The following is a 288,358-nucleotide window of genomic DNA, read 5'->3' as shown; positions in this document are numbered from 1 at the left end:
AAGCCAGGACTAGAACCCAGCTCTCCTGAGTTGCAGAGCAACACTCTATTCACTAGGCCAAACTGCCTCTAAGGTAACTCAAATTGTGCATCCCAAAAAAATGGAGGCACCCAAATTCATAGTCACTTTTGAGAACTGAGGCCATTAGATTTTTGAAGGACATTTTTAAAAAACAGAATGTAAATATTGACCTTAAATCATGTGCCAATATCCCTTTAAATAAAAACAACCATGCTAATTTAATCTCTAGTATAAAACACAAAGAGGGAAATAAATCAATATTTTCCATAGAGCAGAGTACAAAATAAGCAAAACATACAGTATGTTTCCAAGATGTTAGTACACTGGACAGAATGCCATCTTGGAGAGCTCTCAGATCATGTTATGGGGCTCCATCAGCAAAAAGCTGTGTTTTAAGAGTAAAAGGGGTTTATGTTTTTGAAAGAAGTGCAAGAGTTTGACCAGCTGCACTGAACCAGAGCTACCAGAAAACCTGTGTGTAAAGATCACAGTTTCTATGGACAACTGGAAAAAGCTGAACTTTCAACCTTGCTATCAAAATATAGTGACTGATAGACAAACAGGGCAATTGTGAAGATCTGAAAAGGAGAATTCCAAAAGATAAGAAACATTTTTTAAAAAAAAAAGGTCACCGACTGGCTAAGCAGCAGTTCCGCAGAAAAGGACTTGGTGATTACAATGGATGAGAAGCTGGATATGGGTCAGCAGTTTTCCCATGTTGTCAAGAAGCTCAACGCCATATTGGGCTGTATTAGCAGGAAAACATTGCCAGCAGATCGAGGGAAGTGATTATTCCCCTCTGTTCGGCACTGGTGAGGCCACACCTAGAATATTGCATCCAGTTTTGGTCCCCCCACTACAGAAGGGATGTGGAAAATTGGAGAGAGTCCAGCGGAGGGCAACGCAAATGATTAGGGGGGTCGGGCACATGATTTACGAGGAGCAACTGAGGGAACTGGGCTTATTTAGCCTGCAGAAGAGAAGAGTGAGGGGGGATTTTATAGCAACCTTCAACTACCTGAAGGGGGGGGGGGGGGTTCCAAAGAGGATGGAGCTAGGCTGTTCTCTGTGGTGACAAATCACAGAACAAGAAGCAATGGTCTCAAGTTGCAGTGGGGGAGGGCTAGGTTGGGTATTAGGAAACACTATTTCACTAGGAGGGTGGTGAAGCACTGGAATGGGTTACTTGGGGAGGTGGTGCAATCTCCATCCTTAGAGGTTTTTAACGTCAGGCTTGCCAAAGCCCTGGCTGGGATGATTTAGTTGGTGTTGGTCCTGCTTTGAGCAGGGGACTGGACTAGATGATCTCCTGAGGTCTCTTCCAACCCTAATATTCTGTGATTCTATGTCCTGAGCTTACATGAAGTAAACACGGATAAAAGGTTATCCCCAGCAAATCAGATGATGCATGGTGTATAATTGAAAAAGCACCAGCCAAAGTTTTCACTGTGCTATAAAAAGGGATGATTTAACTCTAGTACAACTGAATGTCAGGTCAAGAAAGAAGGAGAAATATTTGTGAGTGTCTCCATATGGGGAGAGGAAGTATTTCTGTGTAATGCTACTAGGTATTTTCTGCTCTAGATTTACTACAGACAATCTAATGTTACTTGCACTGCTAGTGGTTCTTTGTCATTTGTTTCTACATTACTTTTGCATTTTTGCATTTGTTAACATCCATACATCTTAAATATTGTTTTAAGGATATTCTCTTGTTTGATTATCTTGCTCAATGAATGCCTGACCACGAATGAGTACAACCCAGAGCAGGTATGCATTAGCACACATCCAGTTCAAAGCTTTCATCCCCAGCTCTTTAAGTCTCAAGACTCCACCTTATGACAATCCAGGGAGGTCATACTGAAAATCAGAGTAAGAATCAGAGATGGGCTAGCATAATCTAGTGTGTGAACTTGCAAATTAAGAATTCAAATACATTTTAAGGTAGGTCTAATCTGGGTCTAAACTACTAGACAATGTACCTGTAAGAAAATACTTTTCATCCTGGAATGAGAACTTCCTGAAATCTATGACTCAGTAAAGATTCAATGCAGTAAGGAAGAGTCTTATTAAATTAAGATTACAGCTTGTTCTAAACATACACCAGTATTTATCTGTAGTTGTTGCCACATCATCTGTCTAATGCCTGCATAGCAGAGTTGGTTGGAACATTTTTGATTAAATGAAATTTTGAAACATTTTATAGAGATGCATCAGTGTCAACAAAGGGTTCTTTGGTCCAAGGCTCTCAGGTAACTTCTGACCAGACAGAGAAAGAGAGAGAGAGAAACACATCAAATTGAATAGCTCAGATTTTCAATCTGAAAACAGCTGTTTCAACAGAATATCATTTCACAAAAATGTTCAGAACATTTTGTTTTTGTTCCAGTGCAGAACAAAGGTCTGCTTTTTGTTTTTAATGCACCAGCTAGGTTATACAACTAGGTGATCTTATAAAATGTTACTTTATGTCCTGGATGGGGAAGGGTCGTACCTACTTTACTGCTGAACAGGAGGGAGCATGGACAAGATTGGTGCACAGCCTCCAGTGTTCTGTTACCTTACCTGTCACTGAATCAGTATTTGGCTTAGGGCAGATTACTTAAAACCAGCCTGCCTCTTCTGTGCAGTCAGCTGGACCTGGAGACCTATGCCTACCTGAAAAGGAAAGGATGGACCCTCCTCAATGACTGCTGTGTCATGGGCCACCCATCCCTTCCCTATACACAAAGATGGAGGGTGGGATTTTGCCCCACTTGGATGCCCCGGGGCTGAAATAATCCCATGGACAGAGTGTGGCGTCACAAGAATCAGCACCCAAGGACCAGCACCCAGCATCTATATGAGCTCCTCAGTCCCACCAAAAGCAGCTCCATAGTTCCTGACCATGTATGAGACAAGAAGGCATTCTAGAACTGGTTCTTAACCTTTATTGCAGCCCGCACCCCTTTGGTTCTCAAAAGATGTTCTCACACCCCTTATCAAACATCGTTGAAGTAGGTCAGTTCTTTAAACCTAGATATATTTTTGTTTGTATATTACAGTAATCGTTAAAAAATGTATAATGGTAATACATAGGTTTGATGAAACAAAGTAGTTGTACTTACATGCCTGTGCTTAATTTGTGTTTTCGATGATTTACCTTCTAAAAAAATCTGGCATGTCTCACACCCCCAGAAAGGGTGTCTCGCACCCCCAGGGTTAAGAGCCACTGTTCTAGATACTTATCGCACTGGACCTGACTGCACTCTGTACCCATCCAGACAAGCAGGGTTATGAGGCAGTAAAAGAACAGTGTTACTCTGACTGCTGTCATTTATTCATCCAGGATGCACTGTGCACTTAGATTTCTGGGTTTAGTTTGCTTGGAGCTGCTGCACCAGGGGGTTGCACTGGGAATGCAGAGCCAGCGTGGAGGCATAGACATATCACACTGATGGCCTTGGGCTTGGTCAGATCCTCCCAAGATCCAGGAAGATTTTGTGGGCACAGCATGTTAGGGTGTGTAAAACCCTTCCCCCATGATGGAATGAATTAGGAGAAATCTCAGCATGGAACACTTGGTAGAGATTTCTGCCCCTGGATTTGAATTATTGTTCATTACAACCCATACCATTATCACAATCCTCAGACCCTCTTGTGCTACACAGAGTGGAGGTGAGAGGGATTTTTGGAGAGGACAGGGGAAAGGAGCCAGCAAACCTGTAGACTTTTCAACTAGGGCAGAGCTCTAACTCTTAGCCAGGATGACCATTGCTGAACACCTTGTCCAATAATAACTCGGGCTGTGGAACTCACGCAATTAACTAAAAAAAATTAATCGTGATTAAAAAAATTAGTTGCAGTTTTAATCACACTGTTAGACAATAGAATACCAATTGAAATGTATTAAATATTTTGGATGTTTTTCTCCATTTTCAAATATATTAATTTCAATTACAACACAGAAAACAAAGTGTACAGCGCTCACTCTATATTATAATTTTTTTACAAATATTTGCACTGTAAAAATGATAAAATAGTATTTTTCAATTCACCTCATACAAGTACTGTAGTGCAATCTCTTTATTGTGAAAGTGCAACTTACAAATGTAGATTGTTTTTGTTACATAATTGCAGTCAAACACAAAACAATGTAAAACTTTGGAGCCTAAAAGTCCACTCAGTCCTACTTCTTGTTCAGCCAATCGCTAAGAGAAACAAGTTTGTTTACATTTACAGGAGATAATGCTGCTCGCTTCTTGTTTACAATATCACCTGAAAGTGAGAACAGGCATTCACATGACACTTTTGTAGAGGTGAGGCAGTTCAGGATTTAATATTCACTCACACACAGTGATGTAGTCTCCCCACTATGACATGAACTTAGATATGCCCCCACAATAAGGCCCTCATCCAGCTTCCACTGAAATCAATGGGCATTTTGTCATTGGTTTGAACGGGAGCAGAATCAGACCCTAAATGACAACTGCAGTGCTGTCACCATAGATTCTTGTAAGAGCTACTGTTTCTAGGAGGGGCTTCTAATTCAGATCCTTCTTTACCTCAGTACTTAGAGGTCTAAAGGTTCCTGGTTCAAGTTTCAGATGGGAAACTCCAGAAGAGGATAATTCCTCATATGCCATTTCCTTGCTCAGATGCCAGTCTGCACTACAATGCCTCTACTATTTTACTGAACATATGCTTGCCAGAATGCACTCATGCATCTGCTGTTTTAATACTAACAACGGCCCTCTAAATGCAGCACTCAAGATAACTGTCTGTTTATTCTGTAGTCAGCCAGCTCTGTACTATCAATACTCAGGAATTCTCATCTGTAGGTCTCAATGCTTTACAATGGTGGGTGTGCGTATCATTATCTCCTTTTACAGATGGGAAACTCAGGTAGAGAGGTGAAGGAACTTGCCCAAGGTCACACAGCAAATTTGCAATAGTTGGGAATAAAACCTGACTCCATATCTACTCCCACTCTTTTTGCATCGGTCACAAACCATTATATTACAAATATAGATTTAACAAGGGTTAGTCACAGTGGGGAAGAAACTCAATTTTTTTTTTTTTGCAGAAATTATGATCTAGCTGCAAGTGTTAACAAAATTAAGGAAAGGGGACCCTTTGAGAGATACCAATCACTCGTTTGGGACAGACAACCTATTCCACCCATTGGAACTAACCAATTTCAGGGCTCACATGCATTCAAACTCCTGTGTCACCAGTAGATGAAGGCATGCAGGAGTTAACAGAGAAGAGAGAGTCCCATGAATGTTCACTGATGGTCATACCACTGCAGTGCCACTGGAATGAATTAAATGACTACTTATTACCTGGCCAGTGTAGACATACCCTTCATTACACAATTGCTTTAATTATTCAATGCTCCCTTGAAAAGGGCCATTGACTGTATACAGACGATGAACTCCCGGAGATAGTTATGCATGGCCTGAACATTTTAGCAAAAACATTTTGCATTGTGTTTTGATGCTCCTGAAGTACAGTAGGTTGATGGGATAGATTTTCAAAGCGTGTAAACAGAGACAGTAAAAACAAAAGTGTGAAATCCATGATTGCACCTCAGATAGCATTGTCCAAACAAACCTTATAACAACACTTACAACTGGAACCTCCTGCTTGGTAGAAACCAATGCTTTATACTACTTCCAATAGCGGAGGCTGCAGAGGGCAATGATTTTAAGTGAAATCAAATGGGCCATTTGGACCACATTTCACATACAGGATGTACATTGGCTTAGGAAAAGACAGGTACTTTCCAGAAGACTAACAATAGCATACAAGCTGTGACCTTGGGCAAATGACCTGACTTTCTCTGGCTCAGTTTTCCCAGCTGTAAAACGTGGATAATGCTACTTATCTGCCTGTCTCACAGGGGTAGAGTGAAGCTTGCTTGCTAATATTTATAACATATTTTGAGATTCGCAGATGGAAGACGTTACCTAATAGCAAAGAACCAGTATATCCACTATGTTTATCGTGCTGTGATAATCTCCTTGCATTTGCCAGTTAACAATACTTACCAGAGATTTAATGCTGAATTCACACGTCAACTTCTGCCTGAGGCGAGACTTGCCTCACCTCAGGTCCTTTTACTTTTATTGCAGTTCCTCTGAGCCCCTAGCATAAAGAAGTATTTTTGGTAAGTTTTCCTCCATAGTTCTCTCTTTTGGTTGTCTGGGCATTCTTGGGTGGAGTGGTGGGGGAGACAATAGTTCTTGGGCAATATTAATGGCTCTCTTCTGTGCTTTACCATGCCTTTACCTTGAGCATTTAGAGGAGTCAGTTTTATTAACGTAAGTATATTACCATCTGGCTGCATGTTCATTACCTGTTCAAATGTAGATTGACTCTATACATGCAAAGTAGCTAGTAGATTACATTATAGATTATCTACAAAGAAATGTGAATCAGTTCCTTCCTGATTGAGAGGAGGTTTAATTGAAAAAAGAGCTGTTTGATGAAAGTGTAGACTATGCATATGCAGAAAATACTATCTAGCACCAGGAAGGGTTATGGAGATTACAGCTGCTGAGAACTACTTTTATAATAGATTATTTGATTTAGTTAAGGTTGAAAAAAGTTTACATTCTAACTCTCTGTTGTCAGATGCTCATGACTTTTTGAGTCAGTCACCTTTGGAGATGACTGTAAAGAGGCTAGCCGGGGCTCGACCCTCTCCAGGGTGGCAGGGGCCTAAACCGCCTCACTACACACAGTTGTTGTTTGGAGGAAATTAGTCCGGCCACGAGAGTCTCCCTCGGCGGCCCTTGCGGCAACTGAAATAAGCACCGTAAGCCCGGGCCCTAGGTCAGGGCGGGGCAACAGTGAGTCAAGTACTCAGGCCCTCAGGCAGGGGCTGAGCAACAGCAGTATATAGAAATAAGCCCAGGCCCTGGGTCAGGGCAGGGCAACAGTGGGTCAGGTGCTCAGGCCCTCAGGCAGGGGCTGAGCGGTAGCAAACAGTAGCAATAAGCCCAGGCCTCCAAAGGACCTGGAAGAGGGGGAGACTGCCACCCACAAGTTGGGTGGCCGGGGGGACACAGGCCCTCCCACTCCACTGCGTCCCAGCCCGGGGCCCTAGCAGAGGCAGAAGACCCACTGCTGTGTCAGTGAGGATCCTGGCCGCAACACACTGACATGGGCTCTGGCAGTGCTACAGCCAGACTAGGGTCGGCTGCCCCTGGACTACTTTCCTGACTCCCCCTCTTGTGGTACCTGGGTCATGATGGCATCCTCCAGGGGGTCCAGCACTGTGGATTCCTCCAGGTAGCGGGTGCAGGGCAGGCCCGGCAACTCCTCCGGGTAGCGGGCACAGGGCAGGTTGGGCCAGTCCTGGGGCGTCCCTTGGGCCGTGGGGGCTTCCCAGTCGTGGGCTAGGCTGCAGGCGTCTGGCCTCCCTGGCGGCTGGCCCTCCAGTGAGCTCTGAGGGCGAGCCTTTATACTTCTGGGTTGCCACCTGACCCTCTGAGGGGCGGGCTCAGAGCTCCCTAGCTCTGCCTAGTCTGGCATCCGGATGGGCTCTTCCCTCTCCGGGACGGCGGGGGCCCACACCGCCTCACTACATGACATTTTCCAAGCTTGGTGTCTCTCAAAGTCTAAGGGCCTTTTTGATGAGTGAACAAGGTATGGGGAGAGGCTTGTGTCAATGTTGTAGCATTTGGAGTTCGTAGAGTAATGGGCAGGAGGGAGGGGGAAGGACATCCTCCCCCTTTTTAAAAAAAAGTACCATAGTGACATTTGCAGAGGATAGCACAATAATGGCTGAACAATTAAACTCAAAATGTGCCATGTATGCAGAGATTACCCGTGGATACAAATAGAGAAGGAATGGGAGACACTGGGTATCTTTGATACCAATATGGGGCCAGATCCTTGTCCCTATTATGGTTGCTTAGCACACAGCTGGCTAGTTGAGGATTTCCCTGGTGTGAGGGAAGACCCAAGTGGCATAAGGCTGGCATAGTGGCACCACGCACTTCTGGCCCAGCCCATCACTGGCTACTGGAATAGTCCTTGGTGTGTTGGCAGCCAATATAATTAGGGCAACTCTGATGCTCCTTTAAGTTTCTTCTCGAGATCAGACTAGCACCTGGTGGCCCTGAACTCAGGGTAACAAAGGAATTTTACATCCATCTTTGTTCCCCGCTACCCAGATCTTAGTGATCAGGCCCATATTCTTTAGAGAGGGATGTTGATGTAAACAGAAAATGAGAGCAACACAGGGATAGCTAACATGGCATTAAAAAAAAAAAAAGCCCTGGACTCTGATCTAGGCAGCACTGACTCTGATCTTCATCCTCAGATTAGATCAACTGCAGTCCTGAAGCTTACTGAATGCATTTTTCAGACTAGGAGCCAAATTTACAAGAATACTGAAACACCTAAAGATGCACAGAGGTGTTGAGAGCCAAAAATGCCGAAGCAGGTTAGGCACCCAACTCTCATCGAATGTCTTTGATCTTGAAAAACCAAAGCTCAGCTGATGTGCCTATGTTACACTGACAGACCCCAGTCGTCATTGGGTGGGATCAAACCTGGGACCTCTGGAGGTAAATGCATGAGCCTCTACTGCAAGAGCTAAAAGCCACATGCACCTTAGCTAAGGCTGCAGAGCAGACTCAATCTTTCTCTCTAAGTGGTCTCAGGTGCTAGTAGAGGGGACAGAGCATCACACCCAGGATGTGTGTGGGTTACACCTACTCCTATTCATTTCCAAAACCACCGCGTTAAAACCCCATGCACTGCTCATTCTCACTGCAAATGATCTGCTGTGGCAGAAGGCAACATATGCGGAATCACTCGATTTCAAAGGATTTAGGTAGGTGGCATACCTGGTGTATGGCACACCACTGGAGGTGTGCTTTGATACACATACCAGATAACTACTTTGGTGCTGCCTTGGGTGTCTTATTTTTATATTGGATGCCAGCATCCCAGTAATCCTGAACAAGCCAATAATGCACGTACTCCTCTGAAACTTGGAAAGCGTTTCAGTTCAAGTCTGAGTTCTTCTGAACAGCACCAAAATAAATCTGCTGCCATACAGGAAGGAAAATTCTTTTCAGTTAATAGAGCTCCCTGTTTACACCACCTGAGAATGTAGCTCTTTGAGAGAAAGGGGTGACCTGCACTCAAACTACACTGAGACCCAAAAGGTGGAATATTGTGTACATACCAAACATCTGCTTTCCTTACAGCTTTCTATTTGCATATACTGCCATACCCACTATAGCTTAACAATAGATAAGTGGCTGCTGCCATCTAATGGGTAAAGTGATCAGATAAACAAGTCTTAGAACTAAGTGTCTGAGATAGACTGTTACACCCCAAATCCTTTCTAGGAGAAAAAACTCAGTATTGCATTAAGCTTTGCGGATATCTCAAAAGAGACTCGTTGCTGACAGTGGGCAGTAGCAATGGGCGTGTATGGATAAGTGCTGAGGATATGCAGACAAAGTCAAATAGCGTAATTTGGCATCATTTCAGGAAATAGGGTTAAAACTGACTTTTAAGGTATTAGGACATCAACTTCATCCCATTCCTCTGCAGGTTTTAACCATGGTTTCTGCTACAGTGCGGAATATAGTTTCTCTTTATTTATACTTGCAGCTAAACTATGTTCAGCCCACTAATTCAACAGCACCTGTTGCTGACACCCTTTTCAGCAATATGACTCATTAAACCTTGGAATTTCCAATCTGCAGAAAGTTTTAGACATTTTGAGTTATATCTAGCAAGGGATATAAAAGGTAATAATAAGAAGAGGTTCTATAATTACATTAGGAGCAAGAGAAAGATGAAGGGAAGTTTAAGTCCATTACTTACTGGGGAAGAAGAGCTAATAACAGACTACACCAAGATGGCGGAGGTGTTTAATGCCTATTTTGCTTCAGTCTTAGATTAAAAGGTTAATTCAAAAAATAACTAGATAAGTTCATGGAGGATAGGTCCATCAATGGCTATTGGCCAGGATGGACAGGGATGGTGTCCCTAGCCTCTGTTTGCCAGAAGCTGGGAATGGGTGACAGGGGATGGATCACTTGGTGATTACCTGTTCTGTTCATTCCCTCTGGGGCACTTGGCACTGGCCATTGTTGGAAGACAGGATACTGGGCTAGATGTACCTTTGGTCTGACCCAGTATGGCCATTCTTATATTCTTAATTGTGACTGAATATTAAATATTAAACAACAAGGGGGAAGGAACACAAGCCAGAATAGGGAAAGACCCGATTGACAATTATTTAGATAAGTTAGATGTATTCAAGGTAGTAGGTCCTGATGAAATTCACCCTAGGCTATTTAAGAAACTAGCTGAAGAAATCTTGGAACTATTAGCAATTATCTTGGAAACGTCATGGATGACAGGTGACGTTCCAGATGACAGGAGAAGGGGAAACATAGAACCTATCTTCAAAAAGGGGAACAAAGAGGCCCAGGGAATTGTAAACCAGCCAGCTTAACTTCAATGCCTGCAAAGATACTGGAACAAATTATTTAATGTAAATTTGTAAGCATCTAGAGGACAATAGGGTGATAAGTAATAGCCAACATGAATTGTCAAGATCATGCCAAACCAAACTAATTTCCTACTTTGACAGGGTTACTCAACCTGTGAAAAAGAGAGGAAAAGCAGACATGATATATCTTGATTTTGACAGAGTTCCACATGACATTCTCATAAACAAACAAGGGAAATGTGCTCTAGATGAAATAACTTATAAGGTGGGTGCACAACTGGTTGAAAAACCACACTCAACTTGTCATCAATAGTTTGCTATCAAATTGGGAGATCGTATCTAAGGGTGTCCTTCAGGAGTCTGTCCTGGTTTACTTATTCCGTTATCCAAGCCATTAATGAAAACACAGAGCACGCTTATAAAATTTGTGGATTACACCAAGCACTTTGAAGGACGGGATAAGAATTCAAAAGGACCTTGACAAATTGGAGAATTGGTCTGAAATCTACAAGATAAATTCAGTTAAGACAAAAGGCAAAGTACTATGCTTAGGAAGGAAAAATCAAATACAGAACTACAAAATGGGGAATAACTGGCTTGGCAGAAGTACTGCTGAAAAGAATCTGGGGGTTATAATGGATCACAAATTGAATATGAGCCAACAATATGATGCAGTTGCAACAAAACATAAATATCATTCTGAGATATATTAACAGGAGTGTCATACGTAAGCCACAGGAAGTAATTATCCTGCTGTCCTCAGCACTGGTGAGGCCTCAGCTGAACTACTGTATCCAATTTTGGGCACCACATTTTGGGAAGGATGTGGACATACTGGAGAGAGTCCAGAGGAGATTAACAAAAATGACTAAAGGTTAGAAAACCTGGGCATGTTTAGTCTTGAGAAAAGAAGATTGAGGGGGAACCTGATAATAATCTTCAAGTATGTTAAGGGTTGTTATAAAGAGGACAGTGATTAATTGTTCTCCATGTCCACTGAAAGTAGGACAAGAGGTAATCAGCTTAACCTTCAGCAAAGAAGGTTTAGAGATTAGGAAAAACTTTCTAACAACTATCCTTATAGTTAAGTATTGGAATAGGTTAATAAGAGGGGTTGTGAAATCCCCACCATTGGTGATTTTTAGGAACAGCTTAGAAAAACACCTGTCAGGGATGATCTAAGCATACTTAGTTCCACCACAGCAAGTGGGGAGATGGACTACATGATCTCTGACAGTCCCTTCCAGGCCTACAGTTCTATGATTTTGAAAAGTGTTTTCAGTTCAAATAAGAATGAAACGCAGATGCTTTATACATTTTCCACAAATCAGAAATTCAGAAAAATGTTGGTTACAGAAAATTTTCATTTTGGAATTTCAAAATGTAATTTTGAATTTTATGTTATGGATTTGTTTCATCTCCATATTTACATTAGTTCATACCAAGGCCCTACTGGTAGTGCATGACATGCACTATTACGACAACTGACAAGTCATAATGACGTAATGATTGAAATAATCCATTTTTTTATTATATTTTTTGTTTTTACAATCAGTGAGGGCAGCTGCTTTTTAGCACTGATTGAAACATTTTATTTTATTTTCTATACCAGAGTTTCTCCTGTGTAGGTTGTAATTAAACCGTTTACAACTGTAAGTTCCCAAGACTTTCACTAAGATGTAGGCTTCTAAGTGCCTGAGTCACTTTTGAAAGCGAGACTTGTGCTCCCAAGTCATGTAGGCACTTTAAAATTTTTTGCCCTAGATGTACAAGGAAGTTATTGTTAATATTAGTTTTTATATTAAGCACTGCTCCTCAGTGGGTGGTGTGAGCAGAAAATCCAGTAAATGTAGGGCTCCCAGCCAACAGCTGTGGATCTGAACAAAAATCTCCAAAAATGATTGAAGGGCTAGAGGAACTGATTTATGAGAAAAGACTAAAGGAAGTAAGTATGTTTTGTTTGGCAAAAGTATGACAAAGAAAAGACAGGACATGTATCTAAAGGGTGTAAATAGTGAAAAGGATGAAAAACTAGAGTGGAAGTGAGAACATCAGGGTTCTCATTCCAGCTCTCACACCGATTAGCTGTATGACCTTGGCTAAGTCACTTAGGTCCAGATTTATAAAAGTATTCAGGTGCTAAAAGATCCAGGAGAGGCACCTAATGGGATTTTCAAGAGTTTAGGTGCCTATGAGCTATTACCAGCAGGAGAGTGAGTTTGTGTGTGTATGGGGGTGGGGGGGATGTGAGAAAACCTGGATTTGTGCAGGAAATAGCCCAACTTGATTGTCATGCACATTGTGTAAAGAGTTGTCACTTTGGATGGGCTATCACCAGCAGGAGAGTGAATTTGTGTGGAGGGGTGGAGGGTGAGAAAACCTGGATTTGTGCTGGAAATGGCCCACCTGATGATCACTTTAGATAAGCTATTACCAGCAGGACAGTGGGGTGGGAGGAGGTATTGTTTCATATTCTCTGTGTATATATAAAGTCTGCTGCAGTTTCCACGATATGCATCTGATGAAGTGAGCTGTAGCTCACGAAAGCTTATGCTCTAATAAATTGGTTAGTCTCTAAGGTGCCACAAGTACTCCTTTTCTTTTAACTCCCATTAGGCACCTTGCTGCTTTTGAAAATCCCACTATGCACCTATCTGTCCAAACACCTTTGAAATTTGGCCCTTAACCTCTCTGCCTCCATTTCCCATCTGTAAAATAGGGATAATAATACTTAACTACCTTAATAAGGACATTGGGAGGCTTAACTAATTAATGTTTGTAAAGGGCTTTAGGATCAACAGATGGAAGATAGTAAAACTGTGATTATTATATATCTATAGTAATAAAACTGTAACTTGAGTAATGAAAGGACTTGAGCATAGATAAAACAGGTTGGAAAGTGTGCTAAAAGTGGGAGCCAATATTTAAAAAAAACCCTTGCATATAGGCTCCTAAATCCACAACTGGGCCCTATATACATGACCTGATTTTCATATGTAGGTTCCTGGTTAGGCACCTACATTTGAAAATTTTGGCCTAAGTCAGTAATGTGTGGATACTCATGCCAGTAATGACACTGATATTTAGGTATCTCAATACTGAGTCTCAGTGCATTGATTAAAGAACCTGTTACGAATTAAGACTACAATATATGCCCCACCTTCCCCAATCCTGTAAAGACTTATGCACATGCTTAACTTTATGTACTTTGAGTCAATAGCACTACTACCACCACTAAAAACTGAAAAATGTCAGCCAATAAATAAATAAATGTAGAGAAATGTTGCTGCAGTGACTCATAAGAACTGTAGTTTGCTGCCTCATGTTGTCTTCCAACCGAGTTCCCCAGCTGGATTACTTCTCCCATAATGCAGCCTGGGTAGGGACTCCCAGGATGCACTATAGCAGATCAGGAACAAGGGACACCATGAGGGACAAAGTCTAGTCAGGAAGCCTAGTTCATAGAAGAAAATGGATGCTATTAGGCATCTGAATGACAACTCCCATGAAACATTGTGGTACCATCTCTAAACTGAAATTTTTGGTTAATAGCTGAAAGTTTTAGCAGTTTGATTTTTCTGAGAAAACCTTTTTTTTTTTTTTTTTTTGCAGAATAACCCCCTACTCTCCAACTAGTTGTCATCAGGACCTGTTTTTATGTATAATTAAAGAAAGCAATTCAATGTCCTGTTACATGTTATTAGTTCAGTACCAAAGACAGATATTGCAAGCCCATGCAGTATCTTTGGTGACTACTGTATTAAATTTGTGAATGGTTTATGTATGATTGTCTGTTTAAACTCAGACTTTTATACACAAAGCCCTAGAACACAATCTTTTTGATACAGCAAACGGACAGAACCTCCGAGGTCCCCACCCCTGCTGACGGATTAGTAAGACTTTGGCATGCCAGACACCTATATGAAAGACAGGCAATTCTTGGAGTGTTTAGTGAGCATTTAACTTTATTTTACATTTTTCCTCTGGTGATGCTTTTGCTCTAATAAATGTACTTTGCTTAGGAAGAACTGTGTGGTCACTAGTAAAAAAAAAAAAAGTCATTTCCTTTGGATCAAACCAACGGGCTGGATGTTCGTCAGACTTGCTGGGGATATCATAGTGTATGCAGGGAGCTATGCAGCATTTGAACCCCAGCCAGAAGGGAGTGGGCCAAGCGTCCCTGCCCAGAAACAGGTGACATATGCTGAATGACCAGCACTCCTTCATACAGCATGTCAGTATTATTTAGAGGCTTCCCATTTGAGGTTTGATCTGTCCTGACCCCGCTTAGCATGTATGTTCTGCTAGGATCACAACACCAGGTAGTACAGTGGTATGGAACCATTTCACATGATTTTATCTGTACGGCTTCAATTGATACTGCACCCCATGGGCAGTGGCATGTAGGGTATGTGTAGCTACATGCCACCGTGAAAAGTAGGCTGTGTCCACACTGTGGTGTGTAGCTACACCGGGGGGGGGGGGGGGAGGAGGAGGAAGAATGTTCAACAGCAGGGAGCTGCCAGAGTCTTTCCCCTCTGCTACTCTCTGGCAGAGAGTCTTTTGCTGTGGTGGGGCAAGACTCTGGCAGCAGGGAGAGAGCAGGACACTACACTTCCTAAAAGGTGCAGTGTGGACAAGGGAGGCATTGCTTGGGCATGTGGTGAACCAGGTGGGGTACACACCCACAGGGTTCAGGCATGTTTTTACTCACCTAAGTGGTGCCTCACCACTTACACTGCCATTTAGAGCTGCGTTAAGGGTATGCATAGTGTATGTACTCTACACTCCGCTGGAAAGAGTGTTCAGTATCTTAAGGTATATCTATACTGAAAACAGTTTTTCCCTTAGCAAGTGAAGTAAACACCAGGACATGTGTTAAATGCTGTGGTGCTGACAGCCATCAATTAGTTAGGAAATATCAACTCCTGTGACCCTGCAGATCACTTACTGCTTTATTTCCTTCCGCTCAGCAGTTAAGAAAAGGATGGAGTGCAGAGGTGAATACATTTCCTTTCTTATCATGCTAATAACAAAGTTGTCAATAAATCAAATCTTTGTGCAATCACCTTAAGGTGGAGTTATCATACGATAAATATTCTCATTAAAGTTGCCTATTTTTATTTAATTGTTTCATAAAAAAAATAATGCTTTAAAGGCTCAGACCTTTTGCAAAGTCTTACCTCTACAGTTTTGCAACATTACATGATGGCGTTTTATATAAATCTTTCACAATAAGTTGTAGCAAATAGTAGTAGGTAGATTTTGCCATTCAATATATTCCAGAGAAGCATTTCAGTGACTATGAAAGGAAGAGTCATTTTATCACTTGGGTCACTCATTTAACTCATTTTGAAAGAACTAGATGGACAGCAAAATAGATAAACTCTAACCCTGTCATAACATGAATGTGCATTGGGGATATGTGAGTTGAAATTAAAGGGTTAGGTCCTCAGTACTGCAACATTTAACTTTTTGGTGCCCTTCGGCCTAATGGAATGCACAGCCCCAAGATAGGTACCCAGGCTTCTTTTACAATGCATGGGGAGAGTTGGGCCCTCAAGAATGGGATCCACAAAAGCCAGCTTGTTGGGCTGAGAGCTACCTAAGCTGGCCAGTAGGAGGGAGAGGGCTTGGGCTCAACCCCTGGAAGGGAATTAGGCACCTGAGTTGGGGTCACAAGGAGGCTCCTACCTTTGCACAGGAGTCAAAAGCTGTGACTCCTCTATTGGAGTTAAGTGCCTTGGGTCATGGCTACACTGGAAACTTCAAAGTGGCAGCCTGTCCACACTAGCGCTTTAAAGCACTCAGACTTGCTACGCTCAGGGGGGTGATTTTTCACCCCCCTGAACCAGCAAGTTACAGCATTATAAAATGTAAATGTAGACAAGCCTGAAGTCCTTTCCTACAAAAGGATAGAGAAAGAAGCAGCTCTGTATATACCAACCAACAGAAATTTAGGCAAAAAGGGATTTTTGAGTGCCTACAGGATTAGGTGGCTACTGAGCAGGGTTTTGAGGATCTGAATTTTGGACTTAGGCACCTAGAGTGGCAGTTAAGTACTTGGAGTCCTTTTGTGAATCTAGTTTGTAGAATATAAGGAATTTTCATACACAGAACCGGTGTGTAAAAATATCAGCAAGACTGAACTCCAGACCACTTAGGTGCTACACAGCATATAGGCTCCTGATTCAACCAAAGGATCAGAGTAAATTTCCCCATTTAACTTTTGACATTCAGTATTGGCATGTCTAATTTCTCTCTCCATTGTTCTCTATAGCCTATTTTCTACTGAGTTCTCACAAGCTATAGCTAGGCACATGTTTAAGTGACACGGAATTCACTGAAGTGGGGAAACGGCACTTAAGGCACCATCCAACTACGTGTGAAGAAGTTTGAGGAGTGTGGAAAAGCCATAGTTACAGATTAAGTATGGGCTGGATGAATGGACTATAAGGTGGATAGAAAGCGGGCTAGATTGTCGGGCTCAACGGGTAGTGATCAATGGCTCCATGTCTAGCTGCCAGCGGGTAGCAAGTGGAGTGCCCCAACGGTCAGTTCTGGGGCCGGTTCTGTTCAATATCTTCATAAATGATCTGGAGGATGGGGTGGATTGCACCCTCAGCAAGTTTGCAGATGACACTAAACTGGGAGGAGAGGTAGATACGCTGGAGGGTAGGGATAGGATACAGAGGGACCTACACAAATTGGACGATTGGGCCAAAAGAAATCTGATGAGGTTCAACAAGGACAAGTGTAGAGTCCTGCACTTAGGACAGAAGAATCCAATGCACCGCTACAGACTAGGGACCGAATGGCTTGGCAGCAGTTCTGCAGAAAAGGACCTAGGGGTTACAGTGGACAAGAAGCTGGATATGAGTCAACAGTGTGCCCTTGTTGCCAAGAAGGCCAATGGCATTTTGGGATGTATAAGTAGGGGCATTGCCAGCAGATCGAGGGACGTGATCATTCCCCTCTATTCGACACTGGTGAGGCCTCATCTGGAGTACTGTGTCCAGTTTTGGGCCCCACACTACAAGAAGGATGTGGAAAAATTGGAAAGAGTCCAGTGGAGGGCAGCAAAAATTATTAGGGGACTGGAACGCATGACTTATGAGGAGAGGCTGAGGGAACTGGGGATGTTTAGTGTACGGAAGAGAAGAATGAGGAGGGATTTGATAGCTGCTTTCAGCTACCTGAAAGGGGGTTCCAAAGAGGATGGCTCTAGACTGTTCTCAGTGGTAGCAGATGACAGAACAAGGAGTAATGGTCTCAAGTTGCAGTGGGGGAGATTTAGGTTGGATATTAGGAAAAACTTTTTCACTAGGAGGGTGGTGAAACACTGGAATGCGTTACCTAGGGAGGGTGGTGGAATCTCCTTCCTTAGAGGTTTTTAAGTTCAGGCTTGACAAAGCCCTGGCTGGGATGATTTAGTTGGGGATCAGTCCTGCTTTGAGCAGGGGGTTGGACTAGATGACCTCCTGAGGTCCCTTCCAACCCTGATATTCTATGATAAAAACAAACGCAAGAACACTTTTTTCTTCAAAATGTTTGCCAACCCTAACTTTAGATAATTGATCCAGTTCTGCACACTAAAGCACAGTAATTTTTTTCATTAAGTGTTTCCCAAAATATGCATGACACAGAATAGGACTTCTTTCTTACAGAGACTATGCCAGAATATTGATAGCAACTTCTCAGCTTGCACAAGAAATCCCTTGCTGAAGAACATATTACTCAAATCAGAACAATGTGTCACAACATCCTTTGCCATGAAGCAATGTCAATGTCTCTTCCCAGGAAATCCCTGCAGTCTTTTTTTTTTTTTTTAATCTTTTAGAATAAGTGGTTCCCAAAACCCTCAGAAGAAAATAGTTAATTGGGAAATGAAACCATTTCAGCAGACAGTGAACAATGTGTGCTTTTGAAAGTGGAATCTCTGTTATCCTTACTCGTTATAGCTTGGCACGTCACCAAATGCAAGGAACAGTTTGTGTACTTTCTGCAGGTTTGGAAACAAGTCGTAAAATGGTTATTTTTCTTTAAGGAAACATACATTCAGAGTCCCAGCTTTTCCCATGGGGCATTATGCCATTTTGCCATCATTATGCCATCATCAGTGCACGGCAGCCCTAAAGCTGGTGGAGCTATGAGATGATTACTTAGGTATAAGAGGACCCACCTGTGGTGGAGAGTTGGCAGAATGGCTCTTTGTAGGTTCAGCATGAGTCACACCTTGGGAATCTATTAATGGCTGCCATACTGGGCTGACTTCTACATAAGAATTTGGCTGCAGCTGACATCTCCTTTTATGCAAGGGCTTTGATCCATCAGTCTGATTAGTCATAAACTCACTGGCTCTGCTTCCTCTCTGCTCTGCCTTGGAGCACCTGGCTGTGGAGCACTCCTTCACCTGGAGCTTTGTGCCCATGTGAAGGGAACTACTCCCCTTCTGCAGCAGAACCACTGTGGTCAAGCCACATTTGGAGAGCTTTTGCAACTCTAACGGAGTGAGCAGAACAAGTTTTTCCCCTAGTAAGTGTTGCCTGACTTACAGTGGCGGAGCTGCTAAGGTCAGCTGTGCTAATAACCACAGCATTGATAGGGTCTGTCAAGGTTCCTTCCCCACTCTGAACTCTAGGATACAGATGTGGGGACCTGCATGAAAACCCCCTAAACTTATTTTTACCAGCTTAGGTTAAAACTTCCCCAAGGTACAAACTATTTTACCTTTTGCCCTTGGACTTTTTTGCTGCCACCACCAAGCATCTAACAAATATATAACAGGGAAACAGCCCGCTTGGAAACGTCTTTCCCCCGCAAATCCTCCCAAACCCTACACCCCCTTTCCTGGGGAAGGCTTGATAAAAATCCTCACCAATTTGCATAGGTGAACACAGACCCAAACCCTTGGATCTTAAGAACAATGAAAAAGCAATCAGGTTCTTAAAAGAAGAATTTTAATAGAAGAAAAAGAAAAAGAATCACCTCTGTAAAATCAGGATGGTAAATACCTTACAAGGTAATCAGATTCAAAACATAGAGAATCCCTCTAGGCGAAACCTTAAGTTACAAAAAGACACAAAAACAGGTATATACATTCCATTCAGCACAACATATTTTATCAGCAATTTAAACAAAACAGAATCTAACGCATATTTAACTAAATTGCTTATTAACCCTTTACAGGAGTTCTGACCTGCATTCCTGCTCTGGTCCTGGCAAAAGCAGCACACAGACTGAGAGAGCCTTTGTTTCTCCTTCCCCCCCGCCCCCCAGCTTTGAAAGTATCGTCTCCCCATTGGTCATTTTAGTCAGGTGCCATCAAGGTTATCCTAGCTTCTTAACCCTTTACAAGTGAAAGGGTTTTTCCTCTGGCCAGGAGGGATTTAAAGATGTTTACCCTTCCCTTTATATTTATGACAGGGTCATCGGTTTACATTAAAAGGAGTCAGTGGCTCAGGGGATTGGTGATTTAGGTTGGGGGCAAAACTCCTCTTGACATTTTTGGGTGTGAACTGGGAGCCTAGCCTGAATAAAGGTTGCAGGGAATTGGGCGTTTGTCACCTTTCGTAGATAGTTAGCAAAAGGTTTTACCATCCGCAGCCTGTCTGATGGAGCATGAACTACTTTCTCATTCCCCAGGCCTGGGCTATAGCACATTAGTGTATGGAGACTTGAGTTGCTGTTCCCTATTCTGTACTTTCCCTGAGGATATATAAGAACAGTTCACTTTTTGGTGCTGTCAAGCTAGCATTTTTTCACAACACGTTGGCTTTCAGTAGCATTTGGGCACCTAGTTGCTTATTTGTGCCTTTGAAAATCTCCCCTGAAGTGAATACTTGTGAAAAATACCAGTTTTTAAAGTTCTGTTTAACTAAATGTATAGGCAGTTAGATTTTGTAGAAACACTGGCTGCCAATTGTGATGAAGTCCTTATCGGTAAAAGTCAGTTTTCAATACCAGGTTAGGTTATAGCTGCTGCCTACAAGCAAGCAAACTCATGGTCTCCCAATTACAGCAGGCCTGACTTCACCCTTTGCTCCTAGTTCTGTACACAGAAGTTTCCCCACTTAGTTACTTGAAAATGTGCATATATAAAACTTAGCCTTTGAAAGGAGTATGACCACAATTCAATATTTTCTACAGGATATTTGAATCTGTTTGTTTCCTTTATGAAAGGTTAGACAAAAGAATAGTATCTGTAGTGATTAGAGAACAAAACCAGAGACTTCCATCGCTCTGTCACAGACTTTCTATGGGACCCAGCCTCTCCCCTCTGCTTCTCCACTATAAAAGGGGGGTAATATTTACCTGTCTTTACAGTGGTGTGATGAAGCTCATTGTAATACACACTTTTCTAACATGCCCTGAAATCTTGTTACACTAAGTTGAGTATAAATGAGAACTTGTCTACAAGTTGTGTCAGTATAACTTACGTCGCTCAGAGGTGTGAATAAGCTGCCGCCCCCCACCTTCTCCAGAGCAATGTAGTTTATACCAACCTAAGCACTGGAGTAGACAGCACTATGTCGGTGGGAATGCTTCTCCCACCAACATAGCTACAGCTGCTCATTGAGAGTGGATTCATTAAGTCGACAGGAGAGCTCTCTATCGACTTAGAGTGTCTGCACAGCAGTGTTACCACAGCACAGCTGTATTGGTGCAGGTGCGCTGCTGGAAACTCTGTAGTGTAGATATAGCCTAAATTAAGCTAGACGTGTCTAGTTGATGTTAGAGGGAGAAGGTAGTAATAAATTGCTTCTATAAAGCCAATTAAAATGTTTTCGGAGGACAGACAAAGAGATTATAATAAACTGCATGACTATAAAACTATAAACCTCTTCATATTAGGAAACATTACATTGAAGGAGAAATTGTATCAGAGAATCAGTAACATGAATTGAAATCAGGAAAGCAACTGTAAAGCTTCTGATCTTTTTAAACAGGTAATATTTGTGAGTGCCTCTGTAAAAAGTAATTAGTATGTTTTACTGGTAAAGAATTCAGAGTGCAGGTAAAGGAAAAAAAGGAGGCTACCTTTTAATTCCTTTTTATTACTAGATTCATTAATAACAAAACCAGTGATTATTCATTATGACTCAAGCTATATGACCATGAAAACTATAATCCTTTTCATAAACGGAAGTCTTACGATCAAGGAGATCTTGCATACCTACAAATCATAATACAAATATTTACAGAGAGTTGCTTTTAGACATTTGAAACAAGGTACAGAGTAGTTTTTGGGGTACTTAAGCAGTAGAATGTGTAAATGATTGGCGTTCATGACATAATTTAGCATTTCTCCTAAGACTCTGCATTTCGCTCAATGGACACAGTTACTATTTATACGTATATAACATATATATTAATTATTGTGTGTGGGTGTATATACAACATCACACACACACACACACAATCAAATTCAGCTGGAACTAGATTGCTAGTTCTTTAACTCCAAAAGCATAGGCTTCGACCACTTAGGTTAAACAAGATCTCCGTTCACTAGTGGTAATGCTAGGTGCTTTATCTTCTGTGTGGGGCAGCAAATGGGGGATGTCATAATACACACACAAGACGATTTGGGGAAATGACTTGAGAATCAACAGTCACAATGGAACAGCACTAGCAGTAGGATTTTTGAGGCTATCATTGTATGGGAGCTCGCCAGCATCTCTCTTAGGTAACTTTGAAAAGCTTGGCCTAGAAGTGGATCATTAGACATTGATATTGTTACAGTTTCTGCCATACCAATGGCTAAAACCAGAATGATCAGAATCTAGGAAATCTGTGGAATCTAGTTGTAACTGGACTTGTTCCACCATCAACTTCTTGATAACTTCTCCTCCAATGAGCACGTTTGATGCTGGATGATAATTGACAGGGTTCTTAAAGTCCAGGGAGGAGTTTTTGAGCAAGGGACTAATCCCTGCTTGCTGAAGAGCAATTGGCATCTTGTTTACCTCAAGAAAGTGGCATCCGTGGTTGTACAGCGCTTAGCTCAATGGGGTCCTGGTCTATAACTCAGGACCTAGTCCCCACAATAATTTAAATAATAAACATAAATAAGAGACCCAAAACTTCTGAACAGTTTTTCACCAGCCACAAGTGGCATGGGATCTGATCACAGTCAGTAGATGCTACTCTCCCAGCACATGCAACACGTCAATAAGGAAAGACGAGCAGAACTCAAGCAGGGCAGATGGTGCCATTTCTGGCACTGTGCCCTTGAAACCAGCCACCACTGATGTAACTCAGTCAATTTTATCTATGACATAGGTTGAAACTTCCTCACCGCAGGAAATACTCAACTCTCTTACCAAGTGCTGGAATCACCAGTGCGCCACCATTTGGGACGTTTTCACTGGTGTAGATTTGGCACATGCTACCAGAATGGAATTGTTCTGGCCCCTACCAAAGCCATGGCCCATGAGTGCACAACAATAGCTCACACTCACATCATCAGGTTGTGGCATTCCGGCACTATACTTCTGTCCTCACATTACATTGTTCTCTGAATTGGCATCACTACTTTTCTGTCTGAACAGTACACAACACAAAGGAGACCCATTCCCGATTGGGGCCTCTGCGTGCTACCAGAGTAAAAATATTTACTGCTACTAATAGGTCATTAGAGCAAGATGAAATTTAATTAAAAAACATTTCATGAAAACAAAAATATTTCAGCCATTTTTGACCAGTTCTACAGCTTGCTGAATCAGTTCACAAATTTAAAAAAGGTGGTGGGGGGGAATAGTTTCACAGAATTCCCCTCCCCTTTCTACCAGCTCGATACATGACACCACTTTATGCTGACTCAATGCATCATTGTACAGAATCATAGATCTGTAGAACTGGAAGGGATTGCCCCCCTGTGCTGAGGCAGGACCAAGTACACCTAGATCATATATGGTGACAGTGTCACACTACAATGATGCAACATTTATCCCCTCCTCCTCCATTCTGACTGCTGAAATAATAGGGGGATTCCCTTCCCTTACCCTGACCAAGCTCATGGAAGGATTATCTTCTCTTCTCCCCACAAGCTAACAGAAGGGTGTGGGGTGATTTCCACCCTCTGCCTCCTCAAGGCTGCTAAGCTGGGGGAATTCCCTTTGCTCCTGAAGGAGGGTCAAATTTGCTTGCTCCTCGGAGTAGGGAAACCTTTATAGCTCTCATATCACTAGTTCATTGCTTCATGGTTCCTTTAGGTGCGTGGCACTAGAGCCAATCACAAATTTTGGAAATGGTGATCATTACTTCTTGGACAATCTACAGCAAGGGAAAGTCAAGCTAGATACTTGGAAAAGCTAACTACCAGGATAGTTAAGCTCTGGAATAGGCTTGCAAGGAGGTCGTGGAATCCCCTCACTTTAGGTTTTTAAGAACAGGTTGGACAAACATCAATCAAGGATGGTGTAGGTTTACTTGGTCCTGCGTCAGCGCAAGGGACTGGACTAGAGGACCTCTCGAGGTCTCTTCCAAACCTATGTTTCTATGTCCTATGGTTTTTTACAATTTTTTTCAGCCAGCTAATAAAGTAGTTGATCTTTCTGGAATTTTGATGAAAGCACTCAGGGGGAAAAAAAAAGCTTTTTCCTGCATTTTTGACCATCTCTATGCATAATATTAAAATAGACTTCAATTAGTCAAGACTACTTACCAATTAGAGAAGAGGCCGCCACTAGGATCCAGAATGTAATGATATAAGGCACATGAACCGCAAGCCAATCAAAGGTGACTACCTGGTATCCCTGGCTGCTGCTCCCACTGCTGCTGTTGCTTATATCTACAGCTTTTCTTAATGTCTCTTGAGAGGTTTCAAAAGCCATATTTGGAATGGTGGGTTCAGAGAGGACACTTCCAGCCAGGCTTCCTGGACGGCAAGCCAACCATGCCAGGAGCACAGAGGAATACAGGTTAAGTGTTCCTGCTCTCGTTATCAGAAGTGGGAGGAATGTCTTTGCTTGATTTTAAACTCTCTGTCTTCTTTTCTAGTACCCCGCTTTGGCTTAATTTTAAGCTCTTCTTCTATGTGGGCTTCAGAGCTTTGCTTCTAGCTTCCTTGAGGTCCAATTTTTAACCCTTTTTGCTATCTTCCCCGAGGCACTCCCTTTTGTAGTGCTGCGCTGTCTCTGATGGAGTCTGTTGTTTGATTCCTTAATTCTGCAGCCCTGACCTCCTAATGCAGTGCTGGAGGTGAGAGACCTCTCCCAGGAGGTCCCCAGTCCCCTCTTCAGTGCTGGTTCCTAACTTCTTTGGGAGAATGCAGGACACTTGTTATAAGTGAGAGCATTTGAATGGGAGGAGGAGTCTGTCAAAGCCGTGTACTACTACAGTATCTAGTAATGATCTCAAAACCACTCATGACCTCTGCTTTTCCCCTTATTTATAGATCTATGGGCATGAACTAAGATTATTATTTACTACTTCTGTTCATAACAGTTATGAAGCAATAGGTGTTTAAAGCCGGCTCGTGTGAGCCGTGTGACACAGACTTTGCCCCTGTTAGAAAGGAACGCAGCTTAATGTGAGATTACTTTGTGCGTCTTGCTCAAAATAGAAAGCAAACATAAAAGATTGCTGTGTTCAATTCAGCGTATACCATCAATGGATGGAATTCCTTCTCAGGCTTTTCATCTTTAGCTGTTTTTCACTGGTAAGCAGAGGCTTACTAAGTGTAAGCGGGGGAATAGTCCCACTCTTGTGGGGAACTTTCCTGGCTTCTGCACTACCCCAGTGAAGTGGGCTAGCAAAAGGACCTGAGTCCTCGCTCCCACTTCCTTTACCCAGTGGCCTCCCTGCCCTTGAGGACTCCCCTTCCACTCTCCTGTCTGGCAGAGTCCTCGTAACCCCAACAAGACTGGGCCCAGGATTCCTGGGGGGCTCGACCCCCAACCCTGCTGTGGTCACCTGGGACAGGGGCTAGGGTGTCCCCACTCTGGGGTACTCTCTCTGCACTGGGCACTTCTCTGACCCACTGACCATTACATCCAAGTTAAAGCAAATGCAAGTTATTTAATCAACAATTAATTTTAAAAAGAATAAGGAATAATGGGAAAGGTTAAAGGAAACACATCACCCCACCCTATGGCAGGGAACATCACAAACAGTGTCTCTGGAACGTCCGGGCAGTTCATAGTCTGTTCCTTGTAAGTCCCAGGCCTTCTTCTCAGGCCCTGGCTGTGCTGCAGGGATGCTGCGGGTTGGACACTTGCTCTGGTGGTGGCCACACGCTCTCAGGCTCTAAGTGGTAGGACCCTTCTTCCCAGTGTCGCCCCTGCCCTGTCCGGGTTACGATCCAAGCCTGGCCTGCAGAGCCTCTTGGCTGAGGCGTCTCCCTGTGCTGGGCCCGCTGCCCAGGGTCCCCCTTGCTCTCCCCAGCTGCTCACCGCACCCAGCTCCGGACTGCTCCAGTCCCAGCTCCACCATTAGGTCTCTGCACTGCTGCTGCTGCTCTGCCTCCAGCTCCCTGGGCTGCTTCTTTGGCCCCTCTGCCTCTGATTGCTGCAGTTCTGCTCCCAGGACAGGTCTGCTCTGCAGGCTGCTTCTGAGAGACTCTGCTCCCAGCACTGACCTGCTTCGTGGGCTGCTTTTCTGGCCCCTCTGGCTCTGGTTGCTGCAGCTCTGCTCCCAGGGCAAGTCTGCTCTCTCTGGGCTGTGCCTCTGGCTTTGGGGCTGCAGCTCTGCTCCCAGGACAGGATCTGTTCTCTCTGGATCTGGCACAGCTCTGCCCCCCAGCTCAGCTTGGGCCCCTGCTTTCTCCTTAGCTTGGCCCCGCTCTGTCCAACCCAGGCAAATCCAGCTCACATGGAGGACGGGACCTCCCTGGCCTCCTGACTCCCTGATTAGCCTGCTCGCCCTGTCATTCAGGCTGACCTGGAGCATTGGCGTCTCCCCATTGTTCCTGGGGGCTGTCAGTCTCAGGGTCCTGATTCCCCATTGACCCTTCCCCCTTTTTAGTACTGGGAGCTAGCAACTAAAACACCCCCACTGAATGTTAGTAAGGGGGCAACGGTCCCCTTACATAAGCAAGACTATGATATCAAGGGCTAGATTTGCCTTTAGTCTCAGCCCTGTATCACTGCACCACCCCAGAAGGAAGCCTAGCAATGAATAGTGACTCAAGAGAATTTGCTCCTGCTGCCAGCATGTAAAGGTGGGAAGAACCAAGACTCTTTCCACTCCCCCCACCCACTTGCTGGCAAAGGGGAGTATCAAGTGTGCAGCCGCCGTTCTCTCCCACCACACCCAGGCCAGAGACTGGAGGGTCCTACGTGGCTGGTCAGCGCCTTGAGGGTGGGACCTTACTTCCCTGTGCAGCCAGGTAGGATCAGGACACAATCAAACCCTAAGACATTGCAGCACAATCTGAAGTTAGAAAATGGATGCTCTTTTTTCTCTGCATGAAGTTTGAAATATATTAGTGCAGCTGGCACTAGTATTTAAATACAACCCCACAGGCCTGAGGATTCCTTCAGCCCTGCTGACTGAAGTCCTGTACTTATCCCCAGAATATGTACAGCTGGGATTGTGGCAGGGCCAGCATCCCCACACTGTCTGAGCAAAGTGCCACAAGCTGTTCTGGAGGGACCACGCTCATGGCGTGTGGCAGGGGAAAGGAAGTAATTCAGTCTCTATAGCTCATTTAATTATTGGCTTCTAAAAGGAGACTGCAAACAAGGACGACAATCAGGAGAAACAGATATTGATTGCTAATTTCCTGCCCATCAGGAGCTGCATCTGGACCCACTGGCTCATTTTACATAGGTCAAATAGTCACCAATCAGTAAGACGTGTTGTTCACTATCAATTTTAGGAACTATTTAGCAAAAATATGTAGCCTTTGGAGACAGACATTTAGCAGGAGGGAAAAAACACCCCTCAATGTGGGAAGTGCTGAACTATTCTGGGAGTGAGAAGCTGTGTAAATGAGCACCTCACCACTCATGCACCAATCATCCCAGGTCTCAGAAACCAGAAGTCAGTCCCTCGCTCTCTGACACAACCGTGCACATTCTTCATTTTTTTTTTAAAAAAAGAAAGAAGTTAGTTTCAGTGGAGGCCCTTTCCGCCAGGGATTACTCTTGTCAGGTATTGAGGAGGGGCTAATAGCTCTGACTGGTGAACTCCCTATTACATCACTGCTGTGAGACATGGCTTCCTCTGCCGCTTAATGTCAGTCCAGGGAGAGATGAGGAAATCTTTGGTAAACATAGCCAAATGTCCCATTGCCTCTCCCTGCCTGACCACACCATAGCTGTCAGCCAGAGAGAGAGAGTATGAAGCATACAGCAGCTAGGGTGATGGTCTGCAAAAGTCTATGATTCTTTCCTTGCTAAGGGGGTCGGCATAGGCCACTGTGTTAAGTCAAGTTAGGCATATCTTGGGTTCATTTAAGGGGGAGAAGCAGTCACTAGCAGGGACATATTTCCACAGGACTGTGGCTTCTGTCCTGGCCCTTATGCGGCTCGCCCGTGTGCAGCAATGGTCCCCACCACCCCCGTGACGGCAGAGGGGCATGGGAAAGTTACCCTTAATGGAGCAAGAAACAAAGCAGCTCTGTCAAAGAACCTGTGGCAGTGGATTGCCCAGTATCTCCATGGGAGTTTCCTGGAGATCTGAGGCAGATTCCTGTGAAGTGAGGGAGTCAGTCAACAGCCTGTTCCACCGCTCAGACTAGGCATGTGGTACACGAATCTTACAGACACAAGCCTGCTTTCTGTAACCCTCCTGCCCCCAACAACTCGCTTCAGCAATTCCCAAAATCAAAGCCACTTACCAGGGCCTCCTCTCCTGTTTGCGCTTTTCCAAGCTCTGACAGCCGTCACTGGCTAGCTTCCTCCAGGGTAGAGAAGAGCTCCTGGCTGCATGCATTTCGGACCTCTGAGTCATCCTCTGCCTCTGGGTCCCCCTCCTGCTCCACATCCTCACCAAGATTGCCTCCTCCTGGCTCGGTCCACTCTCGACTGGCACACGAGCCACCAAAGTATCCACAGTGGCCTTCGCAGTGGAGGTGGGGTTGCCACTGAGTATTGCATCCAGCTCTTTGTAGAACCGGCAGCTCGTGGTCACAGCACCGGAGCAGTGGTTTGCCTCCCGCGCCTTGTGGTAGGTGTTCCACAGCTCCTTCATTTAGACCCTGCACTGCAATGTGTCCCAGTCATGGCTCCTTTGCGTCATACATTGTGAAATCTGTCCGTAGGTATCATAATTCCTAAGGCTGGAGAGCACCTAGGACTGGACAGCCTCCTCTCCCCAAATGCGGATAAGGTCCCGCAGCTCGGCATTGCTCCAAGCAGGGGATGCGCACTAAGTGGCTTGGCAGTGTGTGCACCTCAGGAGTTACAACGCAGAAAGCTGCTTTACTATGCAGAAACTTGCCAGTGTAGACAAGGCCTTAGTGTGCCAAAACAAGACCAACCCTGTTCACCTGACAACCCCCACACCCAGAGCATGCAGCTGTGTTTTTTTCTATTCAAAGAGAGCCTGAGTCAGGGTTGGCCCCATGGGTAAAGCCACTGGCATAGAAGGCCTTCCCTGTCAGCTATGGAGTAAGGTCCACTGGCTCTGCACTCCCTCGTCTCCTCACAGATAGCATTTTGGGGATGGGAGAAGTTTGGTCAGGGCAGTCCTGTGCTCTGGCTATTTCTCCACTTGCTACAAGACACATCGTAGAGGCATTTGGTATCTGGGTGAAGTTGGATCAGGGGGTGGTTAACTGTCCCTCAGGCATCTACCTCCCTTCCTTGTCAGTGACAAGCTTTGCACAAGTGCAAAGATTAAGCAGGCCCAGATAACAAAGACCTCCTCCTTGGCTAACCTTTGGTGAGGACCTATCCAGGTTAACAGCACCCTCAGCTTTGCATTTCTAAGTGTAATCCAGCCTATGCATTTAACTACCAATCCCTTGAACAGTCCCATTTCAATTCCTTAAAGAACTTTACAAACTGCAAATAGAATTTAGATCACAAGACACAATACTGCCAATGTGCTGATACAATGTAACCAGTGTACTCCTCAACAGGAACAGGTATGTCAGGTTGCTAAAAACCAGAGAGCCTCTTAGACTGCAGTTGACATTTAACTAGCCTTTTGAAATCTTTGACATGTACAGTGCAAGAACTAATGGGGAGGTCACTCTGATAGTGAGTACTGTACTTTGGAATTATAATCTCCAAGTCTTTTGTAATATGATGGATTGTTTTAAAACAGCTTTGATGGAATAAATAAATGGTGGTGACACATACATTAAATATTTATATAAGAAATAATTCGAAAGCTACTTAAAGGTGTAGAAAAGGTAATGGAAGGTCAAAAGATCTAATCAGTGAAGAGTCACTGAGGCCATGATCCAAAACCCACTGAAGTCAGTGGAAGGGCTCCAATTAATGAGCTTTGGATCAAGCCCTTAATAAGCAAACTCTGTAGGGCTGGGACACTTAAGACATCACCATATGAACTCCATTAATGGGTGGAATATTTGGGTTCTGTATAAACCTGAATAAATACATAAATTGTGGCATTTGCTCAGTCCCAAATAAAGCCAAAGTCTCAGGGTGGATATTCAGTTTGCTTTGGCCAGTTGGAGGCCTCAGGTGCAGTAGCAGAGACAGCAGCACTGACTGCTGCTTCTCTACTCGTAGACTCCTAGATATTAAAGTCAGAAGGGACCATTATGATAATCTAGTCTGACCTCCTGCACAATGCAGGCCATAGAATCTTACCCACCCACTCCTGCAATAAACTTCTCACCTATGTCTGAGCTACTGAAGTCCTCAAATCATGGTTTAAAGACTTCAAGGTGCAGAGAATCCTCCAGCAAGTGACCCGTGCCCCATGCTACAGAGGAAGGCAAAAAACCCCAGGGCCTCTTCCAATATGCCCTGGAGGAAAATTCCTTCCTGACCCCAAATATGGCGGGTAGAATTAGTGGGGGAAGCAAAAGTGGATGGGAATCTGGGAGGCAGTGACCATGAGTTGGTTGAGTTCAGGATCCTGACGCAGGGAAGAAAGGTAAGCAGCAGGATACGGACCCTGGACTTCAGAAAAGCAGACTTCGACTCCCTCAGGGAACGGATGGCCAGGATCCCCTGGGGGACTAACTTGAATGGGAAAGGAGTCCAGGAGAGCTGGCTGTATTTCAAGGAATCCCTGTTGAGGTTACTGGAACAAACCATCCCGATGTGTCGAAAGAATAGTAAATATGGCAGGCGACCAGCTTGGCTTAATGGTGAAATCCTAGCGGATCTTAAACATAAAAAAGAAGCTTACAAGAAGTGGAAGGTTGGACATATGACCAGGGAAGAGTATAAAAATATTGCTCGGGCATGTAGGAATGATATCAGGAGGGCCAAATCGCACCTGGAGCTGCAGCTAGCCAGAGATGTTAAGAGTAACAAGAAGGGTTTCCTCAGGTATGTTGGCAACAAGAAGAAAGCCAAGGAAAGTGTGGGCCCCTTACTGAATGAGGGAGGCAACCTAGTGACAGAGGATGTGGAAAAAGCTAATGTACTCAATGCTTTTTTTGCCTCTGTCTTCACTAACAAGGTCAGCTCCCAGACTGCTGCGCTGGGCATCACAAAATGGGGAAGAGATGGCCAGCCCTCTGTGGAGATAGAGGTGGTTAGGGACTATTTAGAAAAGCTGGACGTGCACAAGTCCATGGGGCCGGACGAGTTGCATCCGAGAGTGCTGAAGGAATTGGCGGCTGTGATTGCAGAGCCATTGGCCATTATCTTTGAAAACTCATGGCGAACCGGGGAAGTCCCGGATGACTGGAAAAAGGCTAATGTAGTGCCAATCTTTAAAAAAGGGAAGGAGGAGGATCCTGGGAACTACAGGCCAGTCAGCCTCACCTCAGTCCCTGGAAAAATCATGGAGCAGGTCCTCAAAGAATCAATCCTGAAGCACTTGTATGAGAGGAAAGTGATCAGGAACAGCCAGCATGGATTCACCAAGGGAAGGTCATGCCTGACTAATCTAATTGCCTTTTATGATGAGATTACTGGTTCTGTGGATGAAGGGAAAGCAGTGGATGTATTGTTTCTTGACTTTAGCAAAGCTTTTGACACAATCTCCCACAGTATTCTTGTCAGCAAGTTAAGGAAGTATGGGCTGGATGAATGCACTATAAGGTGGGTAGAAAGCTGGCTAGATTGTCGGGCTCAACGGGTAGTGATCAATGGCTCCATGTCTAGTTGGCAGCCGGTATCAAGTGGAGTGCCCCAAGGGTCGGTCCTGGGGCCAGTTTTGTTCAATATCTTCATAAATGATCTGGAGGATGGTGTGGATTGCACTCTCAGCAAATTTGCGGATGATACTAAACTGGGAGGAGTGGTAGATACGCTGGAGGGGAGGGATAGGATACAGAAAGACCTAGACAAATTGGAGGATTGGGCCAAAAGAAATCTGATGAGGTTCAATAAGGATAAGTGCAGGGTCCTGCACTTAGGACGGAAGAACCCAATGCACAGCTACAGACTAGGGACCGAATGGCTAGGCAGCAGTTCTGTGGAAAAGGACCTAGGGGTGACAGTGGACGAGAAGCTGGATATGAGTCAGCAGTGTGCCATTGTTGCCAAGAAGGCCAATGGCATTTTGGGATGTATAAGTAGGGGCATAGCGAGCAGATCGAGGGACGTGATCGTTCCCCTCTATTCGACATTGGTGAGGCCTCATCTGGAGTACTGTGTCCAGTTTTGCGCCCCACACTACAAGAAGGATGTGGATAAATTGGAGAGAGTCCAGCGAAGGGCAACAAAAATGATTAGGGGTCTGGAACACATGACTTATGAGGAGAGGCTGAGGGAGCTGGGATTGTTTAGCCTGCAGAAGAGAAGAATGAGGGGGGATTTGATAGCTGCTTTCAACTACCTGAAAGGGGGTTCCAAAGAGGATGGCTCTAGACTGTTCTCAATGGTAGCAGATGACAGAACAAGGAGTAATAGTCTCAAGTTGCAGTGGGGGAGGTTTAGATTGGATATTAGGAAAAACTTTTTCACTAAGAGGGTGGTGAAACACTGGAATGCGTTACCTAGGGAGGTGGTAGAATCTCCTTCCTTAGAGGTTTTTAAGGTCAGGCTTGACAAAGCCCTGGCTGGGATGATTTAACTGGGAATTGGTCCTGCTTCGAGCAGGGGGTTGGACTAGATGACCTTCTGGGGTCCCTTCCAACCCTGATATTCTATGATTCTATGATCAGCTGAACCCTGAGCATATGGGCAAGATTCACCAGCCAGATACCCAGGAAAGAATTCTCTGTAGTAACTCACATCCCATCCCATGCCACTGGGCCTATTTACCATGAATAGTTAAAGATCAATTAATTGCCAAAATCATGTTATCCCATCATACCATCTCCTCCATAAACTTATCAAGTTTAATCTTGAAACCAGATTGGTCTTTTGCCCCCACTGCTTCCCTTGGAAGGCTATTCCAGAACTTCACTCCTCTGATGGTTAGAAATCTTCGTCTAATTTCAAGTCTAAACTTCCTGATGGCCAGTTTATATCCATTTGTTCTTGTGTCCACATTGGTACTGAGCTTAAATAATTCCTCTCCTTCTCCGGTATTTATCCCTCTGATGTATTTACAGAGAGCAATCATATCTTCCCTCAACCTTCTTTTGGTTAGGCTAAACAAGCCAAGCTCCTTGAGTCTCCTTTCATAAGACAGGTTTTCCATTCCTCAGATCATCCTAGTAGCCCTTCTCTGTACCTGTTCCAGTTTGAATTCATCCTTCTTAAACATGGGAGACCAGAACTGCACATAGTATTCCAGGTAAAGTCTCACCAGTACCTTTTATAATGGTACTAGCACCTCTTATCTCTACTGGAAATACCTCGCCTGATGCATCCCAAGATGGCATTAGCTTTTTTTCATGGCCATATCACATTGGCGGCTCATAGTCATCCTGTGGTTAACCAATACTCCAAGGTCCTTCTCCTCCTCTGTTACTTCTAACTGATGCGTCCCCAGTTTACAACTAAAATTCTTGTTATTAATCCCTAAATGCATGACCTTAACTTCTCACTACTAAATTTCATCCTATTACTATTACTCCAGTTTACAAGGTCATCCAGATCTTCCAGTATGATATCCTGGTCTCTCTCTCTAAATTGGCAATACCTCCCAGCTTTGTATCATCCGCAAACTTTATTAGCACACTCCCACTTTTTGTGCCGAGGTCAGTAATAAAAAGATTAAATAAGACTGGTCCCAGAACCAATCCCTGAGGAACTCCAATAGTAACCTCCCTCCAGCCTGACAGTTCACCTTTCAGTAGGACCCGCTGTAGTCTCCTTTTTAACCAATTCCTTTATCCACCTTTCAATTTTCATATTGATCCCCATCTTTTCCAATTTAACTAATAATTCCCCATGTGGCACCGTATCAAATGCCTTACTGGAATCTAGGTAAATTAGATCCACTGTGTTTCCTTTGTCTACAAAAATCTGTTACTTTCTCAAAGAAGGAGATCAGGTTGGTTTGGCACGATCTACCTTTTGTAAAACCATGTTGTATTTTGTCCCAATTACCATTGCCCTCAATGTCCTCAGCTACTTTCTCCTTCAAAATGTTTTCCAAGACCTCACAACTACAGATGTCAAACTAACAGGCCTGTAGTTACCCAGATCACTTTTTTCCCCCCTTTCTTAAAAATAGGAACTATGTTAGCAATTCTCCAGTTATATGGTACAACCCCTGAGTTTACAGACTGAGTAAAAATTCTTGCTAATGGGCTTGCAATTTCATGTGCCAATTCCTTTAATATTCTTGGATGAAGATTATCTGGGCCCCCCGATTTTTAGTCCCATTAAGCTGTTCGAGTTTCGCTTCTACCTCAGATATTACCATATCTGCCTCCATATCCTCGTTCCCATTTGTCATGCTACCATTATCCCTAAGATCCTCATTAAAGACTGAGGCAAAGTATTTGTTTAGATACTGGGCCATGCCTAGATTATCCTTAACCTCCACTCCATCCTCAGTGTTTAGCGGTCCCACTTCTTCTAACTTTGTTTTCTTCTTATTTATGTGGCTATAGAACCTTTTACTGTTGGTTTTAATTCCCTTTGCAAGGTCCAACTCGACTTTTAGCCTTTCTCACTTTATCCCTACATGTTCTGACCTCAATAAGGTAGCTTTCCTTGCTGATCCCTCCCATCTTCCACTCCCTGTATGCTTTCTGCTTTTTCTGAATCACCTTTCTGAGATGCTTGCTCATCCAGCTTGGTCTTCAACTCCTGCCTATGAATTTTTCCCCCTTTCGTGGGATGTAGGCTTCTGATAGCTTCTGCAGCTTTGACTTAAAGTAATCCCAGGCCTCCTCTGCCTTTAGATCCATAAGTTCTTCAGTCCAATCCACTTCCCTAACTAATTTCCTTAATTTTTGAAAGTCAGCCCTTTTGAAATTTTATTTTTAGATTTATTTTTGTTTATCCTTCCGTTCAGTTTGAACTGAATTAGCGCAAGATCACTTGAACCAAGATTGTCCCCTACAACCATTTCTTTTATGAGGTCCTCACTACTCACCAAAACCAAATCTAAAATGTCATCCCCTCTAGTCAGTTCAGCAACTACTTGATGAAGGAATCCATCAGCTATCGCATCTAGGAAAATCTGAGCCCTATTACTAGCACTCATCCTCCAGTCTATATCTGGGAAGTTAAAGTCGCCCATGATCACGCAATTTCCATTATTATTTACTTCATTAAAAACATGAAAGAGGGCTCTATCCGTATCCAAATTAGATCCTGGCGGTCTATAGCACACCCCAAGCAATATCCCAGGGGAGGCTCTAGTAGTTTTCTTCCCCAATGTGATTTTTGCCCAGACGGACTCTGTCTTATCCATTCCATCGCTTCTTATTTCTTTACACTCTACCTCATCCTTGATATACAATGCTACTCCACCACCTTTGCCTCTATTTCTGTCTTTCCTAAACAGCACATGCCCTTCCATACCTGTAGCCCAGTCATGACGACTATCCCACCATGTTTCTGTTATCCCTAGAATATCTGGTTTCACTTCCTGCATCAGTAGCTGTAGTTCCTCCATTTTGACTATCATACTCCTCTACAGCAGTGAATGCTGCTGCCTCCTGGTTCAGTTCTCCACTATCTTGCGTAGTCAGTTATACTGGGCAGAGTAGGTGCAACACGCTTGACACATTTTACACCCACTTTGCACAGATGTGACTATGGATGGTGCAAGGCCCTGCACCTTCAGCATCCCTCAGTTGCCAGTATGTAGCTATCCAACACCTGCTGCCACCTGCTATTCCACCCCAATGAGAACCCTCCTTGGAACAAGTAATATTGGGATAGCATGCCTCTCTGGGCAACATATTTAATTACATATAACATTTGGAACCCTTATTCTCAGGCAGCAAACCCTGGATGCAGTGGCTCCAAGTCTCCTGCATAGCTTTCCCCATTACTATGATCAGAATGGCCATAGAAGAAGTTGTTGGTGTAGTCAAGGTTAGCTTCCTCTACACACATTTTTAAAGAAGCAAAACACAAAACGTAAACAGCAAAGAGTCACTAACATAGTACTAGTGACTAGAAACCAAGCTGGCACGAACACCTCAAGGGAGATATGATTGCTCTCTATAAATAGATCAGAGGGATAAATACCTGGGAGGGAGAGGAGTTATTTCAATTAAGGGCCAGTGTTGGCTGAAGACCAAATGCAGATAAAACTGGCCATAAACAAATTCAGGCTTGAAATTAGGGAAAAGTTTCTTACCATCAAAGGAGTGACATTCTGAAACAGCCTTCCAAGGGAAGCAGTGGGGGCAAAAATCCAACTGGCTTTAAGACTGAACTTGACAAGTTTATGGAGGGGGTGATCTGATGAAGTCACCTACAGTGGCATGTGGCCCATCACCAACTGTCAGTAACAAGTATCTCCAATGGCCAGAGATGGGACACTAGATGGGGAGGGCTCTGAGTTACAGTGAATTCCAGGTGTCAGGCTAGTGGGTCTCGCCCATATGCTCAGGGTCTAACTGATCGCTATATCTGGGGTTGGAAAGGAATTTCCCCCCAGCTCAGATTGGCAGAGACCCTGGGTTTTTTTCCACCTGCCTCTGCAGCATGGGTCCCTTGATAGTTTGAACTAGAATAAATGGTGAGGTTCTGTGGCCTGTGATGTGCAGGAGGTCAGACTAGATGATCACAATGGTCTCTTCAAGCCTTAAATCTAGGAGTGAAAATGATGCAATGAAACCAGTGACAAGGCACACGGGATCAAATACAACATTCCTCAGGGAAAGCTAAAATCAAGATTAAAATTTGGTTACTGCAGCAGTTTCTCAACAGTATATTACTAGACTATCATACTACTCATTTTGCAAGCACTTTTTACAATGCCTATAGGAAGCATGCTTAACAGGCAATTATATGTATACATGACACTCAAAGCAGCTATTGCAAAGTTACTATAGTAATACTCAATAAATCAAGGTATTTCATTAGCTAATTAATAGTGTACTGCCACTCTTCAGCCTCACACAAATACTTAGTTATCTGACCAACATGATAATGTACTAATCTTATTCTGAAAGGAGCTGTATGTATTCAAACAATACAATGATTGGTTGATTGCAATTAAACAGCCTTGCTAAATCACCCTTATAAAGAGCAAAAAATGTTCTCCGGGATTGCATCTACATGCTGACAAGTGTGTCTTCACACTAGCATAAGAGGATAGGGTGTTTTGAACACAACTACCATGAGAAAAATCAGAGCTTTTGCCTGAGATCATAACCTAGCAATTGTGGAACAGCAGCTTCTGCCATCAACACTTGAAAATTGCTGAGGGTCTTGGCAGACCACTTAATGATTTTTTCCAAATGTTGTTTGTACCATTAGCTAACTACTGTAAAGAATAGTACAATAGCTTTTTGGATAAAAGCGCTATATAAAAAAAACCTTAATAATGAACATTATTTTGTTCTACAAATAAAAAAAAACACAACTCATATTTTTATATCAGAGGTGTTACCTTTCTAATGTGATGGCTGTGTCCTCTCTCCCCTGCTGTGTCAGCCCCCAAACTGGGACTGGGAAAGAGGGGGATCTGTCCCCTGCTACAACAGCCCCGGAGCTAGGGCTGGGAAGGAAGGCCGTCTCTCCCTGGCAGCCGCAGCCCGGGAGCTGGGGAAAGTCGCCTCTTTCTCTGGCCACAGCAGCCCAGCAGGATTCAAATTCCTCCCTCCCACCTGCCTGCCTGCCCCGCACTGCTCCTCCCACCTATCCCCTATTCCCCCCCAGCCACCACCTCACCTTACATGTGTGTCTTCTCCAGGGTCCAGGCACCTAATTAGTGGAGCCACACCTGTGTGGCTCCACTAATTAGGTGGGTGGCCCTTCATTCTGTCGTGTGCGGCTGCCCAGGCATGCACCTTAGAGGGAACTAGCTGCAGACCACCTAAATGGAGCTTGCAGATCACAGTTCGAGAAAACTCTGTGTTAGTGCAATCGATCTACTAATTTTCCATGCTTCATGAAAGCTCACGCATTTATGCAATTACATTAGTTTACTATGAATTTATAATTGCAAGTGTGAGCAGCTAAATAGCTGTACAACGTTGTGATTAATTGATTGTATACTCTGCTAATACTCAGCTGGTTTTCATATTCCTCACTCATATGCATTCATATGGTGGTATGTGTTTTACAGTTGGTTGTTTTATGAGGATCTTCAAGAGCACATGTTTTAGATCAGCATTTCTCTTATTATGTAGAAAAAGTCATCCTACCAGTTCACTGTTTGGATGACAACAGCATTCACCAGTCAGACCACTCAAAGTTCATTTGTAAACACCAAGCAGTAAAAGAAGACATGAATAATATCAACATAGACAATTTGCCTTCGACTGTCCATTTTCTAATACCAACAGAGTGCCATGTGCTGCAGGAAGAACTCTAGTTGAAATGATAAGAATGGAAATATTCTGAACTAATATTTGCTTTCTAAAACAACCATATTTCTAAATGAATGGCATTTCCTATAGCTCTAAACAATGAAAAACTCACAGCATTTGTGACGTATCTGCTTTTTTACAGACATGCATTTCAGCTAGTCCTGTTGTCAAAGTAATGTATGACAGTTAGGAAGCATAGGAAAGCCTCAAATCAATGTGTGTGTTGGATTTAACCTTGCTCTGCATTTTTTCTGCCCTATGTAGTATGCAATAAAGCTAAAACTCTAAGAATTTAAATGAAAGAATACTTACTAGTGTACTGAATGACTAAATGTTAATTTTCCCAAGCCAAAGTTATGGGAATCAAAATGTTTGGAGAAAGGGCCTTTTGTTTAACTACCATAACTTGTGCAGGGGAACAAATCATTCACACATTACTAATGTAAAGATCCAGGAACAGTCAGATAATGGGTGGATCTTAATTCATATAGCAGTTCCTGAGCTATTAACTCTTGCATGCCATAGAGGCACTTGCTGGTATAGCACTGAAGTACATGCTTCTGGCTGGCCATTTGTATGTGTTGTGTTTTTTAAACTCTGTTGAAAACCTTTCAAAATCATCTTTATCTCACATTTTGCTTGAGCTAAAGTATGAGGCAGGCTAATATATAAATATTGCTGGGATAATTATTTACTGTTACCTTAGTCAAAGTGGCTCTGCTTCTGTTAAATGCTCCACTGGCTGGGGACAAGTACCAAAATCAGGTGAGTGCAAGTCACCTCAACCCCCCAAACACAGGTCAAGTCTGACACAGTGGTGCTGGAACAATTTTTATAGTGGGGGTGCTAAGAGCCATTGAACTAAACTGTAAACCCTGTATGTGATGGAATCCACCGGCGGGTGCTGCAGCAACCCCCAACACCCCTAATTTGCACACCTATGGTCTGACAGGCAAGATGTAGTGGATATCTGCAAGGCAGCCTCGAAATAAGTGTCAGTCTGTGTGTCACTATTAAATAAAAACCAAGTGAGAGGCAAGTAAGCACTGAGTGGCAGCTGCTCCAGAAGTACTCATCCAGGTATTCAAAGTTTGCTAACCAGCAGCACAACCAGCGATATGATAGCCCCATAACAGCCATTACAGAGTGCTATCTGGGACTAGGAATGGGTCACTTGATGATTACCTGGTCTGTTCATTCCCTCTGGGGGACCTAGCATTAGCCACTGTCGGAAGACAGGATACTGGGCTAGATGGACCTTTGGTCTGACCCAATATGGCCACTCTTATATTCATCCAGCCCAAAGGAAACTAATAATGTAAATAACGTTGCACCTGTCCTAACTGCATCAATGCAACAGAGTAACCCAAAAGGTAATAATGAGGGCAGCGATTTACTGTTAAAATTTTAATCCCCAGATCAAGAGGAACAGTCCAAAGTTATGGAGAGGGAGCAAAATTATTCCCCCATAGAAACTCACTTCCAGGACTTGTCACCCAGTGAGGATAAGAAGGACACGGTACAAGAAGGATGAGGAAACATGGTACAATGATGATCAAATACAATTGTAGAGGCTGAAGTTCTTCCCAGCAGGTACACCCGAACACAGAACCTTTTAAGTGTTGAGAAGGAATACATCTGAAACATCTCCCATGCAGAGAATAAGAATTACGTTCTGGAGACACTGGTTGGCACACTGATACATTGTAGAATTAATGTTTTCTTTGGATTGGACATTAAGTGACCACACTGTACATATAGGACAACAAACAGCAGAATATGAAAAATGGAAGATGAACCAGAGCCACCATCCACCAAGAATATTTGCAAATCCTAAGCTTGTGATGAGGCACAAGCAGTCAACTCAGCAGTGAGTAAAGTGACAGACATTGGTGAAGAAACAGAAAGCACCAGACAGGCACCAAACACAAAGCACTTTGGCCAGAATGCACAAAAAGAGTTAGATACTCAAGTCCCAGTTTTGGGACCACTGCAACAGACAGGACTCCTGCTGAACCTTGTATGGGCCTAAACTCCATCACCACCTAAGTTTTGCAGTAAAAGCTCTACAGAGACCTATGTTTCTGCTTCTGAGCACACACACACTGCTGCCTCCCTGTAGGCATCTGGGCACCAACCTCCTGCCTAAGCCCCTGAACAATTCACAAACCAGGAAAAGACAGGCATTTGGCCACCTAAATCACATGGGGGCCCTGATCTGATAGGTGTGCTCAGAGGGCACTCTTGCTTTCTCTGGCTCAAATAACAGAGAGAGTGAGGTATGAGTGACACTATAGCATGGTGATCAGAGCACTCATCTGAGAGGTGGGAGACCCAGGATCCAGTCCCTCTGTGCTAATGATGCTTTCATTATTTACCCAGAATGCAAGAGCTTCAAGAGGAGAGACTGAGAGAGCCCCACATCAGAATAGCCCAGTGGTTAGAGCACCCTCCTGAGAAGTAGCAGATCCCTATTCAGATCTGTTCTCCCCCTCAGGAGGAGATGGATTTGAACAGGCAGGGTCTCTCCCATCCCAGGTGAGTACTCTAATCACTCAGCTAAAAGTTATGATGGAGGGCCTCCCTTCCCCCCACCTTCTTGCTAAAACAGCAGAGGTACCTAATGCTAAGAGAGGGTTTGCAGCTGAGAATTGCTGGCAGAGATAAGTGGCTAAGTCTGGACTGCAGGGAGGCACCTATCTCCAAGACAGGGCTGGGCTTAGCATGCACCTGTTGCTGGCATCTCCCATTGGCTAGTTTAAGTGGATCTCTGCCTAGCATGCAGTCTTTTGTGAATCACACTCTAAGGCACCTATATCTCCACCTTCGTTGAATAGGGAGCCTAAGGGCCTAACTTAGGCTTTATGAATGACAGTGATTTTATAAAAAGAAAAGGAGTACTTATGGCACCTTAGAGACTAACAAATTTATTTCAGCATAAGCTTTTATGAGCTACAGCTCACTTCAACAGATGCATGCAGTGGAAAATACAGTGGGGAGATTTATATACATAGAGAACACGAAACAATGGGTGTTACCATACACACTGTAACAAGAGTGATCACTTAAGGTGAGCTATTACCAGCAAAGAGGGGGGGGACCTTTTGTAGTGATAATCAAGGTGGGCCATTTCCAGCAGTTGACAAGAACGTCTGAGGAACAGTGGGGGGTGGAAAGGGGGAATAAACATGGGGAAATAGTTTTACTTTGTGGAATGACCCATCCACTCCCAGTCTCTATTCAAGCCTAAGTTAATTGTATCCAGTTTGCAAATTAATTCCAATTCAGCAGTCTCTCGTTGGAGTCTGTTTTTGAAGTTTTTTTGGTTGAAGAATTGCCAGTTTTAGGTGTGTAATCGAGTGACCAAACAGATTGAAGTGTTCTCCAACTGGTTTTTGAATGTTATAATTCTTGACGTCTGATTTGTGTCCATTTATTCTTTTACGTAGAGACTGTCCAGTTTGACCAACGTACATGGCAGAGGGGCATTGCTGGCACATGATGGCATATATCACATTGGTAGACGTGCAGGTGAACGAGCCTCTGATAGTGTGGCTGATGTGATTAGGCCCTATGATGGTGTCCCCTGAATAGATATGTGGGCACAGTTGGCAACGGGCTTTGTTGCAAGGATAGGTTCCTTAAATAAATAAATGGATAATTCTGAATTGGAATTAATTTGCAAACTGGATACAATTAACTTAGGCTTGAATAGAGACTGGGAGTGGATGGGTCATTACACAAAGTAAACTATTTCCCCATGCTTATTCCCCCCCACCGTTCCTCAGACGTTCTTGTCAACTGCTGGAAATAGCCTACCTTGATTATCACTACAAAAGGTCCCCCGCACCTCGCTGGTAATAGCTCACCTTAAGTGATCACTCCTGTTACAGTGTGTATGGTAACACCCATTGTTTCATGTTCTGTATGTATATAAATCTCCCCACTGTATTTTCCACTGAATGCATCCGATGAAGTGAGCTGTAGCTCACAAAAGGTTATGCTCAAATAAATTTGTTTGTCTCTAAGGTGCCACAAGTCCTCCTTTTATTTTTGCGAATACAGACTAACACGGCTGCTACTCTGAAACCAGTGATTTTATAGGCACCTAAAAGTTAGATGTTTTGATGCTGATTGTCACAGTGAACTCCTTTTGTGCATTCATGACTTCGTCGCTAAGAAGAAGCCTGCTTGAGCCACATTGCCCCAGGCAGGAGAGGCCAAAGCCTGAGCCCCTCACCTAGGGCTGAAGCCCTTGCGCTTTGGCTTCAGCCCTGGGCCCCAGCAAGTCTAACACCAGCCCTGACAACCCCATTAAAACAGTGTCCCGACTCACAGTTTGAGAACCACTGGATTAGAGCATACAGGACACATGCTCCTGCTTCTCTGAAACCTCAGTCTCATTACATAAATACTAGCACCAGATTAGGTGGGGGACGTCACATATGATCAGTTCTGAAAAGGCAGGGTCTGCTGAAAGCCCTTTTAAAAATGGCTACTAGCTTTCTATGGCCGAGGTACTTCTAGGCTCAGGAAGAATCACAGCATGGACTCTGGGAGAGTGCAAAAAGAGTTTTATCCAGAGTGGTCACTCCTGGCTGAGTGGGCATTACCAGCAGCAGTCTCATTCAGACCAGAAACCTAGCCCAGGTAAAAACATACACAATAGTCCCACAGCAGGCCTGCCTTCCCTCCAGGAGCCTTCTCCTTTTAACTGCCCCTCTAAGCCTGACCACAAGTACAGGTGTACCAGGGTGGGATTAATGAACCCACAGCAGCTCCTTAACCTTTGCTAAACCACTGTGGGGTATGCACACCCTATCCCATTCCCCAAGAAAATAATTGTAAATAGTCAATCATCCCAAGTTTCCAGCATAATTTAATGTGGATTTGTCTGGAGAGATTTATATGTTCGACTTTTTTTGAAAAAAAGACCCCTTTGTTTCTCAGAAAATTTATCTGGTTTTAGTGGTTCTTTTTTAAACACCACAGGTTGGTGCTATGAACAATCTGTAGCAGCTGACAGAGAGGCAGGATTTGCAGCTGCAGCATCAGTCACTGTAAAGAACACACATTTGTGAAAATTTTAGTCTTATGTTCCTCGCAAGAACGGTTGGCTGAGGGGGCACAGATGTGCACAGGCACTTTATTTTAATCACTGGCTGTTGCAGCTGCCAAAACTTGGCCTCCTGTTTGTACTGATATTTCGAAATTGTTGTTCCTGCTTGGAAAGGGCAGGAAATGTTTGTTCACGTAACAATAACTCCAGTTTGAAGTATTGCATGTAATGTTCAAAATCACTACATAGAGCAGAGGTGGGCAAACATTTTGGCCCGAGGGTCACATCTGGGTATGGAAATTGTATAGCGGGCCATGAATGCTCACGAAATTGGAGGTTGGGATGCGGGAGGGCTCTGATGGGGGTGCGGGCTCTGGGGTGGGCCAGAAATGAGGAGTTCAGCGTGCAGGAGGGGGCTCTGGGTTTGGGGGGGAGTGCTCTGGCTGGGGGTGGGAGCTCTGAGGTGGGGTTGGGGATGAGGGGGTTAGGGTGCAATAGGGGGCTCCAGGCTGGGACTGAGGGCTTCAGAGGATGATCAGGGCTGGGGCAGGGGTTTGGGGCGTGGGAGGGGGTCAGAGGTGCAGGATCCGGGTGGCACTTACCTTAAGCAGCTCTCAGAAGCAGCGGCATGTCCCCCATCCAGCTCCTATGCAGAGGCGTGGCCAGGTGGCTCTGCACGCTTCCCTGTCCGCAGGTGATGTCCCTACAGCTCCCATTGTCTGTGGTTCCCAGCCAATGGGAGCTGCAGGGGGGGGGGCAGCACTTGGGGCGAGGGGTAGGGGGTGGAGCTCCCTGGCTGTCCCTACGTTTAGGAGCTGGACGGGGGACATGCCGCTGCTTCCGGGAGCCACACGGAGCGGGGCAAGATCCGCTCCCTGGCTGGAGCGGGGCAAGCCCCAGACCCCACTCCCTGGCAGGAGCTTGAGGGCTGGATTAAAACCTCTGGAGGGCCGGATGCAGCCTCCAGGCCATAGTTTGCCCACCCCTGGCATAGAGGAATTGGTGCCATTAGTCATGTTTATTTTCCTGAAGGAAACATGCAGAGAGGTTTTTTAACACACACTGAGCAGAGGACCAAAATAATCACAGTTTTCTATTTACCAGCCAATACTCTTGCATGCATTTGTTATACCTTTATGTTGGCCTATACTACATTGCAGCGCGCCCGTTATTACTTTCGCACAACCAGCTGTGCTACATTAGCGTTCAGTATTTAACTGTTATCTTTCAGCACACACCAAGACCTTGTCTATACTGGGAAATGATACTATTTGAGAACATGTGTTAACTAGCACTAAAGGTACGTCTACATTTGAGCTGGGAAGCATGATTCCCTGCTCATGTTGACCTATATGTGCTAGTTCTGCTCAATCTAGCATGCTAGAATGCCAGGGTAGCATGGGTGGTGGCTTGGGCCAGCTGCCCGAATCAGTACTCACCTGAAGTGCCATAGCTACACTTCTATTTTTAGCATGCTACCTCGATTAAAGCTAGTGCACATGTGTGTACCAGACTAGAAATTATACCTCCAGCTCAAGTGTAGACATACCCTAGTTAAACATTCGCTGTAGACAAAGACAGTCAGGTACAAGGTTATGCATCATGTCATCTGGTCATGGTTAATTTTAGGGTCCACTCCAGAGTTAACCACACACAGCTGACATGATGTTAGACATAATAGCTTTTATCCACACTGAGTGCAAAGCTGTACTTAACATCATGTTAGTTAACACTTGTTCTAACAAAATAATTCAGACAAATCCCAATAGGTCCGACCACTTTACAAACTACCAAAAGCGTCACCTTCTTGTTTCAGCTGCTGCTGAGCTGAGTCACTTGCTCAGTGACATAATTAGTCAGTAGCAAACAGTATCTTTTCTTATATTAAAATGATTTCTCTGAACACCTTAAGAACATCAGAATAGCCATACTGGGTCAGACCAATGGTCCATCTAGCCCAGTATTCGGTCTTCTGACAGTGGTCAGCACTAGATGCTTCAGAGGGAATGTACAAAACAGAGCAATTATTGGGTGATGCATCCCATGTCATCCAGTCCCATCTTCTGGCAGTCAGAGGTTTAGGGACATCCATAGCATGGGGTTGTGTCCCTGACCATCTCAACTAATAGCCATTGATGGACCTATCCTTCATGAACTTATCTAATCCTTTTTTGAACCTACTTATACTTTTCCAATCCTGTCCCCTCGACTTTATATAAGGCATGATATGGCCTGGTATCTCTAGCACTAAAGCAGTGCAGGGAACATAGCTTTGGGCAGAATTTAGCATGACTGGAAGCCTGTACCCAAGGGCCCAGGATGCGAATATCAGGTGTGTTGAATGCTGGGACTGAGCTGCAGCAATAGAAATGTGTGAACCAACATCTAGCATGGTAGAGTGTTGGGACTGAAGTTAACGGGCAGCACTGAGGAAGGATGCGATTCTGTGCTGTGCCTTTAAGAGGTGTAGCACAGAAATCCTGGGCTGCTCTGGAGACTGGGGTGGCCTCCAGAATAATTTAGATAGTCCTGGGGGCCTGTATAAATTCCAGCAGCCCCCCTGAAATGTCCTCCTATGGGTGACAGCATTGCCCAGAATCTCTTCAGCATTATGTGCTGTGGCCCCACCCCACCCCAGATACCTCCCCGCACACTAGTACTAGCAAAGGGTTTCTTGGAAGCAGACTTACAGCTATCTGCCACAGTGCCTGTCCTGGGGGAACTCTCCCCCAGCCAGATCTGGGCAGTAAAAGGGCTGGCACAGAGGTGAGAATATGACTAGGTCATCTTCTTCAGGAATATCAAATTCATAATACATAAAAAACAAGAAGAAAAGCAAAGCTGTCATTTCTTCCACACAGACCGACATTCTGATTAGAAATAAAGGCCTCAATGTTAATTGTTTTTTAATCAGAAGGACCCTTCGTTCCTAGCCAGTTGTATAAATGAATGACCCATGAATTCCTGAGCCAGCTAAACCTGTCTTGTATTATGATAATTTGTTCCAGGACCATATTTATATCTAAGAAGATTTTTCATAATTTCAGTTACCTACATTCTTCTTTCCCAGCCTCTTTTTATTTAAAAAAAACAACCCACTGTAATATGAAATTTGTTGTAGCCTGCAGAGATTTGTTGTTATGACTATCCTTAAATGAACTAGAGCTCCTGTCCAAGTGACATGGAGGAGGGAGGTAAGACTCCCAGGTATGCTGCTGATTTAGAGAACACCCTCCTTGGGATTTTTATCTAGTAAAACTATTTAGGACATTTGCATTAAAATACTCCAGTTATCTCATGGCCTCCTAGTTCTCTATTCTTCATTCTTGCTAAACATATCAACTTTCTTCTTTCTCCGATGTTCACTATGTTCTTGATTCTAAAAAAACCTGAATAAATAGAATGCCCTTATCTTCTCCCTAATTGTTTCCATCATTCAGTTTTCACTCCTGACTTCTTTGGATATTTTAACTAGCCTGTATGAGATAATGTTTTGCTTTGATAGTCATTACTTAGGGTAGGGATAGGGTCCAGAGTGACCTAGACAAATTGGAGGATTGGGCTAAAAGAAATCTGATGAGGTTCAACAAGGACAAGTGCAGAGTCCTGCACTTAGGATGGAAGAATCCCATGCACAGCTACAGGCTGGGGACCAACTGGCTAAGCAGCAGTTCTGCAGAAAAGGACCTGGAGATTACAGTGGATGAGAAGCTGCACATGAGTCAACAGTGTGCCCTTGTTGCCATAAAGGCTAACGGCATATTGGGCTGCATTAGTAGGAGCGTTGCCAGCAGATCGAAGGAAGTGATTATTCCTCTCTATTTGGCACTGTTGAGGCCACATCTGAAATATTGTGTCCAGTTTTGGGCCCACCCACACAGAAAGGATGTGGACAAATTGGAGATAGGCCAGTGGAGGGCAACGAAAATGATGAGGGGACTGGGGCACATGACTTATGAGGAGAGGCTGAGGGAACTGGGATTATTTAGTCTGCAGAAGAGAAGAGTGAGGGGGGATTTTATAGCAGCCTTCAACTACCTGAAGGGGGGTTCCAAAGAGGATGGAGCTAGGCTGTTCTCAGTGGTGGCAGATGACAGAACAAAGAGCAATGGTCTCAAGTTGCAGTGGGGGAGGTGTAGGTTGGATATTAGGAAAAGCTATTTCACTAGGAGGGTGGTGAAGCACTGGAATGGGTTACCTAGGGAGTTAGTGGAATCTCCATCCTTAGAAGTTTTTAAGGCCCAGCTTGACAAAGCCCTGGCTGGGATAAGTTAGTTGGGGTTGGTCCTGCTTTCAGCAGGGAGTTGGACTAGATGACCTCCTGAGGTCTCTTCCAATCCTAATCTTCTATGATTCCATGATTCTGTGAATTCAGGCTTACAAACAATGGTGAATGTAGCTAAATCTACAGCTGTTGTCTTAAAGGGATCCCATGGTATCTAACTTATTACGACTGTAGTGACAGTTTAAGACTGGGATTTTCAAAAGGGACTAAGAGTTAAGTGTACAAATCTCACTGAAATTCAGTGGGAGTTAGATGCCTGACTCCATGGCAAAGATCGGCCTAAAGCAATATAAGGTATAACGTGAAGACTTTTGCTGTGTTATATGTTTCAGCATTCCAGACCAGATCCTGGGGTTACAAGGTGTTTTGCACTGCACTGCTGGTGTACTCTGCCTGCAAAACCTGTAGAAATCATAACTTCTTATTTGACTATAAGCAACCACCACACTTTAGTGTGCTATAGGAAACCCTATATGAGCTGTGTGAGTTGTGTCTGCTTTGCACTGCCCCAGTGGCAGAAAATAGCTCTGTAGCTGGTGGAAACAACACTGGAAGATACTCCTGCACAGGGGAATCCTTGAGTGTCATAGAGCCTCTGCAGCAGTCTGAAGCCATCTCACTCCTTGCCACTGGTTCAAGGGGCATGGCCAGGAAAGGGGGTGTTACCAGGACATCCCCTCCAACTGGTTGATCCCTGGCTGCTAGAACTGCTCTTAGAGCTCATTGACTACTGGTATAGATTAGAGGAGCCATTAGACCACGTTAATTTAGGACAGGGGCTGGACGAGTGCCCACTGTCCCCAGGATTTGGGAGGCACAAGGTGGCTTATAATCACTTTACCATATTCCCTCCCCTCTCCAGACTTGCACCGAGTGCTCCTTGGCCTGTTCAAAAAAATCTTGGCCAATAGATAATATTAGAATTTCAAAATTGCAGAAACATTAAGCATACAACAAAAGCATTATATGGAAAATAAACCATAAATTACCAGCTCCAATCTCTTCCCCCATCCTCAAACAACAACTCCAGTAACTTTCTGTTGCTTCTTTCTTCCACAGAATGAAAAGCCAAACTATGCAAGTTATGAAATGAGCATCAGTCTCCAATATTTACAGACTCCTCCCCCCATCACACAATATGGTACTTGCAAGGCCAAGATGACAGCCAACTGAGGGATTCTGAATTACCTCATCAATTCCTTCTGGCTTTTTTTTTACATTGTTTCAATGGTCTGAAAAATCCTCACCTTTTGGTGCAGTGAAAGCTCAGAACAGGCTGAGTGAAGTTGTGCTGCCATTGTTCCAATGCACTACCATGGTGCAGTCTGATCCCTGTCACTGGCAGCCAAGTGATCAGAAGCCAGCCCATCTATACCATGCATGGACAATATGTGGCCGCTTAGGGTTTGCAGAAATTGGTCAATGTAACTGACTGATCCTTGTAACTGCTGAACTGAAATGGACTGTAATTCTCCATATGATGTGTAGTCAGTCTGTAGACTACACTGGATGCCACTGAATCAAATACTTTAAAACGGAATTTTAAAAAAGAATTAATTAATTTTGTGACCTTTAATAACAGTCACACTTGGCAGCAAGCTAAAATAAGAGTAATCAAATCTCATGCTGCAGAGCAAACTGCTCACTTATGGGGCTTCCTTCACCGCACCATGTACAGTATTACAGTTAGCTAGATGCATTTTGGGATTTTTTTATTTGCCACTGAACCAACATGTGTGGTCTGATTTGTTATGAAAAATCCAATGTTCCTTTGCCACAAGTCAAAAGATGCATCAGAACCAACAATGTACACAATATTAAATTCATGATATAAACTGCATTCCTGCCTAGAACATTTAGTAATTTAAAATATGTCTCCCTTTTACAATATTTCTTTAGTTTATATCTGAGATGGTCACATTTCTCATGACTAATGTAGTTTCTTCATACACCTTCTCTTTTGTTCCTGATACCAGACTCTGTCTTTGGGCCCATCCTTGCACCAGCAATGGGGACTTTTCATATTAGTCTATGGGCCTGATTCTCCAGTGCCTGGAACCTGTGCAATCATTAACACCTGTGCAAAGTGCATGTAAAATGCTACTACTCTGGCTTGGTAGCATTTTATAGCCACTTGGCACTTGCCATACACATGGCAACTATACAAGGTGCAAGGCAGAGGAGACTGAGGTCAGAGATCTAATTAATCAGTGAAATACCTACTCAGTTCAGAATTTCTCAAGTAGCAACACACTGTGTAGAAAAACCCTAGAAAACCATAAACCCATCACTGGAGAAAAAGAATGATCTAGGAAGAACCATCCTTGACATTATTGAGCAAGAAGGTGGGTCTGGTACAGAGAAACTCTGAAACCCCAGTTTTACAGGCAGAAATAAATTCCATTCCCTTACCCAATCCTATATGACTACTACTATTCCTATGCCTATCTCCTATTTATCATTCAGTGTGTTCTATTTTTAGGTCTCCTTAATCCTCCTCCTGTCTTCTCTTTTTTTAGTCCAGACTGATAACTGTTTCCTGGAACATGAGCTGAGATGATTCCAAATATTATTTTAGTGCGCCTGAAATTAAGGTAAGATATTTTTAGCTGTTTTTACTTATTTATCTTTTTGGACTATTTTTATGGGCTTTGTTTTATCCTGTTTAATGTTTTCCAATTCCTCTATCTTTACATTTCTTCCAGCCAATCAGCTCTAATTTTATGTCTTCCTTATTGTTTTTTATAATCGTGCTTGAGCATTGCTCTCAAATCCACATGTTGTAATTTCTCTTGGACACACTGTGCCCTCTGCAGTTTAGTGTGGCTCAAAATCCAAATCTTTTTTCCTCAGCCCCCTTATAAACAGTATGGGGAACATTTTCAAAGGCATAAATGGCAGTTAGGTACCCAGCTCCCATGGAAAGTCAGTGAGAGGTAGGAGCCTAACTACCATGAGTGCCTTTGAAAGTCTCCCACTATGGGCTCAAACCTGCCCTTGATTGTGCAAGTGTGAAGGAGGGGAAAGGGTGGAGGTAGGCATGACTAAGGGAGGAGGCGGCATCCTGCTGGTAGCTAATAATAATACCTAGATCTTTCATCCATAGTCCTCAAAGCGCTTTACAAAGAAACACTGGAATGTGTTACCTAGGGAGGTGGTAGAATCTCCTTCCTTAGAAGTTTTTTAAGGTCAGGCTTGACAAAGCCCTGGCTGGGATGATTTAATTGGGGATTGGTCCTGCTTTGAGCAGGGGGCTGGACTAGATGACCTCCTGAGGTCCCTTCCAACCCTAATATTCTATGATTCTATGAATGTCAGTATTGTTCCCATTTTGCAGATGGGGAAACTGAGGCACAGAGTGGTGAAATGATTTGCCCACTATCATCTAGCAAGCCAGTAGCAGGAATAGAACCCAGAGTCCTAATCCTGTGATCTAGCCACTAGACTACACTGCCTCCTTATATCTAAGATATGAACCACAACAATTCAGGGATGCAATCTGCTGTTAAAAAGAGTGGGGTTAGGCAATATCTGCTGAACATGTATGCTCCTACTCCAAGGAACAGTATCAAGTACACCAGCACCATAGTGCATAGTGGTAATCATCAGGGACATATTTTGTTCTGAGATTGCAAAATGTCTCTTGTTGAAATGCAGCTGGCTACAAGCTGCTATAGATGCTATATGGAAGTTTATTGCTCAAGAGCTTATGATCAGGAGTAAATCAGGAAAAATTCCACTAAGTCAATGGAGATACACCAGCATAAAACAGAGGAGAATTAGGCCTAACAATTTTTTCTATGCGGGACTACATATATGCTACAAACCTCTCTCTTCATCCTTAGCAGAAAACATATACATGACCTAGGCAATCCCTTTTCAGCATGCTGTACTGTTTCTGGGATGGGTGGGTCTTCCCAACAGCTTTTCTAAACAGCTCTCAGATTACAAGAAATTGACAGCATTCTCTAAATTACCATTTGTTTGTTCAGCTGAATTTAGACCAGATCCCAGAGACCACAGCAATGCCATAGAATTAGCTGCTCACTTATTATAGAATATCAGGGTTAGAAGGGACCTCAGGAGGTCATCTAGTCCAACCCCCTGCTCAAAGCAGGACTAATCCCCAACTAAATCCATCCCAGCCAGGGCTTTGTCAAGCCTGACTTTACAAACCTCAAAAGGAAGGAGATTCCACCACCTCCTCAGGTAACGCATTCCAGTGTTTCACCACCCTCCCAGTGAAAAAGTTTTTCCTTCTATCCAACCTAAATCTCCCCCACTGCAACTTGAGACCATTACTCCTTGTTCTGTCATCTGCTACCACTGAGAACAATCTAGATCCATCTTCTTTGGAACCCCCTTTCAGGTAGTTGAAAGCAGCTATCAAATCCCCCCTCATTCTTTTCTTCTGCAGACGAAACAATCCCAGTTCACTCATAAGTCATGTGTTCCAGTCCCCTAATCATTTTTGTTGCCCTCTGCTGGATGCTTTCCAATATTTTCACATCCTTCTTGTAGTGTGGGGCCCAAAACTGGACACAGTACTCCAGATGAGGCCTCACCAATGTCGAATAGAGGGGAACGGTCACATCCCTCGATCTGCTGGCGATGCCCCTACTTATACAGGCCAAAATGCCATTGGCCTTCTTGGCAACAAGGGCACACTGTTGACTCATATTCAGCTTCTCGTCCACTGTAACCCCAGGTCCTTTTCTGCAGAACTGCTGCCTAGCCATTCAGTCCCTAGTCTGTAGCGGTGCATGGGATTCTTCCGTCCTAAGTGCAGGACTCTGCGCTTGTCCTTGTTGAACCTCATCAGATTTCTTTTTGCCCAATCCTCTCATTTGTCTAGGTCCCTCTGTAGCCTATACCTACCTTCCAGCATATCTACCTCTCCTCCCAGTTTAGTGTCATCTGCAAACTTGCTGAGGGTGCAATCCACACCATCCTCCAGATCATTTATGAAGATATTGAACAAAACCTGCCCCAGGACTGACCCTTGGGGCACTCCACTTGATACCGGCTGCCAACTAGACATGGAGCCATTGATCACTACCCGTTGAGCCCGACGATCTAGCCAGCTTTCTATCCACCTTATAGTCCATTCATCCAGCCCATACTTCTTTAACTTGCTGGCATGAATACCATGGGAGACCGTATCAAAAGCTTTGCTAAAGTCAAGAAATAACACGTCCACTGCTTTCACCTCATCCACAGAGCCAGTTATCTCATCATAGAAGGCAATTAGATTAGTCCGGCATGACTTTCCCTTGGTGAATCCATGCTGACTGTTCCTGATCACTTTCCTCTCCTCTAAGTGCTTCAGAATTGATATCCAAAAGATGATGCTGGATAGCTAGTATCCAGAGAGAAAGAGACAGATACAGGACAAGAAGCTTCATTGCCAATGTCTAGATGTCCTTATTCACATTTGAGATGAACTGAGGAAGGTGATACAGAAGGTCTTCTATTCAAGAAAGTCAGTTTCCCAACAACTGGGCTTCACTGAGAAGCAATGTGGTTTACAGGATCAAGCACAGGCCATGGGACGAGGACTGTAATTTTGTAACCTGGGCTTTACCACTAATTGACTGTGTCGTTTAGCAAATTACATAGGACCTGATTCACTATGACTCAGCACCTTGTAGGGTAATTCACAGCAATGTGTAACGTGGACATGTAACACTACCAAGCCAGAATGGTAGCATTTTACACCTATTTTGCCCTGGTATAAGTCACTACACTAGGTGCAGGGGAATAGTGAATCAGGCCTTGCTATCTTAACCAAGGATGTAGTAAATTCAAGATAAGAAATAATAATACCGTCTATCTAGTAAATCTCAAAGAGCTTTATGAAGAAGTACACATTATAATCCCTCTTTTACTGGGAAACTAAAGCACAGACAGCTGAAGTGATTTGCCCAAGGTCACCCATCAGGGAGTGGCAGAGACAGGAATAGAATCCAAGTTCCCCAGTCTACTGATCTATCCACAAGGCCATTTAGGAATTTCTAGTTCTAAGTCCGATGCTGATCTTCTAGGTCACTCAGGCAATATTGACTCTGGCTTTTTTCTCTCTTTTTGTCTTAGTTTCCCTAGCTGCATAAAGGAATAGTACTACAATTGGCTTACGTTGCAAAGTGTTGTGAGAAATAGTGTTTGTATAGTGCTTTGAAAAGTGTTTGTGTGTCTTGACCAGAGCTGCATGTTGCTGTGAAGTGATGTTACTGTTAAAAAACAAAGTCCTGATGCACTGAAATTACAATGCCAGTTTTAATTCAATGAGTAGCCTTTTTGACTTGTATACATTTGTTGTAAAATCCTAATAAAAGTAATGTAAACAGCCCCTGCTCTGAATGCTATTATTATCTTAAAACTAAATTTAAGGAGAATCTTCAGAAAACTGGCAGAACATCCAAATACTTTACCCTGTGCTTGCTTCACATAATAACAAAGTTTTGATTCACTCCCTTTCTTTCAAAACCTGCATTAACTATGATTACTGTGTTACTCTGCCAAGAACCATAAAAAAAGACTTTGGATAAAAGACTCTTTAACCATTTAATCCATGGAATAGCAGCTTGGAATTTGCATGCATACATGTACAGATCAGGTTGGCTATATATTCTACTCTGAACAAACCATACTTTGGGCAAAATCTTCTTGACATGAGTTCCTGTGAATCTCTGTTCACCAACAAGTCTGAACATCCCATCTAAAACCTTCCCATGCCTATGTTTATTGTGTTTTGTGTGTGCTTGCACTATGGGTGTTGTAGTTCTGGCTGTAGAAAGGATTTAGGACAGTGGCATTTCCCTTTCAACGAGTTACTGTTCAATCAGTCTGTACTCTGATGCCTGTGGGCTTGGGACAAGGTACTTTTTCTAGTTGTGACACTCAAGTATATTGATTTTACACATAGCATCATAACTGGGTCCAGCCATGTGTGAAGTAGAGCTGGGCAGGAAATATTTTTTCCCACTGTGGGAATGTTTGAGATTTCAAAACCGTTTCTATTCCACATCAGGATGCAACTGAGACGTTTTCAAAATTTTCACAAAAAACCGAGAGACCCACCCCAGGATGGGTGGTTAGGACGCTCACACAGGATATGGGAAACCTCAGTTCAAGTTGTTGCTCCAAAACAGGAAGAGCAGAGACCTGAACACAGCTCTCCCAGAGCACAGGTGAAGGCCTTAACCACTAAGCTATTGGCTATTCTAGAGCAGTAACTCTCAGCCTTTCCAGGCTACTGTGTCCCTTTCAGGAGTCTGACTTGTCTTGAGTACCTGCAAGTTTCACCTCACTTAAAAACTACTTGCTTACACAATCAGACATAAAAATACAACAGTGCCAAGGCACACTAGTACTGAAAAATTGCTTATGTTTTAATTTTTACCATACAATTATAAAATACATCAATTGGAATATAAATATTGTACTTACATTTCAGTGTATAGTATTTAGAGCAGTATAAACAAGTCATTGTCTGTAGGAAATTTTCGTTTGTACTGACTTCGCTAGTGATTTTTATGTAGCCTGTTATAAAACTAGGCAAATATCTAGATGAGTTGATGTATACCCTGGAAGACCTCTGTGTAACCTCAGGGGTACATGTACCCCTGGTTGAGAACCACTGTTCTAGGGGACAGGTGGGGTGGTTGTGCTATGGAGGAGTTTCTTTCACTTTCATTTTTGACTGGAAATTTCAGCCTAGACCTGAGAAACCCAAAAGCCAGTAGGAGAACACTTCAATCTTCCTGGACATTCTATAACAGATTTGAAAGTAGCTATCCTTGAACAAAAAAACTTCAGAAACAGACTTCAAAGAGAAACTACAGAACTAAAATTCATTTGCAAATTTAACTCCATTAATTTGGGCTTGAATAGGGACTGGCAGTGGTGGCTCATTATAAAAGTAGCTTTGCTTCTCCTGGAATTGACACCTTCTCATCAATTATTGGGAGTGGACTACATCCACCCTGATCGAATTGGCCCTGTCAACACTGGTTCTCCACTTGTGAGGTAACTCCCTTCTCATCATGTGTCATTATATAATGCCTGCATCTGTAATTTTCACTCCATGCATCTGAAGAAGTGGGTTTTTTACCCACGAAAGCTTATGCCCTGTTAGTCTTTAACGTGCCAGCAGACTCCTTGTTGTCTTCCTAACAAAAGTTTCATCAAAACCAACCCTTTCCTGCAAAAACTTTCAGTTTCAACAAATTGGTGTTTTTTGACCAAAAAGCCCAAAAAACATTTTGTCAAAAAATTACCACCCAGCTGGAATCAGATGCTCTGGTATGTGTATGCTTATATGACAGGTGCTAGATCAGAGGTGTCAAGCTCATTTTGGAGGAGAGGGACAACTTCCATATTTAATCATGGTTTGTGGACTAGGTTATAAACTCAGGACTAAGTACTCCGCACAATATACAGTGAAATATACGGAAGTTTTCACAGAGATCAAGAAAAGAATGAGGTTTTTATATTGTAACTAAATGTTTAGTTTAGTTATTTATTATTTGTTCAGCTCTTAGTGGGAATATCTGCCCTTTTTGGGGAACTGCTATTTCAGCCCTTTGTTTTTTTAACTTCTCCATCCTCCTTTCCCTGTACCTCTCCCCATTCCCTGTTATGGTGAGTTTCATCTGTTGTTTTCTCTGCATTTCCTTCCCCATAGTAACTCCTAGCCTAGTGTACTTCACTCCCACCTCCTACTCCCATTCCATCTGCTAAAATGATCAGCAAGAAAATATTTATGTTGACACTCAATTGTCATCATTAGAGATGTTACTCCACTAAGATTAATACCAAAGGGGGGAGTTTGCTCCATTTCATTGTTTTAGGCTGATTGCCGACTCGGGCAGATACCACTGTGTCAGTTATAGCTGGTTCTCATTTGTAAGGTTCTCTCTGCAGAGGTTTGGAAGAGTCTCTTCACCATAGGCAGGTCTTTCAAGGCAAAGCCTTCCATAGCAGCCTTTTCTCATTTGTCACCCCATGCTGACAGCCTCGCTGGCACTTAGCTTGTCTGCCTTATCCTGTGGCTCAACCCTCTGGCCAGGTCACTGTTAGTCCCACCCCTTCTGGGATAAACTGAGTCCAACAACACAGCGCCACACCAGAGCTTCAGCCCAACTTCAGGAGTTGTAGGCTTTCAAGTCCTTGGCTCCAGGGTCCTTGCACCACCACCCTAGTCGGGGCTCCAGTCCAGGGACCCTGTATGAATGGAGAAGGTCTGTTTAGTCAGCTCCTCTGCTGTATCCCTTGGCTGCTTCCTACCATGGCCTGCAACTAGGCTTTTCCTAAAGTCTCTTTCCAGGCTGAGTGTTCCGTAGATCCCAATAAGGGAAACCACACTAGTTATGGAGAACAAAAGGTCCCACACCAGACGTATCTACCCCAAGGGGGCTCTGACATTTAGGAATCTCTGGTTAGACTCTGGCCCCAGAGGCCTTCCTTCACAGGACTAACTCAAGAGGTCCACTCCCTCTCCCAATCAGCCTCTACTGAGATGGGCTTTTCCTCTTTTAACTCCTCCTTCCAAGTTTGATACCTCACCCAGGTGTAATGGGGTGGGCTTGAATGGGCCCACAGACACTCATTAATCCCTTCTTAGTCAGTGTGGGATCTGTATACCCCATCACAGATGTTGGGTTATGTCCATTTTGTATGTTTTGTATAATTTCAGGAACCCATATTTGTTCCCAAAATGGAATTTATGCCCACGCGACCCAGCTGATCACAGTTTTCCCACCTTTTATTTCTCCTCAGAAGTGGTAAACAACTTCTGGATAAAACTGGGGTTTTTTACTGCCTTTTCCATGGGGTTTCCCAGAAGGGGTTTCCTGCTCCTTCTACGGAGTTTCCCGGGCAAGGTTAGATAAGTCTGTCCCGAGCACTGCTCAGAGGCTGTCCATCCGAGTGACAGCAAGGGACTATCACAGGTCTGACTTGCACTTACCTACCCATCCTAGTGGTAGAGGGGGCTAGGGTTTTCTTTTCAAAGCTCTGCCTCCACTTGGATGTGCATTTGCCATCACCTGCAAGGAGAAGAGAAGGACAGACAGCCACATCCCACTTACCATCATCCATCTGCAGCTGCTGTCCCCCGACATACCATCTACTCTTCTTCAGATCCAGAGAAACACCAAGGGACTCCCTGGAGCTCCTCTCCGATGGCTTTCAACTAGCCGGAGGATTGAGGTCCCAGACAACAATCGAAGCTTAATCTATAGAAGAAGGTTTCTATTGAGGGGTTTACTTACCTGTTTATAGGGTTTGTTTTGAGGAATCACTGTATTGCATAATTTTACTGTTTACTCCCTCCTTTTCTTTGGCCTATTCATTGTACACCAATTCTTCATTACACTTTAGTTATTTTTCACCTTATCCCAACTGACTCTTTGTTATTTGAGGTGGAAGGGACCCTTTATGGGAAAATCAAATCTACCAGTTGACAGACGCTGGACAGGGAGGGTCCAATCTAAGGAAACAGGAAGCATAGGCCCACATATATTTCTTTGTCTTTCTGTCCTTTCCTCTAACACAGAGGGACAGAAACTTTTTTTTAAATGCAAGCTGAGACTCTGCACAATCTGGATCTATCAGGCAGGCCACATAAATACACCTTATTTATGGGCCATATATTTGATACCCCTCCTCTAAAAGTTTCAGTCTTCAAACTTTAGTTTGTCTTTGGCTCCAGATAGCCATTCTTTCAAATGGTTGATTTCCCTATCATGTATATCTTCCATAAACAAAAACCTCAATTAAAAAAGATTAAGGCTGCATATGTGTGACAGTCCCTCCAACACAAACTCTAAGCCCTCGTCTACACTATGAGGTTAGGTTGAATTTAGCCACGTTAGGTAGCTTTTATAAGCAATGCGGCTACACAACCAACCCTGTTCCGTCGACCTAAAGGGCTCTTAAAATCAACTGCTGTACTCCTCCCCGACGAGGGGAATAGTGCTAAAATCCATCTTCTTGGGTCGAATTTGGGGTAGTGCAGATGCAGTGTTATGCAATTCAATGGTATTGGCCTCCGGGAGCCATCCCAGAGTGCTCCAATGTGACTACTCTGGACAGCACTTTCAACCCTGATGCACTAGCCAGGTACACAGGAAAAGCCCAGGGAACTTTTGAATTTCATTTCCTGTTTGGTCAGCATGGCGAGCTTAGCAGCACAGGTGACCATGCAGTCCCAGAATTGCAAATGAGCTCCAGCATGGAGCGAACAGGAGATACTGCTGATTGCTGTATGCGGAGAAGAATCTGTGCAGGCAGAACTCTGATCAAAAAGAAGAAATGCTAATATATATGCCAAAATCACACAGGGAATGGTGGAGAGAGGCTACACCAGGGACATAGAGCAGTGCCGTGTGAAAGTTAAGGATCTCAGACAAGTGTACTACAAGACAAAGGAGTCTCACGCAACACAGAGGAGGATTTTGTGGATGAGGAAGAGGAGGAGGAGGAGAATGCGCAGCAGGCAAGCGGAGAATCCGTTCTCCTCAGCAGCCAGGACCTTTTCATCACCCTGGAGCCAATACCCTCCCAAGGCAGGTTCCCGGACCCTGACGGCAGAGAAGGTACTTCTGGTGAGTGCACATTTGTAATGACACTACAGGGGTTAAAAGCAATTGTGTTTAATGTTTCATTTGCCCTGAACAATTGAGATGCATTCGCGGCCAGTACAGTTACTGGAAAAGTCTTTTAATGTGTCTGGGGATGGAGCGGAATCTTCCAGGGACATCTCCATGAAGCTCTCCTGGAGGTACTCTGAAAGCCTTTGCAGAAAGTTTCTGCGGAAGGCTGCCTTATTTCGTCCTCCACAGTAGGACACTTTACCACACCAAGCCAGTAGCAAGTAGTCTGGAATCATTGCAGCACAAGGCATGGTAGCGAATGGTCCTGGGTTTTGGTCGCATTCATGCAACTTTCGGTCTTTATCTTTCTCTGTCAGCCTCAGGAGAGTGATATCATTCATGGTCACCTGGTTGAAATAGGGGAATTTTTGTAAGGGAACAGTAAAAGGACCCCATTCATGCTGGGCTGTTTGTGCTTGGCTAAAAGGGATCATCCCAGAGATGATCACGTGGTGGGGGGAGAGGTGTGCTGCACATCCAACCCAAAACCGCAGCCCCTCCTTTTAAACAGCAAACCCAACTGGCATTGCTTGCTATGGGAAAGGAGAGTGCTGCAGTTTGAAATCATTCCCACATGTTATGAAGGTGGAAGAAGCCAACCCCATGTACCTTTTGGCTTACCATGGCTGCCTAAAAACCGAAAAATTCTGTTGCCCAGCCATGTGTGATGTGTCACCATACTGGCAGGTGCTCAATATAAAAGGCAAAATGCGACCTTGTACCTAAAGCACATGTGCTGTCTGCTATGAATTGCTTGACTCACTGTGAAAGAGTCTCTCTTTTGTTCTCAGAAATGTATCTTCTTAAATTTTACTCTCCCTTTTTATCTCCCCTGCAGGAGCAAATGTTTCTATGCTCCCTGAATTAACTCTGTCCCTGAGATTATCGCAGATCAGAAGGCGAAAAAAACACACTTGCGATGACATGTTTTCCAAGCTCCTGCAGTCCTCCTGCACTGATAGGGCACAGCTAAATGTATGGACACATTCAGTGACAGAGGCCAGGAAAGCATTCAGTGAGCATGATCAGAACACGCAGGAGGAGATGCTGAGGCTAATGGGGGAGCAAATGGACATGATCAGGCATCTGGTGGAGCTGCAGGAAAGGCAACAAGAGCACAGACTGCCACTGCATCCATTGTATAACCACCTGCCCTCCTCGCCAAGTTCCATATCCTCCTCACCCAGATGCCCAAGAACGTGGCGGGGAGGCTCCAGGCACCCACCCACTCAACTCCAGAGGATGGCCCAAGTAACAAAGCCGTTATTCAAACAGCTTTGATTTGTAGTGTGGCTACAATAAGCAATGTGGCCTTGTCCTTCCCTCCTGCCCCACCCCACCCAGGCTACCTTGTTAGTGATCTCCCTTTTTTAAAAATAAATAAAGAATGCATGGATTCAAAACAATAGGGACTTTATTTCCTTTGCCAGCTGTGGTCAAAGGGGGGAGGAGGACTGGTTTACAGGGAAGAATCAGGACTGGTTTACAGGGAAGTAAATTCAACAAAGGAGGAGGGTTTGCAGCAAGGAGAAACACACACAATGTCACACCGTAGCCTGGCCAGTCATGAAACTGTTTTTCAAAGCCTCTCTGATGTGCAGCGCGCCTAGCTGTGCTCTTCTAATTGCTCTGGTCTCAGGCTGTGCAAAACTGGCCGCCAGGCAATTTGCCTCAACCTCCCACCCCACCATAAACGTCTCCCCCTTACTCTCACAGATATTATGGAGCACACAGCAAGCAGCAATAACTATGGGAATATTGGTTGTGCTGAGGTCTAACCTAGTCAGCAAACAGCGCCAGCGAGCTTTTAAACATCCAAAGTGACATTCTGCCACCATTCTGCACTTGCGCAGCCTATAGTTGAACTGCTCCTTACTACTATCCAGGCTGCCTGTGTACGGCTTCATGAGCCATGGGTGCAAGGGGTAGGCTGGGTCCCCAAGGATAACTATTGGCATTTCAACATCCCCAACGGTAATTTTCTGGTCTGGGAAGTAAGTCCCTTCTTGCACTGTTTGAAGAGCCCAGAGATCCTAAAAATGTGAGTGTCATGCACCTTTCACCACATTGATGTCGGTGAAACGGCCCTTGTGATCCACCAGGGCTTGCAGCACCATTGAGAAGTACCCCTTGCGGTTTACGTATTGGTTGGCAAGGTGGTCCGGTGCCAAGATAAGGATATGCGTTCTGTCTATTGCCCCACCACAGTTAGGGAACCCCATTGCAGCAAAGCCATGACCTGCACATTTCCCAGAGTCACTACCCTTGCTAGCAGAAGGTCACTGATTGCCTTGGCTACTTGGATCACAGCAGCCCCCATGATAGATTTGCCCACTCCAAATTGATTCCCGACTGACCGTAGCAGTCAAGCATTGCAAGCTTCCACAGGGCTATCGCCATTCGCTTCTCAACTGTCAGGGCAGGTCTCATCTGGGTATTCCTGTGCTTCAGGGTCGGGGAAAGCAACTCAGAAAGTTCCATGAAAGTGGCCTTACGCATGCGAAAGTTTCGCAGCTACTGGGAATCATGCCATACCTGCAACACTATGCAGTCCCACCAGTCTGTGCTTGTTTGCTGGGCCCAGAATCGGTGTTTCACTGTATCAACCTGCCCCACTGATGCCATGATGTCCCAATTGCCACATCCCATGCTTTCAGTAATGTCTGTGTCCATGTCCTCCTCACAATTGTCCTCGTGCTGGCATCTCCTAGCCAGGTTCTGCACATACTGCAGGATAATGCGCAAGGTGTTTACAATGCTCACAACAGCAGCGCTGAGTGGGCTCCATGCTTGCTGTGCTATTGCGTCTGCACGGGTAACCCAGGAAAAAAGGTGCAAAACAATTGTTTGCTGTTGCTTTCAAGGAGGGAGGGAGAGAGAGAGGGGAGACTGATGACATGTACCCAAAACCACCTGCAACAATGTTTTTGCCCCATCAGGCATTGGGAGCTTAAGCCAAAATTCCAATGGGCAGCGGGGACTGTGGGATAGCTACCCACAGTGCACCAATCCGTGAGTCGATCCTAGCCTTGGTATTGAAGACACAGTCTGCCAACCTACTGCGCTTAGTGGGGACATACACAATCGACTGTATAAAATCGCTTTCTAAAGATCGACTTCTATAAAATCGACCTAATTTCGTAGTGTAGATATACCCTAAGAAGCAAGAAAATTCCTTGCTCTGGGACATCTCTTAAACTGCAGCCTATTGCCCACACAGAACATTTCCATTGAGAGTAACAGACTCCATATTTTCACAAGGAGCTTCCTTCAATCTCCAACAGTTAGGAAACACACTACACATTAATCTCCCACACAGTATGACACGAAGCTTTAATTATAACTTTAGTGACATTAACAACTATCAGGGTTGAGATATGTGTACACATTAAGTGTGTAATGTGTTTCTGGAAGAAACATAAGGTCATAATTAAGATGTATATCTATTTGGCCACCATTTATTCAGAAGGTGTGTACTGAATTTTCTGTTCTGACTCTGAGGGCTGTATTATGTCCAGCACTACATGTGTGCACAAGGGGAGGAAGACACAAGGAACCTTCCTCCTTATATATGCCCTTGTGCCAGTGTAACATGCTGGTGAGCATGTGTTCTAGAACCTCTTCTGTGCTGAATCTATATAAGATAAGTCTGCTATAGCCACACATAGTGAGGCTTGGATCTCTAGCTCAAGGTGTAGCTCTTCATGCTTTTAATCCTGAAGGTCCCCAGTTCAATCAAGAGGGAAACCCTCATGCAAGGGTAGGGCACAATCTGTTCCTTGTGCTTGCCTGATGCAAGGCTGGCATTAGGATTAGCCTCCCAAAACTAGAATAGTATTCTATTACGTCCAGATTACATCCCCCCAGACAGCAGAGTGAGCTTTGCCTTAAGAGTAGCTGGAGCTCTGGGAGCCACTGTGGCTATGTTAGGCTCAATGCCTCTGGGAGTTGATACATTTTCATCAGACCTACAAAGTGGGACTGTGCATTAAAGAGACACTAACCATTTTAATCAAATTCAAGGCAATATCTACATTTTCTCATGAAGATTTGTTGATTGCAGTTTAAGGTTATAAGTTTGTGATCATCTTTTAAATCTTGTGACTGAGAGAAAGTTTTTCTATTATATCTTATTTATATTTCAAAATTCTGCAGTGATGGAGACATTTTGCTTTTGTATGTGCCTTTAAATAAATGCAGTTTTTAAAAGTTTACATTGTGAGGGCTTCCCAGTTCCCCATCCACAGATAAAATAGGTTGGAAGGGGGGAAGAAAAACACTGTACATACTTTGAATTCCATTCACTCGGTCCGCTTGTTTCCCTGTCAACATCACGATAGCTCTTGGTAATTGTCCTTTCTGCAAAGTAATTTTTAATCAGCTCTTTGGCAATTTCACATAAATTATTTTCTCAAACCAAATTTCATCCCATGCTTACCTGAATGAATATTCACTCTCCGCTATCACTCTTTGAGGCCCTTTGATTTTCTCTTGTCTATAACAGATTGAAGTGCTTTCAGTACTTTGGCACAAAATGCATATGAACTGAAGCTGATTGGTTATTGGCGATCCCAGTGAAGCTGACTTTGTTTCAGCTGATCTGAGTTAGCACTCCCATAGTTTAACTTCAAATTTGGGATTAGAATGAGTATTAGAAGGTTTAAAAAACACTTTGGCAAACTTGGAGCATGTGCAGAAAAAAAAAAGCCTTAAACCAAACAGTTTCGGGTTATAGTGTGAACCACAAAGGATCTGTATTACTGATTCCCACATGCCCTGTTTCTTGACTTCTTATTAAGACCCATGTTAGTAGCAGTGCTTTAGTAGTATCCCAACATGAACCTAACTAGGAATGGGAGGTAAATGGATTTTTAAGTGAAACTTGCAAGGGCCAAGTTGACAGAATTTAATCTCTGGCAAATAACTTGCTGTAACTCTTCCTGTAAAGAAACACTTCATACAGCAACTTGATTCCAAAACTACTCTGCCATCTGCAAAGCCAAGGTCACTCAATGACTTTCTCTGATAACAACTAGAAGTTTTGGAGTGTAGACAAAACCAGAATGTCTGTACACAACATTTCATTATAAAATCAATTACAATGATTAAAAGAAAAAGTGATAATACATCAAATGTATCACACATTTTACCAGCTAAGAAACCCTGCTTATAGTGCCATATGGAAAGGTTTGTACAGTTATCTTTATTGATGGCAAAATGAGTTATTATCAGTCTTTAGAAATCTAAATTAACACCCACATGATGACATTAGACCAATTCATGACTGGACCTTGTCCCACTCGAGAAAGCCTTCTATTGTTCCTGGAATCATGCCATAGATCTTGGCCTCACTGGCTCTCCTTTCTTCTTTTATTACAAAAGGACAAAATGTTTAGGCCAGGCAGCTTTGATATTCATATGTAATCAACTCCGGTGGTTTTCTGTTTCATATAGTCAATTTCAGGTCTTCTCCACACCCTCCTTTCCCACAATAACACTTTGGTTTCTTTCTCCTCTCCCCTGACTTGTGTGAGTATTTACATACTTTATTTTTATGTTATCCTTGTGCCCGCTAAATAGAACCTGATTCGTCTTTCATTTTGATTGATGTAATTTGTCTTGGTCAGTCCAAGTGAATGGATAATTCCTATATTTCTTACGTTTTTTGAGGCATGTTATCCCCTATTAAGGCCTGATTAATCTGCATAAATTAATTTTGATACTAAATTATCCATTCAAATGGCTAAAATTCTGTGGTAGGTGAAATATTTCTACCAATATTTAGTAAAAAATCAGCAGAATGAAGGGGGAAAATTGGATTTTTATCAGGGTTTAAAATACCAGGAATGGATGTTTTGCCAAAGTAGGCAATTTAATGTCCTGATAAGTTTTTGAAATAAAAGAGCTAATTTTGGGAAAATAAATATTTATGTGCTTTGAAAACAGCAAAGTCATCAGACCCAAGTCATTATGGGTCTAAACATTGTATCATTGAAGTCTAAGGCAGCTTTGCCATTGACTTCAGTGGGCACAGGATCAAGCCTTATTCGATACCACGTTCATTATTCTCTATTTTGTCTTATGCAATAGGCGTTTTGAATAGTTCCTTATCAATTTCTTCCACATTTGGTTTAATTATTTCTTAAACATAGTTTTCACCCAGTGAGTTATTGTCAATTAATTGAAAAGCATGGTATAAAGCCTTTTGTAGTGGGCAAATATTTTATGTATTTAGTCAGGGTCATGAATTAAATGGCCTTCTATGTTCTTAGTGGATGCAACTAATTCTTTTGTTGCCTATACAGCATTTCTACTTATAATGTGTGGACTCAGTCTCCATTTTCAAAGAAATATTCTGTAGGACTCAGAAGTGTTTCTGAACTGTAGTCATCAGAGGAATTTTGACTTTCATTTTTTTTCATGCCTTTAAAAAGAATTTAACCACATTATTGATTTTTCCCCAAGGACCAGATTCTGCCATCCTTACTCACACTGAGTAGTACCTTACTCAGCCCTTGTCTAAACTACAAAGTTTTGTCGACAAAAGGCAATGTTTGTCGACAAAACAGGTGATGCGTTCACACTGCAATGCGACTTTTGGCAGCAAAAATGCCATTTTGGTGGCAAAATAAAACCACCCTGACAAGAGACATAAGGCTTTTTGTGCAAAATTTTTGTTGATGAAGTGCCAGTGTAGACACTACTCTTGTTTTTATCACTTTAATTGGCGTCCAGGAGGTGTCCCACAATGTCCATCCTGACTGCTCCGGTCAGCAATTTGAACTCCACTGCCCTGCAGCCAGGTAAATAACCATCCACCCCTCCCCCTTAGAAGCCCCAGGAATTTTTGGAATTCCATGGCCTGTTTGCTCGGCATGGAGAAGTCTCATTGCATCTTCCCAGGTGATCATGGCAGGTTATCACAGCAAATGCTCTCCAGCTTGGATCACTGCAGAGTTGCTGGATCTGCTCAGTACTGGATATGGGAAGAGGAGTCTGTGCAGTCCCAGCTGTGCTTGAGCCATAGGAATTGGGATATCTATGGGCAGATTTCTCAAGGCTTGTGAGAAAAGGGCTATGATCAGGACACACTGCAGTGCAGAGTGAAGATAAAGGAGCTATGGCAGGCGTACCATAAGGCAAGGGAGGCAAACCATTGCTCTGGTGCTCACCTAAGACCTGCCGGTTCTATAAAGAGCTGGATGCTATACTCGGTAGCGACCCCACCTCCACTGCCAAGAGCCCCGTGGATACTTCGGCAGGCTTGGAGGCAGCGGAAGAGGACCTAACCCAGAGGATGAAGTCACTGATGATGAGGTGGAGTTAGACGATGATTTGGAGCTCCCGGAGGGGTCTCCCAGTGGGGCAGGCAGCCAGGAACTGTTCACCACTCCAGAGGTATATAGCCAGTCTCAGCAGTTGCTCTCTGGTGAGCAAGAAGCAGGAGAGGAGTTGCCTGGGAAGTGGCTGTGGTTTGTGTAGTGTGGAGGTGGGTTCAGGATATAGAAATGTAGAAGGCTGGCTGTGTTTCTGTGTGCAGGACATTTCCCTTTGTAGCTAATCTGTACAGCGGAACAGGGTGTTGATGAACACCGAGATCTCATGGGAATCCTCCAGAGAGATCTCCGGGAAAGTTTCCTGGACATACTTGGCAATCCTCTGCTGAAGGTTCCTTGGCAGAGCTGCTTTGTTTCTTCCCCCATTGTAGGAAATTTTCCCACGCCATTCGGCGATCGCTTGTGCAGAGACCAAAGCGGCACATACGTGAGCAGCATAGGGACCAGGGCAGAAGCCACAAGTGTGTAGATGTACCCTCTCTTCCCTTCTTACCCTCAGCAGTGACTCAGATATCTGCTACAATGACCTCCGCCTGTGGAATAGTGTGGGAGAATTTTAAGAATTTTTTTCCTAGTTGGCTATACTGCAACCATTGCAGAGTGCTCTTTTCCCCATGTAGCGCGCCCCCACTCCCAGCCACCACTCACCATGCTTTCAGTGTTTGCAGAGATGTGTGCTTGCCAAGGGTCAGTGAGAAAGTAATTGTTATGTTACCAGAGGTGTATTATATTGAAATGTTTCAATACTGTGCATGAACTTAACAACTGTGCTTCTGTGCACTGTTCCTTCTGCTTTGGCTGATGTGGCCTTCAGGAACACCCCACACGCACCGGCCGAGCATCTCAGCCAGATAAGAAAGTGCCCAGGACGGCACAAAGAAGACGTGTTCTGGGAAGTACTGCACTTCTCCAATGCAGAGAAAAGGGACGCAAGGAGTGGAAGGAAGCTGAAAGGCAGGACAGAAAAGAAAATCAGGTGTTTGTTAAGGACACTCCTGAGCAGATGATTATAGTAATGGAGGAGCAAACACAGATGCTGAAGTCCTTAATAATGCTGCCCTCTCCTGCAGCACATTCAGAACTCTTTTCCGTGTCCCCCCAAATTCCGCCCACACAGTCCTGTCTGCTTTCCGTGACTTCTCAGTCTCCCATTCACTCGACCCCCTCAGACAACTTTCAAAATGACAGCTGGACCTGCCCTTTCCTGGTACCTCCTTTCCTACCAAGCATCGTTTTGTGGGCATGTGTTGTTTCTTGTGCAATAAAAGCAAAGTTTTGGAATGGTAACTCATCTTTTTTGTTTCCTACAAATTGAGATAGCAAACACTACCAATACATACACAGGCAGTTTAATCATTTGCTTACCAAGCGGTCTGCCTCAACACTCCACCCCTGAGCAAAGCTTTCACCCTTAGTTTCACAAATAATGCAACATACAACACGCGACTATGACCAGGGGAATATTATCCTCATTAAGGTCTAACCTGCCATAAAGGCATCGGCAGCACACCTTTAATCTGCCAACGGCACATTTCACTGTCATCTGGCACCTATTCAGCCTGTAGTTGAATCACTCCTTACTGCTGTCCAGATTTCCCATGTAAAGTTTCATGAGCCATTGTAATCTTCTGGTCTGGAAAGAAAGTCCCTGCTTGTAGCTTTCTGTACAGGCTGGTGTTCCTGAAGATGCGGGTGTCATGCACCTTCACGGACCACCCCGCATTGATGTCAGTGAAACGCCCCCTGTGATCCATAGGCGCCTGCAACACCATGGAGAAGTAGCCCTTCATATTGATGTACTCCGTCACAAGGTGGTCTGGTGCCAAAATTGGAATATGTGTGCCATCTATCACTCCTCCAGTTAGGGAAAGCCATTTCTGCAAAGCCATTCACTATTTCATGCATATTTCCTAGAGTCACAGTCCTTCGTAGCAGGAATCGATTAATTGCCCTGCACACTTGCATTAATGCAGCCCCAGCAGTCAACTTCCCAACCCCAAATTGATTCACGACCAACCAGTAGCAGTCTGGAGTCGCCAGCTTCCACATAGCAATTTCTACAGGCTTCTCTACCGATAGGGCAGCTCTCATTCTGGTGTCTTTGTGCCGCAGTCCTGGGATGAGCTTCACACACAGTTCCAGGAAGGTGGCTTTCCGCATCCGAAAGATATATAGCCACTGCTCGTCATCCCACACCTGCATGATGATACAATCCCAACATTCAATGCTTGTTTCCTGAGCCCAGAAGCGATGGTCCACCCTCTGCAGCTGTTCTGTGAATGCCAAAAGCAATCTAAAGTTGCTCCTATCCATATCATGCAGCATGTCAGGCAACTGGGAGTCTTCTTCAGTTAGGAACTTTGTGATTAATTATACTGCTGTCTGCGACATATTCATGACAGTTATCAGAGCATAGAAGAGCCATGCGGGATCCATCCCTTCTCACAAAGATGCTGGGGCGCACAGCAAACAAGGGCAGTTGAAAAATGCTGTGAAAGAAAGCCGGAAGCCCATGGAATGCTGGGACAGAAAGCAATGCATCATGAGACATTGAGCCCAGTCCCAAGATGTGCCGAGATCCACGCCGCCTTCCCACAAGACCTAGCGGCAGAAGGTGCCAAGCTGGACTGTGGGATAGGTATCCACAGTGCACTGCTCACACTGTTGATACTAGTGCCCCAAGTGTGCACGTGCTCTGCTGACAGAGGGAGTGAGTGTGAACATGCAAAGTGATTTTTATTATAGCGCTTTTTGAGTGTCAACATAACTTTTGTCGACAAAACTCTGTAGTGTAGACAAGGCTTCAGTGAGTAGTCCCACTAAAGTCAGTGATTTCATCAGCACACAATACAACATTACTGAACCTACTGTTAACCACTGTCAGATATGTTGCATTGAAGTCTATGGGACTCCTCATGGAATAAGAGGCAGAATCTGCCCCTAATTTTGAAAATTCTTTTAGAAGTTCCCGCTTATTCATGTGGTTTCTGCTGCTTTCCAATTTGACTTTCAGAACCAATTTTGCTGCATCTTATAAAATGTCAATAGAAGCATCTGGGGTAGAGTTAATTTCAGCATACTCTGCTGTATTTTTAACTGGTTGATGACAAGAACATACTGGAGTAAAATATTACCATTTCCAGAATCTGAGAAGTTTTTCTGATTGTGTTTATTTGGATCCAGTTTGAGGCATGGCCACACCAAATATTCATAGAGCCTAAGTTGATTAACAGATTTTTTAATTATCATCAATGAAAGAGAGAAAAATTTTGGAGTGTGATTTGGATGGTATTTCACAATGTTTTGTAATTCATTGCATTTGCTAACAATTTGAAACATTCTTCCTCCATAAACATTTAATTTCTAATACCTTATTGCAACATAACTGACAGGGTTAACAGTAGGTTCAGTAATGTTTTGTTCTGTGTGCTGAGAAAAGCTTTGACATCAGCTATCCATCCAAAAGAGCCATCCTAAGAGTAGCTGCAGTCTGTTCCTGCAAGAACTCTTGAAATGCAACATTCCACAGAGGAACAACATGAGAACAGACATGACATCACATGGCATCACTTGCAAACTGCTTGTGGGCATTACTAGTAAAAATTGGACATCCCTTCTGTAATTTTCCCTGTTATCTTGGGAATACTATATGCTCTGGGCTGAAGTCTCAAATTAAATAGTTTAATTCTCATTATTTTTAAGGCTTTCATACAGTGCTTAATTTGTGTCAGGCACCTCTAGGCTTAGCAGTTCATAGCCCCTACACCTCTGGGCTTGCTGCATCATTGTGAATGTAAAAAAACTGCTTGTGCCCTGGCATCTCTTTCATTACTAATTAAGCACTGCTTTCATATTGTTCTCCCATAAGAATTCCATTGTTCTTCATTTAACTCTAGGTCTTTCATTCTCCATTCATCTCCAGCTTTTCACCCCATTGGCTGTACAGAAGATATGAGCCAGAATCAAGCATTTATATGGAACAATACAGAGTTAAAGGGCCAGTTCATCAGTTGGCATTAACTGGCATAGCTCTGTTGAAGCCACAATGATGTACACAAGTTGAGGAGGTGGCCCAAAGTCTCTAATGCCTGGTCTACACTGCGGGGGAGGAAGGGGGATTGATCTAAGTCAGGGGTCTCAAACTCAAATGACCATGAGGGCTACATGAGGACGAGTGCATTGGCCCGAGGGCCGCATCACTGACACCCCCACCCCTCGCTGCCCCTGGCCCCACCCCCACCCCACCCCTTCCATGAGGCCCCGCCCCTCCCCCACCCCCATTCCAACCCTTCCCTGAAGTCCCCACCCCAACTCCGCCCCCTCCCTGCCCCCAGGGGGAGCAGGAGGGGTGCAGGGTGTGGTGGGAGCTAAGGGCAGGGGGTTGAGGTGCAGGAGGTTTGCAGGGTGTGACAGGGGGCTCAGGACAGGGAGTTGGGGTGCAGGAGGGGTTTGGGATGCGGTAGGGGGCTCACGGCAGGGAGTTGGGGTGCAGCGGGGAGCTCAGGGAAGGGGGTTGGGATGCAGGAGGGGTGTGGGGTGCGGCAGGGGGCTCAGGCCAGGGGATCGAGGTGTGGGCTGCAGGAGGGGTTCAGGGTCGGGCTCCGGCCCGGCGCTGCTTACCTTGAGTGGCTCCGGGGTGACAGCGGCACACACCAGGGCCAGGGCAGGCTCCCTGCCTGCCTGCCCTGGCCCGGCTCCGCTCCGGGAAGCAGCCGGAACCACGTCCCTAAGGCCCGGACGGGGGGAGGGACAGAGAGCTCTGTGCACTGCTCTTGCCGCTCCTCCAGGTACCTCCCCCGAAGCTCCCATTGGCTGTGGTTCCCCCTTCCTGGCCAATGGGAGCTGTGGGGGGCGGTGCATGGAGGCAAAAGCAATGCACGGAGCCCTCTTCTCCATCCCCAACCGCAGGGACTTGCTGCCGGCTGCTTCAGGGAGCAGTGTGGGGCTCGCGGTGCCACGGCGGGTAATCCCACTGGCTGGATCCGGCCCGTGGGCTGTAATTTGCCCACCCCTGGCCTGGGGGCTGGCATGGGGAGCTTGGCGGGCCACAGGAAATAGCCTCGCAGGCCGCGTGTTTGAGACCCCTGATCTAAGTTACACAATTTCAGCTTTGTGAATAATGTAGCTGAAGTCAACGTACTTAGATCTACTTACCGCGGTGTCTTCACTGTGGTAAGTCGATGGCTGACGCTCCCCCATCGACTCTGCTTCTCGCCCTGGTGGACTACCAGAGTCAACGAGAGTGTGCTCGGCAGTTGATTTATCGCATCTAGATGAGACACGATAAATCGACCCCTGCTGGATCGATCGCTGCCTGTCGATCTAGCTGGTAATGCAGACAAGCCCTAAGATTCTGCTACTGCATCCTTTGATTGGAAGGCTGTATAAAGTTTGTTAGTAACTGTAAAGAATTTTTTAAAAAATCAGTGTTTGCTAGTTGATACTTATTTTTCATTTGCTCAGAAGACATAAGTATCTTTTGAAACAAATCCCCAGGAACCTAGCTTTCAGTTTTTATCTATTCAAATGTCTATATGTTGTTTGATCATCCAACTTTAGGCCATAATTCCTCCATTGAGAGGTCTGTCTGTACCAAGGATTTACAGTCCTGCCTACATTCTAACCATTATAATTGTTAAAGAAAGATTTATTTCCAAATATTTTTTCCAAACTAAGAAAAGAGACACTTCTGATTATTTTAGGTTTCAGATCAGTGTTCTAAGCCCATTTTAAGGTCTGCCAGGGGTTCATGCACACTTTCTAAGGTATGCAGCATTTAAGTGCAGCAGGCATTCCTGCTGATTGTCTAAAAAGAACCTCTAGCCACTTAAAGGGCATTGAGAAATCCAGAGATGTCAACTAAAAAACATATTAACATAGTTCTATCAAGCAGGAGAACATTATATTCTGATAAATACAGCTGACATCTCCAGGATGGAATGGAATGTACATGTTTCTGAAAGAGTAAACAGCTCTCTATGGCAGGGATTCCTGTATTTTTCCTTGATAGATTGATTGGAAAGAAGTTTTCTCAAATTATGGGATCAGCCGCATGTGGGAGTTGGACAGTGTCTGGTTAGGGCCTATGCAGAGGGAGTGGCTGGTTAAACTGGCTTTAGGGCCCCTCTGAATGGCCCTTGTGACACAAGGGAGCCAGAAAAGAATAAAGAATCTGACCCAAAGTGTAAGTAGACATGGTCTCTGCCTTTTAGGAGGAAGACACAACAAAGAATAACAGACCATGGTGGATGGATGTGTGAGCGAGGAGATGAAACAACAGAAAAATATAAAGAGCTAGTTAAGGATTGCAGGGAAAATATAAGAGCAGCAAAATGGAAGGATGAGCAAACAATGCCATACAGGTATTGTTAATAGCATGGCAGCACTGTGGCTAATTAACGAGTTGCATTGTGTCTTCCAGCAGACAATTAACCATGCTGTTACTGAGCCTAACAGTGGCACTGCTGGGTTTTTTTCTGGGTAATGTTCTGGGTTTTTTGTCATTTCTCCCATTCTACCTAGGACAGTTAAGTAATGTTGGTGACTGGTCAGTTGCTTTCTAGGTATGCAAGACAGAACTGTGGGAGGGCAAACACCACCTGAAATAAAAGAAAAACGCCAGCATAATAAGCCTTAGAAAGTCAGTAACCAAACTGCCCCCAGGTGCAAGAAAGGCATATCATCATAAATGTAGACAAAATTTAATCAGACAAATGAACCTACTCCAGGACACACACCTGTCAACCAACTTCTGGTTCCTTTGTCACATTTAAAGCACCAATGTGGTAGCCAAAAGGCCTGATTCTCCTCAAATTACACTGCTTAAAGCAGAAGTAATTCCACTGAAGTCAAGGGGATTTCCCTGCCTCCCACTGCCCCCCCAACCCACGGTGGTCACCTAGTTACATCCAGTGTTGTCAATTTAGTCATTTTCCAACCCTGCCTTTCCCCCAGTAAATTCGAAAACCCCTCTAATTTCAATTCCTGGGGAAAACACAACTGCCTATAGTGGTGTAAAACCAACATAAATGAGGGGAATCAGGGCCGAATGTTTAAGAAGAGTTTATAGATATGCAAAGCAAGAAGGTAGACATTAATAAATAAAAAAATTTTTAAAGGTCTTTTATAAGAAAAATGAAGAGGAAAGGACAATCACTATGTAATTAAGGTCTTTAAGACAGCTGTTGGTAAAAAGCACGTAAAGGAACTCCTGCAGAAACTAAATATATACACATCAACATTTGGGTTCAAATGATAGGTGTCCCAAAGTGATAAGGATATTATCTAAATAAGGACTCAATTCTGCAAGGGTATAGGGAGAGTTGTGAGAACTGCCTGGAGCCAGAGTAGTTGGCTCTGAAGAAATACTGTTGCATGGGACTGGTTGAAAGCATTTTTTGTCTGTACCTGTCACTGTGATAGCCTTGTCTCCCACTTTCTCCTAAGGTTAGCTATTCTATACTAAAAGCATTCTAAAGTGTACGCCTCAAGAGTACCTTGAAATAAGGAAAAAGGCTATTATACATACATTTGTGCCTTAACATAATTATACTTTAAGACACTATGTCCTGACCATGGCCTCTGTTCACACACTGCACCAAGGCTTATTTCATTCTTACTCACTAGTGCTTATTTCAGTGAAAACATAAAATTTTACTATGTTACTTTAGTTCAGTGCGCGTTTCCACACTACAGGCCCAGTCTTGCTTCTGTTGAATTTAATAGGAGCAGGATCCAGCCCTATTTGGAAACTTATTTTTCTGATTGTGCTGAGAAAAAGCTGAGTGCCCAGCACTAGCTTCTCTACCTTTATTTTATCAACAGGCAGCAGAACTGAACCGTAATTTAGAAACGGCTCCAACACCCATTAAAGTCAGCAGAAAGTCTCCCACTGACACCAGTGGGAGTTGGATCAAGTTATTGCCAGCACCCAGTGCCGAGAGGCAAAACAACAGCAGGGGTTGGTTCGCTACCCGGTGTGCTTCACCCAATAATCACAATGGGGTGGAGAAGAAGAAAAGTTTATTTGCAGCTGCAAAAAGGTACAGGGAGAATAAGATCTCAAATCCTGCACCCAGAGCAGAAAGTTACACAGGCTTTTATACATCCCTTCTTCAGCATACTTATCCAATAGCAAGCTGCCCTAAGTATCCATATAGCCAGCCAATCCAGTTACCAGCTAGTTCCCTTGTTTTTTGTATCATTTGTTAAACTATACATAAAGCTGCTTTATTCAGCATTTTTCTTCCATATCTGCCCTGTTTGGCCTTGTTTAGTTTCAGGCAGTCTGACTCTGCAATATATTGTTGCAGATCCTCAGCATAACTGCTGCGAGTGCCTCCAGGCGCGGGGGCCAAGAACACTTGGGCCTAGTACGCAGAGCTGCTGTGAGTGCCTCCAGGCGGGGGGTGGGGGGGAGCACCAAGGACACTTGGGCCTACTGTGAGGGGGCTTCTTTGACACTCGTGATCTTCCATCCCCTCGAGTTACCTAGTGGCCATGCCCCAGTGTCCCCAACAACTCCCTCCTTTGAGAACACTTAACAGCCTTGGCTCTGAGTTTTCTCACTTGGGCTACTTATTTTTTTACAATAGGACTTTGCATAAGCACTTTGTGATAGCCCTGAAGAGAGGGGTACATCCTTTAAATCCGGACGGCTGGAGTACTGGGCATCTATGATCTCTAAACAGTCATGTTTCTGTTCCTCTGTTTCTGGCAAGAGAGTGGTTGGGTTAAGGGAGGGGCAAGGCTGTAAGGTGACTTCAGAGTTCTCTAACAGCTTAGCCTGATACCGAGCAATCCGAGCCTGGGTGAGCCAAAGCCCTCCCTTTGCATCCAATAAGGCTCGGACCATATGGGGAGTATAGATTTGCATAACCCCTCCCAATGTTAGCTTCTCGGCTTCCTCAAGCACTAGGGCAGTAGCTGCGACCGCCCGTAAACATGCCGGCCAACCCTTTGCAGCCTGATCCAGTTGCTTAGAAAAATAAGCCACGGGACGTCTCCATGCTCCTAACAGCTGTGTGAGCACTCCTAGGGCCACCCCCTTTCGTTGTACATACAACTGAAACGGCTTAGAGAGATCCGGCAGGCCCAGAGCCGGGGCTTCCATCAATTTTCTTTTCGGGATTTTAAATGCCCTGTTAGCCTCTGGGGTCCAATAGAAGGGGTCATGATCTGCTCCTTTTACACAGTTGTACAGGGGTTTAGCCCACAGTCCAAACTCTGGGATCCATATCCTGCAAAAGCCTGCCATACCCAGAAATGCCCTGAGCCGCTTACGATTACTTAGGGTAGGAACTTGATAGATAGCTTCCTTTCTTTCGCTTGAAAGCTGACGCTCCCCTTGCCGTATGTGAAACCCGAGGTACTGTACCTCTGGGAGGGCGATTTGAGCCTTACTCCGTGCTGCCCGATATCCCCGGAGTCCAATAAAATTCAGGAGGCTCACAGTGGCTTTAAGGCAGGGGGTTTGGCCCACAGTGGCAATTAACAAATCATCTACATACTGCAGAAGGAGGGCCTCCTCATTATCCCACTCCTCCAGGTCCCTGGCCGGAGCCTGGCCAAAGAGGGTGGGGGAGTTTTTTAATCCCTGGGCCAACACTGTCCAGCAAAGTTGCTTTTTAACGCTTTTTCGGTCCTCCCACTTGAAGGAGAAGATCTCCTGTGACGGGGTGGCAACTGGGATGGTAAAGAAAGCATCTTTCAAATCGAGAACTGAAAAATGGGTACACTGTCCCCCTATAGAAGCCAATAAGGTATACGGGTTAGGGACAAGAGGGTGCAAAGTCTTAACCTGTTCATTGACTGCCCTTAGGTCCTGTACCAGCCGATACGTGCCATCAGGCTTCTGTACGGGTAGAATGGGAGTGTTCCAGGCTGACTGACATTCCCGGAGAATACCATATATTAGGAATCGATCTATAGTTTCCTGTAAACCGTCTCTGGCTTTCCTCTTGATTGGATACTGTTTTACTTGCACTGGGCCTTTCCCTGGTATGAGCTGAATAGTAATGAGGGTCTGGTAGGTGGCCTTTCCTGGAATCCCTGATGCCCACACGAGGGGGTACACCTGGTCTTCCCACGGGCTCCATTCTGGGGCTTGCATGGCTGAGGGCTCAACTGCAAGGGTCATGATCCATGCATTCTCAGGGGGTAAGGTAAGGGTTATTTCATCCTCAGTAAAATGCAGGGTGGCACCAAGGCGACAAAGCAGATCCCGTCCCAGCAGAGGTGTTGGACACTCAGGGAGGTATACCAGTTTGTGGGATATAGTCCTATTTCCCAAAGCGCATTCTGCTGGGGCATACACTGGGCACTTGGTGTCCCTGCCTGTGGCTCCCACCACAGTAAGGGAATCTGCTACTGGCAACTGAAGGGGTCGATTTACAGCAGTTCGTGCCGTTCCAGAGTCCACTAAAAAAATCTATTTCTGAGCTTCCCACCCGCATCTTTACTCAGGGTTCCGAGGGTAGGGTGGTCCGTCTCCCCTGACACCCCTATTCCTGCTCCGCCATCGCTATTATAGAGGCACCCCCCTTTTCCTTCCTCTTTGGGCACTCATTTTTCCAGTGTCTCTCTTGTCGACACAAGGCACACTGGTTGCGACCCAGTCGTCTCTCCTGCGAGCCCGGACGTTCGTGTCCACGGCCCCTTCCTCCCCGACCACTTCCCTTAGAGCCGGCCTGTACCGCTGTTACCATCAGACTCACTTGCTTTCTCTCCTTCTCTGTCTCTCTCAGACTATAAGCTCGGTTTGCAGTCTCTAAGATTTGTGCCATGGTCATGACCATTAAATCCTCCTTTTTTTGTAACTTTCTCTTAATATCAGGGGCTGCTCTGCTCGTAAAAATTCCCTTAATAATTGACTCGGTTGCCTGATCATCGGGGTCTGCATTAGTGTTCTGTCGAATTGTGTCCCGAATATGCTGTAGAAAGGCCCCTGGGCTTTCTTTTAAATCCTGCATTACTTCATATGGCTTTGCCCAATTATTATGTCGGACAGCCGAGTGACGGAGTCCATGCAAAAGCAACTCCTTATAGGAGGTAAGGCGGGTCATATCCCCATGATTATTTGGATCCCACCTGGGGTCTGCTCGGGGGACTTGTGCATCCGGGTCAGGGACATTAATATGATCCCGGTCGTACCGTCTCTGTGCCTCCTCCCTTGCTTTGGACACAACCTGTTGTCTTTCAACCTCAGACAATAGGGTTCGCAGGAGGATGTTACAATCATCCCAGTCTGGCTTGTGACTACTGAGGCACCCCTCAAAGACTGATATAAACCTGCTTGGGTTGGTAGAAAACTCTCCTGCCCATGCTTTGAAAGCAGCCAAATCCACAAGATTAAAGGGCACATGAGTATAAACCCGCATAGTCGTGGCCGGACGCCTGTCCGATCCAGACCGGGCGACTTTAGTTTCGGTGATTAAGGGGTATAGGCCAACCATTGGGGACTTACAAGGTGTGGGTATAGGGGCCGAAGGGGACACCGGCTCTGCCATTACAGTGGGGGTGGGGGTCTGGGGACTAACATTAGCTGCTACCGAACCAGTCGGAGTCAGATTACAGCGCTGTAAAATATCTGGTTGAGTACATAAAGTCAGAAACAAATGTGCATACATATGTTCATTCCATTTCCTTGTTCTCTGACAGAACAGGAGTAACTGAAGGATCGTGTTGTAATTAATTGACCCTCCTGGTGGCCACCACTCCTGGTCCTCTAGTTGATATTGAGGCCAGTCAACTATAAAGAATCATTTTAATTAACTCTTAGTCATCGGATCCACACCAAATACCTTCCAGTTTGCTAGAATGCATTCTAGGGGCGTACACCGTGCCCTAACCCCTGAGCTCTGTCCCTGTCCCATACCTACAGGGCAACTCTGGGCGTCCCCAGGTTCCAACAGAGCATACAATCCGGATTTCAAAAGGTTCCTACCTTATCCAAGGGACCAGTTCCTCACCGTCGTCCGCAGCTGCTCCTCCCCCATGTTCAAGGGACCGGTTCCTCACTGTCGTCCACAGCTGCTTCTCCACTATATGAGTGTGTTGCACTGTTGTGCCCTCCAGGGTCGATCAAATTGCGTCTCCTCTGAGGCCCCCGATGAACTCACCGGTGCGTGCTGGGCGTCGGTTCTCGCCGCAATGCTCGACCTCCAGGAGGGGTCCGGGCAAGGCTAAATAGCAGCCTCGTCGCCCACCCAGGGACGTCAAAAACTGTTGCCGGCACCCAGTGCTGAGAGGCAAAACAACAGCAGGGGTTGGTTCGCTACCCGGTGTGCTTCACTCAATAATCACAATGGGGTGGAGAAGCAGAAAAGTTTATTTGCAGCTGCAAAAAGGTACAGGGAGAATAAGATCTCAAATCCTGCACCCAGAGCAGGAAGTTACACAGGCTTTTATATATCCTTTCTTCAGCATACTTATCCAATAGCAAGCTGCCCTAAGTATCCATATAGCCAGCCAATCCAGTTACCAGCTAGTTCCCTTGTTTTTTGTATCATTTGTTAAACTATACATAAAGCTGCTTTATTCAGCATTTTTCTTCCATATCTGCCCTGTTTGGCCTTGTTTAGTTTCAGGCAGTCTGACTCTGCAACATATTGTTGCAGATCCTCAGCATAACTGCTGCGAGTGCCTCCAGGCGGGGGGGCCAAGGACACTTGGGCCTAGTACACAGAGCTGCTGTGAGTGCCTCCGGGGGGAGCCAAGGACACTTGGGCCTAGTGCGAGGGGGCTTCATTGACACTTGTGGTCTTCCATCCCCTCGAGTTACCTAGTGGCCATGCCACAGTGTCCCCAACAAAGTCTTTACAGAGTATTGGGCAACTAATTTTTAAAATACATACAGAAAGGGGCGACTGAAACAAATGTGGTACTAACCTCAAAAAGAATAAAAGAGCTGTTCTGGCAATCAATGTTCAGTAAGTCTAACTTCACTTTAGAAAGGGATGGAAGAGGATGCTGATGAAAAGGCTAGCTACTTTAAGATGGTCACACAGCTTTTCTTTTGCAATGAAATTAAAAATTTGATCAAGTAACAAAAAAAATTCAAAATCTCATCTACCTAAACTTGAGACTAAACGTGTTGTTCCAAATCAGAATTTAGTAAGACTGAACTTCACCCGAGGTATTCAACAAAGTAAGATTTATAAGCATTCATCTGTACTAAATTCACAGATCATAAAAAATATGTTGAGTCACATTCGTATTGTTCCAGTTCAAAATCAGTGCAGTTCAAAGTTAAAATATGTCTCTCACAGCAATATTCCATGGCTAATTACTTCTTAGATAGCTTATCTTTCTCTAGTCAACAGAGAAAATGTTTTAGGAAAATCATTTACAAAGGTTAGTGAACAAGATGGTTAAAAAATGTAAGAGCATATCAAAAGGCAGAAAGATAAAGGGCAAAATTCTTCACTGATTCACACCTGGTACTATCTCATTAAAATGAATGAAGATGCAGGGAGTGTTAGCCAATGGAGACGGAAACCCATTGTATTTCAGGTTTCAGAGTAGCAGCCGTGTTAGCCTGTATCCACAAAAAGAAAAGGGAGGACTTGTGGCACCCTAGAGACTAACAAATTTATTTGAGCATCAGCTTTCGTGAGCTACAGCTCACTTCATTGGATGCATTCAGTGGAAAATACAGTGGGGAGATTTATATACACAGAGAACATTTAACAATGGGTGTTACCATACACACTGTAACAAGAGTGATCACTTAAGGTGAGCTATTACCAGCAGGAGAGCCGGGGGGTGGGGGGCGGGCAGGGGAAACCTTTTGTAGTGATAATCAAGGTGGGCCATTTCCAGCAGTTGACAAGAACGTCTGAGGAACAGTGGGGGGGGGGGGGGGTGGGAATAAACACAGGGAAATAGTTTTACTTTGTGTAATGACCCATCCACTCCCAGTCTCTATTCAAGCCTAAGTTAATGTATCCAGTTTGCAAATTAATTCCAATTCAGCAGTCTCTCATTGGAGTCTGTTTTTGAAGTATTTTTGTTGAAGAATTGCCACTTTTAGGTCTGTAATTGAGTGACCAAAGAGATTGAAGTGTTCTCCGACTGGTTTTTGAATGTTATAATTCTTGACGTCTGATTTGTGTCCATTTATTCTTTTACGTAGGGACTGTCCAGTTTGGCCAACGTACATGGCAGAGGGGCATTGCTGGCACACGATGGCATATATCACATTGGTAGACGTGCAGGTGAACGAGCCTCTGATAGTGTGGCTGATGTGATTAGGCCCTATGATGGTGTCCCCTGAATAGATATGAGGACACAGTTGGCAACGGGCTTTGTTGCAAAGATAGGTTCCTGGGTTAGTGGTTCTGTTGTGTGGTGTGTTGTTGCTGGTGAGTATTTGCTTCAGGTTGGGGGGCTGTCTGTAAGCAAGGACTGGCCTGTCTCCCAAGATCTGTGAGAGTGATGGGTCATCCTTCAGGATAGGTTGTAGATCCTTGATGATGTGTTGGAGAGGTTTTAGTTGGGAGCTGAAGGTGATGGCTAGTGGCGTTCTGTTATTTGCTTTGTTGGGCCTGTCCTGTAGTAGGTAACTTCTGGGTACTCTTCTGGCTCTGTCCATCTGTTTCTTCACTTCAGCTGGTGGGTATTGTAGTTGTAAGAACGCTTGATAGAGATCTTGTAGGTGTTTGTCTCTGTCTTAGGGGTGGAGCAAATGCGGTTGTATCGTAGAGCTTGGCTGTAGACAATGGATCATGTGGAGTGGTCTGAATGAAAGCTGGAGGCATGTAGGTAGGCATAGTAGTCAGTAAGTTTCCCCCGCTGTTCCTCAGATGTTCTTGTCAACTGCTGGAAATGGCCCACCTTGATTATCACTATAAAAGGTTTTTTCCCCCCAGCTCTCCTTCTGGTAATAGCTTAGCTTACCTGATCACTCTCGTTACAGTGTGTATGGTAACACCCATTGTTTCATGTTCTCTATGTATATAAATCTCCCCACTGTATTTTCCACTGAATGCATCTGATGAAGAGAGCTGTAGCTCACGAAAGCTTATGCTCAAATCATTTTATTAGTCTCTAAGGTGCCACAAATCCTCCTTTTCTTTTTATTGTATTTCAGGACATCAGGAGGGTCAGAGGAATGAAAACAGACAAGATTATTGGTTTCTGCTTTCAGCATCTATTTTCTTTTCCTTTATTATTTGATTTTTAATAAAAGAAAGGCCCATTGCAAAATCTTAATCTTGTGTTAGCCATATTATGCAGAATTACATCAATACCTTCATATGACACTGAATTTTAGTATATTTTTTTCTCATTTTGTTGCTGATGTAAAGTTTTTTTCTCCATCCAAGTTGTATTTTGAGAATTCTTTTAACCATTCCAAATATGCTAGAGATGTGTTAGATTTCTATTTTATGAGAATTTCTCATTTTGCTACTAACAGGCATACTAGTGCCCATTTCTTGGCATATGTTGAAAGATTTAATTAATCTACTAAATCTAGTATATAGACCAGGAGGCAGGGGCAGTTATATCTATTCATCATTGTTACCTTTGCATTTACTGCAACAGTTCTTCTGTAATTTGTGACAAAAATATTATGTGGGACAGTTTTTAGCTGATAGTTGGTAGCATCTGCACAGTTTACTTTGATTAGCTAAACCTGAGGCATTTTGACAGTCTGGTATCCAGTAATATCTATTTAAGATTTTCTTGTGGAAAACTGTGAAGATAATGAACTGGATGTTCCGCTATCTTTCTTCTTGATCTTCTTCAGACAATGAAATATGATTCCATTTTCCCTTGTATCTCATGTTAGTGCGTACAACAATGTGGTTTGTGTATAATGGCCACAAAGGTACTGTCCTAACTGTGACACTGCATAATCTAAGACCATGTAAAACCAATGTGAGAAAAAAAAAAAGAAACAAGAATGTCTTTGCTCTTAGAATAGATGGTTTCCATCACATCTCAAGAGGAAGATGAAAGCTCTATTTTGAAAATATTGGATATTATTTCAAATTAGCTAAAAGACTTAGGAAACACAGGTTTGGCTATGTGTATTTTTTCTATCCCTGGAAACTATTATTTTGTACAAATTATGTGTTGGTAACTCATCACTATTTATTGTTATAAAGAATAGAAATTGATTTTTAATATTAAAATTGTCAGAGGACAAAATTGTTTCATGAGCAGGAACGACTTAGTCTGATAAAAAATTAATCAGATTATCTTCACACACAAGGGTATTTAGATGCCCAGAAGCAGGGCAGGTAGTTTTCCAACCTAATCACTGGTCTTAGATGGACTTCCCTTTTGGATTTTTGTTTTTGGATTTTTTCATTCTCCAAAGCACTGTTTTTGGGAATTCAGTGTTGCTCCCTCTATTAAAAAAAGTAAAAATCCAATCAATGCCCAAAAAGCCAACAAGCGAAGCACAGCTAGGTAGGGGAGGTAAGGCTCTGGTCTAGGGGCCTGCTGCACATTGATTTCAATGGGCCTTGGAACAAGCTCTCAACCAGCGTCGTTCACAGCACTGACACTGGGCGACAGGCTGCACCCAGCACGGGGTTGGACACAGACACGTCGGGGAACCTGCTGCTGCAACCCTAAGCCCCGCCCCAGTACTTCAAGCGGCTGCCGCCTGCGACAAGCCCCGCCCCCGCCCTCGCGCTTCCCCGCGGAAGCCCCGCCCGCAGGCGGTGTCTGGTTGGCCCGTCAGGCGGGTATTAGCATTAGGACGTCAGGGCGCATGCGCACTGTTTGAAAGCAATGGCGGCGCTTACGGAGGAGGCGGTTCGGGAGAGAGTCAATCTGCGGCACCAGAACCTCGGTAACCAGCTCCCATCCTGGCGGTGCCACTCCTCCAGGAGAGGGTGGCAGGGATGGTCGCCGGGGACAGGAGCCTGGAGACGAAGACAGCAGCTTCTCCCCCCTCGGTGGCGGTTAAAACCGTTAGTCCGGCGCCACTCGGCGGGTTGGAAAACAAGAGGCGGGGCTTATGTAGTGGTCGCGCCCCCAGAGTACCGCTGACCAACGGGAGGAGACGATTGACAGCAGCTGGAGCTCCCCTTTCCCGCCCTCTCCCACCCGGTGTGGCTGCCTCAGGCGGGCCGCTGGCGGGGCGGGAGGGGCTGTGGGGGGCGGGGCTGAGACGCGGTGCATGCGCCTGTCAGGAGCTGCCCCGCCCCCTCGTATGGCGGTGTGGGAATGAGGGCGTGGCCACGCTTGGGAAGGGCAGGGCGGGGCTTACTGGGGTCCCCCATCACCCTGGCCTTGCTGGTGACGGATGGGCCCTGTGGTTGGTTAGCAGGGATGTGGCATGCGGCAAGAACACTTAGGAGGCAAGAGCCTGTCAGCTTGGCCACAATGCCCAGCCCTTTTCGCAGCACTCGGCTTTGCCTGTCACAGGGCTGTGCCCGTGTCAGCTGCTAGTGGCTGCCTGGCCTCTTGCTGCAGCACAGCAGGGGGAGGGCATCACCACCGCCGCCCCAAGTGGCTGAGGCTTGGGACCTTGGCGATGTTGGTCAGGGTTTGATTGCTGCCTGTGATCCTGGCGGTGGCAGTGTGGACATGCTTGGTTTCACAGGTATTTGCTCTGAGCCCACCCACATGTTCAAACTGTCCTGGATTTTAAAATGGCAGCTGTTGTGATTGGAGCAGCCTGAATCCCACATCATAAGGGAGGGGGCAGAAATGACTTTGTATCACCTTTAGAGCTCCCTGATTGTACACAGGGGGCTGGTCCTTTGAGTGGCAGACAGATACAACTGTCATAGTCAAGCTGCGCTCTGGCCATGCCCCTCTTCCCTTCATGATGCTCCCTACAGTAGGGACTGTGGAGGCGGTATATATCAATGGTTAGGGGAATCCCCAGTTAGCCGAAAGATGGTGATTTTACAGTAGACTGTGTAGGGGGATCTGGCCCCCTGTCCTGTTTCTTGTCCCATAAATATCTGTGGAGGCCCCCAAATTATTAGAGTCAGAGACCATTGCTTTATGCCAGTTATAAAAGCTGCTGGGAAGCCCACTTTCAAGCAGAAAAAAGTGGAGTATTAGGGTATATCTACATTGAAATGAAAGACCCCAGCATAGCCACAGCTGGTCCAGCTCAGCTAAATTGGGCTGCAGGTCTAAAAATTGCTGTGTAGACATTTGGGCTTGGGCTGGTGCCCAGGTTTTGGGACTCTCCCCCCCGCATGGAGTCCCAGAGGTTGGGCTGTAGCCTGTACCCAAACCTCTACACAGCAGTTTTACAGCCTGAGCTCCGAGAGCCCAATTCAGCTGACCTGGGCCAGCAACGGGTGCTTAACTGGAGAGTAGATGTACCTGCAGAGTCCAGTACTGCTCTCACTTAAACTAGTTTTAATCCAAAGTAACTCTGCTAAAATTAAATGTGTTACTCTGGTCTTACACCAGTGTATCTCAGAGCAGTATATAGCCCAACAGCTGTAGTAGCTCATGTCACAATGAGCATAATCTTCCATTTCTTTGCAAGTCATAGTCATTTATTCCAGTGCAAAGTGAGTATAAAGCTCTGCAAAATTGGAATCAGTAGATGAGTACTTAAGATGGAGGCCCATTAACCGGTAAAAGCACCTTTCTTTCCTCACTTCGCTTCCAGTCAGGCTAGTGTAATCAGACTATTCTTTTTTCTTTAATTGGTACACCATCTGTGCACTTGGTACTATGTGAAATTAGAGAAAGATCAGTTGCCGGTTTGAGTACCTCACAATCCTGATTAGACTAGCACGGATAAAACATAGCACATGGACTTACTAAGTGATGATCCAAACTCAAATGGATGCAGATATCTTCCTTTGTTTTCCAATGCATTTCTCCGTAAAGTGGGTTGACATTGAAAGACCCCTAGGAAAAGCATGTCTTAAGGAGTGTATGAGTGTCGAGAACGAGAAGTTGGCATGTTAGACATGAAAAGGGGTAGCCTGGAAGAATAGACTGTTTTAATTCAGTTGTAAATTGGGAAAAGCTCTGGGCAACAGTCACCTGACTTCAGATGTGCAAAGACAGTACTGTGTGGTTCTCTTGCAACGATATCAGCTAGAAACTTTGGGACAGATTCTGCTTGCCGCTTAACAAATGTGCAATATGGGAAATGGCACAGAGAGCCTCCCCTTGCTAGCTCTTGCATGGTCCACATAAGGATCAGGGAGAATTGCATTTGCTGTACTTGAGGGGCATGTAACATTTCAGGGATGCATTGTGCGTGGTAGACAGATCTAGCAGTGCTTACCACTGTCAGGCCATATGCGAGATGGAGGAGGACATAAGCTGCACCCTACAAAGAAATGTAATAGTGGGCATGCAGCATCTGTATCGGGGTGGGTTTCGAAAATTGTATGGAGACTGGTTAAGGGAGGGGGACATGGCCCTCCCTGCTTCTCACCCCCTGACGGCCCCCCGGGACCCCTGCCCCATCCAACCACCCCTTTTCTCTGTTCCCTGACCTCCCCCGCAACCCCTGCCCCTACCCCTGCCTGGCCCTCCGCCACCCCATCCAACCACTCCCCCCCCCCGTTTCCTTCCTTCCTGCCCTGCCAGGACCTCTGCCCCATCCAACCACCCTTTCTCCCTGTCCCCTGACTGCCCCCACTGCCCCATCCAACCCCCCCCTTCCTGACTGCCCCTCCAGGACCCCTGCCCCCATTCAACCCCCCCTGTTCCCTGCCCTCTGACCACCCCAACCTCTATCCACCCCCACCCTCTGACTACCCCCTGACCATCCCTGCCCTCTATCCAACCCGTCCTGTTCCCTGCCCCCTTACTATGCAGCACAGAGCACCGGGTCAGGCCAGGCTCTGCAGCTGCACTGCCCCAGAAGCTTGCAGCCCCTGCTGCGCCGCCTGGAGCATTGTGCCGGCGGTGCAGTGAACTGAGGCTGCGAGGGAGGGAGAACAGCAGGGGAGGGGCTGGGGGCGAGCCTCCCGGGCCAGGCAGAATTTGGCCCGTGGGCCGCAGTTTGCCCACCTCTGATCTATATGCTTAGGAACTTCCAGTGGTGTAAGGATGTTTGATTCAGCATTGCTATGCTCAGAAGCTCCCAATGTTTCCTTTAGTGTGGTGTGCTACCACATTTCCACTAAGGGCTTATCTACGCTACCACTTGAATTGATGTAACTTATGTCACTCAGAGGTGTGAAAAAGTCACCGTTTTGTGACACAGGTTACATTGACTTAAAGCAGTGTCTACACTGTACTGTGTTGCAGGGAGATGCTCTCCCACTGACATAACTTCCGCCTCTCGTTGAGATGTAGTAATTATGCCAATGGGAAAGTATCTTCACCAGATGTGCTGCACTGTAGCACGATAGTGTAGACTAGCCCTTAGTGTGGGTTGTACCCACAGCATTCAGTTCTACCCTCTTTTTTTTTTCTTTTTTCCCCCTTCAAATCAAGCCTGGATTCTGCGGTATTTGATGGCTATAGAAGAGTGGACTCATTACTGATGTACCTCCTTATGGCTGGGTTTGGGTATTAACTCTGCTCATCTAGCGCTTCCTGCTGACATCCACTCTGGCACTACATTGTCTCTCCTGTGACTCAGATCTCCAGCCAGGTCACATTAAAGCTCTCCTCTTCCACAGTATCAACATCCCTAAGGGACCTTGTCCCACACAGTACTGGTCATCAATATGACATCTCCTGCCCTTTCCAGAGCTTCTCTTCCATTCCTTTTTTCTGTCAGAATACTGGCCCTAGGACTTTTCCCTGGAGTATTTTAACCAAATTCAAAAGCGAAATACAAACCAAAACGATAGCAACTTCTGCCCATTCCCTCAGGTTTAAATTTTTAATCCATCCTGGAGTCTCCCCCAGCTTTCTGTTCTTCTGGAGAATGCTCACTCTCACAAGTTACTTCCTTGGAGCCTTGCCTCTTCTTTGAATCCTCCACTTCTGTCTATCCCTAACATTGTCTGCCTATCGGTTGGCTTTTATCAAGTCCACTCTAGGAGTTCTTTTCACTCTACCATCAGAGCCTGGCCCAGGCACATAAACTCCTTCCTGAAGCTCTTCAGTTGAGTGCCTGGCTGGATTTCTTTTCTGAAGGTCCAGGTCCTGCCCTTTGTTTCAGAGCTCACTGGCAGAGCATGCTCCACCCCAGTGACATCTCTGTACGTCCTGCATACGGTCTCTGGTACTCAGAGAGGGACTGCAGAGTTCTTTCCATATAGCCCCCTTCTGCTTTAGTCTTCCTCCTTTTACAGAAACCACCCAGCTCCTCCCTAACCGAGCTTCATTTTTAAATAAGCCTGGCCCACCCTGTAGGTGAAACCAGGTGTGTTAATTGGCCTTGCCAGCCCACATTAACTGTTTCACCATCTGTGTGAGGCAAACATCACAATGGCATTGTGCTCCCTGTCTATCATAGAAATCTTCTTGCTCACTGTTGCTTTTGTATGACTAAGCAGACTTTTTACAGTAGTGACTGTGCCACCTTTTCTATTCAGAATGCCCCCACCAGCATGAACTCACACACGGTGATAGTAGGGTCATGCTGTGTGGAGGATGCCATTTTGCCCTAAAATGGCATCCTCCATGTGGTGTGACCTTGCATGTACAATTTACATGAGTTCCTGCTGTGCGGAGGATGGCATTTTGCTATACCAAATGCCATCTTTCATGTGGCATGACCTTGCAATGCATCATGCTATGTGGAGCATGCCATTTTGAGGATGGATAAATGACATCCTCCATGCAGCAAAAGTGCCAATTCACCATTCTGCCGTGATCAGACCTCACTACAGAACAGCCCTGAGCACATCACTAATAATACTTTTGTTATTTGATCTAGGAATATCTCGTAAAGCACATTCTTGCTCTTAACTGTGAGGGTTTGATCCAAAAGGTGCTAAATGTCTGCGGCAAGGTACTGAGCACCCTCACGTCCCATTGATTTCTATAATGCCCCTCTGCCATGTACATTGGTCAAACTGGACAGTCTCTACGTAAAAGAATAAATGGACACAAATCAGATGTCAAGAATTATAACATTCATAAACCAGTCGGAGAACACTTCAATCTCTCTGGTCACGCAATCACATGAAGGTCGCTATCTTAAAACAAAAAAACTTCAAATCCAGACTCCAGCGAGAAACTGCTGAATTTGATTTCATTTGCAAATTGGATACTATTAATTTAGGCTTAAATAGAGACTGGGAGTGGCTAAGTCATTATGCAGGGTAGCCTGTTTCCTCTTGTTTTTTCCTACCCCCTCCCCCCCCCCCCCCGATGTTCTGGTTTAACTTGGATTTAAACTTGAAGAGTGGTCAGTTTGGATGAGGTATTACCAGCAGGAGAGTGAGTTTGTGTGTGTATGGGGGTGGGGGGGATGTGAGAAAACCTGGATTTGTGCAGGAAATAGCCCAACTTGATTGTCATGCACATTGTGTAAAGAGTTGTCACTTTGGATGGGCTATCACCAGCAGGAGAGTGAATTTGTGTGGGGGGGTGGAGGGTGAGAAAACCTGGATTTGTGCTGGAAATGGCCCACCTGATGATCACTTTAGATAAGCTATTACCAGCAGGACAGTGGGGTGGGAGGAGGTATTGGTTCATATTCTCTCTGTATATATAAAGTCTGCTGCAGTTTCCACGATATGCATCTGATGAAGTGAGCTGTAGCTCACGAAAGCTTATGCTCTAATAAATTGGTTAGTCTCTAAGGTGCCACAAGTACTCCTTTTCTTTTATAGGAACAGTGTATGCTCAGTAGGTGCTTACAACCAAGCCCCACATGACCTGCAGGGTTTTTTTGTGTTTTTTTTTGTGGGTTTTTTTTTTTTTTTGCCATTTGGTTATTTATCTGATGAAATACAAGCTGTTTCTGCTAAAAGAACTACGGAAAAAGTTTTGTTTCATCACATAGACCCAGAAGACAAGTACAAAAAGGCTGCTTGGGTACATGCCAATAAATCCATTAGAATGTGGCAGAACTGTTTGGTTAGAAACTAGGTTTTAGTGTAATAATTTAGTGGCTTCTTAAGAAACTGCTACAGATCTATCTAGTTGAAATAGGTATACTGTGTTCACAAGTTGATATAGATGTAATCTGACGACAAGAAACATAATTTACAAATGCACCCCTCTTTGGCCACATGTGAATGTTATTAGAATTTTGAGAATGGAAGCGGAAGTGTTGCTTTCTATCCTCTGCCTTTGTGGCTCAATTTCCATGCAGACAGCTTGGTGGGAAGCAATACAGATGGAAGGTGTATTATCTCCCTCTAGGTCCTCTTTGCAGTTCTACCACGCAGCATATCTGCAGACAGTTTTTAAAATCTGCCCTCATAGGCACAGGGAGGCCAATCGCTGTGATTGTTAGCTCTACTTGCCGATGATAAATATTCTCCAGGTCGTTGACATGCACAACCCTAAAATCACCAAAAAAATTTAAACATATATCTTGCATTTCTGTCACTTCAATATCAGGTGTATTTAACATAATTAGAATAATTTCAATAACTTCATTTGTCTTTAGATAAATATATTCAGGTTTCACATTTTCTCATTGTAGCTGATGTCCGATCATTGTCTCTTCCTGGAACTTATCATGAAAAGATTACTCATTTAGGAAATTCTCTGAAAAATTTCACTCGCCTAAAATCCTTAGACCTTTCTCGCAATGCATTGGTTAGCTTGGAGGTACGTTCTTTGTTTAATTTTTTTAAATGGTTATTTAAGATAAATATAACAGGAACTGGGTTAGGTCTTGAAGTCATGGAGAAAGGACAAGAGGATTGGGGGAGTCATATTGAAGGTTTTATGGAGGTTGGAACAATATCAGACTTTTTTGTGCTTTGCAAGCCCGGTACCTTATGGAAAAATAATGGAGGGTACAGGTGGAGGGGGCACCAGTTTACCTTCCGATAAACTTGAAATTCAGTATCTGTAAAGAAAATAAGTATTTTGTGAGCAGCCTCACTACCTGCTCCATCACCAGCACAGCATGCAGATCTTGATTTAGGCCCTGATCCTGCAAACACTTGTGAGTACTTTTTTTTTTTTTTTTTTTTACAAGTAAATGAAGCTTTGGAGGATTGGTAACAGAATAGTGTTTTATCTCCAAATGACCATTTTGAATCTAATTTGGGTTAGTGGTCAAAAATCATTTGCTGGTGGCTGTTCAGAGCACTGTGTGAAATGATTTTGTAGTTTTAGTCTAATTCCAAGTGGACTGGAGTCCAGATTATAATTGGCACCCTTGGTTGTAGTCTCAGCAAAAGCTGGCTTGGAGTCTGAACTAATGTATTAAATTTACAGGTTGTCTTTCTCGGAGATTGTGGCACTTCAATGGTTTAGTATGCGGAAACATGCATTGCCATGCCTGTGCTATAGCTCCTTTGTAGTTGAAGGAGGATTTTAGTTTCAAGTGCTATCAATCCAGCACCTTTTTCAGGTTGTGGCCCTGATCTTAAAAAGACTTACACTCATGCTTAATTTAAACACGGGTTCAACCAGTGTCATCGGGACTCTTCATATGGGTAGAAATAAGAATGTGCTTAAATCTTTGCAGGATCAGAGTGTAAGTACATAATCGCTTACCTCAACCCTTTTGGTGAAAAGCAGCATCAATATGCTATATTACTTTATTTTACATAATATCTGTAGTATTTCTTGATAGCTTGAAGAGCTCAAATTGATGAATGTCAATACTTAAGAGGTGCTCAATTCACATTTAAGTGTCACCACTCTTAACTAATTGTTCATCTTGCTCAGCAAAATAATGTTAACTTCAAAAATGTTTTAAGTGTCACTAGAAAATTTTAAATATTTAAAGATGCCACTAGAAGACAGAAGGGCTTTATATGCACAGAACAGGTATGGCATGGGCAGCGGTTATGAAGTTGTCCCCAAGTGCTCTACCACTCAGCTACAATCCTTGTCTGGAAGGAACATCTTCTTGGTGGATAGTTTTGATACAGCCAAAAAGAATAACAAATAATGTCACCTGTGATTTTTGTTTGTGAGGTTTTTAAAAATGTTCATGTGTGCACTAGAACCTGGACTGAGACCAGCAACTCGTTTCACATAGGCCACCAAACAGCTACAGGCAGCTGGTAAAGACTGTTAAGTCACTGGTTGCCTGGCTTTGATTTATATCAATGACCTAGTGTATTTCACTCTATGAAAACGTAAAGTTTATTGGAGTCATATGTGAGTACAAACTAATATGGTTTCTATTTTCTATACATTAACAGGGCATTCAGCATCTGATATTTTTAGAAAAGCTCAATCTCTATTACAATCACATTTCATCACTGTCTGAAATATTTCGACTTCATAGTTTAACTGCACTCAAGGATGTGGACCTCCGTCTCAACCCTGTAGTTAAAAATGAGTCTGATTATCGTCTTTTTGTTGTGCACATGCTTCCTAACCTTAGACGCTTAGGTAAGTACAATTCAGAACTTCAAAACTTAATTGAGTTCTTGAAATTTTAGATATAGTGTTAGGTATTTTGTATGAAAGAGAAATATATATGTGTATGTATCAAGAATGTGTCTGTGGTGTGTGATTTATGCAATTTATTCCATATGAGTGCCAATGAAACCTTTATACCATGTCCATATTTATTCTTTAAAGGCTATATATGTACTTTTAAGAATGTTATTTTGGTGGTATTTCTTAAATGTATGGAACAAAATGTTGTATCCCTGCACCTGGCTTTCCAGGTGGAGGGATACCTTTGTTACCATAATAATGGCTAGCTAAATGGTCAGTAGGACTTCTGATACCCTTTTTATTTATAACTTTTAAAAAATATGAAAGAATATTAGATTAGATAGAGAGGAAGGATAGGCCAGTGACTAAAGAGCTAGCCTTGGACTCAGGAGACCCAGGGTCCTTTTCCTGTGCTGCCACAGGCTTCCTGGGTGACCTTGGACAAGTCACTTAGGTCCAGATCCACAAAGGTATGTAACCAGTGAAATCAGTGGATGTAAGGAATCTAAATACATTTGTGAATCCGAGCCTTAGTCTCTATGCCTCAGTTCTGTAGCTGGGAAATAGAGAGAGAATAGTATTTCTCTGCCTCCCTGGATGTTGTGAGAATAAATACATAAAAGATTGTCAGATGCTCAAATACCTATGGTAATGGGGGCTGTATATGTACCTAAGATATCTAGATAGATTGACTGGAGACCATCTACCTGTGCACATTAAAGCATGTTTTTATTATCATCATGCTTGTGCTTCTTTGTGAATGCAAATTGTCTTAAATTAATCTGTAAGCTCTTTAGTGCAGGATCTTTTTTTTTAAATTGTGTGTTGGTTCAGGAATCAGTAGGAACCATGTCCTGTACCAGTAGCATGAATTGACAGATTTAGCCCATCACTCCAACAGGTTTCTGTGGTTGATGTACATTACCAACTTAGTGCATGCTAGGGTTTGAGACCGAGCCAATGCCATTTATCAGCAGCAGGGCTGGCTGTTGCATGAACTTAAATACATAATGAAGTTCAAAGCTGATGTGCATTAACCTTCGTAACATGATTATTTAGGGTATTCAGTACTTTATTAAACAATTTTAGATCATTCAAATATCCCATTGCAGATGTTCTTTTAGTACAAACAGTTTTATAGACTTTACGGATGTGATTTTTCTAATGTTCTCACCACTGGTCTAGCTTTGCTCCCCTTGTCTTCAGTAGTAGAAGAATAAGGCCAACACTGAGCGGTTTTGAAAATCCCACCCTATGTTTAATTTGAAAAAAACATTACCAAGGTTGACTGTGTTTTGAAAATGCAATATATTTTTTCAGAATAAAGACATTTTGAATAAAGGTTTAGAGTAAACATTTTGTAATATGAAGGGTGCTCTATTCTGTTATGCTTTTGTATTAATATTTTCTATGAACATATGATTTGATTAATTAGAGACACAAATATGCACACAGCTATTACACAAATTAACTGTATACGTAAATGTTTTGATAAGAAAGCTTACTATTTCCTCCTTGCGTTTATTTGTATTTCAAACTTTCTGATAATGCTTATCAGGACTTCTGCCCACAACTAACTTATGACTAGTGGATATATAGGGAAGAAAACCGTATCCTGCTCCCTGTAGGATTCTGTTAGCTTCTGTGAACCAATCCAACAGTTATACTAAAACAGAAGAACTAACTATTTAAAATATCACTCTGAGAACTTGTCTTTTCCCCTTCCCATAGAATTGTTCAGAACAGTGACCCATTTTCAGTAGTGCTTTGCATATCTTTTGCTGTCAATAGTGTAGTTTGTGGCTTTGTAAGTTAAAAGATTTAAGTATCAGGATCCTTTAAAAGGGAATGTTGGGTACATACAGCTGTACTACCATAGCAAGATATTAACTTAAAAAAAAAAAAAAACCATGCCAAATACAAACCTCTTTAACTTTTGTCTCTTTGTTGAGTAGTTCATTATACAAAGAAAATTAGGACAATTGTCATTGAGGCCATCTTCCCCTTCTGCTAGCCTGAGAACAGAATTCACTTATGTCTGTGTGAATGGAGTTGCCAGTCAGCCCCAAATATAAAGCTCTGTTTTCGTTGCGGAGCCAAAGGGAGAAATCTTGTCCCACTCAAAATCAATAGAAGTTTTGCTGTTGACTTCAGTGGAGTCAAGATTTCAACTGAAAGATCATTGCTCATGGCCTCTGGTTTCATTAACGAAAAGCTACAGTAGAACTTCAGAGTTACGAACTGACCAGTCAACCACACACCTCATTTGGAACCGGAAGTACGCAATCAGGCAGCAACAGAGACAAAAACAAAATGAAAATCTCACAAATACAGTACTGTGTTAAATGCAAAGTACTAAAATATCAAAAAGAGAAAGCAGCATTTATCTTCTGCATAGTAAAGTTTCAAAGCTGTCTTAAGTCAATGTTCAGTTGTAAGCTTTTAAAAGAACTATAACGTTTTGTTCAGAGTTATGAACAACCTCCATTCCCAAGGTGTTCTTCTGTAATTCCAAATTCATATTACATGAACCCATGAGCGGTGGGTGGAGCCCCCAGCTGTGCCCCTCTGCCCAAGCCCCCTGCAGCCAGAGCCCTATGCCCCCCCCTTGTGGCCGGAGCTACGAGTTCTCTCCTCTGCCCAGAGGAGCCCCAAGTCCCTCCCCCCCAGTCAGAGCATCCTTGGGCCAGCTAGAGCCCTTGAGCCCCCCCACATGGTCAGAGAAGCCCTGGGCCAGCCGGAGTCCCCCCACAGCACTCTGTCTTCCCAGACCCCAAGCTGCCCTGCGTGAAAAGCTCTTGTTTCTTCTCTTCCGGGAGAATTCATTTAGCTTTTGGTATGCTCCATGGAAGGTTCTGGGGTGGCTGAGGAGGTATGTGTTACTCAGCTTCATCAGTAATCTTTCTGGAGTCCAGGGAGATTATTGATTAACCCAGGAAGTGGAATAGCAGATACCACCTCCTTGGCTGACCCGGGACCTGTATGGGGCATAATGATAAGAGAAAACTTCCCCCTCCAAACACACAACCAGTGTCAGGAGATCACAGCTGTGCCTGGGCAGGCTCAGCCTTCCCTGGCCTATTATACCCGCTGCCACGTGGCTGTTTCCAGGCTTCCTTTCTTGTCTGCCGTTCTCCCTTATATCTGGGTGGAATCTAATAAGCTATACCTGGCCTGACGGGGCTTCCAACACCTGCTATCAGAATGAGGAGAATCATCCTCTCTGTTACAGTCTATTTAAATGTGAAGGGGTTGTTTTCCTACAAATGAATTATGAGATAAAAAGCCTACAAAACCCAGACACAAAACTTTAAGCCCCTACAGAATGGGTTGGGTTTACAAATGTTGGCTCTGGAATAGCAATTATGTTCTATAACATTAGCTTAGACATATGCACGTGTTGTTTTCACAATGAATGGAACTTTCAGAAATCTATATATTTTTAACTTTTGGCCTTTTTTTCTCCACTAGGAGCACGTTATGTATTTTCCTTAAAACTGACATGATGAAATCTGTGCCCTCACTGGTTATCAGAGGTTTATCTTCTGTAAATGTAGTCAGTTTGAAGGTGCCATGATACCGTTCTGATTTCCTGAGTTAAAAGCTATAGTGAAAAATATTAATGACATTGATTCCTTTTTGTGGGGATTTTTTTCTAGATGATCGACCAGTGAGAGATAGTGAACGAAAAGCATCCCTTTTGCATTTCACCACAGATCATGCATTTGAATTAAAAGATTCTTCACTAACAGCAAAAGTGAATGAAATTGAAAGGTATGAACAAAGTAACAGAAGCAGTAGTTTTGAAGTGTTGGAAAGGCAATTAGGGCTTAATTCTAAAGCAAATATTGCACTCAGGCAAGTTTATAAACATCCTTAGTGCAAGAATCAAAAAGTGCAGCTGTGAAAACATATGGAAAATCTTCAAGGCTCTCTTGTCCCGTCAGTGTAAACGTTATGAGTTACTTTGGGGAATTACTCAAGTCCGTGTCTGACAAACCTTACCTATTTGTTACTTGTGCATTAAATTCCTCCAGGCAAATTTCTATGTGTTTTGAATACCACAGGTCTCTGGTTTAGGAATTCTTGCCTCATTACCAGTTACATGATTCCTCTTTCTTCATTTGTCAGTTAATGCTGTTCATATTCAGTTCTGTCTTTGTTGATCTCTTACTATAAATAAGCCTTTCTCTGTGCTGTGCCCATCAATTTGTATTTTTATAATGGCACTAATCTCTGGTATCTGAGTGTGCGATCTATGAAGGTACTTAGGCACGTACATCCCAGTTTCGGCTTGGCTGCAATCCACAAAATGCCTGCCAAACAGTGGAGGCATCAACTCAGTCGATGCCAAATTTTTCAGAGTAAACGTTCCCGCCTCTAGGTAGGCACACTGCTGCTCAACTCTAAGCTCTTGGACACCCCAGACAGATAGGTGTGTGACAGGTTCCTCTTCCCCCCCCCCCCGCCCCAGTGCCACCTGATGTATTGGGGTACCACTGAGCCCGCCTGTTCCACCAGGCAGGACTCCCTTATGCTGTCCTGCTGAGCCAGACCCTCAAGCCTCCTCCAACACACACACAGGTAGGGACACACCCAGCTGCAGAAGGACACAGACACTGAAATCAGCACTGCATGAGTAGACTTCAGCTAGGGAATTGCCCAGCACTTGAGTGCAAACCCAAAATTATATTGTCTTGCACTGCACAGAAATCTGTACAGTGTAAGGTCATGAAATTTGCTCCCTCCCTCAGTGTGGTGAAAGATGTGCACAGTTTTTGTCCCCCCCCCAGTTATGAATGCCACAAACTAAACAAAAACAAGTTTATTAACTACAAAAGATAGATTTTAAGTGATTATAAGGTTTAGGAAACAGATCAAAGCAGATTAACTATCAAATGAAACAAACATACAAACTTAAGTTTAAGATACTAAAAAAAAAAACTGGTTACAAGTAGTAATTTCTCACCTGAAATGTTGTTTTAGCTAGATTGAGGTGGTTCTTGAAGGCAAGGTGCTCTTACTTGCAACTTAAAACTCAAGGTTTCTTCTTTCACAGGCCAGACCCCTTTCTAGCATGGGCTCAGCTCTTCTCCCCCACTTTGTCTTTGTTTCTTAGATATTTCCAGCAGCCATCCTGGCTGGGGATTCAGTGAAGAATGACCCTGATTATGTCACTCCCCTGCCTGAAATAGGTTTTACATATAGCGGGAATCCTTTGTTTTCTAGTGTGGTTGCCCACCCCACCCACCCCGAAAAAATACTGGTATTCTATAGTGGAGTCCAGGACCAGATGACTTGATCATATGACTCTGCAGTGTCAAAGCAGCCATAAATCAGAGGGTTTTTTGGTAGCATCCCAGGAAAGCTTCTCAGGAAGGTGGGAGATTAGCATCTTCAAAGACCTATTGTTCTCCCTAATGGTCTGTTGACTTGTTCCCAGCTAGCCAGCCAGACTGATTGCATTCTGTCTGGTGGGCGTTCCCTAGGTGCAAACACTTTTGTAGTACAGATGTATTGTCAATAGTCCTAACTTTAGATACAAAAAGGATACATTCCCACAAATAGGATAATCATATTTAGTAAATAACCTTTCCAGTGATACATCACATGATTTCTTGCATAAAATACATTATGATTGACACAATCATATAATATTACTCTGAAAAATATGGGAAGCAGTGTCACAAGGTGTTCATCTGTCTGAGTTGCACGTGGAGCATTCTGAGAGGCCACCTACCAGATCAGAATTCAAAATCTGGTTGGAAGAGGTGGTGATGGTGCCTCCCATTTTATAATTTTTGTCCCAATAGTAAGGGTCTCAATGGGAGGCCCAGGTTCAATTCCTCCCTGTGCTGGAGTGGGAGAAAGGAGACCCCAGTTCAAATCCTACCTCTCAGAAGAGTGCTGTGCTATGTTCCCTGTGAGCTGCATGGCTGCGCAGCAGTCTCTCCAGGCCTGCCGGCGCTGCTGGGGAGAGGAGCCCGTTTCCCGGTCCAGGCCCGTCAGAGCTACCGTGGCTGGGGAGAGGAGCCCCTTCCCAGGCCCAGGGCTGCCAGGGCCAGTGAGAGGTACCTCTCACCTGGCCCTGAGCTGCTGTGGTAAGAGAAGGCTGCACCCCAAACCCTTCACCTCCAGCTCCACCCCAGAGCCCGTACCCCAACCAGAGCCCTCATCCCCCCCCCCCACAACCCTCTGCCCTAGCCCTGAGCCCCCTTCTGAACTCCAACCCCCTCATCCCCGGCCTGGCCCCACCCCAGCCAGAGTCCTCACCCCCACTGCCCACCAACCCTTTGCCCCAGCCCTGAGCCCCTTCCCACACTCCAAATCCCTTGGCCCTGGCCCCACCCCCACCACATGAATTTTCTTAAGTGTACCAATATGGAGGTGATGTGTCACACATCACCTCCATATTGGTGCACATAACAAAATTCATTCCGTACATGGACATAAAAAATTAGAGGGAACGCTGGTGCTGTGACTACTGAGCTATGGAATATTCTGATGTGGGCTCCCTCAGTCTCTCCTGTTGGTGCTGTTCTTCTGCGGGTAAATAATGAAAGAGGGACTAGAGCAGGGTCTCCCACCTCCCAGGTAAGTGCCCTAACCACTGGTCGGTCGCTGGACCACCACTCTTTCACTATCTCTCTGGCCCAGTGACTGTCATTATTTTTTTACAGTGGAATAGCTTCAGCAGGAGAGAATGGGGGAGCAGGTGAGTGCCTTAATCATGAGGCTAAAAGTTGTAAAGTTTGGGCAGAGGTATCCCCTCTTCCGCTGGCTGTTTTATGTAGAGTAAGGCAGGTGCCTAACTCATTCCTACAAGAAACTGCTGAGGTGCCTAAAGCCACCTGACTCCAGGCAGCTGGTTTCCAAAGCAGAGCAAGGAACCACACTGCAGCCTGGACTTCAGCCTTGTCCCCCGCCCAGAGATAGGTGGCTAGCACATACCTGGCTTTGGCATCTCCCATGGGATATCTGAGGTGGATCCCTGCTTAGCATGCTGGTTTTTATGGATCATCTTTGAAGGCGCATATCTCTTCCTAGGACCCTATCTCATGTTTTGCGGATCACAGTGTTACTGTGAGTTGTTAGGTGCTATGACACTGATTGTTGAAATGCCTAAGTCCCTTTGTGGATTCCACCCTGAGTGCTTGTTGGCCTGTCTTTCTACCTCCAGAGCTGGACATCAGTTCATTTTCTGAGAGTGAATATCATTACAAATGGATTTACGGTAGAAGGATTCTTGTATTCAAAATGCCTTTTGCCCTTCTGGATCTCATTTTAAAAGCAGTTTAGTTACTCTTACTTAACCTAAGATGTAATTAAATTGTTAATGGGCAATCTTTTTGTTGTATGTTTGTACAGTGCCTAGCAAATGGGGCACTGATCGGGCTCCCTAGGCACTTGAGAATGAGATTCACAAAAGCCAACAAGCTGAGCAGCCTATACTGTATGAGAGAGGTGTTGCTTAAGCCCCACCTCTCAAAGAAATTTATACACCTAACTGGGCAGGAGAAATGTAGGGGACTTTATTGGCAGAAACTTAAATACCTAGGGAATTTAGGCACCTACTGGGTTATGCAGCAGCTGAATGGGATTTTGGAGATCTGTATTTTTGGGAACCTAAAGTAGCAGTTAAGCACCTAAATCCCTTTGTGGAAATTTCCCTTTTCCTTTGGTGGCTGAGCCATCCAACCTCAGTTCAGCTGTAACTACTTTTCAGGAGCTGGTGTGATTGACCACATATCTCCAAAGATATTATTTAATGGAAGAAACTTATTCATAGTACCACTGTTACAAACTTTACCTGTATTAGCAGGTGTTAATCTTGTTATGCTGTAAATTTCATGTGCTGTTATTGCTTTTTTTAAATCTTAAGAATTGAATTCTTTCAATAATCAGTCACGAAATATTTTGAAACTTACAGCAAATTTGATTTAAAAGTTTATAATCAACCTTAAATTAGCTGGCAGTTGCATACAAATCAGAGCATTTTAATTTTACTTCTAAAAATATGTTGGAAGATTCCTTTCAACATATTATCATTCATTCCCCCCACCCCCCCAATAATTACAGTACAGGTTGGAGTCAGTTGCAGGATTGGGGCCTAAAAACACAACACAGACAAAAGGTGGAAGAAAGAATGTATTATTCCCATTTCGTAGATGGGAAACTGAGACTCAGAGATTCAACGAATGGCCTAAAAATCACACAGGAAATCTGTGGTAGAGCTAGGAATTAAAACCAGATCTCCCGAGTCAATCTAGTGCTTTATCCATTATCTAATATCTTGTAACAAAACAACTGTTTTACCTAGAATAAAAAACTGGGCTGGTCCACTAACATTGATACTCAGTAAAATAAGTAAAGTTGATTTTTATCAACAGAAAAAGGATCTTTAAATACAGGAAACCACAACATTAAAATAAGGTGACAGTGTGACGACATATTTTCCTTAACAGATCTGGTCAGCCACGGATAGCATATATTAACTCAATGTCAAGGAAGTGTTCAGTGATGGATGAAGAAGATGAAGCAGTGCTAAACCTAATTACAAAGTGTGAATGGGACTTGAGCAAACCTCTTGGAATAACTGGATCTGCTAAAAAGGACCCTGAAGTAGAATTTCACAGTTTACAAAGTATGTTGATATACATTTAAAAATCTGTCATAAGAATTAGGTAATTAGTGAATAGTTTAAAAAGGAGATCTTCAGAGTTTAGGGGCCATATCTTTTCTGTTTTTGAATATTTTCAAATTATCACTTTAGCATTTTTAAAGCAGTCTACTTACTTTGCTTGCATAAAATAAGACTAAAATTAAAGATTTTTATGTATTGAACTGTATGTAAACATTGATATTCTTTGCTTACTTTTCCACTGAAGTCTTTATTATGCATCATATTTTATATGAAACATGCTATGTGGAAGAGAAATTGAGTAAAACCTCCATTATCTTGTGACACATCCCTTAGTAGAAACTTTGAAAAATATTATAAAATAAAAATCATAACATAAGTCCAAAAGAGCTCTGTAGAGGTGCAGTAGTAGTACTTTCCCTCCATGCAAGTACTATATCCAGAAACTTATACTGGAGCCCTAAGAATTCTGGGCCATGTCACCTCCCCCTTGAGCTATTCCCACATATTGGAAAGAACAAGTGCTTTGAGGGACTTCCTTTTGCATTTGGAAATGGGGTAGGGCTGGACTGGACCCCTGTAAAAGTAACAGGAAGACTGACGCCTCAAACTAGTGGATCAATCCTCCAAGATCCAGGGAGGCCCTGTGGCTCTCTCTAACTACCCTCTCTTCACACTTAGATGTATTATGTTGCAACCCTATTAAACTTAGCCTGTTTTATATAACAACTAAACTTTAATCCAGTCTCTGATTTCCTAAGGTATTCGCAATATGGAAGATAATGTTGGCTTTACTATGAATAGGAAATCTGAAACCAGACCCAAGAGCCTACAAATGTGGAAGCAACAAGCAAATATGCCTATGGTAAAAAAAAAACAAAAAACAAAAAACCCAAGACAGACAAACTTGTATTGTGTTGTCTTTAACTATTTGAACCTGTAAGCTACCATACAGATTTTAGGAGAAACACTAGATACACAAGTGCAGGCTTGTAGGAATGCCCTTCCTCTGGCTGTAAATGAAGTAATCTTAAATGTTTGAATCTAGTCTTTGTCAGGTATATTCAGCTTAGTTCAGTTGATGGTATTGGTTCAAAACTGGGATGGCTACCACTATTGGTTCAAAGCTCTTGTAGCTACCACTATTTTAATCACATTCAGTCCTGCTCTGAGTACGGTTAGGTAATACAATGATTAAAATGCTGGCAGTTAGACTATACTAACTCTCATTCTAATGCTACCACCAGTGGTAGCAACAGTGGGAAATTTTAGGACTCCCATTGCATAAATCTGTACTGCTACAGCTGGCCCAGGTCAGCTGACTTGGTACTGAACTGCAGGGCTATAAAATTGTAATGTAGACGTTAGGGCTCGGGCTGGAGTCCAGACTCTGCGACCCTCCCGCTTTGTGCGGTCTTAGAGCCCCACGAGCCAAAAAACAAAAATCAGCTGACCCACGTCAGCCATGCATCTTTTATTGCAGTGTAGACATAACCTTAGTGTTCTGTGAGTTGGTTAGTAGAAAAAAAGTTCAAAATGGAGCGCTGCTTTTATTGGGTGGTTGGTTTGTTTTTATTAATATAATTTCAAAAGAATGCTAGGTGCCTGACAGGCAAAATCTCTTTGGCAGAAATGGGTGGATGCTGATTAAAATCAGTCGTAGAACCAACACAGTATCCATTAATACATGTAATTACTAATGTGCAGGTTGGTTTCAATCCCCATTTGGCACTGACCTGGTACGTGCCAAAATCCAAGGAATTTAAATGTTAATGCTCAGAGCCATATATAATGACCATTTTTGCCTGAATAGATTTCAGTTTACATTCACAAAGTGTCTTTTGTGTGTAGGTGCCTTTGACAGGTAATGGAAAAATATTAATCAAGACAAGTAACCTAACATTACCCATTTAGCCAAAATTAAAAAGGGAAAAATAAAGATATCCTTCTCCAAAATCTTGAGCAAATAGAGGTGTTTTCAGTGTCTTGAAGGTAAACAGCTTTGGAGTAATTTGGATCAGGAGGAGAGTGAGCTCCAAAGCCTAGGTTTCCTTCATGGAGAAGGCCCTATCGGCAGCCCCTTCCCTTTTAAACCGAGGCTATTTCTGGTTTTGGCACGTCCACTGCTTAGTAGTATTGCATGCAAAGAGAGGCTAATGCAGAATGTGCTGCAGACTCAGTGGTATTTTAGAAAAGGACCATTTAAATCTATGCTCCCGAGACTTCATTGGCTACCAATTTAATCTGGGTACAGTTCAAGATATTGGGGTTTTTTTGTCAGAAATTCATTATTGCTTGGGCCCTGACTGCTTAAGCAGCCACCTCTCTCCTTATACTTTTGTCTAACTGTTGAGACCATCAAGTCTTCTTAAATTGACTGGCCCCAAATTTACATGAGGGGTCTCATGGCAGAGTGTTTTTCAGAGGAGACTCCTCAGTTCTAGATCTTGCTCCCTTCTTTGGGAGAGAGAGGGCTTAAGGTTCTTAATCTTTGGGTCACATTGCAAAGCCCATCTGTTTTTTTGTGAGAGAGTCACTACTTTAAGTAGGCGAGTGCTTTCTGAGGCATGGAGAAAAATTTATATTTGCACCTACAGCCTGAGTCTGGCCCAGAATAAAAAAAAATTTTTTTTCAAAGGTAAGATATGAGTTAAAGTGAGAATAGAGTTTCAGAAATTACTCTTAAATTATTCCCTAGAATTTTGCACTAATGCATGGTAAGGGCTTGTCTATGTGAACATTTAGTTTGCGGCAAACAGAGGTGTGAATCTTCCCTGCCCTAGCCTGCTATGGACCAACTGTCCCTGTGGACCCTGCTAATACATCCGAAGAAGTGAGCTGTAGCTCACAAAAGCTTATGCTCAAATTAATTTGTTAGTCTCTAAGGTGCCACAAGTACTCCTTTTCTTTTTGCATATTAATAGTTTGTTAGTGTGCATTGATTTAGTTCTCTGGACTAGATCAAAGTGCACTAGCAAACTGTTAACACCCATCAGCAGGGTCCACCTGGACAGTTTAGTGTGTGGCAGATTCACACCCCAAGGTGCCATGACCATCTTGCTAAATATTTCAATGTTCTGGTCCAGTAATAAATAATAAGCTGAGTACTGTTCTGTATCTATAAAATCTACTATTGGCTTCAACATTTGTTTTCTATCTCCCTTTTGAAAGGGGGAAAAAGTAGTGGGAGAAAAGGAGAATTCTAGACAAGCACTTTCAAAATGTTTTCTTGTTAATGTATTTATTCACTTACATGTCCTTTTAATAGGAAGTACAGTTAATTCAGGGAAGACATTGCCTGCCAAAATTTCTACTGAATTGTAAACTCTAGGGCCCCAATCCTGCAAAGATTTATGCAGATCCTTAAAGTTAAGCACCTGCATACAAGACTTCATGGGTTTGGGATCTAAGTGGCAATACACTTTACGTAAAGATGAACTAAAGTTTAGAAAGTTTTCTTAATAAATTATTCAGCATACCAAACCAGTTACAATGTGTGCTCAAAAGTGCAACTATCTTTGCACTTTAAAAACAATCTTATTTTAAAATACATACCTCCTTTATTTACCTGTACTGAGTCCTGGATTCTGTGGCTTTTCCTATAATAGCTGATGATATGATTTTAAGAAGCAGAATAAGGCTTTCAAGGCATAAGTCTTGATTTGAAGCACTTTATCAGATTTGCAGTATAGTTTCCTGAGTGCTATGTTTTCATACTGATTATGTATTGATATTTTTAAATCTAGGATGGTAGTTCAGAAAACAGAAATGCGTTGAAAGTTCAGGAAACTGACAAAGGTAACAGTTGTTTGTGTGTTAACCTTGTGCTGTATATTATGTCTGTGTACAAAGAACAATCTGTAGTACAACAAATGAGTAAAGATTATGTAGTTTTTAATCTAATTTGTCAATTATAGGATATTCCAATTTAATGGGACTATTTACCATTAATTTTACTGCTATGGGAGTTTTACTGACAAATAACGGAAAAGCTGAGGGCTTCAACATGCACTGAGAGAATAATTTAATCTATTCTAGTTTTGAATCATTGACTTCATGTTTGTGTCAGATGCTTCTATCAACAATAAAATTACTCATTCTTGGCCCTGTAATAGCATTTGAAAATATTTCAGGTTCATACCTTATGCCAATAATTCTGCATCCTGTGTATTGCTATTGTGTGGAGACCTACAGGAGACTCATTTGAATGTTGAATTAGAAATTTATAAAGCTATACACACTCAGTTTCCTGAATAAAGATTTAAAACGTGGATTAATTTCAGTGCAAAAATAAACAGACATTTATTTACCATTTTTAAAAAAAAGTTAACTCTGATAGAGGATCACCAACGAGTATTCTATGTTACAAATTCCAAGATGTGTGTTTATTATGTTACTTCCTACCATCTAATTTAAGGGGATTAAATAAGTTTTTAAAACATAATATAATTTGTTTCTAGAGTACAGAAGTTTGCCTGATTGTTCACCAACTCTGCCTGTTGTACATAATACCATTAAGCAAGGGAATGAGAAAAGGAAAAATAGCACTAAAGTTACATTTTCAGACAATAAGACTGAAGATCTTCTTAAGAGAGATCCTAATCTGAAATTTCAAGATGAGGCTGAATCTTATAAAAAAATTACAACCCATGCCAATTTCACACCCCATCCAGGTAACAAATGCAGAAATGTTGTGCTCTTTCTTGAGTTGTTCAGTTAACCTCTATAATGCAAACTTTCATTGTCCCCTGTGCATTTATATGGAAGTGTCTGGTTACAGCAGTTCTGCTATCTCATTTGTGGTTTTCTGAGTGTATTTCTAATCTTTCTAGTCAGACCTCTGTTAAATCCAAATGAAAAAACAAACAAACCCCAAACTGTCTACAAATCCAGTGAATTTCCGTGTGTTCTGTATTCGTTAGTCAGCAAAGTCTGCATAGTGTACAGTCAGATGTGATTACTCAATCAGATTATAAACAACTTTTTGAAATTCTAGTCAAGATGTGACTTGCGTACATTTTTATTTACTCACAGGTTGGTGAAAGACGAGTGTGTCTCCCGCACATCACATCCGGTGGCATATAGGAGTCATAATGGAACTGCAAGGGCCCCAGAGAGAATTTTCCCTGGTGCAGGACCAGCATGGGACCAGCGTACATGGCTCCGTGCTGCCCCTCCCAATTTGACAGTACCCGGCATAGGGGCATGGCAGAAGGGAGACTGGCCATAGCATTTGGAGCAACATTACTAGGGGTTGCTCTTCAACCCAAAATAGCTGGAGAGGTTGCCATAAATTAAAGAACCCCTTGGAAACACTTTGACTTACACTAAGGGCTGTAATGGCCCTTAGAACAGGTACAATCTGGTAGACCCAAAGATGCCTGGAGCGCTGCTATCTGTGCTGAGCTTCTTGAGACATACACCACAGAATCTAGCCCAATAGCTTATTTCAGTTATTTGGGGGAGCCTCTGACTAACTCTCCCTCTCCTCCTCTTTTCTAGAGAAAACAGAGTGAGCGCTCAGAGAGAAATCATAGTAGAGACAAGGCATACCGTAGCTAGTAGAGGTCAAGCCTATGCCCCCCAGGGAGCTGCGAAGTAAAAAGTAGAGCAGAGTGAATAACTGATTTTTCAGTTTAGTGACTGAAATGAAAACAAAGTTTGTTAGAGGTCAAACAAAGTGAAATATTTTGTTACTTTTAAAATTTAAACAAGTCTAGCTAGATATCAAAATGAAACTTTGTTTTGAAACGTTGAAATGTCTCATTTAAAAAACATTGATACGAACAATTTTCTTTTGAATTTTTCTCATTTATTGAGCTGAAACTATTTTCTGAAATCAACCCAGATTTGTAAATAGATTTAATTGCCCTGAAAATGCATTTTTTTGGCAAATAAGGTATTGGACTGAAAAATTTCACCCAGCTCGAGTAGAAAAGTACCAGTGTGTTGTCTCCACTATATGGACAGCCATCTCAAGATAAAAAGTAAATAAACCCCCCAGACCTTTTTCTTCTGCAGTGAAGACATCGTCTTAAATTAGCTCTAGGAGGACTGTGCAGCAACCACAGTCCCCAGAAGGAATTTTGGTTGAAATCTTCTTGGAAGGTCTCTGATTTAATATCTGGTCCATGTCAATGGCCCCACCTAGTGGATTTTTCTAATACTGCTGTATGTTTGCCATTTTACAAGGATTGTTTAATAAATGAACTTTCCACTCATTTCCTGAAGTATGTACCCATATTCTAGACTATAGTAATGAAATACTTTTATTCAACTAGTGTCTTTCAATTTAAGTACAAAGGACTGTTGTTGGCCACATCATAAACAGCTCTCACGTAAAGAGCACTGGAGCCAAATATTACTTGGTTTGACTTACTCAGTCTTCACTGATTCCATAGCATATTAGGTTATCATGAACATTAGTACTTTAAAAGTTCTAAATGCTACTGTCATGGAATGACATTTGTACTACGCCCAAGTAGTGGCTCTGTAGTTAAATTTTTTTGGACAGTTTCCCTTAGAAATTTAATTTTGATATTAAGTCTTCCATGTAGCTTATCATGCTTACGCTTAGGACAGAGGTGTTTTTTGTTTTTGTTTTTTAATTCAGTAAATTTAAATTTGGGCTTCAATCTTAACCTGCCTCTAGTTTTTTAAACAAACATTTTACTGTAACTATTAGAATAATATCTCTACATAATGCTTGCCATTTGTTTTCAATAACATATAATTGTAAGACTGAGTGGCACTGTACATAATATTGAATGACTAGTAGACTTGGGGTAAATCTGTTATTCATTTTGAAATAATGTATATAATATGTCCTTTAGATGTCATTCAGTGAAAACATGCTTATTTCAAAGCTGAAAAAAGTTAAATTTTCCTGACCCATCCTAGTAATAAACCTGTTCTCTGAACCAATTAACTTTATAATCTCTTCACCAGTATTCAGAAAAAAATAATTCAACCCTTGTTTAAAAATGGAATGTTCATGTTTTGTTAATTTTGACTTTTGATGCTAATTTAAAAGAACAAGGTCATTCTGTTTAAGTGACTCTGTATTTTTTCTTTTGGAGACTCTCAAGAAATTTCTTCTCCAGTCCTCTCCTCTCCAAAGATACATTCACAGGCTCAGAAGATTTTTAATACATTATCAGCATCTAGATTACTTTGCAATAGAATATCACATAATGGAGGAAACCAACCAGTTCAGAACCAAACTTACCCTGCAGCTTTGCAGAAAAATAATGGACAACCTAATGTTAATGTGAATGTGTCTAAACAAGAAACCATGCAAGAGAGTGGCAGAAACCATCCCCCTTCCATTCAGGGACCTGGACCTGAAGAGCAAAGGCCAAATAGCAAAACTACAGATGTCAGAGAGGTAAATGCTAGAACAGAAGAGTTGGTAATTTCTTTAAAATGTTTAGTTTCATTATTTATTATTAGACTGAACTATTAAAATGGACAATTACTAAAGACAAAACAAAAGTGTTTAGTTTTTCCTCAACCAATACCAATTTGTCATTGGTGCACTCTTTTTATCCTTCCATGAATGGGTGCCCATAACATCCACAGTAGTTTAGCGTGGTCATTATCTGATCTGACACTGCAGAATGCTACCACTGAGGAAGATGGTTTAGGAGTGACTATTAATCTCACTGATGCAGTAAAAAAAACCCTGAGGATTGTCAAGATGACATACTGACAGTTTATGGCAAGGCCCTGTGTGCTTTGTTGTTTACTGGACCTAACCTTTGCAGCAAGGCCTCCTGACTTCTGTGGCATAGCAGCGCAGAATTCTGTGTTGCCCTGGAATTTCTGCAGCAGCTTCAAGTTAGTTAATAGAAAAATTGTTAGATCATCCTCTCCAGCTCCCTAAAAATGCAGGATTGTTTTGTTCCTTACAGTAAATAGAAATTATGATTAAAATTTTGGGAGTTGGCAACAGTCAATTTTTTGAAATTTTTTTTTTTTTAAAATAAAAAGCAAATACCCCATGCTTATTCACAATTTGGGAGATAAATTCCCATCTTTGCTCCTGCTATTCTTTGGCAGGAGAAAGTTTTATACTGTAGTGGCTGCAACTTCACAGAGATATACTTTTTAAAAATGAAAAATTACAATGTACTGAATATCGCAGTAGTCAGTAAACCTTGCAAAAAGACCCTGTTCTTGCAGGATTCATTTTTATATGTATCAGCTCTCCCTGATGTAATGGTTGTCTGAGAGAAGATTTTTCTGTGTATGTTTAGTAAAAGCTTCTATCTCCCTCCTGAAAATTGTCCTAGAGCAGACTGAGGTAACTGGGCACGAGACCCTTGGCTAAGTTGAGAGGGACTTAGTGTCAGATGGAGATGGAGCTTCATTAAGCTCTGCTGAAATTTAGTAGATGCTGATCTGAAAGCTCAAAAAAACTTTCAATCACTTACAACTTTTTACTTTCCCACTGCCCAAACCAAGCAGTACTGTATGTGTATGGTGTTTCAAATTCCATTTGTTTTTGCTGTAACTCTATTCAAAAATGTTTAATTACAGTTGTTGTCCTGGAGAAAACACATTTTTCTCCCTCTATGTGTATATATTACACAAGAAAAACTACATTTAAAAACATTAAGCTTGCAAATTCAAGTACTCAAAAAGTTAGAAAATGTTAGAATTAATGTTGCCTGGCCCCTTCCATGTACAGGTTATAAATAATACAATTATGTGTTCTCTAATTATGTGATCAAGTGCTGTTTTTTTTCCCCCACTGATCCATTTCCTCATTCAGTGCAAAGGAGCTTGCTCTGGGGATGAATCAGGATTGTGAAGTGAAGGAGGCTGTTGTCTGGATCACCCCTGCCTCATTTGTTGCAGAAGTTGGAAGGTGTGTAGTGAATGAGGCAGGGGATTGCAGGAAGGGAAAGGATGGTATCATGGTTAAGGCAGTTGAATTCTGCCCTCGGTATTGGATTCTGTCCTTGCCTGTGCCACAGAGTTCCTGTGCAGTGTTAGGCAAGTGACTAACCAAGTGATGGGGATGGTGCATGGCAGTCCGGTCAGCATTAGGAACTGTGAGAGGCTCAAGCATTCTCAGTGAAGATGAAATCTTTGGAGATTATGGTAACTGAAGTCTAGGAACCCTCTACTGAGCATGTGCAGACTGGTGTGTGTGTCGTCGTCCGTCCGTCCCCCCCCCCCCCCGGCTTATAAATTGGCCAGATTTGGGCAAATTTATATAAGGGGGCAAACAACACATGCCTGACAAAAAGGCCACTCCCCTGTCAGATTTCAAGTCACGATTGCAAAGCATGGAGATGCCAGAGTTGTTCAGAGAAAAGATCATCAGAAGTTATTAACATGGGCAAAATGTATTTTTTCTAGCTGGGTTTTTGGAAATGACTTGTTTTGGCTGCAATTTCCCCCAACCCCCTCTTCTTCCCCCTGCCACCGCCAAAAAAAAAAAACCAGGCAAAAACACCCAACGTGTACAATTTCAATGGAAATGGTTAAAGTTTGGCAAAGTTATAAGCAACTGAAAACCGGATCTTATAGTGGGAAGTGTCAGGCAACCTTAATAGGCAGTACAGTACTACCAGCCCTGCATGTAATGATATTTTACCCTCACGTAAATAAAAAATGTTGACAAAATTGTGGTCAGAATTTTTCCTAGACAGTTCTCCTTCAGGCAGAAACCAAGCATAGGTATTTTCAGACCAAAAGTTTTCAGAAATAAAAGTGTGAGAATACTGGGAACTATGAAGGAAATTGCATCTTTAAAATTAGCTGGTACTATAAGGCCACCACTGTAATATTAGTGTTGTTTTCTATGTTTGTTTGTTTTTTAGTAACCAACACCAATTTTGGGCCAAAACTACCTGACTCTGTCCCTTTAAATTCCTCTCTTTGTTGCATGTCACATTTCTGTAGTTTTAAAGGTTATATGGACCAAATTGAAAACATTTGCAGTTCTAATGCATGAAAAAGAATTTTTTTTTTTAATTCAGGTGTTTGAAACACATCAAGTAGCAACTCAATCAGCTAATAAACATCTGTATGAAGCAACACCTATGGAACATCTTCTGGACTTAGTGGACAAATATTGGAATGGTTATAAATCACTCCACTGCAATGAGAAATTTCTTTGTAAGTAGGAAAAAGATATTTTAACAGGGATTAGTGAACAACCGAAGATTTATATAAGTGATGTATAGAAAAATCATTATTTATTGAGGCTTGCTTGAAAACACAGGAGCTTCCTGGATTAACAGATTAGTGTTTTCAGGTTTTGTGAGTTTGTGATATAATTCTATCTTGAGTAGTGTAATTTAAATGATAGATTTTAGCCTATGTCTATGGCACGATAATTAGTAATCAGATTTCCAGAACCTAATCCGATAATAATAATCCACTCAACACATTATGAACAGAAGACAGTCATAAGCAATTCCACATCAGTGCATAAGGTGGCTTTTATTTTACTTATTAATTGGACATGAAAACCAGAAGTGAATAAAAATACAGTGTTAGAATGATGGTCTCAGGCCAGACAGAAGTAAGATGTTGCACCACTAATGTTAGACCAACTAGCTTGGATCTTAATTTAGGGCTACGTTGCAACCCAGCAGCACAAGATGCCTCTGTTTTTTCTGCATCAGATACTCACATAATGGGGAACAGCACAGAAAGGGAAGCAGGCTCTTCAGAACCACTATGTCCTCTGCCTTGTGCAAATGGATGGGAGGGGGAAGAGTAGGGTGAAGGTTTGGCTTCCCTTCCCTCTTTGTCTTCCTCACCCTGTCGCATCCAGGCTAGTATAGCTGTGCTGGCATGTCAGGGAATATATGATGAGCTGGGTATAAACCTGGCACAGTGAATTAGTGAAACTCCTTTTGCTACAATCACCTATTAAAAAGGAAATTAATTCATACATTTTATTTTACCCCCACCTTAGGTGCGGTACTGCTGTAATGGATCTACTACTATCTGTGTTGCTGTCAGGGTTCCCTCCCCATTCTGCACGCTGGGGTACAGATGTGGGGACCTGCATGAAAGACCCCCTGAGCTTATTTCTATCAGCTTAGGTTAAAAACTTCCCCAAGGCACAAATCCTTTCATTGTCCTTAGACAGTATTGCTGCCACCACCAAGTGATGTAGACGAAAATTCAGGAAAAGGGTCACTTGGAGTCCCAATTCCCCCAAGCCCCTTCACCCCCTTTCCTGGGAAGGCTTGAGAATAATATACTAACCAATTGGTTACAATGTGAGCACAGACCAAACCCCTTGGTTTTTAGGACACTGAAAATCATTCAGGTTCTTAAAAGAAGAATTTTATTTATTAAAAAAAAAAAAAAAAAAGGTAAGAGAATCACACCTCCAAAATCAGGATGGAAGGTAACTTCACAGGGTAAATAAAAAGATTTAAAACACAGAGGATTCCCCTCTGACTCTGCTTCACAGTTACAAAACAGGAATGAAATTACCCCTTAGCATAGGGAAAATTCACAAGCTAAAACAAAAGATAATCTAACGCATTTCCTTGCCCTTACTTACAGTTTTTGTAATCTTAGATGGGTCATTTCAGGTATGCTTTCAGGAGATGTTTTACCTGCCTGGTCTCTCTCTCTGTCCAGAGAGGGAACAAACAAAGAGAGCACAAACAAAACCTCCCCCCCCATATTTGAAAGTATCATCTTTCTTTATTGGTCCAGGTTGTTTGAGCTTCTTAACCTCTTACAGGTAAAGTGATTCAGTACATCTGGCCAGGACGGATTTTATGTTACTGTATACATAAAGGTTGTTACCCTTCCCTTAATATTTATAACCATTGCTAAGGTGCCTAAGTTACTTAACTTCACCTTTGCAGACAGAGGTCTATAAAATCATGAATAGTGTGGAGAAAGTGCATAAGGAAGTGTTATTTACCCCTTCACATAAACACTAACTGGGGGAGGGGTGTGTCACCCAGTGAAATTAATAGGAGGCAGGTTTATAAACAAATGGAAGTACTGCTTCACACAACACAGACAACCTGTGGAACTTGTTGCCAGGGGATGTTGTGGAGGTCTGAATCATCTGGCATTGGCCACTATTGGAAGACTGTATACTGGGCTGGATGGACCATTAGTCTAACCCAATATGGCCATTCTTCTATAAGTAGAATGAACAATATTAAATAGGAAAGGAGTGATGCAACTCAGATCTTTACAGATCAAAACTTCTGTGTTCTGTGAAGTATCAGAATTTCCATGTGGAGATGAATTTCCAGATGAAGGTTACGAGAATGCATAATTAAGCAACAGGTAGGGCTACTGAGCATGGTATTTTTCTAAAAAATTCATTTTGTATATGTGACAGAATGTACCCATGTCCACACCCTACACATTATTGTAATAATCTTCGTACAATGTATGCTATCATTTGGGTATCATTTGAAAACTTACAATTTGCTGGCCATTATTGTCACAATAAAATGTGTGTGGCAACATTGCATGTGAAGTTACAAGATTTCACTGTATGTTATTAACACATGTTCCAAACTGAGATTGGCAAACAGCTCTCTCTCTCAAACAAAGGAATGTGTGCTCTGCTTAATTTGCATTTAAGCAGTAAACAGAGTAATCAAGCAGGAAGGGGAAACAAAGGGTGCTTAAACAGGCTAGGAAAAGCAGTAGGGAACATCCTTCTCGTTAGACTCTTTGTTTCCTGAATTTTAGCTGGAAGTGTTTTTCAAGAGGGAGACTATAAAAAGGAGGGACAAACACCCTAAGAGAATTCCCCCTCCCGCCCCCCCGTTGTATTCATGGCACCAGAAGTGACAAAGGAAGCATTCGCTGGACTAGAGAAGGGATCCTGACCTAAGAAATTAAGTCAGTAAGACTGCTGAATGCATATGGTGAGAAACCTTGCTTGAACCTGATCTAGATTAAGTTAGGCACCAGCAGTGTTTTAACTTTATTTTCTTGTAACCCTTTCAGACTTTTGTGCCCCATTACTTGTACTCAAAGTCTCTTTATAGTTAAACTTGTTTTATTGTTTGATCTAATCCAGTGTGTTTAAATGGAAGCATCTGGGAAACTTAATTTGGGGTAGCAAGTTATGTGCATATTTTTTCTATTAAAGTAATAACAGGCTTTATATGAATTTGTAGTATCCAGGAGAGGGCTGGGTTGTACAGGGCATATATTTCTGGGGGGAATCTAAGACGGGGTGTGTGTTGGCGTCACCTGCAGGATAACCAAGGCTGGTAAGAGCCAAGGTGTGGCTGGTTGGCTGCAGCACACAGACAGACATAGCTGGGAGCGAGCTGCATGCTGGAGGCAACAGCAGCAAAGCATTGCAAAGGGCACCGTAGGTTAGAGGTCTGGGATGACACAGCTATCCATTAGTCTGGATTGTAGCATGATATGTCACAGTACAGTAAACTGAAGGGAGTAGGTGCTGCAGGCTATTTTGTTTGGGAACTCTCTTTATCATCTGCCATGAGGAATGGAGCTGCTGCCTCTGCTGGTTACAGTTTTCTTGGAACCCCCAATACATTCATGCAGCAGTGCCCTGCCCTCAAGCCTGGCATGGCTATCACTTTCTCCTAAGTGCAGCTCTTGCACACACTTGAATGAGACACTGCTGCTGGTTGGCAATGGGAGTAACTTAAAATCCTAAAAATTAGCCATCAAACATGTAATTTGTATTTCCTGGATTTTGAGTACTTGATTTATGACATAATACAGTTTTGATATTACCTTTCCATTGCAGAAATGTAGGAGTAGGATGTGTTATCAAGTTTACAGGAAAGCAATTTTCTTCAGTCCAGTTACACTTACTGAGCTGAGTTCTGCAATAAATTACTGTAGCGTAATTTCAGATTAACTCAATTGAAGTCAATAGAAATCACTGATCAGATTTTGTACCATTATCACTAACTACAGACATTGTTTGAGACCCTTGCCTAATCTGCTCTGTTCTGTTTTTAATTCACAGCTCAGGCAGGGCCTGTTTTGTCTGCAATGCAGAAATCTGCACCTGCGGATCAACAAAAAGATTCTGAAACAATGTGTCAGGAGGTGAATAATCTGCTCTTAGAGAAAAAGACTTCACAAAGTCATTTGTCTGAACAAGATCAACAATACAACATAAAGATTAACAGTCTGATGTCAGAACTGAGCACTACTCAAAAAGACATGGTGATTATGGCACTTCTGTTTTCTTCTAATGATTCTGTGGTGTGGATGAAATTGAATGCATGTGTGGTAAAACTTAAGTGTTTAATCATATCTGAGTTTCTAATTCAAACTGGAAAGATCTTGTTAGTGGGTATAGTTAATACACTAGCTTTCAATTTGTGCTGATCAGAGTTCAAATTGATTTTGATCACTGGAATATGTGAAAAGCCTGAATCTCTCTGGACTACAGAGAGCTAGTTTGTCAGTCATCACTAAGGGTATGTCTACACTGGCAGAGTTACAGCACCGCTCAGAGACCCCTGAAGGGAAACCGCTGTTGTGTGTTCACACTATCAGCTGCCTGTGGAATAGCGTATTCACACTTGCAGCGGTATTTGGAGCGGTGCACTCTGGTCAGCTATCCCACAGAGCATCTCTTCCTCTTCTGCCTCTAAGAGTTGTGGGAAGATGGGGGAGGTCACGGGGCATCCTGGGTCCTATCCCCTCGCTCTGTGATCTATTGCTTTGCATCCCAGCAATCCCTGTGTTTCCATCTGCATTTGGCCCCATCTTTCAACAGTTTGTGTGCTGCGGGCTCTGCCTCTTTGGTCAGCAGGAATGGATCCCGAACTGTTGACCAGTATGCTGCTCGCTCTGTCCAACATGTCACGAGTGGCAGTGGAGTTATTCCTTAAACTATAAAGGCAAGAGGAGTGCGACATTGATCTTGCCACATGTAGTAGGTATGACATGAAATTGCTTGTGGCATTCATGGAGGTGCTGCCCACAGTGGAATGCCACTTTTGGGCTCGGGAAATAAGCACTGAGTGGTGGGATTGCATTGTCATGCACATCTGGGATGACGAGCAGTGGCTGCAGAATTTTCAGATGAGAAAAGTCACATTCATGGGACAGTGTGATGAGCTTGCCCCAGCTCTGAAGCGCAAGGATGAGAATGAGAGCAGCCCTGCAGTTGGAGAAGCGTGTGGTGATTGCGCTGTGGAAGCTGGCTACTCCAGACTGGTACCGATCGGTTGCTAACCAATTCGGAGTGGGAAAGTCGACCATTGGACTCATGTTGGCAGAAGTGTGCAGGACCATTCATCACATCCTACTCTGAAAGACCATGACTCTGGGCAACGTGTGTGATGTGGATGGCTTTGCACAAATGGGCCTCCCAAACTGCAGAGGGGCATATTCCAATTCTGACACCAGACCACCTAGCCACTGAGTACATTAATCAGAAGAGGTATTTCTCAATGGTTCTCCAAGTGCTTATGGATCACCATGGGCGTTTCACAGACAGGCTGGTCCGGAAAGGTGCATGACGCATGCATCTTTTGGAACACTGGCCTGTTCAGGAAGCTGCAAGCAGGGACTTTTTTCCCGGATCAGAAGACCACCGTTAGAGAAGTCAAAATGTCCATTGTGATACTGGGAGACCCTGCCTACCCATTAATTCCGTGGCTTATGAAGCCATACATGGGACACCTTGACACCAGCATGGAGCGGTTCAACAACAGACTGAGCAAATGCAGAATGACTGTTGAGTGTGCTTTTGGCCGTTTGAAGGCCTGCTGGCGCTGCCTATATGGGAAGCTGGACCTGGTCCATGACAATTGTGCTGTACGCTCCATAATATTTGGGAAGGGTGAAAGCTTCACTCAGGGCTGGACTGCTAAGACTCAGTGCCTGGAGGCTGAGTTTGAACATCTAGAGAACAGGGCTATTTAGAGGGGTGCAGCGCAGGGCCAAAAGGATCAGGGATGCCTTGAGGCAGTAATTTGAAGCTGAAAGCCATTAATATTTATTGCTGTGCTCACGAGTGCAGTGCTTGTAATGCTAGGAGGTGATTGGTGCAAACGATGCAACATGAAGGTTTAACACAATTGTCTGTTGCTTTGCAGGGCTGTTTGTTTCCAATTAATAGAATAAAAATAGTTTTCAAACCAACAATTCTTTTATTAAAAAACAACACCGGAGGAGAGAGTCAGTCAAACAAACAACACATCAGCACTGAGGGATGAGGGAAGGGAAGGTCCCAGGAGGAGGTGCGGTCCTGGGACGGCTAAAGATTTGTGCATGTCCGGGGGTCAAACCTCCTTTGAATTACAATGCAGGGGGTACTGTATTTCAGCAGGGCCAAACTGCAGAGGGATGGGTGTTGTGTGCAGTGGGTACTGGGAGTCACAATGCGCAGTGGATAGTGGGAGTCAACAATGCTGGACTGTGACAGGGAGGAGTGGAATGCCGCGGGTACAGACTGGAGCCAGGAGGTTGATAAGGTGTTGGCAGTGTCTGGGGGGTGCATGGGAAAGAGTTTTGCGACAGCGGCTGAAGGGGAAGTTGGGCGCGGAGCTGCTCGGTTTGCAGTGCTAGTATCTCCTGCAGTGTGTCTGCTTGGCGCTCCATCATGTTTAAAAGCTGCTCCGTGGCTTCATTCTGGCGTTCCGTGTTCTTCTTTCGGTCCCTCTTCTCGCTGTCCCGCCACTCCTTCGATTCCTGTTTTTCAGCCACTGAGTGCATCATAACGTCACGCAGAAAGTCTTCCTTAGTTCTTCATGCCTGCTTTCTAATTCTGCGTAGCCACTCAGCTGGTGATAACAACGAGGGAGGCTGGGCTCCCAAGGTCACCTCTGTGAAGTTTAAACGTAACATTTTACAGAAGCAGTATTGTTTGCAACACACGAAATGCTGATTCAGTGATTTAAAACACATTCAGTATTCACACACCTGTCACTAACTTGCTGCCCTAAGCAAGCACACATGAGCCACACGACTCCCAAAATGGTGAGTAGCAGCAGGGGCAGGGTAAATCACCCTTCCCGGACCTTGCTGTTCTCTTGGGGAGAGCCAGCATGATAGGGGGAGCCTGATAATCATTCCTGTCCCCACATTTTCCATAGAATGTGATCTTTATAGAAGATCTCGCCGCTGAGGGTGAGCAGGAAATCAAGGGAGGGTCTTCTCCAAGACTGCAGCTTCTGTCCTGTCCCTTTGTGGCTTGCCTGTGTGCAGAAATGGTTCTAACCCACCCCTTCTGTGATGGCACAGTGCTATGGGAAAGTTACAGTTAATGGGGCAAGAAACAAAGCAGTGCTGCCAAAGAACCTGCGGCAGCGGATTGGCCAGTATCTCCATGAGCGTTTCCTGGAGATCTGAAGCAGATTTCTGTGAAGTGAGGGAGTCAATCTACACCCTATTCCACTGGCATGTGGTGGTACATGCATCATACAGACACAAGCTTGCTTCTGCAACCCCCCTACCCCCAACAACTTGCCTCAGCAATTACCAAAATCAAATCCACTTACCAGGGGCCTCCTCTCCAGTTTGCACTTTGCCAAGCTCTGACAGCCTCCTCCGGGGTAGAAAAGAGCTCCTGGCTGCATGCATCTCTGACCTCCAAGTCATCCTCTGCTTCTGGGTCCCCCTTCCCCTCCTCATCCAAGATTTCCTCCTCCTGGCTCGGTCAACTCTCGACTGGCATGTGAGCCAACGAAGTATGCACAGTGGCCTTCACGATGGAGGTGGGGTTGCCGCCAAGTATAGCATCCAGCCCTTTGTAGAATCGGCAGCTCATGGGCGCAGCACCAGAGCAGTGGTTTGCCTCCCGCGACTTGTGGTAGGCATTCCACAGCTCCTTTACTTTGACCCTGCACTGCAGTGTGTCCCAGTCATGGCCCCTTTCTGTCCTGCATCGTGAAATCTGTCCATAGGTATCATAATTCGTATGGCTGGAGCACAGCTGGGAGTGGACAGCTTCCTCTCCCCAAATGCTGATGAGGTCCAGCAGTCAGCATCGCTCCAAGCGGGGGATCACCTGGTGCGTGGAGCAGGCATGGTCACCTGGTAGGATGCGTGGAGACCACTGCACACATCACCAAGCAAACAGGAAGGGGATGTTCAAAATTCCAAAGAAATTTATGGTGTGGGGATGATAGTTGGTCACGTGAGGGCTGGGCAGTAGAGTTCAAACCAAATACCAGAGATGCAAGAACAGGTTTTGTGGGACATCTCTCAGACGCCAATCGCAGCGCTGTAATCAGCCTGGGGTGTCTACACTGGCACCATGGCGCTGTACCCCCAGCACAGAAAGCTGTCTGCTTCTTGTTCGGCTGTTATTTTACAGTGCTTCAACTGCGCAGTTTCTGCGCACGAAGTGGCTTGGCAGTGTGTACTCCTCGGAAGTTACAATGCAGAAAGCTGCTTTACTGCGCAGAAACTTGCCAGTGTAGACAGGGCCTAAGGCTGGTAGGAGCTCACAGCTTACTGTGAACTGGCAACTCCTTAATCAGTACCCTCCTACAAACATCTTTCTTTATCCCTTTCCCCAGTGAGCACTTGAAAGAATTTGCAACATTCTCTTTATGAAAAAAAGGCAGTTTCTGGTTCAAGCCCAGGCACCTCCATTCTCTCTCTCAATTAGAGATTTCAGCTTGGCATCCAGTTGATTGGAATCACTGATCGCCATGCCTTTCTAACCCTGCATGTCACACTTTCAACAAGACACCTTTTCCTGTCTCACTCAAATATCCTGACTAGCACCTCCCCACTTGCTAATGACCATCTTGTTTCCAACCTCCTTTTTTCAGCAAGTCTCTGAGAAAAGGCAGTCTTTTCTTTCTTCATTCTAACATCTAGCTAACTAATTTGCAAATCTCACAACGGTGAGACTGCCCTTTTGGTGATTTACCTGCCTTGCCTCATATCATCCCCCTATCTTCTCATCAAATTTGACCTACTGAACAGGTCATCCTTGATATTTTGCTATTCTGTTAGAATTACTTGCCTCTGGGAAAAAGTGGGTTTCTTCTGTTGCTCTTGTTCTGGAGAGAGCGTCACATCTACCAGCTATTCTTTCTATTACAGAGAGCCACAAGACTCTGTCCTTGGCCCTCTCCCTCTGGGGCATTTCACTGATAGTTTCAGCCCAGGATATCACAGCTACAAACTGGGTATCCAATACCATATTAATCTTGATTTATTGTCCAATTCCTCCACCTCCCATCTATTTTTGTGATTATTCAGTTTATGCAGATGTTTTTGTTGCCTCCATGTAAAATTTTACAAGGTTGTATGCACACTTGAGCAGGCAATCAGCTGTTTGCACATGCTGTTGCGTGGGTATTTATAGGTCTATTGTGCATATAAAAACTTGATTTGCATGCAAAAGTTGGCATTCAAATGCACAATTGCCTTAGGCCATGCTTTATGAAAACAGCTTTTGCCTTTAGAATAAACAAAGAATAAAACAGCAACATAAAGAGGGAAGCAGGTTAAACAGAAAAATAAGTCTTGTATAATTCTACTTCATAGTGTGATAGGATAGGAGTGCAATGGAGAGGCAAGTGAGTCCACAAATACTTCAAAATATTTGTAAATCGCATACCAAAGCTCCTGCTTGGCTATGTAACCTGAACTCTTTTGGAAATGTAGGTTTAATTGCACTTACCTTCTGATCAAACTCCCAGTAGCATCCTATCATATCAAATGGTCAGACAATTCAGAGGAATGATTCAGCTAATTTTCTCTGTGCTCATTAGCATGCACTGTGTAAGCAGCTTGTATCAACATTTTTCCTCTTCAAGTGAAATATTTTGATGCCAAGACTAAACAGTTACTAAATTTAAAAACAACGTCTAATTCCCTGTATGTTTATGAAATATATTGTGTGTGTTTTAGAGGGCTTGAACCACTTTTCCTCCCCCAAATTTTTAATAATTTCATCCTATGAAATTGAGCATTTATCAGTGATCATGCCTAATCTCTTTGCAGTTTTGCCTAGATAATGTTACTTTGATGTTTGTGGCATTTCTTGTATATCCATATGCTTAGTATAGGGAGTACTGCAAGTATTAAAGAAGGTAATTTATGGCAATTGACACATTTTTAAGCTTGACCACTGGGCAGCTTTTTCATGGAATCGAGAAGAGACTTATTTTCTTTTAGCCAATTTAACAGTGCCCATACTTAAACTGAATTAATAATTTTCAGAGTGGTAGCCGTGTTAGTCTGTATCAGCAAAAACAGAGTGCCACAAGGACTCCTCGTTGTTTTTGCTGAAATAATAATAAGAGTAAGATTTCATGTGTATCAAATGCTTTACTAAAATCCAAATATGTGTCTCTTTCCTCCCTTTAATTTTGTAATTCCATCAAAAAAGCATTCAGGTTTGTCTGAATTTGTTCTTTTTGTGAATCCATTTGGATTATTCCTGGTTGTTCCATTATCCTCTTAAAACAATGGTTCTGAATTTTAGGCTCATGATCCAAAAGTAGGTTGCCAACCCTTCCCCCCACATGGCAAGAGTTGTTTTCTATATAATCTAAACTTGATGTTAAAATGTTTATTGGTTGGTTGTAAAATTAGCTGCCTGAATGTAAATGGTTGCGGTAATAAGGTTTGAGTGTACAGTTTTCAGGACTAGGCAATTTTCAAAGTTCTCAGTGTGTGTAATTTTTACCTTGATATATTTTAAAGTGTGCCATTTGTCATCTTTATCTTCTGAAGGTAAATATCTGCTTTGGCTCAGTATGGCACAATGAATTTTAAATTAAGTTCTTATTTATTATTGCACACTTATTTGCTTTAGTTTGGGGGGTTTTGGGGGGAGATTTGGGGGAGTGGTTTGGAGGGGGGTTTTTTGGCTAAAAGCACAAAGAATTCTGGAATATAGGGGTAATGGAAGAAACATGGAGTGACTTTGGGGTCTCAGAAGGAAAAAGGGGTGTTTAAGGGGTTATAGGTGGAAGAAGATAGAGATCTAAGACCCAAATCCTGCCTGCCAGCAGTCAGCCTGAATGTTGGTCCTAGCTTTGACAGAAGGAACACTCACCTGTTCAGCGGAGTGGCTTTGCAACTCCTTTGTAGCCATTATTGCATTAGCCATGACAGTCATAACTTACTCTTTCCACATTCAAGAGGAATGGGAAATCCATGTAGTAACATATCTTCTGGTCCCTTCCAGGCTAGTCCATCATCTGCTCCATGCATAGTGACTGAGCATTTTCCTTTGACCCCAGAGGTTTTTTCTGACTGGGTGAGGCTTTTGGTATCAAGTGAGGTCTCCATTTAATGGAATACACTTCCCATGTTCTGAACTAGATCCAGCATAGATATCCAGTCTTATCAGGTGATATGTACACCTACGCCATTCTGTCGTAGGCCTCTGTGGGTATGTCTACACTACAATTAGGCACCCTCAGCTGACTCGGACTTGCAGGGCTTGGGTTGTGGGGCTGTTTAACTGCAGTGTAGATTACCAGGCTAGCTCTAGGACCCTTCCACGTCACAGGGTCCTAGAGGCCAGGCTCCAGTCTGAACCCAGAAGTCTAATTAAAACAGCCCCTTAGCCCAAGTCCCGTGAGTCCAAGTCCGTTGCCGGGGCCAGCTGCTGGTTTTTAATTGCAGTGTAGACGTCCCCTCAGACAGTTCCCATCTCAGTGGTACCTACTTGTGACACTACTCATTTTGTCATGGGGATCTCTGACAGTCAGTTGTCATCTCTCACAGAATCTGATGCAGTGGTGCTTTAGCCCTCTGGCTAAGGCACTCGAGTCCTAAGAGTTAAGAACTCAAAACAGGGTCATCTGAGAGTCTTCAGCAGGACTCTGCCCTTCTGTTCAGGGATTGTCTTCAAACGACCACTCCTTTTGATCAGTTTCCCTGTGCCCAGTCATCCCATCTGGTGGGAGACTTGTCCATCCTTCATGAGGTCCTGTCCTCCAAGATGCTTGCATCCCTGCCCAGCTTGGAAAATGGAGTGAAGAGTACGCTTATAAAATCTGCAGATGGCCCCAAGCTGGGAGAGGTGGTATGCACTTCAGAGAACAGGATTAGAATTCAAAGTGACCTTGATAAATGGGAGAATTGGTCTGAAAACAAAGATGAAATTCAATAAAGACAAGTGCAAAGTACTACGCGTAAGAAGGGGTGGGGGAAATCAAATACACAACTACAAAATCGGATTACTGGCTAGGCAGTAGTACTGCAGAATAGGACCTAAGGGGTCATAGTGGATCTCAAATATGAGCAGTTGCAGCAATGCAGTTGCAGAAAATGCTAATATCACTCAGGGGTGTATCAACAGTAGGGTTGTAAGTAAGACACTGGAGATAATAGTCCCATTCTACTTGGCCCTGGTGAGACCCCAGCTGTGTCCAGTTTTGGGCACCACGCTGGAAGAAAGATGTGGACAAATTGGAGCGAGTCCAGAGGAGAGCAAGTAAAATGAAATGTTTAGAAGAGCTGACCTCTGAGGAAAGGTTACACTTTATCTTCAGTCTTGAGAAAAGAAGACTGAGGGGAAACCTGATAAGTCTTGAGACAAGTTGAGGCGTTACAAGAGAGGGCAGTAATTAATTGCGGTCAATGCCCACTGAAGGTAGGGCAAGTAGTAATGGGCTTAATCTGCAGCAAGAGAGATTTAGTTTAAATATCAGGAAAAATACCTTGCTAAACTATAAGGACAATTAAGTACTGGAATAGGCTTCCAAGGAAAGTTTTAGAATTCCTGTCATTGGAGATTTTTAAGACCAGGTTATTCAAACATATCAGGGATGGTATAGGTATACTTGGTCCTGCCTCAGCATGAGGTAGAGGGGCTGGACTAGATGACCTGTCAAGGTCCCTTCCAGCCCTACATTTTTATGGTTCTGTATCTGATTCTTGATTGTAACTAGGCTTCTTTCATAGAGAGAGAAGCAGAGCTCTGTTACCCTTCCTGGTCAGCCAGGAAGAGAACTAGAATTTGATTTAACTCCACTCCACACCTGACATCTACTGCAGATGCAGCTGGATGGGTCCACAGGCCCTCATTAATCTCCCTGCCAGTGTGTCCCATCGCAGCCTCCTATGTGGTCTGTATCCAATCCAGGATTATTCTGTCATGACTTCACTTGGCACTGTAGGTCAATCCAGGATACTACCTTCCTTCTCGACTTGTGAGTCTTTCCTTTCCTGGGATATGGGATCCCTGTGCCATCCTGTACCTTCATCCTCCGTGCCTGAGAGCAACATGAAAGAACACAAGCAATTCTCTGCTATGGAGAATTGTTATGGCCAAGAAGCCAGATTAATTATACCATGTGTGTGAACAGCACTGTACGGGGTTTTTTTGGACTTAATTCAGTCCTTGATCTTCAGCAGCTTCAGCTGTTGCTGAGCAATCCAAAACAACTCCATCTGACAAGGAATCCAGGAAGATAGATAAGTTTGGCAAAAAGTTGTCTCTTCTGCTTGGCTGTTAGACTGCCGTTTCGAGGCAGTAATGGTCAGTTATAATTACTCTGTGAAATAAGTTCACATCACAGCACTGTGAGCCATGGATCCATGAAGAAAGTAGTTACCATTGTGACTATATGCACTCACACCCTTTGGAAAATCCCTCTTGCTATGGACAGTCAGAAGCTCACAGATACCATAAAGGCTGTGAATCTGGGTCCCTGTCTATATCTTTCCATCCAGGGGAATACCAGGCTTTCCCAAGTTCTGGACTGTTGTGATTCAATGACTGGTGTAATGTTTGTTTTCCATGAAACCAAGTCACAGAAAACAAAATAAAGCAGGAATACCAGGTCTTGCCTTTTTCATTTTCAGTGATGATTGCTTTATGATTTACTGTGTTACAAAATCATGTTTAGACTGTCAAAGAATAATTTACTGGGAAAATGTTCAGTTATCAATTTCCTTTTTAAGGTTTGTTCTGTTTTTCTTAATTTTTTAAATGTCACTAGGATATCTTGAAGCAACGTTTAGACCAGTTGTTGGAAGAGAACACTAACTTAAAAGCTCATTTGTTAAATGTGGAACAGAATGTCAAAAATGCAGACAGTTCTAGTTCATTACATTTGCAACTAATTGGTGAGTTTTTAAAAACACTTGTTTTAATAACTGTTGTGTCAGAGGCAAACCCTTGGCTGTGTTCTATCTTTCGGTTTAATTTGTTTTGTATATCATGATGCCTTTACTCACACCAAGTACTGCCACATTCCATAAGTACTTCCATGGCAATTATTATTTGTATTACCTTAATGGCTAGGGGCCCTAGATATAGACCAAGACCCCATTGTGATAGGTGCAGTACAAACAGCAAACAAAAAGACAATCCCTGCCGCAAGGTTCTTACAAACTATCTAGGAGGCAATAGATAAGTATAGACCGGAGTACAAGGAAACAGAGACAACATTGGTCTGTGCACACCAGCAGCCTACCCATTGTCAAGTTTTTTTGTAGACATCACAGCAAAGGAGGGATTTGAAGGTAGCGAATTAGGTAGCTTTGTGCATGTTTACAGTGAGTGCCTCCCAAGCATGTGCGGCAGCGTGGTAAAAGGCACAAAGGTGCTTGTTTGAAAATTTAACAATTGGGCAGTGGAGACTGGCATCATGGGCTGATCGGAGGCAAGCATGAACAGATTGACAGCGAACAATAAGTAACGTGGTAGTTGATTTGTGAAGGGCCTTGAAAGTGAACAGAAGCAGCTTATGTTGGATGTGACAAAGAAGGGGAAGCCAATGGAGGGGTTCAAAGAGTGGGGTTACAGCAGAGTGGAGGATGTAGCTCACTATTTTAAAGATATAATCAACAATTTCTCAGCCAAACCACATTTAAAGTGGACAAATTTTCTCTTAATGCTTACTTATTTAGTGTGTGTTTGCATATCCAGCATAGATTCTAAATTTGCTTAGTACCAACCAGAATAGAATAAGGACACATGGCATACAAGTATGGATTAAAGTCCACGGACTGCAACCTTATTAATAATTCTATTAGTGTTAAACTGTGGATCATACTATTAATCTGGTGACATGATTCCCTCTAGTAGCCCTATCAACGAAGTTCCAGTATGCCCAAACAAAAGATGCACTTCATCCACTCACAAACTCCACTCTCCCCTTTCCTCATGAGTAAGTATCAGGACAACAATGAGGCGTGCCATGTAACACAAAGCCTGACATGCTGGTGACATCAGTCTAGTATCAACACATTGAAGTGCCCAGAATCTGGGATAAGGGATAAAGAACACCAGTTGTGCAGGGATTACCATTTACAATTACTATGACCATTTCTCCCCACTAGTCCCTGGGAAGCCAAGGAACCCATCCAATCAGGTATGAATGCACTAATAACTTGAGGTCTACACTTAAAATGCTGCAGCAGTGTTTCAGTGAAGATGCTAATATGCCAATGCGGGAGTTTCTCCTGTTGGTGGAATTAATCCACCTCCACGAGAGGTGGTAGCTATGTCCATGGGAGAGTCCCTCCCATCAACGTAGTGCTATCTACCCTGGTGTTAGGTTGGTATAACGGTCACTCGGGTGTGGATTTTTCACACTCCTGAGCGACTGTTTTACCAATGTAAGTTTATAGCGTAGACCTGGTCTGAGTCTGCTCCACTGTTACACTGATGAACTCTGTCTCTATTTAAAGCACTAGAGCCAGTATATTACCTGTCACTCAATTTCACACTTCCTCCTTGCGCTTTCAACGCAAATTCACATTTGCAGAAGAATTTGTGACCTTTTTCCTTTCTGTGAACATTAAAATCATAATTTATTTGGACAAATGTTCATAAAAATGATGAAAGAGGACTGGAAATGCCATGTGAGTAAACTTTGGTTTTTAATTGAATGAATACTCTCGTTTACTTTTTTCAGGAACCAGCCAATTAGCAAATATCAGCATCTCTGCAGGCAAACAAACATTTTCATGTATAGGACAATGGTAGCTGTATACCGTCTGGAAGAGGCATATATAAACTCATAGAAATAACTGGTGGAAAATCATCCAGTCCATCCTTCCTGGTCAGTGCAGCATTGTTCACTACAACAACATTCATCAGTGCTTTTCACCAATGCTTTCTACATGATGAGTTTCCAGCAGTTAGAACTCATTGTTAGGAAACTTTCGTTTGCTCAGTTTAATACTGAGGGCATTTATTACAGATGATTGTGTTGCGCACACCAATGGTAATTTATTAAGTTGTCCCTTTAGATTTTTATGGTACCTGCATTTTAGGTCTAAAATGATTGACAGAGTCCTTTTTTAAAATTATTTGGTGCGTTACTGAACCTTAGTATTCAATACATTTCTCATACTTTTTTTCATCTAGATACTTTTACTATTTAATTATTTCAGTATCGAAGAGCAGGAAACAATTTACTTGAACGCCCACCTATCCACCTCCAAAAAACAAAGCCCTACTCAGTTTAAAAAAAAAAAAAATCTGAAAGCGTGTTTCAGAGAATCATAGATATGTAGGGCTGGAAGGGACCTTGAGAGCTAAACAGCAGAGTCCAGCTAAAAAGCACTCTCCAAAATTGTACCTCCATTAGAAAAATTGTACTTTCACTCAGACACACATCCACAAAAAGTCTGGATCTCCCAAATGTTGACTTTCAAACAGGTCCCCTGTGCCATATAACTCTTCAAAATCACAGAAAGATAAGTTTATTTTGGGAGGCAGGAGTAAGTTAGGCTAGCTTCCAAGTTAACTATGGAATGGCCACTGCCAGCATTCACCTTATCTGTAAAGAAGAGGGATCTGCAGTAAATAAGGCTTATCGTCGCTAGCTCTAAAACTATAAAAATAAGGTTTCCTGATCCTCTTCCCCTCCTCCCACCAATATAATGCATTGTATTGGCATTTTGGAGCCTGAAGATTTTGGGGTGCTAACCAGAAGACATTACTTTGGCTTAGGGAAATAAAAATGTGTCTGAAGTTCATAATACTCTTATATTAATATAGCACCTTTCAGCCTGGAAGATCCCAAAGCACTTTACAAACTTAACAAGCTACTATATTATACTACTATAAACAGTTTAAAACAGATGGTGAAAATACAACTTACAATGGTGTCATAGGGCAGTCCTGCCTGAGCACCATCTTGCTGCAGGCCACAGCATGACAGGCAGCTGCCTAAGTTTCCTTTCTTCAGACTCCCCAGAAATAGTTCAGTGCATCATCCCAATTGTAATAATAGCCCTTGTGGGGTCACTTATTCCCAAAGTCCCACAAACATAAATTATAACAGATGTCCCACAGCCATAGTCCATATTTTCCCACCATAGTCAAAAACAGTACTTGCAACATACCGGTCCAGCATCCCTCACTATGTCCCAGCTCTCCAGTGCCATTCTCTCCTGACCTTACACCAGGCCGCCCCATAACCCTTTCAACTGTAGTGCCTTCTAGGGAGAGCTGGTGGAACTCCCACAGCCTCTCTGCTGGGAGCTTCCTTGCCAGGGAGCATCCCTCACACAATCATGATGATCTAGTCTGACCTTCTGTACATTGTAGGCTACAGAACCTCATCCACCCACTCCTGTAATAGACCCCTAACCTCTGGTTGAGTTACTCATTTTTCTTCTGGGTCCAGCTATGTAGGTCTGGAGATGTCAGCAGGTAATCTGCTCCCTTGTCTTCAACCTTCTCCAGCCCTTGGCTCCAGCTCTCTGGCTTGAGCCAGCAGGCTGCTTCTGCTTATTCTTCTCCTTCTCCTCATCTTCCCACCAAGACCCAGCAAATCCCTCTTGCTGTTCTCTTGGCCTTCAGCCTTCTCCCAGCCCCCAAATGTACAGTCTGCAGCAGCTTACCTGCCTTCTTCCTCACCGCCAGGCAATCCTCACCTACCCTCATCTTCACAGCTTCTGATTCATCAGCTCTCTCTCTGATCCTTTATAGCTGCCTTACCCTCCTAATTGGCAAAATGGGAACACTTGCTCTGGCACAAGGGAGCTGGACCTGCTTCATTCACAGGGGCCAGCCAGATGGAAACTGCAAGGGGAGGTTTATAGTTAAAATGTAAGTTAAATTTGGCCAGGGCACTGGCTTTAATGCCCTTAATTTTGGAGATCGACCCAACTGCACTGAAATCAGTGGAAAGCCTGTTATTGACATGACTTCAGGCCCATGAAGAATATTTTGGGATCTTTAACTGGCACAAAAGGTCAGGCTGTCAACTGTAGGTCTCATCCAAGGGATGGATATTCAGTCTTATTTTATGCTACTGTGCAATATTTACCCCTCTGAGGTTAGGTTGAATTTTCATCAAGAGATATAGCCTCCTTAAGATATTTTGTCTCTTTGAATTTTAGATCTGCAAAAGGAGAATCAACAGTTAAGAAGTGAAAACATCAACTTGAAACAGCGTCTTCAGCACTATGATCAGATTCAGGAGCTCACTGAGATGTTGCAGGAAAGTCATAGGTATATTGAAGGTCCTGGTCAGAAATAAAAGAAATGACATAAGAAACCCAGATCCTTGGCATATTGAATACTTCGAAATTTTAAATTAATTCTGTATTAAAGTACCAGAGCTTCTCAGTTAAATGTTTACTATGAGTGGAAGATGTTCAGTGTATTTCAAATGTAAACATAGTAGGCCTTTTAGTCTCAGTATTTAATGAACAAGTGAAAGTTTAATTGATGATTTCCTTACTGCTCCATAGTAAAATTTTTAGTCCATAGTACTGAGTTGTCTCTAGATTCTGGTAGCACAAGATGATGCTTAGCAACCAGTCTGCTCAGCCAGCTCTCTACCTCTTAAATTGACAAACTATACAACTAAATCAGGAGCAACATTTTAAACATTTCGTTTGTTTTTTCAAATTTTAAACTGCATAGATTTATACTCAATTGAAACTTCAATAACTTACTATCCTGGAGGAGGGTGGGGCGGATGAATTAAAATGTTAATTACAGAAGGAAAATGATCAGATAACAAATTTTCCATTCTGCTTCATGGCATCTCCACCAGTACATAATATTGGGAAGTAACAAGCAGCAACAAATTGAGATGGGCAGGGGGAAAGAGGGGAATAACGGGCCTGAATTAACACTGTGTTTCTTAACACTAGTGTAAGTCAATTAATTGAGCTAGCCTGGCATTAAAATTGAAATGCTAGGCTGAATCAGCCCCCAAAATATAGAATTCCTCCCCCCTATGGAAAGCAGGACCTGGGCCTATATAAGGACCGCTGCCTGAAGTATGCTTCTACCAGAGGAGGGCTCTCTGGGGGGGATTGAAGTCTATCTTGTAATGTTTTATAAAAGTACACAGGGATGACCTTGTTGTTGCTTTTCAGATTTCTTCTGGGAATGCAAGTGCATTCTCTACTTGTTCCTTTAGCCATCTTGTGATGATCAATCTGCCCATTGATACTGGTACAGTGTGCTGTGATACCCCCTGGAATTAGTTGGTTAGAGGCCTTGTGTGCCTCTCTGATGCAGCACTACATCCATTTTGCTAGTGAGGTGTGAATGTGCTAGATCTTAGGCATTTTGTGTGGAAGGGGGGGGGTGGAAAACGGATGATGGATTTTCTTCTAGGTCCTGTATAATTGAGCTGGAATGTTGGTGTTCTGCACACATACCTCTTGGGGGAAAAAAACTAAATTTGTATTTAAAGACAGGAGCTGAGAGGGAGAAATTGAGGCTGGCCCTCCCACTGGTGGAAAATAGCTGGGCAGCAAGAAGAAGACAGGACAGAGCAGATGGGTTGCTAAGCAACAGCTTGAGCTGCCTCCAGTTTCAATGCACAAAGGCGACCCATGACTTGGGCTGACTCACTGGAGAGGGGGTGTACAAGAGAGACTATACTATAGACGTGTTTTACGAAGGTGTAAATATTGCTGTCTGTTTTATTTTAATTAAGTGAATAGTGGTGCTCTTTCAAATTGGGAGAACTAGAATCTGAAGTACGCTGTTTATCCCCAGAAGAGATAGCAGCAGAGGTATTGGCAGTGCCAAGTGCCACACACACTGGCCTACTAATGTGTTATGTTTGAACAGTACCCTGGGGATTAGATGGCCGATTTTCTAAATCGAGTAAATAAGTTTCAGCCATATTCTGGCGGGATCATCTCGTAGGAGCAGAGAATATCTTAGTCTCCATGCCCATTTAAACATTGCCCTGTCTGCCAAAACAGTCAGCAAAGAGGGGTTGAGTACTATGTGTTTTTTTGTGATATAGTTACATGCTATTTGAGGAGATGGACTGAAACAACCAATTTATTTCAGTGTAATGTAGGCCTTCTGCCCAATGGTAAGATAACCAGTGGCAGATACTGTGGCAAAAATCCCACAGGGTCTCATAGAAACAACTCACTTTAAGCAGGCCCTGCTATTCTACATTCTATTGATGCGGCTGTAGCATCCCTCACAAAGGATTTGAATCTTCTTCAACAGCCTATAGAGCTTTCCTGTTAACCACAACTTGCTGGAGTCAGAATGTCCCGGTGTGATAATCTAAAAAACATCAACTCCCAGAATCGTGATGAACTCAAGCCAACACTAAAGAAAATACACCTATCCACTCTGTTTGCGGTGGATGGACTATGGACTCCAGGGGCTGATGGTGAAACTCTGGCTAGGAGCCAATTCTGGCATTTTCTGGTACTGACCTTTGTCCCCAGTATAAATCACCTGAAACAAGTTCTACTGGCCACTAAATGGTCATCTTTTTATGATCTGTAATATAGCTAACAGTTTTATATTATAAACTTGTAATACATGATATGTGATCTACTAATAAGAAATTAATGTTTCTGTCCAGTTATAGAATTACTCATCTGGTGAAAGGATAGAAGGGGCATTACCCCAGTCCCTTTTTGTTGTGTTTTTGTGCTTTAGTAAGTTGCTCTCTGTCTCTCTGTTTTGGGGAGATGCTAGAAGAAGTTCCCCTTATAAACTTTGTTTTCATATGACTTATAATTTTTGGCACTTGTTCTTAGGATCAGTGTCAGTAAATGTCTGAAAGGCTGCTTTATATAACTTCCTTTCAGCATGGTCTGGAGATGGGACAAAACTAGGGGGGAAATCTTCAGCTTCAGATAAAATGGAATGTAAATCCCAATTTTGGATTTGGAAAAACAAAAGCAACCTTGGTCTTGCCCATCTGTGTCCTAAACATATGGGGTGAGAGTCTGTGCTGTGACTCTGAAGGGGGAGGGTTACCATAATAAGATAACATCATACAGTATGTCTATATCTTGGCAGTTATAAGGATTTCAGAATTAACACAACAGCTTATTTTATAGTTGTTTCAGTGGCTAAAAACTAGTTGGCCAGAGCTTCAGTAATGTAAAATACAATTTTACATCAGCTGAGGATTTGGCCCAGTGAAGGCAAACTTGTTCATATGGAGAGCACTTCTATTTGAAATGTATTATTGAGACTATTCTTTCCAGTAGGGAATGTTTACTTGGTCATAAATTATTCCTAAAAATCTCTCATTGATGTCTCTCTTCTTTTCCACATTCAAAGTGGGAAAAAAATAGCCACAATAGTTTATTCTGTAGTAGAATTACAAAGAAATAGTAGCACCCAATAGAAACGTGAAAGGAAGTTAAAAGAAGTAAAATGGTTGAAATAATAAGCACAATTAGTTGTTTGGATTGTTTATTTGCAGAACTTTGGTTTCTACCAATGAGCATCTCCTGCAAGAATTAGCAGAGACGCGTACCCGACACAGGACTGAAGTTGAGCAGCTCCACTGGAATTACAATCAGTTAAAAAAAACAATGGATAAACATCCTCATAGCAACATGGACAACAGCAGGTGTTAGTGACAATACAAGGAAATTTGTTGTAAAATGATTTATAAGAGGTGATAGCAAACATTTACGACTACACCATGAGCTGATGTCTTTGATACCTTTTATTTATTCAAAATTGTTTTTCTGTCTTTGTGCATAGAAATTGTTCAGCAGAGACTTTCCAGAACAAATCTTCACTTTCTTTTTTACAGAAACATGGATGTGCATGAGGGCAGTTTAAACCCAGTCAGAAATTTTGGTTGAGCACTTTCAGTCCAGAAGTCAGAGCTACCTAAAGCTAAATGTGAGTTCAAAATTAGAACTATTATCTTGAAATCAGGGCCATAAGTGCCAATGGCTGAGTTAGTTCAGAAGGACATAGCACATATTTTTTATATATAAATGTAGTGTAACATAAGTTGAATTATAGCACTGATCTGTACTTATGCACTGGGTACTGCCGTCCATATTATCAAATGTAATATTAAACATGGTTTAGAAGGGAAACATTTTAGGGAAAGAAAATATTTACTGCTTGCTCTTTCAATTTCACTGTGGATGAGCACCTGTAACAAGAGGTGAAACTTTACAAAGAATGTATCTGTGATAGTCCTTTGGCCTATGTGTGATTGATAGTTACTTTAGTTATTCCATTACAAATAACACTATCAAACATTTTCCCTATACAGCCATTATTGTCTAAAGCTTTTATTTTACTCTCCATAACCTTACTGAGTATGAGCTGTACTCTTTCACCTACAAGTACAGTAAGAGTCACATTCTCTACTGAGACCCACCCTCTCTGGACTCTCAGGCAGCACAAAGAGGGTGGACTCTAGTCAGCAGAAAATTCCCCTGTCAAATGTGCAGTAAATAATCTTGTCGGATTTTTAAAAAATAATTAGCAGTTAATATGTGATGCAGCTTACTCTCTTCTGCAATATAAATGGATCAGGTATAATCTGTTTTTTACTGTAGTCTGATTCATAACTTTCTTGAATATTTTTCTCGTTATCTTTTTCTAATAAAAGAAATTGAAATTATTTGATCTCCTACTAATTACTCAGTTCTGATACATAGTAAATACAAGTCACTTTTACTAACAGCTATTCTTGAGTTAAGCAATATTAAAAGTGTACATGTAACTTTAAAAAATGAAGGGTTTTTTTGTAGTTGGATTAGTCAAAAGGATTCTTGTACTTGAGACTTCCCATAAGTAAGAGATTGTAAATTATGTAATAATCAGGACCGGTATTTTTAATTAATATTTAACATTTGAATGTGCCAGTTCCCAGGAGACCGCTATATATGCTTTTCCTTTTTGGACTCTTTCCAAGGAACTTAATACATAAACAAACCTAAAACAAAAATCATACCTATGTACTAATAGCAGTCGCCTGTACATTCATGGTAACTTAAGCTCTCATTAATCATATTCATCATGTGGGCTGTCACTGGGTCATGACTGGCACGATTCATGGCCAGTCTGAATATGATAAGCAGGGTTGGGTCTAGTTCCTATTTAGATAGAAGCTGTGGAACAAATTCCAATGACGCTGCCTGGATATAGACAGCTAGGCTGTGGGATCGGGTTAATAAAGGAATGAAACGTTGAGCTTGGAACAGAAGCTCATTTATCTAATTTTATTAAAATTTGGACCGATTTAGTCATGGTACAAAACTATTCATTAAACAGCTGGTTTTTGTTTGTTTGTTTTAAAAACCTCTAGCTTCTCCCCGACCCCTCAATTTAAAAAAAAAAAAAAAGTTGCCAACATGCCCATGCTGCAAGAAAGGCTGTAGGTGATTCAGAAAGTTGCCCTTTCCCCTTGGCTGGTCCTGAACCTCTGTGTTAGCATAACATTAATAGCGCCTCTAACGGGAATGAAGCTTCCTTTCCAATATCCTGCCAGCTTACTCTCACTGTAGATACTATGAACCTTTTTATGCAAGGGTTGAAGTGTTAGCCCCAGCCTCCTTGTTAAATCCAGTTTGAATCATTGTCCATTCTGTCCATCAGGACAATTCCCCTTGCATCTCCTTTGGTTACAGTATGCTTCACTTTCTGTTTTAAATGGATGTGTAGTGTTGCTATGTACTGTTTTCCACCCCCATAGACCAATTTCAATGGTGGCTGAAGTGACTCCTGTAAATGATTTGTCTCTCTCACCAACGGAAGTTGGACCAATAAAATATATTGCCTCACCCACCTTGTCTCTCTAATATCCTGGGAGCAACACAGCTCCAATAACACAGCATAAATATAAATGATAAAGTCTTTGGTGATACTCCATAATGCATAGTATTGTATAAATACATTGTAAATACTAAGAGATTGTGCACATAATGTAAAGCCAGCAGATCATTACTTTTTCCTGGTGCAAATTTCCACCTTAATATTAGCATAATATTTACACCCTAAATGGCAGAGGTAAGGCCAAGGAGCTCACTCTTACAATGGACAGAGCTTGAAGAAGGAGGGGTTATCCATGAGAGTGATGTAAACACATTTGCAATAAATTAGCCAAAACCCTGTTTGTAAGCTCCCAGTGATGGTTGCTGTTAGAGAGGGAAAGGGACTTGGGTTTCTAGCTGGGTGAAAAGGATTGTGAATATAAGAAACTGAAGTAAACAGAAGTCATTTCAATTACCATAAATAAGGGCAGAGGGAGGAAAGGAAAAGCACAAAAAGTGAACAGGAGCAAAAGAGAAACTAGGGAAGAAAAGAAGTCTCAAAGCATAGAAATTGCCCCTGTCGTCTGAGGGTATGTCCTCACAGTACAGTGAGCTCAGGTTCTTAGTCACGTGTTGCCCCTGTAGCCCCCTCTCATCCACAGACCCAAACATCTCACCTGAATTTAGTGGTGCTTGCATTCAGGCACAGCTGGGAGTATGGGTTAGAGCCTGCTTTCATTCTGAGTGGTAACCAGCTGACTTTGCTGTGAGCATACAAACTGACTCACTTCAGCACTGAGAGTCCTCCACTGCCTTCCCACAATTCCCCCCCATATGCCCAGAAGGACAAACAAGCTTGCCCATAATTCACTAGGAAAGAATCCTAGCACTTACAGCAGCATAAAGAACCATGGGATATGCCCCCAGAAGCTCTAGTGCCAAATGGAGAAGTGCAGCATCATTGATGACAGAGTAACTGAGGTATGGCTTTGCATTGTGGCTGCTCACGCCTGGGCTACACTAACTCGGGGCCTCAGACTCAAGTGCTGATCACTTAGGGTACCTGTGTCATGAAGACATATGTTAATGGTATGAAAACAAACAGAAAAATAAGAATCAGCATCTAAGCCAGGGTGAGATGTAGCATAAGCACTATTTACTGCTATCATTTCATGGCTTAGGAAAGGAAATTGGTCTTGTCCATCTCATCTATGTAATTTCATAACTCCATGGACTGATTTGGGGAACTAGACCAGGGATATACAAATGGACAAACAAGAAGGTGCAGCGGACCGGGGGCGTTAGGTACACTTGCCCAAAGTGTTCCAGCTACAGTAACAACGACGATGTTACCTTTGTGTTTGTGCTTGCAGCATCCTTTGATGTTGAATGATTTTTTGTATTTGCAGTTAGTGCAGAAGCTTGTATACCAGCTGTGGTGGCAAGTTTTGTACACTAACTCATTTTACATTGTGGAAAAACAAACCGCCAAAAATGTGCTATGTGCATAATGTTTTCGTGGCTGCAGAAACTCACAAGCACAAATCACATTAATGGGAGAAGCTTTCACTGAATAGTCCAAATTGTCTGGAAATGGAGGCAGGTGTACTACAGCACCAGCCTACTTTTAAATGATTCCATACAAATACACCAACCGGGTAACCCCTACATGTTCTAGGCATGCTAAGCTGACTATAAATAAACCAGCAGCTGAGCTCAAAAGATGACTGGGCTCTAGCAAAGGAGCTAGTTTGCTAAATCAGCTTTCAGATAACACACAGCATTTGCTTCTTATCAGATACAAGCACATACAAGCACATTTTGGCCCTGTAGTGACTCAGGGCAGGGGCCCTCTCACTCTGGGTCCTTGGGAGGGCCCCCCCCCCCCCCCCGGCCTCACTACAGGCACCAAATGCCCTTTGACTAGGAATGGCAGTGTGGACTTTGTTTGGGCTTATTTGCTCTGTGCTGTATAAAAATACCTCACTTATGAAGGCCATTTAGCACTGAAACGTTCTCATTTTTCTAAGAGTGAGCTTCTATTGCCACATTGCCTTGGATACATAAACAGTACACACCACTTTTGCCTTATCAGTATTTAATTAGCAGGCAAACAGAAATATTTATGTAGTTAGTTAGTTGTGAAGGAAATAGTCTGTGCTGGCCAAATTCTCAGTTACGCCTGCACAATCCCACTGAAGTTCTAGTGTTTGTAAAGCTGTACAAGAGGGCAGGATCTGGCTTAATGCTTTTGCCACAGACCCAGGCAGGCTTCCTTTGCTGGCTAACCCCTAATCTGCTGCGAAGGAACCCAACCTCTGGATTCCCAGGTATTTTAAACGCCTGGAGGCCCGTCATTGCCTCAGTCTTCGGGTCCCAGAGCACAGAGCCTCTGTCTAGCATTCCCTCCTGAGATCTGGAACCTGCCTATGCTTAAGTGCTTTGCTGACTAGAGATGGAGTTACGAACATGCTTTAAGTTAAGCGCACACGTGCTTTGGTGAATTGGGGCTGTGGTTACTATGCTGTTAGCATAACCACTTAAAAGATGTTTGGCTAGTTTTAGAGCCTTCAGTCTCAGATAATGACAGTCTCATATACACATCTCAGGATTATACAATCTGTATCTCAACCAGATTGGTGCACCATAATGCAGGGATTCTCAAACTGTGGGTCGGGACCCCAAAGTGGTTATGATCCTGTTTTAATGGGGTGGCCAAGATTGGTGTTAGACGTGCTGGACTCCGGGGCCCAGGCCCAACTGCCTGGGGCTGAAGTCAAAGCCTGAGTCCCACCACCCAGGGCAGAAGCCCTCGGGCTTCAGCTTTGGTCCTTCCCCCACCAACTGGGGGTAGTGGGGCTTGGGCAGGCTCAGGTCACCCCCTTGTGGAGTAATTTTTGTTGTAGGAAGGGGGTCATGGTGCAATAAAGTTTGAGAACCGCTGCCATAATGAACTTGAGTTGATTTTTCAGTATCAGGCTAATTAAGGAGTCAGAGTCTAAGTCCTACTCCAATGCAAATCTCTTGGCAGGGGTACAGCAAGTGTGGGGGATCCTCTTCAGTCTTAGATCCAGCACAGCTAGCACCTCTGTCTTCCTACCCACAACCCCGGTACAGTAGGGGCATGGTGGGGCAGGCAGAGGGACCAGAACATAATGCGCTCTGAAAATGAATTGGCAAATGGACCCTAGAGCACTGGAGCTACCAGGTGTGGTTTGGCTTAGCCCCCAGCTTGCTCTAAGATGTACTTGGGGCTGGAGTCAGGGGGATAATCATAGAGCCATAACCAGCTCTCTGACAGACCCCCCTCTCTGATGCAGCTCACAGAAGCTAGAGCACAGAGAATCTGGCCAAGATAATTTTACATATTTTAATTAAATAATACTATGTTGCATAGACAGCATACATATACTGTGTGTACAAAGATATATACATGGAATTACACAAATACCCATTTCAAGAGGCTGCGTTTATGTCACTGGAAATCCCAGGCTCATTGTGTCAGTCAAAAAAGCCCAAAGGAAATAGCTGCAGGTCATTCTCTTGAAATTCTGTGGGATTTGGACACTCAGCTCAGTTGGACTCCTTTGAAAACCCTAACCTTAATTTCTAGGTTCCCAGTAAAGTAGAATAGTGGACTGTAAAACACCCTTTCTTTAGAGGTTTTTGAGTTTAAAAAACTGACCTATTAAAAAAAAATTTTAAAAAAGCTCCAAAAAATCATGTTTTATTTGATTGCTGCTGTTCGGGTGACCTACCACACATGCTCAGGGATCACAACTTCACAAATAACAGAGTTCTTTGAGGCAGTCGTGTTGGCTACAGGCGGAGGCCTCTATGGAGAAATGAAGGTCATCGGAGGTTTTCAGTTCTACTTCTCAGATTTTAGCCAAAGACATTTCCATAGGTGTGTTGAGTGAGTGAGTGAGTGCAAATAGTATGTATGGGACAGTTCGGTGGTATGTTGCACTATAACATGTTCAATCAGTTTGATAGTAGTATTGTGATAAAGTAGGAAAGTACCATGTACAGCTTCCAACATAGTACTTCTACAGCTCTTTAACAGCACAAAGTTATTGTGATATTATCTGCTAATTGTTAATACTATTTTAGTGTATGTTCTGATGAAATAGCTTCATTCTATTACTTTTTATCATACAGCTCTGAGGCACTGAGGAATATTTATACTTATGGATAAAGGGTCTGTGATTAAGTTAAAAACCTTATTGAGTACAGTCTTCTTTTTTTGTTTAAAATAATAAAACAAGATGTTGCAAGGTTCAAAAGTCATTGAGGGTGAGCAAATGCACCATTGATAGTTACATCTGCCCAATCATCCAACAGGCAGGACAGTTACTTTCTCCAGAGGCCATTTGCTCCGCCAGGAAAGGAATGCGTTTGCTTTTCCAGAAGGGATTATATTTATTGACGGCTCTTCCTGGGAGTAAAGCATTTATTGTCACAATGCTTTCTGTCAACAGTAGAGTAGCAGCCTAGGAGCTTGAGATCAGAGCCCAGTTTAAGTACTGTGACTATCCAAACTTCTGTTCACAATGAACTTGTATTCATTTTTATATTTTCAGAACTCGAGAATGCTCATTATATAGTCCTAGTATCATAATATTGCTTAGCTCTTACACTAAGCATCACTTTTCATTTTCACAGCCCTTTGCAATCATTAACTTATCTTCACATCACCACGAGTAAGATAAATAAATAGGAATAATGATCCCCCTTTTGACAGATGGGGTTAACTAAGGCTGAATGGAAATGTGTCTTTCAAAGCTAGAAGTGGGGGTGTCAGTCAGTGAAGTGTTTTTAACGGTAGTTTATTGCAGTTACCTTAACAGCTAAATTACAAAATGACTTGTAACAGACAGTTTAACTAATGGTTAGTGTCATTTACTTTATGGAAACAAGAGGCTAACATGTATTAACAGATTTATTGATCACTTAACCGCCTTAAGATACAATTTTATACAATCAGCAGCAGTAGCATACATTATGAAAAGCTATACTCCTAAGAAACAATGGCATACACAATATGAAGTTTACTAAAAGTTTTCAAAACAAGCTTTTACAGTGCTAAACAGACTACTGCCATACTTGAACTTTTCCTCTAAACATCAGGAATAATGTTGTTTACTTGACAAAGTAGCTTGTCCATGGTTAACGTGGTTTTAGAAATCAGCCGGACAACTTTAAAAGGTTTAAACATCCACAACATTGTCATTATTTTAACATTCACACTGATAAAGTGATATATTTAATACTTTATAGCATTATTAAACAGTGTAAAAATATATTGCATATATATATATTTGTTTCCTTTTTCCTGAAAAAAACCTAGTACAAACTAGTAGTATACGATTCCCTTTCAAGTGTCTGTCTTTATTTTTTTTGTTAGACTGAATAGTAGTTGAAATGAAACTAAGATCTGGGAACAGAGAATTACTGATGTGCTCCCTCATAACCTCTGTCATAGCTATTAACCCCTTGGCTCACTGGTGGGTTCATCTTTCCTGCCATTAAAGCCAGCGGATGAAATCCTGTCCCCATTGAAGTCAATGGGGCTTTTGCCATTGACTTCAATGGGGCCAGCATTCCACCCGGTGTGTTCTGCAATGAAAAATGCATGGCTCCCTTCATCAAGAGGTGAAATACTGCAGTATGTTTAGCCACTACAGTAAACATTAAGAGATGCTACACTCAAATTGTTCATTTGCAATAATGAAAAAAAATCAGTGATAAATTAGTCAGAAAAAAGTAAACTTGTAAGGTTAAATGATCTTAGTTTTTTACAATGTTGAAAATTTCACAGTGGACACAGTATGCTAGTACAGATGAATGTTAATGTTTGCAATACTAAACATTGACTATAAGGTAATCATAAGCACACAGCAGCTTCCTGGTTTTCTGGGCCAAGATGAAAGACATAAAAAGGAACAAGAAATGATCAGATTAATTTTAGCTATTTATCAGGCTTTACAGGGCTCCAAGGAAGATGAGAATAAGACCTATCTCCATGTTGCAAACAACTATCTGACACAGATTGCGGCTACTACTCTAGCCAAAGCAATTCTCCTTCCACACCAGTGGGCAGGTCCTGACAGTAAGCACATCCAGACATATGTAGATCTGAGACAATATAAGCCAAATCAGATGTGTATATTGGAACAGGATGAGACAGATAAAAGATGTAATTAAAGAGCAAAGGATAATATGCATAAATAAATGGCTATGGCTGAAAATGAATGATAAACATCCAGAAACTGAATTCAAAAAATATTCCTCTGTATAAATATATATTTTTCCGGTGATGTTTAAATTTATGACATGATTAAATCTTGATGAGGATAAACCTCAACCTATATACCCATCATCGACCATTTTTTTAATCTGCAGCATTTCGAGCCAAACAAACCACTTTATACTATTGGCAGTATGGGGGAAAACCTCCCGGTGGATTTGTCTGCTGAGGCGAATATATTCTGAAGCCAGCACAGAGAAAAACACTCTCATGTTACACACTATAATTTGTTGTTGTTTTTGACTTTGTAACTTCATGTAATTCACTGCTTAGTGACTGTACTTTGTCAACAGCTTTAAGCTCTTCTGTGTGTGTCCAGGCTTTTACACAAGGCCTTTATATAGTTAGTAAGAATAATTTACCACAGAAAAATAAAAGGCTGTATTTGATGACTGCATTAACACCAACAGTCTTTAACCGAGCCCATGCTGAACTATTTCATATGTTTAAAATAGCACTTGAGCAAATACCAACACAAATTCATCTACTGTAAACTGGAACCTGAAATAATGCACCATCATCTGGGAGTAGATCACCCTTCTGTCTTGCCTCGTTTTTTTAAACCATCCGTAGAATAACTCCTAGTTAAAATGGAGAGTTATGTGAGGCATGTGAGTATATTTTTTCAAGGCTGTATTTTTAGTTAATTTGAATATAACTTTATTCATGTGGCACTAAAAATCAAAAGTAATTGAATCTTGAGCATGCATTATTAAGAACACTGGCTGAAATAACCACTGAGTGATGGGTCTCTTTAAAACATATATTCAGAAAAAAATTAACAGTACAATGAAAACGGCTTCCTTCAAGTGCCATGTACTTTTCAGTTATTCAGGAAGTTAACAGATGCTTATACATGTATTTCAAAAATTAACTCATCACCTGATGAGTGATTGACTTCAGTGGAGAGTGCTGGATGATCAGCACTTTTCAAAATCAGGCCAGTTATTTGGATACTTAAATAGGAATTTAGGAGCTTAACTTTAGACACCAACTTTGGATAATCTTGGCATTTGTTTGTATACTGTTTACATTTGCCCAAATAGATCTGTATGCATGAGAAAAGGTGGTACAGTATAATATCCATTTCAGAGCGGCATTAGAACACTTCAATACCACCATGCATGTGTCAATATCCAGCAAATGCACTCACTATTTTCCTTATTTTTAATCAAATTGCCTTGTGTTACAGCAAAAATCCACTTCCCCTTTCCTGCTTATGTGGGGTAAGGTAGTTTGAATGAAATAAGAGCTAATCCAAACCCCAAATTAATTCCAATCCTTTTTTTCCAACGTTAACAAAAACTAAAATTAAACTTGTCTTTTTACCTTGTTTTGAAATCCACCTCTCTTGCTTCAGTGCAATATAGATGAGGAAATATTGGAAAACTATGAAAAAACAGCTGTCCTTGCAGTATCCCCACGGCTCCTGATCTCATGATCAGTTCTTGGGCAACGGAGGTTCTGTCTGCAGTGCATCCAAACCTTCGGAGGCTACCCCATCACTAGTTTGAAAGGCAACATTTCAAGAGCTTCCTTCTTATATTCCCATTGCTTTGGGGATCTAGCAGGTGATTGTGATGGTAGTAGAGTGTCTCTTGCTGCCTTTATGGATAAAAATATGAAAACAGCCTAGGCCCTATTTTCAAATATTTGGGTGCTCCAATGGTCATGTGGGCATCAAGTGCCAATGTGGGATTTATTTAGGTGTCCAACTGAGGCACCCAGTTTGATTACGTGGCTTGTAGCATTTATTAGGAGTTTAATGCACATTTGAGCTCTCTGCACTGATGTTTCATATTTTTACTTTTTGGGCTTGTGTAATCATTATGGGCCAACACCTTAGGCCCAGTTCCACAGGAATAAAAGGACACATTTTTAGTCCTTTCCCCCCCAGAAATACATGGGCTCTGCACTGACCTGATTGTTGCTGAGGATGGCTGGCCTGGTGTAGTGGTCTGTACAGTAACTACATACCCGCCTAACGAAAAAGGGCTGCAAAAGTGCATGAGGCCAAAGAGCTCAGGGTATGAATTGGGACTCCCTGCCATGGATAATTGTAAAATGTTGCCTGGCGGGCATGTGAGGGCATCCATTCTGGTGACCTATTGTCCTCGCCCTGACTGATAGCTATTTCCTTTCCTGGTGGAACATCAGGGAGGCGTGCTCCTGTGATGTTACCCCCCTCTACTCTGTAGCTGCCCTGCAACGTAGTTCAGCGAGGGACAGAGTTGTGGACGCTGCCCTCCAGAACCAGGAACGGGTTAGACTTCTGTGCAGGAGCTATAGAGCTGCCCTGACAGGGATTTCTGTCCTCCATTGTATGGAGAGGGCTTTGCAGCATTAGAGCCACACAGCTCTGGTCCGGTTTTGTGGAAGGGCCAGGATTTGGCCCTGGTAGCTTTAAGTTTTGGATCAGCACGCATATGGCACAAATACTAGTTACATCTACAGCGTCGGTACACACACATACACACCTGCTAACAAACATGTACAAATCTTGGGTATTATATTACTCACTACTGAGCAATTGGCAGGGTACGTAAAGTACTTCCAGTTTGCTGTACAAAAAGGTGTGGTTACTTTGGCACACACTCAAGGCTAATAGTTTGGAGGGCATGTGCTAATGCATGCAACACATTACATTTTCTCCTTATTATGAGTTCAAAATGGTTTGTTTCTTGGCCAATGGAGGGCAGAGAACACCTCTTCATGATTACAAACAGGACACAGATAGATGCCCCCAACAAGTACATCCATACATCACTGTAAGGCAGGGTTATGCTTTAAATATCAAGCAATATGGCATTGCACACGGAGGCACAAAGAATCAAACTTTAGTTTGTAATAGTTAATAGCCTAAAAGAAATAAAAATTGGTTTTCAAATTAGTTTTAAGATGTTTGGGGAAGGGTCAAGTATATGGGGGTACACCCAGCACCGCGAACCAAGTCAGTAAAAATTACTGGTAGATCTGAAGCATGAAATGAAATGTCAGGTGCTGTAAATTAAAAAAAAGTGAATAGAGTGAGCGGAGGAAAAAAACCAAGCATGGTTCAAAATATTTATTGAAGGTTTAGGCCTCCTATAACCCCAGCACGTTTTCTTGTTGACATAGATCAATAGCATGCGCCGGTGCCATGCTTTAGCCAAAAATATCTTCAGATGGGAATCCCTAAGCTTCTGAAAACTATGAACTTTGAAGAGGCTTTTGAGTTTGAAGATACCAAACAGAAAACCAGCAATAAATCTCTTACTGAAACCACACAGTTACTAGGAAATTTTGGTGAACTGCAAATATTAAATCTGGTGGCTTTATCCTGGCCAGTCTCCCCCGCGTAAAATATTTACTTAATCTGAACTCCTAAAAATATTTTATTAGAATTCATCATGTAATAGCTCATGCAGAAGAGCTGTTAAAGCAAAATTGCCCTTTTAAATGCATGCGTTATTTTAAGGCTGTTGTTAGAGCTTCCGTGGCCATAAATAAAAGGACAAAAACGTCCATTACTGAATGCTCTATATAAATGTGATTACTGGGGAAAAATCCTAAAGCGTGAGAGAACTACACTGACTAAACATTAAAGCACATCATGTACTCAAAATAATTTATTAAACTAGCACTAAAGCAAGAATCAAATCTGATTTTTGTGTCACTTCACTTTTTAAAAATCCATTTGTTTCCCCCAGTCAGCACTTTAATTTCTTGGGCCCTGATCCTGCAAAGACTCATAATGCATGTGCTTAACTTTGCACTCAGGGTGTAAAGTTAAGCACATGTGTAAGGCTTTGCAGGACTGGGCCCTGCCTTGGTGTTAACGTAATCATAAGCATATTATGACTTCTGTATTTGGGGGTGGGGAGGGGCACCTCCAGTCAGGCCAACAGTGCCTGCCCCAGGCTTGCAGTTTTCGGGGGAGAAGGGGGATAACGTCCCCTGGTCCCCCCAGACTACACCTATGAATGGAATTTATTTTTAAATTAATTGTGTTCGATTTGTTTTTAAAATATAGATTTTGATATCTGCAATACCACATTTGAAGTATCTTGTCATGTTTCAATACTATGAGCTTCAAAGGATGCAAAATCAAATTATAAATGAAAACAAAAGATGAGGACTGCAAGATTTGTACAGTGACTTGTGTGTGTGTGTGTGTGTGTGAATTGAGAAGCATTGGGTGCTTCAAATCAAACTGACAAGAATGCAGTCAGATGTAACAGACTTAGATGCATGGAAAAAGATCACAAGCAGAAAACCTGCAATGTACACAGATCCTGCCTAGGGACCACGCCATTTACCCAGCCTAGAGTAATGGTGTACAATAGAAGCACACCTACTTCTACACCGCTTAATGGGGTGCAGCCTGCTGCCTCCTACACATGTGGCTGTTATCCTCCGCACACCCTGCTCTCCAAGTGCAGGGGCTGCCACTGCCTAGCCCTCATGCAGGCTACACAAGGGGCAGGCTCTTTGCATCCTTCCCAGCCTGTAAGGGCTAGGCAGACACTGAATCTCAGAAAGTAAGTGTCACTCTTTTGTTGTGTTCTCACCTCCAGTTAGCAGCAGAGAAAAGACTGATCACAAAAGATTTTCTTTCCTACTATCCTCCCTCTTCACCCTCATTTCAAAGTAACTTTTCTTCACCTGTTCTATTTGGCTTTTAAAAATTGACAATTGGAAAAAATATTAAAATAAATATCCATTTAACATTTTAATAGGAAATATAGAAATGCTTCTGTCAACCGATAATGTTGCTGTTGGTGTTATTTTCTTAAGGCCTGATCCAAAGCCCATTGAAGTGAATAGGAGACTTTCCATTGACTTCAGTGCTCTTTGGATAAGGCCCTTATAGAGCATGTTTCTTTTGGTAGGAACTTTTGGTAGGGTTGGAAGGATTCAAGTTTTATCTTTAAATGTTGGTAAACATCCATTTTACTGCACACAAACAAACCAACAGAAAATATTGCCATAGATAATCATCAACATTTATCAATAGGCAACGTAAGAAAAATGCTGCTTGAGAACTTACTAGAATTTGATTTAAGGATATTTACTTTGCGTATTATGACATATGATGTTTACAATTTGTGTTTTAATGGTTGCAAAGCTAACTTTTTTGACTTGCAACATCAACTGTCATTAAATAATGGTCTGACCACCCCCAACTGGGAAAATTTAAAATCAATAAAAATTGGGGGGAGAGGGATGCTTTAAAATAAATATTGATATCTGATGAAATTAGAAAAAAATAAAAATCAAATTCTGCCAAGCCTATTTGTAAGCCAGAAGTAGTGTGCAGTAACTATAGCAATAGTGTTGTTGGTGCTATCAAGCTTGTCTATGCAACAAGGAGTAGTGCAATAGGTCTGTTCCTTTTCAGCATGTAACTGGACCTGCACCCACTAGCCTTAGGGTCAGGACCTACACACACTCCAGACATGGAACTCCTGCACACAGTCAGACCCTTAGGTTGTGAGGCTTCTCAAACACCCAGAGCCACAACTTTAAATCTCTTCACTGCTGTGCCCTGCCACATTTGGGCAGCAGTAGAGCACAGCAGTGCTCTTTGAAGCCTTGACACTCTGTGGGATCCGCAGCATTTCAAAGATGCAATAGCTCCTACACCTCACCCTGCAGGAGGTGGGTACAGCCTGTCACACTAGCTGAGGCAACTTCCTAGTGATGAACAGTCAAGTCAACAGGAGTTGATGGGGCTCAGCAACTTGCAGGACTTGGCCTTCAATTTGGGCTTGATGCAGATCCCATCGGCTTCAGGTCAGGCTCTCAACAGCCATGTGAACTAGGGCTGTCAAGTGATTAAAAAAAAATTATCGCGATTAATCATGCTTTTAATAATAGGATACCATTTCATTAAATATTTATGGATGTTTTCTACATTTTCAAATATATTGATTTCAATTACAAACACAGAATACCAAGTGTACAGTGCTCACCTTATATTTATTTTTGATTACAAATATTTGCATTGTAAAAAACAAGAGAAATAGCATTTTTTAAATTTACCTCATACAAGTGCTATAGAGCAATCTCTTTATCATGAAAGTTGAACTTACAAATGTAGAATTATGTACAAAAAATAACTGCACTCAAAAATAAAACAATGTAAAACTTTAGAGCCTACAAGTCCACTCAGTTCTACTTCAGCCAATCACTCAGACAAACAAATTTGTTTATATTTGCAGGAGATGATGCTGCCTGCTTCTTGTTTTCAATGTCACCTGAAAGTGAGAACCGGTGTTCGCATGGCACTGTTGTAGCAAGATATTTCCGTGCCAGATGCACTAAAGATTTATATGTCCCTTCATGCTTCAACCACCATTCCAGAGGACATGCGTCGATGCCGATGACGGGTTCTGCTTGATAATGATCCAAAGCGGTGCAGACCGATGCATGTTCATTTTCATCATCTGAGTCAGATGCCACCAGTAGAAGGTTGATTTTCTTTTTTGGTGGTTCGGGTTCTGTAGCTTCCACATCTGAGTGTTGCTCTTTTAAGACTTGTGAAAGCACGGTCCACACCTTGTCCCTCTCAGATTTTGGATGGCATTTCAGATTCTTAAACCTTGAGTATAGTCCTGTAGCTATTTTTAGATAACTCACATTGGTACCTTCTTTGCGTTTTGTCAAATCTGCTGTGAAAGTGTTCTTAAAATGAATATGTGCTGGGTCATCATCCGAGACAGCTATAACATGAAAGATATGGCAGAATGCGGGTAAAACAGAGCAGGAGACATACCATTCTCCCTCAAGGAGTTCAGTCACAAATTTAATTAATGCATTTTTTTAACAAACGTCATCAGCATGGAAGCATGTCCTCTAGAATGGTGGCCAAAGCATGAAGGGGCATCCGAATGTTTAGCATATCTGGCACGTAAATACCTTGCAACGCTGGCTACAAAAGTGACATGCGAATGCCTGTTCTCACTTTCAGGTGACATTGTAAACAAGAAGCGAGCAGCAGTATTTCCCATAAATGTAAACAAACTTGTTTGTCTGAGCAATTGGCTGAAGTAGGACTGAGTGGATGTGTTGGCTCTAAAGTTTTACATTGTTTTGTTTTGAGAGCAGTTATGTAACCAAAAAAAAAAAATCTACATTTGTGAGTTACACTTCCACGATTAATGAGATTGCACTACAGTACTTGTATGAAGTGAATTGAAAAATACTATTTTATAATTTTTACAGTGCAAATGTTTGTAATCAAAAATAACAAAGTGAGCAATGTACATTTTGTATTCCGTGTTGTAATAGAAATCACTATATTTGAAAATGTAGAAAAACATCCAAAAATATTTAATAAATTTCAGTTAGTATTCTATTGTTTAACAGTGTGATTAATCGCAATTAATTTTTTTAATCACAATAATTTTGGGGGGTTAATCGCATGAGTTAACTGAAATGAATTGACAGCGCTAATGTGATCTTTGCGATATTCAGCTTTGATAGTGTTTTACAAATAATTCAAGGTTTGTTACACATCCGTTGCAATAAAATGACTGTCCTTGAGCACTATCCTGATTTGAAGCTTTATAGGACATTTCAGGAAGGAATGTGTTCTCTAGTCTACACTTTACCAGTTACTCTGTGTTCTACTGCTTTTCTGGAATTAATTGGCCATAACAAATATCTGAAAGTGGGTTTATGCTGTTACTTCTCCTTGAAGGGGAAGGCAGGTAGCCAGTATGATGTGTAAATGGATAACCTTTCCTTTTCCAGGAACTGGATGGTTCAGGAAAAGTGGATAACTTTGAAACGCTTGGAAAGGCTTCACAAACAAGTACTTCCACACACTGACAGTCCTGGTGTATCTGTAAAATTGTGTCAGGTAACCAGAGCCACCAAGGAGGGCTTAAAGCGGAAAACACACAAACAAGACCTTTTAAAAGCATGCACTGGGTTGCGCAGACTTCCCTCTCTCCTGAAAACCAAAATCAAAACAAATTATAATCAAACAAAAAGAAAAGGAGTACTTGTGGCACCTTAGAGACTAACCAATTTATTTGAGCATGAGCTTTCGTGAGCTAGCTCATGCTCAAATAAATTGGTTAGTCTCTAAGGTGCCACAAGTACTCCTTTTCTTTTTGCGAATACAGACTAACACGGCTGTTACTCTGAAACATATAATCAAACAAACAAACAAACAAAAAATTCCAAGCCCATGAGGGACTTCTTCTCTTTATTTATTGTTATTTTGGTTTCACGTTCATGTGTTGGTTTGAAAGGTCAGTGGTGGCAAAGTTACAAAAAAGAGTTCTATAGAAAGTCAGCAGAATATAAAAGACCGTCTGTTCAAAGGATGAGAACCTGTGTTCAGTGTCTGGATATGTGCCAAATACAGGGTATTGGCCTGCATGAAAAACTAGCATATGTTACTGCTTACTGTATATAAGTAGCTCACTAACGCTACCTGTTCGGTGTACATTAGAACCCTGACACAGATGGTGGCAGAGAGGCAACAGAAGTGATTACCCTGTACTATCTGGAGTTATAAAGTTAATGCTTGAACTTCAGTTAATAGAAAGCAAAGCAGAATTTTAAATGGTTGTAATCAAATACCCAACTAAAAGTCCTCCTTTATCATTTTATATTATACATTGTGGTGCTTATTCTGCTTTGTGGAATATCAATAACCACATGTAGGATATAGAGATCAGCTAATGAGCCCCTGCACTTTTTCTGTATGGATATTTCTCCTTACTTTTTAAGCAATATCAAATGAGTGAGATTTTTTTCAGTGATTTATCAATTAATACCACTTGTTATGGTGGCCATATATGGGATACTTGTGGCCAGTTTGTTAGATCATTAAGACTGTGGTCCTGATTCTCCTCTTACAGCAGCTCTAAACCAGTGGAAATTGATTGCCTTCAAGGAATTATTCCTGACTTACACTGGACAGTCCAAATAAGAGGAGAAGAGAGCCCCTAGCTTCAAACATAGAACACTTAACAAATAATGTAGCTAACGTTCGTAATATATCTTTAGAGGGGGTGAGACGCACCTAACTGTAAAATAAAGGACTAACAAATTACTATTTTGTGGTGATAATTTAGTTGTCCTTACTTGAACTTCTGTATTGCAGAGCTGTCCCAGACCTTCCTTAACGCAGTCACAACTTAAAAAGGAGCATGTGCCTGTGTATGTGTGTACATGTGCATGAGAATATGTGCCTAGCTCAATGAAACTCTGATCAGTGGTGTTTAGTTCACACTTAACATAAAGTTTAAAACGTATAATCCATCATCTTAATGCCCCCTTCACTTGCCCTGTGCAGACCAAAAACCAGATTGCAACCAAGATTAATATTTCTATCACGACTTCTTTAGCAATATATCTAGCTCCTCCATAGATCATGTTAGTACATTAGCGCCTTTTATGTCCTGTGGTTTCAGTTAGAACCATGCTACCAATACATGCGGTAACTTGCAGGAAGTACAGTATTGGTTTTGAGAAGTCCTGGGCTTTGGGGGGTAAAGAGACGAAGGCTAGTATCTTCCACATCTTTCTGCTGACAAATACATTGGAACCTAAATAGTCTCAGCAAGGAGGAATAAGTCTTTCGTTGTTCACCAGTGGTCTAGGAAAATCTATTTCTTTTCAGGATAGCAACCTGTTATATTACAACCATTTACTTCCCACTAGTACAATACTGAATTTTTGTCTTTGAGGACAGAGCTGGATCCTCTTTAAGACATCTTTCAAATAAATAAGTATTCAAATCAAACTACATAAATATTGGGGTGCTCTTTGGAAAGGCTGCTATCACAGGAAAATTTACAGTGACCCTCTTTTCAACTATCTGGAGAGTGGTTTTCTTCTATACCCAAGAAAGAACTGGACATTTAGGAATGTTTGAGATCTTTTACCAGTATTGACTAAGTGTGGTAGAACAGCCCTTGCATTTGGTTTCTTGTCTAAAGCTCAACAACTTTGTATTTGATATTTTTGCCAATGTAAGCATGAGGAATGTAATGAAGTGTTGCTGTGCTTGCAAGTATCTCAGCGGATGTTGAAATCAGTTCCAGTTCCTGAAAACACTTCTCGCCAACATAGTCTTCACATTCATGATAACTGAAACATGTGGGATTCATCTACATCATTCTTACAGGTATATTCTCTCTTTTTAACCCCCCCAGGCTTACTTGCTTCCTTGTACTTTATGATCATATGTGCCTGCGTGCTTGTACCCAGGCACATAGCCCGACGCATCAACCAGGTCTTCTCGTCCTGCTTTGCCTCTTCCTTTCCCACTTGGATCAAACCTCTCTTTGTGGGAACCAGTGAATTTTGTCGTGTCTGTAAGTCGTGATACAGTTGGAGATGAAATGGTTTTCTATTGGGAGAAAGACAACACAAGAAAATACTTTTCATTGAAAAGAAAACTACTTTTAACGTTATAAATCATTAACTACTGTTGATATCGGAACTGCAGAGTAGTGATGCCTTTTAACAGACCAAAAATAAATGAGAAATGTTAGTTTTGTGGCACTGGATGTAATGACTTCATTAGTTACAAATTGGAGTACAGAATGGTTTTGGGCATGAATTTTCAAAAGCGGCTTCCTATTTGGGGTGGGAAGGGTGGAACATCTGGATTCATGTCCCTACTCCAATGAATATCCAGATAAGTGCCCTACCCATCAGGCTATGGAGTCACACTCTTTCTGGCCTAATACATAATTATTTTTTAAAAAGTGGAAAAGCTTCAGCAGAACAGATTTAGAGAGAATATCCTATCGCCCAATGGTTAGGGTAGTCTCCTGGGAGATAGGTGACCTGGGTTCAAATCCCTGCTCCACATGAGACTAGGAGAACCTCAGTTTCCCACGTCCTGGGTGAGTGCTCTGGCTACTGGGCAAAAGGCGGGGGTGGTACCACGAAAAACCACATTTTTGGGCAAGAAATATTTTTTTACTGGCTTTTACTCAACAGTCGGGGTGAAAGGAGAGAAAAAGGTGTTTCACAAAGCCATGCGGGATCATGAGAACTTCATTTGTGACCAGAAGCGGAGGTGAGATAGTGGCCATCTTGGACAATTTAGCTTTGTAGATTTATAGTTAAGTCAGAGGAGAAGAGAAAAAATACAAACCCCCAGTTTACACCTCTGTGGTTTTTGCATTGTGGCAGAAGACAGAGAAGGTGTGACATCTTTGGTGTGGTCAGTTGATGCACCTGGCACTAAGATGATCAATGTCCAATAATACTGCTCACCTCTCTTATGCGGGTGCTGCAGAATTAGTAATTGTTTATTCCGTATTTTAAAGACAAAGTGCCAGTACTATTTTTGTGCGGTCCAGTGCATGTTAGGGGAAAGAAAGTGCTTTCTTTGAGACAAAGCCCCCTTCAGGACAAAAGAGAATAGTTAACAAGCAATTGTTTGCTGTCTTTTAGGTTTCTTTCTTGATTTACAAAAACTTACAGTACAAAGGATTCTTGACATGAAACACATTCTGGTAAAAAAAAAATCTAAAAAAATAATTCACGAAAGATTTCATAATTTCAAAGTTGTTTCTGTTTGCAGTTTTTGAAAGACTTAAAAAAAATCAAAAATTTTTTTTATCTAAACCCACTTTTCAGCAAACCAGTGTTGATAATAATTTTGATAACATTGGGAATAAAAATGATAAAAATCACCAAAAAAACCCACCTCTTGGATAGATTTCAGCAATGCAATATACCTTCAGCCCTTAGGAAACTTCAGCCAGCACAAAATGCTGCAGTGCACAGGTGACTGACAGCATACCAGACCCGCCCTCTACACTGGCTTCCCAGAGCATTTCTAATCAAGTTCAAGGTCTCAGTCCTTATCTTCAAAGCGCCATAGTGTGGGCTCAGGATATCTACAAGACTGCCGGCCGTAACTGACAGTTACTCTCCTCTGGTACAATGGAACTCTCAACAACAAGAGGAAAGCTTTTCTGTGCAGAACCTTCTCTAGGGGTCGTCTCAGTTCCTGGGATGAACTCTCCCAGGAACTAAAGGACCATCACGATCTCCCCACCTGCCTTCTCTACTATAAACACATAGCAACAGGTACACTTAAGAATAACAACACCCTATCAAACCAAGACACTCCATCACACACGCTTCTCCCTCTGGGGAGCCGATGAGAGAACAAACACCACGACCGATGTGTAATCACACTGCTAGATGCACTACTGGAAGGCGCTCAGATACTACAGCAATAAGTGCAGTATAAAAACCTAAACAGAACAGAAAAAAATTCACAACCCTCTATCTCTCCACCCCACCCCTCCAAAATACCCCAAAAGTTATTTTCCATTTCTTTTTTAAATAAGGGAAAAAATTAATGGAGGACAACTTTGTTTTGTTTAATAAAGAAAAATAAGGAGATTTCTCCACAAAATAGTTTTGTTAGAAGAAATGTGACCAGTCTATCTGGTCACATTAGCAGACAAACAACTTCCATTAAATACAACACAACTCAAATATGTACCCCCTTTGTCAAGAGAGCTGAGAGAAGAAAAGCACTACTTTCACTTTGTCCTAAAGGTCAACACACTCAGGTTTTAGTACACCAAAGGCAGATACAGACTCCAATGTCAAGGCCCCTCCACCACTGAGAGCAACGTGCCCCCATCACCAATTAAATAGTGAAGCTGAATGTTTCCAAATTATGTTTTGCTTTAGACTAACGACCTTTGATGAGGACGTGCAACATAACAACAACATAGTGGAGGTGGCCTTAAAAATTATGTAAACTTTTTGTTAGATATTGAATAAACCAATGTATACACTTCTCCCCTCCCCTCCCTGCAAACAAACCCAACACACCTGAAATGTCTGTTGAGTCACTGAAATGATGGAAACTGCTGCAAGTGCGGTTCAGGGCTCTCTGTTCAGAATATCACCAGGTTCGAGCATCACCGGGATTCCTGGTCTGCTATTGTCCACTTTTTAAGTTTTCAGCCATTTTGACTTTATGAATTATACCTGTGCAGTATACAGCTACAGTAAGGCATGAGCTGGGCTATGCCAAGAGTCAGACCATTGCGAGATCAGAGGTAGCTCAACCAATCACCACCCTTACTCTACAGTGAGTTTGCATGGAACAATTTCATTGATTGTATGAGGGAGACTGCACAGATGGTGGATTACTTGGTCCAACTGCCATCCGCACAAATCAACACAATTCTCCCAAAACAATACAACCCCCCTCACAAATTAACCCACCCACCCACACAATGCCACAACCAGCAAACACAATAATCCCAAACATCATTCAAGTTTGCAGCTTTTTTATACTTATGACTTTACCAATTACACTGGGGAGACAGGATGGGCTTTCAGCTACTAGTACACAATAAGATGTTCTACAGTGCGACTTTGGGGCTTGGTTTTGATGTGGAGATAGGCCAACATTACAGAAAACATTGGTAACAGCAGCAAGAATGAGGCTTCTGGAGCATTTATTTCTCAAATAATTTTGTTGAAAGATATTTGGGGCCTTTTTCCCCTACTATCTTGTAAAGTGGAGCTTCCAAAATGTTTTTTTTCCCCTGGATTCATACAGAAATGAAAATGATGGCTGGGAAGAAGCCATCTTGCAAATATGTATATTTTATTGGTGTGTTTTGGCATGGCATTCCTTTATATGGGGCTTTATTTTGTTTGTCCTGATTTATCACAGATCACCAGTACACTGCAGTCACAGTGATCGTAGGAAACACATTCCCATCAGCACTTGCCTCAGCTGCACAGCTAGACAAAACCAAAGTGTAATAAAATGAATAAGCTCAGACAACGGGACAGCAGAGTTGGACTCTTGGCCTGATGCCCATCAGGGATCTTACTGTTGTTAATATGTACCCAAAGCATTAGTGAATCTGACATGTACTCTGTATATAGATAGTCACATGCTGGAGTGTGGGCAGCTTAGATACTCCACAGCTATTTGTATTAATGCTGACCACAACTGTCCACTGCTGCAGCTGTCCTAATTCACAGCTGACTGATATGGGAGACATGTTAGACCTCAGGCACAGAGTTAGCTTGTTAATTTCCTTGTAGCAAATAACCCAGTTCTGCTTTCTTCCAGGCAGACCACCACACATGGTGTTTTTGAAATGGGATTGTAAGAACTAAGACCGTTGTGTGGGCTATGGGTTCCATATCCACCTTGCACCGCATGTAGAATGCTTGCATACATGTGTATTATTTGTAGAGCTGTTTCAGCACATACACAATACATTACCACCTACTGCAAATGCAGCAGTCTCAGGACATGACATGCCCGTCAGGAGCAGCAGAAAGCCTGGGATTCTTGCTGCAGAATTCAGGACCAGTTTACTGTGAAGTACCCAGGCTCCTGTGAATAGTCAAGTCTCCCCTCCAGCCCCCACATCACTTGCTGTAAAGAGTTCAGTGGGCCAAAAAACATTGATAACTGCCAAAAAATAATTTAAAATACCAATGTAATTACACAGAGCATGGAGTTTGCAACGGGTGTGAGCAAAGGGTTAGTCAGGGCTTTGATGCAAAACACTTGGCCCTTTCCTCTCCATCCTCCGCCACCCATAGACACATGATTTTCAGTCTAAGGAACAGCTAAATTAGGCAATTGGTGAGCAACAACATGTGTCCCCATCTGTTATATAGGCTGGAAGTGGAGGGGAGAACCCCCTCATCTCAGCGCCTTGGGTGCTCAGAACAACAGTTGCAGCAGCATATCAGCAAAGGGCAGGTTGTAAGACAAAATACATTTGGGGCATTTATTGGTTAGGTTTATTTATAGATCCCTAATTCCCTCTCTGTAAGTGAGAGCCAGGAGCTTCCTGCTACAAGCACCTCCTGCCTGTTTGGACAGTGCTGACCCAAGCTTATTAAAAATATAAAGAAGCCAGAGCAGATTGTATGGTCTGTAGGATGAGCGAATGACCCCAAGTAAGCAGAAAAAAAGTTAATCAAGCTGTGATGCTTGCCAAAGTATTCTTCAATCTCCCCAGACACTGGAAGCAAGGGCTGTAAGGGTTGGAAACTTGCAAAAAGCAAAGCTTATTAGTAAGTAGTCAATTGGGTAAACTTAGTTTTTTCCCATATGTGTTTATAGAACATTGTTGCTAAAATAGTTCTTTACCCGCACACCACAGGATGCTACCAACAATTAAGGCTGTTTGTTTTGTAAACAGAAATAATCCCCATGCAAGACACAATCTTTGCAGTGTGAAGTTATTTAAGATCACTGTCCCTGTTTTAAAACACACACATTGTGTAGCACTTGCCTCATCTTCATCTCTGCCGAACTTCGGTTTTCCACAAGTTATACATTCTCATGTCATGAGACGCCCTCTACATTTTAGGTGACTTCCTTAAACTTCAGCAGATCAGTCCGCAGGACAGAATTCAGTTCTGATGGGTTGTAAGGGCACATCTCAAATTAAAGAGTTGGATGAAAAATGATATTCTCCAACTTTTTCTCTTCCTTCCACTCCCAACTCTGTCCCCCGCACCCACCTCCTCCCCCCCACCAAAAAAAAACCAGTAGTGATAAGTAGAGATTTAGCAGACTTGTCCATATAACCCAATTCCAGCCCTGTGATTGCTGAAGTTCAGATGGAACACACACACCCAAAGTCAATTTCTGAGCAGATGTACAATTTATTTAATCCCATTGGTTTCAATGGGACTGCAGAAAGTGTACATCAGTGCAGAATTTCTCCAATGTCAATGTTACAATGCACAAACAATATTGCTACATTTGTTTTCAGAAGTTGCCAGTCATTTATCTGGGAACTTGCTTCATGTTGTGAGTTATTTCCCCAGGTATCTACACAATTTTCTACTGTTACCTCATAGAACCCCAATGCTAGGTCTAATGCACATCAACAGAAAGGTCCATACTTCATCAGTAAGGGTCAAACCCGTTTTCAGTGCTGTAGCAATACTCTCTCTAAAGTGTGGTAGATCACAATAGATGTAACAAAACAGCCCCATCCTACAATTTAGCAACTCTTCCTCATTTCTCTAATCATCTTGTTCAGCATTTTTCAAAGTTCAGGTCATGACCCAGTACTGGGTCGCAGCATGTCAAGCGCTGGGTCAGTCTGGTCGGTGCTGCTGACCAGGACATTCAAAGTCCCCGCGGCGGTGCTGCCCAGCTAAGGCAGGCTAGTGCCTACCTGTTCCAGCACTGCGCTGCGCCCAAAAGCAGCTAGCAGCGGGGCCACGGGGCTCTGCGTGCTACCCCCAACCAAGCACCGTCTGCGAACTCCCATTGGCTGGAAACCGAGGGGGGGACAGGCGGTGCCTGCAGGTGAGAGTCACGCTCCTCTGCCTAGGAGCCAGACTTGCTGCTGGCTGATTCCGGGAAGCAGCATGGTCCACAGTGCCAGGACAGGCAGAAAGCCTGCCTCTGCACCCCGGCTGCGCCACTGACTGGGAGCTGCCAGAGGTAAATCTGTGCCCCAGCCCTGAGCCCCCCACAAATTTGGAACCCCTTCCTGCACCCCAAACCCCTCATCCCCGGCCCCACCCCAGAGCCCGCACCCCCAGCCCAGAGCCCTGACCCCCTCCTGAACCCCAACCCTCTGCCCCAGCCCTGAGCCCACCCCAAACTCCTCATTCCCAGCTCTGTTGGGTCACAGGCATCAACAATTTTCTTCAACTCCCCAGAAAAAAAGTTTGAAAACCACTGATCTCGTTTTCCACTAAATTCAGATATGTGGACTTTGCTATTGGCCTTCACATCAACTTGCTAATGATTTTAAACTCTCATGTTGCAAAGTCACCAAGCAACCACAATTCCCAGTAAAGCCATTGGAAAATGAGGATGCTCATTCCCTCTGAAAAATCAGGCCACAAGCCTTCAAAACAGTGTATCAATTTCACGATCTTAGAACGAAGAAAATAGTGATCCCACCCATTATGTGCATTTCCATCACAAGCTGGAGCCATCTATTGAGAACAGTTCCAGCACCAGGGGCTTCAAGAAGTATATGTAAGAAACATAAAAGTAGCATCCATGGAGACTGACAGAGTGTCTCTCCAAATTAACTGACAGGTTTCAGAGTAACAGCCATGTTAGTCTGTATTCGCAAAAAGAAAAGGAGTACTTGTGGCATAAATTGGTTAGTCTCTAAGGTGCCACAAGTACTCCTTTTCTTTTTGCAAATTAACTGAGTAATGCAAAGGTCTTTTTGCCAGTTGTATCTGAAGGTATTGAGAAGAATCCCACCCTTGTTTGTACTATAAGCAGGTGATGACAAGCCTGTCTGGCCTTCTGTTAGCACAGTTTCCCAAGAGACAAACTGTCCACCATGCTTCCAGAAGTGTGAACATCCAGACAGACAATTCTACCTTGGCAATTTCATATTTCTTTTGGATTTGTTCAAAAGACATTAGAGATAATAATACAATAGCATCAGTTTCCATTTCTTTGTCTTCCAGGTTTTCTTGGTCCAGATACGTTCACAGATTGTGAAATTTGTAGATGCTCAGATAGATGAACACTCAGACGATACTACTCCCACTACACTTACTAGTTTTCTAAATGCTTTGCTTACATTAACAGAACACTAAAGAAACGGTGAAGTTCAGTGTAGACCATGTCTTTGAAAACATAGGCAGATAGCATAGGCAGATTTAGTTCCTTCCACAATCTAATTTGCTCTCACTCTGTAGTGATTAATGAATGGGTTTCTCATCCTTATCAAAAGATCAACCCAGAGAATTTCAGACTCGCTGCTATACAGATTTAGGAAATGCAAGATGCTCCTTTGGCCAAACTCATTTACTTCTAATGAATTCTTGGTTAATATAAGAATAAAATACTTTTCTACATCCATGAAACAAATGGCAGTGGAATGTGAGATTGGGAGGATGTGGACAAAACTATCATGGTAAGATGTACATTTCAAGCAGGTCTGTTTTCCTACAAAGACAAGGACTTTCATCTTTCCAGGTCTCTTCTGTCAGAGATCAGTGGAGATACCACAGAGCATGATTTGATTAAGGTCAACTGTTCTTTATATATCCAGGTATTTAAAAGAATTAAGCTGTCCAATAGAAATACTGATCTTCAATAACTTTTTAGGCTTCTGACTTAACTACACTTATACTAAGCCTGGACTAAAAAAAAATATCCAAAGTACCCATAACGCAGGGGGCCTGAATGGGAAGATTTTTTTCAAAGCAAGCATGTGGTTGTTTACAGAGACTTATTTTAGCCTCCAGAAAACCAAACTGCGTCCCTCATATTGCTTCTTCATCCCTGCTATTCTGATGCAAGCAAGGAAAAGAGGAAATCTTGCCTTCAAATGAAAGGGATTGTGGCAAGTCAGGGGTAAAACCCCCTTTAAAGCAATACCAAAATGCTGGCTGCAGACAGCTCTCTGGTCAAAAAGCCAGGTAGAGAGACATAGGTATGCAGCAGGGAGCCCAGCTGTAAGCCCTAATGAGGGCTAGCTCAGAGCAACAAGATGGGCCGAGTGGGAATAGCTGGGCTAAAGACTGGGGGGGGGGCGGGGGCTATAAAAGCCCTGAGAAAACCTCAGTGAGGGGTTGTTGGCCTGGGAGGAGACAGGAGGGCTGTTTCTCTGTCTCCTTACCTACTGGAAGGAACCTCAAGAGCCAGAAGACCCTGGGAGGGGTCTGTGGTGTGATTGTTGTTGAGGGAATTGGGACTGCACAAGAACACTGTAAATAAAGACACAAAGGTGAAACCACTGAAGAAGGTGGTGGGACTCTTTATTATACCAGCCTAAACACAGAGTTCAGGCACAAAAGTGGGAGTGCCGGCATAGACCCTGTGACAGGGATCCAGTGGACACTAGTTTGTTACAAGTAAACCTGTAGGATATTTATACAGGTTCTTCAGCTGGCTTATGAGATGTTTCAAATTTCAACAGAACTCCCTATATGCGCTGTTGTGTACGCAACTTGCTCTATCAAAGTGTTGTCTCTTCAGTCATGGACAAAACTAAGTATGAGGGCTGGACTGGCAATTGGTTCATGGATAAACCATAGGTGGGAATAGATGTACTCTTCTTAGTAGCACATCTGCACTATACAGTATGGAGCAAAGAAACAGCTGCCCCTGTATGGACTCTTCTGTATGAGTTCTTTTAAATTCACATTAGTAAATGGCATGCATGTTTGAGATGATGGCAAATTTATTTAGCTCTGATTTTGTTTTGCCATGTGGGCTATAACTTTATCCACTCTACTCCTTTATTTGTTCTGAGTAGACTCTTTTGAAATACGGAAGAAGGTATGATCTCTGGCCCAAAGAGTTTACAATCTAGGAAACATTTTATAGTCTAAAATATTACGATGCAAGCTGAACCATTGGTTTCAGAGTAGCAGCCATGTTAGTCTGTATCCGCAAAAAGAAAAGGAGTACTTGTGGCACCTTAGAGACTAACCAATTTATTTGAGCATAAGCTTTCGTGAGCTACAGTTCACTTCATACATGCATCCAATGAAGTGAGCTGTAGCTCACGAAAGCTTATGCTCAAATAAATTTGATGGTCTCTGAGGTGCAACAAGTACTCCTTTTCTTTTTAATCTGAACCATGTATCTCTTTGTCTGGGAGTAAACTGATTTTATATCTCACATGGGCCAGGGGTATCAGTTCAAACAGGACTTCAGCCTGATAACTTGAATTTTAGACAGTGCTTTACAATTACTGGTGAGGGGATTACAGGTCTGTAGTTCACACCTTCCCAATACATTCATCATCACGTTCCTAAAAGTGGACAGGAACCCCTTCTTCTGAAAAAGGGTTAAGTTGTCCAGCAGCCTGAAAAGTATGATACTTGGGTGTTATAGTGACAGAACTTGGAAGAGAAGCCAACCCTTAGACCAAAGCATCTAAATTTCCCTTTTCCTTCAATGCTTCAAGGATTGCTATTCAACTGGAGCACCCAAATGACCTCCCCATCCCGCTAAGTTAAAGGAGTTTTACTTCTTGCTGTATGGCCTCTGGGTCAATGTTTGTTTCTGATGTAAATGACATCTTCTAACATTTGAAGAGAGGTATGAAGTTATGTGCTTGTCCCCGCCTGTGCCTAAAAAACAAAAAGTAGCACTGTGTTTGAATTAACTATGTGGTTACTTTAAATACAGTGCTACTTAACCCACCTAGCAAACCACCTATCTTCTCCTTCACAATGATGGTTTTTAGCTGAAGAGCAGGCAAACATTTCTGTTCTTTAATTTAGCAACCCTTCCAACTGCTTGAATTGGATGATAAATTAGCCACACTTTGGTTTTTTATTTATACGGTGCCTCCAAGTAAATTATTCTCAAGACAATAGTTCAGATACAACTGAACTTTTGTTGTCACACCATTTTATGATCCAGCCCCTAATGAATATTTTCAATCACAAAAAAAGCGTGTGCATGCACGTACCTATATATCTGCACCTATATACCATTTGCACATGTAAACCTGGAAAAGAACAAAGCTGAACAGAACTCCACTTTAAAAAAAAAATGAAAGTAAGTATTGAATCCAGCATTTTCCAGCAGAGCAGAGTTAAACTTCTAGCCCTTCTACAGAGAATCCATTCTGGATTGCCAAATTAAGCTGCCTAAGGCATTTTCTGAAATATCGAGAGCTGCTTGGTGTAGAATGGGTAGATAAAGTGCTGAGAGACACAAAAGACCCATGACAAAATCTGGGTCATCTTGATTTGTCACAGGCACTTTCCCAAAATACGTCTTTCACTACCAAAATTGGAATGGAATTAATTTACGACATTCTCTGGACTCCCAAGAATTACCTCTCTTCCCCTCACTCAGTTATCGTCACTATCCCAAACATCTGAGCCATCAGTTGCAATTTCAGTTTCCATGCTTCTGCCAACATGAGGGAAAACCCCTGCACAAAAATCAATGTTCCAACACATCTGTTTGCAATGCATAACCATTTTATAATGTTTTACAGGAATGCTGATGCAGCTCACATTCCAGGATACAGATCAACATTTCCACTCATCTTAGTATCTGGCTGCCAACTGTTGTCTTTCCAATCATATCAATCAACAGATAATTTTGTCATTTGAAAAACATTCTGAAGAAAAAAAAATGAATCCCTTATAGCACCCTCCAATTCATTTTGCATTTCACGCAGTTTTGATAGTGAAAATAAATAAGCCCGTGTAACTGGGCCAGATGCTGCATTGTTTGGGTGACAGAAGTAGGGAAATGGGGTGGAGGGGAGGAAAGCAACCAAACTTGATATTAAAAATAAACAAATCTATCAACACTAGGCTTTGTAAAACTTGGTTTTGTTACACAAAACCTATCTATTGGGACTAAGCTATCTAACAGTATCTCTACCAATATCAAAAACACTGAACAACATTATGGGTCTGACAGTCTTAAGTGGCGGGGGGGGAAGAATAGATTTAAGAACAGACCATATAAAACTGAGAATTCTGCCCTTAACATTCCCATGTCCACATGGCTCATATCATGCGCTAGTTTTACTTTAAGACTTAAGTCCTTACTTTCTTTGGTTTTGTGGATTTAATCAAAATATTTTAAAGTTGTTAAACAAGTCTTGTATTTAACTCCCATTTTTCTTGCAGCACAACTTATAACTAATATTTCTCTGCTCAGATCACATGCTAGAGCTTTCTTGACTATTTTGATTTTCCTTTCTTATTGGGTGGTACTGAGCAGCATAGCTCTGCCAGCATAGTAGGACTATGTAGTATCCTTTGTAATAGTGTGATACGGAGATATTTCATGAGCTTTGTTGCCATTTATTTCAGCACAAACATTTCAAGCAGGCCCATGCCAGTGCCCAGTTCACCTCAGCAGCAAATATCTGCAATGACCAGTGATGGGACACTAGATAGGGAGGGCTCTGAGTTACTACTACAGAATTCTTTCCCAGGTGTCTGGCTGGTGGGTCTTGCCCACATGCACAGGGTCTAACTGATTCTCATATTTGGGGTCGGGAAGAAATTTTCCCCCAGGTCAGAGTGCCAGAGACCCTGGGTTTTTTTCACCTTCATCTGCAGCATGGGGAATGGGTAACTTGCTGGTTTAAACTAAAGTAAATGATGGATTCTCTGTAATTTGAAGTTTTTAAACTGTGATTTGAGGACTCCAGTAACTCAGGCAGAGGTTGGGGGTCTATTTCAGAAGTGGGTGGGTAAGATTCTGTGGAATGCAATATGCAGCAGCTCAGCCTAGATCAGTGGTGGGCAACCTGCGGCCCATCAGAGTAATCTGCTGGTGAGCCGCCAGACAGTTGGTTTACATTTGCACGGCCTCCTGAAGCTCCCATTGGCCGGGAACGGCAAACCGTGGCCACTGGGAGCTGCAGACAACCGTGCAAATGGAAACAAACTGTCTGGCAGCCTGTCAGTGGATTACCCTGATGGGCCACAGGTTGCTCACCACTGGGCTAGATTATCACAATAGTCCTTTTTGATCTTAAATAAAGTCTCTGAGTCAGTGTTTAGGCTCCTAAAAAGAAACAGCTTTGGAAAGGAGAGTGAGATTTATTGTATGTCACTACTAAAGTACTACTGTACCGTTACTCCAGATATGATCGGGGCTTTTCCTTCTATTAGTTTATGTATTTCTTGAACTGCTTCCTCATTGCTCTGGTCTTTAAATCGTTTCTTGGAGAGTTCTTGAAGAGCTTCTTTAAATTGATCAAAAGTAATCGTCCTAGAAGATTTCCCCCTGGCAAAACACACACACACAAAAATCAGAAGAAATTACAGAAAGGATACACAGTACTCCAAGAGAAAGATAACAGATGTGGTCTGCAATAGTGAAGAACAGTCAACATACAAATACTACATAAAAGGAATTGCCCTTCATCCCAAGCTTATGCTCAAATAAATTTGTTAGTCTCTAAAAAGTACTCCTTTTCTTTTTTTGAATGTCACCGTAACAGTAATGAACCTCGCTTGGCTTGGCTACAGAATGAAAGAGAAACTAAAGGAATTGGACTACTGCTCATACTTCTCTCAGAATGTCTAAACCAAGGCCTAAAACTCAGCTTGACCTAACTATGTTTCTTAGGGGGTGTGAAAAAAAAATCTCGTACCGCAAGAGACATATTTAAGACGACCTAAGACTGGGTATAGACAACCCTAGGTCAATGGAAGAATTCTTTTGTCAGCCTAGCTACCGCCTCTCAAGAGGTGGATTTACTACAGTGAGAAGAAAAACCACTTCCATTGCTGTGCTGTGCTTGTAGTGTAGACATAGCTGAAGATGTAATCTCATTTGGGTAATTATTTGTAAACTCAGTTGCATAAATGAAATGAGTGACAGCAGCTTAGGCCAGGTCTACACTAAAAAGTTAGGTGGACCCAAGCTACATCACTCAGGGGTGTGAAAAATCCACAGCCCTGAGCAATGTAGTTAAGCCGACCTAACCCCTGCTGTAAACAGCACTAGGTCAACAGAGAATTCTTCCATCAACCTAGCTACTGCCTCTCAGGGAGGTAGTTTAAATACCGCGATGGGACAACCCCTGCCATCACTGTAGTGAGTGTCTCCACTCAAGTGCTACACCAGTGCAGCTGCAGTGGTTTGAACATAGACATAGCCTTAGTGTTGAACTCAAAAGGTGATTTTAGATGATATTGCATAGGTCTCCTCTTCGAAACGATGACCACGACCTACCCAATCGTACAACGTTTGTTTTGTGATATGAGCACTGTGAAATCAAGCTTAAACCATAAAGAAAACACGTCACTTTGAACTCCTCCTCCTCAAAAAGCACCATACAACCCAGTAGCACTGCATGTCTGATATCATGACCTATTAAGCAAGTTAAATAATAAACTTATTGTGAAATAGGACTTTACTTCTCTCTGTGACTGTCCCATTTAGGAGACAACATTCACAAATAATAATTTATGGAAAAGGTTATTTGAGAGCTTGACATTCATGAAAAGCACAGAAATTCATAGCTGAAGCTGAAACTCTATCATTAAGTCTTTGTGTTGTCTTGATAAATGATTAAAAGGGAAAGGTGCACCACATTTCCAGTCTGGTGACTTGCTTGGTTGTTTTTATTTGCTAGAGTAGAAAAGTGTGCTGTAGAGGTGCCTATGGGTAGATTTTGATAGATTGTTGCTTCTGAAAATACCTTTTTTAAAAAGAAGTCAGTATATATTTAGACACTTTTATACATTATACACCTGACAGACCATAGTGACCCATTTAGAAGAGCTCTGAAAGCTCTTAACAAGAATGTCTGAATAATCACTCCGAAGATGTGTTTAGTCAAAAGGGAGTTTATGTAAATCTGCCTTTTGGCAGTCTAAATAAAAGTGCATTTCAGACAGAGAGCATAACTTCAGTTCACAAATCACTTTCTTTCTAATAGCAAAGACCATAGCAAGGGGAAATTACTAACTTGCCATAGCTTAATTTGTATGGAGGTTGTTTTGAATTTTGCTAATAACAACAACTTAATAAGGATATAATTAAAGAGGATATAAATATATATCTTTCCACTTGCTTAATTTAATATCCCCAAACATTTAGACCAAAATTTACACTTTTTGCCTTTGAGATTTAGCCATATAGACATATCCCAGGCTAAAATTTAACGTACTAAGGGTATGTCTACGCTACAGTAGCACTGTAGTACAGATCCTTCCTACATCAAGAGAAGACATTGTTCAATCGATGCAGGTAATCCATCTCTCCAAGAGGCAGTAACTAAGTTAACAGAAGAATTCTTCCATCAATTTAACTACATCTACACAGAGGATTAGGTTGACCTAATAACAGAGCTCAGGGTGCAAACATTTTTACAGCCCTGAGCAATGCAGCTAAGTTGATCTAAGTTTTAGGTGTATACCAGGCTTAAGTATAAAACCTTGCCAGAAAAGCTGACAGTATTGTTAATGCAATCCCAAAAAGCAGCATCTCTAATACAGAGGGATCCATTTACAAAGTTAGGAAACTCTCAAAGTCAAAACTGTTCAACGCAGAGATCTGTGTTGCTTGGCAACATCAGTCCTGTTTACAGCTGAAGTGTTTCTTTTTGTACCAATTTAAAGAAGTGTCCTGACAAAATTAGCAAAAAACCAGACGAGTCCTTTCAGTGACGACAGCTGTTTATACAGGTGTAGGTGATGGATGGTGAGGACAGGGAAAGTGTGTGCTGGCAACAGAGAAATCAGGCTAGACAAACTGCACTCCAAAATCTAATTTGACTTTAATGACTAGATGTCATTATCATCATCATCATCAATACCGTTAAGTCTTTGCAGGACCTCAAAAAGATGTTGGCAAACATACCAGATTCAACTGCTAATGTAATTCTATGTGCAACTATCCTGCTATGTAACATGCCTGACACAAGCAAGCATGGTAGAATGAGGACAATTCATAAGCAGATTTGTAAACATGCACTCCAGTTGTCTCTCATCAGAAGGGATCATAAAGAAATTGAAGCTAGATTTTGGTCTGAATTAAGGAAGGCAGTTTCTTAATGTATTCCTAGGGCAAAAAACAAAAACTCAAAATGAACACCCCTCTCCCCCCAACAACAAAACAAATGGTGAGAATCTAAGATTCAGCGCATTGGACCTAAAACAGCAAAAATTCTCATTTCACTTTTGTGCACTCTAGTACTATTTGATATAAAATAAATCTGAAATCCTCAGGCATGAAGAAAAGCTTTCTGAACTGAGGCCCAGAGCCCACAAAGTTTACAACACCTAACTTTTAGGCGCATAGCCACCTAGTGAAATCCACAAACCCCAAGTTAAGGCTCCCAGGCTCCCTATACAATGCATGGGGAGAGTGAGAATGAGATTCATAAAAGCCAGCGTGCTAGGTCGGGAGCCGCCTGAGCTAGCCAACAGCAGATGCCAAGGAGCAGATTCATTCTAAGCTCTCCTCCCCTAGGTAGTTAGGCACCTATATCCACTCACAATCCACAGCTGGGATTCCTCTCCTGGGGTCAGGCACCAAAGCAGTTTCTTGTAAGAAGGCAGCAGTAGACATCTAACTCTACACAAATCAGCTGAGGGAGGACAGTGACTTCCCCCTTATAACCTTTAGCCCAATGATTAGGGAACTCACCTGGGATGTGGGTCCAATTCCCCACTCTGCCTGATGAGAGGGGATATGAACAGGGAACAGCCACCTCTCAGATGAGTGACTTACCCACCGTGCTAGGGAATGTTCCCATGTGGGACTCCCTCAAGTGCTGCTGTTGAAGCTCTTCATCTGTGCATAAATAACTAACTACTCACTGGGCCAGACAGAGAGAGAATGACTCTATAGTCCAGCGGTTGGGGCAGTCATCCGAGAGGCGGGAAACTTGGCTAATGCCTACGTTCACGTGGTTTGAGGCTCATGCTGGAGCTGAGGCATGAGACAGGCGTCCAGGCACCTGGACTTAAGGGTTGTGCACATACTGACACACAGAAACTTAGGCGCCATGGGGACTTTCATGGTATTTAGGCACTGATGGATTTTAGGCACCTCCATGGTTAGGCGGTGGCTGAGCAGGGGATTGATCTTGATGGCACCTAAACATTGGACTTCAGCACCTAATCTCCTTTTGTGGACCTGGGCCTGATTTTCCCTGCGCACACAGTGGCTTTTCACTTCACATGTCTGTATGTTCATTAACGTGTTTTGCATTTGAAGGCACAGATGTTGGTAGTTGGCAGAAGCATGTAAGAACCTGTCACGCCTGATTCACCTATCCTGTCATATTCACGGGGCTCTTCCTCTGGTAGGCATTGAAGATGAGCATCTATGACAGGATTTGTGCATGTGATTCCAAAAGGGAGGTGGGGGAGGGAAAGAGGAGAAAAGAGCAAAGATAGGCCGAAAGAATAAATGCTGTAAAGATGGTGTTATCTAGTGACTACATATAAAACCCTTAGGGTTTTTACAGCAAAGAGGAATAAATTGTTCACAAAAAGTGAATATGTTTATGCAATAATATTTTACAATAGTTGCTTTATATAGGGAGCCTTTCATCTCAAGAGAACCCCAAAGCACTTAATATTGGCCAAGTTCTGCTTTATGTACACACACACAAACACACACAAAATGACTTCAGCCTCCATCTTTGCAATAGAACACAGTAGTTGTTCATGACTACTCACATGCTAACAGAACACAGTAACGCTACATAGCATGTTTTTTAAAAGACAGGAAGTGAAGAAGAATATGATCTCTAACTAAGACTGCAAGGGAATAAGGCAGGCAGAATATACTGCAATTATCCACCTGGAATTTGGCCAGGAAGCTCGTTAATAGGATTAACATCCCTATTCTTATCAGAAATGCCAAGGGATCTTTAATGAGCACAATAGGTCAGCACCTTGTCTTGTGTCTCATCTAAAAATGCAGCACCTACAGCAATGCAGTATCCCATCATAATGCCACACCAAGGCATTGGTTCAGCACTGACTCATAGCAAAAGGGGCTGCCGACAGAATTTCCAGCCCTACGTTTTATGCGAGTTATACCTGGAGGACTCCCATCCAACCATGCCAGTACTGCTTAGCTCATGAGGTCTGACAGAATCACAGCCCCAGTTGGAATGACTGCATATAGTCAGTATAATCCATGGAAATTAATAATGTCGACTGACTGCCAAACAAGTTTTATTCTGGCATGAAAAAAACTTTTATCAATTACAGTTTTTTCACAGCTGCACTTAGCTGATAAGAGAGTGACACTGATTTACCTTTTTGGTTTGGTTAAATGGGGAGTAGTGGGGAAAGGGATATGCAGATCTGATTCCTTCCAATCCATGAAATGGACAACCTTATCTCAAAAAGTCTGCACTGTTCACTCTCAGATTATAAAACAAGGAACACTGAAGACATAACCACAACATATATTCAAATTCTCCACCTCAAAAGTGCATGCTGGAGCCACCACAAACAGGTGCCCTGAAAAAATGAAACAGTTTAATTTAGCTAGATGTATTCCATATAAACAGTGAAGAAATTAACCTATGATTGGCACTATGAGCTATGCTATATGTTATGCAGTGTTGTAGCTGTGTCATTCCCAGGATATTAGAAAGATAAGGTGGGTGAGATAATATATTTTATTGGACCAACTTCTGTTGGTGAGAGAGACAAGCTTTTGAGGTACACAGACCTAAGGAAGAGCTCTATATAGCGCGAAAGCTCGTGTCTCTCACCAACAGAAGTTGGTCCAATAAAAGATATTACCTCACCCACTTTGTCTATGCAATACTGGCAGATACAACTGGCTTCTAAGGAACTCCCCACCAAATTAACTTCTGGTCTGAATTCATTATGCTTTCTTCTCAGTCCCAAAGCCGTTTTGCCTCCACACTTCTTGTTTTATTAAAAGTTGGCAGAAAGTCTGTTCAGCTGTAGTGTCTTGCGTGAAACTCTCCACCACCCCACAACCACTCCTGATATTATTCAGTTATATCTAATAGCTTCACTAACACAAAAAACTGTGGATGGTATTTTCAAAGGAAAATAAGGGAATTAGATGCCCAGTGGGATTTGGGCACCTTAGACTATGAAAATCCGAGCTTCTGTGAATTTGACCTAGTCACTATACAGAGGAAAGAGTGAAGCTCACTATTATTACTATCATTATTATTATTTGCAAGGTGGTAGAATCTAAGAGCCCGACTCAGAGACCAGGACCTCGCTGTGCTAGGTGCTATAAAAACACAGAACAAAAGGACAGTACCTGCCCCAAAGAGCAATAATCTAAAACAGCAGAAGATCATTAATGATCTGGAAGATGGTGTGGATTGCACCCTCAACAAGTTTGCAGATGACACTAAACTGGGAGGAGAGGTAGATATGCTGGAGGCTAGGGATAGGATACAGAGGGACCTCAACAAATTAGAGGATTGGGTCAAAAGAAATCTGATGAGGTTCAACAAGGACAAGTGCAGAGTCCTGCACTTAGGACGGAAGAATCCAATGCACCGCTACAGACTAGGGACCGAATGGCTCGGCAGCAGTTCTGCAGAAAAAGACCTAGGGGTTACAGTGGACAAGAAGCTGGATATGAGTCAACAGCGTGCTCTTGTTGCCAAGAAGGCCAATGGCATTTTGGGATGTATATGTCGGGGCATTGCCAGTAGGTCGAGGGACGTGATCGTTCCCCTCTGTTCGACATTGGAGTACTCATCTGGAGTACTGTGTCCAGTTTTGGGCCCCACACTACAAGAAGGATGTGGAAAAATTGGAAAGAGTCCAGCGGAGGGCAACAAAAATGATTAGGGGACTGGAACACATGACTTATGAGGAGAGGCTGAGGGAACTGGGATTGTTCAGTCTGTGGAAGAGAAGAATGAGGGGGGATTTGATAGCTGCTTTCAACTACCTGAAAGTGGGTTCCAAAGAGGATGGATCTAGACTGTTCACAGTGGTAGCTGATGACAGAACAAAGAGTAATGGTCTCAAGTTGCAGTGGGGGAGGTCTAGGTTGGATATTTGGAAAAAAATTTTCACTAGGAGGGTGGTGAAACACTGGAATGGGTCATCTAGGGAGATGGTAGAATCCCCTTACTTAGAGGTTTTTAAGGTCAGGCTTGACAAAGCCCTGGCTGGGATGATTTGAGTTGGAGATGGGTCCTGCTTTGAGCAGGGGGTTGGACTAATGACCTCTTGAGGTTCCTTCCAACACTGATATTCTAGGATTCTAAGACAATAGAGGTTGTTGTCAAATGCACAAAGGAGGGGAAAAAAGACCCCAAAGAAGCCAAATAATTTCTCTTATCTTTTTCAAGAGTGGTAATCTTAGGTATTATGTGCAATGCCTGTAAGTTAAATACACATGGGGTCTAAAACGAAACTTGCTCATTTTTAGCTCAGAAAATGTAAGATTAAGAACAAATTTAACATGTTATTTTCTTTACTGATTTAGGGCTTAATTCTACCCCCATTTACTTCAGTAGGAGTTGTGTCGGAGTCCTTAAACTGCAGTATTGTTTATCATCCAGAAGCACCGAGTACTGTGACTCCTGGTTTATGGGTTACGGCCTCCACTCTGTGGACAAGATTAAATGTCAGTGCTAGGTTTACTGCTCATGGACCAGTGCTGGTGGTGTTAAGCACAAGCCACTTCATGCTTATGGTGGGGTATCTGATGGTATAAGTCTAAATTCAACCCAGGTATAACATTATTACAGTAACTGGGATTATACCAGGGATGACTGTGGCCCAATAACTTGAGCTTCTTGGGGAATCAGAATATCATTTCCTTTATCTTAGCCTTGGCTGGACACATCTCAGGTGTCCTCTCCCCACCACCTATTTAATAGGAAACTTCCATCTACTGTTCCTCTCACTCCCACCCACAACACACAACAAATCACTTTTTATTTTGGTGCATCCAATGGAACTAAGCCTCTTTCAGCTGCCATGGCATACTAGGTTGTGAAAGATGAGAGTAGAAGAAAGTTACACACTTGATTCTGAACCTTACAGATAAAGGTCCCAATCAAATGAAATTGTAGGAGCCCAGGTTTGTCTGATCCATCCCTGACTGAAACAAACACACACACACACAGATAAATCTCCACACAGTGAAATACAAAGTAAACAAATCAAGCAGAACCAGTCAGACTCAAGTGGTCAACAGATCTGCTAACAACCTTGGATAGGACTTGATGCATATACACTGGTGAGTCACCCCAATCCTGCAGATTCTCTATTTACATTTCAGAGGACATTAGAGATGACCCAGCAGAACTGGCTGTCCTTCTACCAAGACTTAGTTCTGAAGTTTCAAGATTTGTTTTCTGAGGCTGTAAGTACTGCACAATGTACAAGACAATCAGGGCCTCTGGGTCGTTCCTGCTCTTTTAAAGGCCTCATTCACACAATAGGGTTGAAACCATTTCCATCCATAAGTGCACAAGAGCCAAGGAGTTAATATACAAAAATAGAAAGTTTCCATTAAGCAATTGTTATAAAGAATCAGACTCCCTGTGTATGTTTGTAACTTGTTTTTAGGAGTTCATTACAAAATAACTATCTTGTTTCCATGGGAATAACAAAACAAATGCATTAACTTCCATGTGTTAAAAGTTCATAGGACTGTCTCTTCTCACTCCAAATGGGCTGACTCCAATTAAGTATCCCAAAGACGAGATCTGAACAATTTGGTCTCTTCTCTGTGGTTTCTTACTTCAAAGGGGTTAATGGAAGTCTGGGGAAGAAGATAAAATACTCACTGAAAAGAAAGGACAAAGAGGAATGCACTGGAAAGAAAGTCTAAACAACCCATTACAATATAAAACACAATGACAAACTCGGATAGAGGAAATGCAAATTGAAACTCATTGACCAGAAAATGAAACCAACAGGAAAATCTTTACAATGGGGTGTGTAAAAACACAAAGGCTTTTATGAAAATATTGAAACAGTAGAGGTGGGGTGTTCAATTAAGAAAACAAGAGAGTCATGAAAGGGATCATGAATATCATCAACTTAAAAACCTCTCTGCGCTTGTTTATGACATGAGGAAACCTTTATCTTTAGGAAGGATACATTCTTACATACCATTCTATTTTAAGCTCTACTTCTTACACAAGCTAAATCACTCACATATATCACCCTGGTGCATAGTAAGTATAGCTGAGCACATAATTCACAATACATTTGATAAATGCCGGTTTTATCCCCATTTGTGAACAGATTATACATTCTTAAAATTGGTAATTCAAAATTATTCATTAATTTTTTCTTCCTCTAATGGATGAACTACATAGCGCAGGGGTTCTCAAACTTTTGTACTCGTGACCCTTTTTACATAGCAAGCCTGTGAGTGCAAACCCCCCCCCCCAAATTAAAAAACAAATACTATTATAGACGCTGGAGGCAAAGCGGGGTTTGGGGTGGAGGCTGACAGCTCACGACCCCCCATGTAAGAGCCTTGTGACCTCCTGAGGGGTCCAAACTCCCAGTTTGAGAACCCAACATAGTGTGCTCAGAAGGACAGATTCTGAATTTAGGCCTTGATCCTTCACCTGGTTTTCTAGGATCTAAATTTATACCAGAGAAAATCTTAATTCAGCTTCCTGACATCAGTAAAAAGATCAAGAACTGGTAGAGGGCAGATTGCAATTGCAAATTTTATTTCAGTGATTATCCAAGCTTAACTTTCAACTTTTGAAAGTATCTACACTAGTATAATGCCTGAGCAGTGTCACATCACAGGATGTGAACAACTATGTTAAAATTTACTCTCAAACTATTCACATACTATTTCCACTCTTTTCTCAACTCCTGTAATAAAGAATCTAATTTCAGTTATTTAAGGGTTCAACTTAATAGATGAGAGAAATTAAGCAGATAGATGCATTTCACCTTGGCATGAACACTTTCCAATGCAATCTTAGTTTTAAAATGTCCTGACTTTTAGTGCCTGATCTAGCAAATTTAATATTTCATAAATGGTAGGTTTTGCATTTAATTTCCTAGTTTTAAGAGGGCAAAGAAAATCTGGGAGCAATCAGAGAAGCTTCCCATTACCCTGTAGGTTTCTACATTGCACAGTTCACAAGTTCCTCTCTCAAAACCAGCAACGCTTGTACATTTTGTGGCTTGAGTGCACACTTACACAGAGATTCACTGTACATGCAAAGGCAGGATCCATGAATCTTGCCCTGATGTGAAGGGGCTCATCAACCCACAAAGTGTGGTTCTGAGGGAAGCACCACCACAGTGTGACATGGGGATTGGGGACCAGGAGGTAGCACTAGTAGAGCTGGGAGGCCATAAACACTTTTGCAAGTGGGGAGGGAGTCTTGTTTGGATTGGACGCCAGCCTAGTGGAATAACTCACATGACTGTAGTACTGTCATGGATGGATATAAACTGTTCAGGAAGGACAGGCAGGGCAGAAAAGGCGGGGGAGTTGCACTGTATGTAAGGGAGCAGTATGACTGCTCAGAGCTCAAGTATGAAACTGCAGAAAAACCTGAGTGTTTCTGGATTAAGTTTAGAAGTGTGAGCAACAAGGGTGATGTCATGGTGGGAGTCTGCTATAGACCACCGGACCAGGGGGATGAGGTGGACGAGGCTTGCTTCCGGCAACTCACAGAAGTTACTAGATCGCAAGCCCTGGTTCTCATGGGAGACTTCAAATCACCCTGATATCTGCTGGGAGAGCAATGCAGCGGTGCACAGACAATCCAGGAAGTTTTTGGAAAGTGTAGGGGACAATTTCCTGGTGCAAGTGCTGGAGGAACCAAATAGGGGCAGAGCTCTTCTTGACCTACTGCTCACAAACCAGGAAGAATTAGTAGGGGAAGCTAAAGTGGATGGGAACCTGGGAGGCAGTGACCATGAGGTGGTCGAGTTCAGGATCCTGACACAGGGAAGAAAGGAGAGCACCAGAATACAGACCCTGGACTTCAGAAAAGCAGACTGACTCCCCCAGAGAACTGATGGGCAGGATCCCCTGGGAGAATAACATGAGGGGGAAAGGAGTCCAGGAGATCTGGCTGTATTTTAAAGAATCCTTATTGGGGTTACAGGGACAAACCATCCCGATGTGTAGAAAGAATAGTAAATATGGCAGGCGACCAGCTTGGCTTAACAGTGAAATCCTTGCTGATCTTAAACACAAAAAAGAAGCTTACAAGAAGCGGAAGATTGGACAAATGACCAGGGAAGAGTATAAAAATATTGCTCGGGCATGCAGGAGTGAAATCAGGAAGCCCAAATCACACCTGGAGTTGCAGCTAGCAAGAGATGTTAAGAGTAACAAGAAGGGTTTCTTCAGGTATGTTAGCAACAAGAAGAAAGTCAAGGAAAGTGTGGGCCCCTTACTGAATGAGGGAGGCAACCTAATGACAGAGGATGTGGAAAAAGCTAATGTACTCAATGCTTTTTTTGCCTCTGTCTTCACGAACGAGGTCAGCTCCCAGACTACTGCACTGGGCAGCACAGCACGGGGAGGAGGTGACCAGCCCTCTGTGGAGAAAGAAGTGGTTCGGGACCAATTAGAAAAGCTGGACGAGCACAAGTCCATGGGGCCGGATGCGCTGCATACGAGAGTGCTGAAGGAGTTGGCGGATGTGATTGCAGAGCCATTGGCCATTATCTTTGAAAACTCATGGCAATCCCGGGAAGTCCCGGACGACTGGAAAAAGGCTAATGTAGTGCCCATCTTTAAAAAAGGGAAGGAGGAGGATCTGGTGAACTACAGGCCAGTCAGCCTCACTTCAGTCCCTGGAAAAATCATGGAGCAGGTCCTCAAGGAATTAATTCTGAAGCACTTAGAGGAGAGGGAAGTGATCAGGAACAGTCAGCATGGATTCACCAAGGGCAAGTCATGCCTGACTAATCTAATTGCCTTCTATGATGGGATAACTGGCTCTGTGGATGAGGGGAAAGCGGTGGACGTGTTGTTTCTTGACTTTAGCAAAGCTTTTGACACGGTCTCCCACAGTATTCTTGCCAGCAAGTTAAAGAAGTATGGGCTGGATGAATGGACTATAAGGTGGATAGAAAGTTGGCTAGATTGTCGGGCCTAACGGATAGTGATCAATGGTGCCATGTCTAGTTGGCAGCCGGTATCAAGTGGAGTGCCCCAAGGTTCGGTCCTCGGGCCAGTTTTGTTCAATATCTTCATTAATGATCTGGAGGATGGTGTGGATTGCACCCTCAACAAGTTTGCAGATGACACTAAACTGGGAGGAGAGGTAGATACGCTGGAGGGTAGGGATAAGATACAGAGGGACCTCAACAAATTAGAGCATTGGGCCAAAAGAAATCTGATGAGGTTCAACAAGGACAAGTGCAGAGTCCTGCACTTAGGACAGAAGAATCCAATGCCCCGCTACAGACTAGGGACCGAATGGCTCGACAGTAGTTCTGCAGAAAAGGACCTAGGGGTTACAGTGGATGAGAAGCTGGATATGAGTCAACAGCATGCCCTTGTTGCCAAGAAGGCCAATGGCATTTTGGGATGTATATGTAGGGGCATTGCCAGTAGGTTGAGGGACGTGATCGTTCCCCTCTATTCGACATTGGTGAGGCCTCATCTTGAGTACTGTGTCCAGTTTTGGGCCCCACACTACAAGAAGGATGTGGAAAAATTGGAAAGAGTCCAGCGGAGGGCAACAAAAATGATTAGGGGACTGGAACACATGACTTATGAGGAGAGGCTGAAGGAACTGGGATTGTTCAGTCTGCGGAAGAGAAGAAAGAGGGGGGATTTGATAGCTGCTTTCAGGTAGTTGAAAGGAGGTTCCAAAGAGGATGGATCTAGACTGTTCACAGTGGTAGCTGATGACAGAACAAGGAGTAATGGTCTCAAGTTGCAGTGGGGGAGGTTTAGGTTGGATATTAGGAAAAACTTTTTCACTAGGAGGGTGGTGAAACACTGGAATGCGTTACCTAGGGAGGTGGTGAAATCTCCTTCCTTAGATATTTTTAAGGTCAGGCTTGACAAAGCCCTGGCTGGAATGATTTAGTTGGGGATGGGTCCTGCTTTGAGCAGGGGGTTGGACTAGATGACCTCCTGAGGTCCCTCCCAACCCTGATATCCTATGATCCTATTTAGTCTAAATCCACTACTGTGGTTGTGTGTGCAAGTCTGTTCTGCAGTCACTGTTAAAACTTGTCAGGGTTGCCTTGAATAAATAAATAAAGGTACGTTCAGGGGGCATCTGCAGGAATTTAAATTTGACCGCTTTTAGAGAGGCATTTAAACACACGATGTTATGAGGAAATCCAGTACACCCTTGCTATAACGAACCCCTGAGGATCCAAGCCATTTGGCCATTATTGCCAAGAGTTCATTACAGCAAAAGAGAGGAGGTGGATAGCTCCTCCAGTCCCAGGGCTGCGGTGGAGCCACAGAACTCCTCTGACCCTGGGGCTGTGGCAGGGAGAGAGAGCACTTCTCCGGTCCCGAGGAGCTCTGTGACCCTTCCGTGGCCCTGGGGCCAGAGAAGTTCTGTGTCCTTGCTGATTATTTAGGGGGGTGGGGGAAGGGGCAGAGAAGCTCTGTGACCCTCCCGTGCCCCTGCCTGCCCCCATTGTCATGCTCCCAGGTACATCAGTATTTGGAGTATTCCCTAGATTTAATGTAATGAGAGCCCAAGGAATAAAACAAATAGGTAATTTTATTTAGTTATCCAAGGCATCTGGCAAGTTTAACAGCAACTGATGAAATTCTAGACCTAAGGAATGTTGTTTTTCAGTGTGTGCACTCAAGATGTAATTTGTAGGCAATAATATCTGTTGTTTTTTCTCCTACAACTAACAAAGGCACAAGTCCTCAGTGAGGACAGCATTCAAGCTTGATTCCAAACTTCAGTTCTCTTTGCTTTAGCCTTGCCTAAAAAATGTGGCAAGGGTACATATGTGGGCTTTGGTTGTTGGTTTTTGGTTGGTTGAGGGTTTGTTTGTTTGTTGTTTTTTAAAGTGAATAGTGGCTTTTCTTTCCCATCCTCAGCAAACTAAAGAGCTGAAGGGATTTTGCTCAAACGTTCCAGAAAATTTTCATCTTTAAGCAGGGCTCAAACATTTGTCAGCCTGAGTTTGACTTTTTATCCCTGTATGAAATCCAGGAGTTAAAAGTGCAACTTTTTTCAACCCTATCTACAGTAGCACGACCAATCCCCTCTGGTAGTATTTTACAGTGTGCTAAAGGCACTAACTTCTGTTCATTCATCAGTATCGTACCTCCTTCAGAGATTTTCCAGCCTGCTACTGCCAAGAGCAGTGAGTCTCCTTGATGTCATCTATAAACACAAAGTACATTAGAACCACTACTTTGTGAGGGTGTTCTGGACTGACTGGCATCAAAATGGGATTTGAAAGAAAAGAGTTGTATTGATCAGTGGATAATGCAAGCATTTGTTTGGCAAGTTTATTCTTTTTGTCAGGGGTATTTGTTTTAGTGGCACTGGCATGGAGTCCAAGGTTAATTTGTTTCTGTAGAAGGAAGTAGATTATACATCTACCCACCTTGTTCTGTTTCTCTTTTCATTTTGTGGCTTACACATTCCACTTTCAGCTTTTTTGAGGTTAGTCGCTCAGTACTTTTACAGCAACTATGACTGCTAGAATCAACGATACTCTTCCTGAGAGCTAGTTAAATCCTCGGTGTAGATAAGTTACTCTGCCAATGCAGTTTATCTCGACTGCCTGTATTTATACATCCCGTGAAGCTGCATTTTGTATTTCCGCCAAAAAGTAAATCACAAAGAAGTACAAAGGCCACAGTCAGAAAAGATGAACATTTCCAAATGAGAAGAGGTAACATTGTACACTTCCTGTGTTCAAACCTATCAGAGCAGAAACCACTCTAAGCAAGAGCTTACAAACAAAACAGACAGAAGTGAAAAAGAAACTATTCTAGTGATATAACCCTCTCAGACCTGGTTAGGCAATACCCTTTACTGCTCCTTGGAAGATCAGACTAGGCTGTCAGATAGATCAGCAGGCAGGAACAAGTCAAAGAAGGCAATATAAAGAAAATCAAAAGGATAACAAAAACCAAAACCAATGGATCGCCTCCAACCAAAAGCCTCTGCCCAGTCTAGCCATGGTGGAGAACTGGATTTCTGAAGCTGGGCACCTGGACACTGGGGCTTGTGGAGTCTGGATGTGTCGGTAGACAGTACTGGGGGGACAAATGGGTGTCATCCTGAAGGCACCTCAACAACTGATTCCAGGAGCCGACTTGGGTTCATAAAGCCAGAACCAGTAATTTTCTGCTAAAATAAGTCACTCAAGATGAACAGCAGCCAAACAGAAGAACTGGCCTAGAGAACATAAAGCCGTTATTGCTTCTTTATACACATGTGATCTCGCTGGCTCCAGCATCTCTGCCAAGTCAGAGATAAGGTGCTGTGACCTGGAAGGGACATAAAAAGGCTGCATTCCTTATCACTGTGCAGTTCCACCAGCTGTCTCACTGCACAAGAGGAGAGAGGCATCAGGATGAACTGTAGAATGTGGGAGGAATGTACGATGCTCATCCCCGATAAAGGGATTGGAGATCCTCATTTGTATTTTTAACAAGGATGTTAGCGCATACAGTAAGAAGCTTCTCCTTTACCTATTGAATTCCTGACCTAGATGCAAAGGGCTCTTGAGGAACATCACAAGGATAGAATCAGTGATGCAGAAATCCCTTTGGGGTCCGTGACCGAGCAGCACAGGCCGGAGAACAGATGCCATATAGCAAGGCACCAAACATCATGGCATTGTTTCGTCCCTGCCCTCTGAAGCTAGGAAAAGTACTGCGCCCTCTGACATGTTAAGTTTCCCACAATGGAGTCATTCTAATGGTAAGGCTGAAAGACCCATTCCAATCTAATCCATATGTTTTAACCCCTTTTAGTAGTGTTAAAAACTTCTTTCGGCTTGTGAATTGTCACACGCAGGCTCATAGCAGATGAGAAAGAGCTTGGAAAAATTTGAAGCAGATCACCCAAATGGATTTTGGGGACCCCCCAATAGCAGTAGGGATCTGTATGCTTTTCTCATCCTAGCTGGGAAAACAGGAGGCGGATGTTTCTTTGGAGGATTCTCCTATAGCCCCTTCTCTGCTTCACTTTTCTGGAGTTTCCTTCCCTTGTCCTTTGTTCACATTAAACGTTCATTTTCATTAAAATGAAAGGCTAAAAATACATGTTCACCAGAGATGGGTGAGATGGAAGAAAGCAACTAAAGAACAGTCTGTGAAGGCATGCTAGGAAAAACAAAGGGAGTGCAAAATGCAGACTGAGTTCAGTGAAAAAGATTAATGGGAATCAGGAGGGCTTGTCAAGTGAAAAGGAAGCCTAGGCAGAAAATAGGTCAGTTAAATGATTGGGGTAGTGGTTGCGAAATGAAACCCATGACTCCAAACTGGCTGAAACAAATGTAAGGTAGACTAGGGAATATACATGAAGCTCTGCTGCTAAAGTGATTTGCTAATTAATGTACTGCACCAGTGTTGTACTCGACCCTAACCTATATTTGGAGAGAGACATTGACCTGGGGAAGTACCAAAAGGTTGGGGAGGGAGGTGGGGGGAGAAAAAAGAAAATATGGCACCAATCTTCAAAAAAGTGAAGAGACGACATTTTGGCTCCCATCACTCTGGCCTCTCTCTCCTAAATTTCCACCAAGTGAGAGGCATGCGAGAACTGCACAAAGAAAACAAACACTTGCGAATAACAAGAGGGACACATACAAATAAGGAAGTTGTAAGACTAAACATTACAAATGCTGTCTGGGGTACGTCACTTGAATCCTCAAAATGCTGCCTAGGATCTGGTGCATGAGTCCTGGAAATGGCATGTTCTTTTGGGCACATCAGGAGGGGGAAATTTGGAAGGTGGGAGCAAGGAGGGCTGGCATCGCTGGCTGGTGCAACTGGGAGGGCAGGCACTCAGACCAGTGTGCATGCCGGGGGGCTGATAGTCACAAGAGAGTTTGGTAGGCTCACTTGTCAAGGAGACTGTGCGAGAGTTAGACAAGTAAGAGAGAGGACTGGCAGCAGGACCTTGCCGTGCGATGGGGGCTCTTAGGTGGATTCTTAAGTAGGAGACTGGGTGCTTCAGGGTTTGAGAAGGGTGGTGGCAAATCAGGCATTTGTTGTGTCCCACTGCGGAGATGAGCGCAGTCATCCTCCATTATTAGCAAGAAACAAAAAGAACAGTGCTCTTATTGGCCTCCACCATGTCTGGAACACACATGTCGACTGCAGGAAAAGAGGGCAGCGTTAGTAAACTGCACAGACCCAACAACTTACCAGGGTGACAGCTGCCAGAGACATCTTTAAACACACCAAAAATATGAAAATCCAAAAGGGTGAAGTCATGGTGCCCCATGCAGATAAAGACAGTGGTGGAGACTGCTTTCAACAGCTAATCATTTTACTATTCAGTATGCATCACAATGGCCAAGTTCTGACTAGTTCCTACATGCGTTCGTGATAAGAAACTCTTCTCTTATAATACTACTACTTAGCACTTATATAGTATGACAGATATTGCAGCCTTGGCGTCTTTGGGAGCCAATGTATTAAATGTATGAATTGTTTATGTCTGATTGTGCTCTACTCCATGGGGAGAGGATGGTCACAGTTCCTCCAAGGAACTAAGAAACAGAGGTGTGATAAGGCAAGTCACTGAAACTAAACAACTCTAGGAAGGTACCAGCCCCTGGAGAGATTCATACTGGGTTTTCCAGAGACTAGGACACAAAGAAAGGGATTTTGGTGTAAAATGATGAGCTTGAGGTCACATAGGGTCTTCTTTCTGAACTAGCAAAGGACAGGATCTTCTATCCAAGGGAGGCCCCACCCGGGCGGAAGGGTTGGAAAGACTTGGGCTTACTAGGGCCCAAAAGACTAGTGGGTGGTTCTGGGCATGGATTGATTTAAAACTGTATTGGTTTGGGGATTTTTTTGTCTGTAATGCTTTTACCTTAAGAATAAATGTGCTTGCTTAGTAAGATCTGTGTGATAACTCATAACTGCTGGCAGTACTCTGTTCATAGCCCTTGGAGAGAGAAAGCAAAGCACAGGTGCTGGCCTTTAGACAGACTGGCTTGCTGGGGATATCACAATATAAGGCAGGGAGCTGTGCAGCCTTAAAACCCCATCAGAAGAGAAAGAAACGTGGGTGTCTACCCAAGAGATGATGGCTGGAAGCTGGACATCTTAAGTGGGTGCCCTTGAGGGACTATGGAAGGGAACCAGAGGTGCAGTTACCCTGAAACTCAGACATACAGCACTTTACATTTCAAAGTGTTGTGCTAACTAGTTAAGAGACAAATACTGTTACCATGCACTTGGGTTGCTCTTTCTGTGACTGGAAAGCTACAAAGCAGATCATGGCAAAAGACATTACTCCTAATAGAATAGCTGAAATCCCAGGGCAGATGACAGACTAAAGACCCAACATCTGTACTTTGTCTGCCAATCAAATAGTACATGCATTCCTACACTGAATGCATAGGGAAAGAGGGTAGGCAGCCACAAATAAGGAATCCTTCTAGTGTTAATGAGCAGCTCAATGGGAATTGATAAATCACGGCCCTATGATGGAAAAAATAAAGACAGGTTAATAAGTGCATTTTGATTCTCTCTCCACAACAGTGTGAAAATATTTGTTTAAAAAGGAGCCCAGTCGACATACTAGTGAAAATATGTTCAACACAAACACTGCTGAAAGGAAGCTGGAATACCATCACAGGCTGACTAAGGATAACTTTGAAAAACCAAACTGAGTTCTCCAGTAACAAGGAATGCATTTTGCCCCAAGCAACAGTCAACTATCAAATAAACAGACTACAAAAAACAGCTTAAAAGTAAACAAAACAGGAAATAAAATTCTCAGAACAAAAAAGTCTGATCATCAACTGTTTTTCATAACTTCTGTTTTTTATCAACCTGTATATTTTATGGATACATGTAAATTAGAGATGGAAAAGACCTAGCTCCTCAATCACTAATAGCAGTGTCGGCACTTCAGACTTTTAATGATCAGTACCGTTGCCTACCTTAATGCAGCGCTTCTGCGCTGAGCACCTACCTGCTACAACTGTCCACATCCCAATCAGTTACACTTGTTTTACCCCGGTTACCTAATATTTGGGGTCTTGTGTGTTGTTTGCATTGGAGGAGAAATGGAGGATGGAGTCAGGTATTTCTTTGATTCAATCCTGTTAATTTAAAAGAATGTACATAAATAAATTTGTTAGTCTCTAAGGTGCCAAAAGTACTCCTTTTCTTTTTGCGGATACAGACCAACACGGCTGCTACTCTGAAACCCGTATATAAGTCCTGTTTCTCTCAACACAGTAGAAATCAAACAACAGGAGATGGTGCCTTTGCTCACAGGTCAAAACCTCTTTCTAGCCAGCACTCTACCCAAAGGGGCTCTCGCTCATCTTTTTCTCAGACTCATGCTACAAGCACTGTCCGTCTGTTTCTAGGACTGGCTTGCATGCTACCTTCTGTGTGTGCTTGTGTGGTATTTCTACTTTTCTCTTTCTCTCACTCACACGCACAGTTCCTTCAAACAATATCCAGCCGTCTGTGTTTGCATTCAGTGCTCCCTAGTGAAACCCCTCCCTCCATATAGCTCAGATTCTTAACTGGCCTTTCCAGCTCCAAATGTCTCAGATATCTACCACAAACATGGTTAACAGCTTTTTACATTTATCCTGAATGAAGGACACCTATTACAACCACCAGCTTCAGCAAGGTTTCAGCTCAAGGGCTGGAGCACCCATGGAGAAAAAATAGTGGGACTGGCAGTCCCATGGACCAGCTCCTCTCCCTCCCACCCAGAGCCTCCCACCCACCAAGATCAGCTTTTCAGCAGCATGCAGAAGGTGCTGGGGGGAGGGGGCGGAACAGGGCTGGAAGAGGCAGGGCAGGAGTGGAGAGGGGCAGGAAGAGGCGGGGTGGGGCATCTTAAGTGGGTGAAGGAGTGGAGTAGGTGTGGGACTTGGGGGTTGAGCACCCCAGGGGGGAAATGAGGAAGCCGGTGCCTATGGCTTGGACTGCTACAATCCTGGGGTTCTAGCAGTGTTTCTCAAAGGGCAGGATGCATTCATCCCAGGACTCGCTGGAGCCCACTGAAGATGTATACAGCTCGGTCAAGTAACTGGGAAGGAAGAGCTTCATTTTCCCCAAAGAGTGCCTTAAGCCTTCAAATGGTTGGAAAAAAAGCATTTGGTTAGAGCACGCACAAATCAATGCGAAACAGCAGACAATAGCTAATCAGCCTACTCTGGACCCACAAGACTGTTGGTGTAATGTCCGTAAGTCTTTAACCGCCCTCCCCTCAAGAGACCTATAATGAAATTCTGCTCCGCACTGTGAGCAGGTGGGATTCCTATTCTACTTCACACAGATTATATACACACTGTATATATCACACATTTACCTCCTTCTTGTAGTTTGCTTGTATTATCATCAAGTTAAAGACAACATTTCCCCCTTCCCCCCCAGACATCACCCTATACTTTCTCCCCAAATCTGGATCTTCCTAGCATTTTCCCTAAAGAACATCATTTCTATCCCTAGCTCCTTCTGCCTCAGAAAGACATTCCCAGTGTTTCTATATAGAACTCCTTGCTTGGAGCTCATTGGATAGATTTGATCTAACTTCAGTGTCTCGGCAAAAATAGCCCCACATCACCATACAAGGTTCAAACATCTAACATCAGGATACTCAACAGAAGAGCTTTACATCCCCATGAAGGGTCTTAGGGCTTGTCTACACTACCACTTACTTTGGTATAATTTACATCACTCAGGGGTGTGAACAATCCACACCCCTGAGCAATGTAACTTGCACCGACCGAAGACTGGTATAGATAGCACTGTGTTGGCAGCAGAGCTTCTCCCGCTGACATAGCTACTACCACTCACGGAGGTGGAGTAATTAAGTCGACAGGAGAGCTCTCTCCCATCATCTTAGAGCATCTTCACCATACACGCCACAGTGGTGCAGCTGCACTGCTGAAGCCCATCTAGTGTAGACTAGCCCTTAGAATCTGTCAACGCTGGTAATTATGCCTGTAACTGTGTTAACCCATTCCAATATGAGTGATATGAAAAAACAAGGCCAGGATTTATGTATTTTTAATTGAAGCAAATCATGACAAATACAACTGCAAGGTCAATTTGAATATTGTATTGGTCAAGATCAACACAGAGTAAGAAAGCAAAGTTTGTTCTCATGGGGGGAAAAATGCCTGGAACCCTTGGTTCCAGCAAGGCCTTTGACAAAACTCCAATTTTTCCGCAGAAGTCACATTGTTTGGTATGAAGAAAAAAAAAATCATTTGCCGAAGTCAAGGAAAATGAAGAGGGGGGGATGGAAAAAAGAAGTCTTTAATTCATATACACTACATTCACTCTGTTATTCAGCCACTGCTGATGTGGGTCAAGGAACTGCTGCCAAAATGCACCAGTAAATCTATTCACATTTCATGCTCAAGAGATGTGAACGAAACTAGCTGAGTGGACCAAGATCAATTTTTTTCCCCCTTAATGAACCTGAATGCATTCAATGAAGTGAGCTGTAGCTCACGAAAGCTTATGCTCAAATAAATTTGTTAGTCTCTAAGATGCCACAAGTCCTCCTTTTCTTTTTAATTTTAGTTTGTAAATTTAATTTCATTTTAATTTTCCATTTTTTGTTTGAGAACATAAGTATAAGGACAATGATTAACATTACGTGTAAAATAACCGCCACCCTTCCCCAAAATACTCCATAGAATATTATAGTTTGAAAACTTTATGCAGAAATGAATTAGCACGGATTGATACCCACAGACTGTGTTTTTTTGTGAGTTCATTGCTTATAACAAATCTTACAGCCAAAACTACAGTGCCTTGGTCTAATCCAGCACTGAATTTCCTTTTCAAATTTAGTGACCTGTATCCTGAAATAAAATACCTTTAGTGGTACAAAACTAAGGATTTTTTTTTGAAGTTTTATATAAGTGTTTCTGTTCCAGCTGATTTTACACCCACAACATTTCACAGGATGTCAGAGGGATGGATATTTTTCATATAAAAATCACATGCAAGCATGAAAACAAACTTCTCAACAAAATGCTCCCAAAATATTAAGTGGGATTACAGCCATCTTTGATTATTTTTGTTTGTGTGTAGTTTGGGAAAAGAGACAGCAAGGGAAACTTTTATACATAGGAGCATAAGCACATTCTGTTTGTGATACAAGAGGGGAAAGCAGACAAGAGGACGGGGTAAAGAGGAGATGGCATGGGTTGCTGATGGCAAAGAATGAAGGGACAGAGTGTTAAAGCCAAGGGCATCCTTCCCACAGGATAAGGAAAGAGGGCTGTGAAATTATGCTTGCTGTATACACAGAGGGAAGGAGATTAACCTTGGTCCTGGTCCATTCCCAGAAGCCCTGTCGCTCTGTGGACATCTTGAGAGCTTCCTACGGAGTTGTAGTGGGAGGTTACGGTTGGACGCTGGGGTGCATGGTCAAAAGAGAGCTCACAAGCACAGCTGCTGCCAGGAGGATTCATTGGTGATTTACTTCCTAGATGGCTCCTCAGGCAAGATCCATATGTACTCTTAAAGAGCCAAAGACCATGATACAGCTAAGGAGAATTACGAATAGTGATGTCGGGCTGCTGGCCAGCCTCCCACAGCCCAGGAAGGACTAATACCATGCCCAACTCTCTTTCAGGTCCTTCTAGGGTTGCCAACTTTGGTTGGACAAATTCCTGGAAGCTTCATCACATGACATTATCTTTAATTAAAGATTAATCTTTAATTCCTGGAGACTCCAGGATAATCCTGGAGGGTGGGCAACCGTAGGCCCTTCCCTCAGGACAATTTATTAAAATCAAACAAAAAATACCCTAAGTCTCACAAAACAAAGCCATCCCCAATGAACAGAGGCCTTTCATACTGTCCCCTTCTCTCTGCTCCAGGGTCAGTCACAGGAGCCAACCTCTCTCCTGCAGCTCTCCTCCACTGGAGCCCTTTCAGCCCTTTATAGGGATCTCCTGATCTCTTCCCAACAGGGCCAGATCAGAACAGGGCTGGCTGGCCCCTAAAGTGGAAGGCCACCTCTCCGATATGACCAGTGCACTGCAAACAGGCACAGCAAAGTGTAGTGCAAAAATACTGAAGAAGGCCCTCTCTACTTTGGATTGCAAAAATGAAGCTTAGGCATTAGAGGAACAGTTTGTCTCAGGCTATTAGTCACATTGTACTGATTTTTAAGTTCTCTTCAGTCAACAATGTGATCTCATTGAAAAATAGAGATATGACTATGTAAGAACAGAATACAAGCCAGGGGAGCATCTGACCTCCAGTCCCTCAACTTTTAAAGTTAAGCTCCTTTAACAGATTAGTTACCCTGAAAACCAGCTCCACAGTCCTTACAATAGGTAGTACCAACAAAAGTACCAACAAAACTGAAAGAGAAATTAAAAGACATACTTGGTGCACTGCCAGCAAGTGAGCTCTGTTGGGAAGAGATAGGTACAGCACAGAGGGCAAACAAAATTATAGTAGACATGCTGTTAATTTCACTCTGTCTAAATTGCCTGTAAAAAGAACAGGAGTACTTGTGGCACCTTAGAGACTAACAAATTTATTTGAGCATAAGCTTTTGTGGGCTACAGCCCACTTCATCGGATGCACAGAATGGAACATATAGTAAGAAGATATATATTCCTTTATATACATTATCTATCTATCTATCTTCTTCTAAGGTACCAGCAGAAAATTGATTTTCTTTTTTGCTGGTTCGGGTTTTGTAGTTTCCACATTGGAGAGTTGCTCTTTTAAGACTTTTGAAAGCATGTTCCACACCTTGTCCCTCTCATATTTTGGAAGGCACTTCAGATTCTTAAACCTTGGGTCGAGTGCTGTAGCTATCTTTAGAAATCTCACATTGGTACCTTCTTTGTATTGGTCATATCTGCAGTGAAAGTGTTCTTAAAATGAACAACATGTGGTGGGTCGTCATCCGAGACTGCTAGAACATGAAATATATGGCAGAATGTGGGTAAAACAGAGCAGGAGACATACAATTCTCTCACAAGAAGTTCAGTCACAAATTTAATTAACATATTTTTTTAAATGAGTGTTATCAGCATGGAAGCATGTCCTCTGGGATGGTGGTTGAAGCATTAAAGGGCATATGAATGTTTAGCATATCTGGCATGTAAATACCTTGCAATGCCAGCTACAAAAGTGCCACACCAATGCCTGTATTCACTTTCAGGTGACATTGTAAATAAGAAGAGGGCAGCAGTATCTCCCGTAAATGTAAACAAACTTGTTTGTCTTAGGGATTGGCTGAACAAGTATTAGTACTGAGTGGACTTGTAGACACTAAAATTTTACATTGTTTTGGTTTTGAATACAGTTATCTAATAAAAAAATTCTACATTTGTAAGTTGCATTTTCAAGATAAAGAGATCGCACTACAGTACTTGTATGAGGTGAATTGAAAAATACTATTTCGTTTATCATTTTTACAGTGCAAATATTTGTAATAAAAATACGTGAGCACTGTACAGTTTTTATTCTATGTTGTAATTGAAATCAATATATTTTAAAATGTAGAAAAACATCCAAAAATATTTAAAACATTTCATTTGGTATTCTATTGTTTAACAATGCAATTAATCGTGATTAATTTTTTAAAATCACGGTTAATATTTTTTAGTTAATCGTGTGAGTTAACTGTGATTAATCAATAGTCCTAGCTTTACTTTTTATTTTCTTGTAACCAATTCTGACTTATATGCCTCACTACTTATAGTCACTTAAAATCTATCTTTCTGTAGTTAATAACTTTGCTTTGTTGTTTTCTCTAAACCAATGTGTTTGGATTGAAGTGTTTTGGGAAGCTCCATTTGGGATAACAAGATTTGTGCAGATCATATTCTATTAACAAATGACAGACTTTGAGCTTGTATTGTCCAGGCTGGCACTGGGAGGTACAAGACATTTCTGGGGGAATTCTGGGACTGGAGAATTTGCTGGTGTTGCTCTGCAGTGTAATTCATGGCTGGCTATAGCACTTGTACAGTGTAGCTAGGAGTTATTTACATGCTGTAGGCTGTGTGTGTGTGAGCAGACCAGGAGTGGTTGTTTTCACAGCAAAGCAGCATAGAAGGCACCCCAACTTGGGGAATTGAGGGAACACAGCTGTCCATCAGTCCAGATGGGTACCCTGACCAAGTTTGTTTTGCTATTTGGTTTATTATAGAATAATTTATCATTCCATAGCTCTTCTTTGCAGCTTTAATAATAAGCCTCGTGAACCAGTCAACATTTTCAGGCTTTGGTGGCATTCTATTGCTGGGTCTCTCCACCACTGTAAAAAAACAGCCCATCTCAGGTTCCAGTGTCGAATTGGTAGTGCTTTGGCTATGTCTTTTAGGTGGCCATGCCATTTTGGATAGTTTTGTTTGGAGGGAAAGATGCCTCCTGGTGTCTTGAGGTGTGCTGAGTCTTATTCCGCAATATGTGTTTCTTGCGGCGCCAGGATGTTGATGTTATTGTCCATCAGCAGCCTCGCAATGACATCAGCCTTTGAATGAGATAGGCCCTCTACATTGTTGGCACAGACAATTCAAAGGGCCTATTCTTTGATTAGTGTGGCTCTGTGTTAGGATATAGATATTCAGGCCTGTCTGTAAAGGCCTATACTCTAATAATTTAGGTGTATTCTGATCACTTAGCTAGTTATAGAGGCATAAAAGAAAGAATCAAAATCACTGTCTGCTGGTATAAGGGTCTTCTCTTACTGTGACAGTCTGAGGCCCTGTTCTTAGGCTGAGATCTTTGGCTAAGCAGCAGAGGCAGACATAAACTGGGAAACGAATGGTCACATCCTTACATTCCAAACTAGTCGCATTGAAATAAGGTGCTATTGGGCTGTTAGGAACACAATCCTGTCCTGATAATGCCTATCACCTCCAGAGAAAGGGAAGTGCCTAGAAAATATAAAAGGAAACTCAGTTTGATAGCATCCTGTCTGGCAAGAACTCACTTATCAATAGCTGGGATGTGAAATCCTCACTTCTGTATTGTTTTGTCATTATAGTTCCCACTTTGCTATTGTTTATTTGCATGGTCTCTGTCTGGTTCTGTGATTGTTTCTGTCTGCTGTATAATTAATTTTGCTGGGTGTAAACTAATTAAGGTGGTGGGATATAATTGGTTAAATAATCATGTTACAATATGTTAGGATTGGTTAGTTAAATTTCAGTAAAATGATTGGTTAAGGTATAGCTAAGCAGAACTCAAGTTTTACTATATAGTCTGCAGTCAATCAGGAAGTTGGGGGGGGAATGGGAACAAGGAATGGGAGTGGGGAATTAGAATCATGTTTTGCTAAGGGGGGGAAATGGGAACAGGGACACAGATAAGGCTCTGTGGCGTCAGAGCTGGGAAGGGGGACACTAAGGAAGGAAACTGGAATCATGCTTGCTGGAAGTTCACCCCAATAAACATCAAATTGTTTGCACCTTTGGACTTTGGGTATTGTTGCTCTCTGTTCATGCGAGAAGGACCAGGGAAGGAAGTGGGTGAAGGAATAAGCCCCCTAATGCTCTGAAAAGAGCCTTTTTCTTGGAATAGTTGCTATTTTGACCAGGAGGTCGATGAATGATCTTCCATCTCCAAAGTGGTGGCATTACATTGGACACATCGGTTAAAGTGTACTTAACATGGAGGACCACATGAAGGTTGCCACCATCACTCCGTAAGCTCCTCCATGGTTACAGGAGCCTCTTTATTCCCCGCTGGAGGCTAAAGAGCAAAACATTCCTAAGGGATCATGAAGCTACTGGTGACCTGGATTTAGCCACTGCTCTCCTTCAATCACTGCACTCTACAAGACAACAATGATGGACGGAAATGGTGGAGGCCACAGACTTCAGACATTAAAGCCATTCTGCATGGGCCCTTCTGTGGCACCTAGGTGGAGCAGCGCCATGACACACACAAGCACCACAAATTTCAGAGTAACAGCCGTGTTAGTCTGTATTCGCAAAAAGAAAAGGAGTACTTGTGGCACCTTAGAGACTAACCAATTTATTTGAGCATGAGGTTTCGTGAGCTACAGCTCACTTCATCGGATGCATACTGTGGAAACTTCTGCAGTTTCCACAGTATGCATCCGATGAAGTGAGCTGTAGCTCACGAAAGCTCATGCTCAAATAAATTGGTTAGTCTCTAAGGTGCCACAAGTACTCCTTTTCTCTAAGCACCACAAAGTCACTGCTGACAGCATCGCCAGCTTCTGGCTAAGAAATTCAAAGATGACTGTAAGCTGACAAAAAGAGAGGTGAAAACAGCTCTTAAGGAATCCTGCAAAAAAAGTTTCCCTTCATCATCTCTGTCAGTACTTCACAAGACTCAAGATTGATGCTGCCCTCTTTGCTACCAAACAGGAGAAGCAGCTGGCAGTTGTGGCATCCTTCTGGACTTCCTTAAATATTTTGGGCTGAGAGGACACAAATGGATGGCAGCACTTGTCACAGAAGTCATCACCACCAACGAACTCCCAACAACTTGGAATTAAAGGTAATGGCCATTTTAAAACCTGGAAAGCTGCCTGAGAACCCAAAAAGCTTTCATTCTATATATCTCCTCTGTACAACATACAAATTATTGGAGTAGGTGATCCTGGCAAGGCTTACCTCCATTCTGGAGACTGCAATCCTCCCAGAACAGGCAGGTTTTAGGGCAGGGTGAAGCTGCTGTGACCAAGTGCTTGCACTGACTACACATTCTGAAGCTAGTTTCCAGCAGAAGCTTAAAACGACCACAGCTTCTAGTGACTTGTCATCAACTTATGACACTGTCTGCCATAAGGGCCTACTGCTGAAGCTATCCACACTACTTCAGTGCGACCAGACATTTTGACTCACAGATCAATGCTTTCAGACAGAACGTTGTGTGTTCATCTCAGAAGTCAGGTCAGCAAAAAGCTGAGTCTGCACAATGGCCTCCCACAGGGATCACTACTAACACCATACCTTTATAAATGATGTTCCCATAAACGACATGCTGCAAGTTCATTTATTCTGATAGCCTGGCACTAACGATGTAGACTGCAACACTCAAGGTAGTCGAAGACATCCTTAATGTTGATCTGAAGAGGACAGAAAACTGGCAGCTTAAGCCCAATCCTTTAAAAACTGTGTCATCAGCTTTCCATTTCAGCAGTTCTGAAGCGAAGAGGATGCTTAATGTAAACGTCTACAGCAAGGCTTCAGAGTAACAGCCGTGTTAGTCTGTATTCGCAAAAAGAAAAAGGAGTACTTGTGGCACCTTAGAGACTAACCAATTTATTTGAGCATAAGCTTTCGTGAGCTACAGCTCACTTCATTGGATGCAGGTGCATCGGATGCATCCGATGAAGTGAGCTGTAGCTCACGAAAGCTTATGCTCAAATAAATTGGTTAGTCTCTAAGGTGCCACAAGTCCTCCTTTTCTTTATATAAATCTAGGTTTTGGAACAAGTGCAGCATTGCAATTACTCACTGAACACCCCAAAACCTGCATAAGTAATACTGTGATCCAAATGGACAGGTCATTTTGAAAAGTGCTCCCTGGGAGTTTACTTTAAAAAAATGTATTTCAGAAAACAAATTTTAAATATCAAAGTATGTACAGTTTGCTTATTTTCTGATAGTTTAATCAGAACTATGAAGAGTCCTAACCACAGTGAATACTGCATTGGTACCAGTACAGAGGAGCAAGTAGGTCTTTAGAATAGCCATGCTAAATTCTTCTTAAGCAAGATCATAGAATACCTGCACATTAATCTCAAATCAAAAGACAAATCAGAAATAGTTAAAATCACATCTCTATGAAAGATACTGTCAAAAGACTAGTCTACACAGCAGTTGGAAGTAGTCTACAAAAAATTGTAAAGCTGCTTCCATTCAAATCAAATGATAATGTAAAAAAAGGGTCTTGATGTCAAATGAAGACTTATTTAGACGTTAAACAGCAGTGGTATTTAGCTGTTCTTTTCTGGATCAGAGAAGCAAATTTGGCTTTGTTTGTTCTGAGGTCAGGCATATGCTGTACTCCTTGGAAAACCTTGACTGAACCATATTACAAAATGTCTGTACACACATTTTGTGTGGGCTTTTCCAATGCATTCAACATTGGCCTAACTGCTCCTACAGAAATCAATGGGAGTTCTATCATCAACTTCAATGAGAGCAGAATTAGGGCAGTGCTGAGCGTTTTTGAAAAAACGGAACAAAACACAAAAAAAACCCCACCCTTCGTCTCCAGGAGCTGTAGTAAAATAACCATGTGAGCATGACCTCAGGATAGTTGGAAGGTATGTGGTTTTGGATGTGGAAGACTGAGTCCTCAAAAGTAGCAACAAGCCCTTGCTAGCATTACATACTGAGGCATTTCCAGCTCTCTCTGAATCACGTGTGTAACAGAAATTACCAAACTCATCTGTCTTCATCTCTTACTACATCGGGCCTTCTGCTCTAACAATGCTGGCCTTGTTTTCCCATTTGCCCACTTCTCCCATTACTGTCAGCACACTTTCATCCATCCTCCCACCATGAACAGATGACCCTCTCCTGAGCTACCCCACAAAGCCAGCAATGTTGCTCCTCATTTAAATCTCTCCTGAAGACACCCACTTCTTCTGAAATGCTGAGCTAATTTATTTTAACAAAGTTGCCCACTTAGTTACTACACTTATTTCAGCAGTCAACTGCTCATTTGTATGGACTTCTCACCCACAAATAATGTAACAAGTTGACAAGGAACACTTCAATTGAAATAGATAAAGACACATCCTATTATAATCAGGATGCATTTCTTTACGGGGCATGGTTAGAAACGTGAGACATGATCTGAAAGAGTTAGTTTATCAGATAGACCAAGCAACCTACAGCAAAGTCAGTCCTAGAGCCTATTTTAAGAACAAATTTTGGACCATTCAAGGTCCAAAGCCTTTTCAAAAGTCATCTGGATTCTGGTGCAGTCCTTGGATTTTTTTTAAGGAGATGTTGGTCCTGTCTTCTTTGTGGACAAAGAGGGAAACAGAAATTCACAGATTGGTAACGGAAGGCTTCCTTGTATAAAGAGAATTTGCAGGTGACACTTTGTGAAGACTACAAACAGGCAGTGAACAAGTTTCATTAGAGGTGTGTCCACACAAACATTTAGTTTGTGGCAAGCGGGGGTGGGAATCAACCCACACTAGTTTACCGGATATTAACTGTACGGACCCTGCTGATGTGCATTAAAAGTTTGTTAATGCACTCTGCTCTAGTCCCATTTCCAAATTAGCACAGTGTCACTTCCCCTGGATTAATGTTTGTTTCCCATTCCAGCTGGAGCTGAACTATGAATAGTTGTAAGTACAATTGGACAAACTTTGAGGAAATTTACAACAATTAAGCACAGACATAAAGGTCTATTTATTCCAGACAGCCTCTCAGAATCATATAAATGCATTTGAAAGGATAACAAAGGTTATACAGCCATCTACTTTGATGGCATCATCATCAGGAGCTAAAATGACAAGGAACACCTGGAAGCCTCCAAGAAGATGCTGGAATGCGTTCTGAAAGTAAGGGTGAGACCGCAGAAGAACAAGTGCACATTCTTGTGGGATTCTGTGACTTATTTAGGGCACCAGCAATTGAAGGAAGGTATCAAGTCAATGCCAGAAAAGATTCCAGCAATTCTGGAAGCGTCTGACATGACATCAGTGACTGCACCAAGGAAGCAGCTAGGGTTACTGAACTATTATGGGAAATTTCTGGCAAGTTTAGCCTCCTTGTTACATCTGCTGTCAAATCTATTGGGAAACAGGGGGTAGGGTTGAGGCAGAGGCTGATTCTTCAAGAGTTAAATTGACCACTTCTCCCCACAGACATTTTGTTGCAGTGTCATTTCCATTAGTATCCTTAGGGCCTTAACAGCACTGAATTCCCTGGTGGCTAAACAGGAATTACCATCCTCAAAAGAACTGAAATGGAGGAAGAGCACAAACTGCCCTTCAGGTTTCCATCCCAACAAGAGAACATTTTTTTAGTCCAAACTGACAGGATATTTGAGGGCCCTCTCCACTTGTGGCTTTCACAAGGGGCACTTCCTGTTTGGTTGCCATGGAGCTGTAAGCAATATTCAACCACTCTTGGTTGTTTCCTTACCATGCAAAATCAGAAAGAAAAGATTTACAAAATTTTCAAAGACATATATGCAAAGATAGATGATTTCCCACAAATCACCTGCAGGAAGAAGCTTTGCGGCATGGATGGCACTAGTGAAATATTATTTCTGCAAACTGTGATTTGTAATTTGCAAGCATTGAGGCAGCTTATGGTGAGGAGGTGAAAGAGGTTACCATTTGACACTGCCCCTTCCCACAAAGCACTTACCTCAAGTGTGTTGCCCTTTCAGCTGCTTTTAACTAATTTTCTAGTGAAAAAGCTAACCCAGGAGATGCTCAATATTCAGAAGTTAAACTTTATAAAAGACTGAGTTAAAATTGACTGCTGGAAGATAAATTCCGGCTTAAATGCCAGCTAGAAGTCTGGGAATAAGGGCAGGGAGAGAGATCCAAAATAGTCCATAGAACATCAAAATGAAAGAGTTAGAAAAAATTGATGAATATGTTCAAAACAGTAAATCAGTGGTGTTCATCAGAGTAGCAGCCATGTTAGTCTGTATCTGCAAAAAGAAAAGGAGTACTTGTGGCACGAGCTGTAGCTCACAAAAGCTTATGCTCAAATAAATTTGTTAGTCTCTAAGGTGCCACAAGTACTCCTTTTCTTTTTTAGTAAATAAGTGGTGTTCATAGCCTGTTCCCTCCTATTTGACAAGGAACAAAGTTTTCAGACTGGAAGCATATATTGCATAAAGCCCACTAAAATGGTGGTTTATTTAAAAAATGAAATTTAAAATCAATAAACCTTACTGTAATAGCAACAAGTCACAACAGGGATTGCATTAGTAAATTAGTGAACTTAAGTGTCTGAAGCTCACTTACGTTTGCACCAATCACCTACTAATAGGATGAGAGTCCTTTTCTGTTAGAAAGAAGGAAGGTTTTTATGGTACATTAAACTTCTCACAGTTAGGCTTTAAAGTATGTTGTGGAAAAGCTGGTTTTCTATAATCTGACACGCCAATTTTTGCCCTCAATTGTGTGCATGCATATCCATGTAACTGCCATTGAGCTCATTGGAACTTATGCGCAGGCATGCAAGTACAAAATTTGCCTCCTACTTTCCTAGCCTGTATTTCATAAGAGAGATTCTTGACCAAAGAGAAAGGCTCTCTTTTCTTTCACCCTCTAACTCCATGCATGCATGTCTTTTTCTATGCAAATTAACTGTAATTCAGAATCCTAGGTTGGAAAGTAGTTTCTAGTTTTGCAAATCTGGCCAATTTGTCCAGGCCATAAATGCTGCAGCTGTTTTATATTCCACTGAATTTTAGAATGAGATCATCAACCATAATCATGTTTTGCAATTAAAACAAAATAAAAATTCTAAAATAAAACATAAGGTTGCATTCAGTTCATGCATTCAGTCGTGAATCTCTGTGTGTTCTTTAAGACATGACATTAGGCAAAGGTCTATGAGCACTGGTACATACTATATAACAAGACTGAAAAGTGACTCCCGCAGGGAATTATGGGAGCTGGATTTAGTACACAACAAAGCCTACACACTTCCCTTCACTACAATAAAACCAAACCCCAAACCCACCCAACTTCATTTTAGACTACAAACACTGCATCTTTGTTACCAAGGTAATGGCTTCATAGTCCTCTTGTTCACTTCAGTCTGTGGGTCAGTAGTTTTCCACTAGAACTCTTATTTCCAGTCATTATGTGTCTATTCAGAGCTGAACATTTTTCAGTTGGCTCATTCTCACTCTCAGATATAAAATGTCAGATATAAAATGAGAGCCAGTGGAATGACTGGATACATTGGGCCAAACTGTCAATTACACTGGACTAAACCGAAGTAACTCCTCTGTTATCAATGGACTTGTTCTATATTTATTCCCAGTGTAATTGACAGCAGAATATGGCCCATTATTCTTTATACTTACACATTTAAATGTCTGATTCATTCAAAATTATCTGAATGTGGAACCTCCCGATTGTTTCCTTCTGAAGTCTAATTCTTTACCTGGGCTGGTCATCACTCAATCTAGTAAAAAGAAAAGGAGGACTTGTGGCACCTTAGAGACTAACCAATTTATTAGAGCATAAGCTTTCGTGAGCTACAACTCACTTCCTCAGATGCATCTGAGGAAGTGAGCTGTAGCTCACGAAAGCTTATGCTCTAATAAATTGGTTAGTCTCTAAGGTGCCACAAGTCCTCCTTTTCTTTTTGCGAATACAGACTAACACGGCTGTTACTCTGAACTCAATCTAGTAGCATTTACTGCAAGGCGGGTCACAAATCTAATCTAGTATCCCAACTCTGCTATCGCCACCGGAGTGATATCCACTCTTGAACAGCCCGAGTAACTTGGCTCCTCGTGGGTGGAACTAGGGATGTAAAAGTTTAACCGGTTAACCGACAAGCTTGATGCTTATCCATTTCAGTTCTGTTGCTGGCCCCAGGCGTCCAGGATCCCAGCTGCTGCTCAGCGCCCAGGGCTCTGTTGCTACCATGCCTCGGACTCTGCTGCCCCCTGGCATCCCGGCTGCTGGCCCTGGGGCTTGGCTGCTGCCCCGGCCCGGGATCCCAGCTGCCAGCCCCGGGCCCGGAATCCCTTCTGGCTGCTGCCCAGCCTGGGGCTCTGTTGCCTGCCCTACTGGATCCCTTATATGTTCTGATAAATAGACATAGTCAATTCAGATATATTACTTACTGGTGAAGTTTATGGGATCTTATCTTGCAGGGTTTTTAGAGAAACTAAAAAGCACAAGTGACCAGAGTCTTTATCTTGTAACGGAAATTGATCTTGTGATCTCTGGTTAATCTTCTTTTGGAACATGAAAATGGTCCTCCCACTATGTCCTTGTTTTCCCGCCCCATATATAGCAATCAGTTAATACTATGGATGTGAGTAAAAAATCACTGCAATAAATCATCTAACCCTGCGCTCCTGGCCCCTGCCCACCCCTAGCGGTGGCCCCAGCCTCCACTCCCTTACCTCTGTCTCTGTCCTCCCTCCTGGAGAAATGACTCTGCTCCAAGCCCCAGCTAGGTGGGAAGGACAATAGGAGGGGGCTGGCTTTCAGCATCCCCACTACTAAAAATGTCTCCGCGCCACTGGATCACACTGAATCTACCACACACATATATTATCTTTGTCAAGTGCCTTTATGAACAACAAAAACAAACTGTCTTATGTGTAAAATTAAAACTCACTTTTTTTTTTTTTTTTAACTTTTTACATAAATATCCCTGAGCCATCCAAAAACACAAAAAGTCTAATTAGAATTTCAACTCTACTGCTGATTTTTGTTAAGAAACATTAACATGTTTACACGCTCTGGTGTCAGTCTTGTGCGCAGCCAATTAACAGTAAAGCCAGCGTTGGAAAACACACATTCTGCAGGCACAGACAATTCTGGAATGCACAAGCAACTCTTTGCGAGTTTTCCAAGGCTTGGTGTAATCTTCACCCAAAAGCATCATTATAGCACTCTTCTCAGTTTCACGCATATTTTTCGGCGCTGGCTTTATTGGCTCATCCGGTTCAGCACGTCTCAGTCCAGCTCTGGCACGTGGAGGTTCTTCTATTTCTAACATCGATGCAAGTTGCAGAAGCTTTGATTTAGCAGCAATCTGGACAACAGGCGAAAGAAACCGCATGTGATTATGGCGTGGATTTAACCAGAAGGCAATCCATGCAGGTTTGGCAGTTATGGCAGGATTGTTGGGTTTCATGTGATGCTCCAGAGAGCGATGAACAAATCAACAACTTTTCCATTTTCAACAAGAGCTTCGCTTCTGAGGTGAGTTTGGAGAAGACTGTTGCTAATTGGATAAATATTTGAAGTTGACACTGACTGTTCAGCAGACATGGCAGTTGTAGTGCATTTTAAAGTGGAAAGTACTGGTAAGATAGCCTTTATTAATTATTATTGCTTATCTTGCAGCTGAAGCGTTTGGGCATCAGATGATTTTGTTACAGAGCTATCTGTATATAAGCGTAGCGGTTATAGCCTATGCCGGGTTGCTGGGCGGCAGCAGAGCCCAAGGCATGGGGCTGGCAGTGGGGATCCTGAGTGCGAAGCTGGCAGCGGGGCCCCGTGTAAAACGTGGGAGTGCTGCAGCACCCCGCACACCCTAGTTCCCCCGTTAAACGTTTAACTGATAGAATTTTAATAGGTTACATGGTTAGGGTTAAAAACTTCCCCAAGGCACAAATTCTTCCTTGTCCTTGGAACGGTATCGCTGCCACCACCAAGTGAGTTAGATAAAGATTTAGGAAACAGGACCACTTGGAGTTCCTGTTTCCCCAAAATATCCCCCCAAATCCCTTCACCCCCTTTCTTGGGGAGGCTTGAGAGTAAACAAGGTGAGCACAGACCAGACCCTTGGGTTTTTAGGACACTAAAAACCCCAATCAGATTCTTAAAAACAGAACTTTTATTACAAAGAAAAAAAAGAAATAAAAACCTCTGTAAAATCAGACTGGAAGATAATTTTACAGGATAATAAGATTTCAAACACAGAGGATTCCTCTCCAAGCAAAACTTTAAAGTTACAAAATAACAGGAATAAACCTTCCTCTTAACATAGGGAAAAATCACAAGCTAAAACAAAAGATACTCTAATGCATTTCCTTGCTATTACTTACTATTTCTGTAATTTTAGATGTATCATTCTGTAGGAGCTGGATTACTTGCTTGGTCTCTCTCTGTCTTCGGAGAGAACAACAAAAGCCCAAACAAAAATCTTCCCCACCCCCAGATTTGAAAGTATCTTCTTTTCCCATTGGTCCTTCTGGTCAGGTGCCAACTAGGTAAATGGAACTGATTAATCCTTTACAGGTGAAGGAGGGATTTTATGCCTTAGCTGTATGGGTATGACAGGGCCAAAGTGGCAACCACAGACCTTCTCAATCGTGCAGGATGTTGGGTTCAGTGGGTCTGCATAAACTGACTCTATATCAGGCTATGCAAGGCTAGTGCAGAAACCCCTTCCACAGGGGGTGGAGGTGGAGGAGGTAGACAGGCACTCTTGTGTGGCCACTGCAGCAGTATCGCCATCACACGGCCCCAATGAAGGCATGAAGTGTTGCAGAGGATCTCATTCTGGCTTTCTGTACCACAGATGAATTTCACTCCCTGTAACCCTGGCTAGATCACTAAGTCACACTCTGTGCCTCTTTACCTACCTCATCAGGGTATGTCAACACGGCAATGTGTCTAGCACAGGTGGACACACCAATGTTTGCTTTAATCTAGCTAGAATGGGTAACAACAGTAGTGAAGATATGGTGGTATGGGCTTGTACTTAGGCTAACCACCCAAACACAAGCCAGTCAGGGATTCCGGATACATACTCGGGTTGCTAGCCCACACTGAGTCCATGACGCCCCTTCTTCACACAACTGTTATTTGTGCTAGCTAGATTAAAGCTAGCATGGGTGTGGCTGCCATGTTACAATCACACCTTCATTTTGTAGTGAAGCCAAACCATCCGAGGCGCTGGGAGAAGTAAATCATTTACATAACATCCCAGGAGGGAAGGCACATATACAGTAATACTATTCAAGTCAAGTTCTGTTACTTTTATTCACCCAAGTAGTCCCATTGATTTCCAAAGGGACCAACGTGTGGAAGACGAGCAGAATTAGAGCCAGAATTTTTTTCCAAAGTGATTTTTTTGGAAGGACAAATCAAGCACATGTTACTTTCTTAATTTCCTTTAAATTATAAAGTTTTAAGTTAAAGAGAAACCCAACAGCAACAGTTACCAAAGGAATAGTTAGCCACCAAAAAATCTATTTGAATTTCCTGTTGTGTCCCGAGGAAGGTGTGCTGTTCACTAAATGTGACCATGTTTTTCTAGGAAATGACAATATTTGAGATTATTACACAAGAAAGCATTTGGGTAAACGTATCCTAACGCTTCATACCATCATCTTATTATCTCAGCACTGACAAATGCAGATGAAAACATTTTTAAACACAAATGCCATGACATATACAAAGCACAAAATGAAACTGATAAAATGAAAAGCGCCTTGTACATAAGATGGCTCAGACATGTTTTTAAAATAAAATCAACATTCCACTTCCAAGTTTATAGCTGCTTCACAGCTGTTGAACTCCTCCCCTCTAAAGAAACCCTATTCTTTATAGGCAATCCTTATACCCTGGGCAGTTGTTGACGCTGTGGTGAACTTTCATGTTTGTCCCCAGCAGAAACACAAAGCAACCCCAGAACAGAAGAAATTCAGATTCCCCCCTCACTCCAGATGGTCCTCCTTCACCACACCTTTCAATGTTAATATTTATTATCCCTAGAACTAGGGAAAAACCAACCAATGACTGACGTGTGTGTTGGACATCTGTGCTGTTGGCTTTAGAATAAAGTATCAAATTCTAAGCAGAATGATACAACCCAGGCAAAATGGCTTTGTTTAAAGTGACCAAGTTGTGATTTGGGGATGGAGCCAAAGGGGTTAGGAGGTCAAACTCTAAAAACAGACTTAGAAATCAAAGCAGGGAGCACGGACTTCTTCTAAGTAGTGTGACAGGGTGAGAGCAAAGAAGCTTCTTTAATTGGCTGCTCTGGGGCCTTTCTACAGACCTTCTTGACTGGGCTGGAGGACAGGCAATAAGTCAGACACAGTTGTTTCGGCAGAAACTGGGACCAAGCTAATTTTGCATTTTGCTTTAATAACCACCAACTCCTTCATCATACTCATCGTGATGTGAAGTGTAATTCTCCTAACAAATTACATTTCTCCCATGTCATTCTTCTCTGGAGATGGTTGGATTAGTATACAGGTATCTGCAGTGGCAATTACTAGGAAAATGCAGTTTATCTCCAAAATTGGCAATCGTGTCTTCTAAATATGACTAGATGATTCCTTTTGTTGATTACTAAGAATTGTTTTAAGTTCTGATGAAAGGGAGATGCAAGTTTCAAAGAAGATCTGACATTTCCCCCTCATCTGCTTATGTAAAGAAGCAATTGTATCATCAACAATTCTGTTTATCTGTACGATAAAACTACTCACCAAAATGCAAATGACAGCTTATAGACCCAAACCATTTATGGTCATACTAGTAAAAACTGGCCCACTGGAACAGAATGCTTTGGTTGGTTTTGTCAAAATCCCATCAGTTATCAAACTGAACACACACTGCAATGCATTCTCAACTAGTACCAGCACTTCCATTTCCTAATGTGAGCCACAAGCAGATTGCCTTCTACTCAACCACTTAATAGGCATCTTGCTCAGATTTGCACGTGTGTTTATCAGTGGCCTTACCACCTTTAACTAATGGGGCAAAAAGCCACAAATCCAACCATAGACAAACCACCATGTAACTTCACAGAATCCCGATTTTAAAAAGGGGGGTTTCATCACAGTGCCTGAAAAAGTAACCTGTTCACCTTTGGATACATTCAGGAATATCATCCAACATGGTTATCAATGATGGAGTATTTATTTCTGTCCATCTGATCTGCTTTATAGTACCCACTCATCCCAATCCAACTTTCAAATCTGATGAAATTCACAGCAGGTTTTTTCTTTGGGGGAAGTGGGTTGAGGGCAATGTCACTAATTTACACATCACCCTGGATAAAATAACGTGTCCTGAAATGTCTAATCATCCCCTCTTCAGTAATCTCTTCAGCTAAATACACACAGCTCAGCTTTTTCTTCTTTCCTCCTAACTCAGTCCCTCAATTCATTAATAATTCTGTTGCTCTTCTCTAAAGAACTTCTAATTTGACAATTTCTTTCTAATGTTGTAGTTCTAAGAAATAAATAAGAGATTCCAGCTGGAATCTCACCAGACCAGTACAGAAAGCTTTGTATGCAATCCATAATTAACGTTTTTTTCCTTTAAGTGCTATTTCAGGTTGCAAATTAGTTTCTAAATTTGCTTTTCGCTAACACCCCCTCCTAGAAATATTTCAGCAAGAGCTTTCTAGGCTCGTCCAACTCACAGAATCAATGTGTTTCTCTGTACTAAGGCTAGTCAAACACTCTGAAAAAAATTTCCTCCACCTCAGGAAAAAGAAAAAAAGTGAATTTACTTATTTACAGTTTTATATAAAATGTTGCAATGAAATTTTTTTTTAAATTATGCAAAATTTCCCACACTATTTTTTTAAAATTATTTCCAAATGGGAAGGGAGATAAGAGCATTACTTTCTCTTATCCTTTGTATTTTGAGAAACTTCACACATGCTCGTATACTCACATACTTTTCCACTTATAAAAAGGGGATGAATAAAAATATTTAAAAGTGCGAATTTTCCCACAACTTTTGAAATTAAAAAAAGAAAGAAAGGAGAATCAAAACTTGAAATGAAGTTTATTTCTAAAAATTTCATTTCAATTTTTTTTTTGCAAAAAATGAAAAAAGTTAATTTTTTAATGTTAATTTATGGGAAATTTTTTTATTAGCTCTACTTTTCACTTTTTAAAATAATTTTATTAACTTGAAGTGAAATCTCATTTTGTAACTTTCTTCTTCAGCAGTATTTTGCATCCACTTTACATAAGAGTAAATCACTTCAACGTGCAAAGAAATGGAGAATCAGGTGCAGAGGGTACAACCAAAATCCCACATGCAGGCCTCCATCCCTAACCCCAGCCAACAGTGATCCTCCGCTTGGTTCTTTAACATTCCTAGTTCCTCTAAACTAGGATCTCTGCTGGACTGAGTAAAGAATCTCCCCATGCAGAAAAGATTTTGTTCCCTAAAATTTATTCTTTTCTGTGTTACCCATTAGATTGCACCCTGCCCCCCCAAAAAAATCCACCCTACAAACTAGAAAATTATGAACTCAAAGTTCTCTTGGTTCACTGGCATTAGATTCCCAACAGCAAGCCCCAGAATATCTTTTTTCTGCTAAACTGATCCACTTCCCTTCCCAGTCTACTCTACTGTAATCAATACCACCTTCTAATCCACATTGGTGCAATATCTAAGCTTGCATCCTTCTCTTTTCTGCTTACTTTTACCAGATACCATTTACTAACTAAATGGAAAAGTTTTACAACCTATTAATTATGGGCTTGGATACACTGAAGAATATCATCCAAATGTGATTCACATGTACAGAGCATCTATTTTTCTTTTTCATTTAATCTGGAAATACAAATGATCTCTGCACTGCCTTCTGAACTCCTTTATCTGTGTCTTAATTTGCCCTCTTAAGAAATGCCAGCACATTTCTGTAAGAGAAAGTATTTTTCATGGAGATGCCCATAGTAAAACTGTAAATACAAAATTCTGAAAAGTGCTGAGCACCTGTGATTTCTCAGTGGAAGACATGGAAGTTGCAGGTGTGCAGGACCTTTCAGAATTTGGCCCAGAGTGGTGGAAGCTTTGAGCTGTTATTCCCGCTAACGTTGAGGGCACTGCTAAGTGCTCAGCCCTTTTAAAAACAGGCTACTTATCTGTGTCTCTAAATATGAATTTAGGAACCTGAAATTGTAGACTTATTTTAGAAAATCTTGGCTGCATTGCTAAAAATCATTGCTGGACTGTGGCAGCAGTGTTATTTTAATAATGGATCCTTGTTTAAAGTTAGATAAGAATCTCCCATCTTCGCTTAAAATGACTATCAACTACACTTAACATTTTCCTTAAAACTATGAATTTTTTAAAAATCTTAATCACAGGACAAACTCTTGTTTGCAAAATCCTCTTTGAAGACTCACACAATTTAATAACGTTTCCATTGTTTTTCTTTTTAGCAACAGAAGATTAGACCAAGATGGTTTGGGGAGTTTATTGTACTACTATTGCAGACACAAACATACCCACACATTATCACTGTCGCATTACTGGGGACGTCAGCAGAAATGTGCACAGCTGTAGTAACTAACACATTTCTATGGATTCAATGTTTTGTGCCTCCTTTCTCTAGTGGCACTGTTTGTTAGGTAACTGCTTCTATGGACCACTAAGGCTATGTCTATATTACCACTTATGTTGGTATAATTTACGTTGCTCAGGGGTATGAATAAGCCACCCCCGGAGCGACATAAGTCACACTGACCTAAGCGCCAGTGTGGACAGAGTTATGTCAGTGGGAGAGCTTTCCCCGCCAACATAGCTACCGCCACTCATTAGGGGCGGATTAAATAAATTGACAGGAGAGCTCTCTCCTGTCAACTTAGAGCGGCTACACTAGAAAGCTCTGCTGGAATGGCACAGTGCGTGGTATATTTTGGGGCTATCACAGGTGAAAGAGGATAGTAACTGGATGGTCCACTGGCTGGAGAACTAGCCTGGGATTTGGGAGACCTAGGTTCAATTCCCTGCTCTGTCACAGACTTCTTGTGTGATCGGGCAAGTCACTCATTCTCTCTGTGCCTCAGTTGCCCATTTGTAAAACAGGGCTAATATATTAAGTATTTAAGATAGATATTAAAAACAGCCCTTGCAGAGCTAGAGCTGGAAAAAGACAATCCAAAATTTGGCAACTCATACTTCCTCTGTGATTCCGCACAGAGTGCCCTGGGGAAAAGCTTAAGAGCAGCCACTACACAGGCATTACCAGCAGTAAAGGATAAAGGTGGTTTGTAATTCAAAGGGTGCATTTATGATTATACTAAGTGAAATCAGTGTCTTCAATTAAATTCCTAACCGGTTCAAGATTATTTACTTGGTAAAATTGAAGGAAACAGCCTCTTCAAAGAGATGTACTTTAAATAAATCTAAAAATCTTGATTTAGATTGGCGAAAGCAATAATAGTTTCTAAATAGAGACTCCTCAGAGTAATCAACATGAATCAATATACCACATCCTCCCAGCTGTCAAAGCCTTCCCTCAACCGTATCCCAACCAGATATCATACATGCCTGTCTCACTTACCTACCCACACCACACACCACTCCCCTCCTAGCTACCATGTGCCTCAGGCATCAGGCACACTCCCAGCATCCAGGCACCATCCACTTTGAAATTACAGTAAACTTAAGAATGCACAGCTGGAAGAAAGGCTATGTGTTCGCTGTCCCGATTGGGTACATGAGGTGATAAGAGCACATGGGCCTCTTTCCCAGGGAAGAAGCCAGAATGGGGCTGATATGTTCTCCAAGCAGGAGGAGCAAGCATGGCAAGGCAACACTCAGCACTCTAAAAGGGCAATGATCAGGCAGGCTGGTGACAAGTTCAGGCACTGTCTGTCCTGAGACAAAAGCTAAAAGGCTGCACTGGGGGAGGAGAGCATATTCAGCCCTTTTTTAAAGGTTTAGTACACATCGGACACAATCCCATGGCTGTCCCCAGCACTCCTGAAGCCACCTGCCCATCGCTGTCCTCTGCAAGCCAAATGCCTCTGGCCACTACTGCTCATGTGGTAGGCCGCCTCACATTCCACATCACTCTGGGTCTCAAAGTCATAATTTCACACTCATTTATTAGTGAAAATTGCAGTTACCACGGGTGAAGGGTTGGGGTAATGCCTAATAATCAACTCCTCTGAGGCACAGCAGGCAGCCAAACTGTGGATTAACTGGCATTACCCTGTAGCGCTTTAATGGTAAGTATATCTAAAGACATTGTACTTGTATATATAATCCGCTTCTGATTATTAAGCACACAGCCAGTCTGTTTTCTAAACCAGTCAGAACTCAGATTTTCAATAATGGCACAATGAGCAGCTGTCACATTACAGTACCATTCCATGGATTCATTGCTATTGCTTGCTGCAAGAAACCATTATCCTGTGACACACTTTGCTGATGATGATAGAATTTACCATCTTTATTGATGATAGGATCCATAGAGCCTAAGAAAAATACATCCATTGACTCCACAACTACTTCTCTTATTAGTCTACATTATTTTGAACTACAATATTTGCAGATGGAGAGCATGAGAACAAAGATGTTTTGTTAGAACACTGGATGGTGCAGTGAGTAGCTGTAATGAGATGCACAGCCTTGCATCCATCAGTCACTGATGCCTATCTATCCCAATTTGCTAACCATCACAAATAGCACTAACTGTCATCCTTGTTGGCAGGCTCAGCAAGGACAAAGAAATAAGTGACTATGGAGGATTAATTTTTCTCTCATTTAGTTTTGAATCTGTGTCCTCCTAGGGGTCTTCCTACACTCTTGTTCAGGGAAGCTCTTTTGTATGTTAGTTGAATAGTGGCCAGCATCTGCCATGGAGACTTAGCTGGATGCAGGAGAGCCTCATTAATAGATAGTGCCATTCTGGAGGGTGTTGGTGACTGAAAAATATCAAGCTGTCTGTGCTGCTGATCTCTGACCTCCTCCAGAGGGATGTGCAGAGTGTCAGCTACCCACCTAATGAGGTCCTGGAATCATCTGACATCATCAGCAATGGAAGGCAAGGGAGGTATTCCCAATCCCACCTCATCTGGTGACAACGATGAAATGGGAGTCTCTGGGATGATTTCCTCATCTACACTAGCTTCTAACTCCTCAAACATCTTCTTCTGCTGTGAAAGGGTAGAGGGAGGATGTGAAACCCTGGTCTCCCACAGGGATGGTACCGGTGTTCTACTGAATTGTTGCCAATAGGCAACCCACAGGTCACAATATGGCCATTGCAGAGATGCATAAAGGAGCAGAGGTAGCACCATCCTGGATGAGCTGGAAGTCCTCCCTGTGGAAGGGGGCATTCCCAAAGGAGTATGTAGGGGAACCACTAACAGAAATCATGGAGACCGACTGGGAGTCCTGTTCTTCCTCCACATCCTCACATTGGGGGGCAGCCAATGAGAACAGAGTCCTGTGCTACAGAGTGCCAACTCAGAGTCCAAGGTCTTGGTACCATGACAACAATGGGGACTCCGGTTCATCTGACACAGAGATCCCTGGAGTATTGGAACTCCTGCATTACCAGAGAGAACCCCAAAGTACCAACACCAACGTGGCAGAAGCTGACAGTAGCAGTAACAATAAAGGTACCATGAGCTTTGTCAGACAAACTTACTAGGTACCGAGGGTATCACCTGTACAGGCATCCCCAGCTGAGCTACTTGCATTGGCATTAATGGCTGGATTAAAGCACACAACAGATCAACGGGGGATGCTTCAGTACTGACGACAGGACTGAGCTCAATGACACCCTGTGCTTACTCTCCTTACTAGTGGAGGGTACAGGCACCTTATTAGAGCCATGCTTCCTCTACTTGGATCTCTGGGGCTTCACAGGCCCATAGGTACCAGAGAAAAAAGTGTCCTTGGCCTCAACAGTACCCTTGAAAACCAGGGACCTGGTCTTTTTTGGAGCAGACTCCTCAGATACAGATTCCTCTTTTTGTGAGTCTTCCCAGGGTATGCCAAAGGCTTCTCTTTCTTAGGAGAAGCATTCCACGAGGCTGACTGGCCACTGGATCTGTTCAGGGACAGATGTATGGGGCAGAGGGCAGTTGGGGGTCTTCTGACCTGGCTCAGAGAGCAGTGAATGTTCCATCGTCAACATCCTGAGCTTTATCTCCCTGCTCTTCCTAGCTCCAGACTTAAGGGCCATAAAAAAGGAGCACTTCTATGAGATGTGGGACTCCCCCAGGAAACAGACACACTTGGACTGTCCACTGCTCACTGGTATAGCCTCCCGGCAAGACAGGCAGTATGTGAAGCCCAGCAAACTAGGCATATCCTGCCAGGAGAGGACAAGTCTCCTGGGGGAAAAGAGAAGGAAAACAGTCCTCTCACCTTAACTAACACACACTAACAACTCTAAACTAAAAGGACAGTCAGGGTTGCAAAACCATGCTCTGAGTGTCTCTGGCCTCTGTTTGCCAGAAGCTGGGAGTGGATGACAGGGACACTAGTCAAAGAAGAAAAGAAGTTTTTAACCGTGTCACAGACATTCCCCCCCATCTCCTTTTCCAATATAGGAGATTAAGCTTAAAGAATCCTTCCTTATTATCCTCTCCACCTCTAGACAAGATATAAACGAACAGAGGAGGAGGAGGCTGGAAAGGCAGAGCAGGGTGAGAGATTCAGTTTTCATCAGCCTTGAGAAATGTACTCAAAGGTTTACTGCAAAGGGACTAAAAGTAAAAAGAAAGCGGGTGGGATGGGGAGGAGGAAGCTGTGAGGAAAACATGTTCTGATTTCAGTACAGCTTAATCTGGTAATTTCCCAAACTAAATTGTACCTGTGTATATTAGAAGTTAATACTGGTGTAACTAATTCAGAAGTCTAGAGTTAGAAGGTGTTGGACTACAATAATATTACACATGAAGGCTAGAAATAGGACACATTTTTTAAAACAGTGAGGGCATTTAACCATTAAAACATATTCCATAGGGATGTGGTACATTCCCCATCACTTGCAGTCTAAGTCAAGACTGAAAACACTTTTTCAGAGCTATCCAAAGCTCAAACAGAAGCTATGGGCTTGATGCAGAGACTACTGGGAGAAGTTCTTTGGCCTCAGTTAAGCAGGACGTCAGATTATATGATCATCATGGTTCCTTCTGGCTTTAAAAAGACAAACAAACAAACAAACGTCATTTCAATCTCAAAGAAGGAGTCTAACAATGGAGTAGTGGAGGCAAGAATTATAGTCAGACCAAAGTAGCGACCTGCATACATATACCACCTTTTAAACTTTAGCTTATGGGATATAACAAAAAATTTAAAAAAATTTTTTTTAAATTCACAGCATAAAGAGAGTTGGCTAAATTAGAATGTGGATGGGAAAGCTGCAGGATGCAGTACTGGCTACTCAATAGGTGGTTTTATTCCTCTAAGGGTACGTCTACACAGCCCGCATCAGTGAGACTCCCAGCCCAGGTTGACAGACTCCTGTTCGTGGTGGGGCTCACACTCCTGCACTAAAAATACTTGTGTAGATGTTTTGGATTGGGCTTCTGAGCCCAAGCTCCAGCCCCCCCCCCAAAAAAAAGGGGGGGAGGGGTGAGCTTTGAGCCACAAATTCAAAGCTCTGTCTACACAGCTATTTTTAGCGCGATGATCAAGCCCTGCAAGTCCAAGTCTGTCAAGTCAGCCTGGGAGGCTCACTGTGTAGACATACCCAAAGTAACACTTAACCCAGGAACAGTGCTGTATCGCACAGTAACAGCATGGTGCTATTTGGGACTGAAAATGCTGATTTTGGATAGTGCGGTCATTAAAAACCCCATAGCATTTTTTCAGGGAGAGGAGAGATGCTAATCCAGGTGTCCTGGCTACATTCCAGCTCTAGTAATTGTGTGCAATCTACCTAAATTCCTCATTAAGTTTAAATTCAATAGCTTCCGCCAGTTGCTGCCCTAAACCTATTGTTTAGCAGTGGTAAAACAGCTGCTGTATTTTACCCTAGAGCAGGTTGTCACGGAGACTCATATACACAGTGTAAGTATTCTGGGACCTATCAGGATTACCATCATTGTATAAGTGCAAGCAATATCAGCATTATTATTACTAAATTATTTATATTACAATAGCAGCAAGGAACCTTAGTGAATAACCAGGGCCTAGAGTTGATCAAAAATTAGGAAAGTTTTGTCCCCATGGAACATTTTTGAAATTTTCCATTTTTCTGACCAGCTCTATCAGGGCCCCGTACAAAAGGTGTACATGCTTTTTAAAAAATAAACCACAGCTGCATAAGGTTGAAGTCTTGAAAATTACTTGAAAAGGGTAAGAATTAGCCATTTTACTAAAGTCAGTGCAAACACCCTCAGGAATGGTTTCAAGTAACATTAACGTCAGTGTTTCAGCACTGTAAGTAATTCTATATACAGCCTCCAAAACTTCTCACCAATAAGTAGCCAAGCTAGCACATGACCAAATTATGGAAAGAAGGTATCTTCTTGACGGCAATCACTTCCAGTACCATGCTGAATTTAATAAATTACACTTTACTCATTTGGCTTACATCCAACACTGCAGATGTAAGGTCATGTAGTATACAACTCTAAGGGCCAGATCATGTCCTGCACAGTTAGCATTTACAAATGAACTTTTCCATTCCTCCTCTGTAACACTAGCTCCAGATTCCTGCTCTCAAGTATCCCAAGATCCCAACCAGTTACAAACCAAGGGTTCCAATAGCATGATTAATGTGAGCTTATATATAGCTGTATACATACATACATATATACAGCTCACTTCATCAGTAACATCTGATGAAGTGAGCTGTAGCTCACGAAAGCTCATGCTCAAATAAATTGGTTAGTCTCTAAGGTGCCACAAGTACTCCTTTTCTTTTGCGAATACAGACTAACACGGCTGTTCCTCTGAAACCTGATAGCTGAAAATGTTCTTCTGCCAACCTATTTCCACAAGAGATCCTCACATTCATTCATGACAGAAACGGACGTGGGAGACCATGTAACACAGAAGCTCCAGCAATCACTCAAGCTGGGTTTTTGGCTAATCCTTCCTCAGTTTATGAGTGCTATCAATATCTAAAGATGGGTTCAGAAATACATTTGAAAATAGAGGTACAACACAGCCTCCCTCACTAAGCATGGCCATGCAGCGTCTTCTGGTTCTATTACAAACCCCTGAAGCAGCTCTGGATAACAGGAACAGCACAACAGCTGTGCCACTGACTCAGGTTAGCACATGCATTTTTCCTTTAGTACAGAAACACACTTTTTCCCAAGAGCAGGACCATATCTTTTATTTCTTTTAGCGGCTATCTGGCCAAAGGCAGATTAACATACCATTAGAGCAGTAACGTGGAATTTATTTAAAGTATCTATTTCAGGTGGTTATAGTAACCTTTCCTAGTTGATCTAGTTACTTTATGATGCGTAAACATTAGATATATATCTTTCTTCCACTAATGTTTTTCATCTAAAAAAAAACAACATGTATTTAGCTCCAATAACTTCAAGACAGTACTTAACCTTTTGTACAAACCTTCAGGAATAGTGTGAAGCATATAATCAGGAATATTTGCAACTTCGGTTGCACATGCAATACATACTGGCCAGAAACTTTGTTTCATATCTAGTATAGTGTGTTGTATGAAGTTCTGCATTATTAGGTTTAGGTATAAATGCAAGACATTAATCTGGCTAATAATAAATCCCACCACCTATAGTCATACCTTATGAGGATCTCAGCAAGTCATCTGAGGGGATTTTAGAGTAAACATTTTTATTAAGATTCTAATCAGGATTCGGGAGCAATGTGAGTTTTGAGGATTCTTCCTTTTCTAGGTATACGAATTCTACCTACATTTATCCATAAAACAACCAACACTTTTGTGAAAAAGGTGCTTAAGGAAGGAGCAAAATGTTAGAGACAGGCTATCCAGGCAGAGTTTGTTTTGCTAAATTCCTTACAGGTAGACTAATCCTGCTAGGTTCCTTATAGATTGGCCAATATCTTATTTTGTTTTCGTTTTGTTTCCATGGAGAAGGGGAGGGACACAAACCTTGTTATAGATCTAGAAAATACTTATTTGTTATCAGTAAACAGGGTTCCAGCTTTTAGCTTTTATAGTTAAAAACACATTTGATTTGGTTGATTAAATAGGTAAGAAAAAAGTTACAGACTAAGTGGAGTAATATGAAAATGAAGTTCTACTTGAAGTGATGAGAGCTATATGAGAGACTGTCTAATATCAGAGCCCTATTCGTATTCCAAACCAAAAAAAAGCCCTTATAATCCAGAACTGCTTCATGCAAACTGTACTGAACAGCAAAGCTGTTGGACAATACGTACTATATGTGATGTCATATAAGCACACAAAGGAGCTGGGAAGTTCCAAGAAAACACAAATACTGCCAGAGATAAGTATTCATGTGAAATATGTTTACACAAAATCCTATGATTTTAAAATCATAAATACCATACATTACTGACCTATACATTTTACATTTGTACAAATTAGACAGTGTATGTGAATATTTATCTACTTTCCCAGAACTGCCCACTTCTATACTTGTACATACTTAGGTTGTTTGGGTTTTTATTTTAAAACAATAACCCCCATCACCACCACCACCATTTGCTGGTATACATACATAATAGCAACCTTCATTTAAGTCTTTGGTTTCTTGGATACTACAGTGGATTAGGCAGCCCCATCTGAATTGTAATTTCAATTAACAAAGAAATATCTGATGTGTGCTGAAGGAAGAAATAACTGTTTCGAATCACTTCCTGCTATAATTTGACCTGCTTTTTCAGCCTTAAGTCGTGCCCTTTCTCACTCAGCCTGAAAGTCAGAGATTGATTAACACAGATAATTCCCTATGTACCATTCCAAATCCAATTAGTACTCATTTCCCCATGTAGTCAGATACAATGTGCAAAAATCACATAAAACAGGTAGAACAGTTATCAGGTGGGATTCTAAAATCAAAATACTAATACCACTTTGAGAATAATTCCAATAGGAAAGATGACAATTTTCAATTGTGTATTACGATAAATATGCTTCATTTACCTAGGAGAGTTGATTTGGAAGTCTCACTGCATTGCACAATGTATTCATAAAAAGCCACAAGAGGCATCAGAAAGTGTTTGTTAAACAGGAAGTACTTCAGTCCAGCTTCTTGGGAGGACTTTTGAATGAGCACAGGTTTCAAAGTGCTGCTCTTTGACAAGTGTTTGAAGTAATACTTTTCAATGAAAATAAACGACAGCTGTGGTTGTATTCCGATTGTCAAGTGGGAAAAGCATATTATCATCCTTGCCAGGAGTTTGAGCTAAGTAGCTGTGTAGGCTGATCACATCTGGTTTAATTCTTCCATGATTTTACCACAGCAGTTAGCTACTGTTGAATTAAAACCCAGCTGGCCTCAGGTAGAAGCATTACTTGTGAGACTTAGTTGACCCAGACTGTGGGAACTAGGCTAAACAGCTGACTTGCAAGTATGTTAGAACATGGGTGGGATCTGTTCAGGTCAGGACATAGCACAGTATATTGTGAGGGTTCTCCATGGGAACAAAAAAATTCCTTTCTTAAAAACATGGAGGAGAATTTTCTGGTCTTTAGAATACATGGCTTCCTCAGCAACAATGAAACATGTCAAAGCAATGTCAGAAGCTATTACTGGAATTAAGAGTACAATTATGCTTTTGATTGATATTTTGCAGCACAATATTTTTGGAGGGTAGGAGAGGTAAAGTATATTTACAGGATTTCTCTAGTTTAAAAGGAGTCTTCAGTAACAAACTGGTATAGAACCACACACAAATTTTTTTAAAAAATTTAACACATAGTAACATCAAAACAAACAAATGTTTCCATGGAGACAACTACCTAAATAAATGCTCACAAGAGAGCCAAGGCATGACGTCACCCAGGCCTGCCTGCATCCATAGTAACATGCCAGTATAAACAGAAATATTTTGATTTTTCTATAAAGTAATATCATAGAATTAGCAATTTTATGGCAGTGCATACACCATTTTCTTACAGTGTTTAGTGCTTGCACTTCTAAAATAAGGGCAAAGATATTTATATCAGGGCTATTATTACCAACACCACATTAGCTGCATCCAACAAGTGGAGCATGTGTATGGCATATCTACTGTATCAAATTCCCCTGAGCAGTTGCTGATCCCAATAAACAAAGAAATTTATGTTCCCAAAGCAACACGTTGGAATGCTGGTCAGAGGGTAATCACATCTATTCTTCTTAGATATTTTGCTTTCCAAGGCATGAAAAAACAACACTCCCAGACCTGCTCTGTCACAGCCTCAATGTTTTGGTGGATCAACATGAAATCCAGACACATTTTGTATTTTTCCACTTCTAGTCAGTCATCAATTGGCCAGCTTTCTCTAGGGCCACCAAACTCATCACACTTTCCCTGCAGGTACATGGTTTAGCCATTACAATAAATGCAGATGAACAGATTTTACAAATCAACTGTCAGCATTGAGGACATGACATAAGACTAGAAAAAAAAAAAATCAATGAAAAAAATGGTTACTAACCTTTCTGCAATGTTGCTCTTTGAGATGTTTTGCGCGTGTCCATTCCAGTGTAGGTGTGCGCACACTCTGAGCACAGATGCCAATTCTTTTTTCCCCCCTTACTGGTATCTGTTGGGTCAGCTCTGGTGCCCCCAGGTGTCACACACTCATACCATTGATATAAAGGGCCCTACCAACCCTGCTCCCCTTCAGTTTCTTCTTGCCGACCACCTCTGAGAGAGGGGACAGAGGGTGGGTTTTGGAATGGACACGTGCAACACATCTTGAAGACTAACAGTTTCAGAAAGATTAGTAACCATTTTTCTTCTTTGCGTGCTTGCACGTGTCCATTCCAATGTAAGTGACACACGAGCACCAGTACTAGAGGTGGGTTCCAAGATTAAGGACAGGCCGACCGTAACACGGCCTTGCTGAAATCAGCATGGTCTCTGGTCGGTTGTGTAATGGGATAGCAGGTCATGAACATGTGAACCGACGACCAAGTTGCCACCCTGCAGATGTCCCGAATTGGAACTTATGCCAAAAAGGCGACGGAGGAGGCTTGAGACCTTGTAGAATGTGCTGTTAGGTTCGCCGGGGGGGCAGAATATCCATGAGCTCCTAACATGCTCTGATACACAAAGTAATTCACAATGAGATTCTTTGTGCAGAAATCCGGAGACCTTCCATACTTTCTGCTATCGCTATGAACAGGTGAGTGGATCCACGGAACAGTTTGTATCTAAAAAGACAGGGCATGCTGAACGTCCAACAAATGTTTCTCTCTATGTGCATGTGGCTTAGGGTCGAACACTGGCAGAAAAATTGCTGGATTGCAATGGAACTGTAAGACCACTTTTGGAAGTAATGATGGGTGTGGTCTCAATTGGATCTTGTCTTTGAAAAAGACCGTATATGGGGGCTCCAAGGTGAGGGCTCAGATCTTCGAAACCTGCCTGGCTGAAGTTATGGCCACCAGGAAAGCTACCTTCCCGGAGAGAAAGTAGGGGTGGGACCCCTATCCTGTGGGTATACCCTCTCCAGACCCTTGAGAAACTGGATGACCATGTTATGTGAAAAGACCAAACAGTTGTCAATCTTGAGATGGAAGGCTGACATAGTCAAGGTCCATTTAGCAGTTGAAGAAAGGGCTAGTCCTTGTTGTCTGAGCAGAAGGAGGTAATCTAGAACAAGTCGCAGAGATGACTGCAAGGGCAGGACTTAACGTTGGGAACACCAAATGGAGAATTGCTTTCATTTTGCTGGGTAGGTGGCTCTGGTGGATGGCTTTCTACTGCCCATTAGGCCCTCACGGCCTTGCTCTGAGCAAACTAGTTCCTCCACATTCAGCCCTGGAGTTTCCAAGCCGTCAGATGAAGGGATGTGGGGTTCGGATGCTGCAGCCAGCCACATTTCCTGGATATCTAGTTTGGGTGCAGCAGGAGCTGCAGTGGTGTCTCAACGGACATGCCTAGGAGGATGGGAACCAGTGTTGCCTGGGGCATTGCAGGGCTATGAGGATGACCTGTGCTCAGTCCTGCTTGATCTTCATCAAAACCTTGTGAATCCGCGGGATAAGAGAAAATGCAGAGTATAGGTGCCTTGCCCAGGATCGCAGGAATGCATCTGCAAGAGACCCCGGGCTGTGACCTCTCAGAGAACAGAACTAGTAGCATTTCCTGTTGGCTCAGGTGGCGAACTGATCTATAAAGAGAGTCCCCCACCACTGGAAGATGACCGTCATGATGTCTAGACGGAGAGACCACCTGTGGTGAGAGGAGAATGCCACAGCTGGGGAGATCTGCCAGCTGGTTCTGAGTCCCAGGAAGGTAAGATACCTCTAGGCTGATGGAGTAATTGACACAGAGCTCCTACAGGCAGATTGCTTCCTGGCATCGGGGGAAGAATGTGCCCTGCCCTTCCTGTTCATGCAGAACATAGCACTCATATTGTTTGTGAGGATCAAAATTCATTTTCCCACCAGGTGGGGCAGAAATGCCTGGCAGGCTAGACGTATTGCCCCGAGTTCCCTGACACTGATGTGCAGGGAGAGCTCTTCTTGGGTCCAAAGACCTTGAGTTCTGAGGGACTAAAGGTGGGCTCCCCAGCCGAGGGCCGACACATTGCATATCAGAGATAAGGATGACTGGGGATTTGAGAAGGGTATCCCCACACAGACTATCTGGCTGTCCAGCCGCCATGTCAGCGAGTTGAGGACCTGTACCAGACCCATGATCACTGAGTCCCGGTGATGGCAAGAAGGGTAGCAGACAGTGGCTAGCCAGGCTTGTAGAGGTCTAAGTCAGTCTCACGTGTTGCACTACGTGTGTGCATGACGCCACTTGACCCAGGAGGCTCAGGCACTTTCACATGGTCATGATTCAATGACCTTGAAAAGATCTCATCAATAGGGCCCTACCAAATTCATGGCCATGAAAAAATACATTATGGACCTTGAAATCTGGTCTCCCCTGGTCTTTTGTGTGCTTTTACCTTGTACTATACAGATTTCACAGGGGCAACCAGTGCTTCTCAATTTGGGGATCCTGACACAAAAGGGATTTGCAGGAGGGTTGAAGATTATCTTAGGTGTGTGGGGAGGGGTCACAGTATTGCCACCCTCACTTGTGTGCTGCCTTCAGAGCTGGGCGGCCGGCCAACAGCCACTGCTCTCTGCCAGGCACCCAGCTCTGAAGGCAACACCCCGACAGCAGCAGTACCAAAGTAAGGGTGGCAATACCAAACCATACCATCCTTACTTCTGCCCTACTGCTGATGCAGCTCTGCCTTCAGAGCTGGGCTCCCAGCCAGCAGCCGCTGCTCTCTGGCCACCCAGCTCAGAAGGCAGCGCCACCGCCAGCAACAGGGCTATCAATTTGGATAAATGGGGTTCTATTGCACTAATGGGGAAAAAAGTGTGTTGCAAACCTGAAAATGTATGCAAAATTGTGGACTGCATAGTAAGCTAATAAAAATCAAAAGTGCGGTGGAAACTTAATATTGAGGAATCTGCAATTTCTGCAATATCACAAATTAAGTAGGGCCTTACAAATAATGCATTTCTGGAATGAAATTTTAGATGATAGTAATTTGTTCTAAAATCCATCAAACATCTGGGATTTGTGAGTGTTTTCTTAAGTGTCTTCAAATATCTGGATGATTATCAAACAAAATATACATTCCCATAAATAACAATTAACTCAACTCACGTCTTCTTGTAACACACATGTTTTTTTATTTTTCCAATCATCTCAACTTGTGTGTTCTTCATACCTATGCTTCCTCTTACCTTAATGTACATTCAGAAGCCATACACTCCCAGATCTGTTCAATTTCTCTTCTACCCTGTATATAATCCTCCCACAAGAGGCCACCAGCATAGCTACAATCCAGTCTGAATTTATGTTCCCATCTAGAGACGGACAGTGACTCCGAATTTTTCATTTTAATTCAAATAGTGTAACTAAGCTACCACATGGCTTCATCACCAATGCTGAGTAATATAATGAACCTTAGCTGAGCTTCCTTTAAAAGCTAGAAGGAAAGAAAGACAGACATTTCCAGCCTTTCAAACTGTGTAGGTTCACTATAACTTGCATAGATTAAGTTTGCTTAGACTAATAAATGCTGTTCACGTTGAGAAAAGATTACTAATCCTACAAGGTGTTCAGTACCTCCCAGGGAAAGTTCCAATGTGTTCTATCAGTACCAGCACTCTGCAGGAGGGAAAATGCTTTACTGTGATTTTTTTTGTAAAAAGTATCTCTGAAGAACGGGAACCAACTGCATCACTCAGATGACTTTGAGCAAAGGAGTCAGCAGTGATCACCTACTCCTTATTTTCAGAAGCTATCCCTCATCCCAGACTACAGCCATACATATGTAGGATATAGTGATTCTGACTGAAGACTGATTTCACTAAGCTTAAATTGTCTCCAGATTCCACAAAGTTTTCCAGTTATACCCTAAGAGTATGGCTGGATCAGAAAATTGTCCCTCCTGAAAATTTCATCTGAAAATCCAATTTGGAAATGCCTCCATGGTGCCCCATTGTTCTCTATAGGCCTAGGTCTCTGACTAGATTACATCTCCCATGGTGCATCATGGCTTTCCCTATTGCTGAGCCATCATAATGCACCCTGGCAGTCCTTGGCCATGATGCATCATGGAAGATGTAGTCCATCTGGGGAACCCAACCCATAGAGGAGAATGGGATCTTTAGGCACCTAAACTACAACTCCCATGAGGCACCACAGTGGTATTCCCTCTATCAAAATTTTTCCATTTTCAGGTGTTTGATGTTGAAATTTTCTGTTGAAAAACAGTTTAGATTAAAAAATTTTAACCAACTCTGCCTAGAACCCACGTACCTTACACTAATTATTATTACCTTTCTTTAGAAATAATCCCACTGGGGGAAAACAGGACTATTCACAACAAACTACAGTTCTACTCAATCTATGAGTAAGGGTCACAGAATCTGCCCATTGATGTTTTGGTTGGGTATAGAGGGGAAGAGAAGGAAAGGAGACATTGCAGTTGTTTGAGCACAACCAGTACATTCAGTATACACCAAGCTCGCACATGTCTCCCAGGTGTCCACAAAGTGAATACAGTGACAGTGTTCTAGCAGTTGAGCCTGTTAGCCTTCTACACATAAGATTTCATTCGAGTTTTTATTTCGCTTTTTAAATGTGTGCACTGTTCAGCATTTCTGATGTTTTCACTGATCCTGTTAACACACCCATCATAATTAAAATGCTACATGAAATATGTATGTGATCTCTAGTGAAAATAAAAGCTTCCATCACAATGAACCAACTCCTCAAAACAAAAAAAATACAAAACACAAAAACAAGTTGGAAAAATAACTACTGAAAAGGGTGTACAAAAATGATGTGGTAGAATCTTTTAAGGAAGGCTTGAAATATTGAAGTTTTCACAGTTAAATGTCAGTTTTTGCTTATTTCTCTCTCCACCGATAAAATACAAAGAAATGTCATAGCTAAAAATACTAATTTACACAGAGGGAACTTTCAAAACTTATGCTGCACTTGCCGACAATGGGTGGGCAATTTGTTAATAAGAAATTAATATTCTAAAATAAATTATTTTATCTTCCAACTATTAAAAAGGCAGTGACTTCAGGTATCAACAGAAAACAGTACCTGAAGGCTAATCCTGGGTCCTGGCACCTTTGCGTAGGAGCCTCTGAAAGCCACCCAACCAGCAGTCACTGCTCAATACTTACACCCTACTATGACTCCACCTCACCTGGGCACTGAGGAATGACATTAAAGAGGCAATGAGTATGCACACGGTTTCCCAAGATAATGGAAGACTGGTTTCTCCAGTTGATTGACAGGGGGGTAAGAGGCTAAGTTCCCTTGTTTCAGCACTGTCCTTGGCTGACAGCTCCAAAAGGAAACAAGGTGGGTGAGGTAGTATCTTCTATTGAACCAAATTCTGTTGGTGAGAGACAAGCTTTCGAACCACACAGAGCTCTCCTTCAGGGCTGGGAAAGGCACTCAAGAGTGTGACAGCTAAATGCAAGGTGGAACAGATTGTTTAGCATAAGTAGTTAGCGAATATGCTAAGGGACCATTCAAGGTAAAGTGGCTCGTTGACACCTCTGCAGTCATAGGACAAAAGGAGGCAATTAGTAGCTTATAGGTTGTTGTAATAAACCATAAATCCAGCATCTCTGTTCAGTCCATGATTTTTAGTGTCTAGCAGAGTTAGGAGTTTAAGCTCCCAGGCTTGTCTTTGGAACATGTTGTGGATGAGAACTGAGAGGTCATATATGAAGTGATTGCTGAAATGTGTTCACCCACAGGTGGGAGGGTGGTTTTGTCTTTTATCAGTTTTCTGTGTCAGTTCATTCGAGAGCATAGTGATTGTTTGGTTTCACCCACTCTGAATAGATCTGGGACTGGCACGGCTACAACTACACTGCAGAGCTCCATAAGGAAGCAGCCAGCCAGGAGAAAAAAGACGGAAGACAGGGCCCTCTGAGCCAGAAGAGCCAGCACCCCAGGGCAGTCATGAGAGGAAGAACCCAGTGATCCCCATTCCTAAAGGGGGAAGCAATTAACCCTGTAATAGCTGCATGGGAGTTACTGCAGCTCTGTCATTCCAGCAAAGGTTGAAAAATCAGGAATTCCTGGGCTATTTTTATACAACAAAAAAATGTATTGGTTACCTCCTTGACAATAGGGATCACAGGGGAGTGGAAGTGGCCTGTGTTTATATCAGTGCATTCTCCCTCTAGCCCAGGGGTCTCAAACACACGGCCCGCGGGCCAGGGGTTATTTTCTGTGGCCTGCCAGCTCCCCGTGGCCCCCCTACACCGCCCCCAGCATTTACCTAGAGCGGCTCCGGCTTGGCACGCACCTGCCTGCCTGCCCTGCCCCTGCGCCACTCCGGGAAGTGGCCGGGACCTGAGGGGGGGGACGGACGGACTGGGGACGGACAGGGGTCTGTGTGTTGCCTTGGCTGCTCCTCCAGGCTGCTTTGGGGGGAGGTACCTGGAGGAGCGGCCAGGGCACCACAGAGACTCCTGTGCCCCGACCCTCCCTCCCCCGCCCCCAGGTCCCAGCCGCTTCCCGGAGCGGCACAGGGGCAGTGTAGGCAGGCAGGGAGGGTCAAACCCGCCCCCCAAACCCCTCCTGCAGCCAAACACCCATCCTGAGCCCCCTGCTGCACCCCGCACACCTCCTGCACCCCAACCCCCTGCCATGAGCTGCCTGCCGCACCCTGACCCCCTGCCCTACCTTGCACCCCGACCCCCTGCCGCACCCTGCGCCCCTCCTGCACCCCCTGGGGGCAGGGAGGGGGCAGAGTTGGGATGGGGATTTCAGGGAAGGGGTGGGAAGAGGCAGGGCAGGGACGGGGCCAGGGCAGCGTGGCGGGGGGAAGGGAGGGTGGTCAGTGGTGCAGCCCTCGGGCCAATGTACAAGTCCTCATGTGGCCCTCATGGTCATTTGCGTTTGAGACCCCTGCTCTTGCCCCATGTCCCTAACGCTCCACACAGTGGTACAAGTAGAATTCAGGTCTTAGAGGTACACAGCACCGGCTAAAGGGGGAGAGGGTGCGTTACCTCCCCACGTGACCCAATCCACCCTCAACCCGGGGCCATGCACTCTCCCCCTCCTCATGATCCATCCCACGTTACCTGGGCGGGGAGCGCTCCCAGTGGGTGGACAGAGCACAGCTACTGTGTGGGCTGCTAAGAGAAGAGGGGGCTTGCTCCTGGAACAATAGCCACTTCACAGTCACACCTGCTTTGGGAATTGCCAGCAGAAGAGCTTCAAACCAGCTCCCTCTGACAGCAAAGAATATTTTTTTCAGACACGCTGGCAACTGAGCCCCATACCGGCAGCTCCTCTGGCAGAGCTGTACTGCCCCCAGCCCCTCCCCTGGCCCTTCCACACAGCTGCATTTCCTGAGTCCTGTCCGGGGTCCGTACAGCAGCCCTGCTGGAGGACAGGGCTGGGGGGACAAGGTGGGGGGCAGTACAGCCGTGCCGAAGGCGCTGACGGCCTGAACCACATGGCTCTCCTGGAAACCGCGGCGGCGAAAGGAGCAGACCATGGGACCACTGGGCAGCCCTACATTGGCAGCTCCTCCGGCACGGCAGCCCCGCCCCCAGCGGGGCTGCTGTACAGACCCCAGACCAGAGACGCAGGCACGCAGCTGTGTGGAAGGGCTGGGGGGCACTACAGCTGCGCTGGAGGAGCTACGTGTTCTGCTCCTTTCGCTGCTGTGGTTCCCGGGAGAGCCCCGAGGTTCAGGGCTCTCCCGGGAACTGCAGCGGTGAAAGGAGCAGAACTTGGGGCCACCAAGAGGCCCCATGTCGGCAACTCTTCCAGCACAGCTGTACCGCCCCCAGTCCTGTCCTCCAATGGGGCTGCTGTATAGACCCCGGACAGGAGGAGATGTATGCATGCATGCAGCTGGGTGGAACAGCTGGTGACGGTACAAGCATACCAGAGGAGCTGCTGGCCTGGGGCCACCCGGTGGCCCCACGTTCTGCTCCTCCTGTGTCTTTCCGGTACCCCGTATTGGCTATAAATAGCTTAGTGGTATGGCGTACCATATCACCCTACTTGCACCACTGGATCCACACCTCATTCCCACAGAGCATAAGTGAATCCACTCCACCCCAGGAGGCATCAGTTCTGAGTCCTCGGGATCCATCAATCCTGTGCACAGCCAGTTTCTGCAATACTAAGGGCCTATCACATCATTTACTGCATGGAAACTGGCCTGAGAAAGTAGTCCTTTGTCATTTCCTGTTAGGCTAGCAACAAATAAATATTTAAGTTGATCAAAACCAAAGAATACTTGAAAATAGAACATTGACATCTTCCATCAAAATTAATTAAAACACAAAACTGAAAGGCCAAACACCTCCAAGCTTAGCCATCCACTACAGTGGGCTAGTTCACTGATAAGATTCCACTTGAAATACAGAGCTTGGTTATAGTAACAGAATCTCCAGAAAAATACTGTCACGGGAGCAGAGATGGCGAGAGGCTAACCCAAGAACAAAAGGGTTCGAGTGCCTACGCTGGCTTGTCAGCTGAAGACAGAGCAAGAAGCAAACAGCCATGAGAGGAAACACACTCACCACAAACAGCATTTTTTCCCCTCTTGGAAAATGACAAATGTTAGGAAAAAGCCAGTGGATGAGGTTGTTCAAGCATAAACAATGGATTCATTCAAGAATTAATGACATGATGTCCTATGACTCGTGTACATCACATTGGACAACCCGTGAAGGGTAAAGGGCCCTTTCTTCTCTGTATTTCTTATCTTTGGTGGGCTCTAAGGGTCAAATTTTCAGCAAGTCTCCCTAATTGAACCTGCAGCTGCCTCAGTTTGCATGGCCTCAAACCAGCATTTACACATGAAACTGTGGGTAAGGGCATGTCCAAACATATACTCCTGAAAACTATTAGCACAATTAAGGAACCTTGCTGAAAATTTGTACTTAAATAAAACTAAGTGTTGTGCAACTTAAACAACTTCTAAGGTAATGGAGTAGAGGGCCTAATTAGCCAATATGTTTGTGTGTCTACATCTGATCAAACGTAAGCAGTTTGGAGGGGGGAGGCAAGTAAGATAGCAATTTTAGGGCTTGATGCAAAGTCCACTGAACTAACTGTCTTTCCATTGACTTCACTGGGTTTTGGATCAGGCCTTGACTAGTTTTTCCCCTGGGAGGTTAGGATTCCAATTTGGTGGTAATTGGTAAAAGGTAATAAATAAAATTTGCTTGGCAGTGCCAATCTATGGGCAGCATGCACATGCATTTTCATTACCAGTACACCATCCAAGTTTTGGTGGCTGATAAGTAGAAGGCTTCAGCCACAAAAAAATGCATGGCGTATTAGCGATGTAGATGCATGCCCATGCCACACAAGTTTGGGACCACCAAGAAAATCTTATTTATTACCTCGGTCAAACTGGATTCTTAGCCTCCAAGGTGGGAAAAAAACCCAAAAACTAGTGAGGGTCTGTGGCAGCTCTTCGGACTGCCCCAGCTGGTGAATCTGCCCTCTGGCTTACAAGTGTGTTTAAAACCTGTAGAATTATGCATGGGTTAACCCCTCACTTACCACTGACTATAGCCTGACTTGAACCAGAGCCAGGGTGTAATTGTGGCAGAGGTACATGTTGTGTGCTGTACCTGCTATTGCTCAATAAAATGTTAATTCTATAAGTCACGCCAGCTTTGTGGGGTGAGGGGAATATAAATATAAACCTGGAGGTGGGTGCAAAGTATAACAAGACAAGGGAGCGAGAAAAGGGAAGGAACTTACTTGATTTTACTGAAGACAATGTCAACATCTGTGATTGTCACATTCTTCCCATCTATCACATGACAGTCCTTACATAATTTTGACCAGTTTTTCCCATGCATTTCTTTTCCTGTGGCTCTGGTATCTCCGTGGATGGCAAATTTTCTAAAAGTCTCTTCTAGAGCACTAAGCTCTGCTGCCATAGCCCCTTCGTGGGAACTGTTGGACTCATAAGATAGCCTTTTGGCTGCTCTCTCTTTTGCTGGATCTGCAGGAGACTTTGGAGGGGTCTTGTTTGCAGGTTTAGTGGACTTTGTTTTGTCAGCCATCGTGCTGCAAAGAGGAGGGGAAAAAAGATCATTGCATTTCCTGCAGTTTAATTTGCATAGTTTACCCTCTTTGTTAGGTTGTCCCTTGAGAACTAGACTTTCCACATGCTACAGTCCATGTTACAATCTGTGAAGGGCACTTATGCTACACAGTTAGTAGTAACTTGGCACTTTCTAGTAGTGTTTATGTACATGGAGACCTAGTGCGGGACAATCCAGGGTGCAAATCTACAGCACGCTAGCTGAACATTAAATGGCAGCATGGACCCTGCTACTGCACACTAAATATTTGAAACAGTAGTACATCAAAACACACTATGGAAATTTTAGTGCCTGGAAGCAAGGTCCACATGGCCAGAGACTCTGGTTAAATTCTTGGACGGTACCCTTCTCTTAGCAAAACTACTACGAGGTAAAAAAATCTGAACTGACCTGCTACAGTATGTTGGATTCAACACCTGCAGGAAGTAGCACTAGAAAAGCATGTTCCTATTCCAGGTGACGCCATTCAGATTTGATTTCATCTGGTCCATCTGTTTTACTTTCTTTCACTCACAGTCTGATATCAGGGGTGCTAAAACAATTTTTATAGTGGGGATGCTGAAGGTGGAAACCATGTATCTGGGTTGTTATTACTACTTCAACCCAGGGGGTGAGACAGCACCCACAGTACCCCTACTTCCAGCACCTATGTCTGATATGCCCTTCTGGAGAAATTTTAGCACGCTGCTAGTTAGCGTAACAGCTGTTTGCAGGCAGCATCAAGAAGAAGCAACAATACAAAAAAGCAGTACAATTTCTTACAATTAGAATCCTCCAACATTGATTACTCATCAGAGCACTCATCAGTGGAAAGGGGAAAATACACAACTCCAATCCAGTCCAACCCTCTCTGGATATGGGCGGAAAACTCTGTACTAACTGTGTGTTTGCTTCTGAAATGGGTAAGAGACCACATCCTTTTAACACAGTTTAGTTAGTTTGTGTAGAGAATACCACATGTGCCCAAGTGTGCGTTTTACTTCTGAATTACGTGCAAAATTCTTTTTGTTTGATTCCCAGTGCTCACATGTGACAGCAATGAATATGATATCATGCCTAGATTAGATTTTGGCTCAGTTTCTGCCTCCCCTCAGGCCAGTCACCAAATTATCTGATGTAACCTCAGAGGACTCAGACATACCCATATTTCTCCTTTTCCTACTCAGCCTGGGTCCTGCACTCTGGAACCGCAGCTGACCATAAGCTATTTGTTGTGCAACACCTGCTGATCTATTTGGGGCATTTTCCAGGATAGAACCTGGGTCCCAAGGACATACCCTTAACCTGCCCCAATACCCACCAGATGCATAGCAGAAACCAGGCTGTATTCAATCTTGTAGCGTGGGTACAGGTTGTAACAACATGCAACTAAAGACTGTACCACTGGAATTCACACTCTCAATAAGGCACATAAATTTCATGTGGCCAATGATTAGCATCTCCCACTCTTAGGCAGAAGAGGGGAGAAAACAGAAGGACAAAGTTTAGTACCGGAACAGTAAATTTCCTTTTTTCTAGTATTTGAGATTTGTTGTGTAAACTATAGTAACGTAATTGTCATTTGAATTTTCTACCTTAACTCGTTCTTAAAGTTACTTCCCGGACAAAAATCTTTAAGAAATCACTATATTATTTCACATTTACCAGCAGGACAATACATTTTCAGAATTTATACTCTTAATAAAGCACCTAGGTTAGTTCTACACAACTCTCAAGACCATCACAGGTTTTTCCAGACATCATATTGGCTCCCTTAAAAAATCATACACAATTATTGCATATATCTTTACCTATTTTCAACAGAGTGCATCCTCTCTGTCGGAGTCTTATTGAGAGCTGAGAGAGCAATCTATTGTGAAGTAGGAGGTTATAATGAACTTCTTGAAGCTAGAATTTTGCAGCCCTACACTATAGGCAATCTTGTAACAAAGACTACTACAACAAAGGGAGCTTTGTATTGCCATTACATAATAAACTTGCACCACATAATGTGTCCATAAGGGATATTGCTCAGACTGTGAAGCGGCAGTGTATAATATTAAAGGTTTAAATAAAGACTCAGAGAGCCAAATAAATTACACTAAAAAAGGAGAGGTCTTCATACTAATAAGAACATAAGAACGGCCACAATGAGTCAGACCAAAGGTCCATCTAGCCAAGTATCCTGTCTTCTGACAATGGTCAATGCCAGGTACCCTAGAGGGAATGAACAGAACAGGTAATCATCAGGTGATCCATCCCGTTGTCCATTCCCAGCTTCTGGCAAACAAAGGCTAGGGACACCATCCGTGTCCATCCTGGCTAATAGCTATTGATGGACCTATCCTCCATGAATTTATCTGATTATTTTTTGAAACCTGTTACATTCTTGGCCTTCACAACGTCATCTGGCAAAGAGTTCCACAGGTTGAGTGGGTATTGTGTGGTAAAAAAAATACTTCCTTTTGTTTGTTTTAAACCTGCTGCCTATTAATTTCATTTGGTGACCCCTAGTTCTTGTGTTATGAGAAGGAGTAAACAACACTATTTACTTTCTCACACCAGTCATGATTTTATAGACCTCTATCATATCCCCCAGTAGTCATCTCTTTTCCAAGCTGAAAATTCCCAGTCTTATTAATCTCTCCTCATATGGCAGCTGTTCCATACCCCTAGTCATTTTTGTTGTCCTTTTCTGAACCTTTTCCAATTCCAATATATCTTTTTTGAGATGGGGTGACCACATCTGCATGCATACCATGGATTTATATAGAGGTAATATGATATTTTCCGTCTTATCTATCCCTTTCTTAAGGCTTTCCAACATTTGGTTCGCTTTTTTGACTGTCGCTGCACATTGAGTGGATGTTTTCAGAGACCTATCCACAATGACCCCAAGATCTCTTTCTTGAGTGGTAACAGCTAATTTAGACCCCATCATTTTATATGTATAGTTGGGATTATGTTTTCCAATGTGCATTACTTTGCATTTATCAACATTGAATTTCCACCTGTCATTTTGTTGCTCAGTCATCCAGTTTTGAGAGATCCTTTAGTAGCTCATTGCAGTCAACCTGGGACTTCACTATCCTGAGTAGTTTTGTATCATTTGCAAATTTTGCCACCTCACTGTTTACCCCTTTTTCCAGATCATTTATGAATATGTTGAATAGGTCTGGCCCCAGTACAGACCCCTTGGAGACACCACTATTTCACAGAATATCAGGGTTGGAAGGGACCTCAGGAGGTCATCTAGTCCAACCCCCTGCTCAAAACAGGACCAATCCCCAATTAACTCATCCCAGCCAGGGCTTTGTCATGCCTGACCTTAAAAACTTCTAAGGAAGGAGATTCTACCACCTCCCTAGGTAACGCATTCCAGTGTTTCACCACCCTCCTAGGAAGGAAGTTTTTCCTAATATCCAACCTAAACCTCCCCCACTGCAACTTGAGACCATTACTCGTTCTCCTGTCATCTTCTACCACTGAGAATAGTCTAGATCCATCCTCTTTGGAACCACCCTTCAGATAGTTGAAAGCAGCTATCAAATCCCCCCTCATTCTTCTCTTCTGCAGACTAAACAATCCCAGTTCCCTCAGCCTCTCCTCATAAGTCATGTGTTCCAGACCCCTAATCATTTTTGTTGCCCTTCGCTGGACTCTCTCCAATTTGTCCACATCCTTCTTGTAGTGTGGGGCCCAAAACTGGACACAGTACTCCAGATGAGGCCTCACCAATGTCGAATAGAGGGGAACGGTCACGTCCCTTGATCTGCTGGCTATGCCCCTACTTATACAGCCCAAAATGCCATTGGCCTTCTTGGCAACAAGGGCACACTGTTGACTCATATTCAGCTTCTCGTCCACTGTCACCCCTAGGTCCTTTTCCGCAGAACTGCTGCCTAGCCATTCGGTCCCTAGTCTGTAGCGGGGCATTGGATTCTTCCGTCCTAAGTGCAGGACCCTGCACTTATCCTTGTTGAACCTCATCAGATTTCTTTTGGCCCAATCCTCCAATTTGTCTAGGTCCTTCTGTATCCTATCCCTACCTGCCACCGTATCTACCACTCCTCCCAGTTTAGTATCATCCGCAAATTTGCTGAGAGTGCAATCCACACCATCCTCCAGATCATTTATGAAGATATTGAACAAAACCGGCCCCAGGACCGACCTTTGGGGCACTCCACTTGACACCGGCTGCCATCTAGACATGGAGATATTGATCACTACCCGTTGAGCCCGACAATCTAGCCAACTTTCTACCCACCTTATAGTGCATTCATCCAGCCCATACTACTTTAACTTGCTGACAAGAATACTGTGGAAGACCGTGTCAAAAGCTTTGCTAAAATCAAGAAACAATACATCCACTGCTTTCCCTTCATCCACAGGACCAGTAATCTCATCATAGAAGGCGATTAGATTAGTCAGGCATGACCTTCCCTTGGGGGTGAATCCATGCTGACTGTTCCTGATCACTTTCCTCTCCTCTAAGTGCTTCAGGATTGATTCCTTGAGGACCTGCTCCATGATTTTTCTGGGGACTGAGGTGAGGCTGACTGGCCTGTAGTACCCAGGATCCTCCTTCTTCCCTTTTTTAAAGATGGGCACTACATTAGCCTTTTTCCAGTCGTCCGGGACTTCCCCCGATCGCCATGAGTTTTCAAAGATAATGCTCAATGGCTCTGCAATCACAGCCGCCAACTCCTTAAGCACTCTCGGATGCAACGCATCCGGCCCCATGGACTTGTGCACGTCCAGCTTTTCTAAATAGTCCCGAACCACTTCTTTCTCCACAGAGGGCTGGTCATCTCCTCCCCATGCTGTGTTGTCCAGCGCCACAGTCTGGGAGCTGACCTTGTTCGTGAAGACAGAGGCAAAAAAAGCACTGAGTACATTAGCTTTTTCCACATTCTCTGTCACTAGGTTGCATCCCTCATTCAGTAAGGGGCCCACACTTTCCTTGGCTTTCTTCTTGTTGCCAACATACCTGAAGAAACCCTTCTTGTTACTCTTAACATCTCTCACTAGCTGCAGCTCCAGGTGTGATTTGGCCCTTCTGATTTCATTCCTACATGCCCGAGCAACATTTTTATACTCTTCCCTGGTCATTTGTCCAATCTTCCACTTCTTGTAAGGTCTCTCCATTCTGAAAACTGACCATTTATTCCTACCCTTTGTTTTCTATCTTTTAGTTTTTATTACATTTTTTGGTATTTTTTCTACATTTTCAAATATATTGATTTCAATTACAACACAGAATACAAAGTGCACAGTGCTCACTTTATATTTTTTTATTATAAATATTTGCACTGTAAAAATGATAATAGTTTTTTTCAATTCACCTCATACAAGTACTGTAGTGCAATATCTTTATCATGAAAGTACAACTTAAAAAAAGTCGATTTTTTGTTACATAACTGCACCCAAAAACAAAACAATGTAAAACTTTAGAGCCTACAAGTCCACGCAGTCATAATTCATATTTAGCCAATTGCTAGGACAAACATGTTTGTTTACATTTACAGGAAATAATGCTGTCTGCTTTTTATTTAGAATGTCACCTGAAAATGAGAATAGGTGTTTGCATGGCACTTCTGTAGCCGGCGTTGCAAGGTATTTACGTCAGATATGCTAAACATTCATATGTCCCTCATGCTTCAACCACCATTCCAGAGGACATGTGTCCATACTGATGATGATGCATTCTGCTCAAGAACGATCCACAGCAGTGCAGTCCAATGCATGTTCATTATCATCATCTGAGTCAGATGCCACCAGCAGAAGGTTGATTTTCTTTTTTGGTAGTTTGGGATCTGCAGTTTCTGCATCAGAGTGTTACTCTTTTAAGACTTCTGAAAGCATGTTCCACACCTCGTCCCTCTCAGATTTTGGAAAGCACTTCAGATTCTTAAACCTTGGGTCAAGTGCTATAGCTATCTTTAGAAATTTCACATTGGTACCTTCTTTGTGTATTGTCAAACCTGAGGTGAAAGTATTCTAAAAACGAACAACATGTGCTGGGTCATCAAATATACGGCAGACTGCGGCTAAAAAACAGAACAGGGACATACAATTCTCCCCCAACGAGTTCAGTCACAAATTAGCGCATATTTTTAAATGAGTGTCATTATCTCTCGTAAATGTAAACAAACTTGTCTGTCTTAGCAATTAGCTGAACAAGAAATAGGACTGCGTGGACTTTCTAGGCTCTCAAGTTATACATTGTTTTGTTTTTGAGTGCAGTTATTTTTTGTACTTAATTCTACATTTGTAAGTTCAACTTTCATTATAAAGAGATTACACTACAGTACTTGTAGGAGGTTAATTGAAATACTGCTTGTGTTTCTTTTTTACAGAGCAAATATTTGTAATCAAAAATATATCTAAAGTGAGCACTGTAATTGAAATCATATATTTGAAAAAGTGGGAAACATCCAAAAATATTTAAATAAATGGTGTTCTATTATTGTTTAACAGTGAGAGTAATCGCAATTAATTTTTTTTAATCGCTTGATAGCCCTATCTATAATTTATCTGTACAAATCCTTGGTTACACTAGGAAGCTTAGCAAAAAAGAATACCTTGTATCTTGTTTAGGAAAAACACTGATTCATCATCAACTGAAGCTACATCCTTCCAAGCAATACAAATAAAATACTTCAGTAAGCTTTCAAGGACAAATGTTCACAAACCCCTTGAAAACAAAAATTAAGAGACTTAATCAGGCACAGAATAGCAAAACATGAAAGCTAAGAAACTAACTCCATTAATTTTACATTATTTCCCATTAATCAAAAACATAATTTCAATTTAACTTATCAAAAACTATATAACCCAGCACAATCATGGGAACGAGATTTATATTCCAAAGTGAATATGGACTAGTTGTATATTTTTAAAAAGTCAAGCATGGTTATGAATTTAGGACGGGGTGGGCAAACTTTTTGGCCCGAGGGCCACATTGGGGTTGTGAAACTTTATGGAGGGCCGGGTAGGGAAGGCTGTGCCTCCCCAAACAGCCTGGACCCCACCCCCTATCTGTCCCCTCCCACTTCCCACCGCCTGATTGCCCCCCTCAGAACCTCCAACCCATCCAACCCTCACCTGCTCCTTGTCCCCTGACCGCCCCCTCCCAGGACCCCTGCCCCTATCCAAACCCCCTGCTCCCAGTCTCCCGACTGCCCCGACCGCTATCCACACCCCCGCCCCCTGACTGCCCCCCAGGACCCCATCCCCTATCCAACCCCCCTGTTCCCCATCCCCTAACTGCCCCCCCAAGAACCTCTGCCCTATCCAACCACCTCCTAACAGGCCCCCCTGCTCCCACACCTATCAAACCACCCCCCTGCTCCTGACTGCCCCGATCCCTATTCATACCCCCGCCCTCTGACTGCCCCCGGGACCCCACCCCATATCCAACCCCCCCCTGCTCCTTGTCCCCTGACTGCCCTGACCCTATCCATGCCCCCACCCCCTATCCAACCCCCTGCTCCCCGTCCCCTGACCACCACCCCTGAACCTCCACCCCATCCAACTGCACCCTGCTCGCTGACTGCCCCCCAGGATCCCCTGCCCCTTATCCAACCCCTCCCCGCCCCTTACCACACTGCTCAGAGCGGCAGGAGCTCACAGCCACACCACTGCCCTGCCTGGCGGGAGCGGTGGGCCAGACTGCCAGTGACACAGCGTGCTGAGTCTGCAGGGAAGGGGCCAGGGGTAGCTTCCCCACCCGGGAGCTCAGGGGCTGGGCAGGACGGTCCCGCGGGCCACTGTAGTTTGCCCATCTCTGATTTAGGATTAACTAAAAAGGATTTTGATTCTCCTTTACATTCTAAGCAGCGGAAAAGGAAAACAAAAACACCAGCTTCTGTGCAATTTTAAGGGAAGAAGAACTTGAGAGCACTGTATATTTAAAAACCTGAACATTAAAAAGTCAAGAAATTCTAAATAAAGGTTGAATTAAATACACACATACAAAATATGAAAATATATAATTAAGGTTACCCAAACAACTGTAATTTTGCTTTTCTTCCCTCAACACCACCCAAAAAGCCTACTGAACTATGGGGGGGGGGGGGGGAGAGTCATCTAAAACTTATAAACTCCACAGAGCCAGCCTGAGCACTTTTTAGCAGGCCTGAGAACCAATGTTTTGCCACCACTCTCTTTCCCCCACCCCACCCAAACATCAGTCCACCATGCTCACACTACTACACAACAAAGATGGCCTTAGGATATTTTTGTCCCTTCTTGGGTTTGTTTGGGGTTTTTTGCGAGGGGTGTGGGGGGGGCAGGGCCGGCTCTACAGTTTTTGCCGCCCCAAGCACTGAAAAAAAAAAAAAAAAAAAACTGCTGCCACGGACGGCAAAGGGGAGAAGCTGCTGTCAATTTGCCACCGCGGCCGGCGGAACATAGAAGCTGCCGCCAAACTGCCGCCCCGGCCAGCACCACTGAGGGGCTGCCGCCGAATTGCCACCACCACAGAAACACTGCCGCCCCAAGTACCTGCTTGGAACGCTGGTGCCTGGAGCCAGCCTGGGGGGGGGGGGGGGGATGATGACAGGGAGGAGAGGAAACAAGGTTAGTTTTTGGGATGCACCACAAATGTAACAGACTCATGTTCATAAAAACATTATGTGCATTTAGGTCTCTGCTCCTTTAAGCCTCCCATTGCTGGATATCATCTCTGTGCTGAAGCCTTTGCACAGCTGCCAACATTTTAAAAAAGCTTTGTGAAATAACTGTTCAAATGAACTGGGGTTCCAGGATGCCTTTGGCCCAAACAACTGGAGGATTGTGTGTGCAGCCCAGTGAATCGTACATATACTGTGCTTTATAAATACTATTTCATTCTCACAAACTACAAACTGTTGTTCCCCCTTCCAGTTTGAGGTAGGTAAACATTATTGCCCATTATAGAGATGGAAAAAGTAAGCTGTAAAAGTTAAATGATTTGACCAAGGCCACAGAAAGATTCAGGTTTGAACTAGGATTATAATGTGGACGTCCTTTATTTACAGTTCCATGCCTAGTCCACTAGATCACGTTCCCTCCCATGTTACTGAACTGCCTTTCTTTGTGGTCACAGATTGCCCAGATTAGTCACTGCAGAGGTGCCAACTCAGCTGCAAGCAACCAGCCCAGAGCATAGTTATCCAAGTACCATCAATGGAAGCTGCATAATGATCTGGAATCCTCCCAAAAATGCAGGAACCTACAGCTAACATGTCCGTGCATCCCAACTGCCAGTGCTGGGTAGCCTTAGAAGACGCACGAATACCCTGTGATCTTTAGGACACAAACTTTCAGCCCTAGTGATCAGTTTACAATGATTTGCATCTGTTTATTTTGCTAGAAAGAGGGCTGTACACTTATGGCTAGAGCCCTGGGATGTTTTAAATGAAAGCAGAGATTGTCTTTTCTATTTACCAACCCTCAAATATGGAAGACCTGTGGGTTTCACTGGCTTTAAATTTCCTGTGGGGTTTATAATTTCAGTAGTTTATAAACTCTACAGAAACATCTGTGGGTCTTGCATGTTTTAAAGCAGTTACTGCAGACGGTGTCCAGCCCAGCCCCTTGTGACCTGCTGCACCAAGGCCCTGACATTGCTTCGGAAGCAGCAGAGCAAGTCAGTATATTTTGTGTAAAAGAGGCACGAGCCAGCATGAAGCATTCGGAACATTGATGTTTCTAGTGTAAGTATTGTTCTTTCTCCCACCCCACACAGAACTAGACAAAGGTATCACTCCTCACCAATGGCAGCCTATTAACTCAAATGTAAGATATCTACACCAAACCATTTCTGAGTTACGACATTACAACACAGCATTAGAAAACTCTCTAAAGTGAGATCACCTACATTTTCGAACCTCCCTATTTCCTTTCCCAAATGCCTTGTCCAATTTGTCTCCAGCTTTCCAGAAATATTCTGGCCTGGCACCGGACCACACCTAAGATTTCAAGTAGCTTGCTTTCAAATGGGTGTCACCACAGGTTTATAATGGAAGCCTTGCTTCAACATTAACTATGGAGAGACACTAGCTTTTGTATCAACTGAAATGTACATTCTAGGATAGAGGAGTCAAGGGGTTAGAGCAATCCAGCCAATTTATTCTACTAACTATGCAGTGTATAATTTACAGCCTCAATTTCTTAGACACAATCCAGCTAAGCTGAGAGAGAGCTGTGTATCTTAAAACAGTTTTGAATTATTACTCTCCTCGCTGATCAGTAATTTTTTTTTCCCTCTAAAACTATTCACCAGCTGGCTGCGACAAGGTCAAAAGTCTTGTGAACTAAATAAGTAAAGTTTTCAGTCCACATTATTTACAGGAACAGAAGACATTTTTAAAGACAGGCACACAGGGACAAATCCTGGTTGGACTCTCCACTGAGGTTGGGAGAAAAAGAATCAGCAGTTTTACCAGCTACATTCTCCCTTGCAAAGGAATTGCCATGAGCTTATCCACCCTGCCTCCAGCCCCTACTTACTCCAAACCCTAAATTTTAATGACACAGATGTGGAACCACTGCTCCATGGGAGCCACTGTGAACCACTGCTCCATGGGACACCAAAGATGCAGCTTCCCTTGACTGGCCTCTACATAGCCTGCTTCCCACCCAAAGGAGAGAACTGTGGCAATTCTGAGCCTTCCATGCCTGTAGAGTGGGACAGGAAGAGTTGAGCCCACAGTGAAAAGATTACATTTATAAGAAAATCTATTTCCCTACAGGTTGGAAAACTTCATCTCAGATTGCAACAATTCCTTCAAGCATTATATCCCAGGGTGATCATTTTTTTTCTAATTTGTGGGGCAATAGGTTCCTACTATCAACTTCACCTCTAGTCAGTGTATGCCTCCCAAACAACTGTAAGCCTCAGATCATAGGCCTTCTTTTACTTCCACTGAAGATAAAATTGCCAGGCATAGATACCAACCCTCTGAGTTTTCAGACCCTACTATGAGTTTATGGAGAGGAAAAAAACTAGTCTATGGGGAAATCCCATCTGATTGGCTGCCCCATTTCCCTGCCTGCTAAATAGGATAAATGGGAACAGTCTTTATGCAGATCAATGAAAACATGTACTCCTTTTCTATATGCATATTTGTTTAGTTGGCTGAGTGGCAACTTGGTGGCATTTCTCGGTCTGTAGCATGACAAATTTTGAACACTGCCGGAGATCAATTCCAAAATGGTAGGGAATATCCTAGGTATCAGTGAGCTGAACTCAATTTCAGTGAAAAATCAGAAAAACCAAAAGGTAGGAAATGAGGGGGGAGGACACGCATAGGGTATGTCTACACTGCAAGTAGACCCCTGTGATGCCAGCTGACTGGGGCTCACGGGGCTTGTGTAGACAGACCCCCCCACACACACACATCCCCGGGTCTTTAGAGCCCAGATTCCTGCCCAAGCTCAAATGTCTACACCGCAATTAAACAGCCCCTTCGACAAAGCCCCACAAGCCCAAGGCAGCTGAAAGGTGCCAGCCACAGGTTTTCAATTGCAATGTGAACACACCCTCAGAGCCAGCAGTTTCAGCTGCAGTTTCCACGGTAAACATCTGATGAAGTGAGCTGTAGCTCACGAAAGCTCATGCTCAAATAAATTGGTTAGTCTCTAAGGTGCCACAAGTACTCCTTTTCTTTTTGCGAATACAGACTAACACGGCTGTTCCTCTGAAACCAGCCATCTCAGTAATTCTCTACAGATCAAAGAAATGGTTGATGGCAGCCATTAACACCTTCCAGCATAATATCTGCCCAGCCTTCCACTAGTTTAACATGCTGACACCATGAAACATTTCTCTTTCAGAAAGGGAGTTAAAAAAAGCGGTAGGAGGGGGGGGGGGCGCGCTGTGGGGGGAAGAGTGGCCCAGCTCCTGGCATGGGGCAGGAGACAAATAGGTAACCCTGGTATGAAGGAAAATAGGGATGAATGGGGGACAATAGTATGGGGGGCAGGGGACATGGGGTGACACAGAACCCCTTGTATGTGGCAGGGAGGAGAATAGTGGGAAGGGGGAAATGAGGGGGGCAGGTGGCGTACTGGACACAGAGCCCCTGGCACATGGCAGGGAGTCCCTGAAACAGAGGAGGATGGGGAGGTATCTGCACAGAGGGAGGTTTGTTTGTTTGTTTTTGGAGGGGGGGGGGAGTGGAACGGATGGATGCAAGGAGCCCCAGTGTATGGAATAAGCTCAGCCTACAGAAGAAACAAGGAGTGCATAATCTTCTGTCAGGACATTTTTCACCTCGCCTTCACAAGTCATTTTTACTCCCATCCAAGTCTGCTTGGAATTTTCCTCTTCTTGTCTGATTTCACTGTCACAACAGTTCCAGCCTCACCTGCCACAGCTACACTGTCAGTTTCTGAGGCCAGCCAAGCAAAGATTTCTTCCCCCTCAAATACCTTCTCAGCTGGTCCTTAAAACTGAAAAGCCATATGTACTTAAGTTGGATAATACACAGTGCTCAGCCTTCATCAGTAGCCAAGTGTATGACCCTCGAGTTTTATGTTCCTTACAATCTTGTTTATTTTCAAGTATTGGCAGGTATGCCATTGACTTCAATGCAAGTAGGATCAGAACCCATATTTTTGGGCAATTTGTGGAACGTATAGGCTAGAATTTTCAAATTTTTCAAATTCTGAAGCAAAATAGTGATCAAAACATCACGTTAGTCAGTCCTCATTTAGAAAATATTCGGCACAATTAGCAGGTGCATCCAACACTGCTTATATCCTTCCGAGCAATCTAAGCAAAAGGCAGAAACACAATTTTTAACAGAGCATTCTACATGCTGTTTATACAAGAGAGATTTTAATTGGTTGTAACTATAGTGCCCTTGTTGCCAAGACGGAGACTGCTCTGCGGGGCGGTTCCTTCCCAAGAAGCTCCTTTTCGCCCCAGCAGCACCTGTTCCTAAGCCCCCGGAGTATATATACACACACACCCCTGAATAGTACAAATATAGTACAAATATAGTGAAGGGAAATATAGATGTGCAGAGTCATAAATGGGGAAAAACAAGAGGGGTAGAAGATAGGGGGAGAGGTAGAACAAGGTAACATCCAACACGAGGACCTGCGGAGACTAAGCCCTGCATCTAGACTCAGCGTTCCGGAATACTGGGCAGAGTTCCAGTCCTGCAGAGTCTTGGCTGTCTTTGGTGCCAGTAAACTTTCTCCAGCAAAACCCTGCAGTGCCCTCTTCAAACGCTCTCTGCAAACCCACACAGAGCAACAACCTCCCAAGAGGTGCTGCCTAGGGGGAGGAGGGTCACGTGCTCCCCCTTCCCCAGCTTTCTGCCAGGGTTTATATGCATTGCCCTAAACCGCGCTGCATACCACCAGAACCTTTAAATTGGAGGTTTTCAAACTATGGGGCACGCCACCTGGGGAGCACAAAGGAAAGTTCAGGGGAGCCAGCGGTGATGCCAGATGGCTTAGGCTTCAGCCCAGCACAACGGGGCTCGGGGCGGGAGTGCCACGTCCACCCCCAACTCACCTCTTTTTGTCTGGGTGGGAGGGGCATAACCAAAATTTGTAACACAAAGGGGAAGCTTAGCTCAAAAAGTTTGAAAACCGCTACTTTAAATTGGCCCTCCCACTATCAACAGTTACACATTGTCTCTGCCCAAGGCCAAGTCACAACCCCCAGTACTCACAGCCGCGTACGGCTGTGCACGATAGTGATACTGGGTCCAGCTCCAGAGTATCCTTCTCAGATGATTCCTCCCTGGCACAGTGCTCATCTGGCTCCCATCCTGGGGCATCCCTGGTCAGCTGCTGTGTCCCTCCTGGGCTTTGAATCAGTTCTTAGCTGCATAGGTGGTGAGTGAACCGGTCCCTCGGGGAGGCTAGCCCCCAGCCCCACCCCTTCTGCCCGAGGCCCCCCCCGCATGGTCGGAGGATCCCCAAGCCCCACCTCCCCCTGAGGCCAAAGGAGCCCCAGCCTGCCTGCCTCAGCCACCCTGTGGGGGAATGAGGGCAGGGCCTCAGGGGTGGAGCGTGGACAGGGCTAAGCCTCCCCTGGCCTACAACACCCGTTGTCCATGCTTGGCTGCTTTGCTAAATGAGGGTCTGCTCACTGTAGGCCCTCTTGGCTGAAGCTACTGGCACACACATGCCCCTGTGGGTCCTTCTATCTTCCCTTCCCTTCCCTCCCCCTGGAATAAACAGCCCTTCCTCTCCCTCAGGGCAAAGTTTTAAAGGGGCCATGCTCTCTAAACCCCAACAAAAAATAATCCTTGTTGTCCACAGCAAGGTGGGCAACTCTAGGCAGCAGATCTCCAGCAGCAGACCCAGGTCCCCTACTGGTTGAGAGCATCCCCAGCATCCAACCCACTGTAAGGGATCCAGGCTTAGGCAGTCTGGTGCAGAAGTCTCAGGTGGGATGATGTCTGACCACCAGGGATGGGAGTCACCAGGCAGGCGTTGGAGGAGCGGCAAGGCCAGGTCCCGTAAGCAACCAGGTCAGAGTCTGATCAAGGTCGAAGACTGGAGATCAGAGGCAGTACCAGGCTAGCATCAAGAGGCAGGAATAGGGGTTGAATCCAGACTGGAATGAGAGACCGGAGATCAGAAGACAAGGCAAACTCCGGCGTTGAAGCAGTCTGAAGTCTGTGTGGTGGCCCAGACAACTTCCTGGGGCAACCCCTGGGGTTAAGGAAGGGCACTTGGACAAATCACCAGGCCACAGGGTACTGTCACTCCTGGTCTCTTGGGTGGTACTTCCTGCAGTGCCTAGTCTCTGCAGTGATCCCTGGATGCAGCTCTGCCTGGCTGTGGGGTGGCACTGTGGGAATATCAGACACCCCAAACTCTGCAGAACTGGGTTCTAGTCCCTGGGTCCTTACACCCACAGGACCCTGAGGGTGGAATAGGTTCCCACAAGGCAACTTGCTTCCCCCCCCCTCCCACCCTGTGGTATAAATGATCATACATCAGCACATGCCCAGGCTGCCCTTCCTTGGAGGAACAGCTAGGCTGGCTGTCAGGCACCAGCTGAAGTGCTACCACTCACCATGGAGGCAAAAGGACAGGTCCGTAAGGCATGAAGTCAAGGGCATGTAGGTTTAGAGTGGCCATTCAAAGTACAGCATTCTCTTCCCACATTGTCCCTTCCTCATTCCTGAACTGTTGAAATGCTCATTGCCGCCAATTTACATACACAGTAATAATAATAAATAATAATAATACTGATTACACACCTTTCCTAATGCTTCTTTTAGTTTGCAAAATAGTATTTCAGACTTTTATGAAGTTACACATGCCATTCAAGAGAACTGCTTTAGATAAAAGAAACAAAAAAAAGAGACTTGATTCTGATCTGAGAACCAAATGGTTGTTATTGTTTTATTACAAAAACCAAAGATAACTACCTTTATAATTTATAAATGTTGCAAGATTGCTGATGTACATAAAGTAAAGTAAGTTCAATTTCCACAAAGAAAACAGAAACTTCCTCAGGTTGCTTAAAGGGGGAACACACCACAATATTAACCCTTAAAAGCAAGGTTATATCCAGTTAAGATATCCTTCTTTAACATACCTTAACACACACATACACATACACACACAGCTAAATTCCACCGCTCTGTAAATAAGTCACATACACCTCTGGCATGTACAGTAATATCATACACACACAACATTCCTCACAATCACATTGTAACAAGAATTTTTTACTCCAACCGGCAACATCAGCACCTCAGTACGCAGGTGAATTGTATGATGAGTTATTCTCCACCTTACTAGCTTTGCATCACCTGAGGATTCCTCCTACATTGAGTCTATTCCCAGATCTGCTGGGTTGCCATTTGCTGGCAAAGTAGCTCCAACGGACTGTAGTGGAACAAAGAATCAAGCCCACAATATTCTGCAATTGTCCATGCATAGGAAGGAAGCAAGCCAACAGGTCCACTACAGGTTTCACAGAAATATATGAACAATATTCCACTATTTGCAATGAAAAGGCTGGGTCCAAATTCACTTGATTACAATACAGCATGAAAGGAGCCACCACTATTCAGTCCAGTCATTTCCTTGCTATGCTGTGAGGAAGCGGCTGGACAAAATAGTCATACAAAGTGATAATTTCAAAGTTTTTTTTTTCTATTTTAGCCTGGTAGCTCTTCTCAACTGTCTCCTGTATTTCATTAAATAAACAGCTCCAGAGTTCCAGCAACAGTAGCCTTTAATTCCAGATAAGAGCCTGGGCCAAATTAAGTCAAGCCACTAACCTTGGGAGAGCTTCCGTATCAGCCTGAACCACTCATGTTCTGACCTCTTTTCTGTAGTATACTACTATTTTGAACTTCTATAGCACCTTTTCATCTGGGGATCTTAAAACACTTTTCCAAAACATTGCCTAATGAGGACTCAGCTCTCCAGGAGGTAGATAAGAGATCATTTCACCCACCACTAAAATGGGGAGGAGCACAGCAGCTGTTCAAAAGCGTACAGCAATTCTATACAACTAGTTAGCACATGGAATACTGTGAACAACTAAAAATCTAGCAGGAAATCAGTCAGAATGTAATTAACAGAAATGGAATTTGGTCAGGAAAATGGAGTTAACAGCCCTATTATTACAATAAGCACCGTGGAATTTTTAATGGCCAGTCATGACCTGTTGAAAAATTGGTCAGGATGCAGAAGAGAGACACAAAAATGATTTGAGGCTAGAGAAAATGCCTTACAGTGAGAGACTAAGAGCTCAATCTGTAAAATTTATCAAAAAGAAGATCAAGAGGTGACTGACTTGATCACAGTGTATAAGTACCTTCAAGGGAAAAAGTTACTAAGTATAAAGGGCTTTTTAATCTAGTGGAGAAAGGCATAACAAGATCCAATGGCTGGAAGCTGGAGCCAGACAAATTCAGATTAGAAATCAGGCACACACTTTTAATAGTGAGGGCGATTCATCATTGGAACAAACTACCAAGGGAAGCAGTGGATTCTTCAGAGCAAGACTGAATGCCTTCGTATATCAGTCAAACACAAGTTATTGGTCTCAAAACAGGTGTAACTGGGTGAAATGTAATGGCCTGTGATATACAGGAAATCAGACTATATAATCTAATGGTCCCTTCCGGACTTAAACTCTATGAATGAATGGCCTCATCAGTTTTACCGCTAATCCATAAGAGCAAGTACATCTAGCAGCATACTGTGCAGGCAGTGGTTCAGTACCAAAGAAGATGGGGGGCGGGGGGAAGACATCACTGAATCATCAGCAGTGCTTTCTGAAACCACCTGTGAGTTTCTTTAAGATTAGCCATTCAGTGACTGGCGCACCCCAACATTGCTTAGCTTGGGAGAGTGGGGAGGTATGTCCGCACTGCAAGTGAAGGCATGATCATAGATGGGGTAGGTATAGCCTGTGTTAGCTTTAGTCTAGCTAGTGTGGATGACCACATCATGCAGATGTGTCGGCACAGGCTTCAATACAGGCTAGCAGTGCAAGTACAGCCCTCCAGCAACCATGGGTATGTACTATGGTTGCTAGCCCCTGCCACTGCGTCTATGCTGCTGTCGTTCCCTGGGCTAGCTAAATTAAAGCTAGCATGGTTATGCCTCCCTGGGTTACCTGTACAGACATACCCTAATAAAGGCTCCCTGAGGGATTCTGTTCCAGTCCTTTTCTTTTGAGAGGGAACTCAGACTGTTACCTGTTACAGACACTGTCTTTACCAGGTGCTCCTTTAAGTCCTTTCAAGATAAACAGAGTCTTTAACATTTAACTTCAAAACCAAAAGGTCTCAGGTCCTTCCAATATACGGATTCCTTTGTCAACAGAATTTGTTAGGACTTGCACTTTCAAAGCACTAATTAGGCTAAATACTCCATTCAATGCTGTACTTTAAATTTGCCTTTAATATCTTGACAGGAACAGGCATACTGTTTCTATGCGCTTCCCTCAGTGAAACAGGCTGTTACCTTCAGGGGCTTCACTATATGGTCAGTTTTCTTCAAACATCTCTCTAACATGTTCATTTTGTTTGATGTCCCCTACATTTAAACTTTGAGAGACAGAAGTACACTGAAGAAAGTAATATTTGCCAGCAATTAGCTCTATGACAGCTGTAGTACACCAGAGGTTCTCCACCTTTTTCTTTCTAAGCCACCCCCCCCCCCCGTGCTATAAAACCTCCACAGCCCAGCTGTGCTACAACAACTGTTTTGCTGCATATAAAAGCCAAGACAGGCGTTAGGGGATAGAAAACAAGGCAATTGCCCAGGGCCTTACACCACAGGGGGCCCCGTGACGCTAAGTTGCTCGGGCTTTGGCTTCAGCCCCGGGCGATACGGCTCATGGACCCGGGCTGCAATCCTGTACGGTGGGGCTTTGGCTTTCTGCCCGGGGTCCTAGTGAGTCTAACACCGGTCATGCTTGGAGGACCCCCTGAAACCAGCTCACAGCCCCCCAGGGGGCCCCGGACCCCTGGCTGAGAACCACTGGGGAGGACAGTAGCACTGTAGATGCAGGGAAAGCTTCAGCATCTGCATTAACTACACGGACCTTGAAGAAGTCTGGGTTGTCACTCTTGCTCTTTGGCATTATTCCAGCACCAGATAAAGTCCATGTTTACATGCTTCCAGACCACACAAAAGACATGTGCATGCACACACATGCACATATGTGCAAAAAGAATAGCAGAAAAAGAAGGAACAGCAAAGAAACCTATAAGAGCGGCACAGTTTAGGCTCCCTCTTATTTACTTATCTTTTAAAAATCCAATTGTATACCTGCTGCCCAGTCTAAAGTCCTGAAACAGCTCCTCTTCTTGGGAAAAGCTGATTTAATTGCCCCACCCGCCTCTCTCTGTCTCATGCTCATGCACCACAAGCACACGGAGAATGATTTTCCACTTGTTCAGATGAACTCAAACTTAGGTCTCATCTACATTTTAAATTTAGGTCAACATAGCTACGTTGATCAGGGTGTGTGAAAAATCCGCACCCGAGTGACATAGGTCTGCCAACCTAATCCCCAATGTAGACAAAACAAGGTCAATAGAAGAATGTTTCCATAGACCTAGCTCAGAAAAGTGGTGTTCCTACACAGACAGAAAACCCATCCATCACTGTATGCTTTGTCTACCCTACAGAGTTATGCCAGCATACCCCTAGGGTATAGTCCTTAGAGAGTAAACATATCTTGAATTACTGCATGCCAAGAAAACAAGGCCAGCACAAAATCAGCCTGAGAGACACTATATCACTAGTACTGTAGATAAATCCCCTTAGGTAGAAAAAGGCCCTTGCAGCCTGGCAAGGCTTGCTAGTACCTGTGCATTCCGATATTCAGCCACACACCCAACCCAGAAAACCAGCAGATCTCATTTCCAGGAACAAAGCAGCTGACAATCCAAAAGCAAAAAAAACCCAAACACAGAGCAGAAATGGTGTACAAGAAAGCAGAGCCATTTTGGATTCCAGCACATGCACATCCCCATCATGAAAGCTGTTAAACTCAAGCATTTTAACTGGCTAGTAGAAGCATGTAAGAACCTCTCCTGCCTATATGTACACAATGATCTTCATTTTCAATCTGATAAAGTTCCTCCTCAACCTACTGCACATAATCTACTCCAGACTTGTGCCAATTTGAGGCCAAAGATAACTTTCACTGGGGAGATGTCTGAGCACATGAGATTTCTAAAATGAACAATAGTAACAGACACTTAACTATAGCAGGTCTTCAGGTCAACTAATATCAATCTTTTCTCCACTTTTAAAGCAAGCATTTAAAACACTAGTTTGAGAGAACTGTCTATTCATGACAAGCAAAAGGTGATAATTGTTGCTCTGACCCACCAAAATGACACACATACCATATTTACAAAGAGAGGCATTTCAAGTGAAAAAGAGACAAACTAGTTTAATTTCATTGAAATCCACTGCATGAGAAGGTCTTTTCAAAGAGAGAGAGAGGGGAAAAATTAAAAATACTTTGCTAAACACTATGTCTCTCTTCCTTAAATAGGGTCAGCAGGTATGCATGAGTAAGAGGGTGAAGTAAGTCAGCCAATTATTATGCTGAAGAAAGTGATGTTCTTGTTATGGGAACCATCACAAAGAAAATCAGAATTGGTTTGCAAATATTGGCACATCCATATACTGCAGAAAAATCAGACTAGTATGACAAGTAAACTATGTAATACAAGAGAATGCTTGAATTTCTATGGTGCATTGCTATTTTACCTGGTAACTGTATTGAGCTTTTCCTCTCGGAGCGCACATTTCAGTCCAGCTAGTTACCCAAATTGAAACATTAGATGGCTTATCCTTTAGTCAGTCTATACCTTGACATACAATTAAGTCTTTTAGTCTGTGCACAGATGATACACATAACCATCAGATAGGCTTAGTGGCCTCTCCTCCTTAAGAGTACTAGTTTGTCTTTGTTGTTTTAGTACAAAGTTGAGGGCTCTAACAAAACAATGTTTAGGAAAAGCCACACTGCATTTAGCTATATGTAGTGTAGCTAGAATGTCATAAATAAAAATAGCTCAATTTTCAGCACAGTCAGTCAATCTGTAGCCTAAAACATGTATTAAGATAGAACGATAAATAACTGCCATACATAAACTTCAATGTATGACCTTTTTCCAGTTACAATAATCTTAAATATAATAATAGTGAGGGGGAGGATCTACATTATCTGTGAATTGTTCTATGCATGGCTCCATAAAACCGAACGCTCTTTTAATACTTAACAGTGGACATTGCACTTAGGCAGTCACAAGTGACACACTGGTTGCAGTCATATGGCTGTGGTCACAGACACAAAAGAGCTCAATACAGCCATTAGACAAAAAAAAGTTGTAACTAATTTTGAAAGGCATGTAGCTACTGGCAAGAAGAAACGATTGCTGAAATGTTAAGAACCAAAATTGAAACTTTTCATATCTGTGCTCTTGTTAACAATCATTTAAGCCTGAAAACACAGCCTACAATAAAAATTCTTTGCACTTCCCCATTTGTTCTCAATTTTTCATTTTAACAGAAAAAATGAATCTTTAAATCCCACTGAGAATGGATATGCAAATATTATAAAGGACAAGTTATCTAAAGACATAAACAGAGCTGTGTTAAAAGATTCTCCCCTGGCAGCAAGATCAGCGAAAATAAAATCGTTTTTTGTAATCACATTTCAAAGTTTTCCTGGTTTATGTCAAAATGAAAGGCAAGTCTTTGCACAAACTGCCCCAGTGACATTTTGAAGCGTTCATGGTGAAAAAGCTGTGTTTCCCAGGGAACAATTAAAAAAGTATGCACTGTACCAAATTTCTGAACTTAAAAAAAATCTGTTTTCATACTTGAATATTCAAACACTAATATTTTGCAATACTAATGGGAGAAAAAAATCCTACTTGCCCAAAGTAGAGCTGCAGCCATTCACAAACCACTAGTTTTACCAGAGTTTGAAGTATTAATTTCAACTACTTACTTTTATAATGAACTAGCTCTGAAAAAGGTAATTGGCTAATTTAAAATATTGTGTGTTTTCTCACTTTTTTCCTTCTTATATACGGCATTTTGCTTTTCTACCTGCTGTCAGTCTGTTCTCTGGGAGCATTCTTGTATGCTGGAAGCTGGAATTTTTGGAGGGTTGTTTAGATCTGCTTTGTGTAGCTTTATATGACAAAGCTCGAACTAATACTGAAATGTTTTTAATAATTGGATGCTTTCTACCCACCAGACACTTTATAAGGCGACTGCCTGTTCTTGTATCAAAACACAAGGGATTTCATAATGAGGGACTTAAGAAGCTCTGGGGAAACAGGAATAGGTAGTTTTACGTTAGTAAGGTGAAATAAAATTAAAACATTTACACGATTAATGCAGAGCCAGATATCATCTGGAACATTTGGGTGAACAAGTCCGGTGAAGGCAGCGCTCTCTTCAGCGTGGAATGAAGGGAGCATTGCTCGACGCGGGCTAAACAGTCACCCAGGGAGTGCTACTAACATCAACCATGCAAGAATCCAGCTCCCTCCAAGGCAGGTGCTGTCACATGTCCTCCAAGCAGGGGAGCGGGAGGAGGCGTCCTACTCAAGGATGCAGCTACCAACGCTCACGGGCTCCATCCTGCACTGTTAGACAAGATGCAGCTGGAGCAAGATCCCAGCTGCCTGGCACTGGTCTGGTGGCCGATCCAGAGAAGGGAAACAGCTTCACACTGCGCCTCTCTCCTGCTCCTACCCCAGTGGGAGAGGGAACGTCGCCCCAATAAAGAGGGCGAAAGGCCAGGCTGGGAGGGTGCTAAAGACGAGCTCCCAGCCCGGTTCTCTATCCCCCCGGGGGCAGATGGTTCCATAACGCCGGGAACGTGCAACAAGCGCACCTAGGCGCCTCGGGCAGGTTGCGCGCAGCGACCGCATCCTGCCGGTGAGCCGGCGCAAAGGCTGCTGCAGCTGCTCCGGCGCAAAGTCCACCGCAAACGCCGCTCTCCGGCGCGGTGGCAGCCCAGGAGAAGCCATCCCGGGCCGCTCCGCTAACGCCACCAGCCAGTCCCGGAGCCCGGCGGCGGCTCCACTTGCCGCCCTCGCCGCGGCGCGCCGGGGGATGGCGAGGGGCTGCAGCCCGCGCTGCGCCTCAGCGGCACCCGCAGCGCCAGCCCCCGGCAGCGCCCTGCGCTCCGCCGGCCGCGGGGACGCCTCGCGCTGCCCTCGCCCCCTTGCCAAGGCGCCCACTTACCCCTCGGCTCTGAGCGGGAGCGGGTCCCCCCCAGCCTGGCAGCCACCCGGGAGCCGACGCACGCAGGGAAGCCCAGCCACCGCGAGCCGGGCGCCGCCGCCCCGCCCCGCCCCGCCCCCGCTGGGCTGGCATTGGTGACCGCCCCGGCGCCCGCCCCCACAGGCTGAGCGGGGCGGGCCCCGCCCTGGCTCCCGTCGGGTGTGAGGTAATGAATTAGCGCGCCCAGAGCCGCTGCCTTAAATGGCTGGTTGCGGGCCGGCCCGCCGCGCCTGCTCGCTGTCCCCTCGCGCGCCTCCCCGGCGCTGCTGCTGCTGCGCCCGGGGCCCGGCGGCAGGTGCCCGGGCAGGTAGGGGGCAGGCAGCGAGCGGGAGGCCAATCACAGCGCCGCGGGGGCGGTGGCTCTGCTGCGGGAAGGCTGGAGCTCGGCGCCCCTGGCTGCGTTTTGCATCCTAGCCCTCGCACGGCATCGGCGCCCCCTGGCCGCAAGCCGAGCTGCTCCTGCAACCCCCACCCCCAAGTCTATCCTTGCAGAGGGGGCCACGTTGCCCTGGGGCCGGCCAAATTCCTCGGCCTCGCTGGACCCTGGTTAGCCGCTGCTGCTCCCAGCGCCTTGGAAATCTGACCCTGGATGTTCCCAGAATCCCAGCACCGCAGGGACCTGGCCTCGGGAGCCTGGCCGAGTTTGGCCACAAATGCAGAAATGGTTCCATCAATCTCCAGAACAAGTGTTGCTTCTCCTATTCCTCTGAAAATCACCAAACACCTTCCCTCCCCCACCCACCCCCAGCACATTTTGGTACCTGGAAGGTGGGAAAAGGGCTAATCTGGAGTTTGTGCCCTGGGGTCAGGATTTTTAAGATGCAGCAGAAGCAGCTAAACAAATGTAAGCAGTGGAAGTTATGCCATTAGGGCCAAAAATTGGCAGGATCCAGGTGCCACATCCTGGATTTTGTGGTACTGCTGTGCTGGAACACAGCAGGGGGTGACTACATTTGTTTTTTCTTTTTGGCAGTACAGTTTGAGAACTTTGGTCTAAAATTTGGCAGGATCCAGGTAGACCTAGCCTGGACCTCTCTTCCTCACATTATGGGCACAGGGAACCTAGTCTCAGAGGCACTAGCTAGGGGTAAGGAGAGGTCATATATCACAGGTGTGATTAAACAACAAAGGTACTCAGGGAGGAGCACCCTGGAGCTGGAGCCCTTAAATGCAAAGGCAAGAAAAGGGGCAAGTGTAGAGGAAGTCTATATAATGAGGATACTCAGCCATATGATCCCTATAGAAATGCCATTGAATAGCAGAGAGATGGGATACAGAGAGCATCCTAGAAATCACCATTTGAAGGAGGTGTTCTCTTAATGCTTAATAAAACCCCAGAAGACTGTGCACTGCTGATCAAAGTTCTCTTCCCTACCAGGCAGGTTGGCTGATAATTTTTCCAAGACTGCACTGTAGTTCCTTTAATAGACCAGTGACCAGACTCTGGGACAGGCAGGAGTTGAAGTAAGGTGTCCCAGGGGCGGGTTAGAACAGCTCTCCCTGATCTACTAAAATTTGGTTTGGGTAAGCAGTGCTGCCTCACAGCTCCAGCTCCCCTTCAGCTGGTACTGTGAGAGCTCCCCCTCCTGTTTCAATCTGCTTTAACCTCTGGGTATAGATTGCTAGAACTGGGACATAAAATGAGCCAGTAAACCCTTGTTCTACTCTAAAAAGTTTTCTTCCACTTTTTAGAAGACTGAAAGTGGAACCTCAGGTCTAATAAAAGGGAGGTCATTATTCTTAGTAATGCTGAGAACCTATTTTCAGAAGGGTTACAGCAAGGGAAGGTAATGCTATAGCAGTCAAGCCAGTAATTCTCTAGATCTGTGCCAGATCAGGACCCTATTAGCATCAAACCAGTCTCCCTCCTTTAGATTTTGTTACTTGATTGACTTTGTGGCTGATCCTATCCCTATTTCCAGTCAAGTGCCAGTATACCTGGTGTTCTGGTAAATTATATTTCTCTAATAGGACTTTCCACAGCATGCAGAGATCCGTGGCCTCAACTTCTAGGATCAACCACAGAAGTGTAGTGCTTGGGGCAGATTAAGCCCTGGCATAAATTAATGCCAGGTATGAATTTGATCCAGCCTATATACTTGAACCCCCATTAAGAACCCACTTTATTTCATTTTATCACAGTTGAGTAGTTCCTTGTCCTTGAAACCTTTTAAAACAAAAATAGGCTTACTTTTTGACCATACTTTGAAAACTCCTACCCACAAATATGAAGGATCCTAGGAGTTGCCATGCAAGATAACCTCCCTCCTTTCACAAAGCAAATCTTAAGTGTATATGCTATTGAAGGATGTACCACCAGACAGTTTTTAATTGAGGAAGATAGGTGAGTCATCAATAGGAGAGTGATCAAGCGTACCTCAAGACAAACATGTTCTGCCAGTCTAATCCTTGCTAGCCCCCACTCCTCTCACAACCATCTAGCCAGATAGCAAGCTAACCCTCAAGGGACAGAAACCTTACAATAATATTAATAATAAAGTAGATAGAAGAGGGTTAAGGCTCTGTTCTCCTTCTTTAACCCAAATTTGCTAATCTGAATACTGATCTTCTGCCCTCTCCAAATAAACATAGAAAATTCCAGAAAATCCATTTTAAGGGATATCTCAAAGTTTGCTGCAATAAGTGATGTAATCATGAGATCATTTCCACACTAAACAGATTAAATCCTCCCATCCTTGAGGCCAGAAGATTAGACTATCTTTCTAAATCTAGAACTGTCAAAGGAAGCAGTTACATTTATTATTTAGTCCTTTAGATTTAGAATATAAGAAGGCTGCTATCCTAGGCTTTATGTGCCTTTGAAATTTCTTAAAATACTCAAATCAAAGCATAAAGATAAATCCAGCAGCAAACTCATGTATCTTTATTATGGTTTCCTGTAGCACCCATAATGTTAGCATCCAAATATGTTCCAGCTAAATTAAATCTACATGGTGAGGTCCCTAAAATGTCAGTGAGTTTTCTGTTCTCTCCTCCCTGCATAAGGTAGGAAGAATTCTTCCCTATTCAGGGAAGAATGTATTTGGTTAGTTTCATGCTAATTCTGGTGGAAATGCTTTGTCAAAGAGGGGGATCTTGCAGCAAGCCCTGAAAGTGGTCAGACTCTGGATTAGTCTGATCCCTTCTGGAAGTTTATTCCATAGCCAAAATCCCAAAAATCTTTATTTCCATCTCTCACCATCTTCAGCCTGGGCTTTGTAAAATGCATTTTCCCAGAGGATCACAGCTGAGTTTGTAGGCCACAAATGTAGCTGGAGGATGAATGTTTTCTCTGATAAATCATTCATGGCCCTTGCACAAATCAAGATACCTGAACCTGATCGTTCATTGGTCTGACCTAGTATTTTAAATTCTTTTAAATTCTTTTCCTCTTCTAAATAATCTTTGGAAATATAAATGGCATGGGTAGGGAAATTTATAGTGAAGATTGCCTAAGTATTTCTATTCGAAAGGGTAATTTTCAGCTGCTTATAACTTTCTCCAAGTTTTCCCTTTACAGCTAAAATTTGTGATTTTGAGTCAGGGAGCAAATGTTTTTGTGCAAGTTCCATCAAAATGGTTGAGACATTTTAAATCACAGAGGAAGTGAAAAACAAATATGTAATTCTTCTGCTAAGGAAATGTGTTGCAATCAGTTTCTGAAAATCTTCTAGCACCTCTGGCAATGGTAATATATACTTGAAAATTATCAGAAACAGTCCCTGGGTTTATGCATTTTTCACTGATCTGGTGAAAATTGGGTATGTTGTGGCCAAGTTGTAAGGATTTTTAAACATGAACTCTGGATTATGTTAAATGGTAAAACTAACAGTTTGCAATACACATGTAAACTGAATGGGAAACTGAATAGTGTCTGAGGCTTCCAGTAGATGTCAATGCATAACAAAATGGAATAGAATTACAGTTTTCGTAAGCAGGGGGATTTGGAGTATCAAAAGTACTTTATATTGGGATTGCAACTTCCTATGCCTTTGTACAGCAGCTAGCACAAGGAGGCCCTGCTCACAATTGGAACCTCAGTAGTACTGCAATGCAAATAAGTAATTACTTTTCATTAATAATAATTAAGGTGCATATGGGGGAGGTGGAGCTGTAAAGAAGTCCTGCCTTTTTTCCATGTGGTACAGAAAGGTGTGCACGGAATAATGTATAGGCTTCTGTCTCACTCATTGCACATATTGAGCAGTACAAAGCACAATAGTTGAACATGGTGGAATTTCTGGTTAGTCAATTTTCTTTTTAAAAATAGGTTGGAATGTCCATACGAAAAATGACATTAAAAATAATGAAGCATGCAAAACTTAGAAATTGACAAAGTTAAAGTTGCCTGTGGAACTGTTGTCTACCCTGATATGCATATGTATGACAACATAATCTTTACATGAATCTATGATCACATACTTTGTTGTTTGTTTCCTCAGAGACCCATCTAATTTACTGAGTACACTGGAAACAGAATGATGCACATTTGTGTAACTAATTAGTCTGGAGTCCATGACACCCGTGGCTGAGTGCACAAGTTGTGATGTGCACTGAGCAAGGCAGAGATCCTCTAGAAAAGAAAAGACAGTCTTGTGATTTAGACAATACCCTGGGATCAAGCAATCTGAATTCTAGTGCTGCATCTGCACATGCTTCCTTGAGCAAGTCACTAAGGCCTGGATCCACTAAGGGGCTTAAGTGTTTTTCTCTCTGGCCCAGTGACTATTTAAGTAGCTGTCCACAGTGGAACAGCTTCACCAGGAGAGACTGACGAAGCCCCTCATCAGAATATCCCATAGCTCAGTGGTTAGAGCACTCTCCTGAGAGGTGGGAGACCGTTTTTGAAATCCTCTCTTCCCTCTATGCCAGAGAGGAGGGAATTGAACCTTGGCTTTCCACATCCCAGGCAAGTGTCCTAACCAGTTGGCTAAAACTTATAAGGTAGCTGCCACCACCACTACCTCCTCCTCCAACTGGATTTTGAATGGAACCTGATCCGGTAGGCGCCCACTGAGGATGCCTACCAGATTGGGCCCCACATACCCTATCTTTCCCCCATTTGTGAATCACTCTGGGGGTTAGGCAGGAGATAGGCATCTGGACACCCAGGGGGAGGCAGCAGTGCGAATGCCCAGAGGCAGAAACTTGGGCACCGAGGGATCCTTTATCCTGGGAACTTAGGTGCTGAGTGAGTTTAGGTACCACAGGGTTCAGGTGGGAGTTTTCTGGATGGCAGTGGAGCCAAACTGGGACTTTGGTGCCTAAGCCTGGGCTTTAGATCCCTAAGTACTTTTGTGGATCTGAACCTAAATCTCTCTATGCCTCAGTGTTGCATCTGTAATATGAGGATGATAATCCTCCCTTATCTCCCATTGGTCTGGTTGGGTGAGGATATATTCATTAAATGTTGGTGAAGCACTCAGATACTACCCTGATGGATACTACAGAAAAGCCTATAGAGAAAAATTTCTCATTCAGGGGAGAACTTGGCTGTTGTGCAGAGTACAAGACCAGCCACTGAATAATGAAAATAAAAATAAATATTGAACAGCTGCCTCATTCATTGAGCATTGTTCATCTTGTGCTCTGAATATGGCAGGCATCCTTTTGGAAAAAATAACGTAGTTATGTGATTAAAGATTGTAGGTGGAATTTCAAAAGCACCTACTGAATTAGGAGCACATGTCTTTCCATGGGATTTGTACAAGTCACTTAGGCATTTTGAAAATCAGACCCTGTACCATATTTCACAAAGGTTAATGGTTAAGTTTGCACCAGCTACTTTAACTTTGTAATTTTCTGATTTCTGAGTGCTTCACTTTGCAACCTGAAGAATCTTTTCATGTAGCTTTTTGTTGGTAAATTGGATCTGATTCATTACACACACTCACAAGTATGCCCTCACCTTTTAGTTTACTCGGAGTTTATGTTTTGCAGGTGTCAAACTACCATCAGTTAGAGAGAAGCAAGCCATAAATGTCTTTGCTCCTGCAGTCCTATACCTGGAAAGAGAAATAGCAGCCCTGGAATTTGCCAAGCCAATAGAGGGAGAGTGAACATCAGTGTAAGTCCCCTGGCCAGAACTTAGGCATCAGCTGTGTTGGAACAATAGACAGAACCTGGACAAATATGTGGGGCATTCATATGCAAATGAGCACACCAAGCTTCCCACAGCAATTGCTATAGTGGAGACATTCATTCAGTAACCTTGTTCCAACAGTGACCTATATGTGATGCTTCAAAGGAAGGTGGAAAAAAGAAAATAATTGCACTTTCCCAAATATACCAGGATTTCTCACAGAGGAAAAAAAAGTCTTTCTGTCCCACTGTGAGCAATTAGCTGCTCTACCCTGAAGCATGAGAAGACTGCCTTTTTATTCAACATCTTAGCCTACAATAATCTGTTTTTATGATATATACAAAAAGTGTTCTTTCCAATCCCACTAATTTCTTTGTCTCAAATCTTACTGATTTTCCTTGGCATTGAATTCCACAGATGTTCCTATATGCTGTGTAAATTAGTATCCTTTCAATATTACATTTGGTAGCAGACAATTGTTATTAAGTGCTCCTTGTTCTTATGAGATGGGATGAAGTGGATGGAAGTACTTTTGTGGAGTACTTTTAAACTAAATCATTCATTGTTTTGTGAACGGCTATCTTGTCACATCTTATTTTTTTCCTTTTTAAGATATCCCACAACCACCTCCAGAACTCTTAGCTAAGCTGTTCTGTACCTTTGGTTACTTCTCAGTGTTCTTTTTGAGGTAAAACAAATAGAGCTTTGTTAGGGCTCATCCCTTCAGCATGAGTGTACACTGATACAGCAAGTGGGCTTACTGTAGATGAAACTAGGTACACAGGTGAAATCCTAGCCCCACTGAAGTCTTTGGGAGTAGTGCCATTGACTTCAGTGAAGCCAGGATTTCATCCTTGATATGTAGCCACCCCTTACCTCCACATTTGTGAAGGCTTTACCATGTTTTAGCATTTGTAACTTTATGGAGTGTAAATAGGTTAATGACATTACAAACCTGTATGGGCTAGAGTTCATTTACTACAGTGACATTTTATTTCAGTGTTTTGTGTTGCTATTAAATGTAAGCCAGAGGAAATCCAAAGTATTAAAAACTGATTTCATCTTTTACTGCAAAGTATCTTTCTCAGAGTCAGTGGTTCCATTTAATAAGAAATCAGAAAGCTGTACACAATAACATTTATCCACATGTTGAAAACCTTCTAATAGATTACAGCATTATTTGATTTAGACCAAATGTTGATACCTGAAGTGGGATTTTCAAAAGGTATCCAACTAAGCACCTGTCTGTTTCTTTAGGTACCTAAATACCTTTAAAAATCTGGCCTCACAATCCTAGATTTAGGCTCCTAAATAAATGGCCAGATTTTCAGGGATGCTGTGCAGTTACCTAGCTAGGCTAGGCTAACTGTGAGGCGTGGCTGAGGAAAACCAAGACAAAAGCAATAATTTTAATTTTTTAGAACTTTTATAAGGGAAACCCCCAAAATTGTACCAGAAGCATAAATAATATAGAACATTACCAAAGATTGGCTGACTTTTAATAATAAACTGTGGTCTAGGTTTAATGGGTCCTGCCCCAGCACAGAGGGCTGGACTTGATGACCTTTCAAGGTTCCTTCTAGCCCTACATTTCTATGATTCTGTGCTGTGCAGTTAGTACCACATGCATTGTTATTAAAATGAACAAAAGAAATTACAGCATATTGTGTCGCTTCAGAGAAGAATCAACTTTTCTTCTCCTTGGCTGGAAATCCAACTCCACTCTTGGGCTTTGTCTACACTACACAGCCTTTAGTGACAAAATACTTCCACCCCCTACAAGCGGGGTTCGCTCTCCTGCCGACAACGAGCCGTTTACATTGCCACTTGCCGTGGTAAAACTTTTGTCTTTTTTGGAGGGGACGGGGGGGCTTTTTTAAGCATCTGTGAATGACAAAAGTTTTGTTGTTCAACTGGCAGTGTAGACAAAGCCTTGCTGTCCCGTTCTTAGCTTCTCTTCTGCTTGAAGTGCTCCTTAGATTCAGTGTTCCTGTGGCTGTCCCTCTTTTCACCGAGTTTGTCCACAAGCGGGGTTTCTTTTGTGGCCCTCACTTGCTCATTAGGCACCTTTGAACTGTATTCTTTCCTCCTTCTCACTTCCAAGTCCCCTGCTTTTATTCTCCTGTTCTTTTATCGTATCCCCTCACTTCCTACCCCAGCTGTAGTTCATTCCACTCGCTCAGCATCTCCACCCTTCTCTAACGGCTTTTTCTGACTGCCCCTTCGGGTGGATTCCAAGCGCCCTCCCCAGCTCGAGCTGCGCTCTCCTTGGACGTCTCTCTCCCCGGGACAGCATTCTGTGCTGCTGCATCACAACTGCAGCAGGTGCTAGTGCCAGGATGTGAGTTACTACACTCATCACCCCCTTAACGTACATGTCCCCATGTATACTTAGGTGGCACGCCATTAAACTAACTTATACTCCTAACATCATTTATGTTAACTCTCGATTAGAACCATTCTATTTATTGTTCACTTTCCCCATAGGTACCATACAGTCATAAGGTTGGTGGGGTTCCACCACTCCCATTCTTTTGGTTACTGTGCATTTATTGCCTCTTGTAGCAACCCTTTTGGAGGTACCCCTTTTGTAGTGCATTCAGAGCATCTAGGTACCTCATCTGTGTCAGTTGTTAGACTTATAGATTCCTTGTGAGCTGGAAGAAACCTGACACAATGTCCCATTGCACAATTGGGACGCCTAGCATTACTGCTTCCCCTCCCGTTTGCCTGTGCCTCTCCTTTTTAGCTCCATGGTCAGCCTTGCTTCCATTTGCACCAGGATCCATGTCAAAGCAGCAAGCTTCGGCAGGTGGCAATGTACCACTTTGGTCACAGCCATATCAGATTCCATCTGTATTCTGTAGACTGGTAACTCAGGATAGGGAACTGCAACCACAACATATGGTTCAGGATTCCATCTGCTGTCTATTTTATTGCACCTCTGTCATCTCAGCAACACCTGCTCTCCAACCATCATTTTTGTAAAGTCACATTGTTCCTTTTGTTTTTGTTTTGCTTTCTTTAGGTATTGAGCTACTTTTGTTCCATATTCCTTCATCCTCTTATGATGTTCTTCAGCCCATTTGGTTACCTCTCTCCTTTCTTTATATTGAGGCTCATTTGTCACTCCAAATAACAATAACCCTAGGCAACCTGCCATGTCTGCCAAACATGAGATAATATCGAGTATACTGGGTGGAAGTCTGTTTTGTAGTGTTGTACACATAAATCAGCTCAGGGAGCAATTCAGGCCAGTCCATGTTATGGTCCTCCTGTAGACTTCTGATCATATGGATGATAGGTTGGTTCATGTGTTCACACAGGCCATTAGTTTGGGGATGATCTGCAGTGGTTCTGAGCTTGTGACTCCATACATGCTACACAATTCATGGAACAACTGTGACTCAAAAGCAGGTCCTTGATCAGTCTATACCTGCACTGGATACCGACAGAGCTGCACAAAATGTCTCCAGAACACTTTTGCCATGGGTTTGGTGGTCATGTCCCCTTACCGGAACAGCTACTGCAAACTTGATGTAGTGATCTATCACCACTAATGCATAGGATGGTCCACTTCTGCTGGGTTCCAATTTCAAGTGATCCAGCGCTACCAGTTCTAATGGTGCATTACTTTCCAGAGAGGTTAATAGTGCATTGGCTGCTGTCCTTCGCACTGCAGATTTGACAATTTGACAGTTTGACCACTGAACAATGTCATCTTTTAACCCTACCCCTAATGTTCAGCTCAGTTTGTCAGCATCCAAAATGCCCAGAAGAATTATGGTATGCTTCCAATATGATTTTTGAATTTGCTTGTGATGCTGTATGGAATTTGGGTGACCAAATTCTTGATACCAATATTGCAAAATTGCAATGAATTTTACAAGATATGCCATGTAAGGTATCAGTGGAAAAGTTATGATTTGCAAAGCATGATAATCTTGTTTATAAAAAGAAAAGGAGTACTTGTGGCACCTTGGAGACTAACCAATTTATTTGAGCATGAGCTATTTGGTTAGTCTCTAAGGTGCCACAAGTACTCCTTTTCTTTTTGCGAATACAGACTAACACGGCTGTTACTCTGAATCTTGTTTATATGTATCATCTTTGTGAGTGAGTTATAAATATGTATGGCATATTGATATCTCAAACTTGTGCTGTGTTTCTGGGTGACACCCCAGACAGATTGGCATCAGCATTATCTAGCCTGTAGGATGGCCCATCAAGGGCAATCAGCTGACAACAAACCATTAAAAGAAGCGGGGGGGGGGGCTACACCTATGAGTCAGCAGCACATGTAGGGACATGCTGGTGGACAGCGGACTCCAAATGCTTTTCCATGCTCATGTGCTGTGAGCTTGGGTTTGGGACAAAGAATGTAGAAGCCACATGGCAAGGATATAAAAAGGCAGCTGCATCTTCTCCATTTTGTCTTCAGTCGTGTTTCTCACCTCTGGAGTAACTTCTCTACAAACTGAAACTCTGAATAAAAGGACTGACAGACCGATCCAAGCTGTGGATGTGTTCAGAGGGACTTCACAAAGCCAGCAAACTCGCCAGTGCTGCTAAGGCCCTGATATATGGACTCCGAAGTCATATGTATGAATCTGATTGCTGCGACCATTTAACAGCTCTCTTCTCTTTCTTTTCTTTTATAATAAAACCTTTAGTTTTAGATACTAAAGGATTGGCTGGCAGCATGTATTTTTGGTAAGATCCAAACTAGTATTGATCTGGTAACGTGACTGGCCCTTTGGGGATCAGAAGAACATTTTGTATAGTGAACAGTTTTAAATAACTCCTCAACTTACTGGACTTATTTGCTGATTGGGAGCCAGAGAACTGTAATGCAATAAAGGGGGCTGTCTGATTTCTTTTTTCAGCTTCTTGATAACCAGTTTCAGAGTAGCAGCCGTGTTAGTCTGTATCCATAAAAAGAAAAGGAGGGCTTGTGGCACCTTAGAGACTAACAAATTTATTAGAGCATAAGCTTTTGTGAGCTACAGCTCACTTCATTGGATGCATACAGTGGAAAATAGAATGGGGAGATTTTATATACACAGAGAACATGAAACAATGGGTGTTACCATACAGACCAGGAAAGGTGAGCTATTACCAGCAGGAGAGAGGGGCGGGGCAGGGCGGTGTGGGGGGACCTTTTGTAGTGATAATCAAGGTGGGCCATTTCCAGTACTTTACAAGAACAGTAGGAGGGGAAATAAACAAGGGGAAATAGTTTTACTTTGTGTAATGACCCATCCACTCCCAGTCTTTATCCAAGCCTAAATTAATTGTATCCAGTTTGCAAATTAATTCCAGTTCAGCAGTCTCTCCTTGGAGTCTGTTTTTGAAGTTTTTTTGTTGAAGAATTGCCACTTTTAGGTCTGTAATCAAGTAGCTCACCTTTCCTGGTCACTCTTGTTACAGTCTGTAACACCCATTGTTTCATGTTCTCTGTGTATATAAAATCTCCCCACTATATTTTCTACTGTATGCATCTGATGAAGTGAGCTATAGCTCACGAAAGCTTATGCTGTAATAAATTTATTAGTCTCTAAGGTACTACAAGTACTCCTTTTCTTGACAACCAGTGTGGGAGATCAGGAGCACAGTTTGTGACTGGTTGGTAAATCTAACTACAGTGTTAACCACTAGTTTTGGGAGAATCTGCTCTCCTTTTTGCAGCCTGCCCTGCCCATGACATTTTCAGTGTGGGCTACCCTAAGCACCTCGGGTCACACCACTCTTGTCAACACTATCTGGGTTAGCTCCTCGTTAGCCTGTGGATCTCAAGTTTCCCTGTCCATTCTTCCCAGTTCTTCACAGAGATACTCTCTGTTTCAACAGCTTTAATATCACATCAGATGCCTGTTTTCTGTATTCAGGGGTAACCCTGCACCTTTCAATCAGCATCATAGAATCATAGAATAACAGAGTTGGAAGGGACCTCTGGAGGCCATCTAGTCCAACCCCCTGCTCAAAGCAGGACCAATCCCCAACTAAATCATCCCAGCCAGGGCTTTGTCAAGCCTGACCTTAAAAACTTCTAAGGAAGGGGATTCCACCACCTCCCTAGGTAACGCATTCCAGTGTTTCACCACCCTCCTAGTGAAAAAGTTTTTCCTAATATCCAACCTAAATCTCCCCCACTGCAACTTGAGACCATTACTCCTTGTCCTGTCATCTGCTATCACTGAGAATAGTCTAGATCCATCCTCTTTGGATCCACCTTTCAGGTAGTTAAAAGCAGCTATCAAATCCCCCCTCATTCTTCTCTTCTGTAGACTAAACAATCCCAGTTCCCTCAGCCTCTCCTCATAGTTCCCTCAGCCTCTCCTCATAAAAGGCATCCTTTTAATCTTTTGCAACACCCGACTTTCAGATTGTAATCATGCCCATACATCTTGAGACCCCTCAATTTCAGTTGCTTCTTTTCTCATCTCATGGTTTGGAACACCACAATGCTGACAGTAAGCCGGTACAACTTCTTAAAGGTACATTAAGGAAAGGTGGCACTTCTAAATCCTCCTGCACCTCATCATGATGTTCTGTTTCTGGCATGGTAGGCAGTCTGAATGGTGCATCAGCATTGGCATTATTTTTCCTAGGGCAACATTTCACAACAAAATTGAAGTTGGCTAATCTGGAGGCCCATCTTTGTTCCAACGCCTGTAGCTTTGCTGTATTAAATGTTTCAGAGTAGCAGCCGTGTTAGTCTGTATTCTCAAAAAGAAAAGGAGGACTTGTGGCACCTTAGAGACTAACCAATTTATTTGAGCATGAGCTTTCGTGAGCTACAGCTCACTTCATCGGATGCATCGTGATGCTGTAGCTCATGAAAGCTTATGCTCAAATTGGTTAGTCTCTAAGGTGCTACAAGTCCTCCTTTTCTTTTTGTATTAAATGTGCTAATGGGTGGTTGTCAGTATGCACTTCAAAGGTGGTTGCCGTCAGATAATTCTTAAACTTTTCAGTGATAACCCAGACTAGTACCAAGAACTCCAACTTGAAAGAGCTGTATCTCTCATCTTTCTGTTCTGACCCATGTAAACCTCTGCTAGCATAGGTAGTCACTTCTCTATACTGTCTTGCTCTAGGGCGAATACAGTCCCCCTTCTTTATTGCTAGCATCTATGTAGACTCTGAAGGACAAACTGTAGTCAGAGTAGGCCAATATAGGCACTTCCATCAGCAGAGTTTTCAGCTTTTCAAAAGCAAGCAAGCTGAGAATTTGTCATCCCAGTCATGTGACTACTTCCCATTCCTTTCCTCTCTTCACTTCTCCTCAGTTATCGATGCAAAGGTACAGTGTCAAGAGTCCATGAAGGGCTCCAAAAGAGATCGGTACTAGAAAAGCTGAGGACACAGGGTGGCAACGGTTCTCCCTTTTGTCTGCTTTAATTCACAAAATTAGGCCATAAAAGAAATTTTAGAATATGTATGTATAAAACTTGAGAAATAATCAGAGGCAGAGAGGTCTTTATAAAATAAAATAAAAAGAATATTAATACCTGACTCAGAAATCAGGTCATGCACCAGCTACTATGGGCAGTGGGTGAAGCTTCCTCTTGGGGAGGGTAGCCCCCACCCCTGCTCGCTACTCTCAGCCCCACATGGCCCCGGGCGGGGGGGGGGTGAGGTACTGAGAGCTCAGCCCCTCCCACCATGGCTCCAGCTGGGCAGGCTGAGAGCTCAGTCGGGGCCATGGAGTAGGGAGGCTGAGAGCTTGGCCGAAGCACGCCGGAGCTCTCTCGGCCCTGGCTAGAGCCCAGAGTCCCTCGCCAGTTCCAGCTCTTTCCCCGCAGCTCTGCCCTGTTCAGCCCCCACTCTGCCTCTTCCCCCCTGAGGCCCTGCCCCCCGCTTGCTCCTTCCACCCTCTCACCCCCTCTGCGGCCCGCGACTGGAAAAGCTCTGTGCCCCCACTGCAGCTCCGGGGAGATTTTTCCAGGGGCCGCAAATCCACCATTTCCCCTCTTCCCCTCCCCCAGGTGGTGTGAGGTTTGGGGAGGCTTAGCCTCCCCTGGCGTCCATTACATGCTGCCTATGCCAGCTACCCTCTGTAAAAGCATAATCTTAGCAGTACTTGTGGCACCTTAGAGACTAACAAATTTATTTGAGCATCAGCTTTCGTGAGCTACAGCTCACTCTAATGAAGTGAGCTGTAGCTCACGAAAGCTGATGCTCAAATAAATTTGTTAGTCTCTAAGGTGCCACAAGTACTCCTTTTCTTTTTGCAAATACAGACTAACATGGCTGCTGCTCTGAAACCTGTTCATACTCTGGTTTCTCTTCAGATCGTATAAATCTTAGCAGTGTTACTCTCATCTTTCCCCCAGCATTTCCTGCCTATTGCATGTCAAACCTACTTGTAGCAGCTTGTCTCAACTCTAGCTTATAACATCTGCAGTGCATGGGACTGTCTTTTATTCTCTGTTTGTACTGCACCTAGCCACAGTTGGATCCTATCTCGACTGGGGCCTTCGGGTAATACAGACAGTAGTAAGGGAAGCTATGTTAGCTCTAGGAAGTCAACTGGAGCAAGTAAGGGATTGAAAAACAAGGATAGCAATTTTGAAATGGATCCTGAAATAAACTAGGAGTCTGTAACTCACGAAAGCTTATGCTCAAATAAATTTGTTAGTCTCTAAGGTGCCACAAGGTACTCCTTTTTTTTTTTTTTGCGAATAGAGACTAACACGGCTGCTACTCTGAAACTTGTAGAGTTACTGAAGAACTGGAGTGATTGAGGTTGCTAGGGGACTTGGAAGTGTTGGAACAAATCCCTGGGGCACATATTTAGGCCATACATATAGAATGGAGACCGAACCCTGGAATGCATTAATTCTGAAAAGGATTTAGGGGTCGTAGTGGACAAGCAACTGATCATGATTTCCCAGTGTGACAAAAAGTGCTAATGCAATCCTTGGATGTATAAAGTGGGGAGTAGGGAGGTGATTTTATCTCTGTGTACAGCAGTGGTGAGACCAATATTGGAATGCTGTGTCGAGGTCTAGTCTCTACATTTTAAAAAAAGATGTTGAAAAATTGGAAAGGGTGCAAAAGAGAGCCACAAAAATTATTTGAGGGCTGGAAAAAAATGCCTTACAGTGGGAGATGTAAGGAGCTCACTGTGGGTAGCTTATCAAAAAGAAAATTGAGAGGTGACTTGATTATAATATATAAGTACCTTCAGGAGTGAAAATACCAGATGTAAAAAGGCTCTTTAATATAATGCAGAAAACCATAAGAACCACTGGCTGAAAACTGAAACCAGACAAATTAAAATTAGAAATAAGGGACAAATTTCTAACAGCAAGGGTCATTAACCATTTCAAATTGAGTAAGGTCATAGGCAGCCTAGGCTAGTTTCTACATATCAGATAACGCATAAATATTTCTCAGTGAACAAATATACCTGGGCACTGGTATCATGTATAAGGGTGAAATAAAAAGCTCTGATTAAAAAACAAAACCCTAAGAATTACTTAGGAACTCATGGACCCCCTAGCAGCTGGGAGGGGCAATTGCAGGGAAAGTCCTGCTCAGATCCTGCAACCCTAAACTGGAGCATGCTCAGTGCAGACATAATCTTTGGAGAATTTAGCTGCTGAACTCTAACAAGTCTCTATTGAGCATATGCGAACTGAGACTTTTGGCCAAATTTGAGCATTTTTTTCAAAGGAAGAGCAAAAGACACATTCCTGACACCAGGCTGACACGCACACACCCTGCCAAATTTCAAGTCCCTTTTTCAACACATGGAGATGCTAGAGCTTCTCAAAGAAAAGCTTGTGAGAATTTTTTTTTCCTGACTGGGAAATTGTATTTTTTCCTAATCTTAATCTCGGAAACAGCTGACCCGGTTTTGGTTGACATTTTCCCAAAGAATTCAGCCTGAGGCAGAAACCTGGCACGGAAAATGTCAGTCCAAATAATTTAAATTTAGCAAAGTTTTATAAACAATTGAATAGAGTGTCTTAAGTAGGAAGTATGAGGCCATCTTAACTATAGGTGCAACTCCCTGCGCTGCCTACAACAATTTAGATGCAGAGAATTACATGAATTGCTGAAGGTCATACAGTGACTCATTAGCAGAGTTGGAAATAAAACCCAGGTCTCCTGGCTGAAAGTCCCAAGTCTTACCCACAGGCCTTCCTTCCTCTGAACAAACTGTTGTATATCCCAGACTCTCTGTGGTGAGAAATGCAGATTAGATAAACTACTATAAGATAGACACACCAATTGCTATAAAAAAACAATGTATAGAGTTAAACTATCTGTATACATGTAAGACGCCAAACTCTGGAAGACAAAATGATGCAAATTTTTTCTCTATACAACACAATCATGTACACAGAAAAATTACTTTACACAGGAGTCTACAACCAAGCAAACTTTACACATAAGCCACCTGCATATTGGTAATGGACTGGAAAGCAGGAGAGAGGTACTTTCTCTGATCTTTTCTGATTCACCTCACTTGCACAAACAAAATAGAAAGAATGGAAAGTTAACAAAACATAACCTGCCAAAGCTAGCCATCGAATGCTCCCAAAAGTTCATGTAGGCAGGCAAACATAACAAGAGATAAAAAGGAAAGGTGGAGGATTAAACTGCACAGTTTGGGAAATATTGGTACAGCACATGGTGTCACAAGTGGCAACACAGACCTACTACTCATTGGTTGATCCAGGTGCCTTCATGTTAAACTCTTCTCCAATTAGCACAACTGACAGGAGCAGAATTTAAAGCATGGAAAGCCAGATGCATGGGGTGATATGTGACATTTGCTGAAGAAGGACTGTAGGATCAGGCTCTAATATTTCATAACATGGCACCAAATGGGGGGGAAATGGTTACTAGTAAACAACATTTGAGATCAAAACAATTCTGCTCTATATAACTGACTAATAAGATGAGAGAAAGTTTTAAAAACCCAGAGAGATGCTAGAGATGACAGCATCAGAACACAGTTCCAAATCATGGTTTTGAACCCAATTCTGTGCTCCTTTTTCAGATAAAAAGCCCACTGCAGGCAATGAGAGTTTTGCCTGAATAAGGAACATGGAATCAGGCCCACCACCCCAGGCTTGTGCATATTAGGGCTGAGTGCCACTTTTTTTCTCCCTTTGGGCCTACAAATTCCATTGTCACAGGGCACAAAGGTGAAACATGCAAAACGATGTGAGTAATCATCATTTTTTTAATGGAACAGTCAGGTGAAATTTGATGCCAAATACATTTGGTAAACAACATTTTACAAAGGCTACAACTAACAGAATTGTTTTAACTCCACTGGAAACACTTTAAAAAAAAACAAACCAAAAACCACTCTCCTTCTGTATTTGCAACTCAAATGTGGCAGCATTATGCTAGTGCATGAGAACCCAAAATGGCCTGTACACAACAGAGAACTAGGTGTGTGTAGTGACATAAATGGACTCACAATTTTTGAAGACTGGGTGAAGTTCCAATGGTTATTAGGTTTACCACTCAGTGATAAGACATGGTGCGTTTCCCCCTTCTCTGACAAACTGAGCCATACCACCTAACGGCTGGTCTATTATATCAGTCTGAAGCCAGTATAGCTAAAGAGGTACAAACCTAGTGTGGACGCAGCTATACCAGTTTAAAGGTGCTTATATAGTCCATATTCCAGAATGGGAATAAGCTATACCAATATATGCACCTTTAAACATGTACAACTGTGTCCGAGCTAGGAGGACTGTACCACTTTGTATTGATTTCTAAACCACTATAGCAATACAAACTCTGATTACAGTCCCTAAGGCTGGAATGGTAAGTATGTAACAAGGGAGGAGGATGACTCCTAAACATTTTTCTGAACTCCAAAGTGATTTTGCTCTAATTCAAGCCACCCACCTTATTCGTACAAATTGCCACTGGAGCGCTGGCATCATGGCCTTTATCACGCTGGCATAGTAATAACACTGTGAATCAGGTGGTTGGAGGAGCCAGATTTCCCCAGTCATGCATAACCAGCATGCTCAGCCTGCACGCATAGACTTTAAGGTCAGAAGGGATCATCATGATCAGCTAGTCTAACCTCCTCCACATTGGAAGCCACAGAACCTGACCCAACCACTCCTGTAATAGACCCCTAACCTCTGGCTGAGTTACTGGCGTCCTCAAGTCATGGTTTAAAGATTTCAAGTTACAGAGAATTCACCATTTACACTAGTTTAAACCTGCAAGTGGCCCATGCTGCAGAGGAAGGCGAAACCCCCACAGGGTCTCTGACAATCTGATCCAGGGGAAAATTCCTTCCCAACCCCAACTATGGCTATCAGTTAGACTCTGAGCGTGGGGCAAGACCCTCTAGCCAGACAGCTGGAAAATAATTCTCTTTAGGAACTCAGAGCCCTCCCCATCTAGTGACCCATCGCTGCCTGCTGGGCATATTTGCTGCTAGCAGTTGCACTGGTTGATAGGAATAGGAATGGTGAAGCTACGACTGAACCCATGGAGTATAATCATCACAGGTAGGAAATCTAGGTGAAGGAAATCTCATGAGATTCTCCTTACAGTATTTTACCCATACTGATATCACTGGTGTAGGATTTGCCTCCTCTATCCAGAGCATGCATAGATTCTGGCCTTATATCCCAGTTGGCAAACTGATTGGCATCTAGAACAGTGCAGGCCCATTAGAACTGTGTGACTGTACTATGTCCCTGGTGGATTTTATAACTGTTTTTATTTGTGAGAAGTTTGTAGGCAGATCTGCCCTTTCCCAGCTCCCCAGTTAACCATTACTGTATACAGTCAACAGGGGGGAAGGGCCCATTTTCCATTGTGGCCTAAGGAGATGGAAATTTTTTCTACCTAACAAAATTAGATTAGCTAGTTCTGAATTTATAGTGTGGCAAAGTAGGCTGAAAATCTTTGTTCCCAAGCAATTCAGTTGCTTGAAGTAAGATCTGAAAATTATTATTCTCTCTCAGTCTCCTTCTCCCCACCCTGTCTTCTTTTGGATGTCCATCATTAGATTGTTTTAAATGGTCCACTGCGTGGTGGGTTGCTTTGTTGCAGTGCACCCTAATTTCCCATACTACAGTGAATTAAGGCCCAGCACACAATACAAGTCTTAATGCTGTCAATCTATTTCTCCTCATTAGCCATTCCAGTCCCTGATAAAACAATCCAGTTCTCTACCACGCGAACCAGTTTTCCACAGCAGCAGCATAATGGACATCTTTAATCAGAAGAGTTAGATTTAATTACAGCTGGATTTTTTTTAAAACTAAAGTGAAATTGGATCTAGTTGTTTTCTATGATCCCGGTCAGGCATTTAGTAAAATGTCATACAAACTTATAGATGAGTAAGTATAATGAATGATTTCCAATTTAATAAATGATTTCCAAGAGCACTGGAGGATTTCTGAGTCTGTGCCTCTTTCAAATGTTTAGTTTAGAGCCATTTTTGAGAAATAAATAATGAGGACGCATAAGGTAGTTAGAGATGCATGTCTAAGAATCTGGACAGATTACATCTGGACTAAAATTTTAATTCTATTAAATTTCATTTAGGAATAGCCACTGGCAGCAAAGCACATAGTATCTTAGTAATTGCCAGACCTGTCAGATGAGTTGGTGATCTTCACAATACATTCATTCTCAGCCTGTATGCCTTCCCCTCATCCGCCCACATATGATTGTAAGATATTCCTCTCTGTTGAGATCAAATTTAACAGTGTGCACATGCACGCACAAACATCTTTATAGCTATTAGGAAAAATGCCAAAAATATCAAAATATGGCTCTCCATCAAAAAGGTGGAATAAATTTACAAGACCATGATGTGTACAGAGACAAATTTTTTGCTTTTCAAAGAAGGAAAGAAGAATTTTTAAAAACATGCTTTTTTCAGTATTATCAGAAAAAAAAGTTCTCTAGTGTATTAAGCATGAGAAACTTGTGGCTGTATCTTAACTAAGTGAAAATACAGGCCTTTAACTCCTCTAATTTTATTAGGAAGTTGGTTATGGGATAAACATGAACTTAGAATAAACAGCAAGAATATAATGAATAGACCACAGTGGAAGCCAGCAACTCCCCCAAAAGCCTACAACAGCTGGTCCTTGCAAAATCAGACCTTTAAAATTCTGTGCCTCAGTCTCCCCATTTGTAGAACAAGGATGATATTTATCCACCTTTGTAAAACCCTTTGGATGAAGGGTGCTATCTCAAATAACATGACCAGACTTTGGATTTCTATAATGCTGGGCATAATACTTTATAAACATCAATACAAGAGGCCAACAAATACTATCAGTATTTCTTTTCTCAGCTGCTTTGAGCTATGCTGTGCAGAGAGGGTGCCAAATAAACAAAAATTGTATTGTGTTAATCAGTCATTAAAAAATTACATGCACCACAATTATTCAACAGCCCTTACTACTACAGCAGGCCACTAACCACATTAAACCACAGAACCCTAATGTGTATGGTTTTGGATGGCACCAGAAGACTCCTGAGAGTGCTACGACCTTATTATTCAAGAACCGTACCCTTTGAAAATGATCACCAGAAGTGTTGACATTTTAACTGCGTACTAGAAACGTCCTGCATGGGGAGTTGTTGGGGGCGGAGGGCAGGAGGGAAAGGCGAGAGCAGGAAATTAGGAAAGGGAATATTTCATCTTCTTTGATAATCACACTGGAATTTAGACAAGAGTGAGGTTACAGAGAATTGAGAAGCATCTGAGGCTCCAGTGTTCATTAGTCTTTTCAGCATGCACAGTACATAGAACTGAAAGAAAGCTGCAAGCACAGATCTCCTGGGGCTACATTGCTTAATGACTTCCTGAGCATTTAATTTTGCATGTCAGTTTGTATTTTTACATCCCTCCCATCTTCTCTAAACTAGCCTAAATTAAACTCCCTTTGCAAATGTAATGGCATGCCATCCTAAAGGAGATGGCTTCTCTGTATTTTAAAATAGTAAATGAATTGATTTATGGACACAGGGTTTGCAATCAGCATTGAACAGAGACAGAAGGTGTGCAAGCGACATTTCAAGGCAACCGAATCCATTTCTATGCTATAAACTCAGCAGCAATTCCAGTGAACAGGACCAGATTGATAGTCTCAGGCAGCCTGCATGATATCATCTACGCAGCCCTCATAATTTTGCCGTAAGACGACATCTGAACGTGACCAGGTTAAATTTTGCTCTTATTTAAACCCCTGACCAATTAGTCTTGATCAATGCGGATTGCATGGCCTGCTTTGTGTGTATATATCTAACGACCATCCTTCTGTCATCCTCCCCCACCAATTAATTCCTTTCGCTCCAAAACCAAATCACTTCCCCCCACTCCCTCAGCCTTAGAACTCTATGGTCGAGATGTTCAAGCAGTCTAAGGGATTTAGACATTTTCCAATCAAATTAATTGTGGAAGTGTCCAAATCTTCTAGATTGGTTTGCAAATCTCAGTCTTGATCTCTTACATACCAGGGTGTGGGAAATTAAGAGCAAGCCTGCCATCTACCCAATAGATGAAGCCTGCTACCAGGTCGGCTTGGTCATAGGCATTGGGTTTATTATTGGAGAGACACTGGTGAGGAACAATGAAGCAGGATGGAGCCCTCACCTAGTGAGCTTTGGCATTGCACAATGGCAGGCCAAAAGGCTCCAGTCCCTCCACGCGAATGAAGTCTGTGAAGATTAGCCAGCTGCAAACAGTCACTTACGCTAACCACTGTGGAACTCTAACAGAGCTGTAGGAGGCTGGAGCTACTGGAGTCTGGGCCTGAAGAGGGGTGCCCCAGAAGTTTAAAGAGGAGTCGCTCTACTGACCACCCCAGTTTAGATGCTGCTAAGCACCATAAAAGAACAAGAAAAGTAGGGCTGGAAGGGACCTCAAGAGGTCACCAAGTCCAGCCCCTTGCACTGAGGCAGGATGAAATAAACTTAGACCATTCCTGACAAGTGTCCAAAGATGGGGATACCACAACCTGCCTTAGAAGCCTGTTCTAGACCTTAGCTACCCTTATAGCTAGAAAGTTTTTCCTAATATTTAGCCTAAATCTTCCTTGCTGTAGCTTACACCCATGACTTTTGGTCCTGCCTTCAGTGGAGATGGAGAACAACTGATCACTGTCCTCTTCAGAACAGACTTTCACCTAGTGGAAGATTGCTATCAAGTCCCCCTCAGCCCTTTTTTTCTCAAGACTAAACATGCTCAATTTTTTAACCTTTTCTCATAGGTTTTAATCTTTCCTAAGCCTTTCATCATTGTTGTTGCTCTCCTCTGGACTCGCTCCAGTTTGTCCACATCTTTCCTAAAGTGTGGTACCCAGAACTGGACACAGTACTCCAGCTGGGGCCTCGCCGATACAGAGTAGAGAGGGACAATTACCTCCCATGGCTTACATACTACGCTCCAATGAATACACCCCAGAATGATATTAGCCTTTTTCACAACTGCATCACATCCGATGAAGTGAGCTGTAGCTCACCAAAGCTTATGCTCAAATAAATTTGTTAGTCTCTAAGGTGCCACAAGTACTCCTGTTCTTTACACATTGTTGATTCACGTTCAATTTTTGACCCACTGTAATCCCCAGATTCTTTTGAGCAATACTACCACCAACCAGTTATTGCCAGTTTTCAAGTCATGCATTTGATTTTTCCTTCCTAAATGAAGTACTTTATACTTCTCTTTATTGAATTTCATCTTGTTGATTTCAGACCAACACTCCCATTTGCCAAGGTTGTTTTGAATTCTAATCCTGTCCACCAAAGTGCTTGCAACCCCTGCCATCTTGGTGTCATCTGCAAGTTTTATAAGCCTACTCTCCACTCCATTATCCAAGTTATTAATGAAAATATTAAATAGTACCAGACCCAGGACTGACCCCTGTGGAACCCCATTAGATACGCCCTCCCAGTTTGACAACTAATTCCTCTTTGAGTACAGTCTTTCAAGCAGTTGTGCACCCATCTTTGGGCAATTTCATCTAGACCACTTTTTCCTCATTTGCTTATGAAACTGTCATGTGGGGCTGTGTCAAAAGCTGTACAAAATCAAGATACATCATGGCTACAGCTTCCCCTCTATCCGCTAGGCCAGTAATCCTATCAAACAGGGAATTTAGGTTTGGTTTGGTGTGATTTGTGCTTGACAAATCAATGCTAGCTATTCCTTATAATCCTGTTATCCGCTAGGTGTTTAAACTGATTGTTTAATAACTTGTTCCAGTATTTTTCCAAGTATCGAAGTTATGCTGACTGGTTTATAATGCCCCTCCTTGTTCCCCTTTTCAAAGATAGGTACTATGTTTGCCCTTCTCCAGTCCTCTGGGACCTCACACATCCTATATGAGTTTTCAAAGATAATTGCTAATGGTTCCCAGATTGCTTCAGCTAGTTCCTCAAGTACCTAAAGATGCATTTCAGCTGGCCCTGTCGACTTGAATACATCTAACATCTAAATATTCTTTACCTTGTTCTTTCCCTATTTGGGTTGCATTTCTTTCCCCTTTTTGTTAATATTAATTGGGTTGAGTACCTGGTCATCATTAATCTTTTTAGTAAAGACTAAAGCACAATCGGCATTATATGTCTCAGCCTTTTTGACTTCTTATAAGTCACCAGTTATTAGCTCTCCTTTCCCTCTAAGTAGAGGGCCTACACTTTCCTTCATCTTTCTCTTGCCCCAATGTATTTAAAAAAAACCCTCTTTTATTGTCTTTTATGTCCCTTCCCCCAGTGTCCTCCCCCCAGGGGTCCCCCCACCATTTCCTTAGAGTCATGAAATCTCTCATTTCATGTTTCTTTCACCCAAATTGCCTTCCAGCTTCAGATTCGCTACCAATTCCTCCCTGATAGTAAGAATCAAGTCTAAAATGGCTGTTCCCCTGGTTACTTCCTCCACTTTCTGAAACAAAAAGTTGTCTCCAATACATTCCAAGAATATATTGGAAATTTTGTGTTTTATCATCTTACTTTTCCTGGGTAGTTCAAGTCCCCCATTATGACCAGGTCTTGTGTGTTGGATATTTCAGTTACTTGTTCTACAAATGCCTTATCCACCTCCCCTTCCTGATTTGGTGGTCTGTAGTAGACCCCTGTCATGACATTAGTCCTATTTTTACCCCTTTTATCTATATCTAGAGACTTTCAACTGCCTCCTACCTTCTTCTTACAAGTGTACGTATTCTTGACGTGTAAGGCAATACCTCCTCCCTTTTCATCCTGCTTGTCCTTCCCAAACAAGCTGTACCCCTCTACACCAACATTCCAGTCATGAGATTTATCCCACCAAGTCTTTGTGATGGCAGCTAGTATATAAACTAAATTATGACTTAATTCTTCCTGCTTATTCCCCAAATGCCTTGCATTTGTGTATAGATATCTGAGCTGTTGAGCAGATTTCTCCACTGACTTCCCTCTTGTTGCTCCTATGACCATACAGTAATTTTCCATGTCCCCACCAACATCTAGGTTGTTGTTAAGGTCACCTTTTTTTATACTTACCTGTGGCTTTTTGTCACCTTCCCCCTTTGAACCTAGTTTAAAACCCTCCTCACTAGATTGGTGAGTCAGTGCACAAAGATGCTCTTCCCCTTCTTGGTCAGGTGGATCCCATCTCTTCCCAGAACAGCATCCCATGGGTGAAGAAGCTGAAACCCTCCCATCAACACCATCTGCACTGCCATGCATTCATCTCCAGGATGTGCGTGTCCCTGCATGGGGCCTTACCCTGAACTTGGAAGATGGACAAGAACAAAACCTGTGCCCCTACTCCTTCACCCACAGCCCTGTAGTCACTGCTGATCTGCTCCGGTAAATACGTAGATCAGGGTCCTAGACAAAAGCACACCCTGAAGCCACAAGGAGTAGGGAAAGAAAAGAGTGGGTCCTGTAAGAGTACTGGCTTCTGGAGCTATAAAGGAAAAAAGCCTAGAGACCTGAATCCGAGTTGATGTTACGTAATGTCCATGGAGCACCAGTTTCTCTCTGCACCCAGGAAGGGAGCAATTCCTGTTGTTGTGCCATAGTTATATACAGAAGTACTCTGAGGCAAACTGAAAAAGCAGTTGGTCAGGCAAGGGATAGATCAGACTGGCTCCAAGATGAGAGAAAAGAATCAGCCCTCTCTTTTATAAAGAAATGGAGAAAGATTGGGAAGCATACATTCATCTAAACAAGCCAGAGGATTAGGGATGGGGGCAAATCTCAGTGGGAAGGATGAAAGACATTTCTGTAGGATACTCAGCAGAAGGCATGGGAAATAATACCTCATTATTCTCCTCCAAACTCCAGATTTAACACAAGGAATCTGTTTTCACACATCAGGAAATAATGCAGTTATTGTTCTCCATAGAGGAGGGAATCCCTTCTCATACTTGAGAGCCTTAACTGCCAGCTTACACTTATTCCCAATGAAGGCTCTACAATAACATATGATGCCATTTGTGCCTAGATAAGTGGGCTGTAGATACTGCCATGGACTGGTACATCTACTACTGAATGTTGCAGGTGCAGCTGCCCCTCTTACTGGAGATTGCACTTGTATAGGGGAGTGGTGAATTCAAATTTGTGAAATCTCCTCTTTGGCTCTCACCTGATGGCTCTTTGAAAAATTAAGTGGCTCTAAACCCTAGTGCATGGACTACAAAGTACTGTCTTTTCCCTTCCCTCAATAGGCCTACTGAAAGGTTGATCCCATGCCTCGGAAAGGAATGCTCGCCAGATTTTTCTTTCCTCAATTTTGACTCATACCAGAGCTGAAAGCATATTATGTCATGCTATTAGTGACAGAACGAGTGCTGTGCTTGGCTGCCAGTCAGTGCCAGTTTGAGAAGGAGGAAGGAAAGACAATCAAGTTGGCCATGCACTCAGTGCATCCATACTCTTTAGTTGCAAAAGATACGTTAACTAAAGCTGTGAGACAACATTGTCCCAACAGCAAAATGAGCCAAACGGACCTTTCACAGTCCAGGTTGCGCCCAGGGACCCCATCACACATTTTAATGTAAGATTTAAGTGGGCATATTGTGAGTCTCTGTGACTGTCTGAATCACCATACAGGAGAGAGGCACAAAGCATCAAGAGCTGCTTTTCTACAGAAATTGTTATACCCCTCCCAAAAGAGCATCAATGCCAGAGAAGCGATGGGTGAATCTTACAACTGAAAACTCCCTGCATCTGGATTGAGAAACCATCAACAAAAGAACTAAAACCCTTGTTGTTCTGCTGTCCTCCCTGGGAAGATAAATCATGCAAGTGGATTCCCATTCATCAGCTGAGTTTGCAGAGCATGTGGCAGGAGGGGAATAAAACCCGCAAACAGAAGGACCTAGGTATCTCTATGCTGCTTGGACTCAGGGGGCAGGAGGGAGTAAGGGGTTCCTAGGCAATAAGTAAGACATCCCCGGCTGCTTAGCCTGGTTTAGCTCTAAAAGTCAAATAGAGCTTGCTGATTATAGAAGCTCATGTTACCTTTTGAAATTTAAGACTAACTCATTCACATGTCTATATTTTATTTACAAGGTTAAAGCAATCACTCTCTAGTTTCCTTTTCCTATTTAAGGAATCTTCATATAGTTTATTATAGGATTGGTGGCAAGTGTTTTCTTTGGTGTGAGACCTAAAGCACAGTTTAGCTGGAGTAAGTGGTCCATTGGGATCTGGAGTAACATGAATATTGCGGAGATTCTGGGTGCAAAGGGCCATCTATAGAGAGATGCTTACCTAGGTGGCAAGACAGAGGCCTGAATATCCAAGGGCCTGTCTGTGACTCTGTGTTAAGGTTATTAAAATGCCTGAGTTTTCACTGGGTGCAGTCAGATGATGAAATCTAAGTTTAGAATTCACAGCCAGTTTGGGATTTGTGTCCTGGTTTTTAAAGAGTCTGCCCTGGAGTGGGTACTCATGCGTTTGTGTCACTGTGGGAGCTTCAAAGCCCCTTTTATGACAGATGTAAATCTTAAAAAAAATTGAGGATCTCATGCCTTCTTAAGCAGGGTTAAAAGGAGTTAGAAAGAAACCCTGGATCTGTTGTCTCACAATGGTGTTTCAGGTTTCAGTGGTAGCCGTGTTAGTCTGTATCACAGGGGTGGGCAAACTTTTTGGCCCGAGGGCCACATCAGGGTTGCAAAATGGTATGGAGGGCCAGGTAGGGAAGGCTGTGCCCCCTCTCACTTCCCGTCCCGTGACTGCCCCCCTGAGTACCCTTGACCCATCCAATCATAGAATCATAGAATATCAGGGTTGGAAGGGACCTCAGGAGGTCATCTAGTCCAACCCCCTGCTCAAAGCAGGACCAATCCCCAACTAAATCATCCCAGCCAGGGCTTTGTCAAGCCTGACCTTAAAAACCTCTAAGGAAGGAGATTCTACCACCTCCCTAGGTAACGCATTCCAGTGTTTCACCACCCTCCTAGTGAAAAAGTTTTTCCTAATATCCAACCTAAACTTCCCCCACTGCAACTTGAGACCATTACTCCTTGTCCTGTCCTCTTCTACCACTGAGAATAGTCTAGAACCATCCTCTCTGGAACCACCTCTCAGGTAGTTGAAAGCAGCTATCAAATCCCCCCTCATTCTTCTCTTCTGCAGACTAAACAATCCCAGTTCCCTCAGCCTCTCCTCATAAGTCATGTGTTCCAGACCCCTAATCATTTTTGTTGCCCTTCACTGGACTCTCTCCAATTTATCCACATCCTTCTTGTAGTGTGGGGCCCAAAACTGGACACAGTACTCCAGATGAGGCCTCACCAGTGTCGAATAGAGGGGAACGATCACGTCCCTCGATCTGCTGGCAATGCCCCTACTTATACATCCCAAAATGCCATTGGCCTTCTTGGCAACAAGGGCACACTGTTGACTCATATCCAGCTTCTCGTCCACTGTCACCCCTAGGTCCTTTTCCGCAGAACTGCTGCCTAGCCATTCGGTCCCTAGTCTGTAGCTGTGCATTGGGTTCTTCCGTCCTAAGTGCAGGACCCTGCACTTATCCTTATTGAACCTCATCAGATTTCTTTTGGTCCAATCCTCCAATTTGTCTAGGTCCCTCTGTATCCTATCCCTGCCCTCCAGCGTATCTACCACTCCTCCCAGTTTAGTATCATCCGCAAATTTGCTGAGAGTGCAATCCACACCATCCTCCAGATCATTTATGAAGATATTGAACAAAACCAGCCCCAGGACCGACCCCTGAGGCACTCCACTTGACACCGGCTGCCAACTAGACATGGAGCCATTGATCACTACCCGTTGAGCCCGACAATCTAGCCAACTTTCTACCCACCTTATAGTGCATTCATCCAACCCATACTACTTTAACTTGCTGACAAGAATACTGTGGGAGACCGTGTCAAAAGCTTTGCTAAAGTCAAGAAACAATGCATTCACTGCTTTCCCTTCATCCACAGGACCAGTAATCTCATCATAGAAGGCGATTAGATTAGTCAGGCATGACCTTCCCTTGGTGAATCCATGCTGACTGTCCCTGATCACTTTCCTCTCATGTAAGTGCTTCAGGATTGATTCTTTGAGGACCTGCTCCATGATTTTTCAAGGGACTGAGGTGAGGCTGACTGGCCTGTAGTTCCCAAGATCCTCCTTCTTCCCTTTTTTAAAGATGGGCACTACATTAGCCTTTTTCCAGTCATCCGGGACTTCCCCCGTTCGCCACGAGTTTTCAAAGATAATGGCCAATGGCTCTGCAATCACAGCCGCCAATTCCTTTAGCACTCTCGGATGCAACTCGTCCGGCAATCCCCCCCACTCCTTGTCCCCTGACCGCCCCCTCCGAGGACCCTTGTCCCCTGACCGCCCCCTCCGAGGACCCCCGTCCCTATCCAACCCCTCCTGCTCCCTGTTCCCTGACTGCCCCGCCCCATATCCACAACCCCGCCCCGACAGGCTCCCCGGGACTCCCACGCCTATCCAACACCCCCTGCTCCCTGTCCCCCCCAACCCCTCAGGACCCCACCCCCTATCCAACCCCCCCTGTCTCCTGACTGCCCCCCCCCGAACCTCTGCCCCATCCAACCACCCCGTCCCCTGACTGCCCCCCGGGGCTTCCTGCCCCCTATCCAACCCCCCCTTACCCTTACCATGCCACTCAGAGTGGCAGGAGAGGCTTATTTGAAAGCCTGGGAGGTGGGCAAGGACATGCAGCGGCATTGCTGTGGGGGAAGGGGGCATTGGGGGAGGGGCCGGGGGCTAGCCTCCCTGGCCGGGAGCCTAGGGTTCGGGCAGGACAGTCCCACGGGCTGGATGTGGCCTGCGGGCTGTATTTTTTTGCCCACCCCTACCTTAGAGACTAACAAAATTATTTGGGCATAAGCTTTTGTGGGCTAGAACCCACTTCATCAGATGTATGAAGTAAAAGATACAGGAGCAGGTATAAATACATGAAAGGATGTGGGTTGCTTTACAAAGTGTTAGGTCAGTCTAACGAGATAAATCAATTAACAGCAGGATACCAAGGGAGGAGAAATAACTTTTGAAGTGGTAAGAGAGTGGCCCATTACGGTGTTTCATTCACTCATGTAGTTTTAGGGCTCGGTTTAGTTCCATACACGTATAAAGTTCCTTTGAGATCAACAGGATTGTAATTAGACACCACTAACCAAGTGGATACTCAGAGCAAAATAGTCTGGATACATCGGTCAACAAATGTTGTATGACTGTCAGCCTACTGCCAGGATAGCCACGGATAGGCCCAGAGTAGCCAAACGTGTCTGAAATGACTCTTCTGGATTGGGAAATGGTGGGATTTTCAAACCCAAGAATTCCAAAATTAAAAGCAAGAGTAAAATAAACCCACAAGATTTATTTTCAGCCTGATAAGCATGGAAATTTCATCCCCTTATCATGTATTTGTGTATTAGGATCCATTGTTGGTAGAATCATGTTAAGAGGGGGAAAGAAATGACAGAGAAAACCTTAAAGTGAGGACAGTTGATACAGTGCACTACAATTGCCAGGGAGAAAGCATTCTATGAGATTCACCACTGACTGACACATCTATGGCCAGATCTCTGACTCAGAGACCCAAGCCTACTTTTTAACCCTTGCTCCAAGTGGTCTTTTGTAAGGTGGTCTCTGACTACTATGCTCTCCTGCTGCCCCAGTGCTGAATGAATCAGTGGGTCTGCTGTAATACCAAAGACCAGGGGGGCAATTAAGGAGGATAAACACCCTCCAGCAAAGCTAAATGTTTTCTGTGCATCTTTCTGGACCCCAGATGATGCTGAAGAGATGCCTTCCCCTTCTCTTTCCAGGTAAGAAGAGGCACTATCAGAGATTGTGCAGGAACAAACTGATAAAGAGCAACCAGGACCAGATATTGTATACATTCAAGAGTTCTGAATGCAGTTAAGAATGAAGTGGCCAAAGCTACTAAAAATTCAGCACTCTCCCCTTAAAATCAGCTACTGTGCCAGAGGACTGGAGGGCAGCAAATGATGCGCATGTCTTTACAAGAGGGCCTGGAGAAGTCCTGAGAATTACAAGCCAGCGAGAGTCTTATTTTGGTACCAGGTGGATTGTTGAAACAAATAATCCAAGATAATGATAACACACATAGATGACCATCATCAGTGAAATCCTGGTCTCATTGAACTTAAAGCGATGTTTTCCATTGGCTTCAATGGGACCAGGATGTCACCCAATATATATGATATAGGGAAAGCATACCAACACTGCAGTCTGCCAGGATCGTGAGAGTCTGTAAGTCCAGAGAGCTACAAAGCTGGATGATCAGGTACCAAGACATCAGATAACGTTTACTGCTGACAAATGCAAGTACTGCTCTGGAAGAAAGAATTTGAACTGCCCATCCAGATTGCTGGGGTCTGAATTAACCGCAGCAGGTCTGGAAATAGACACACCGGGGCACCATTCCAATGGATATGCCTGCTCAATAGTAGTCAAAAAGCAAAATGGTGTTACGATGTAGACAGAATGAGGCAGTAAGAAATAATGGAAACATTTATAACCCCATTATAGATCTCAGTGGTGAGCCTTCGCATGGAATAGTGGGGACAGTTCTGATCACCCTGCCTCAGACACAGAGCAGAAATAGAATGGAACCTGAGCTGGACAACAAAACAAATGGAATCACAGAGAGATTCTTATGAAGAGAGATTTAAGTCCCTAGGCCTGTTTAAGAGAGCATATAAAACAGAAGAGGACATGATAGCTCAGTGGTTTGAGCATTAGCCTGCCAAACCCAGTGTTGTGAGCTCAATTCTTGAGGGGGCCATTTGGGATCTGAGGCAAAAATTCAGGATTGGTCCTGCTTTGGGCAGGGGCTTGGACTAGATGACCTCCTGAGGTCCCTTCCAACCCTGATATTCTATGATTCTATGATAGAGGTACACTAAATCAGTGGTTCTCAACCGTTTTTTACCCAAGGACCCTGAAAATTAAATAGACAAACCTGCAGACCCCAACCAGAGGCACTATGTGGGAAGGGAGCATGTGGGGTCACGTGTCCCCCAGATTTCTGCCTTCCGTTTGGCTCTGCTCCCTGAAGTGCTGATGTAGCAGGACAGAGCAGTGGTGTCTCTCCTTGGCTAACTGCTGCCTGCTTGCGGAGTCAGTGGCTGTAAGGCAACCCCTTCTGATGGCAGGGAGAGATCTCTCTTCCGCAGTGATGCTGCAAATTTTGGTTGCCCCCCCCCCAACCCAGACAGGCTAGGTGGCCCACTGAGGTGAGTGAGGGAGTGGAGGTGGCGCTCGCTCCCTGATCTCTGCTGCCCAGTCCTTGGCAGACCTCCTGAAACCTGCTTGCAGTCCGACATGGACCCCCAGTTGAGAACCAGTGCACTAAATAATGAATGGCACACAGAAAGTTAACAGTGGGCTCCTGTTTACCCACTCTCATTTCAAGAGAACAAGGGCACAGCCAGTGAAATTGAAAAGCAACATATTTAAATTCAAAAGGAAACACCCAACCCACATAACGCTTAATCATAGGAACCCAGTGCCAGAAATCACCGTTTAGTCCAAAAGTTTCATAAGGCTCTTAGACATTTGCTTGGGTAATTAGAATACTCACTGTGTCAAAGGTATAAACCCCCAGGCTTCAGGGCAAAAACCAAGCACCGATGGAAGAAGATTAGGAAGACACTACCTCGAGCAGCTGCTTATTCCATAATTGTCCATTATGAAAGTTTTACACTTTGCTCTGCTCCATTTTTCACTGGCCTCTGTCAGGGATGGGATACCAGACTGCGTAGACCACTGTCTGACCCAATACGGCAATGCCTTTGTTCCTATGAATACTGGCTTGGTTTCTGTAACAAGAGCCAGATAAATTGGTTTTGAATTTAATAGGCATATGGACTGAGTCTAAGGTTTGTGAAAGATGTGATACTGCTGCCACCACATAAACCCACAAAGTCAGAACAGGGAGTAAGCTGGGCAATTTGATAGGAGACAATGAGTGGCAGGAAACTGAATGATGGATGAAGCATCCCTGACACACATTTTACAAATATGAACCATTTTTCTCCAATTGATAAAATAATTGTGCAAAAAAAAAAAAACTAGGGGTGTCAAGCAGTTAAAAATATTAATTGTGATTAATCGCAGTGTTAAACAATAATGAAATACTATTTATTTAAATATTTTTGGATGTTTCCTACATTTTCAAATATATTGATTTCAGTTACAACACAGAATACAAAGTGTGCAGTGCTCACTTTATATTTATTTTTGATTACAAGTATTTGCACTGTAAAAAAACCAAAAGAAATAGTATTTTTCAATTCGCCTCATACAAGTACTGTAGTGCAATCTCTTTATCATGGAAGTTGAACTTACAAATGTAGAATCGTGTACAAAAAAACCTGAATCCAAAAATAAAACCATGTAAAATTTTAGAGCCTGCAAGTCCACTCAGTCCTATTTCTTGTTCAGCCAATCACTCAGACAAACAAGTTTGTTTACATTTTCAGGAGATAATGATGCCCGCCTCTTGTTTACAATGTTATCTGAAAGTGAGAACAGGTGTTCTAATGGCACTGTTGTAGCCAGCATTGCAAGATATTTAGGTGCCAGATGCCCTAAAGATTCATATGTCACTTCATGCTTCAACCACCATTCCAGAGGAAATGCGTCCATGCTCATGAGGGGTTCTGCTCAATAACCATCCAAAGCGGTGTGGACCAATGCATGCTCATTTTCATCATCTGAGTCAGATGCCACCAGCAGAAGGTTGATTTTATTTTTTGGTGGTTCGGATTCTATAGTTTCTGCATCGGAGTGTTGCTCTTTTAAGACTTCTAAAAGCATGCGCTACACCTCATCCCTCTCAGATTTTGGAAGGCACTTCTGATTCTTAAACGCTGTAGCTATCTTTAGACATCTCACTTTGGTACTTTCTTTGTGTTTTGTCAAATCTTCAGTGAAAGCATTCTTAAAATGAACATCATCATCTGAGACTGCTATAACATGAAATATATGGCAGAATGCGGGTAAAACAGAGCAGGAGACATACAATTCTCCCCCAAGGAGTTCAGTCACAAATTTAATTAACACATTTTTTTTTAATGAGTGTCATCAGCATGGAAGCATGTCCTCTGGAATGGTGGCTGAAGCATGAAGGGGCATATGAATATTTAGCATATCTGGCATGTAAATACCTTGCAATGCCAGCTAGAAAAGTGTCATGCAAATGCCTGTTCTCACTTCTGGTGACATTGTAAAAAAAGAAGTGGGCAGCATTATCTCCTGTAAATGCTAACGAACTTGTTTGTCTGAGCGATTGGCTGAACAAGAAGTAGGACTGAGTGGAGTTGTAGGCTCTGAAGTTTTACATTGTTTTGTTTTTGTTATGTAACAAAAAAAATCTACATCTGTAAATTGCACTTTCACAACAAAGATTTCACTACAGTACTTGTATGAGGCGAAAATACAATTGAAAAATACAATTTCTTTTGTTTCTCATTTTTACAGTGCAAATATTTGTAATAAAAATAATATACAATTTGATTTCAGTTACAACACAATATATGTGAAAATGTAGAAAAACATCCAAAATATTTAATAAATTTCAATTGGTATTCTACTGTTTAACAGTGCAATTAAAACTGCGATTAATTTTTTTCAGTTAATTGTGTGAGTTAACCGCGATTAACTGACAGTCCTAAAAAAAACCCCATTTGCTTAGAGTTTTCCCCAGAATATCACTAGCCACACATTATGTGAGTTCCCTTAAGGTCTATCAAAAGATGATGTTATTTTGCCTCTAAAACTGGAGGGTGCACATAGCTCTCCTTTTCACATGCAATCCATCAGACCATGAATTTGTTCTGGGAAAGAGAGAGACAGTGCTACCATTGCTCAGCTAAAGCTGGAAACTGATGCAATGAAGAATGACATCAGGAACAAATACAGCACAGGAGTTGGAAAAAAAGCTAGAACTGTTCAGCTGAATATTTATTATTTCAAACTTTTATGCTAGCCATCCAGATGTTATCCAACAACTAAATGCAATCACTGATCTTGTTAAACAAGCAAACACTGGAGCGGAGAAAGTCTGATTACTAAGGAACACAGGAATGGTCACATGGCCAGGTCAGCTTTTTATCATTTATGAATGGCCAGGAGATTGCCTCCTTTTGAAAGTGGACCTTGTGACTGTTATGAGTTCCTTTGTCATCTCAAGATTAGATACTGCACTGCACTTGGGGCTACACCTTAACATTATCCTGAAACTGAAGTGGTTTCTGAAACTGCAAACACATTCAGCCAGGGTTCCAGGATCTGCACCGGCGGGCTGTGAGATTCCCCGTGAAGAGGATTGTTGTGCTTACGAGTCCTAATCATGGACGAGGTGTGACTCAGAGGCCCACTGGTAGTTCATTACTCTGTCAGCAGCTTTTGTCAGGCCTGACATACTCGTTACACCCAACACACCGTTGTCAAAATCTCTTGGAAGTCTCCAACTATTTGGCAAGTACGGGGGGTTACCCTTTGATTAGAATTTTCCTCCCAAACTTCCCTGGTGACCCTGTCAGGATGGAGCAATGGGGACTGGAGGCACTGGCAAATAAATTCATATGGGAAGAAAAAGTTACACCCTGCTGAGTGGGTGGCGGGATCCAGAAGTATCCAGGCCTGTCCATCAAAACCCGTAAGCAGATTGGTGCTAAAGGACGTAACCAGGTGGATGGGGGTGCTACATAAGACTTTGACTTGTTATGTTAAGTCTTAGCCACTGGAAAGCATATTTTACTTTTATTTGCTTGTAACCTTTGTCTTTATCCCTTATATTTGGATTCATTTTAAATCTCTCTTTGATAAAATCAACTTCTTTTATTTTTATTCTAAATCCGCCCAATGCTGTGTTTGACCTGACGTGATTATGAACTCCAGTTAAAGCAACAAGCTGCTGTGCTTTTCTCTCCTTAAAAGAGCAATGGACCTGATTACTTCGCGCTGTTCCAAGAGAGGGCAGGACATTTCAGGGCCGATGGTTTTGCAGAAATTCAGACTTGTAATAACCAAGGCTGGTGAAGACCAGAGTGTGACTGTGGTATAACAAGCAGGCTGCTGAACCAGGGCTGCTCCACACACTGATACTCAGTGCATGCTTGTAGGCTCATTAGGGTCATCTAGACAGAGCTAAAACAGCAGAGCATTTTAAGGCATTCGAGTTACAGGATGAGCGGTGACACAACCTCTCACCAGTCTGCACTGAACATCAGACAAAGATGCCATTGTGCCGGGCACTGTGCCATCACCAATCAAAAAGGCAGTTCCTGCCTCAACAAGCTTACAAAGTATAAGACAAGAGACAACACATGGATACAGACAGATGAATGGGGCAAATGAAGAAACAGCATTGGCCAGCATGACAGGCAGTGGGCTCAGCACCAGCAACCTAACCGTTGTCAAGTGTTTTTGTAGGCATTGGATTGTGGCAAAGGAAAGTTTGAGGAAGGTTAGAAGATGGATGAGAATGAGGTAGCTTTGGGGATGTTTACTGGGAGCACCTCCCAAGCATAAGGTGCAGAAAGGGAGAAAGCGCAACGATGTTTGCTTGAAAATGTAAGAAATGGGTGACAGAGACAGACACGATGGGCCCACCAGAGGGGGGAGTCAACCCTTTTGATACTAATAAGAGATAAGTAGGGCGAGGCTAGGTCGTGAAGGGCCTTGAAAGTGAAGACAGGCAGCTTATGTTGGATGCGAGGGAGACCGTGGAGGGATTCCAAGAGTGGTCCAAGTGATGGGCTAGAAAATGACCTTTGCAGCAGCATGACAGGATCTGAGGTGGGCAAGACTGCATCTGTTAAGGGGAGAGAGGATGTGGCAGTAGCGGAGATGTGAGATGATGAGAGCCTGGAGGAGAGTTTAGCTGTGCGGATGGTAGGAAATGCCATATCTTATAGATGTGATGCAGAAAGCATCCGCAAGATTTAGACATAGCCTGGATGAGAGGATCTAGAGAGAATTCGGAGTCAAAGAGGACTCCTGGGTTCCAGGGCTGAGTGATGGGCAGGAAGTGGTGGTGCTCACAGTGATCGAGAAAGGAGACAGGTCTGGTGTAGAGAGGTAGATCTGAGAGTCGCCAGCATAGAAATAGTAGTTGAATTTGTCGTGAATTCTTCCCACTTCTGCCCAGCCTCCCCAACTCCTCATCAATTCTGCCCCTTTAGCTTTACCTCTGCCCCTCCTGCAGCTGCAGGGACTCTTAACCCTCATCTCCCCCTCAGGCCTGGTGGAGGCAGCTCCTTACCCCCTTCTGGCCCTTCCAAGGCCACGTACTGGGAGGGAGGGAGAACGAGCAACCCCCATTGCTCACAAGAGGGGAGTAGGGAGAATTGGGTGGAACTGCCCTGAGCTGCTCGGCTCGGTCTCCTCCCTCTTTCCTGCTCCCCTCCCATTAGAATGGATTGGGCTCCTGAGGGGAGGAGAGTTTTGCCTGCTTCCTGCAGTAACTCCGATTGGCTACTCTTCCACGGTGTCAGGGCAGTGCGAAAAGCAGCCAATCCGAGGCAGTTTTCTCCAGGCGGGGCTGATTTTTGCACAAGGGCTGGAGCATTTCATGTCATCACTAGATGGCCTCCTGCCCTGGCTGAAATCACAAGCGTTGGCAACATCGCAACTGAACTTTTTCATGCAGCAATTAGTTCTAAAGCCAGATTCTGCATTTTACAGCATTGAGCAAACCCAGCCAGGTTAATCACCACGGTAGGGGAGATCAGCAGCTGACAGAGGAACAGGTTGGCTGGCCCTGTGCTAATCTCTCCTTCCTGGCTTGGACACTGGGAGCAGAGCTAGGGAAAGGAGAGCATGGCCAGGGAGCCACTGTATCCCAGTGGCTCCAATAACCCCTTAGGGCCACAGACTGTAAGAGTAGTCCTGAGATTATTCTATCATGTGCCAGGAAGTTTAGGCCAACATGCACCGGCCCAGGATAGGGAAGCCACAAAGGCAGCTGAATGCACAGCTCAGCCAGACTTCTCGATTTGGACCTTCACTTTTAAATTAGTGTTTTGCAGACACAAGTATTTTTGACAACTAGAAATACATATCCCTTTATGGAGTTCAGTAATGAAACTTTCTTAATAAAAAACACTGAGCTCTTATCTAGCACTTTTCAGCTGTAGATCTCAATGTGCTTTACAGAGGAGGGCAGGCTTGTTATCCCCATTTTACAGGGGAAAACTCTGACCCGGGGAGGGAAAGTGACTTTCCCTAAATCACCCAGCAGACTGGCCTATGACTGAGAATTGTACAGAGGTCTCTGACTCCCATTCTAGTGTCCTGTTTATTAGGCAACAATCTTTAGTGGCTTAGGGAAAATAATAACCAGCCCAAACTATTGCCTGAAACTCAAACACAATGCGTTTGGGGTTCAAAAAATTTACACAGAGATAATAAATTAACTTCCCTGCACTTCTGGATTCTGACTGGGACCAGTGCTGAAAGAAGCACTGTTCTCACAATATCTCCAGCCTGACCAGAAGTGTGAAGGATTGGAAATCTGACAAGAGGCTGCAGTTTACAATGCAGAATAATTTTAACTCCACTTTCGCACCATCAGGAGACTTAGATGGTTTGAAGAAGCATCCAGCTTTACCTGAACTGGACTGTATCTTCCCCAACTTTTATTTATCAGTTAGAGCTGTACATTTCTCAACTTTCTAAGAGCACCAGACATGACCCTTAGAGGTAGGATGCACTAAGTCATCTGGGAGTCCAGAACAACGAGGGACTAGTAACAAAGTGATGATTATTTACACCTCAACATACTGATGATTGCAATGCCATTTGAGTTCCAGGCTCTGTAAATTGGTCTGTGATTGACTGTTGGTAGTAGGGATAAAAGGGGTAACTAAGTAGGTGATTAGCTACTGGACAGGGACTGAACATATGCCCAAATTAGTGGGTGGGAGGGAAGACTTGGAATTAGGTCGTGAATGAACGAACAAGGCTTGGAGAGGAAACATGGGATGGTATCAGCAGGAAGAGTAGAAACAAAAATGTGTGTGTCTTGGCAATTTAACAATATTATGGTAACCTTTGTCATCCTTCTACGTAGTGCTCTCTCCCTCCCCAAACACATGCGTGTTGTTACTCACTTGTTTTGTCTCGTTGTCTCTTCTGAGTTTGTGGAAATTTTCAGGACAACAGCATGCCTCTCTCATTTGTTTGTGAAGCCCCTTGCACGCTTCTGGGGGGCCAGAAATATATTTTGGATGACTTCAGGAATATGCTGAAGTATATTGAAAACATATATTGTTTATGGTCTGGGGAAGCTGCCATTTGTGAGCCCAAATCTCATTTTCAGGACACAGGTGGGGCTATGGTTTTACTTGGGCAGTTAAGGGATTACATTATTAAATCAAATATTAACAAGAAAAACGTGCTTTTTTTTTTTTAATTCTGCAGAAACTGCCCTTTCATATGTAAAGTGGCATAATGCCATCAGCAGCAAGTCTGGATAAACCATATGCTAGGACAAATGTTCCTTCGCTGGGGGTCAACAGAATGAATGCAGGCCGGGGAGGGGTATTTTTTACTTAATAAAAATAAGAGGTTTACAAGCCGACTGCATAGCCCTGTTCAGTAACAGAATCAACATCCTGCCTAGATTAAATGAGAAGCTGTAAAATGGCTCCAGGGGCTGCACAGGATTTTCTCCTTGCATTCATTTTCCAAACCGGTTCTAATCAGAGAGCTGATGGGGGCATAGTCTTTAACCTCGTTGTCAAGAACAGTAAGGATATGCAGAGTGTATCACAGTGTCCCTTGGTTACCAATACCCTAGCAACTAAAATCTACAAACAGCCGCTGGAAAGCACATTCTTTCATCATTTCATTGAATTATTGATTTGTTTTTAACACAGAGAATACTGCACCCATTTACAGGGATTTTTTTTCCCCAGTGTAAACAAGTCTCATTAGAAAGCTCATAAAACAAACATTTCAGATATAAATGGGTAATTCGGGCTTGGAGTGTTGCCCTGTGCAGATGTCAGAGAACACAGGGCCTTATCTCCTTTGGATAAGAAATGATGTCAACAGTAGCTGTGTTAACAAAGAGGTCAATAATGACCAGCAAACGTAACCCAAACAATTGAATAACTGAGTGGAGCATCTGGGGGGAGGGGAGGCTGATGTTATCAGAACGGCTTTAAAACAAAAAACGTCATTGCTTTTGTTGTGAAAAACACAAGACCGGGAAAGGCTAAAAGGATCAAGTGAGCTACAGATTTTATCATGGCAGAGCGATTTATAAATCTCATGTATACACCATATCACATCTATTCCCAAATACTATTGAGGCTGAAGGCCTCACAAATAGACTCTCACCATATAAAGTAAGAGGTGCTGTGGCTGCGGTCAGGACCAAGATGTGCTGATAGGACTGTGTATGTGAAATCTCTCACAGAGTGCCTGCTAGAAAGACAAGTCACTTAGGAAAACACTAAGATCTAATTAGATCACAACCCAGATTCTAACAATAGTTGCCATTCATGTAGAAAAGCAATTCTGTCCTCACCCTCCCACCCCCTTTGTCATCAGCCAGTTCTTCAAACATTTCTAGGATTCCTCACCTTGTATTCCCCAGCTCATTTTTTCCTTTTCAGACTTTTCATAATCCATTCCTCTTTCTCCTAGGTTACATCTTCATGGCCAAGATCACACTATCCCAGGAGGCAGGTGAGCAAGTGGTTTCTTTTACAAACCGTGCTAGTAAGAATCTGGAAATCAGTACAAAGGTGCTCGGAGGAATCACCACTATTGTGCAATGCTGTTTAGTGCCACAATCCTGATGTGACAGGCTCACGGCCACTTGAGCCACGCATCAGTGTGCTGCCACCAAGCCATGTGGCCGGCACCTCTTGTCATCAAGTCAGAGTGAAAGATTATGCCCTTATTCTTGGAATTTTCTTGTTAGTTGGCTGAAACCTTAAAGAAAACTAATCAATCAAACTGGTCACTTACAGTAGTCATTAAATCTCCATTATTTGCCAGCAGTTACCACATACTGGAATCTGAAATCCTGCAGTCTTTCCCTATGGTAGAAGATAGTGTTAAGTTGGCAAAAGTTGAATTTTTAATGGTTTCCATTGTAGAAAACCCTTTTACAATCTATCTTCAAATTTCTGAAGAAACATTCAAGCACACCTTTAGCTGTTGAACATAACCTGCAGTTTTCTTCTCCCTCCCTTTTTCCTGTCCCTCCCAAAGTGATCTACCCTACATTCCAGAACCTCTGCAGGTTTAATACATCGGCAGCGCTGCTTTTACTTTGCACATGTACTGTACCACTGAAGAATATGTATAGTGAGATGTTTGTCTCTTTGTTAAGAGTTTTGAGAAGTAGCTAAAATGGGTAACC

The 288,358-nt window shown here is 43.1% G+C and overlaps 2 protein-coding genes and 1 long non-coding RNA gene across 16 annotated transcripts; 1 reads left to right on the top strand and 2 right to left on the bottom strand.

The window, feature by feature from the left end:
* Positions 1-59,553: 59,553 nt before the first annotated feature.
* Positions 59,554-64,017, bottom strand: LOC140905984 (uncharacterized). The gene is made up of 3 exons (XR_012157013.1): positions 63,872-64,017; positions 63,723-63,792; positions 59,554-59,780 (listed from the first exon to the last, which is right to left on the bottom strand). It is a non-coding gene; the product is annotated as an uncharacterized lncRNA (long non-coding RNA).
* A 19,482-nt stretch (positions 64,018-83,499) lies between these two features.
* On the top strand, positions 83,500-162,091 carry CEP72 (centrosomal protein 72). Of its 9 annotated transcripts, none has more exons than XM_073332584.1 (15): positions 83,500-83,577; positions 90,280-90,407; positions 91,964-92,156; positions 95,867-95,981; positions 100,673-100,851; positions 101,610-101,713; positions 104,595-104,646; positions 105,309-105,521; positions 107,928-108,235; positions 110,841-110,979; positions 114,815-115,017; positions 124,731-124,857; positions 129,094-129,205; positions 132,747-132,838; positions 161,950-162,091. In XM_073332584.1, exons 1-14 carry the CDS (start codon positions 83,517-83,519, stop codon positions 132,796-132,798), a joined length of 1,986 nt encoding a protein of 661 aa, XP_073188685.1. In that variant the 5' UTR covers positions 83,500-83,516; the 3' UTR covers positions 132,799-132,838; positions 161,950-162,091. The 9 variants fall into 9 exon arrangements, 8 of the variants coding, with proteins under 8 accessions (XP_073188685.1, XP_073188682.1, XP_073188684.1 ...); XM_073332581.1 differs by lacking the exon at positions 161,950-162,091 and adding an exon at positions 132,408-132,605 and having other exon boundaries at positions 132,747-132,803; XR_012157409.1 differs by lacking the exons at positions 132,747-132,838; positions 161,950-162,091 and adding an exon at positions 126,654-126,800 and having other exon boundaries at positions 129,094-129,174.
* Positions 139,634-247,510, bottom strand: TPPP (tubulin polymerization promoting protein). 6 transcript variants are annotated; one of them, XM_073332591.1, is made up of 7 exons: positions 247,383-247,427; positions 231,248-231,360; positions 224,335-224,646; positions 182,573-182,650; positions 163,553-163,706; positions 151,183-151,373; positions 139,634-141,600 (listed from the first exon to the last, which is right to left on the bottom strand). In XM_073332591.1, exons 3-7 carry the CDS (start codon positions 224,640-224,642, stop codon positions 141,552-141,554), a joined length of 780 nt encoding a protein of 259 aa, XP_073188692.1. In that variant the 5' UTR covers positions 224,643-224,646; positions 231,248-231,360; positions 247,383-247,427; the 3' UTR covers positions 139,634-141,551. The 6 variants fall into 6 exon arrangements, with proteins under 6 accessions (XP_073188692.1, XP_073188694.1, XP_073188691.1 ...); XM_073332593.1 differs by lacking the exon at positions 231,248-231,360 and having other exon boundaries at positions 247,383-247,510; XM_073332590.1 differs by lacking the exons at positions 231,248-231,360; positions 247,383-247,427 and adding an exon at positions 246,518-247,213 and having other exon boundaries at positions 139,634-146,825.
* Positions 247,511-288,358: the final 40,848 nt, after the last annotated feature.

Source organism: Lepidochelys kempii, chromosome 2 (assembly GCF_965140265.1).
Source record: "Lepidochelys kempii isolate rLepKem1 chromosome 2, rLepKem1.hap2, whole genome shotgun sequence".
In the NCBI taxonomy this organism is placed as follows: domain Eukaryota; kingdom Metazoa; phylum Chordata; order Testudines; family Cheloniidae; genus Lepidochelys; species Lepidochelys kempii.
The sequence above is the reverse complement of the archived record's forward strand: the minus strand, read 5'-3'. Positions and strand labels throughout refer to the sequence as shown.

Excerpts from the sequence above, each read along its gene's own strand:
- CEP72 (XM_073332580.1), top strand. The coding sequence starts at position 83,517 with ATGGCGGCGCTTACGGAGGAGGCGGTTCGGGAGAGAGTCAATCTGCGG. Across the intron at positions 104,647-105,308 it reads AGTTCAGGAAACTGACAAAG|AGTACAGAAGTTTGCCTGAT; the intron begins GTAACAGTTGTT and ends ATTTGTTTCTAG. Across the intron at positions 129,206-132,407 it reads ATGTTGCAGGAAAGTCATAG|AACTTTGGTTTCTACCAATG; the intron begins GTATATTGAAGG and ends GTTTATTTGCAG.
- TPPP (XM_073332588.1), bottom strand. The coding sequence starts at position 246,552 with ATGTTCCAGATGATATCTGGCTCTGCATTAATCGT. Across the intron at positions 163,707-182,572 it reads CACAAGACCCCAAATATTAG|GGGGAAATCTTCTAGGACGA; the intron begins GTAACCGGGGTA and ends GTGTTTTGCCAG. Across the intron at positions 151,374-163,552 it reads CGATCATATCTGGAGTAACG|AAAACCATTTCATCTCCAAC; the intron begins GTACAGTAGTAC and ends TTCTCCCAATAG.